Below are 288,358 nucleotides of genomic sequence, written 5' to 3'. Positions count from 1 at the left end.
ACAATCTAATAGGAACTGACTACTTAGCAGAATGACTTAATGAGTTTTCTTTATATCAAAATAGTTTTGACCACTATCAGATGAGATAGCCTAGTAGCAGTTTTTGCAAAGACAATAGAAGCTTTGCTGTAAGGAGTTATAGGTTTTCCTTGAGATTCAGTGTCCTTGTATTAGGGAGAAAAAGCCTGACATTATCAATATTAGCTGCATAGAAATTTGGTTGTACGCATGTATACATTTTTATAGTTAATTGGGGTTAAGTGACTTGCCCAGGGTCACACAGCTAGTAAGTATCAAGTGTTTGGTCTGAGGCTGGATTTGAACTCAGGACCTCCTGACTTCAGGGCCGGTGCTCTATCCACTGTGCCACCTAGTTGCCCTGGCATGTACACATTTTCAAAATTAATTTGTTTGCATTTACAGAAGGGTGATACTTGCAGCTACAAAAAATTCTAATATATTTTAATTAAAAGGGTATAAGACTTACAAATAGAGTTATGGAAGCAATGCAGCAGACACAATTCGGATAGCAATAATACAGCCAATTGTAGTAAGAGTGAGGGATAATACATAAGACAGCTTGAAGGCTATGCTGGTATCCAAAACAGTTTGTTTTGTTTTTTGCTAGGCAGTGTGGTTAAGTGACTTGCCCGGGGTCACACAGCTAGTAAGTTTCAAATGTCTGAGGCCACATTTGAACTCAGGTCCTTCTGACTCCAGGGCCAGTGGGCTCTCCAAGATGCCACCTAGCTAACCCCCCCAAAAAGTTTAAAAGACCCCAGTGACAGCCACTGGCACATTGGGTAGGTAGATCTGCTGTGGAGGAAATGTGGAAGAACAAGGTTAAAAGTCATTTTGGATGAGGGATGGTTGGATTACAATCTGTATCACTGAAGGAGGTACTGACATTGATAAGATCATGGTTCCATTGAAGTTTTTAAATTTATTTTATTTTTAATTTTTGGGATGAAAGAAAAATTTCCGTAACAGCATAATAAAAAAATTATTACACATGAAACTGAAAATCTATTATGTACAACCTGGTATTTCTTTTACATCTATATATATAAATTTCTTTTTTTCTCTTTTTTTCTTTCTTCCCCCCATCCATTGAAGTTTTGCATTAAGCTACTGCCATTAGAGCCACATATATTATTTCCCCCCCCATCTCAAATGGTTCCTGTTCTCCTTCCATTTCTCTCCAAGCCTTATTAATTTTCAACATGCAAATTAATAAACATTATAAGTATAGCTGCAAGGTTTAACAGCAAGAATTCTTGACTACAAGACGGGAACTTGAGGCTTACAAAGCATTTCCCACCCAAAAATCTCATGATGTGGGGAGTAATAACAGTAGTGCTTTAAGGTTTGCAAAGTATTTTACAAATATTATCTCATTTGATCCTCACAACAACCTGGGAGGTAGGTGCTATTATTAGGCCCATTTTATAGATGAGGAAACTGAGGTTGAGAGAGGTAACATGACTTGCCCAGGGTTAGGAATTATATGCTAGGAATTATAAGAGGCCAGATTTTAACTCCAGTCTTCCTCACCATATATCCCCGGCTGCTTTATTTACAAGTATTATGATCTCCATTTCCCAGATGAGGAAATAGAGTAAGTACCTTACCTAAGGTCGCAAAACCAGCACATACCAGCAGAGCTGGGGTTCTACCCTACATCTACGTACTCCACATCTCATGCTCACGTTGTCTCTCTCTGAACCTGTTTCTTCCCTGATAAAATGAGACATTTGGATTTTGAAGGTCCAACTCTAAAATCTTATATCTGGTGCATCTAAAAAGAGGGAAGATCCATCTTGTTCCCATCATACCTCTCTGTTGAAAGCTGTGACCTATTTATAAATCAGAGGACATATGCAGCCAGGATGAAGAGTTAGGAGATCACATAGAAGAAAATGAGGATCTGATTAAGAGACATGAAAAGGTCTCTGAGCTCTTCCTTGTATGCTCCCAGCAAAATTCTAAACAAAAATCATCAGAACAAGTAACAATCAAGAAAGCCAAAGAGAAGCCTGTTGTTCAGTCATTTCAGTTGTGTCAGACTCTTCATGACCCATTTGGGGTTTTCTTGGCAAAGATGAAGAAGTGGTTTGCCATTTGCTTCTCCAGCTTTATCCAGCCTAGGATTGCACAAAAATATAGCTGGAAGCCTGTGGGCACCAGGAGAGGGGTATTGCGAGGGAAGCTGTCATGAATTTCGATAAACAGGTCTTTGCCTGAGATGCTCCAGAGACATCTGAAGCCTACTCGGTTCCTGGGATGAACTAGGGAGGCTTAAAGGCTGCCAATGACGTTTTGAAAGGATTTTAGAGCAAATTAGAAGAAATTAACTCAAATTTCGTATTTTGAAAATGCTGCACATCATGGTTATTTTGATACATGTTTGTTATATATAAATGTATGTTTCATAAGGGAAAATTTTGCAAGTCTTGAAATTTCCTCATGGAATATCACAAGGAATGCTCAGATTCCACAGAAACACATCTCCCCATCTCTGGGTGTTTTCCCTGGCTGTCCTCCACAATAAGAACTATCTTCTTCCTCATTGCTGCCACTTGGCTTCTCCGGCATCAAGTCCCAGCTAAAATCTTACCTTGTGCAAGAAGCTTCTCCTGACTCCTCTTTATTGCTAGTGTTTTCCCTTTGTTGACTATCTCCAATTTATGCTGTATATATCTTATTTGTACATAGTTATTTGCATGTTATTTAACTGAGACAAATGAAAAAGTCAAAAGACAGAGTTTCTGGGTAATTAATAACCAATTTATTAATTAGGCTATCTGACAAACAATAAATTGATAGTTGGTGATTTCTCTCAGGAACCAAAGACTTCCATCATGGAAATGACTGAATGCCTAAATACCTTTGGAAAAAGGGGGTGGCTCTAACAGGTGGAAATCAACTCTGATTGGTGAACAATTAATGAGGGGGGGGCAGACATATTAATGAGGAAGCTGGCTAAAAGTCTTCAGCTCTTTCCACTGAGAATATGACTTGATCATGAGACTCGGCTATTTCCAGCAATCTAGTAAAAAAGAATCCATCTTCACCCAGACCACTTTGGTTGATTTTCTCCTACATGAGCTGAGTTCCCTTAGACTGCAATGGAGGGGTGCAAAGGCATGGGCTCAATGCTTTAGGCCTGGAATGCACCTAGATTAGATTCTGTTTACACTATAAACAAAAGTAAGGTGCCCTAGTTGGGTGGAACATGGATTAGGCCAATTTAATCTATCAACCTTCCTCTTCAGAGATTGGTTAAATCATCTATAGGGACTGGTCCCTGAATGAGGAAATAGAAAGGAAAAAACCTCAATGCTGGTTTAATAATTGGTTATTAATATAGTAGAAAAATAACCACTCCTCTCATGCCCTATTACACTAGGAGATTTTTTTGGGGGGAGAGGAGCTAATGTAGTGTTTTTTTTTGTTTGTTTGGTTTTTGGTGAGACAATTGGAGTTAAGTAACTTGCTCAGAATCCCACAGCTAGTGAGTGTTATATGTCTGAGGCTGGACTTGAACTCAGCTCCTCCTGACTCCAGGGCCAGTGCTCTATCTACTGTGCCACCTAGCTGCCCCTTGTTTGTTTGTTTGTTTGTTTGTTTTTCCCCTTTCTTTGTATCCTCCGTGCTCAGCACAAGGCCTGGAATGATGACCTAGTTGGAAGAGAATTAGACTAGAAGCCAGGAACCTGGGTTCTAATTCCAGGTCTGCCTCTATGTGACTTTGGCTAATTCCTTCAACCTCTCTGGGTTTTCAGTTTCCTTACCTATAAAATGAAGGGACTAGATCTCAAAGGTTTGGTCTACCTGAATACAATCTTTGTTTGAATATTGGTGTTTGACGTCAGGCATATTCAGGTTGATAGAAAAAAAAGAGAGAGAGAGTGTTTAGATATGATGTCTGCCTTACTGACATGAGGAAAGGGCATCTTTTGTACTTTTGAGCCTGTAAAATAGTAAATCTCTATCCAAATAGGGAATAACACAAAACAGTGGCTAAATGAGCTCTAGTTGCTAAAAGCTTAATGGATAATGAAAGATATTTTCAGAAAAAAAGGCTGGGGGAATATTCATCTTCTACACATGACAAAACTAAAATTATAGTTTGTACTATTATCTTGTCCTAGCAATGTGGGTTGACTGTAATTTGGTATTAGATAATGTTGTATATTTAGCAGCATTAGTCAGCCTTATTAAAATGGATCCATTGGAATTTTGGTTACAACAGTGAAAGGACACAGAGGAACCAGCTCTCTAATACATACTTCAAAGATCTTAAAAGGGCAGCAGATCACTAATGATTAGGAAACCAAAGAGAAACAACAGAAAGCACTTTCATCAAGCCTAGGACAAAAGACAGTCAAAAGGCTGACAGTGTGGGAGAAGGGCTTCCCACAGAAGCCATCAAGATCATTGGTAAATTTCCAGAAGCCTACTTTGATCAGAGACTCTCCAGGGGGAAGCTCAAGCCTGCAGTACTGTGGCAAGGATGTTGCAAGGGGGCCTAAAGACCAAAGCACTCTGACCCAGGATCCAGGAGGAACTGAATGCAAAAGAACTCTGATCCAGGATAATGCACCCAGGGGGAACCTGCCAATGCTCTGAGTGCAGATATACCAGGGAATATGGAAGCCAGAGACAAGGGCCCAGGAAGTTGAGGTCAGGAACAAACAAGGCTCAACCATATCATTCAAGAGTGAAGAAGGAGGAAGACCTAGGCCAGGCACAAAGTCCCAAACCAGGAATTAAAGCTAGAAATATGAGTAAACAGAAAAAGACACAAAACATAATGAAGAAATATTATGAGCTGAGAGGTAAGAAGCAAAAGAGAGTAACTCTATAAAAACTGAAAGCAGTCTCAGAAAAATAAAATTACCTGACCACAAGGACTATAAAAGTATCTAGAAGAAATGAAGTAAGAATTTTTAAAATGAAAAAAAAAAGAGCTCTGGAGGGAAAAAAATTGGAAGGACAATAAATATTTTAGAGCCAAAGGTGAAAAACCTTACAGAGGTATTAGGCAATCTGAAAATTAGAATGGAGCAAATAGAACTCTAGCAGATAATAAGAAATTTTAGAACATAGTCAGTAGGTTAAAAAATAGTAAAAAAGATTTTATGTACTATCAAAAGTGACTGACCTGGAAAAGTCATCAAAATAACAAGCATTCTTGTATTTACTATATGTCAGGCATTGTTCTAAGAGTAATGGATACAAAGATGAGCAGGGGGAGCAATTCCTGCCCTCAAAGAGCTTGCATTCTAATGGGGAGAAAACATGAGATACTTAGAGATTAGATGAAAGGCACTCTGAGAAGAGGAGGCATTAACAGCTAGGGGACCAGGAAAGGTTAGCTAGAGTGGGTGGGACTTGACTTGGGTCTTTTTTTTGGGGGGGAAGGGGTCACACAACTAGTAAGTGTTGTGTGTCTGAGACCAGATTTGAACTCAGGTCCTCCTGAATCCAGGGCTGCAGCCCCTTCCACTGAGCCACCTAGCTGCCCCTTTGACTTGGGTCTTGAAGAAAGTCAGGGAAACCTTGAGACAAAGGTGAGAGAATAGAGGATTACAAGTGTGGAGATACAATTTCATATTTGAAGAACTTTAAATATGTCAGTGTTTTTGGAATGTACAGTGTGCATGGAAAAGAGTAAAATATAAGGGTGAAAATGTAGGAAGTATGTTAATAGAAAGTAGAAAGAGCTTTAATTGCCAAAGAATTTTATATTCAAACATGTAAGTAATGGGGAGCCACTGAAACTCACTGAGTCGGGGGATGACTTGAGCAGATGTACACGTTAGAAAAATCTCTTTGGCAGCTGAGTGGAGGATGGATTGAATGGAGAGAGACGTGAGGCATGAAGACTAAGAAAGGTATTGCATTAGTTCAGGAAAAAGGTGATGAGGACTGAACTGGGTTTGTGGCTGTAAGGAAGGAGAGAAGGTCATATAAGAACCATCTAATTGACATTTCTTAACAATATCTGGGGTAAGAGTGAGGAGTTGAGGATGACATTTGAGGTTTCACTTCTGGGTGAATGAGAGGAGTGTGGTGCCCTTGACAGTAATAGAGAAGTTTAGAAGAGGATAGGTATCATGTGGAAAGACTTTGAGTTCTGTTTTGGACATATTGCAAAACAGCTACAAACAGGAAAATAGGTCAATGAGATATAATTTAAGAATCATCAGGGCAGCTAGGTGGTGCAGTGGATGGAGCATTGGCCCTGGAATCGGGAGGACCCGAGTTCAAATCTGGTCTCAGACACTTACTACCTATGTGACCCTGGGCAAGTCACTTAACCCTAATTGCCTCCAGAAAATAAATAAATAAAAAGAATCACCATACTAAAATAGAATTTGCTGGTCATCTCCTGAAAGATGCCCTAAATCGAAAAGTCCAGGGTATATCATAGCAAAAATCTACAGCTTCCAATTCAAATTAAAAATACTGTAAGCAGCTAGAAAGAAAACACTGAAGTACCAAGGAACCACAGGATCACATAGGCTTAGCAGCTGCTATTTTAAGGGAGAAAAGGTCTTGGAATATAATATTCCAAAAGGAAAAAAAAATTTTTCTTTTTTTTTGGAGGGGGGCAAGGTAATTGGGGTTAAGTAACTTACCCAGGGTCACACAGCTAGTAAGTGTCAAGTGTCAGAAGCTGGATTTGAATTCAGGCCCTCCTGACTCCAGGGCTGCAGCTCTATCCACTGCGCCACCTAGCTGTCTCCCAAAAGGAAGATTAAGGTTTATAACTATAAACAACCTAGGCTGAAAGACCAAGAAAAGACAAGTTTAAAAAAGTGGATCTTTAATAGAATAGAGGACTTCCAAGTATTATGAAAAAAGACCAGAATTCAGTAGACATTTTGAAATGCAAATATAGATTTCTATGTCAATATAAACCTGAAAAAGAAAATACATTTGAGGAATTGAAACAGAACAAATAAGCATGCTTATATTATAATTAGGAGAGAAGAGATAAGTGAATGTCCTTTCAGAATCCTAACGTCTTCAAAAGTCACAGAAGGAGTGAAAGAAGACAGACATAGGGCCTTAGGATGATCTTGTTCTGTTCTGGTGGTCTTAAAAGAGGAAAGCAAAGAATAGGAAAAAAGGAACACACTAGGGAAGAAGTGGGGAAAAGAGAGCAATTTATTTCTTATAATTGGGAAGGCAAGAAGACAAAGTAAACATTAATAAAGGGAAGAGGGATGCATTATATTACATGAACTTATCTCAATTGGACAAAGAAAAGTTAAACTTATGTGTGTGTGTGTATGTGTATGGGTGTGTGTGTGTGTGTGTGCTCGTGCACGCATGTGCACCCATACATACATGCACATACACATATACACACACACACAGAGTCTGGAGAAGAAATCTACTAAACTCAGTAAGAAAACGGGCCTATATGTTATGGAACTACTGGATAAGAGAAAATACCTCCAATCTGGAGCAGACACAGAGGCCAAAGAAAGGATGTGGATCTAGAGATATAGTTGCCAGAAGCATGAAGCAGCTTAAAGGAATGTGATTCCTCTCAGAAAATTAAGAGTGCCAGCAATGGGCTCAAGAAAGCATCAGGCCATGGGAAGCCAATCTACCCAGCAGTGATAATCTACCCCAGGAGAACAGCATGAGGATTTTACAGAGAAAGCACTTGTAGGATTGATGCTACTGGAACTTGTGACTTTGCCACATACCCATACACATTTACCAGCTTCCCCTGAACCTCACGGATCTCATTTTATGCCTGGAGGCTTGGAAAAGCCCTATTATGCCAATGGACTGAAATTTATACTGTTCAGGTCCCCTGATGAATCCCCTTCCAGTTAGTGTATAGTAAGTTTATAAGTAGCCAATATGAAGTGGCAATCGCAGGAAACAACATTACAAAGGGGAACTTCAGCCTGTTCCAAAAATCAAAGGAGCACAAATTACAAATTTTATTATTAGCATTTTTAATACAAAATTATTATTAGCCAAAAATCACATCTTAGTAATACATGTTGAATAAGGGGCACCATTTTGGCTTTGCTGTCAGGGCCTTTTGGGCCTATGATATGTAAATCTCAGACAAGTTCCAGAATCCCAGCAGAATACCAAATGGTGCTAATAACTTTGAGAAGATGTGGAAATACTTAAGTTTTATCAACAATTTTGAGATGATTTGGATATATTAATGAACTAACCCCAAGGTGGCACAGTTAAGAGTTGGTCTGTTCCTCTCCACCCCCAAAACTCTATAAAAATGAGACTTCAAGCTCTTGCTGTCCCACTCCCCACCCCCACCCCCAGCACTCTTCCATCTCCATCAGGTCCATGTTGCTGAATGTTCCCAACTCTAATCCACAGTTACGTGAAGGATACATTGTTCCTCTCACCCTCCCTATCCTCTTCCCCATCACTGCCTACCTTCCTTTACTGCCCCATCCCACATTCTCATACCATCTGCCTCTGTACCTCTTTCATTGTTTGTGTTTATATTTTCTGTGCTGTTTTGCCCCATACTCTCTGTGCCTTATTAAAATGTGATTGCTGTCCTGTTTCCCACTATCATCGTGGCCTTTCCTGGCAAGTACCCAAAGAACTTGGCATGCGTGCCCCATAATTTCACAAATGCTCAATTCAACCAGATTGTGCAAAGCCTTGAATGCCAGACAGAAAAACTTGGATTTTATTTTGCAGGTGATAGCAAACCATAGAAAGTTTTTTGAAAAAGGAAAAATTTCAACCATGTATTCACATATGCCTTGGTACACTTTTTCTATGAATGCTGCATATATTTGTGGGAGAGCACATCCCAGGTTGGAAAGAAGGGATGTCTTAAACCAACTGTTCTTACAATATCATCTTAGTAAACACCTTTGCTAAAAGCTAATTAAGTCAACTGGATGACTGTTAATGAAGAGCACACTGGTAAGGGGGTTATAAGCTATGGTATTCAAAGTATTCATCCATATGCTGTTATTGTGTATAAAGTCCTCTTGGTTCTGCTCACCTCACTCAGCATATGGAAAATGCTGTCCACATCCAAAGAAAGAACTATGGAAGTCGAATCGCTATCACTTATTTTAACCTTCTGTTGAGTTTTGTTTCATCTTTCTGATGGTTCCTCCTATTGGTTTTAATTTGTACTTACAATTTCACTGATGTGAAAATATGTTTAATGGGTATGTAGATGTAAAGCCTATATCAGATTGTGTGCCATCTTGGGGGGGGGGAGGAAAAGGGAGAAAAATTTTCAACTCAAAAGTATATGGAAAAAAATTTTTAAAAAATTAAAAAAAACAATAACAAAGTATTCATCCATAGAATTATCACAAGGATCTAAGAGTAAACATTCCTTTTGAGACCCAATCTTCAAGATGATGGAGTGTGCCTAGAGGGAATGCTGTACAATCATAATTGTGAATATGAAAAAGATGAACTCATCCATAAAGGGGAAAAGGGCAACAAAATATATTAGAAAACAAATCCAACATATGTTGTTTACAAGAAATACCCTTACAACATAAAGATTTATAGAGAGTTAAAAATGAAGGGTTGAAACAAAATTTATTATGCTTTAGACCAACTCAAGAAAGTAGGGATAACAATCTTGACCTCAGAAAAGTCAACAGTACAAATAGGCATGGTTAACAGGAAAACTACATTATATTTAAAGATACCATAGATAATGAAATAACATCAAAACTTAGTTTATATGGGACTTCTGGCTAAGATGGCTGCCTGAACAGAGGAAGGTAGCCTAGCTCCACATACGTACTCCAGAAAAAAAAATTAAAGTAGCACAAGACTAAATAGTGATGGAAAAATCTAATGAGAAAGTACAACAAAGACTCCTAGAAGCTTGGGGGTAATAGGAAGGGGAGCCTGCCAGAAAACCAATGCTATTATAGGCAAACAAGTTAGAAGCATTATAGCCCAATCAGAGACAGCTGCACCCCAAAAGGCTCTGTATCCAGGTGACAGGAGTGGATGGCTACTGCAAGAAAGTGCCAGGGTGGTCAGAATCCAATAATAAAAGCATGGAAATAACCAGGAATGACTGTGACTAGTCCAGCTGAGGCAGTGCTCACATTGTAATACTTCCAGGTGAAGGACTGTAAGGTCCCCAGAATGCTTTCCTGGGATGTCACAGTAGAGCCTGAAGATTCACCATTCTGAACCTCAATGATTGATTCAAGGAGGCCCCAAAACCTAATGGCACTCAGCAAAGCCATAGATAGATATAGATAGATAGATAGATAGATAGATAGATAGATAGCCTTTGAAGTAGAGGTCAGTGTAGGAACCTAGGAGACACAGATCCACACAAAGCAGGGTTTACTACCTATCCAAAACTATAGCAGGAAGTGGAGCACGGCTCTATAACAAAACTGCAATTCGGGAACCAAAGTTAGAGATATGAGTAAACAGAAAATACTGAACACTATAAAGAATTATTATAAATCTAGAGATGTCCAAAAATCCAATCTAGAAGTAGAAAGTAACTGTGTAACTACTGTGAACAGAGACTCAAAGGAGAAAAAAAGAATTTTCCATAAGGACTGCATGCATATCTAAAATAGTCAGAAACTATTTTTAATGATACAAAAACTCTGGAAGAAAGAATTAGATGGAGAATAATTTAAAATAGAAAGTACTGTACTTGAATAATTAACTCCATGAAAATTAGAATAGATCAAACAGAAATCAATGATTCAATGAAACAAATTTTCTACGTCCAATACCACCAGCATCAGATCCAAATCTACTTCCTAATAGGCTTTAAAAAGCTTGAGAAACAAAGCATTTCTCCATGTCTCCACTTCTGTATGTATAGCTATTCCTCTCTTACGAGCATCCTAAGCCTCTGAGAGAACACATAAGGCAGATTTAGGCTCAATGTAAGGAAAACATCCTAACAATTTAAGCTATCTAAAAAAATGGAATGAGTTCTTTCAGGATGCAGCACATTCTCCTTCATTAATGGTCAAGCGCTGACCAAACAAGAGTGGAAATTGCATGTTGTGGTGGAATAAGCTTAAAGAGTTACAGTGGATGACAGAGCATTTGTATTGACTACTTAGAAATGTCCAAGTGGGTGTGGAGGAGTGTATTGGATAGGCTAGAGAGAGTGACTGAGGTAGTGAGTGCTACTTCTGGAGTTGGAAGTCCGTGTCTGAGTGGCCAACCTCCCAAGCAGATATGCTAATGTGGTAGAGGGAGCAATCCCAAACTCTAAGGCATAATACCCCCAAAATGGTTAACCTAGGTTCAAGGTACTCTACATTCACTAAAGTCTTATCTCACAAGCCCCAAAGGACATGTTTACCTTTAACAGGCAGAAGAGACAATTAATTCTAAACAAGTATATTTAGTGAAATGGTTCAGTATCACAAGTAGCAATAAAACAATGGTGTTGGCTTAGATGATCTCTAAGGTCTCTGCTAGCTCTCTGTCTATAATTGTAAACCTGGGGTACACTCTCCCACACACCATCCATGGGAAGAGAAGGCTCTCTGCTTTACTTCAATTCATGAGCAAGTCAAGATATCACCCTTGTGATGTCTTTTGTCTTTTTTGAAAATGAAGAACAAACAACAGACACACATAGAGAGGCATATCCATAGGGAATACACGTGATGATGGCACACATATGAAGGAATTTACATCAGTCAGTCAACAATCATTTCCTAGGTGTTTATAATGCCAGGCAAATCCAAAAGGAAAAGGCATTAGGAGCTGAAGAAAGTGGAGTGGATTTACCAAGAAGGGCCTACCTACTTCAGAAGGTGGGATTTAGAGCTGAGTCTTAAAGGAAGGGAAACTAAGAGAAAGAGATGAAAAGATAGAGCATTCCAGATATGGGAGATATGCCTAGCATGGATATCAGAGATGGAAAATCGTGTTTGAGGAACTGCAAATTGGCTAGTGTAGCTAAATCATAGAATGCATAGGGGAATAAAATGCAAAAAAGGATGGAAAGACAGGAAGGAGCCACATTATAAAGAACTTTAAATCCCAAGCAGAGAGGTTTATTTGATTCTGGTGGTAATAGGGAGCCACCGGAGCTCATCAAATAGGGAGGTGACATGGCCAAACCAATGCTTTAGAAAAAAAAATCCTTTTGTCATCTGAGTGGAAGATGAATTGGAATGGAAGAGATACTCACATAACGTCCAGAAGAGGACAACCGAGGAGAAGACACTCGAGTTCATGTCATACGAAGATCAGAGCTCTAAATTTTTGGATAGTTTATACCATCGAAGTATCATGATATATCAGGTTTGTGATCTGTTCCTCATTACCAATTTCCTCCTTCTGGCTAGGTGACTGGGTATAGTGGTACTGCAATACCACCTGTGTTTCTTCCTTCAAGGCTGCTCAACCAAACAATTTTATATGCTTTCTCATTCAGTTTACAGATTTTCAAACGGAATTATATGTTATCAATTTTCAGTACTACTCCTCTGGCCCTTTGATCTAATTAATTTTTTTTAATTGAGACATTCTTATACTGCCATCTTCTAGTTATAAGTCACAATATATGAGTCAATGACATCTGTGAGATAAAATTTGCTTCCTTATGTCAGCACATATAGTTCACTTTATCACATTTCTGCATAGACGTAAGAGTTATTGTTGTTTGTCTTTCAGGACATTACCTCTTGTGTATTATTGTATTCAGCTACTGTCATACTTGCTATTTCAGTTTTATCTGATTTGGCAGATATACATAGAAGTTTTCTCCCTCTCCATCCATTTTAATTTAAATTCCTTTTATTATATCCTCAAATCTCCACAGATATATATATTCTTTCTGATTCACTCTGTTCTTTGTATATTAAGCTCTAAGGTGGAAATCCAAATCATACTCTCTTGTACCATTTTTCTAATCATCTACTCATCTTTTATACCTGTCCTTCTCTTCTGAAGCCCTTGCTTTCAATCAGCAGCAGTGGTGAAAATGATAACTATACCCTCCAAGATCAATGTTGAGTTTCTTGGTTGGGCTTCCATTTGCTCCATTCTAATTTTTTAAGGAAGTATTTTTTTCAGTGAGCTTTCAGACTTCCTTTTCCATTTGGCCAATTCTGCTTTTTCAGGCATTCTTCCCCTCATTGGCTTTTTGGATCACTTTTGCCATTTGGGTTAGTTTATTTTTTAAGGTGTTATTTTCTTCAGTACTTTTTTGGGTCTTCTTTAGCAAGCTGTTGACTTGTTTTTCATGATTTTCTTGCATCACTCTCATTTCTCTTCCCAGTTTTTCCTCTACTTCTCTCACTTGCTTCTCAAAATCCTTTTTGAGCTTTTCCATGGTCTGGGACTGATTCATATTTTTCGTGGAGGCTTTGGATGTAGGAGCTTTGACTTCGTTGTCTTCTTCTGGTTGTACATTTTGATCTTCTTTGTCACCGAAGTAAGATAATATAGTCTGACTCCTTTTGCCCAGCTTGCTCATGATCCTGGCCAATTACTTGAGTTATAAACTCTTGGTTAAGGTAGGAGTATGTTTCCAGTGTGGAGAATGTACTGTCCCAAGCTTCAGGGGTTTTGTGCAGTTGTTTTCAGAGATACTTCTAGGGACCTGTAAATTTTCAGTTCTTCCAAGGTTCTATGATCAAGGGCAAGGTGTTTACTCCTTTCCTGGCCTGTGCTCTGGTCTATGAGTGACCACAAGCACTATTTTCTGCCTGGAACTGTGAGGAGGATTCTCTCCGTACTGCCACTATAAGCTCCACTATGCCAGCACTTCTCCTCACCCCAGGACAGCCACTCAGAACGGTGACCCAGATCCAAGCATGGGCAAATCCAGAGAATCCTGCCTCAGCATCAGCAAAGAGATCCCTGCTGTCTCCCAGTGATCAGTCACTCGATTCCCCCTTTGTCTGTGGGCCTACTCAGGAAGCAGCCACCACCCCAGGGCTGCCCCAGGAGTGGGGCTGGGACCAAGTTTCTCACTCACTGCAGTCACAGACTTTTCCTACTGACCTTCTAAGTTGTCTTTGGCATTTGTGGGTTGAGAAATCTGAAAACCACCACAGCTGCCCATCATTCAGTCCCCTGAGGTCTGCTCCAGGTTTGCTGAGGCCTGGCCTTTGCCTGCTCACCCATACTGAACTGTACTCCTCTACCAGCCTGGTGTGATATACCTTTCCAATCAACCATCCAAGTTGTCTTGGGCTAGAAATTTGTTTCACTTTGTCCTTTTGTGGGTTCTGTTGCTCTAGAATTTGTTTAGAGCCATTTTTTACAGGTATTTGGAAGGGTTTGGGGGAGAGCTGAAGCAAGTCACTGCTTTTACTCTGCCACTTGGTTGAGTTTTTATATAATTTCTAGAGACATTTTCAAGATTCCTTCTGACATTATCATTTATACCCATATTGTAATGGAAAGAAGTATATTAATTTAGGATGACAAACTCTATTTTGTTTTAAGCCTCCATTTTGTGACTGGGTAGTCATATAATTGTTTTTTCTATAATGATATAAGTACTTGAATACTCTAACAATGATGTGTGTGTGTCCCCCAAATTTGGTAAACAACTACTAATGATGTGTGTATACCCCAAATATGATAAATAACTGCTAATAGCATGTTTGTATTCCTTATCTGGTAAATAACTGATTAATACTTGCCAATTTTATCAGATATCTAATGCTTCGATATTTTCTTTTCATATTCCTTTCCTTTCCTTTCATTGGTAATCAATTACCAATTAAAACTTAGATGCAACTTGTAACAACTTTAGCCAAAACCATAAAAACTCATCAGTCTGGCCACCAGAATTAAATCTTGCCTGCCCTGAATTCAGAGATTCAAGTATTCCATGTTCACTTCAGAGCAATGATGATTAATACTTGTCAGAATATCATCTCAGAGGGAGACCCGCAGCCTTCAGCAAGGCAGAAGGGGAACCTTATTATGAGTACTCACATGAAACACATCAGGATCTATAGGAATCTGGCCAGTGGTTTGTTCCTAGAGATGTCATATTTGCATATGCTGCTCAATAAAGTTTGATCACATGCTTTGAGAAGGACATATTTAATTGATGTCCAGTTAGCATGTATAATGGTAAATCAACTTTAAGTGTGCATTGTGCATGAATCACCAGAAGTCAACATTGATCATCAGGTTTGACAAGTCTTAGGATACATATTCCAGGAAGACAATATCCCTCATAATTTTCATGTTGGATGAACATATGGTCACTTAATTATCTCTCAAGAAGGAGTCACCAACCACAGCAATCCATTTATTCTTTTTATGACCAGCAACAGCCAGTCCCTTCCAACTCAAAATCTATGCTCCCATGATAATAATTCCAGGGGAAGCTGCTTCTGCCATCAGCTGGTACAGAACTACTCTTCCTCTTATGTGTCACAGTCTTTTACTTTCCAACTTCTTGACACAAGTTTGAATTCCTTTTTGCCTCTTCAGATTGAAAGAGTACCTCTTTATTTTTCTCTTGAAACACTTTTTCCATGAAGTCAAGGATAATTTTATTGTTCCTGGTAGTGCTAGGGGTTAGAAAGGTGTTCTTCTAACCCTTCATCTTATCTAGTGGGGAAATCAACATTCATTGTTTTTTTAAATACATACATTTACTTCTTATCTAGTATATGTAGAAACACCAAGTAGTATAAGTAGCAAGGGTAGCAATGAGAGAAGGCTTGGTTGTGTGAAAGAATGTGGGGAAAATATTCTTCCCAAACCATCTCTTTCCCTTTCTACTAGGCAGCCCCAGAGGTGTGACTTTCCCTTTGGTCTATGCCCTATTCCACCTCTTTGAAATCAAAGTCTGGAGCTCCCACAACCACCACCAACACCACCAGGCATTCACCGTCTAAGGCACATCGGGCTCTTATTTTAGCCTAGGGGTTATAGTTTATATAGGCCATTACTCTCTTCTATTTAGGAGCTTATACCATTAATAATAATCAAGACCATTAAATGCACTTTTCGCAAGCAGTTCAGAGACCCCAAATGGAGAGAGGTCTAATACTTTGACCTATTTTTAATTCTTTCTGTTCCAGCTAGTAACTGGCATCTTCCTTTGCCCTCTTGGCAATTAATACATCACAAAGCATTTGTGATTGATCATAGTTTTGTATCAAGGTCGAAATACTCTCAAATTAAATTAGAAGTTATAGACAAACAAATTCTGGAGAAAATCGATTCCATCTGTAGATGGAAGAAGAGGGAAAGGGGAGGCACAATTTGATATTGTTGCTGTGTCTGACTCTTTGTGACCCCCGTATGGAGTTTTCTTGGCAAAGATGCTGGAGGAGTTTGCCATTTCCTTCTCCAGTGAATTAAGGCAAGCAAAAGTTAAGTGATTTGCCCAGGGTCACACAGCCAGTGAGTGTCTGAGGCCAAATTTGAATTCAGGTCTTCCTGACTCCAGGCCAAGCACTGTATCCACTGAGGCACCCAATGGCCTCCACGATTTGATAGACTTCCCCAGTTTTCTCAGTCTCCTAAAGAAAAACATTTCAGCTTCCTCTTAGCCACAGATTTAACTAGGGACAACTGGCTTGGTTCTTTGGAGAGTTACCTCAAGACTCTATTCCTAACCACACTTAAAATGTTCATACAACACCTGTCTGGATCACTTATTTTCTAATCTTCTACCAGATTCACCTGTTCTCTCTTCAAAACCTAAGCAAAAAATTCCAAACTCTGCCATTCATACTGTCCTATACTGCCATTCATACTGCTCTGCCCCACAGATTCCCAGTGTTCATTCTTGCAATCTCAACCAAGAATTGGTTTTGTTTTGTTCTGCAAGTGAAACTTCAACTGCCACCATATATTTTGGTTTGTGTTTCTGAAACACTCAGATTGTAATAACCGAAGTTCTGTAGATCATTGGAATATTCCCTTTGCCCTCCATTCTTTTTTTAAAAATTAATTTATTTTTATTTATCAACAATCACTTCCATGTGCTTTTGAGTTGAAAATTTTTCTCCCCCTTCCTCCCCCTCCCCCTCCCCAAGACAGCACATAATTTGATATAGGCTTTACATTTACATACCCATTAAACATATTTTCACATTAGTGAGGTTGTAAGTAAAAATTAAAACCAATAGGAGGAACCATCAGAAAGATGAAACAAAACTCAACAGAAGGTAAAAATAAGTGATAGTGATTCGACTTCCATAGTTCTTTCTTTGGATGTGGACAGCATTTTCCAACCCGGGGCCTCTGGAGATGTCTTAGATCCTCATAATGCTGAGAAGGGTTCAGTGTAACAATCTTAGTCATTGCATAACATGGCTGTTATTGTGTACAAAGTCCTCTTGGTCCTGCTCACTTCACTCAGCATCAGACCATATAAGTCTTCCCAGGTTTTTCTGAAGTCAGCCTGTTCATCATTTCTTATAGCACAATAGTATTCCATTACATTCATATACCACAACTTGCTCAGCCATTCCCCAATTGATGGGCATCCTCTCAATTTCCAATTCTTTTTTGCCCTCCATTCTTCCCAAAGCAAAGATCCTCAGATCTCTGTGATCTTGTTTCTAACTCAATTTGCTAATTAAGGAGAAAATAATTTCACTCCTTGAAGCAAAATTGCTTTGTTGCTTTTTTTTTTCTTTATGTACTTGGTTCCTAGAATAGCATCTTTTACATAGTAGGTTTATGAGTTAGTTAACCAATCAATAAGCATTTATTAAGTGCCTACTATTTGGTTCTGGGCACTGAGGATACAAAAGAGAAAAGTGAAATAGTAGCTGCCCTCAAGGAACCTACATTCTATCATGGGGGAGAGATAGTATAGTTGTAAAAACACTAAATCAGGTTATGAATCCCAGGTTTAGAAATTACGGGACAAGATTAAAAGTGGGTGTGGTAAGGGCAAACACTGTTAACAACCTAAATAAAAGGACCATCTGTCCTAGACCAAAAGAACAAAAAGGAAAATTTAACTTTCCCTTAGTTATGTTTGGTCTTCATTTTGTTTAACCAGTGAAAACACAACCAAAGCATGTGTAATATCCTTTAATTCCTTTTATAGCAAATGTGAGCAGGAAGCTTGGTCAACTTCATAAGGCTAAAGGACGAGAGTTTTGCAGACCCTCTCATGTGTATTAAGCCTCACTTAAAAGAGGAATTTCTAAATCTTTCCTACAGTCCTGACATATGCCTTTCCCCATCCTTCAGATATCCCATATCATAAGGTCAGACTTAACTAGCCCAGTCTGGCCTGGTGCCACCTCTACACCTGCATAGGCATAGGCCATAAAGAGTGTGGGAGTTAATTGTTAAATTCAGTTCAACAAGATCCTCATTAGGGGCAAATTACATGAGTAATCTGCTAATTTTCCAATCAGAGTGAGTGTTTGCACTTGTGATTTGGAAATAATTACCACATGGTATAAAACCTGTGTCAAGATTATAGGAAAGGTGAGTCTAGTTTGATATGCTGACTGGCTAGATGACATTGCATATGGCTCTTGGTTTGGGTCTTTTAGCAGCTTTTGGATAGCCTGAGTTATGGCTTTGCTGAGCTTCTTTCTGTTATTTGCTGATACCAAGATCACTTTTCCAAACCACTAGAGGGTGACAACACTGTCCTTTAGAGCAGAAATAACTGTGGCTCCAGGTGTTGGGTGTAGACCGGAAGAAGGACAATGCTTGTGTTCAACTGCTTTCTCCTCTGGCCTCTTCGCTGACTAGTCAGGAATAGAATACCACAATAAACTAATAATAGTTAAAATGACTTAAAAAACCAAAAAGGGGGACATAAACAGATTTTTCTAAAACTCTAGCATGAGAATAGATGATCTAAAGCTAGAAGAATCTCTCCAGCAGATTCTAATAAAACCATTACATGTAAGGTGCGCATGCGTGTGGGGGGATGTCTTCCATTCAAGTGTTTAGTTCTCTGATGTAGTGTTTAGATGGAAATGTTTAACTATGACAAACACAGAAAGGAGAATGCTTCCTCATGTCAAAATGGGGGAAATCCCTTTGAGGACAGTATTTGGGATGCTCTTCCTGTGACATAGGTTTGAGTGGTAAGTCCCCATAGTAACACAGATCTTTCACTTCCAAGTGGTGGCTCACTTTTGTCTCAAGGAATTATCTCTACTAAGTCTAGGGATCATTTCATATTTTATATTATTAATCTTTCTCTCTTCTTCTAGACTTGCCTGTTTATGGCATCTTGGTTAGGAGTGTTATTTCAAGATATTCTCACTGTTTTTGACTTCTAAATGAAGTCCTTCTCAGTTCATCCTTCCCTGTGCCTCAGCCATGATGAAGGAATGTTTCTCCCTTCCCAGAAATTATCTCAAATCTCTGTCTATGCCCAGATTAATCACACAAGCAAGGATCAGCATCTGTCAGCTTTTCTTTTATATAAAGGAGGGATTAAAACAATAGCAATGAAATGATAATGAGCAATGGGAGGGGAAGGAACAATTCATTTAGATAGGAAGCAGTCTACAGATTGTGCTGTTGGTGCAGGAGATGAATGACCTTCTCCCCCAAGTAGATAGAGATATAGATAGATATAGGTAGATAGATAGATAGATAGATAGATAGATAGATAGATAGATAGATAGACAGACAGACAGACACAGACAAAACATTTATTAAGTACTTACTATGTACTAGGCATGTGCTAAGTCTGGGAATACAAAAATAAGAAATCAAGGCAATCTCTATTCCCAAAGAAGTAACATTCAATTTTGTTGTTTTTTTCTTTTTCAGTTCTTTATGATTCTTTGTGACCCCATTTGAGGTTGTCTTAGCAGAGATATGGGAGTGGCTTGCCGTTTCCTTCTCTGGTTCATTTTACAGATGCAGAAACTGAGGCAAACTGAGTTAAGTGACTTGCCTAAGGTCACATAGTTACTAAGTGTCTGAGTCCAGATTTGAACTTAGGAAGATGAGTCTCTTCCTGACTACTAACCTAGCTCTCTATCCACTGTACCACCTAGCTGCTGACATTCTAATAAGGGAATACAAAACGTAAAGGGGAGTTTGAAGGTATGAAGGGGCTCCAGTCAGTGGCTCATTGAATTGGTCTGATAGTGTCATCTCAGGAGGCTAGGCAGTTGGTATGGTAGTGAAGAGGCTGAGATTTAAACCAGAGCTCTTCCCTTTCCCAAATGGAGGGGAAATTGTTCACCAGCTTAATGGAGATAAGAGCTTTGAACTAATCTCTTTTTAATAGGGAAGTGAGGTAAAATGTACCATTCCCTCCAGCTGCTCTGTATCTTTACCCAGAGCCTGCCTGAGTGAAACACCATGGGCCAGAATTCACCTTAGATTAAATTCTTTGTAAGGTTCTCCAGTTGGGTGGGGTAACAATGCCCATGGCTCTCTTGCCATCAGAATGTTTTGTTTTGTTTTGCTTTTAATAATTGAAGGAAATGTTGTTTGTTTATAAGTTAGTGAAAATAAAGAAGAAATATTTTTTCCACCCAAGTTCATGGATCCCCTAAAATCTACCCATGGACCCTTTGGGGAATCTATGGACCCATGTTAAAAGACTTTGTTATAAAAGTTAAGGATTTCTAGGGTGGAGAGTTAGTTCCATTCTTACACTCTTCTCCAGAGGGTAGGTTGGTTCTTTGGTTCTTGCCCTTGAAAACCTTCCCCTCCACTGTAAATTTCAGGAGTCTTTCTCATGAACTGGGGTGCTAGGTCTCTACATTGTAGGCATATTAACTGCAGAGCAAGCAGGGATGTTCGGGATCCAGTTCTAGCCAGTTGTTAAGTTTCCAGTGGTTAGTAACTGCTACAAATCAGGGCTTGATTATCATTTTGTTGATTGCCTGGATTCAAGAAAGTGTCAACGTGTGTGTACTCCTTTTTCAGAGGTGGCATTTGAGCCTTAAAGGGAACCAAGAACTTCAGTCTTACAAAGATTATTCACCCACCCACGTAAGATGAGCAATAAATTATACTTGGCAAATAATAAAGATTTGTACTCAGTTCTGATGCTTCATCATGGCATGGAGTTAACCCTTGGTACTCACAGGCTTTGCCAGAGGGGTGAAATGTCGGGCAAGCCCTATAAAGCTGGAAAGCTTTGAGTACTGGCCATCCAATTGCAAACAACCAAAGTTTGAAGAGGCTTATCACCAGACAGGCAATGGAATAGTGGGGCAGGGGCCAGGAGCCACGATTAGGGGCCTCATGAATTCATGAAGCCATCTCCAAGGTAGAAAGTGACTTTGACATGCTTGGGTGGAAAGTGTACTCACACTGGTAAAATTATGGATATTTTGAAGTTTTGAAGAATATGGATAAAGTATATTTTAATTGCCTCTTAAGAAGTCAAGCTGATGTAAGGGGCTGGGAGGGAAGGGAAGATTATGAACTGCTAATTGGGATATACTAATTTATTTACTTACAAGATTGGCTTTACTCAGTTGCAAAACAGCTGTTTTGATTACCCGGGGCAACCTGGACAATAGGCATTGACAGTGACAGTCTGTATCAGATGAAGGTATCAGAATTATTTTAGTCTACATGCCACTCAGGTGGCCTCCCTCCAAGATGAGATGATATATTCCCAAATTTGGGGCTGAACTATTCTTAGTATTCTTAGGGGAGCATGACTCCAAGATTCCAATTCTCTGGGCTCAAATCCAGCAGGAGCTCAGATCTCCACTACCATTTCTTGGTGAGAAAGGGGAGAAAGGCTTAAAAAAAATCTCCTTAGTGGGGAAGAGTAGGACAGGAGCTCTTATGTTCACCTCTGTCTCCAGAGGTACCCACCTATCAACAAGAATTTTTTCGGGGGAGAGAAAACATGAAAGGATCCAAGGTATGAATGTGGCCACATTATTGTTAGGATTTGTTTTGAACCAGCTAGCTAAGGGGATTATTTTTAAACTTTAGTCTGAGAGAGAAAAACATGATCAGACTATTTGTCTTTGCCATGGATTCTTAGAGTGAGAAGAATCAGCCTGTTTAAAAAAAAAAATCTCACCTGCCTATTGGCCTTTAGAATCCTTCAAAAAGTATTTATCTTTGCTTTCTTTTCTAGTCTCAGTGGAGGCTAGAGGGATTTGTCAATTTCAGACAATTTCGCCCAATCTGAGATACTCTTAAAAATAGCTATTTACCATTCAGTATATGGGAACAAATGTGTGATACTTTCACAATATCTACCTATAGATTTTTTTTAAAGTATTGATACATTTTTCTGATTTATTTTCTCTTCTTTTTTTAAAAAAAATTAATTTTTAACATATGTTTCTAAAACTTTGGGTTACAAATTTTCTCCCTTCCTCCCTCCCCACCCACTGTCATTGAAAAAGCAAGCATCTTGATACAGGTTATAAATGTGTAGTCATGCAAAACACTTCCATAGTAGTCCTGTTGTGAAAAACTAGGTATATTTCCCTTCATCCTATCCTACCCCCCATTTATTCTATTCTCTCTTTTGACCCTGTCCCTCCTCAGAAGTGTTTGCTTTTGATTATCCCCTCCCCCAGTCTGCCCTCCCCTCTCTTGTCCCCTTTCCCCCTTATTTTCCTACAGGGTAAGATAGATTTCCATACCCCATTGTGTATGTTATTCCCTCCTTAAGCCAAATCCTATGAGAATGATTCACTTATTCCCTCTCACCATCCCCCATTTCCCCTCCACTGTAAAAGCCTTTTCTTGTCAATTTCATGTGAAATAATTTATCCGATTCTACTTCTCCCTTTCTCCTTCTCCCAGTATAATCCTCTCTCATCCCTTAATTTTATTTTCCAGATATCACTCCTTCATCTTCAACTCACCCTGTGCCCTCTATCTACGTATACATACATATAATTTTTTTCCCTCCTGCCACCCTAATACTGACAAAGGACTCATGAGTTACAAATATCATCTTTCCATGCAGGAATATAAACAGTTCAACCTTAATAAGCCTCTTATGATTCTTTCCTGTTTATCTCTTCCATGTTTCACTTGAGTCTTGTATTTGAGAGTCAAATTTTCTATTCAGCTCTGGTCTTTTCATCAAGAATACTTGAAAGTCCCCTATTTCATTGAATGACCGTTTTTTACCCTGAAGGATTATACTCAGTTTTGCTGGGTAGGTGATTCTTAGTTGCAGTCCTGTCTCCTTTGCCCCTCGGAATATTATATTCCATGCCCTGTGGTCCTTTAATGTAGAAGCTGCTAAATCTTGTGTTATCCTGATTGTGTTTCCACAATACTTGAATTGTTTCTTCCTGACTGCTGTAATATTTTCTCCTTTACCTGGGAACTCTGGAATTTGGCTACAATATTACTAGGAGTTTTCCTTTGGGGATCTCTTTCAGGAGGAGATCGGTAGATTCTTTCAATTTCTATTTTGCCTTCTGGTTCTAAAATATCCGGGCAGATTTCCTTGACAATTTCTTGAAAGATGATGTCTAGGCCGTTTGCCTGCCTAGATTATGGCTTTCAGATGGTCTGATAATTATTAAGTTCTCTCTCCTGGATCTATTTTCCAGGTCAGTTGTTTTTCCAATGAGATATTTCACATTCTCTTCTATTTTTTCATTCTTTTGGATTACAGTTACAGTGCCTTTATTTCTCAAATTGTCACTAGCTTCCAATTTCTCCATTCTAATTTTTAAGGAAGTATTTTCTTCAGTAATCTTTTGGACTTCCTTTTCCATTTGGCCAGTTTTGCTTTTTAGGGCATTCTTCTCCTCATTGGCTTTTTGGACCTCTTTTGCCATTTGGGTTAGACTACTTTTTAAGGTGTTATTTTCTTCAGTATTTTTTTGGGTCTTCCTTAGCATCACTCTCAGTTTTTCCTCTACTTCTCTCACTTGCTTCTCAAAATCCTTTTTGAGCTCTTCCATGGGCTGGGACCAATTCATATTTTTCTTGGAGGCTTTGGATGTAGGAGCTTTGACTTCGTTGTCTTCTTCTGGTTGTACATTTTGATCTTCTTTGTCACCAAAGTAAGATAATATAGTCTGACTCTTTGCACTGTTTGCTCATGATCCTGGCCAATTACTTGAGTTATAAACTCTTGGTTAAGGTAGGAGTCTATTTCCAGTGTGGAGAATGCACTGTCCCAAGCTTCAGGAGTTTTGTGCAGCTGTTTTCAGAGATACCTCTAGGGACCTGTAAATTTTCAGTTCTTCCAAGTTTCTATTTTTGGTCAAGGGCAAGGTGTTTACTCTTTTCCTGGACTGTGCTCTGGTCTATGAGTGACCACAAGCAGTCTTTTCTGTCTTGGAACTGTGAGGGTTTTCTCTCCACAGCCATTACAAGCTCTGCCATGCCAGCACTTCTCCTCGCCCCAGGGCTGCCACCCAGAACTGTGACCCAGATTCAAGCACAGGCAAAGCAAGAGAATCTTGCACCAGTCAAGAGATCCCTGCAATCCCCCTCTGATCAGCCACTGGATTCCCCCCCTCAGTCTGTGGGCCGGAAGCTCAGGAGACAGCTGCCGCTTCGGGGCTGAGCTCTCAGGAACTGGAGCTGAGACCCAAGCTCCTCTCTCAGCACTGCAGAAACAGACTTTTCTCATTGACCTTCTAGGTTGTCTTTGGTGTTCATGGGTTGAGAAGTCTGGAAACCACCACAGCTGCCCGCAATTCAGTCCTCTGAGGCCTGCTCCAGGTTAGCTGTGACCTGCATGCCCACACCAAACTTTGCTCCTCTCCCAGTTTTGTGCGATATACCTTTCTGATCAACCATCCAGGTTGTCTTGGTCTGGAAATTTGTTTCACTCTGTCTTTTTGTGGGTTCCACCACTTTAGAATTTGTTTAGAGCCATTTTCTATCAGTATTTAGAGAGGTTTGGGGGAGAGCTCAAGCAAGTCACTGCTTTTACTCCGCCATCTTGGCTCTGCCTTCCTCTATTTTCTCTTCTTCTTAAGAAAAATCTTTGCTATAAGGGATGAATCAGGAGGTAGGGGGAGGGATACATGAGGATCTTTAGGTGATATAAAAACAAAAGGTAGCAATAAATTTATCATTATCATTAGCTATCATTTATATAGCAATTTAAGGTTTACAAAGTGCTTTACAAATATCTCATGTTATTCTTACAACAACCCTGAGAAGGCAAATATTATCTCTATGCTACAGATAATAAAACTGAAAGAGGCAGAAGTTAAATGACTTGCCCAGGGTCACACAGCCAGTAAGTGTCCAAGGCTAGATTTGGACACAGGTCTTACTGACTCAAGGCCCAGATTTTATTTAAAGCAAAAAAAACCTAATGGGTATTTGCAAAGTGTTCCCTTCTGTTTCATATTATATATTAGGTCTAGGGCCTCCAAGCCCAAAATAGAAGATAATAGTTTCGTCACATTTTAAAATTCCACTGTTGTGGAAACTAATTATTTTCAGTTACTGAGAGCCAGCAATATTGTAATACTTGAAGTGGATATAGTTTATCTATTTATTTTAGGCAATTGGGGTTAAGCGACTTGCCCAGGGTCACACAGCTAGTAAGTGTCAAGTGTTTGGTCTGAGGCTGGATTTGAATTCAGGTCCTACTGACTTTAGGGCCAGTGCTCTGTACATTGCGCCACCTAGCTACCCCAGAAATAGTTTATTTTTAAATGAAAAGGCAACTGCAAAAGGACAATTACAATCATCTTCTGATCATCTGGATGTGAACTATCACTTTGAACTTATTAGCACCTTGTGTAGTTGCCTCTCCTTCCTGCTAGAAAAGTAGGGTCCTACCTAGCCACAGATCACAGAGTACAGTGCCATCAACAAGCATTTATTAAGCACCTAACACATGCTAGGATTGTGCTACTTCCCCTAGCCTCAGCAGAGCCTGAGCTATCTTGTTTTATGTGTAGCCTACCTGTCAGTCAGTTACTTAATGGGCACTGTGTTAAGTGCTAAATGGAGGGCGATTTCCCACCATCTTTCACCTTCCTATCTTGAAAAGGAAAAATGCAGTCACAAAGGAGAGAGTGATAGACCAAACATTTTTTTTTCTATCTTCTGCTTAATAAGGGAAAATGGAAAGCCTGTTAAATTGGAAATCAGAAGTCAGGGGTTCAAATTCTATCTCTGCTATATGTTACCTATGAGAACTTGGGTGAGTTCCTTTATCCCTGAGCCTCTGTTTTCTCATTTGTAAAATGAGGTGGTTGGACTTGATTTCTAAGATTCCTTCCAACTCAAAATCTATGATTTTATGCTCTTTGCGGTGTTCCATATCCCTATTCCCCTGAGACTTGCTTATAAACAAAAGATCAGTTAGGCACCCTCTCCAGCCAAAGCAAAGCAAAAATTCTGCTTTCCTGGCATTCTTTTGAGCACAGGTAGAGAATGTTTTGAGTCATAATATGCAGTACTGGGCTCTTTGCCATTTGTCCTTCATACACCATTGGTGGAGTCCAGTGTAAACAATCCTGTTCTTTTTTGTAAGTACCCAGGGAGCTCCTGGTAGCTGGATCCAGAAAAAAGGGATTGATGTGATTAGTCATTGTGAATACTGATGCACCATAAATAGCTCTTGCAGAGAGGTCCACAGTCTTATAGACCTAATTGTAATTCACACATCCTTAGTATTTTCAGTTGCAGTTCTTTGCTTCTTGCTTCAAACATGCTAGAAAGTAAACTGTCAGCCATACTCAGGCTTCTGCCTGTTTTCCCCATGGTGGGCACCTTGGATCTGAAGGGTGATGAATAGCAGGGGAAATGGGAGTGAGAGAATTGACCCTTTCTCATCTTTTTGGTATTCTCAATATAATCATCATAATTGATACTTATACTATGCTTTAAAGTGTACAAAATAACACACACACACACACACACACTTGTGATCATCAGATGATACTGTGAGGTTGTAGGGTGTTATTCACCCCACTTTACAAATGGGAAAACTGAAGCTCAGTGAGGTAAATTGACTTACCTCTGATAACAAAGCTAGGAAAGTTCTTTTTTTTTTTTAGTTTTTCTTTTTTCTTTTGAACTTAACAAATAGCAAATAAAAGATTTTCCACATACAAAGTAGAACAGAAAAAGAGGATTATATAGGAAATTTTAAATCTTTAATATGTACAGTCAAGCATTTATTAAGCACCTACTATATGCCAGGCACTGCAGATAATACAAAGAAAGGCAAAAGAGAGTCCCTGCCCTCAAGGAGTTCACAATCTAATGAGGAAGACAACATACAAATTCGTACATAAAAACAAGCTAGATGCAAGCTAAAAAGGAAATAGGCAACCCAGGGAAGGTACTAGAATTAAGAGGGACTGGGAATGGCTCCTTATCAAAGATGGGATTTTAGGTGAGACTTTTTTTCTCTTTTAGGTATGTAACACATTCAAAGTTTAACCTTTAAAGCTGCTTGGATAGTCAGTGTTTCTTTCTGGTCTTCCCGCTGCTTTCTTCTGTGTATTTTAAAAATGATTCAGTGACCCTTGTTTCTTTTCCTTTCTGGGGTGTGGGGCAACTCTATGACTAGCCGCTTCATCCCCCTTCACCCCCTCCTTTGAGAAAGAAACAAACAAAAAAACCTTTATAAAAAATATGCTCTCTTGATTTCAGTTCTAGTAAGGAGATAGTAGTTCTGCAAGGCTCTTCCCTGTTCAGACTGCACAAATAGAGAATTGTGTTTGGTTTTTGGTGCCACAGTTGAGCAAGAACATTGAGTAGGTGGAGACTGTCTGGAGACGGACAACTAGAATGCTAAAAGGCCATTGTTGAAGGCACTAGGAAAGGGAAAGAGCAAGTACCAGATATCATTCTTGTTCTGCTCAGTTCCAAGGAGTGATACTAGGAGCGATGGATAGGAGTTGCAAAGACACCAAATAAAACTTGGCACAAGGAAGAACTTTCCAACCATTAAAGCAAACCAAAAGTGAAATGAAGTACCTTGAAAACTAGTGGATTACTATTGATAAGAGGTCTTCAAGAAAAGGCTGGATAACCACTGATCAGGTATGTTGTGGAAAGCATTTTCTTTCAGGTATAGCTTGGACTAGAAGGTCTCTAAGGTAGGATGGTGGAGTAAAAAGGCAGTATTTGCCTGAGCTCTCTCAAATTCTTCTCCAAACAAACACTGTTAAAATAATGCCTCAAAGAAAAATAGGTACACTAATGAACTATTGGTGGAGTTGTGAACTGGTCCAACCATTCTGGAATATAATTGGGAACTATGCCCAAAGGGCCACAAATCTGTGCATACCTTTTGACCTAACAATATTATTATTAGGTCTGTATCCCAAAGAGAGAGAGAGAGAGGGAAAGAGAAAAGACTTACATGTACAAAAATATTTATAGTAGTTTTTTTTTGTGGTGGCAAAGAATTGGAAATTGAGGGGAGGCTCATCAATTAGGGAATGACTGAACAAGTTATGGTATATAAGTGTAATGGAATACTATTGTGCTATTAGAAATGATGAGCAATGTGATCTCAGAAAAACCTAGAAAGACCTACATGAATTGATGCAGAGTGAAGGGAGCAGAACCAGGAGAACATTGTACACAGTAACAGCAATATTGTATGATGATCAACTATGAATGACTTAGCTATCCTCAGCAATATAATGATTTAAGACAATTCCATAGGACTCATAATGAAAAATGCTATCCATCTCTGGAGAAAGAACTGATGGAGTCTGAATGCAAATTGAAGCATACTTCTAAAAAATTTTTTTCTTCTGTTTTTTTTTTTGGAGGGGGGGAGGTCTGTGGGTTTTTTCCCCCATAACATGACTAATAGGGAAATGTTTTTGCATGACTGCACATATATAATCTATATCAAATTATTTGACATCTCAGGGAAGGAAAAGGGCAAGGAGGGAGGGAGGGAGAAAATCTGGAACTCCAAAAATTTTTAAATGAATGTAAAAACTTGTTTTTACATGTAATTGAAAAAATAAAATACTAAAAATATTTTTAAAAAAAAAGGTCTCTGAAGGTACCTACAACCTCTGAGATTCTGGGATCATCTCTGCTGTACCATGCTGCCTCTCCTAATAATAGCTCATATTTATATACCATTGTTTGTGAAACGCTTTCCTCACAATAGCTCTGTAAGATAGGTAGTAACTCTCACTAGCCTCGTCTTAAATATAAAAGAACTGAGGATCAGGATTCCATTTGCCAACAGTCACATAGCTAGAAAGTAAAAGAATCTGTATTTGAACTCAGGTCTTTAGACATAGCAAGGAGCCCCTAAGGAAAGATGGTAAACAACATGAGCCAGGTGGGCCAAACTACCATCACCACAACCACCACCTCCTCTTGGACACCAGTAGAGACTGCCTAGAATCCAGCATTCAAGAACTCCAAAGAGTAGGAACACCACCCAGGACATGAACCTTGATTCCATTACCTGTGGACATTATTGGGGTGGGGGGAAGGAAAGAACAAACCCTATAGAGATAGAGCCTAGCAACTGTCAGGCACTGTAGCCCCAACCTTCTTACCAACCACAGCTACTGAAGACTCAGAAAATTCTCATCAAAATCCTTGAAACCATCAAACAGTTTACATCAGAAACAGATATGGATTTGGAGGGTCATATAACCAATAAGACAGCCACCTGGGCATTTTTTTAAGTCCCCACAAACTCTCGAAAAAAAGACCTCAAAGAGGAATAATATAACAGAGATAAACAATTATAGTTGTTTCCATAGGATAAGAAATCAAGACCAGCACAGTAAACAGCCCTATGAACTAACAGTGGAGAGAATACTAATCCTTGACTTGCTCACTCAGCACTCTTTCCCAGCCAGCAGGCCTTGTGCTTTGGGACTTACTCAAGGATTTCCCTCCTGCTACAGACTCTGAAGCTTCAGATTTGTTCTGGTAAATATTTAACAACCATCTCTCTCTCTCTCTCTCTCTCTCTCTCATATAATATATACAGACATACACATATATACTTATGTATGTATGTATATATGTATATTTGCATGACATACTTTCATGTTTATTCTGGATTATTAACATTTTCTCCATCACTTTCTTAAGTTTAAACAAGCAACAAACCAGTAAATCAAGCCATGATTTGTAGTATTTGCCGATTTCCAAGGATCCCACATAATAATCTCATCTTTTTGGAAGATGGTTTGAGCTGGCTCTAGCACACGCCTAATATTCTGCTCTTTCTCCAGTGCCCAGTTGCAACAAACAGTGAACTACAACTTTTTCCAGTCATATATGGAGGAAGGAAAGGCATGACAGATGAGAACCATGCATCCATTCTGCCTGATGTAGTCCCCAAAACAGTAGAAGCTCTTTTCAGGACACTTATCCCACCCTCTCCCTAACCTCTAAAAAGTAGAAAGTGCTGATTCAACTTAGTTAGAAAACTAAAGATCAGAGGGGCCCAGGTAGAGAATGAACATGCTGTCTATACTGTGACTGAGGGAAAGGACACTGTAATTCAGCTGGGGCCAGTTTTATTCTCTCAGAAACTACTTGGGACAAGGACCAAGTCTAGTGAAAAATAAATTTCCCTGCTTGAGAGGAGGCTAAAACAGAAGAGTTAGAAAGTAAGAGACAAGGCAAAATAAAGGGAAAAGGCCAAAACTGCCAAAGATCGAGAGACAGAAAATTATAAATCAACAGAGAAGATACCAAAATTAGAAAGGAAGATGACTACCTACACGTTCAGAAGTTTACAAATCTCTTAATAAGTGTTTCAAGACAAAAGAAATAAAGCCAACAATTGATGAAATAGAACTCTGTGGATTCCCTAAGGGAGTATGGACTCATAGCAGAATATTTCAAAATGTGTCATGAGAGATATCAGAATTTTAAAAGAAGCAAGGTGGGAGCAAATGAATTAATTTACATAATCCTCAGTAGGAATAATTAATAAAGCAGAAAAACTTTAATCTATCATAGCAAGTCTCTCCACAGATATAAAAGAGAGACAAACAGATTGAGACTACAGACATATAAAAGAGAAAGACGATCCAGAAGAAGAGAAACAAAAGTCGATAATGTTAAAAGAATATATGATCTCTGTGCAAACAGAACATTGATCTTGAAGACAGAACATGTAGAGACAAAGTAAGGAGTGTAGGACCCTCAAGTAAAAAATAGAAAATAGTTGAATACCACAATGTAAGAAATAATACAAGAAGATTGCCTAGAACTTTTGAATAGAGAAAACAAAACACTGATCAAAAGAATACACAGATCACCTCAAAAAAATCTTATGCTTCAGATGCCAAGACACATAATGATTAAATTAAATAATTCTAATGATAAAAAAAAACCCTGTAAAATGCCAGGTCAAGGAGACAATATTGCAAGCAGCCAGAAAGAAATAATTCAAGTACTGTGGAAACAATAAGGATAACACAAGAGCTTCTACATTAAGGGATTGGAGGGTTTAGAATACAATATTCAAGAGGAATAAGAAACTAGGATTACAACCAAGAATTACCTACCCTGCAAAACTGAGTGTAATCCTTCAGAGGAAAAAATGGATATTCAATGAAATAGAGAACTTTCAAGCATTCCTGATGAAAAGACCAGAGGTGAATAGAAAATTTGACTTTCAAATTTGAAACTAAAGAGAAGCATAAAAAGTTAAACAGAAAAGGAAAATCATAAGGGACTTAATAGAATCAAATTGTTGACATTCCTACATGAGAAGATGATACCTGTAACTCAAGAACTTTATTATTGGGGCAGTTAGAAGAAGGATATATAGCTAGAGGGCACAGGTGTGAGTTGAATTTGAAGGGATGATATCTAAAAAAATAAAATTAAGGGGTGAGAGAGGAATGTACTGGGAGAAAGGGAAAGGGAGAGGTAGAATGGGATAAATTATTTCACATAAAAGAGGCAAGAAAAAGTTTTACAGTGAAAGAGAAGAGGTGAGGGGGAATGAATGAATCTTAATCTCATCAGAATTGACTCAAAGAAGGAATAACATACCAATTGGGTAGAACTCTACCTTACCCTACAGGAACATAGGAGGGGAAGGGGATAAGAGAACAGGTGGTAGTAGAAGGGAGAGCAGATTGGGGGAGGTGGTAGTCAGAAGCAAAACACTTTTGAGGAGGGACAGGATGAAAGAAGAGAGAGAATAGAATAAATTGATGGGGGAATAGGATGGAGAGAAATACAGTTAGCAATAGTAACTGTGAAAACAAAGTTGAAGCAATTGTTTCTGATAAAGGCCTCATTTCTCAAACATAAAGAGAACTGAGTCAAATTTATGAAAGTAAGAGCCATTCCCCAATTGATAAATGATCAAAAGATATGAACAGTTTTCAAATGAAGTAATCAAAGCTATCTGTAGCCATATTAAAAAATGCTCTAATTCACTAATGATTGGAGAAACACAAATTAAAACAAATCTGAGATACTACTTCATACCTACTAGGTTGGCTAATAGGACAGAAAATGAAAATGTTGGAGAGAATGTGGGAAAAATGAGAAAGTAATGCATTGTTGTTGGAGTTGTGAATTGATTCAATCATTCTGTAGAGCAATCTGGAACTATGCCCAAAGGGTATAAAGCCATGCATATCCTTTGACCTAGCAATAGTACTGCTAGGTCTATGTACCAAAAGAGATAAAAACAAAAAGGAAAAGGACCTATATGTACAAAAATATTTATAGCAGCTCTTTCCTGGTGGCAAAGAATTGGAAATTTAGGGGATGCCATCAATTGGGGAATGGCTGAACAAATTGTGGAATGTGATTATGATAGAATATTATTGTGCTATAAGAAATGATGAGCAGTATGCTCTCAAAATAACCTGAAAAGACTTACATGAGGTGATGCAAAGGGAAATGTACTGCATACAAAGTAACAGTAATACTGTAAAATGGTTAGCTATGAATGACTTAGCTATTCTCAGCAATACAATGATCCAAGCCAACTCTGAAGGACTTATGATGAAAAATGTTTTCCGTTCCCAAAGAAAGAACTGATGGTGTCTGAATAGATTGAAGCATACCTTTTTTTACTTTCTTTATTTTTCTTAAGGGTTTTTTTTGTCTGTGTTTTCTTTCACAAAATGACTAATACGGAAATGTTTTGTGTAACTACATGTGAATAAACTATATCAAATCACTTGCCTTCTCAATGGCTGGGTGGGGGAGGGAGGAAGGGAAAGAATTTAGAACTCAAATTTTTTAAAAAAGAAACGTTAAAAATTGTTTTTACATGTAGCTGGTAGGAAATACTAAATAAATCCCAGAAAAAAAACCCCAAAGACTGGGAGTTTAGAGAGCGTTTTATATGGTTTTACAACAAAGGGAGGCAGAAGAATAGGAGGAATGCAGAGTACCCAGAACCAGGATATTTGTGCAAGGTCTGTCCATTTGGGGCCAGTATGAGCTACTTTGAGTCAGCCCTGTGGTTGCTGGCACAGCAGAGGTGTTCCAGGTTCACCCAGTGGCCACCACAAAGGATCACTGGTATATCAAACTGGAGCAATACTCATTTCACTTCCTGATTGGCTGATTTTGATTCCTAGCTTATTTCAGCATCTCCTGGATAATAAGGTAGCTCAAGCAAATCAAGGTGACTAGTAAACTCATTATCCATTCCATTTTTATACCTTCATATATAAAGGAAACGAAATGCAAATTACACATTCTATACTGCATTCATCAGAAACCACAGAAAGGAATATAATAATATATTCTGAAAAGCAATCCTAAATGACATACTCTGCAAATTTGAGTACAGTCATCAATAAAAAGATGGACATTAAATAACAGAGGTATTTGAAACATTCCTGCCCAAAAGGGGAAAAAAAACTCCCAACAATCAGATGTGATTTTTTTTTCCTAAATGATATTAAAGAAGATGTACTTATATATCATCCTTATCTCCCCCCTATACTCTGGCCACTCTGAATTACTTGCCATCTACATATCAGGAATTACCATCCGCCCTGCCACTGCCCCCTAAGTATCATCAGTCTATTCCATCTACCCTATAGCTGAAATCTTCAATATTTATCGTCTCCAGCATTAGAACCTGAGATCCATGAGAACAGGGACTGCCTTACTTTATATTTATATCTCCAGTTTAGCACAGTACCTTGTACATGGTGAGTACTTAATAAGTACTTTTTCATTTATTCATTCCAATTTCAATTCTCTTTTCTGCAGCTCCATCATTAGATTTCCTTGTGTTATTAAGATTACTAATTGTTCAGGTTAGCCAACTTCCACAGAACAACCTGCGAAAGTAATACCCTATTGCCAAGTGGAGTTTCTGTGTGAAACAACTTCTTCTATTCCATTACCCATGTTTACAATATGCAAGTATAATAATGGAGATCGGGAGACTCCTTCCCCCACTTCCCAATCTGCTCATTTTTGAACACACCTCATACAGGACATAAGAAGCTGAGAGATGGGTTTCCCTGATTACTTCTGATGATGTACTTTGATGATGAACCCTGAAGGGTTTCTGTTTTTAAATGCCTTTTATTTCTGTATCACATTAATTTCTGAATCTTTTCCACCCTTCTTTCCCTATCCAGTGAGCCACCTCTTGTGATAGATTTTGAAATAAGGAAAAAAAGCCATTTAGCAAAACCAGTCAATCAATAAACCAAGTCAGACAATTTATGCAATGTTTCACACTATATTTCCCTACAGTGAAGAGAAACAAGTCTATCTTCTCAACAATTGTTTTAGGTCAAGCTTGGTCATTACAGTTATGAAACATTCTATTTATTTTCTTGTCCTTTACATTTACATTGTATCATTGATGTGCACACTACTCTTTTCCAGTTCTACTCATCACTTCTATAAGTCTTTCCATGTTTCTCTGAATTCTCCCTGGTCATTATTTCTTATGAGGTGATAAGTCCATTGCATTCATGTACTGCAATTTGTTGATGTCCATCTGCTCGGTTTCCAGGTCATTGCTACCACAAAAAGTGCTACTATGAATATTTTGGTGAATATGGACCTTTTGTTCTATCTTTGAGCTTGTTGGTATGTATACCTAGCAGCGAGATCTCTGAGGCAAAGGAGCTGGACATCTTAGTCACTTATTAAAGCATAAATTCCACATGGCTTTCCAGAATTACTCAACCAACAAGCATGTATTAAGTGCCTGCTATGTGCCAGGCAATACATTAGGCACTAGTTGTACAAAGACAAAACAGAAAGCTTTGATACTCTTTTTTTTTTTAAAGCTTTGGTACTCTTAAAGAGCTTACATTTTATTGGAGAGATAACACGTACATACACACACACACACACACACACACAAAATAAATACAAGGTGGTTAAGGAGAGCACTAGCAGTTGGTAGAATTAGAAAAGGCTACATATAGAAGGTGGCACTTGAGTTGAGTCTAAAAGTTAAGTAATTTTTATGGTAGAGGTGAGGAGGGAGTGCATTCTAAGCATGAAACATGGTCAATGCCAAAGCACTGAGAGGACATGGAGAGCTATGTGTAAGAAAAAAAAGGAAGATAGATTTGTACTGTAAGTTTGGGAAGGGAATAATGTATAATTAACTGATTCTTTGTTCCTGTGACACCCACTGACTATGTGTCCCCCACCCAAGGATCAGACCTGGTTCCCCTTCTATTCTGTCTCACTTGGTGATTTCATTGACTTCCATCAATTTAACTATCATTTTAATGAAGATGATTCCCAGATCTATATATCCAGCCCAAATTTCTCTTCTGAGTTATAGCCATTTATCACCAGTCACCTCTTAGACAGTTTATGTACCATAGGTACCTCAAAATCAATGTGTCTAAAGCAGAACTCATTACCCTCTGCCAACTCTTCCCTTCCCTATTACTATAGGGCAGCTGCCCAATCAATTAGTTCACAACCTTAGTGCGCAACTGCTTTGTTTGAGCCCACTTTCCCTGGAATTGAGGTGGGATAGCCTACATTAGGATTTTTACGAATTGTATACTCAGCTTCTTAACTCCCTCTTTTTTTATTTTGTTTTCAAAGATTTAAGTTTTCCCCCTGAGAACTACTTTAGCTGCATCTCAGAAATGTTGGTATATTGTCTCATCACTATAATAATTTTTATGATTTGTTCTCTAAAACCTACTCATTATTCAGGAGGTAATTATATGTCTGTATCTTTTGTGTTCCCTATATCAAATACTATTTTTATTGTGTTATGATTTGTAAAGGATGTGTTTAGAAATTCTGCTTTTTGCATTAATTTATCATTTCTCTGGCATATGCATGATCCATTTTTATAAAGGTGCCAAGAGTTTCTGAGAAATATGTGTTTCATTCAATGTCACCATTCAGAATTCATTTACCTGTTTCTTCCCTTGTTTTGACCCTTCTCTCTCCTTGCCCAGCTAAATGTTTAGTTCAAAAATTTTCTCACTTGCTCCTAACCTCTCAATTTTTTGAAATCATCTTTACCAAAAAGTTTTCCTTTGCTTTGTCCTCCTTATTTATCTTTCCTCATAGTCTATCATTGCATTCTATTTTCCAATTCATGGCCTATGTTATTATAGCCTATTATTTATTTCTTCTTTATTCTCTCTGTGCCCCTCATGAGGGCAGAGTATCTGGAATGCTAACTTTGAACTCCCTCCCCTATCCCATTTCTATGTTACTGCATTTATTGCTCATACTCCATGCCTCTTTTTTGTTTCTGTGCCTCACCATCAGAAATACCAGTTTATGAAGGAAGCAATGTCAAATGGAAATGTCATTTAGTAGAAATTATTCACCACTTCTAATACCAGTTTATTCTATTTCTGGTTCTTTGTTCTTTTTCCAGAATGGGTACTGGCTGCCCTTAGCTGCCCATAAGTCCCCTCTCCTGGAGCAGGGAATAGTACTGGGATATGCAATTCACCTTAGAGGTGATCTCTTTTGTGTAAATTCCTCCCAGATGAAATCCATTATGAGGTCCCTGTCTTTGTACCGTGTGTGTGTGTGTGTGTGTGTGTGTGTGTGTGTGTGTGTGTATGTATGTATATACATACACACATATATACACATATACAATGTGTATGTATATGTACACACACACACACACACCCCTTTCCCCATGTAAATATCTTTTAGTTGCACTCTTTCATTTCTCAGGGGAGGGAGGGAGAATACATGGGATACTATAGTGACTTAAGAAACAGAAAATAATCAATAAAAAAGAAAGATGACAAAAGAGTCTATTAGCTGCAGAACTAGAAGAACTGACTTAAAATATATGTAATATTATATATTTATATTCTTTATATTTCAATTTTATTATTTCTACTTACTGTTAACATATTTCTAGCCACCAGGTAGCATTGATAGGTGTCCATCAGATTCAGCACAAGAGGTCTGGGTCCTAGGAAATTCTGTGTTCACTCTGTTGGCTTCCTTATGCCCCACTGAGCGTAAGTGCTGAGTAAGTTTCCATACTTTCTATGGTTCTTAGAAGGTAAATGATCTCAGCTCTCCCTCCCTCTGCTGAGCAATGCCAACATATTGTCAAATACTGTGGGGATTTGTCAATTTACCCAATAAGAAATCAGCCCTTGAGTCTCCCTCCAATGGTCAACTTCACCTCCTTCTTGGATTCACACTGTTTCTATGAACTCTAGTCACATGACTCTGGAATAATGGAATTGCCTCTCCCCAGAAGCAAACAAATATGTTTAGATGCAACTTACGGTTTTTAGTACAGCATTGATGAAAAAGTAAAACAGCATGAAATAACAAGGGAATAATATATAATAAACATCTGCCAAGTGACTTCATATCTAGTGTTCTCGTAGGCCCTAAAAGTTCCTCTGAAACATAAGACTGATTTGAACTCAGGATTTCCATATATATATATATAAAATGTTCCTGCAAGGGCAGGAAGAGTATAAAATTACAAGTTACACAGGAATTTAGACATATATATCAGGCTGGTCATTAGATGGAGATGCAGTAACTCTGACCTTGAGATCTTAGCTCAGGCTCTGGCGTGGAACTTAGGAACTGGTATGCCCTGAGATGGATAAGGATTTGAGCTTTCTCTAGTTTCATCTGTCTGGTCACTGGCCCTGACTTCTGACCAGCTCTGTCTTTGGCTATCCCCTCATAGAACAGAGTGAGCAGACTCAGTGACTAGCTCGACTGACTCTGGTATTATTAGCATGGTGTCCCTCTCTCTACCCATGATTCGCTCAGCTACATAGCTGTGCTTTATCATTTCTTCTCTCATGCCTCAGCCCCAAAGCTTCCACCAATTCAAGATGGGGTAAGATTGGGGGTGGAGATGAGAAAGGATACTATGGGGCAAGGAATATTATATCCTGCATTTATTTATCTATGTTGTTTTACCTAATAGAATATAAACTTCTTGAGGGTAGTGACTGTTCGTTATTACTTTTTGTATCCTCGGCACACCAGCACAACACATAGTAGAAGCTTAGTAAATGTTTATTTGCTTTGGATCATTAAGCAGCTTGGGGTCCATGTTTATTTTTGAATGGATTTAAGTTCAATATGGTAGAATTGTTATTTTGGCATTCTAACTCTGTGTTGCTTCAAGTAAGTGGGAATGTTTACTTGGGAAAAGAGAAAACTTAGGCAAGATGGCTTTCAGTAATGTAAGAAATTATTGTGTGAAGGAAGAATTATTTGAAGGTCTCTTATGTGAAAGAATGATTAGAATTGATCTGTTTGGCCCCAAAAGTAAGAAATAGGAATACTGAGTCAAAGTTACAGGTAGCAGATTTTGGTCCAAAAAAGGAAAAGCTTCTAAATAATTCAAGCCTTCTAGGAATGAAATGGACAGCCCCATAAAATAGAGAATTCCCTGTCAGTGGCCTGGAGGATCACTATCAGGGATGTTGATAACCCTACATTAGGAAAGGGATTAAACTAGATAGAGATTCTGCAGCTGTAAGCTTCTGATCCTAAGGAGTTTTACTTTCATAAAACTGAAGTCAGTGGCCTAGTGTCACGAAACTCTTCATCTTACTGCTATATGATAGAATACAACAGTGACAGCTGTAGAAATCCATGTGAATGTTCAGAAACCATCAATTTTCATTATCCTAATGTTTTGTTTCCACCTTGTGGCCACATATATATTTTAACTATCTCAAGATATGCGTGCTCACATCTGGTAAAAATGATTCTTTAAGGAACACCAAAGGAATGCCATCTTACCATATCATTAAAGTATAACTTTCAACTAATGTCTTTACTCTCCATCTAGGGAGAGGTATCAGGTATCTGGGAATGGCACTGTAGTACAAAGAAACACCACAAGGTGGTGGACTTGAGAAAGACTTAGTTGCCACTAATGGCTTCGTAGGAAGTTTCTCTTAAATGGAGTTCTGCAAAATGACTCAGGGAGGAAGAAAAGAAAATCTATTAAGAGGAAAAGGGGGCGGAAGTGGAGCAGGGGATCCACTTTTCAGTTTTTCTGGGTTTAGGGTCAAGTCTTGATTATTTTATTGTATTCTTCTTCTACTCCATTTTCTGCTTGTGCTGGTATCTGCACACAAACATTCTTTCCAGATAAGCCTATCTATTCCCTCTTTGGCTAGTGCTCTTCATAACTCGCTTGACAGCTACTTAAAATGTGAAGGAACAATGTGTTTCTCTTTGGGATTTTGAGTTTTGTTGTATTCCTTAACCTGCCAAAGAAAAATGGATTTGTGCTGAGAGATCACTAAAAAGCTTCTTCAGCTTCCTGTATGCTGCTCTGGGAATAGGAAGATTTTGTCAGATCAGTTTTCTTTGCTTTTTACTTTGAACTTAAGGCTAAGCATTTCTGTTCCCCTGAAACCAGTATTTCTGGTACTTAACACTTCTTTTTTTTTTTTTATTTTCCAAAGCTTTGAACGCAGCTTCTCAAGTTTTCTACTCTATTTGGGCTCATTTTTCCATTTTCATTTTATTACAGTGTGTGGTAATTACCTCGACACTATATACTCACTGGAAATGGGAAATTGACTTTTTTTTAAAACATTCTTTACTGTACACTGGGCTGCACTGAATCCTGCATCTTTACCACATTTGTTCTTCATTGATACTTGGAAACCAAAGTTAAGTAGAAATAATAAGCACATAATAAATGCCAGGTTTCTTTGGGCATAGGGTATGGCCAGTCCTGATTTTTGTATTTGTGCTTATAAGTAGAAAATTACCATTTTAATGAGCCATGAAACCTTGAAGATAAAAATGTTTGAAAATGTCCAGTTGCTCCAAGCACCAAAATTGTGTGTAAAATGGAAGAGACCCTCTTAAGATTCATGTAGATAGCCTGGCCTTTAGATGGAACATAGGAAAAATCAAATTATATTGGTTATGTTTTCTTTATCTCTTTATTCTAATTTCAAACACATCTTTGATGGACTAAGACTTATAAGTAATACAAAGTAGAATCTAAAGAATGAGAATTACATATATTGACTAGAAAGGAAGGAAGGAAAGAAAAAAAGGAAGGAAGAAAGAAAAAGGAAAGGAAGGAATGAAAAAGGGAAAGAAGAAAAAAGGGAGGGAGGGAAGACAAAAGTAATAGAACTTCAAGATAGGCCTGGAAGGGGGTACTGAACAAAAGCATTTTTTTACTTGTTTGTTAATTCATTTGGTGATTTTTAAAAAAATTTCCAAGGACTCTGCATAATATTTTATTCTTTACTTTATGTTATTCAGGTTTTTATGGATTGTTAAGTTTATAATTTTTTTTAAAGTACATTTTGTTAAGATGGAAAAATTCCAGACACAGTATTTAGGCTATGAAAGTTGTGCTAGAGACAGATGTTTCACTTTTCAGGGGGTATGAAATACTGTCAACTATGAGAATGAGAATAATGGCGTTCCTGAAGAAAAATGGTACTTTTACTTTTTATTGTTTTTCTAGTATAGTGGGGACAGATTTGTCATCATTTATGTCTCCATTTTCATTCAAAGGGTAAATAAACCAACAATTATGGGCATATTTTTCAGATATTGTTCAGTGCTAAGGATTCAAAATAGAACAAAGTTAACTGAGTCATACAGAAACCAAACCCACAACCTTATCTTTATAAGCAATTAATCAAACTGGATTAAAGGCCCTAAACAAGCCGGCAGAAGGTACAGAAGTGGTGGCAAGGGGCAAGGTAATTGGCATTGATAAGATGACTGGCAGGTAAAGCAAAGAATGGCTGGAGCCATCCTAGATGTAATGGGTCAAGTGAGGCACTCACCAAACGGGATAGCAGGTTCCCAGGGAGAGTTCCAGAGCTGAAAGGATTAACTTTCCAGAGCATGGTCTCTGATTCTTGTGGCAAGGCTGATGGTGAGAACATGGCCAAGAAGCAATAACCTTCCTTTTAAAAAATATTTTGTATTTAATAAACACTAAATAACAGGGACATTTTAAATACAAAGTAGAAAGGAAAAATCGGTTGTACCAGAAACTTAAAAAAAATCTACGAGTAATAATATTCATACTTTTTGTTGCAGGAAGAGTTTGGTTCCCATATCTGTCTTCGCCAACCCCCCCCATCCTCCCACCTCCTGCCTAATCAGTTGTTATAATAGCAAAGGTAATGAAGTGTCAATATGTTAACAAGGTATTAATTCCAAGTGATCCCTTGATGTTCCCTTTGAGTGACTCTTCATTGGACAAATTTTGGACACACCTTTGAGAGCTTTAAATGTCTAACCCCTCGGGACTGAGCAGGAATGCAAGGTCAGGTGTACTTTGTGGTGGAGACTGCTGAGGAAGGGAGAGAAAGGCGTTTATCTCTTTTCCCCTACACCAGTGACGTCTATGAGCAACTTGCCAAGGGAAAGACACCCATCCATAAGTTTAAGAGTTGGTTCATTCAAGAGACTTCAGGTACAACTGAGGGAACAGAGAAACAGACACTCACTCCAGGTAGACAGGGATAGAAAGGCAGTTCTTAAGGAGAAGCTACTTCAAGGAATGGGATCCCCGTTAGCAGAAAATGGAGTTGGCGATGGAACCCACAAAGGGCAACAAGCTGAAGAGAGGAGCGTGCACTGTAAAACCAACTGAGCAACCCGCCCAACAGAGACAGTGTGCCCAAGGGGAGCTTTGTGAGGATCCTATAAAAAATTACTTCCAGGTACTTCCAGTACCACAGATTGTAAGTTGCCTTTGCCCCGCACATATCCTACACAAATATCACCACCACTGTACTCGACCTGAGCCATTCCTAAGGATGTGGTATTTGTGGATGAATATACCCAGTTTTATTAGGGAGAGGGGAATATTTTGTAGCTATTGCTTTTACTATGCCATCTTAATATTAATAAATGCCTTTTCTAAAAGTTAAATAAGTCATGGCTGATTATTAATGGGAAGGACAGTACTAGTGGTTCATGGATTGTAGTGTTGTAGGAGTGGCCACAAAGGCTACTCCTTGAATCTTGAAGTAGCTGCCACCTTCTGAGGACCCAGCCTGTAAATACAAGTAAATACTGGGGGCGTAGCCCAAAGGAGGTGCTGTACTGTGTTCTAGCCAAACAGACTTACTTATTCTTCAGCCTTCCCAACATTCCATCTCCTGTATCCACACTTCTGCATAGGCTATTCCCAGACCTGACTCTTGCACTTCCTCTTCATAATCATTTTTAGGATCCCCATCTTCCTCCAAAGCTTGACTTGTAGCTCTACCTCCTACACGAAGGAAGCCTTTCCTGATTTTCCCAGCTGGTATTGCCTCCCTCCTCCATCCAAATTGTTTTATATTTACTTCAGACATAGTTTGTGCTTACTTATATGTGTACATGTTGTTTTTACCAATATAATGTTAGCTCTTTGAGGGAAGGGACTATTTTATATTCCTAGTACCTAACATAGTGCCTAGCATATAGTAGGCACATGTACATATGGTATATCTTACATAGAATTATACTTAGTACAATAAGAACTTGATTTAGACTAGAGATGATCAATAAGGTCCCTTCTATCTCTAACAGCCTAGGAAAAAAACACCTGGCTCTGAAATCAGAGGAACTGAGTTTAAATCCCAACTCTGCCACTTGATAACTAATTTTCTCTTTATCTCTTTTTCTCTGTATCTCTTTTCAATTCAGCATCAGTTCCAATTAATCTTTAAGAAGAATTAGGAATCTTAAAAGAATTGAGGCAACTAGGTGCCAAAGTGGGTAGACTACTGAGCCTGGGGTCAAGAAGATCTGACCTCAAATCTGGCCTCAGAAACTAGCTATGTAACCCTGGGCAAGTCACTTGGCCTGTGTTTGCCTCAGTTCCTTCATCTGTAAAATGGGGGCAATAATAGCACCTACCTCTCAGTTTGTCGTGAAGATCAAATGAGATAATGATTGTAAACTCCTTAGCACAATGTCCAGCACAGAATAAGTGCTATGTAAATGTTAGCTATCATTGTCATTGTTGCTTAAGAAGACTGGAATAGTAAAGAAAAATAAAGCTTTGGGATGTTGTCGAACATCTGTCCCCTAAATTACTTGCTATTTGTCGAAGATCACATAGTAAATCTTCCAGTACTGACATGACAAAATGTGTCAAAAACTGAAAGGGAGTAAGTATTCATTCCACAGGAGTAAGATACACAGTGTGTCCCAAAAGTCTTGGTGCAGTTTTAAGCTTTGGGAGGTTGAAACTGCACCAAGACTTGTGGGACGCTTTGTATACTAAATGAATGGTTGCTATCCCTCCCATGCATCTAAAAGAAGAAGACAGCCACTCAGCACTTTACCTTACAGTCCCAGCTCCCCTTCCAAAAAGACAGAGAACAAAAAGATCCCTATGTTTGAACACCAGTTTATTTTTGGTTGATTCAGCCTGACTACAGCTCCAGCTTCAAGTTTCTCTCTCCTTAGGAAACTTCAAGACAAATTCACCTCAGTAAAGTTTAATGAATTTTTAAAAATTAAAATAAAATTTAAAATTAATAAAAAAACCCCACATCATTTGCTAAGGACTTATCCTGTGCCAAACACAGTGCTGAATATTAGAGAGACAAAAGCAAAGTCAGCCCCTGCCCTCAAGGAGCTTATGTTGTAATAGCGGGGAGACAACACACCTAAGAGACTGATGGCTAGGGAAGAGCATCTGTGGTCTGGAAAGTTACAAGGCTGTGGGAATGGTGGAATGGATATGGCCCTTCCCAGAGCAATGGCATAGGTGATATGGTCATGGTTCCACAACCAGAGGCAGGGGTATGTATACAAGGACAAGGCAGCTGGTGAGAAAATGGCCAGAAAGTACAGAGTGGAGTGAAACCTGGTTGAGTTATGCATGAAACAGCAGGCCAGATGAGCCAGCTACCAATGGGTAAAAGCAATCCTTCTACCCACTCTATCCCTGCCCCCTTAGAGTTCTGGAGATGAAAGGGCTAAACTTTCCATGACATTGTCTCTTGTCTGGGTAGTATAGTGACTGGTGAGAATGTGAGGGGAGAGGGAGAGGAGGGGGTGGGGGAAGGGGAGTTGAGGGGAAAGAGAGAGAGACAGAGAGACAGACAGAGACACAGAGACAGACAGACAGAGACAGAGGGACAGAGACAGAGAAAGAGTGTTGTGCATACACATATACACTGTGTGTATACATTTTATATGGCCTCATGTCAGTAGGAGTAGAGGTCTTTTTTTTTCAGAGTTCAGCTGCCTGAAGTTTTAAGTGCTAAAGCACCTCTATGCCGAACTATTCCAAATCGGATGTGTTTAAAAGTACAGATACAGATAAGTAGAAAAAACATTTATACATGATTGGCGTCTATAGCTTACAATCCAAAAGTTCTTACGAAAGTTAGTTGAAGTTCCCCCTACCCCACCCCATACTTGTAATTTCATTGTGTGGGAGACGCTAGGATTGGGAAATCATTTCTCTGATGCAGGTTGACAATTAGTCTATAATTTAAAGAGTTGTTGAGGTCACTAAGAGGTTAAGTAATTTGCCCATGGTTACACAGTTGGTATGTATTAGAAGCAGGACCTGGACCCAAGTCTTCCTGACTCCAAAGCCAGCCCTAGTTCTACTAGGCTACATTACTTTGGAAATCGCTTTTAGGAAAAATTGTGAAACTAAATTTCATTGTACATACTCTCCTCACCCCTACCCCCCACCATAACCACATAATAGTCACCATTGTCCATTAGACAAAGTCATGTGGTGGGCAGACCTTGTAAATTATGAATACTGTAATATTTTATGCATGTGACATTTTTCTTTTCAATGGCATTCCTATTGTCTAGCTCTTCTGGGAGGCCAAATTCAATTTCAATCAGCATGTATTAAGAATCTGTGTGCCAAGCTCAGTGCTAGTCACTTGAAATAAGACAAAAATGAAAAGTCGGGGGCTATCAAGAGAAACTTCACATTTTTTTTTCAGGCTTACTCATATGCCTCTTCAGGTTCTTGTGAAAGAAGGCCCTTCAGTGTTTGACAGGGGAGGCGACCATATTTGGTCAGCACAATTTTATACCAAGGTGAGAAAATATTATTTCACTGATCATGTCCTGAAATACAGGAACCATTTGACATGTTTTCAAGTGAATCCACATGCGCAGGAGGAAAAAGTATTTCCCTTCCACCTAGAATGTTCTAAGACATTAATTCCAGTGTTAACACTGAAGGGCCTTCTTTTACAAGAACTTATGAGGGAGGCAGAGTAGTTGAAATGTGGGGTAAGAAGGCAACAGCTAATGTCAAAAACCCTAATGAGGGTATTAACCTGTATCCCATCTCAGGCAACTGTGGGCAACAAGAAAACCCAGAAACCCTGAAATGGTCATCTTTAAATTAGCCCTTCATAGTTTAACTGTATTGTAGGGGTGTGCTAGTAACTTTTTAACAATTATTTCATGATGTGGGTGGGGAGATATTCATATATATGTATAATTTATGTATTAAATATAACTATATAAGATATTTGTATAAAAATACATATTTATTATTAATAATGAACACATGTATACATGTATGTATATACACATGTATATGACATACTTTTAAGTTTAGTTCACATTATGAACATTTTTTCAGTCAAGCCAGTCTGAGCTGGCTCCAGCACATGCTGTCGGTGACTACTGACTGAAGGAAGAACCAAGTGAGACCTCTTTGTGTCAGAGCAGCAGAAGAACGCAGCTCTGAAGAGTCTGGGTATGAGGCAAGCTTTTCCCGTGTTTCTGTTTGTGTTGCCTTGTGTTTTGTTTGTCCCTGGGAACGTTTTATACAGCAGGCAGCTTAGGAACAGATTATACCAAAGGACTGAATAATAACAACCTTGTGTCAGTAACAGCTACATCCTCGAAAATGTGTTTTGAGCCCTTTCCTATTCTCTTGGCTGTGCAAAACTCTGGCTTCTTATGTTGTAGGATTGGTTTTAATTAGTCTTTGACCTCTCTTCAATGCCTCCTCTCAAAGTGTATTGTGGAACTTTAACAAGCTGGACTGCCTCCTGAGTATGAACAGAATGGAGAAGCTTCTCGAAATGAGGTCACAAGAACAAATAGTTGAAGAAACTAAAAATGTTTAGCCTGAATAGGCTGGCAGAGGGCATTGGCTCACCGTCTTCCTCTACTTACCCACTCCTGTGCTTATATACAAGAGCACTTTGACATCTATATGATATTTCCTTCCCCTTCCTAACCTCTCCATTCTTCCCTCTCCTTAAATTCCATGTTTTATACCTTCACTCCACCTCAACCACACAAAGCCATAGTCACGCCCTGTTTCTCACCATCACCTTCAAGTGTTCTTTTCTTTAAGAAGAAACTGACATTCTCCTCTCTAACCATAGCCTCCTGTCATTCCATCTCTCCCTATGCCTCACCCATCCTAAACCTATAATTTAGCCCCATCTTCATCTCCAATTCTTTCGCCCTTCAGTACTTTCTCATTATCTTTGCTTTTCTTCATTTCCTTCCCTTTCTAATTCTGACCCAATAGTTAACCAATCCAAGTTGGGGCTGTCCTCTACTCTCAAATCTCTCACTCCTTTGTCTTATTGCCACTTATCTCCTGCCAAAACTCAGTCCTGAATTACTTCCACTAGCCTCCCCCTCTGCTCCTACCCACAAACTGCTAAATGCAGCTGAAGAAAATCATATAATCATGCTGACTGGGCAAATTATATGATCCTGTTACCCAACATCATCTGGGCTCTCACTGCACTAAGGCAATCCTTTTATTTGTCCTTAATTGATCCCCTATCTCACTCCCCACAGAAGTTATTCCAAACATTCTGTTCTCTCCTCAAGCCTCCTTACACTTTCCCTCCCATCTCTCTCTTATCTGAGGACCTTGCCTCTCAACTAAGAAAACTTTGACCATTTGACAGGAGCTCACTCTTTTCCATCTCCTAATCCCTTGACATCTCTTCCTTCCCATAGTGTCTGACAAAAAGGTGGCCCTTCTCCATGTCAAAGCTAGCACCTCAGTATATAAATATGATCTCAGTCTCTCCCATCTTTTACAGCAGATTACATCCTTGATCATTCTCTCTCACTTCAATTTTCAACCTTTCCCTTCCATATTGCCTTCAGATACATCCAAGTCTTCCCCATTGTTGCTTATGCTATATCTCTCCTCCTTTTCTCTGGCAATCTCTTAGAAAAAGTTCCTACAGTCTTCCTCATCTTCCTCTTACTCAACCGTTTGCAATGTGGACTATGATATCATCAATTGAAATTCTTCACTCCAAATTTATTGATTGCCTAATCTGATGGTCTTTTCTCAGTCTGTAACTTTTTTTAAACCTATCTTCAGCATATTACACTAAACTGACCAACTTCCTCCTGGATACTCTCTTCTCTCTATTTTTTTGTGACACTGCTTTTTCCTGGTTCTCCTTCTACCTATTGAGCTGTATCTTCTTTGCTGTCTCATTAGGCATCATGCCTCCTAACTGTAAATCCCATACCCTCCCCTCCCTTCCTCTCCTCATGACCTTATCAATTCCCATGACTTCAGTTATAATCTTTATGTAAATAATTCACAAACTCTATATCCATCCTCAGTTTCAAAATCCTTCAGTGCTTAATCATGAACTACCTCTACCGGGCATCTCAAAGTGAATGTCCCATAGGCATCTCAAACTGAATGTGTCCAAAACTGAATTCATTATCTTCCCTCTCCACCCCCCCAAAAAAAATTCTTCTCAAAAACGTTGCTGTTTCTTTCAAAGACACCACCATCCTTCTAGTGTCCCAGGTTCGTAATCTTAGTGTTATCATTTATTCCTTACTTTCACTCACCCCAAATAATCCATCAGTTGCCAACTCTTGCTGTTTCTACCTTTTTGACATCTCTCACAATTGAACCCTTCTTTCTACTCATATGGCTGCCATCTTAGCTCAAGTTTATCACCTCTCCATCACATAGAACAGACTCCTAGTTGGTCTCCCTGCTTCAAGTCTCCCATTACTCTAGTCCATCCTCTACATTGCTGCAAAACTGATTTTTCCTCAAATATGTATCTGACAATGTCACTATGCTACTCAATAAACACTAATGATTTCCAATTGCCTCACAAATCAGACATAAACTCTTCCATTTAGCTTTTAATTACCTTTACAACCCAGGCTCAATCTATCCTCAGAGCTTCAATGTATACTATTCCCCTCCCACACTCTCAAAATCAGGCAAATTGACCTTTCTTTCTCACACAAGACACTCTATTTCCCATGTCCCATATATACCTTTGCACTGGATATCCTGAATGTAGTCCCTCCTCACTTCCACCTCAGGGAATACTTTTCTTCCTTCAAGATGCAGTTCAAACAGTACCTTCTACATAAAGCCTTTCCTGCTACCCCCAAATGCTAGTGTCCTCCTTTCAAACTAGACTGTATTTAAGTACTTTGTATTTATTCTCTGTGTGAGAGTGTATATGTATGTGAGTTTGTGTACACTTGTTTTCTTCCCAGTTAGAATGTAAGCTTCTTGAAAGTCGGAATTGTTTTATTCTTTGTATTTATATATCCACAGTGCCTAGCACAATGCCTAGCATTTAACAGATGCTTGTTTATTGATTAGTTGACTAGAAAACATAATTTGTATTTAAAGAGGTATTGTGTGAGAGAATGACTAGAAACAAAGCATAGTGATTAATGGTTTGGTATCCACTGGAGCCACGCCTCCAGTTATATGCTCCAAGCAACTGACCTTGTCCTTGTCCTCATCAACATTATTATTGACAACTTGAATGATAGTATGCTTATCAAATTTGACAGTGCTAAGGCCCTGGAAAAGAGACAGTTAACACATGTGATAACAGAATCAAGATCATTAAAGATCTTGGCAAGAAAGAATTAGAGACCAAATCTATTAAAATGAAAAATTAATCAAAGAAATAAATATAAACTCCAACACTCAGATTAAAAAAATCAGTTATAAGTATACAGGTACAAAGCATGGGATGGCTAGACTGAGAAAGTTAAAGTGAACACAATTAATGAAATCCTAGTGTGATTTCACAGTATAACATAGATGCCTAAAGCTCTAACCAGATCTTAAACTGCATTTTAAAAAAATATGATTTGCAGAACCAAGGAAATGACAGTGCCATTGTGCTCTGCCATGATCAAAACATATCTTGAATATGTCCAGTTCTGGGTGCCATATTCTTAGAAGGATATATATACAAGCCAGATTACATTCTAAGAGAAAGTCTACCAGAAAAATGAGGACCAGAATAATAATAGATCATGCTATAGGAGGATCATTTGAAGAAATTGGGGACATCTAGATTGGAGAAGAAAAGACTCCAATGAGATTTATGTGTGGCAGAGAGATATGATAATGGTCTTCAAGTATTTGAAAGGCTAGAAATCAATCACAACCAACATTTATTAAATGCCTATTATTATGTGCCAACAACTGTGCTAAGTGCTGGAGAATAATTTTTAAAAAAGGCAAAAATGTTTCCTGCCTTCAAGTAGCCTATATTATAATGGAAGAGACAACATGCAAATAAATAGGTACAAATAAGTTAAAATACAGTAGATTAGAAGGTAAACTTTAACCTTAGAGGAAAGTTTCTAGGAGATAGAACTGAGTGATAAGATGGAGGGAGGGAGGCAAAGAAATTTTCCTATGAGTAGAGAGAAGGGTTCAATTGTGAGAGATGTCAAAAAGGTAGAAACAGCAAGATTTGGCAACTGACAGATTATTTGGCGTGAGTGAAAGTGAGGAAAAAATGATAACACTAAAATTATGAACCTGGGACACTAGAAGGATTGTGGTGTCTTTGAAAGAAACAGCAACGTTTCTGAGAAGAATTTTTGGGAGGGGGGCCGAGAGGGAAAATAATGAATTCAGTTTTGGACACATTAAGTTTGAGATGCCTATGGGACATTCACTTTGAGATGCCCGGTAGAGGTAGTTCATGATTAAGCACTGAAGGATTTTGAAACTGAGGATGGATATAGAGTTTGTGAATTATTTACATAAAGATTATAACTGAAGTCATGGGAATTGATGAGGTCATGAGGAGAGGAAGGGAGGGTATGGCATTGGGGCAGAGGGGTGAGGAAAGAGACATTCCAGGCATGAGAGTTAGCCAATGCATTCTTGGAGCTAGGAATAGAGATGGTTCCACATGCAAAGAGCATCAACTAAGCCAGTAGAGCTGGCTTCATACAGTGCGTGGAGGGGAATAAAGTGTAAGAAATATGGCAACAAGGAAAAGAGCTAAGTTGTGAAGAGCTTGAAATGTTAAACCAGGAATTTTCTACTTGATCTTGGAGGTAATAGGGAGCACAAGTTTTTGAGTAAGGAAGTAATATGTTTAGAACTATGCTTTGAGAAAATCCCTTTGGCAGTTGAGTGAAGAATGGATTGGAGTGGACGGAAGCTTAAAGGTATGGATAACAATTAGAATTCTATTACAATAGGCCAGGCAAGAGGTGATGAGGTGAAACCCTGACCCAGTGTGGTGGCCATGTTAATGGAGAGAAAGGAACATACAAAAGATGTTGTGAGGTAGAAATAGCAAGATTTGGCAACTGACTGGATATGGGGAGCAAGTGAGAGTGAGGAATCATTGATGATTCTAGAAATTGCAAACTTGCATGACTAGGAGAATGGTGTTGCCATAGACAGTAATTGGAAAGTAGAAGATGTTTTAAACCCATTCTACTTTTCATGCAACACATTCATCAATCTTTAGGAGCTTGCCATGTGTAGAACATTTTCTAGCCACTAGAGGAAATACTAAGTTTAGATCAGACTTGTTCTTATGAAGTTGACAATCTATTAAAGAGATAACACACAAACATAGATTACATAATGTTTTATATTATAGTTTGATACACCTGAGTGTTACAGAAATTACAGAGATGGACAGTGTAGCTCAACATGAAGAAAATCTTCCTTACAACTGTAATGATCCAAAAGTGAGATAGGCTGCCTTGGGAGCTAGTGGTCTCTATCAGATGCAACACAAGGGATTCTTGTTTAGATATTGGTTGGACATGGTTAGCTTTGATATACCTTCCAACTCTGAGATTCTGTGGCTTATTCTCTGTAGCTCCTGGGGAAAGATTCAAAGAGGGAGATTTTTGGCTCAATATAATGAAGAATTCTCTGTTGTAACCCCGACGTCACCAAGAACCCAAGTTGACTGTAAGGGATACCTCATTTCTCTGGCTCATAACTCCAAAGCTACATTCATAAAACCTAGAAAAATTACTTCCTGATACTATCTAATATGCTGACCCCAAACCCCTCATATGATTGCAGTTCACAAAATCAGAAGGAAATTTTTTCTTGAAAGATTCTAGCATCACAGATTTAGAGGCCATCTGGCCCAACCTCCTCATTTTATACATAAGGAAAGAGCCAGAGATGAAATGATTTGCCCAGAATTACACAGTAATAGAAGAAGGATTTGAAAGCAGATCTTCTATGAATATGTTCTTTCTCTGACTATAAACAATATTCCTTCTAGTGTAGCATGCTGTTCCTTAAAGGTTAAGGGAAACAAAATAAAACCCAAGGAAAAACTTCAGAAAACACATTCCAATGAGCAACCATCTCCCAAGAATCTCTAAGATTTTAGGTCCAAGTACAGTTCTTCTTGCTGTTACCAGAAGATGTGTGTAGTAGATGAGTAGGTATGACTCCCTCTATAGCTTGAGGGCATTTCCAACAGGTGCTATCAGGGTTTGCTCTCCATCATGTTGAAGGATGGTACTGTAAACTCAGTAACACTTAGGAGATTAGTGAATGCTCCATAAAGGGAGAAGAAAATGGAGGAGCTCAGAGAGCACAATACACAAAATTCACCTCTTTTAGGATTCTGCTACTGTTGTTCTTGGACATTCTTTATATAGATAACTAAGAATTCTCCAGTTGACTAGACTGGGAGAAGATTACAAACATGTGTTCCCTAAATTCTATTTTTGGATAAAATGCCCCATTGAGATCTTGGGGCCACTCCCAAAATATAAATGAACCATAGGAAAATCTGTCATAGCTTAATGACCTCTCTTAGTTTCCTCAAGGAAACTACATTTATTAATTCAATAATGATAATAATAATTGCATGTAACCCACAAATATTGCTTACCCTGTGGTGTGCAAAGTAAAACACTGTGCTAAGGAAAGTACAAAATTTAAGTAAGACATAATCCTTGCCCTCATGGAGCTTACAGTCTCGTAGGGGGGTAGGATATAAATATAATTATAATACAAGGTATAAATCAGAGGCATAGAACAAAGCAGTATATGAGATTTGGGGAAGGAGATTAATATTAATGGGGAAATGGGTGAAAAGAGAGGAAGATCATATATCTAAAGCTAGAAGAGACTTCAAAGACCATTTGGCCCAACATCCTCAGAAAACTGAGGCTGAGGGGGATTAAGTGGGTTGCCCCATGTAACATGGGTGGTAGGAGGCATAGATGGAATTTGAACCTAGGTATTGACTCCACAGCCAGTGTTCTTCATATTGTAACACAATAGGGAAGGTTTTCTGGGCCTTAAAGGATGGGAAGGAAGGTGATAGGTGAAGAGGAAGGAGAACATCGAGGTATAATTGATAAATTGGGACTTGGATTTATAATTGTATCTAAAAGTGCAGTGAATTAGACAGGGGTAGGGTTATGCTGCTGCTTCGGCCTACTTCTTTGTTGGCTGGCTGGTCATTTAAATACTGAACTACAAATGCCAGGGATCTTTCCCTACGGCCTGTTATGCAGACAGAGTTCTAGATCAGTGTGAGCCAAGGCACAGGGCAGGAATGTTGGAGAATTATGGGTGGGTTTTCAGGACATAGCAGAATAGTAACCCATCAGGCCCAGATATAAAAGTGCATGCAGCAGTGTAGTATGATGCAAGACTGGAAAAGGAGGGTGATGTCTGATTTTGTAGGGTCTTGAATGCCAAGTAAAGTCATGAAGTTCGTTTTTTTAACTTCTTAATTTTTTTTCTCAGCTGTGCATGGAACCCTTGCAAAAGTTGACCGTGTACTGGCACATTCAAAACCTCACAAACAAATGCAGAAAAGCAGAAATACTGAATCCATCCTTTATTGATTACAATGCAATATAAGTCATATTCAGTAATAAGCCTTTGAAAAGAGAATTAAATATTAATTGGAGACTCTGTAACTTAATCCTAAAGAATTGGTGGGTCTAAATACAAAATGTAGAAATAATAGAAACTTTTATCACAGAGAATGATATCAATGATACTAACATTTATAAGATACAGCTAAAGCATACCTTAGGGGGAAATTTACATCTTCAAATGTTTTTATTAGCAAAGTAAGAATTCACAACAAATGGAAAGGAAAAAAAGAAAATTATTTTTGTCCAGTTATATGCCCGCCAAACTAATAACTTAGATGAAAGTAGATGAATACTTATAAAAATGTAAATGCTCAGATCAGCAAAAGAAATATATTATTTAAATATCCCTACAGCAGAAAAATAAATTGAACAAGCCATAATTGAATTCCCAAAGAAATATACTCTAGGACCAGATGGATTTACTAGTGAATTCTATCAAACATTCACAGAACAATTGATTGCAATATTCCATAAACTATTTGCGAAAATAAGAAAATTAGGGGACCCTTTCAAACTCTTTTCATAATACAAATATGATCTTGATACCTAAGTCAGGAAAGGATGAAACAGAGAGAACTATAGACCATATCCCTAACTAATATTGATGGGAAAAAATTAAAATATTAATGAATAGGTTATAAGAACATATTAAAAAGATCATATCCCATGACTAGCTTGGATTTATATCAGCAATTTAAGGTTGGCTCAATGTAATGAGGACTATAAACATGATAGACCATATTAATAACACAACCATAAAAACTACATGACTATTATCAATAAATGCTGAAAAGGCTTTTGACAAAATCCAAGACCTATTTCTGTTTAAACACACACACCAATGAGGTATTTTATGTTTTCATTATTTTTTCATTCTTTTGTTTCTATTTGACTAATTCTTGCTCTCTCATAGAGTCATTAGCTTCCATTTGTCCAATTCTAATTTTTAACAAAGTGTTTTCTTCTATTAGTTTTGTACCTCCTTCCCCATTTGGCCAATTTTATTTTTTAGGGACTTGTTTCTTGAGTGTACTTTTTTTTTCCAGTTGGCCAATTGCATTTTTAAAGGACTTTTTTTCTATAGTTAATTTTTATCCTTTTTTCCAGGCTATTACTCTCTCTTGTGTACCTCTCTTTTTTCTTCTACCTCTCTCATTTGACTTTTAAATCTTTCTTGAGCTCTTCTAAGAAGGCTTTTTGGGCTCAGACCAGTTCACATTCCCTTTGAGGTTCCAGATGTGGGTTTGTTGACAATGTTGTCCTCTTCAGAATTTCTGTGTTGATCTTCACTCTTCTCATAATATGAATCTGTATTTCTTTTTGCTCATGGTGTTTGCTTATTTCCTGGCCTTTAAAGAGATTGAGTTCTCCTGCTGGGGAGCAGAGGGCACTGATTCAAGCTTCTTGTGTTGGGAGCCTAGGGCCTGGTCACTGGCTTTGTGTGCTGGGGCCTCTGATGTTGGCAGCTGGAGGCTATAGGGTTCTGGCAGCTTACCTGGTGTTGGGCTGGAATCAGCAGAGCTGGAACTCTAGGGCAACTCAAGGTTATCTGCTTTTCCTTTCTTTTCTCTTTGTTCAGCTCCTTTCAGACAGATGTTGCAGGGTGTTTATCTGCCTGGGGCCCTTTGTAGTGCTGCTTCCCTTATTTTTGCTGAGGCACTGGGAGACCCAGTTGCTGTAGAATGCCAAGGCACCTGGTGATTTTCTGAGCTGATTTCCACTGGTTTCCCCACCCTTGCTGAGGCACTTGGGGGTCCAGGTGTTGGTGTTTGCCTGTTTCGCCGTCTGGGTTTCTGGATCTCCTCCTGGAGTGCTGAGGTGGGGCTTTCTGATAGCTTGCTGGGATGCCTTCCTTTCTGTATTGCTTCTCTTCCCCCAGGGCAAGAGGGGCCTTTCCCAGTTAATCTCTCAAGCTACCTGGGCTATAGGACTGCTGCACCCTGTCTTTCTTCTGGTTCAGCTATTCCAGGGTTTTTGCTTTGGCAATATTTTCTAGGTTTTTAGAAGTTAGTACGGGAGGGTAAGAGCGACTCACCTGTTACTCTGCCATATTGGCTCCCAGAATTAGAACTCCCAACACACATACACACACACAAACATAGGAATAAATTGACTTTTCCTTAGCATGGTAAGTAGTATCTACCTCAGGACAAGAATGAACATCGTATGTAATAGAGAAAGGTTGGAGGCTTTTCTAGTAAGATCAAGGGTAAAACAAGAAAGCCCAGTATTGCTACTAATATTTTAAAAAGTGCTAGAAATGCTAAATATCCCAATAACATTAGAAAAAGAAACTGAGAGAACAACTATAAGCAAAAAAACCCCAACATCACTGCTTTTTTGCAGATGTTGGCCTATATAGAGACCTCTAAAGAGCCCATTAAAAGAATTAAAACAATTAAAATTCAGCAAAGTTGCAGTATATAAAATAAATTTACATAAGTCATCAGCGTTTCTGTATATTGCCAATAGAACCCAGAAGGAATAGAAAGAGAAATTTCATGAAAAATGATCACCAAATGTATAAAATACTTGGTAGGCTACCACCAGGACATAAGGCAACTATATGAATGCAACCACACAATATTCTTTGTAGAAGTAAAGACAGGTCTAAATAAGAGGAGAAATATTAATTGCTCATGGGTAGGTCATGACAATATAATAAAAACTATAATGCTACCTAAATTAATTTACTTATTCAGTGCTATTCTAAACTACTAAATGAATATTTTATAGTCTCTCCAGTGTGTCCCTGCAAATGTATAGGGAGCGCAAATGTATCCTGCACAATGTATCACCCCATCTGGCTTACCCCCCTGCTGTACTCTCACTCTGCATTTGGATCTCCTAAGCATTTGCAGGAATCCACTGGAGAAATTTTCTATCTGGGATTCTTCTTAGAGGAAAAAAAAGTCCTTTTTATCCTTAAGAGGTAGCCTGTGGGACCAATCTTCTGACATTATAGCTCACAAACCCCAAGGAGTGTGCTTCTCCTTAACAATCCGGTGACAGACAATATTAGCTCTTAACAAAGACATTACTAAGATGACATAATAAAACAAGCTACAAAAACATTCTCTAGTGTGCACACTCCTACAAACACATAAAGGAAGAGTGAGCTTTCACCTAAAGTACAATGTTAGTGAGACACAGTAGGATAAACTTGTGGCCAAGGCAACTCACACCTTCTGGTACTGTAGAGCACAAAAGTCCCTTCTCTCCTCATAGTCTTCATGGATCCCTCTTTCTCTTCAATGTTTCCTGGGAAGTTTACTCAGATGAGTTCCTAGAGGCACAAAGATTAAAAAAAAAGAAAAAAAGAAATGGTCCCTGCTCTTAAAGTGGTTAGTTCTAATGAGGAGGATAGTACATGGTGACCTGAGCAGGTAATTTTGTTTTGGGGAGAAGGAGGAGTGGAGGAAGATAGTCATTGTGTACAATACTGAAGTATGGTCTGGTGTCTAGGAATGGCTAGTAGATATAATGAGTTAAATAAGCTAGTTTGCACACACTCAATTTCTAATTGCACTACCCTAGGGTAAGACCCTTAAGGAGGTAGTTCCAAAAATGAATAGAGTAGATTAATTTCCCCAGGTACCTGTGTATGAAAGTCCATGTCTCAGGTCCAGAATTAAGGGGTTGAGAGTGGAAAAATTTTAAGAAGCCCTGGTAGATTATATGCCTCCCTGCTGTTTGGTCTTGTCGCTTACCTTCAAACTCCGTGGACAATGGGGCTGGGGAGAGGGAAGAGGAAGAGAAAGAAGTTATTTCCTTCTCCTGCTTGGTCTGCTCCACAGGTAGCATCCCCCTAGAAATCCACCGCTCCAGGTTTAGCTTAGCCTGCAGAGGCTGGCTATTTGTTCACCCAGATTATGTTGGGTACCCCCCCCCCAACATTGACTCAGAGAGGTGTTCACACCCTATAACAGCGACAGCATCTCTACAATCCATTTAACATCTTATTAACACTTGTGACTACATTTGAGGCCTGTTACTAATCCACCAAGACAAAGAGCAGAGGAGGGAAGTCCTTTATAAATTTATAAGAAAGGTATAAACAAAATGCTACGAGAAGGCAAGAGGTGGAGGTCACATCTGAAATGAAGAATCCAAGGATTTATCCATTGAATAGGTGGCATATGCAGAGAGAAGCAAGGGAGCAAAGATGGGATGGTGAAAGGGAAAGCAGAACCTATTTGCAAGATATGGTGACTAAAGTGTGAAAGTTCATGGAGTAATAAGATAGAATACAGTAAAAGGGTTGTTTTTTCAAATCTCTTTTAAAGGGGGCCCTCAAAACAAATGATTATTATTGTTAGAAATAAGTAATGAATAAGATATCAATACCAGTCAGCTTTTAGCTTTCAGGTTGAAGTTCCTTAAAGAGGTGGTTTTGTTTAATAATTTCTAGCCTTATGGCACAGCACAAGGAACTATCCTAAAGCAGTCACTCAGAAGGCAAACATTTGTTACTAGGAGATAGAAGAACCTTATGCCATTTTAAACAATATCATTTAAACATACCCCCTTCTATCTTACCAACTGGCAGCACAAAATAAGTGGTTTTTAATCACAATATTCTAATAATTGGTGGAGCTAGCCTATAAAAAGCACCAATTGAGTTAATTTTCCAGGGGGAAAAAATGAAACTTAAAGCCACATGGTGTGTTTATTTGATCTGAGTTTTTTTTTCTCTGAAAACGACTGAGTACTAACTCAGTAAACATTGTAGTCAAATAACACACTGTACTGAAAATTATATACTTATGTGAGCTGGAGGAACAAAACAGATGCCTAGTGGGAAAAGAAGTTAACAACAGGTCTCTTGGTTTCTCCTAGAAAGATTTCAGAAGGAATACTTGAGACCTACTAAGAGGTGATGCTATCAGCCTTGGGGGGCTAGAAATCATACTTAGTAACAATTCTGTGGAACTGGTCACTGTTTTATCTGCTTTTATTAGTATTGAGATTTGGTAGAAGAGGAGCAAGTTTAATAAGACATTAAATCATCTTCCCTCCTTCCCCATAAATTAGGAGCTGTTAACTCAGGTCATTGATAAGTCTTTATTAAATGCCTACTGTGTGCCAAGCATAAGGCTAAGTGCTGCAAATACAAAGTAAAAAAAAAAGACCCTGCTCTCAAGGAGCTTACAGTCTAATGGGAGAAATGATATGCAAACCACCTTGTAACTCTTCTGACCTTTGTGGCTAACCATCTCAAAAAGCCTTCTACAATAGGTGCATCCACTTTCTCTCTTCTCACTCTCATCTTAACCTCTTACCACCTGGCTTCTGACCTTATCATTCCACTGAACAAAGTTACCAATAATCTCTTATCTGCCAGATCCAATGTCCTTTTCTCAATCATCATTCTCCCTTGAGCTCTCTGGAGCCTTTGACACTGATGGTCACCTTCTTCTGTCTTCTCTCTAAGTTTTCAGGACACCACTCTCTCCTGATTTTCCTCCTACTTGCCTGACCATTCCTTCTTTTTTTGCTGGATCCTCTTCTAGATCATTCCTTCTAACCATAGATGTCCCTTAGAGTTTTGTCCTAGATCCACTTCTCCTTCTATACTACTTCACTTGGCTATCTCATCAGCACCCATGGATTTAATTACCATCTCTACGCTGAAGATTCTCAAATATATCTAACCTGCCCCAAATTCTCTGCTGACCTCCAATCTCACATCTCCAACTGCCTTTCAGACATCTCAAACTGAATATCCAGTAGACGTTTTAAACTTAATATGTCCAAAACAGAACTCAATATCTTTCCCCCTGGGCTCTCTCTACCTCTTACCTTCCCTATTATGGTAGAGGACAACACCATCCTCCTAGTCCCTCAGGCACTCAACCTAAAAGTCATCCTCAATTCCTCTCTCTCTCTCTCTCTCTCTCTCTCTCTCTCTCTCTCTCACACACACACACACACACACACACACACACACACGTACACACACACACACCCAATCTACTGCCAAGGCTTGTCAATTGCACCTTTGCAACTTCTCTTGAATAAGGCCTCTTCTCTTTTTCTGACATTGCTACCACTTCAGTACAGGTCCTTTTCACGTCATGCCTAGATTATTGCAACAGACTGCTGGTGAGTCTGCCTTCCTCAAGTCTTTCCCCACTCCAGTTCATTCTCCATTCAGCCATTAAAGTGATTTTCCTAAATCAAAGTTCTGATCATGTCAGCCAGTAAATTTCATGTCACTCAGTAAATCCAGTGGCTCCCTATTGCCTCCAGGATCAAATACAAATGCTCTGTTTGGCGTTCAAAGCCCTTCATTACCTGTGAGCCCCGTTTGAGACCCTCATTACCTAAAGAAGGCCAAAAACCTGGACTAGCCAATCAAGAGGACAATTTGAGCCCTTCTAGACTGACATAACAATAATCTTTGGCGATGCTCTCTAAGTGAATCATAAATCCTACTGCTGTATCAACAGCGACAAGACCAGATTAAACTTGCACAGACATCCTGAGTCAGGAGCTCTTCCTTGCTTCATGGCTTTATAATCTGTGCAGCCTAACACCAAAGGGAGCTCAGTTCTGACTGTATCTCCACATGCATGCCCACCCCCTTCGAGAGAAATAAACATGCATACAACTGGATTCTATTTGTCTTTCGAACTCTGAGGTTGATATCCCACCTCCTACCTTTCCTGTTTTCTCATATCTTATTCTCCCAACTCATACTTTTTGATCCAGTGACACTGAGTGTTGGCTGTCCAGGAGCAAGACACTCCATCTCTTGGCTCTGAGAGTTTTCTCTGGTGGTCCTTCAGATCTGGATACTCTGCCTTCTCAGCTCCAACTACTGACTACCCAGGCTTCTTTTAAGACTCAACTAAAATCCCACCTCCTACAAGTAAAAATGTAAACCAGGCAGTTTGTAGAAAACAATTCCTATTTAAACTCATTTTAAGCCACCAATATCCAAAGTAAACAATGAACCCTATGAGGCTTACCCCCTCCCCAACCTGCACCCATTCCAAGGACTTAAAGGTGAATTGAAATAGCTCCACTTGAAACACAAAGGGCTAGAGAAAATTAAATACTGAAGCACCAGACAAAGAAAATTGTCCTAGCTTTTAGAGTAGGGGAGAAAAAACCTAGCCCCCAAACCCACAATGTCTTGCAAAAATAAGCAACCAAAAATTATATTATATTCTTATGCACAGAGCTCCCACATGCAGGGAAAAGCTCTATCTATAGGAGAGGGTCTTTGTGCAAGGAGAGGCCTATCACAGTGTGCCTCAAAGGGAGGCAAAATAAACATCTATAGCTTCTTCTCCCACCCTTCTCCAAGTGGGATTTTAATTCCTGCCAGGAGGGGAAGCAGGAAGTTTGGGCAAAGGCCACACTTAAAACAGAGGGAGTGCTGGGCTGGAAGTACATGTATCTGCCCCCCTAAATATTGTTTGCCTAGGGGATATAATTGGGTTAGAGGTAACTTCTGAATACTTTGTCATTTCTGGGGGCAAGGGGTCCCCAAGCTCATTATCCAAAGCTTGACCATTTTCCCACCAAATACCAATTCTACAATGAACACACATAGCAAATAGCAAAGAAACCCATTTATCCAATCCATAGCAAAACAGACATCAGAGAAGGTATGCATAGGAGATTATACACCAGAAGGAGCTTATAGGGGAAACTCAGTTCAACTGAGAGAGTCTTGGATCTCACCTAAGGGGAAACTCTCCACAGTCTGTAAGTGTATCAAGCTAGGAATGGGAACATGATGGAGGCTTACAGCCCCTCCCATATGTTCCCAGAGTTTTTTTCTTTCAGTACCTGAAGTGAAATTATTCTCTTCCATCTTCTCTCAACAAGCTGGAAGCCAGAAGCATCCGAAGTGACGAGACTGGTGCTTGAAGAGTCAGTAAGGAGGATTGGTGAAGGCTGAAGCTCTCTCCTCCCTCACCAATTCCACCTATCCCTCTTGAGGTGCCAGACATTCATCTCCACCAATAAGGAGAGAGTCCTACACCACGTGGCTTTAAGACAGAGGTTCAGGAAGTTTTCCCCAATAAGATATACAGGCAATGGGGTATAGAAATCTATCCTGTCCTACAGGAAAATGGAAGGGGAAGGAGATAAGACAAGGGGGGAGGAGGTGATAGAAGGGAGGGCAGATTAGGGGAAGGGGTATTCAGAATGCATGCCATCTTGGGGTGGAGGGAGGGGCAAGATGGGGAGAAAATTTGGAACTCAAAATCTTGTGGAAGTGAATGTTGAAAACTAAAAATAAATAAATTATAAGAGGAAGTTTTCCCCCAACCTCTCTTAATTCTAGTGCCTTTTCTCTGTTAATTATTTCCTTTTTATCCTGTACATAAATTGTTTTCTATATATTTGCTTGCATGTTATCTCCCCTACTGGACTGTAAGCTCCTTGAAGGTAAGGACTGTCTTGCCTCTTTTTATACCCAGCACTGAGCATAGTATCTGGCACTTAGTAGGAATTGACAAATGTTTATTTATTGATATACAAACAAGATAGCTGCAGGATAAATTTGAGATAATTTCAGAGGGAAGGCACTGACATTAAGGGACATTGGGAGAGGCTTCCTGTAAAATGTGGGAATTTAGCTGGGACTTGAAGGAAGCCAAGAAAGCCAGATGGTCTGGTACTCCCAAGAAGCAACAGTTAGAACCGAACATGGAACAACTGATTGGTTTAAGACTGCAAAAGGAGTATAACAAGGCCATATATTGTCATCTTATTTATTTAACTTATATGCAGAGTATATCATGCAAAATGCCAGGCTGGATGGATCAAAAACCAGAATTAAGGTTGCCAGGAGAAATATCCATAATACCACTCTGCTGGCAGAAAGTGAAGAGGAATTAAGAAGCCTCTTACAAAGTGTAAAAGCTGGGTTGAAGCCTGACATAAAAAAACTAAGATCTTGGCAACTGGTCCCATCACTTCCTGACAAATAGAGGGAGAAGAAATAGAAACATTGTCAGATTTTATATTCTTGGGCCCAAAAATCCTTGCAGACTGTGACTGCAGCCATGAAATTAAAAGATGCTTGCTCCTTGGAAGGAAAGCTATGGCAAATCTGGACAGCATATTAAAAAGCAGAGACATCATCTTGCCAACAAAGGTCCATGTAGTCAAAGCCATGGTTTTTCCGGTAGCAGTGTATGGCTGTGAGAGTTGACTTTAAAGGAAAGCCGAGAGCCACAGAATTGACTCTTTTGAATTATAGTGCTGGAGAAGACTTTTGAGAGTCCCTTGGACAGCAAGGTGGTCAAATCAGTCAATACTTAAAGAAATTAATTCAGGCTATTCAGTGGAAGGTCAAATACTGAAGCTGAAACTTAAATACTTTGGTCACATAATGAGAAGACAGGACTCATTGGAAAAGACCCTAATGTTGGGGAGAATTGAAAGCAAAAGGAAAAGGGGACAGCAGAGGATGAGATGGATAGATAGTATCATGAAAACAAGGAACGTGAACCTGGACAGACTTTGAGAGTTAGTAGAGGTTGGAAGGGTCTGGCGTGCCATGATCCATGGGGTCATGAAGAGTTGGACACTACTGAAAGATGGAACAACAAAGGAAAACCAGGAGGCAGAGATGAAGAGGGAAAGGATTGTTAGTCTTTTTCCATTGGCTGCATAGCCCAAGCTATCAGCATCTTTAATATAGACTAACTTAACACCTGACAGAGATTTTTCAGCATTTGTGTCTAAGGGGGAAGCTGAATCTTTGACTCACACCATGCATAGTCAACAGAAAAAAGGCTGCTCCCAACCAAGTGAAAGACCAGCTAAATGTCCATGCAGGCTCCAATTCTCTAGTCTCCCGGAAGCAGATATCCAGAGTCTTCCATGTAGATGGCGCCATCTTAGGTGGCACCCCCATTATACTAGCCCTTCAGTATTTGTAGATTCTGAGGTACAGATCAATCTTTAGCAAAATTAGAAAATAGGTAAAATTTGTCTAGTGTCATCTTTTTCTGCTCCTTCACAGCCTTTATTACACACCACTTGACCCTAGGTTGATACCTCCCCCCAACTTATTGACTTCTTGCTATTTCAACAAAGCTTTTTTGATATTCTTTATCAATCACATTTTCTTGTCTGACTAGTTCAAGTCTTCAGGGACTATGGCTTTCACAGGATAAGCTGTGATATTGCAAGTGTTTGGGTTTTGTTTTGTTTTTCATTATTTTAATTAATTATTCTTGCTAATTAGGTAATGAGATTGTTTCTATATACAGGTTGAAGGAACCAGAAATGTTTAGCCAAGAGAAGAGAAGCCTCAGGGTGGACATGATAGCTGTCTTCAAGTTTTTGAAAGGTTGTTATGTGAAACAGAGATTAAAAATTTTCTTTGTGCTTTCAGGTCAGAACTAGAAGCTATGGATAGAAGTTGCAAAGAAGCAAACTGAGGCTCAAAGTCAGGAAATCCTTCTTAACAATTACAGTTATACCAAAGTAGAATAGGGTGGGGAGTGTTTATTCTTTCTTGTTCTTATGTGAAGGAGGACTGGAGATGGAACTGCCTTGTGAGGTGTTGAAAGGTCAGAGAAATAGATGTCCAGCAACATAGTCCACAGAATAGCTGCTGAGCCTGGTGAGACAACATTACAACGTGTCCATCAGTGAAGCCATGTTCAGAAATGAGCTTGATAGGATGAAGGCTTTGCAGCAATTACTTAAAGTCTGAGTTCATTCTTTCCAGGGACCAAGATGATGGAGAAAGGGGAGAGTATGCCTCTGGTGTTCAGGGAGGTGTTTTGTACTTTTGTTTTTGCTGTATCTTCTCAGTAAACACCCCTTTGTGAGAAGCATATTAGTGTTATTTGGTTAAATTAATATTGAAGGACTAATCAGTGAGTCAATGATATAAGAGAAATACCAACTGTACTTTGTAACTGACTGATATTGGGGAGAACTATCAGAATGGGGGCTTAGGTGGACAGCTGCAATGAAGAATCCCACCATTCCCTCAAGGATAGTCTTGGAAGCCTGAAAGAGATATGTAGCTAGCCAGCTCTCTGGGGACCCAACTTGTCAGTGGGAGTGGGAGCAGGAGCTGAGACAGGGAACCTCAATTTTACATGGTTTTACAAAGGCTGCACTGTCTCTGTTTTCAAGGGGCATTTGCATTTTGCCTGAAATCAGTTCTTCTGTCTTTAGTCATGGGGCAATTTGGTGGCAAAGTGGATAGAGTGCCAGGCCCGAAGTCAGGAAGATCCATCTTCCTGAGTTCAAATCTGGCCTCAGACATTTACTAGCCATGTGACCTTGAGCAAGTCACTTAACCTGTTTGTCTCAGTTTCCTCATCTGTAAAATGAGTTGGAGAAGGCAATGACAAGCTACTTCAGTATATCTGCCAAGAAGACCCCAAAGAGGGTCACAAAGAGTCAGACAAACTGAACGATAACTTGAACAACAAATCTTTAGCCATATTTTTTATTTTCTGAGTTCTAGACCAACATGTGGGACATATTCTAATTTGTCAGTGTCCTTTCTAAAATGGGCTTAAAATGGGACAAAATATTACAGATGTGGTCCTACTAAGGGAGAGTATAGTGAAAACTATCTATTTTTGGAACTATGCTGCTATTAATATGGCTTAAGATTTCATTAAGGTGTTTCCATATCTGTCTCACTATTGGCTCATATTTAGTGCATGGTCTAGCAAGACTGCCAGATCTTTTCCACACAAATGGCTAGCCACACCTCTTTCCTCTTATACAATCAATTCTGTTTTCCCTCTTATACAGTCAATACCTTATACAGCCAATTCTTTTTTAACTTAAACGTAGGACTTCACTTAAATGACTATTAAATTTTGTCTTATTAGATTCGGTTAATCACTTCAGCCTTTCATGATCTTCTTGGATTGTGACTCTTTCATCCAATGTGTTAGCTATCCTACCCAGTTTCATGTTATTTGCAATTAGATAGGCGTAGCATCTTAACTTTTATCCAAATAATTGATTAAAAGAAATATTGAACAACACAAGCACAATCATAGATCTCTAGGACCCTCTGAGACCTGACTGCAGGGGAATATCAACCCCATTAATCAACTCTCTTTGGGTCAATTCATTCAATCAGTTTTTAATCCACCTAACTGTAAATAATTGGATCTGTAACACATTTCATCTCTGAAGGAGCTGAAGGATCCCTAAGAGTCCCATAGAAGAAATTGAGTCAGTAGAGCATTGAAAGAGATCAGTAGCTTTGCCTTCATTACATCACCCTGAATGGTTGCCTGTTCACTCTGAAACTTACAGCTCTCAAAACTATTCTTAAAGGATTGTGTCACTCTTTTTGTACCTATGGTCAGCTACCTCCCATAGCTTTCATATCTCATGTGTGTCTTTTTTTTTTTTAAGGATGCTTAAAGTTTATTAGTTTTCTGTTGAGTATAAAGTAAATGAAGATACTGAGGCTGCTGGGAAATTCATAGATGACTTAGATGTTTTGGGAAATAGTGTAGTTTCCTGTCTTATTTTTTGGTGTTTTGCTTTTGTTTTCCTTTAATCTCACACACACACACACACACACACACACACACACACAATACAATACAATGACTTCTACACTTAATCAGTCTGCCTCATCTAAGGGAACAGGTGAGAAGGCTTGGGGAAGGGAATGTTAAGCTACAGGGCCCATTTATGCAGGAGATCACAGGAAGATAATCCACAGGAATGGAAACTGCAAGTGTTCTTTGGGTTTCTTTGTACATTTTAAAAAATATATGTTTGCCAGCGAGTTCCTTGTGCATCCATATTATCTCTTCAGACAACTACCCATTTTTCATTCATTGGAATAATTTTTACCTAGCTTTCTCCTCTAACACAGATTCTAAACTGAGGTGATTACTTCCTTTCAATGTTGCCATCACCTTTATTTCAGAAACCAGTTCCTCTTTATCAATCAGAATCTAATCCAAAATGCAAATTCATCTTGTTGATTTCTCTACATTTTTGGATAATGAAATGTTCATTAAGACAAACACAGCATTAATCACCTGTTCTTATATCAGAGAGCTCTAGCAAATGTCTGAATGATTCAAGTTCCCCATGCTTCAATGCTAGGCAATTTGCTTAAAGGACTCATCACCCAAATTTTTAGATTTTGGTTGTATTCTGTTATTACCTAGGTAATGAGCAAATTCATCCTCAGGTCATTGGAGCTGGGATCTAATAAGCCAAGGAGTAAAAAAGGGGAGCTTAATACCTCTTTTAGAGGCTTTGCTTCCCCCAAGATTGAATTCAGTCCAAGCTACATGCTTTAGTCCAAAAAAAGGGACCCTTTGGGTCAGAAGGCCAAGGTACAGTACTATACTTCCAACATCACTTTGGTTTCTTGCTTCATTGATTCTCACTAAAATAGTCTTTCACTGTATTTTCCTTCACTATATTTACATTCATGGATTTCTGTATGTGAATATATGTTCATAACACATGATTCTACTCCACCTCCTCTTTTAACTAACATATTTTCTTTGATTAAAGTATAACTTTCTATAATTATATTCCAATCTTGAGTCAAATCCTATCAAGTCTATGATACCTATGAGATCTAATTTACCTCCTTATGTTAAAATCTCTAAATCACCTTGTTTATTACCCATACTCTGTACATTTGCATGTAAAATCTCTGACTATACATTTTATTATTTCCTCTCTTATATTGTCTCTGAAAATCACTGGTCCTCTCTGTTGATATTTTGACTATGTTATTTTGCTTGTTTTTTGGAGGCAATCAGGGTTAAGTGACTTGCCCAAGGTCACACAGCTAATAAGTGTCTGAGGCTGGATTTGAACTCAGGTCCTTCTGACTCTAGGGTTGATACTCTATCCACTGCACCACCTAGCTGCCCCTTTTTTGCCTGTTATGCCTGCTATTCTTTGTGGAATTGTGCTTCATGGATACGCATAGTTTTGTCTTTCTTTTCAATTTGAAATCCTTCTTGATCAAATGTCAATATCCAAGCTAATATGTTTATTTATATTGATATATCTTGTTTTGATTATTAGAATAATCTATATACATGTTGATGGCATCCTTGATGAAGGATTAGGTGACAAGCTGGCATTTATAAGCGATATCCTTCAGTGGACCACATCTTCATCATTATGCAGTTGACTGGACTATGTAGAGATGATGAGGTCCATCTGTTTGACTATTGAAATAAAGTGTTTGCTTAATGTAATAGGGCCATCCCATGAAGGGTACTCAGATTTGCCCTTCCTGGTCTAAGTCAACCATGTGGTAGCTTTGGGGGTCTTCCTTCTGTGCCTCAGGGCTACAGGGTTTGCACTTTGAGATGATGAAGAGACCCCTTACTGGTTTTGATACCAAAAGGGCTGATGACTCTGGATGTTTAAAAGGGAACAACCCACCCTCAGCTCTCTCTTCTTTTTTGCTTTGAAATCACGTCAGAACTGTTTCAAGCCAGTGTCCTGTCCTCCAGTCCAGCCTCTATGGAGCTATGAGCACACAGCATCTAAAGAACATGTCCTGTTTAGCTAAGCATCAGCCTAGGTCGGGCTTCCTCTTTTGCGTATGTGTTCTTTCCTGATCTTAGGCAAATGAGTATGTGAACATGAGAGGTGAACATAAGCAGACTTGAAGGGAACTTGTAAGTTTGAGAGGTCCAGAGGTCCCAGGTCCTAATGTGTCAGAGCTAAATGGCAGAAAGAGGAGAAATACTTAGCAATTATTCCGGCACTTTTAGAGAGGGTGACCATCACCAAAAAGAAGATTGACCCAAGCTTGGCTTTTTTACCAACAGACGTGACTGGCAGTTGTTTGCATAGCAAAGCACCAAGGTGAAATATAAAATGCTTAATCATCAATACTGCAAGTTGTTTCAAGTTCTGATAAGGTTTAAGTTATCAGCCTTTTAGCGGAGCATGATAGGCATTATGAGTTGAGTCATGAAATCCTGTTTTAAGCTTATTTTTATCAAATGTATTCTTGAGTGCTGTATTTAGCATTCCTTTTTTTGTATGTAGGAAATAAATGCCTACCCTATATTTGATTCATATTGTACCTTTCTCCTCTCCCCTTTTGGAAAAACTCTAGACATGAGTAATAGCCTAAGCTATAATCAAATTTACTAAGTCTGAAGTTTAACAAAAGATAAGGGAACCTAACCCCTTTCATTAGAGACCAGGCACCCCAAGGACTGAACCCAGGCCAAACCACATTCCAGGACCCAGAGAAGAAGGACTCTTTAACTCCTTCTGAAGCCCATGCCTTCAATTGACAGCTGTGTTAGAAATACTCTTTTCTTCCAACTTCTTTCTAGCTTAGAAGGCATAGTAGAAATAGTTCTGAACTAGGAATTAGGTGAACTAGGTTCATTTCTTGATTGGCACCATGTGACCCTGGGAAGTCCCCTAAACTTTCTCATCAGTTTCCTCATCTATAAAATGCTTGTACTAGTAATGGTTGTGCTAACCCATGCCCCCAGTTTTGGTGTTTGTTTTTAAATTGGATTTTTTTATCCTTCAGCACAAGCAGCATTTGGTGAGTAATTTCCTTTGCCAGTATATGTGGACACCCTTGCCACAATTTATGGTTTCAGAGAGTTGTTTGGGGGCATCGAGAGGTTAAGCTAACCCTGAAATCAGCTTTCTATAGGTGGCTTAGTGGATAGAGTACTGGGTCTGGAGTTGGTAAGACCTGAGTTCAAATCCAGCCTCAGACACTTACTAGCTATGTGACCCTGGGCAAGTCACTTCACCTCTCTCTTCTTTAAATCACTGGAAAAGAAAATGACAAACTACTCTAGTATCTTTGTGAAGAAAACACCATATGGGGGAAGAGTTGGACACAAGTAAACAACAGGCCTTCATAAGCCATAATAATAGGGCTTTGACAATTCTTCCTGGAAGCATCATTTCATAAGGATCACAGAATTTCAACATTAGAAGGAACCACAGAAATGATCTTGTCCAAACTGCACAGGAAACCCCCCTACAGCATCCTTGTCAAGTGGTTCTCCTTCTGTTTACACTCTTAAAATGCAATTGGGAAGTCCCTTTCTTCTGTGAGACCCTGCATTATGCAGGTGTCTTGGACAGTTAAATGGCTGCCTGTGGTAATGCCATATTCACAGGGCCTATACACAGTCTCCACATAAATGGACACACTTCTATACTTGGAGTTTTAGCAAGTTAAAAGTTTAAGAATCAATAACAATAAGCAAGACAGCCAATATCACTTGTTTATGTTTTGGCCATAAATAATCTTGGTTGGGGCAGCTTGGTGGCACAGTGGATACAGCATGGGCCCCGGAGTCAGGGGGACCTGAGTTCAAACACAGCCTCAGACACTTACTAGCTGTGTGACTCTGGGCAAGTCACTTAACCCTGTTTGCCTCAGTTTCCTCATCTATAAAAAGAGCTGGAGAAGGAAATGGCAAACCGCTCTAGCATCTTTGCTAAGAAAACCCCAAAGAGGTCATGAAGTTGGACACAACTGAACCTCAGACAACAACATGATCTGGTTCCATTTTACCTCTCTTACCTTAAGGCCTACTTAAGGAGCCAACAGCAACAAGCAACAAAGCCATTATTACTTATTGTGTAGTTGGACCCCAGGAAGTTCGGATTGAAAAAAGCAGATTAAGCCTAAACTCAATGGCTAGCTGGACTCAACCCTGTTCAGCATTCTGGAGATCTCCTGATAAAAATGTAAAACCTGTTCTAGCCAAAACCTTTGTATCAAAGGCTATCCCTCGCATGTAGCATGGGAGTATCCTTTTGAGACAGAAAAGACATCTCTAGCTTTTTTTCTCCACCCATCCTTCTCCAATGGAGACTTTCATTCCTGTCAATAGTCCCTCCATAGACCCTTAGAACCAGAGCATTGTTAAAGCTTAGTGATTATTTGAAACTTGACTCCTTCTGGAACCTTGGACAAGGACATATCACTTCTCTCCAGTTCTAGATTTAATGATACCTACAGGCAGTTAAGTGGCATAGTATATAGCCTGGAGTCAGGCTCAAATCTAGCCTCAGACACTTATTAGTTGTGTGACCCAGAGCGAATCACTAAGGCTCTGTCTGTTTCAGTTTCATCATCTATAAAATCGGATAATTGCACCTGTCTTCCAGGATTGCTGTGAGGAAAACACAAGTAATTGCTATTCTTAGCTCTTTGTAAACCTTAAGATGCTATACAAATAATAGTTATGATTATGATTACTATTACCCTGTGATCTAGCCTAACCAGTTTACAGATGAGGAAAATAAGGTCAAGAGCAGTGAAATCATTTACACGAGGTCGTGCAGTTAGTTGCTCAGATTTTAGAGCTAAAAGAATACAGATCATCCACTCCAACCACCTTGTGTCAAATATGAGGAAACCGAGAAAAAATGAATTAAAAAGAACTGAATGGTTTAGGTACAGTCTAGTCTGATGGCCAAAGAAGAAGGTAGACTGAATGACCTCCCCATTAAATTAAACAAATGTAATTTTGTTTCAAATGTGTTCAGATTGAGTGAAACCATCATCACCATGATCACCACCACCTTGATCATCTCCCCTCAGACCCTGATGGGAGTCAGTCCAGGACCCCAAACCCAAGGGCTCTGAATAGCATTATCCCCCAGGCCACCAGACCTGTTTCCTGCCCTGCACCCAGAGTCATCACTGAGGGAAGAAATCGTTGTGGAGAATGGATCCTCATCACCACCAGCAACAGCTGCTATCTGACTGCAACTAATGTGTGGATAAGTGCAGGCCTGCTTCTGACCAAGCCCTCACAGCCACTGTCAAAAGGCAACTTCTATGAATAAGACAACAGCCAACCCCACCCACTGCCAACCAATTGCGACTCACAGGGCAGGCAAACCAGCCTAGCTGATGAAGCAAAGCAGCCTGAGGGAAAAACAGGAGGAAGCATACGCCAGTCAGGGCAAACTACCTTGACCGCCACATCCCCTCGACTCTGGTGGGGTCAACCCTGTACCCTGAACTCAAGAGCCTTTGGATTAGTTACACTTCCAGCCAGTTTCAAATGACTCAACACAAAAAATGGATGCCATTTTATCTATGGAAATGACACTAAAGAAGAGCCATTGCCGTGGAAATATGTTTAATGTGATTGTACATGAATAGCCTATGCCATCTTGAGAAGGGAAGAAGGGAGGGAGGGGGAAAAATTTGAAACTCAAAATTTTATAAAACTGAATATTGAAAACTATACATAAATAAATGAATGAGTTTTTTTAAAAGAGAGAGATGTTACCATTTGATTTGCCACTATACCCTAAAGACCATGAAAACTTTCCATCTGATTTGCAGCTGAAACCTTCCATAGGTATTGCCTCCCCCTTTAGAATGGGAGCTCCCTGTGAGCTAAAAATTGTTTTTTTCTGTTTTCAACCCCAGCAGTTAGGCAAATGCTTTGTATATAGTAAGAGCTTAATAAATGCTTTTTCATTCATTCAGGAAGTAGGTGCTAAGGGAAATCTGAAGGTAAATAAAAAAGGGTCCTTTCCTTCCAGGAGCTTACACTTTACCTAGCCTTGTGATTTTTTCATTCATTTGGAATGTGAATGAAGAACCACAAATAAAAGTTTCTGTGCCCCCCCCCATTACCCCAGTAGTACCTCCATATTACCACCTATAGGCCAGGTTTAGGGTCAGGAGAGAATATGTCTCCTTTTCCTTCATGTTTCTGGTCCTCACTCAAAATACTAAATAAATTTAATATCTCCAACTTTCTATTTTGGAGCAGTAGTAATTTTTTTATTTTCATTTAAATTTTGTAATTAACAGCTTTACACATTAGAAATCTGTTTGTTTACTGGTAAAATTTGAAAGTTTGAACAATTTCTTGACTCTCTTGATTAAGTCTTTTTTTTTTTTTACATTTGATATCATGCCTTTCCTTAAGACTAGCTCCATCTTCAGGGCATGGATGTAAGCCTGGGTTCTCAAAGGGTGCACTAGCAAATCATGAATCTTGGCAAGTTTTATCAGGTTGGAAAGGTTTCAATTACAGGCCTAAGGAAAATCTATGTGGCTATTGTTTGACAACCAGCCTGGCTACTTGATGATGAAAGGGTGATGACATTTAGGGCCACAACAGTTCTGGAAGACCAGTTACCAAGCCTAGAGAGGTTGGAATTTCTCTAACTCAACATTCCATCTCCTGGCTTCGTGCCTCTGTCCTTGTGGTCTCCCATGACTGGAATGTAATCTCTCCTCACCTCCACTTCTTAGAACCCTTTGTTTCTTTTAAAATGCCACTCAAATGTAATTTTGTACATGAAACCTTTCCTGATCTCATCGTATGTTGGGGTCTATCTGGGAGTTATTAACTGTCCAAGAAATTCCATAGATTTTCACTCTAAAATCCCTCTTCCTTCTGTGTAGTGGGTGGAGGTGTTGTCCAACTGTAATATCAATTGAGCACAATGTTCCAAGTCTCATCTGCTTAGTAATGTTTCTGTTAGTGAATCTCACACTGATATTTTTTTTTGTCAGCTTCCCTGATGCTGCTTTGACGATGTATATACCAGTTCTCCAGAGGTGACTATGGGGATACCAAAATCCTACTCTACTGCCTGGAAATTAATATACTTGGAAACAATGAGTTACACAAGTAACTACTAAGAATTTGGGCAGCATAACATAAAGGCTAGAAAGCTTCCTTCTCAATTAGGAAGACCTGGATTCAAGTACTATCTCTGATACATATTGGTCATGTGACTCTGGCTAAGTCACTTAACCTCTAAATGCCTTTGCACCTTTTTAAGTCAGAGGTTCTTAACCTTCTTTGTGTCATGGAGCCCTTTGGCAGTCTGGGGAAGGTGAATATTTCCAAATGTGCAAAAGAAAATACCTAGGATTACAAAGGAAACCAATCATATTGAAATAGGTATCAAAATGTTTTAAAATTATGTTTGAACATTTAAACAAATGTAACCCAAGTCTGAAAGCTTATTGGTATGGGAATCTCTCACTGGTGGAAATTAATGTCCCATAAGAGACAGGGTGGATTTGAAGAGATAGAGACAGAGACATAGAGAGAGAGGAGGGGGAAGACAGATAAAGACACATACAGAGGAGGGAGGGAGAGAGAGAGAGAGAGAGAGAGAGAGAGAGAGAGAGAGAGAGAGAGAGAGAAGGAAAGAGAGAGAGAGAGAGAAGAAGAGAGAGAAAGAAGAGAGAGAGAGAGAGAGAAGAGAGAGAAGAGAAAGAGAGAGAGAGAGAGAGAGAGAGAGAGAGAGAGAGAGAGAGAGAGAGAGAGAGAAGGAGAGAGAGAGAGAGAGAGAGAGAGAGAGAGAGAGAGAGAGAGAGAGAGAGAGAGAGAGAGAGAGAGAGAGAGAGAGAGAAAGAGAATGTGTCCTAGATGCCACTGAAGAGGAAGTTTCCCAAAACCTCTAGGGTAGCAAGCTAGGGATAGGGACATGTTAGAGACTTGAGCTTTTCTCATGTTGGCTTCTTCCCAGAATCGTTTCCTTCATTAATCTGAAGTGCTGTTGATATTATCCATCTTCTCTCTGAAATCTGGAAGCCAAAAGCACCCAAAGCCCCAAAGAGACATGAAAAGCCTCAAGACACTGATCCTCTCCTCTCCCCCAGTCTCCTGAGTTCTACCTTCCCCTCACACAGGTGCAGGGCATTGATCTCCACCAATGAGGAGAGCATTCCATATCAATGGGTTTTGGGACCCAGGTTACACACACATAAAAGTTAAGAACCCCTGTTCTAAGACCAGAAGTGGCAGAACAGATGATGCTCTGTATTGATACAGGGAGTTTCTCCATGGGAACTCTTGCCAGGGAAATCGTGGAATCATAGGTCTATACATGGAAGGTTAAAAAAGAAATTATAGGCATTGCTGACATTTTCCTTCCTTTATCACCTTCTTCCAAAAATTGATTTTGATTTATTACCATGCATACCTAGAATGAGAATTAGTTCAGCTATCTAAATTAAATTAGACAAGAGGGCTTTGCAAAGTCATCTGGTGATTCATTTGAAATGTTCTTCACTCCTACAGAGTAAAAGAAAATGAAGAGTGCTCAAAGCTCACTGACTTTCAAGCAAACAAAATTCTACTTTCTGAACAAATATTCAATAAACACTAAGGACCTACTGTGTGAAAAACACTGAGCAACAAGAAGATCCTGGCCAAGCAAGATGTGGCAGAGATTGTGCCCAGGTGATGACATGGGGGGATGGGGTGAGGGAGAGGTTCCTTCTTCTTGGGGAGGGAGGGTCAAGACTTTGAGAATACTGAGTACTGACAATGTCCATACTTTGTTAACTTTGGGTGAGATTGTCAACATTATACAAAGCAACACATGAGAGATGCCCAGGGACATGGTGATGATAACAAAAAGGGAGAAAGTATGAGCCAATCATAAGTGTTTGTCATAGGTATTAAGCCTGAGAAGATAATTAGCAGTAAGAGGAAGAGTTCCCAACTAGCCCAGGAATTTTGAGAGAAGTCTCCAACAAATCAAAGCTCTGTTGTTTGAAATGGTCACATAAGAATCCTGACATCTGACTGATGTTTGGAGAAGCCGAGTTCTCCACAAAAGAGCCATCAGTGTGGGATTAGATAAGGTGATGCAAGATGGTGGCTCCTGAAGCTGACAGTACAACGTTCTGTGAGACTTTCAAGCAGCGGTGGTTCTTTATAATATTTATACAATCATTAGATAGGACCTATTTTAGGGAACACAGGCAAAGAAGGAAGCTGAGGGTAGCAATTTTGTAGCCCGCTCTGTAATTTGGTGCCATACTCTCTGTGAAGAAAGAAAACTGTTCTGATACCAACAGAGAGTAGAGGATGAGGGGAGGATGGAAAGGGAAAACAGCAATTTTTTTTTGCCATCACCCTAGAACTATGGATATGTTAGAGAAGGAGAAAAACTTTGAATTTCTTTTTCTGTGAGGAGATACTTAGCACATCAGTGCTTCTATGGTTCTATGATCTCAGCATTGTGGGTACTGCCTCCCCAGATAGTGTTAATTTATTTATTTGGCAAGCTTTTATTATTAATTTTTTTTATTTTTTCGGTGAGGCAGTTGGGGTTAAGTGACCTGCTCAGAGTCACACAGCTAGTGAGTATCAAGTGATCAAGTGTCTGACGTTGGATTTGAACTCGGGTCCTCCTGACTCCAGAACCAGTGCTCTATCCACTGAGCCACCTAACTGCCCTGGCAAGCTTTTATTAAGCATCAGCTTTGTATAAGGTATGGCTAGGTGTCACAGTGGATAGAGTGCTGGGCCTAGAGTCAGGAAAACATCTTCCTGAGTTCAAATCTGACCTCAGACGTTAACTAGCTGTGTTGCCTGAGCAAGTCATTTAACCCTGTTTGCCTCAGTTTCCACATCTGCAAAATGAGTTGGAAAAGGAAATGACAAACCTCTTCAGTATCTTTTCCAAGAAAATCCTTACTGGAGTCACAAAGAGTTGGATACAACTGAACAATTTTGTATAAGACACTATGCTAGATGATTTGGATGCAAAAATAAAAACAGCCTCCCTTCAAGGAGCTTATATTCTAATAGAGAAATAGTATACACACAGATAAGTAAAAATAAACTATATATAAAATCATTTGGAAAATGAAGGAACTAGCAACTGAAGCAGCTCCAATATGCCCATCATTGTGCTAAGTGTGGAGATGGGTCAAGATAGGCCTCATTAGGAAGGGGAAGCACTTGAGCTTAGCTTTGAAAGAAACTGAAGATTCTAAGTGAAGGAGCCCAAAAGGACCTGAATTTCAGGCATGGGAGCTGCCTTTTCTAAGACTTAGAAACAAGGTAGAATATCATTTGTGGGGAACAGTAAGTAGGTTACTTTAGCTGGAGTGTGGAATGTGCAAAGGGGAATAATGTGAAATTAGTCTGGGAATGTAGGTTAAAATTGGACTGTGAAGGGCTTTAAATGCTTAACAGAGGAATTTTCCATTTTACCTAGAGGTAGAGTGTTGAGGTGGGGTGACATGGAATGTTAAATTTGTAGTTATGCAGAGGATGAATTGAGAGAGAAGAGACTGGAAGTAAGGAGACTGATTAGATCTACAGAGATGGGTGGGTAGAGGGGTTGTATTGGTAAAGAAAGCTAATTACTCCTTCTTACTGGCACCTACCCTCATGGAGGGTTCTCCTTCTTCCTAGCTTTTCCATCTTGACTTTTTCAGTTCTACCTCTCTGTTATTGTTGTTCAGGCATGTCTGATTCTTCATGACCCCATTTGGGGCTTTTTTTTTGGCAGAGATTCTGTGGTGGTTTGCCATTTCTTTCTCCAGCCCATTTTACAGATGTGGAAACTGAGGCAAACAGGGTTAAATAACTTACCCAGAGTCACACAGCTGGTAAGTGTCTGAGGTTAGATTTGAGCTCAAGAAGAAGAGTTTTCCTTACTACAGGAGCAGCACTCTATCCACTATACTACCTAGCAGCTCCTTCTGCCCCTGCAGTAGCATGATTTTCTTTCAAACCTACTTCTGAAGACAGTGGAAAGGATAAATGTTTGAGGATCCAAATCTCTAATATTATTGTGCCATGAGACATCATGAAATAGATGGTTTTCAGAAAAACCATGTGAATTGATGCATCATGAAGGGAACAGAACAATTTATACAATAAAAACAACGTTATAAAGACAACTTTTAAGGACTTAAGAACTCTGACAAATTCAACAAATTCAATTCCTGATTGAGTAATTAATTGTTTGTTTTTTCTCCTTTTCTCCTCTCCTCTCTCAAATCATGAAAGTCTCTTACAAGGACTTTTTCCCCCCAGTGTGGGAGAGTAGAAGGGCAAGGTTGTATAGAGTAGGGAAGGCAGGAAGGAAGGCAGAAAGAAAGGCAGGAAGGAAGGAAGGAAGGAAGGAAGGAAGGAAGGAAGGAAGGAAGGAAGGAAGGAAGGAAGGAAGGAAAGAAGGAAGGAAGGAAGGAAGGAAAAAAATAAGGAAGGAAGGAAGAAAAGGAAGGAAGGAAGGAAGAAAGAGACAGAAGAGAGAAAGGAGAGAAGGGAGGGAGAGAGGGAAGAAAGGAATAGCATATTTTTTATGGAGAGAGAAAAAAAGGCCAAACAAGCAGTGCAACTCTGAAAGCTATAGGTTGAGCTTGTATACTTTGAAAAGCAAGTTTCACATGATAGACACCTGCAGCTTAATGTATAATCTTATTTTTTGTTTGTTTTATTATGGATTATGGATCCCTATTCTATTTGGTATTTGTGAAGTCCAGAATAATAATGTTTTAAAAAAATTGTTATCCCTCTTGCTATATGACCAGCCAATGTCGTTTTCTGGACATACATATTCTCAATAAAATAAAATACTTTATACTACTCCTCACACACAAGTCATTACTGGTAATATGCTGCAACCTATTTATTTATTTGGATGATTTAGCCTCCACATTCAAAACCAAATGTTTAGCTAGATTCATGTCCAAGTAAACTTATAGCAGCTAACCAGAAGGCTCCATTACTGAAGGTCTAGTTTAAGTAATGATGAGAATCTACCCTGTGTCCATTCATTCATTCTTCCTTTATCATGTACAACCTTCACAAACAATCCAGGAAGCTCTAACCAGTGTAGAAGAGGACTTGGACTTTAGAGTAAACAACTCTTCAGGATATTGCCACAGTACTATGACAGAAATCTCAAAGTACATTAAATTATTGCAATTTAGTAGGATAATATGACATCTTATAACCTAGGTCAAACAATGTATTGCTCCAGGGAGTTGCTGTGTTGGAAAGGTCAGAGGACGAAGATGTTGATATAGTGAAATGAAGGCTCTAGGACCAGGTAAATAAATCAAAAGGTGCAGAGGCTGAAAGTCCAAAGCCATTGGCATCAAGACAAGTTGAAGTAACAGCTGCCAAGGGTAGGATGTGCAGTGGCAAATTAGAAACTTCAGTGCCCTGAAGCAATAGCTCTAAGGGGTGACTAAGCCAGAGAATGGGGCAGCTAAGTGACACAGTGGATAGGGGGGTGGGCCCAGAGTCAGAAAGACTCATCTTCCTGACTTCAAATTGCCCTTAGATACTTACTAGCTGTGTGACCCTGGGCAAGTCACTTAACCCTGTTTGCCTCAGTTTCCTCATCTGTAAAATGAGCTGGCAAAGCAAATGGCAAATCACTCCAGTATCTTTGCCAAGAAAAACCCCAAATAGGCTCATGAGGAGTTGAACACAACTGAATAACAAACCAGAGCATGCTCTGAAGCAGTCACCTACCCGTATGCTGCCCTGGAATGTTGTTACCTGGCAGACAAGGCATGCAGGTGTTTCCACCCATCCCTCCGTTTAAACACAACAAGGAGATCATAAGATTTAGCTGTGGAAGGGACCTTAGACATAGAATAGACCATCTGGTCTAACACCCGTATTTACAGAAATGCAAAGTGAATCCTGCCAAAAAGCTACTGATTTGAGGAGGTTAACTTTAAATCTAGCGCTAAGTCAGATGCTGGGTCACCGGGAAGATTACTGAAAACATCCAGATACTTCCTGTCTCTCGAGATCCAGATCATAAGACAGCAGGGGTTTTTGTGGAGTTGTTCACCCAGTCCTCTTTCTCACACGCCCGCACGATGTAGCAGTTTAGGGGGGTTTTGTTACATAACCACATGGAATGAATGAGCAATGGAATACTTGGCCTGGCTAGTCCCTTCCTTTGCCAAGTGCTGTACATGCTATAATTTATATGTTGTAAGCTGTCATTAGTCTTTGGACTTTGAAAATTGCTTAAGATAGATTGCTTCTTTCTTTTTTTTAATTTATTTTTTATGCTGAACTTAAGAAATGAAACAATCATTTCCATAACAAAGTGGAATAGAAAAAACAAAACAAAACAAAACAGGAAGGCACCTGAAACTGCAGGTCCATTATGTGCAATTTGCTATTCCCTCAAATATACAACAAAGTTATCATGTAACTTTCATTCTTTTTTTTTTCCCTTCCCTCCTTCCCTCACTGAGATGGCTACTATTAGACACAAATATGTGTGTGTATATGTATATGTATATGTACATGTATATGTACATGTACATGTATATATGTCAGTTCTTTCTCTGGATGCAAACAGCACCTTCTTTCATTGAATCTTTGCAGATAATTTGGGTTTTTATAATATTCGGAATGACTTGGTCACTCAAAGCTGTTCTTAAAACAATATTGCTGTTACTGTATACATACAGAGGTTCCTAAACTTATTTGGCCTACTGCCCCCTTTAAAAAAATTACTCAGCACCCCCTTTGAAATCTACTTTCTTTAACCCTTTAAGGGTTTTTTTTTGGAAATTTTTGTCATTTCAAATTACTACCACAGTCCCCCCAACCGCCTTCCCGATCGTTCCACCACCACCCTCCAGGGGCACGGTATTGCCCACTTCGGAAACCAATGGATACAACATTCTCTTGGTTCTGCTTATTCCACTCTTCATTATTTCGTGCAAGTCTTTCTATGCTTTTCTAAATTATCTAGCTCATTATTTCTTGTAGTAGAGTAATATTCCAGCATGAATATATACCTCAATTTGTTTAGCCATTCCCCAATTGATGGGCATCTCTGCAATTTCCAGTTCTTTGCTATCACAAAGAGAGCTGCTATAAATATTTTAGTACAAATAGGTTCTTTTCCTTTTTCCCTAATCATCTTGGCAAACAGACATAACAGCAATAATGCTGGGTCAAAGGGTATAGGAAGTTTAATAATTTGGGAGGCATAATTCCAGATCACTCTCTAAAATGGTTGGATCAGCTCAGAGATTCACCAACAATGAGCTAAGGCCCAATTTTTCCACACCCCCTCCAACATTTGTCACTTTTCCCTTCTATCATTTTAGCCAATCTAATAGGTATAAAATAATATCTCAAGGTTGTTTTAATCTGCATTTCTCTAATCAATAATGATTTAGAGCATTTTTCATGTTTATAAATTCTTTTTATTTCTTCATTAGAAAACTGCCTGTCCATATCTGTTGACTATTTATCAGTTAGGGAATGACTTGTATTCTTATAGATTTCTCTGTTCAAAGAGGAGTGGGGCACAGAGTAAAAGACCTCTCAGGACTAAAAATTACTTAGCTCCTGATTAAAAGAGCTAACTTTAATTTGTATTCTGTTCCTCAATCCCTACAATTATAAATATGCCCCCCAAAACACGATTGGATCAGATAGTTTTGTACTGATGGTACAAGATCTATCTTAATTTCAGCTAAAATAATATTTTCTAGACTCTATGCAACATCCACCAAAAACAGGCAACAGGCCGTTTCAGAATTATCTGACTGTTGAAGATTTTCATTATCATTGTTAGCCAGCTGCAAGTGACCAGAAAAAGAAAATGCTGGCAGTAATTTGTCCCCTTGGGTTATCATTTATGTACATACCTGCAAATATATGTATGAACTTGCCTGGAATTGCTAGATGTTAAATGTATAGCTGATTTGTGTAGCCTTTATATTCTCTGGTGACCCTTAGCCTAATTTCTATTCTCGCTGAAGAATTGTGTACTCCAGAGCAAGGCTGGCTACATCTTTATCAGGGCTTGAAAAATACCCTGAGGGCTTATGGGATTCTTCGCTTGAGTTTTGAGCTCAAGACCCATTCTGCTATGTTTTCCCTAATTAGAGAGGTTGGCCATAACCAGTGATTAAGCACTTCGATATCATTTAGTCAGTGAACATCAGTCGAAGGTATATTTATTGAGAAGATACGAGAACAGAAGTATAAACATTTCTCTTTCAAACCAGGGGCGCATTCTCCCCTCCACCCTTAGTTCCTAGAGAGAGTCGGCTCAAACTTGAAGCAATTATTACAAAGCATGCCCCTCCCCCCAACCAAATTCACTTCTGAATGGGCAAATTACTTTTTTTTTGGGGGGGGAGTGATTTTGAGAAATGAAAAAGGAAACAAAATCTGAGGAGTTTTTGAGCAAGATGTCCCAACTGTATGATGAGAAAAAAGACAAATTACTTCTTTGCTTATAGTACCTTGAATCTTGTCTAGAGAGGCAATTTACTGTTGAGTTGAGTTCTAGCAGACTGGTCTTGTCTACTTGCAGGCTCTGGCATTGAATGCAAGTCCAGGATCCAGATAGCTCTTCCAACCCTTTGAAGCTCACAGGGTTTCAGCCTAGCCTGCCCCATCTCCTAATCTACTTCATCTAAAGAAAGAAAAAATAGATATAGTGGGGATGGAAGTGACAGCATGGTTGTGTGCTCAGAACTCCACATAGACCCAGGTGAGGAGTACAGGCTACTACCACTATTGCCACCTGTCTCAGCAAAAGGAGGACTATGCTTTCGTCTTTATGCCAGCTCCAAGTGACAGGGAACCTGAGGACTCTCCCCCACCAAAGGCCCACAATGGCTCATCTTCATAAGTATGGACACCATGTATACAAAAAAGGCCAAGTTGCCCTTGTAGGAGTCTTTGGTTTGCACTCCCACCTCCTGCTCAATAGCCCAATCAAAAGGCATAAAATAAGTAGATCAAAAACAGTCACAGAACTCTGTGCATGTGGAGAAGAGGGCCCTTTCATTCCCTATTTCCAGATGTAGCATCACCAAATTCACATGCTCCCAGGACCCATTGGCCAATACACACGGCATATACAAAAATCCATTTCAGGTATAGGAAGACAAGTACAAATTGTAAACTTGTTAAGGATTTGGGAGGGTAGGCGTAACAATGGGGCAAACCTGTTTTTCCCTTGAAGACTCCATCGTCCATTTAACTTATCAGAGAGGTTTCACTGAAGCCCAAGCAACAAGTCTTTTTTTCAGTCAGCTGGCTGGAGGATGCTTTGCCATAGAATTTGCTCATACCCTCTCTACCCCGCCCCCTCATTGAGGGTGCCTTGCCTCATTAAGTTGAGTTAGGGAGACTGAATTCCATTCACCTTTACCCAATCTCAGGGTTCCAGAAGCAAGTGTCAGCACATCCTGCTGAGTCTCTCAGAGGCTGAGAATAAACATTCCCATAGCCCTTTTCCCTTTGTTCTTTCAATTTCCATAATGTCTCCTGCCAATCAGGTTCTGGCCAAGAAAGTAGCTCTGAACTTTTGATAAGCCTCCAAGAAATTCTGCTGGGGGAGGAGGGGTAAAGTTGGCAACTTCATTTCCTGCTGCCAGAGCAAAGGTCTCCCTCTCCCCCTTAGTCATAGTACTTCAGCCTTCGCGTCTATTGAATATGTAGATTCCAGATCTCTCACCTCCTGGATTCTGCTAGAACCAGAGCTTCAAACACCAAGCCTTTACACATACCCAAGTAGGAAGCTACTACACATTACAGGTTATATTCTGGGTTTGCATCAGTTCCCATCATCTTAAGATGAGGAAAAAAAGTTAGCACTGAGTGTGAGTTCAGTCAGGCCCCTCAGAACCTGGTTGCCAGGCAGTATCTTCCTAATATTTCAATTTATTATTTATTTATTTTAAACATTCTTTTCTTCTTAAGTTTTGAGTTCCAAATTCTCTTCTTCCCTCTTAGCCCCTCCCATGCCCATTGAGAAGGCAACCATGCAAACCATATTTCCATATTAATCATATTTCAAAAAAAAGCAAGAAAGAAGAAAGTGATAAAATTATACTTCAATTTGCAGAGTTCATCAGTTGTCTGTTTTTTCATCATGACTCCTTTGGAATTGTCCTGGATCATTGTATTGATCAGAGCAGCCAAGTCTTCACAGTTGATCATCATTACAACATTGCTTTTACTGAGCACAGTGATCTCCTAGTTCTTCTCACTTCACTTTACATCAGTTTATATAGGTCTTACCATGTTTTTCTGAAACCACCCCCCTCATCATTTCTTATAGCACAATAGTACTCCATCACAACTATAGGCCACAAATTGTTCAGCCATTCCCCAATTGATAAGCATCCCCTCAATTTCATACGTATTTGTGTGTATGTGTGTGTGTGTGTGTGTGTGTGTGTGTGTGTGTATGCATATATCCTTTTCCTTTTTTTATCTCTTTGGGGTACAGACCTAGTAGAGTTATTGCTGGGTGAAAGGGTATGCACAGTTTTATAGCCCTGTGGGTATAGTTCCAAACTGTTCTTCAGAATGGTTGGACCAGTTCACTACTCCACCAGCAATTTATTAATGTACATATTTTTCCCTCATCTCCTTCACCATTAGTCATTTCTGATGGGTATGAAGTGGTACTTCACTTATAAGGTGAAGTTCTTTTAATTTGCACTTCTTTAATTAATAGTGATTTAGAGCATTTTCTTCATATAACAATAGATAGCTTTGATTTCTTCTGAAAACTGCCTATTTATATCCTTTGACCATTTATCAATTGGAGAATGGCTCTTCTTTTTATAAATTCAATTTTTTCTATACTCAATATATATTTAACAAATGAGGCCTTTATTTATAGAAACTTATGGTAAATTTTTTTTATCTTACTTCGTTGTTTACGGTACTTTTAGCATAATTTCGTTTCCCTGATTATCTCTTTTAATTAAGTCTATTTTTGCTTTGTCTGAAATCATGATTGTTAGCCCTGCCTTTTTTTCCTTCAGCTGAAGAATAATAGATTCTGCTCCATCTCCTGATTTTAACTCTGTATGTGATTAATGGATAATTTTTTCTATTTTTATTATACTGAGTGGGTCTAAGATATCAGGGCAGGTTTTCTTGATAATTCCTTGAAATATGATGTCTAGGGCTCTCGGCTCTTTCTTTGGTCATGGTTTTCAGATAGTCCAATAATTCTTAAATTACGTCTCCTCAATCTATTTTCCTGGTCAGTTATTTTTTTCAATGAGATTTTTCACATTTTCTTCCATTTTTTTTCATCCTTTTGACTTTGTTTTATTGTTTGTTTGATATTTCATGGAGTCATTAGTTGCCACTTGACCAATTCTAATTTTTAAGGAATTATTTTCTTCAGTGAGCTTTTGTACCTCCTTTTCTACTTGGCCAATCTTGTTTTTTAAGGTGTTATTTTCTTCAGTACTTTTTGTGCTTCTTTTACTCAGCTGTTAATTCTCTTTTCAATATTTTCTTGCATCACTGTTCTTTCTTTTCCCAGTTTTTCCTCTACCACTCATCTCTTTCTATAAATCTTCCAGGAATACTTGTTGGGTTTGGGTCCAATTAGCATTTTTCTTTGAGCCTTTTTTTGGGGGCCTTTTTCATATTTTTGTCTTCTGAATTTATGTCTTGACTTTCCCTGCCACCTAGTAGCTTTTTATGGTCAAATTCTTTGTTGTTGTTTGGTTATTTTTCAAGCCTATTTCTTGACTTTGAATTTTATGTCAAAGTTTGGCTCTGCTCACCTGGGGGTGGGGAGGCACTGACCCAAACTTCAGGCTTTTTGGTGCTGCTGTTTTCAGAGCTAGTTCTGGGAGTCTGTAAGTTTTGGGGGCTTCCAAGGTGGTTGATCCAGGGTCTATGCTCTGCTCTTTACTCAGGAAGGGCTCCTGGTCCCTTGCAGCTACAAGTGCTCGTGCTCTTCTGTGCTTTGCAACTGTGAGAAGGGCACCTGATCTCTTGTGACCTAGCACCAGCACTTCTCTCTGCACTGGAACTGTGACCCTAAACTATGTATGGACAATAGAGTTGCCAGTCAGTATCAGCTATTCCCTGTGCCAGCAAAGAGTCTTTCCGTGATCTCTTTCTGATCAGCTGTCTGACCCTGTCACTCTCTCTGGGCTGAGAGTTCCCAAAGCTGCTGCTGCTGCTGCTTCTGCTACAGCCGCTGTTGCCATCACTATGTGTAGACTCCAGAGAGGCCTCTATCCCAGCGTCACAGACTTCTGCCAAACTCTTAAGTTTTCTTAGGCCGGAAAAATGTTTCACCCTCATCTTTTGTTGGCTTTGCCACTCCACAATTTGATTTGAGGTGCTATTTTAAAGTTATTTGAAGGGAAATGTTGGGAGAGTTCAGCTAGGCTCTGTCCCTAATCCATTGTCCTGACTCTGTCTCACTCCAGGCAGTTTCTAACCCAGATATCCAACCTAACTTCCAAGGCTTTGTCCTGGGGTCACTTTTCTTCTGTCTCACTTGAAGATTACCACATTACCTCCTATGGGTTCAATTATTAACTCTGTACAAACAATTCTCTTTTTTTTTTTTAGCTAGGCAATGGCAAAGTGACTTGCCCAGGGTCACATAGCTAGTAAGTGTTATGTGTCTGAGGCCAGATTTGAATTCAGGTCCTCCTGAATCCAAGGCTAGCACTCTATCCACTGCGCCACCTAGCTGCCCCGTACTACAATTCTTAAATCTATATATCCAGACTAATTCTTGCTTCTCAACTCTAGCCACACATGGTCAAAGTGCCTACAACATACCTCCATATGAACGTACCATCAGTATATCAAAGTCAACACCATCAAAACAGAATTCATCATTTCCCTCTACACCAAATCTATATCTCCTCCAAATTTCCCTATACTTTTTGAAGGTAGCACCATCCTTCAAATCATCTAGGTTCGCAATTTTGAGGTCATTCTTGACTTTTTATTTTCCCTCATCTCCAGTACTTAGTTTTCAAATCTTGCCAAGTCACCTCCACCATATTTGACATCTGTCTCCTTCCTTCACTCACCCTGATGCCACCCAAATGCAGGATCTCATTACTTCTTCCTTGCATTGTTACAGTAGCCTTTAAATTGGTTCCCTTCTCCTCCCTATTCACCACACAGCTTCATATAAACATTCCTAAAGCATAGGTATGACTATGTCACTTTAACAATATTTGGTGGCTCCCTATTGTCTCTAGCTAAAATACAAACTCCACAGCTTGGCATTTATAGCTCTCCATACTCTGGACCCACCTAACCTTTGCAGAGTGCCTTTGTACTCATTCTACTCGTATACTTTATTGTTCAGACAAACTGGCTCCCTAGCTATTACAGAAACTCAACATGCCATCTTATACCTCCCTGTGTTTGTACAGGTTGTTTCATCCCTGGAGGGCACTCCCTCCTTGCTGCTATCTTTTAAAACCCCTAATTTCCTTCAAGATTAGGCTTAGGCCTAATCTCCTAATTGAAGCCTCTTTTAAAAAAAAACAAAGACAACCTACCCTGTTGCTCCAGCCATTCCCTCCTGAGGTTATTCTGTGTTTACTTCTCCATGGACATTTTATTCCACCACCACTTCCTTTATCTTTGTATTGCCTTGTTGAACTAACTTGAAAGGGAGGGATGGGGAAGAAAATAACTATTTATATAGCAACTACTATGTGCCTGGTACTTTGCTAAGCATTTTTTACAAATGTCTCATTTGATCCTCACAACAACCCAGGGTGTATTATTTCCTTATTTTATAATTGAGGAAACTAAAGTTGATAGAAGTTAAATGACTTACCTAGGGTCATACAGACAGTAAGTATCTGAGGCTGGATTTAAATTTAGGTCTTCCTAACTTCAGGCCCGCACTCTATCCACTGCTACCAGGTGCCTCTAAAGATCAAGATAAGATTTTTTAAGACTAGGACCCAAGTATGTTTGTAAACAGCTGGTGGGAAAGGAAAGGTTGTAAATGCTTGAGAGATTTGCTGGAGGAGGGTCTTGGAGGAAGCAGGAAGGAATAGTTCTAGAGGCCAGGTAGAGAGAATTAACCTTAGTAATGAACAATATAGAGCTCTCCTCTTTTGTGATCAGGAGAAAGAACAGGGATGGTGTGATAAGATCTGAGGAATGGAAACCAGGAGCTAAATTCTCCCTGACTGGTCTTAATCTCCTAAATGAAGCAGGAATTTAAATAGCAAGTTTCTCTAGCATATTGAAAATGTGATTGGATTTACAAATGTTTTGATTTATAGACATCTTTTTTTTCAAAAATTTTTATGAATTTGAATTTGATACATATCAAGAAACATGAACATTTCGTTATAAAGAAACCAGGAAAAAAGATGATTATACAGTTATCCCTTCCACATTGCCAGGGTTAGGGGTGCCCCTGTGATCTGGAAAATCTGTGTAAAATTTTCTGGCCTTCCCTTCATCACAGAGAAGAGGTCTGAATTATTATGGTATTAAAAGAAGAGATATGTGGGTGTTATATAATACTATACATATATTTTACACATTTCTGAGTTTCTAAACTTTTTCTGTTTCATCTGCTGGCCTTTGTGTGTCAGCTTCTGCAAAACTCCAAAAAAAATTCCCATTTAATTTCTTATGCTGACCCACACTATATTGAAAAAGCAATGGGGAAAGTTGACATGTGGAAGGGATAACTGTACATGTAATGGGGGCTTTGATGTGTGCCCAGACCACCTAAAATGGAGGCATTTACATAAGAGACACCAGGGACCTGATTCTGGGAGAAGACATGTGGTTGGCCTACAACTGGATAAGAGAAGCCTTTTTCCATTGGCTGTGTAGACAGAACTGCCTGTATTTTTATATAATAGTGACTACTTTGGTCCCTCACTGCCTAAGGACCTGATGTGTTACATTTTACCCTTGCCCCACAGTTCTCTGCTACCCTTAGGAAGTTAAGGAGGCATCTCTGATCTCTGCCATTGGCTCAGTCCTCCACTGATTGTGTTGCCCCCAATTTTAGGGAGTCCAAACACCCAGTTCTATTTAACCACTTAAAAGCAAGATCCACTTTTACAAAGAAATATTTACTTCAAAGGTATAGCAAGAACAAACATTACCCTCTAATACCTACCACCTCCATCTCTGAGGAAGGGAGGGGGATTACAGTTACAATTCAGCTCAGTTTGTGTATTTCACCAGACCCATCAAAATTCCAAGTACTAAGCCTCCCCTGGGCTTGCCTCTTGGTACCCTGGCTTCTCAGGGCTTCCCTTTTGGACTGGTTACAACATCTGGCTTGGAATACTGGGCTCCAAAGCCCCAGTGGCCTGAGTCCCAGGTCTAGGACTTGTTGGGTCTAGAACTGAAAATGACAAACCAAACAAGACCAAATACCCAATGCCATTTCTCAGAGCCACAGGGAATAAGGAGAAGGGGAAGATGGCCTTTCCCCACCCAGCTTACAGCATAGTGCCCCTGCTTATGAGTGAATGAGACCTTTACCACTGGCTACCACTGGAAAGAGAAAAAGCTTGTGTCAATTCAATCAGGTAGTTTTCAAAATGCAGCTAAATCCAGCTAATGTACCCAATAGAATTACTCCCACCCGCAGAGTAGGGGTATGCAGAATGTCTTCTACCAGAAACAGGTCCTTGGAGTCTCCAGTGTAGCTATCTCCCTTGTAAATGGTCTAGGCATGCACCAAAGCCCCATTACATACATAGCTACAAATCTCTATTACATACAGCTTTTTAATTTAACAAGGTATTTATGAATATTTGTCTCTCTTGAGATCTTTCTTCTCCTTTCTTATATGCCCTTTTATTTTACTATTTCATTAATGCTCCTTTCTTTTTTTTTCTTTTTGGCATCACTATTATTTCCTTCCCTACCACCACTTTTTCCTATAAATCTCCCCCCACCAAATAAAAATAAAGCACATCCTTGTAACAAATAAGTATAATCAAGCAAAACAAATCCATACATTTTTGTTATTCTGAACAAAATGAATATCAACAAACATGCACATTTCATTCAATAAACATTTCAAAAGAACAGAAAAAAAGTATTGCATATGAACCTGAAAATCTCTATTATGTACAGCTTTGGGGTATTTTTTAAAGTACATAATAAAGTCAACAGATTAGTTCCAAATTTTTCCTGCTCGTTTTTTCCCCTCTGAACATCCTTCTGTTTTCTTCTATTCATTAAAAAAACCTTTCATTGACAGTCTCTTCTTTTCCTATTTTTTAAAAATCCCTATCGCTATTAACTTCCTCCAGTGTTTCTAGTGTCTCTTGGGGCTTAATAAAACTTCAGATAATTTACATTATCTGTGTACTAGCTATGCCAAGCATGATGGGAATTGCTAGGGCATGTAGAAAATGTTATATAGAACAAAACTGGTAAAACTAGGACAAGAAGTAAAAGAAGGAAAGAAATAGATTGGGGGGAAATGTATGCATCAAATATCTATGAGAAGGGTCTGATATTCAAGAAACATAAGGAATTAACATAAATATGTAAGACCAAGAGCTATTCCCAAATGTATAATTGATCAAAGGATCTGAATAGTTCTAAAAAGAAGTATAATCTATTAACAGACATATAAAAGAATGTTCCACACCTATTCTAAGAGAAATGCCAAATCAAAATAATTCTGAGGTTTCATCTCATACCCAGCAAACAGACAAAAATGACTTAAGTTAAGAGAGACAGAAAGATAAAAAGACAGCCCCACTAATATACTGCTAGGGGTTCTTTGAATTGGGTTAGCAATTCTGGAAAGCATTTTGGAATCTTGCTTAAAAAACTACAAAAATTTCTATGCCCTTTGATCTAGAGATCCCACTGCTAAGCATAATCAGTACCTACGCTACTGTATTATATTAGGTAGTTAGGTCAGTGAACAGAGTGCTGGGCCTGGACTCAGCATAGACCTGATTTCAAATCCTGCCTCAGACACTCACTCTGTCTGACCTTGGGCAAGTCACTTAGCCTCTGCTTTCTTCAATTATCTCGACTTTAAAATGGGGATAATAATAGCACTTACTTCCAGAGTTGCTGTGAGTATCAAATGTGATAATATTTGTAAAGTACTTGGCAAATAGTAGGCATTATATAAATGCTAGCTATTTTATTATTGTTGTTGTTGTTATATATCCCAAGGAGATCAAAATCAGAAAGTTTCCATACATACCCAACTCTATTTCTAGTAACACTTTTTTGTGATATCAAAGAAATGGAAACAGAAGTAGGTGCCAATTGATTGGCAAATGGCTAAACAAATGGTGGTTCATGAAGGTGTTGGCATATTACTATACTGTAAGAAATGATAAGAATGAAGAATTCAGAGAAATATGAGAAAACTTAATGAACTAACACAGAGAAAGAGGCAGCTAGTGGATAGAGCACTGGACCTGGAGTCAGGAAGACTCATCTTCTTGAGTTCAGATCCAGTCTCAGATAATTCCTAGCTATATGACCTTGGGCAAGTCACTTAACCCTGTTTGTGTCAGTTACCTCATCTGTAAAATGAGTTGTAGAGGGAAATGGTAAACTATTCCAGTAACTTTGAAAAAAAAAACCCAAATGGGGTCATCAAGGGTCAGACACAACTGAAAAAGGACTAAACAACAACAAAGTAAGTAGTTCAGGAAAACAATATAATCAATGACTACAACAATGTAAGTGGAAAGAACAACAAAAGGCTGAATATTCTATAATTATAATGACTCCGAAGAGATGAAAAATGTGCATCCCTCCCTTCTTTGCCCAGGCAGAGGACTACAACTAAGAAACCTTGGATATAGTATCAGATTCAGTTGATGCGTCATTTTAGTTCTGCTGACTTGCTTTTATTTTTTCTTTTACATTTTCATACAAGGAATGGTTTTCTGGACATGTTCAGAAATACAGATGAATATTAATAAAATGTATTTGTTTAAAAATGGAATAATTACTTATTCATCCTCAGCTTCAGAAAGATTTAGTTGGAGGTATAGACCATGATGTGTGGGGAGGTAGGGGAATGTTTGTATCCTGAAGTAGACAGAAGTCAAAGGAACTCATTTCTCCAATCTAGCTGGGATTCAAGGATGGAGGAGCAAGGCCAAAAAAAAAAAAGGAAGAAGAAGAAGAAGAAGAAAAAGTGTGAGCAGTTCTTTTGTGCTCCAGACACACAGAACTAGAGGAAAGTTAAAGGCATAGTTTATAAAGGAAGTAGCCTGGTTGGTTTTACCGTAAGAGGGCAGTGCCACTTCCCCAAAGTATTGGTGCAATGGCAACCACAATGCCAGGAAATATTATCAGGGTAGCACTTTAGCAGGTGACAGCCAAAAAGCCCAACCGCAGTAGCACAGAGGAGAAGCAATGGGTAGTAGTGTGGGGTGGCAAGAGCATCAGAAGATGATGGCACTGTAGCAGAGGTCAGCAATAGAATGAAGCAGCATAAAAAGGGATTCCCAGGTCATGTCAAAGAGTATCAGGAGGCAGAGCTAAGAAGAAACAAAGATCAGATGGGTGATTTTTGGGAGACAGATCTGTGAGAACTTGAAAAGGAGAGATTTTCTCAAATCCAGTCAAGAAAAAATGGAAAGAAGGAAGGAAGGAAGGAAGGAAGGAAGGAAGGAAGGAAGGAAGGAAGGAAGGAAGGAAGGAAGGAAGGAAGGAAGGAAGGAAGAGAGGCATCTAGGTGGTGCAGTGGATAGAGTACCGGCCCTGGAGTCAGAAGAACCTGAGTTCAAATCCAGCCTGACACAAAACACTCACTAGCAGTGTGACTCTGGGCAAGTCACTTAACCCCAATTGTCTCACACACACACACACACACACACACACACACACACAAAAAGTAGAGAAAGAAACCAAGTATGCCATTATCCTTAAACCACTTTCCCTTAATCAGGTTTAATCTTGTTTACATCATTTATTTATCAAAACGTTCCTTGATTAATAGTTCAAAAGGAAAACTCAGCCTAGACAAAGTCTAAATATAAAATATCTGGATTACTGGTGTTGAGTAAATGAGACTTTACTAGTATGGTGTCCGAGACTTTTTTGAATGTCCAAATGCAAAGTTGTCAGTATGACTAATTGACTATGAGTGTTAGGCCTCAGCTTTCTCCTATGTAAAAGGAGGGAGTAGGATGAAATAATCTCTTTGATTCCTTCCAATTCTTGCATTCCAGAAATAAAATTGACTAAAGGCAGCTACTGTTTATTGACTTCTTAGTGGGAGACAGTTTGGAAAAACTAACTCACTTTTTTTTTAAATGGTGGTACTTCTTATGCTATAATTTAATAAAGAAAGGAAAAATAGAAGTATAGAAATGTTTAAATTTCACCTTACCCACTTGGAACACTGTAAAAAAAAAGCTGTCATAAAGGAATAAGAATTTAGAAAAGGATGAGCTATGTTAAAAGTGATAACTGAATAATTTACATCAAATTACTTGCCATCTTGGAGAGGGGGAGGGGAGGGAGGGAGGGAGAAAAATTTGGAACTCAAAATGTATAAAAAATGAATGTTGAAAACTATCTTTATACATAACTGGAAAAAACAAAATACTATTTATCCCCCCAAAAAAGTGATAACTGAAAGAATTGACAAGGACAGAATAAAACAAACAGAGTTTGCATTTGCATAAAACACCAAAAATGAAGCCATCAGTACTAGGGAAGAAAACCATTACCTTTCCTTCCCAGTACATGGTCCTCTTCGAGAATGAAGAACAAAACAACTCCAATCTAGTTTGTACCTGGTTTAAATGGAAAATTGAACTTCTAACACAGTGCTTTACACACAGTTATGCAGGTGAATCATTTATTCATTGATTCAACAAGGGGATGGAGCTAAGAGGTAGAGAGAGAAAAAGAGGGGAGATAAGGGGAAGGAAGAGAAAGCAAGAACAAGAGAGAGAAAAGAGAAATGAGAAGAGAAGAAAAGAGAAAATAAACCAACCTAGGGAATGCTTATAAACTCTTTTTTTTTTTTTGGCTAAGCAATGGGGTTAAGTGACCTGCCCAGGGTCACACAGCTAGTTAGTGCTATCTGTCTGAGGCCAGATTTGAACTCAGGTCCTCCTGACTTCAGGGCTGGTGCTCTATCCACTGCACCACCTAGCTATCCCCGGGAATGCTTACAAATTGCTTCCCTTTCCTACCACCCACAATGAAAATATGAAGCTAATTTTATCTCTTAAAAAAAATTTACATTGCTATCCACTGGAGCCAGTGAGACAAGACCTATCAAAAAGCAAATTTCTACATTCCTCAAAGTGTAAAATTTTAATTACATTTTATATTTTTTACATTTACAAATTTTTTTACAAAATTTTACAAAATCTTTAAATTTTTTTACATTTTACAAACTTACAAAATTTACAAAATTTACATTTATATTCATTACATTTTACATTACATTTACATGCATTACATTCATTACATACAATGAGAAACATTCATTACATTATTTTACGTTACATTAATTTCATTTTCAAAATCATTAAAACATATGCATTTGTTTTGTTTAAAAACTGTCCCATGTTAAGATCTGTGCAGTGCCTCTTAAGCAGCTGTCTAACTTACAGACTTTCAGCATTAGAAGGGACCTCATCAGTCTAATTATTCCTGCAAAGTGGTCATCTCACTTCCTCTAAAGTCCTCAGGAACTCACTACCATATCATTTTTAGACAGTTTTAATTATTAGGAAATTTTTCCTTATGCCAAGCCAAAATCTCCCTGACTGCAACTTCCTGGTTCTGGGTGCCACACTTGGGAATTTGGTCTTTTTCCAGAGGAAGAACCAGAACAATGAGAGAACTGGAGACATGCCATATAAGTATCTTTGGACCAAACAATTAAGAGATTTTTGTTAACTTTGGAGAGAGCAGTTTCAGTTGAGTGGTAGAGTTTGTGAAGCAAATGGGAAGTGAGGAAATGGGGATAATGGGTGTGAGTTTTTTCCTTCTAGGAATTTGATTGTAAAAGAAAGAAAAAATATAACGTAATAGTTTGAAAACAAAGTGATGGATGTTTAAGGATGTGGAAACAAGCACAATAATAGGCAATAGAGAAGGAGTAAGGAGAGAGTGAAGAGGTAGAGGAGGAATGATCAAAAAGGTACAAGTAGAAAGACTGGCTTTAACAAGAAGGGTCATATCTTCCTCAGACTGGAGCAAAGCAACAGAAAATAAGTAATGGTGTGCAGGAGTTCTGAGGTCTAAGGGAAAAGAAAGAGCTTATGCAGAATGCAAGAAGATCCTCTTGACGAGGCATTGTTTCTTTCTTTGAACTTATTATCACTTGTATCCTTGAACCTAGCACAGTGACTGACCCATAGTAAGCACTTAAAAAAAAGTAACTATGCACATTTTGATTTTTTTTTAAATAGCCCTTTAGGCATAGTTCCAAATTGCTCTCCAAAATGATTGGATCATTTCACAATTCCACCAACAATGCATTAGTGTTCCAATTTTCCCACATCTACTCCAACATTTATCATTTTCTTGTTTTGTCATCTTGGCCAATCTAATAGGTGAGATGTGGTACCTCAGACTTGTTTCGATTTGCATTTCTCTAATCAACAGTGATTTAGAGCATTTTTTCATATGGCTATAGATGGCTTTAATTTCTACATCTGAGAACTGCCTGTTCATATCCTTCAACCATTTATCAATTGGGGAATGACTTGCATTCTTATAAATTTGACTTAATTCTCTATATATTTTAGAAATGAAGTGTGTCATGCTTTTTAAAAACAAAATGCCCTTCTTCCTGCTCACTGTCTCTTGAGACTTACTGATTCTCTTCACTGATATTCTTCTTCCTAGTTTTACCTGCTGCTTTCTGTGGTCTACCAGTAGATGTTTTTCTCTCTTCTATTTTTAGCTTAAATTCCCTTTTATGGTATGTGGAAGGCTTCATGCAAATATATTCTTTCAGGTATTTATGAAATGCTTTCCCATTCCTGGTCAAGAGTCCATTCCTTAATCTTAAGTTCTGATCCAAAAACTTGAATTTCTTTGTTTAGTACTGTCTTCTTAACAAGTTGTTTATTTATTTTTGTTTAAAGACACTATTTTTATTGAACCATTTTATTTGTGTTTTGTTTTTACATTATAAGCATTTACAGAGTGTTCCCACTTCATAAGAGATCTCCTATTATAAAGCAAAACAATTAAGTAAAACTAATAAAATAATTAAATGTGCATAACCTTTGACCTAGCAATAGCACTTCTAGGACTATATCCCAAAGAGATCATACAAATGGGAAAAGGACCAACATGTACAAAAATATTTAGAGCAGCTCTTCTTGTGGTGGCAAAGAACTGGAAATTGAGAGGATGCCCATCAATTAGGGAATGGCTGAACAAGTTGTGGTATATGAATGTAGTGGAATACTATTGTGCTATAAGAAATGATGAATGGGCTGACTTCAGAAAAACCTGGAAAGACTTGTATGGTCTGATGCTGAGTGAAGTGAGCAGAACCAGAGGAATGTTGTACACAATGACAGCCACATTGCGCAATGACTAATATTGATAGACTTAACCCTTCTCAGCAATACAACGATCTAAGACATCTCCAAAGGCCTCGTGATGGAAAATGCTATCCACATCCAAAGAAAGAACTGTGGAGTTTGAATGCAGATCAAAGCATACTATTTGCTATTTTTTTTTCTTCTGTTGAGTTTTGTTTTCTCTTTCTAGTGGTTCCTCCTATTGGTTCTAATTCTTACTTACAACATCACTAATGTTAAAATGTGTTTAATAGGAATATATATGTATAGCCTATATCAGGTTGTGCACTGTCTTGGGGAGGAAAGCGGGGAGGAAGGGGGAGAAAAATCTTAAACTCAAAAGCATATGGAAGTGATTGTTGATAAATCAAAATAAATTAATTTTCAAAAATTTTAAAAAGTGAGTAATGGATTCTCTCTGAAGCATAGAGGTTAGGTCCTCTGCTGAAGGAAAGGACATTGGGAGTGACAGTAATGATTTGAGATAGAAGATTTGGAACATCTGCTTTGAAGACACGTCACATAATAAAGAATCAATCAGAAAAGAATATAAGATTATCATATAGCACTGGCACCTCCTATAACATAAATCTACGTGGACCCAAAGATCAAGGTTGTGTGACCTTCAACAAATTTCAGAAACTTCGGAATTAAAGCAGAGAAGATAGATGGTGGGGTCTGGTAAGGAATGAGGGGAAGTAGGACAAGGTAGCAAAGGATTCAAAGTCAGAGGTTAGTAAATGGTTAAATTGGCCAACCACAGATAGGCTCAAGACCATGAAGGGAGCTATGAGTCTGAGTAAAGGTAATGGAATGAGAGAATAGAGAGGTCAAGGGACTAAAGGAAAAAAAAAGTTTAAAAGAAATGAGTCTGAGGGAAGGATAGAAGGACAAAAATTTGAGAGAATTTCAGAATTCAATAACCTGTAGGTAATAAAGTAATGGTTAATGGTGAGATTTAAGATATAACAATCTCGTGGGTGGCTGAGATGGAGTAAAGATGGAGGTCATAGGAGTTAAGGTAGTCCTTATTGGGAGTCCAGGGTATTCAAGGGTATGCTAGTATGTATATTAAAACCCCCAAGTATAAAGTCAGGAGCTGGGACAATGTAGATTGTAAGCAGCCACATCATTAATCATTGGAAAAATGCAAATTAAAACAACTTTAAGGTTCTACCTCCCACATATTGGATTGGCAAAAATGAAAAATGACAATTACTGGAGGGGCTATAGGAAAGCTGCTATGGTATTGGTGGGGTCATAAATTGATCCAGCCATTCTGGAAAACAATTTGAGACCATGTGCCCCAAGAATCAATAAACTGGGATACTATTACTAAGACAATACCCCAAGAGATCAAAGGAAGAGGAAAAGGACTCATGTGTACAAAAATGTTAACATCATTTCCTTTTATAGTACCAAAGAACTGGAAACTAAGTGGTTACTCATCAATTGGGGAAAGGCTGAACAAGTTGTTAAATGAATGCAATAAATATTGAGACATTAAAAAAAATGACAAAAGAGGCAGCTTCAAAGAAACCTGGGACTACTTGTATGAACTAATACAAAGTAAAAGAATAATTTATAAATGACTACAACATTTTAAAGAAAAACAACTTTGAAAGACTTAAGAAATGATGAATGCAATGACCAATCGTAATCCCAGAGGGGCTAAGGACAAAGCATTTTCTGACAGAGAAGCGGCAGACTCAAGGTGCAGAATGAGACATACTTTTTCACATAGTTCCAATATGGGACTTTTTTTTTCCTGATTATTTCTATTTGTTACAGGAGGTTTTTCTTCTTTTTTTTTTTTTCAATTTTAGGAATGGGGGGTGGGAAAGAGGGAGACTACTGATAGGGTTGCCAGAAAAAAAAAAAGAAAGAAAGAAAAGAAGGTTATTGAAACTTTTTTTAATTCAAAGAAGAGAATAGCAAGAAGGCCAGAGAGAAGCATAGATAAGCAGGACAGCTATGAAAGTTACATCTTGAATTTTTATCCAGGTTGGGGTCCACATCTGGGGCAATGGGCTACTTGCATCCAGTCTAAGGGTTCAGACAAAAAAGATTACTATATTAAAGACATGCTTTGTGACACCCAGGTAAAAGCAGCTGACAAGAAAATAAAAGAAACCTTCAAGTCGGTCTCAATAGCCTCCTGTTCTGTCTTTAGAGACTCTTTTCCCAAAGGGCCCACAGCTAAGTTTTATGTCAGTCTACATGGGGGCAAAATTAACTAAAGTGCTTTGAGTTTGTTTCACACAAATTTTGATCCACAAAAAAAAATTTGTTATATACTTAAACTTGGGACTGAAAATATAAACAAAATTTAAAAAGAAAAGAAAATCAAGCTGTACATAATAAAGACTTACAGTTTCATGTATAATCACCCTCTTTTTCTGTTTTAATTTGTATATGGAAATATTTATTTTACTTGACATTTAAGTTCACTAACATCCTTGATAAATGAGAGAAAATGACCTAGAATCTGTTAGATGACTAGAATCAAGGATGTAGCTGAGATGACAGTGTGAGATAAGTAGGTGGACAATGGATCCTTTGTTAAAAAATAGATGATGTGTTCCATAATGAAATAGAAAGGCAGAGGAGGATATGGTCTGTGGGTATGTGGGCTGGGGTTGATAGATGTGGGGAGAAGTACCAAGGGGAAGGGATTTTCACCTTAGTAGATGGCAACTCTGACAAGTGAGAATAACATACCTAGGCTCTTTGACACATATTTACATGATGTGGTTTCCAATCATGTTGTCATCCTTCTTGCCCTCCAGCTTTTTTAATATATGCCAGCTTGTCAGTGTCCTCTAGGACAGTATTGTTGTTTGTTGTTTTTGTTGTTCAGTCATCTCAATTGCATCTGATTCTTCTTGACCCCATTTGGGGATTTCTTGGCAAAGATACTGGAGTAGTTTGCCATTTCCTTCTCATTTTATGAATGAGGAAACTAAGGCAAACAGGGTTAAGTGACTTGCCCAGGGACACATAGCTAGTAAGTGTCTGAGGCTAGATCTGAATTCAAGTCTTCTTGATTGCAGGCCTGATACTCTATCCAGTAGGCTACTCATTTGCTCTTTAGAACAATGTGCTTCTACTAATGCAACCTAAGGTCTTGTTAATGATTTTGCCTACCACATCATGTGTTCTACTACTGACACATGAGTGTTGCAGTTCACTGTCCTCTTAGGAACAGTTATCTAACGATATTTCCCTAATATTATACTTGTATGCTTGATTTGATTTAGCAAAGATATGCCCCCAATTAGCTTGTAGTATAAAAGGTGGATAGAAAACCAAAAAGGATAGCTAGTATATACAACATTGCATGATAATTACATTAGGGATAAGCATTAAAAGAAAATACATGGAAAGTGTGAAAAGGAAAATCATTACTCATACAACCCTTATTTCCAGGGAGATGCCATCCTAGAAGTGCCCATTCTAAAAGGATCAAATTAGATATTTGTAAAGGGCTTTGCAAACCTTAAAGTGACATAAATATATAAAATCATCATCATCATCACCATCATCATTAAAAGGTCACTATCTGGTGAACTCTGGGGTAGTGTTGAATATAACTTATGTTTTTATGCATATTCTACTCCAGAGTCCACCAGCTAGTAGCATTTTGGAATGGATGTTTCTAGGATGGCATTTCCATGGTAATGCAGTTATACTCACAAGGAGATCATAGAACTCTCCTGGAAGCAGTGACTTATGCATTGAGCTTTAAAGGATAGAATGGGTGGGAATTCAGCCAGCAATGAGGATGAGAGGGTATTCTATGCATAGTCAACAGCCTGAACAAAGGCATGGAGTCATCAGGGGTAAGAGGAAAGAAGAAAACATTTGGAACAATTTGGAAGAGGCATAGAGAAATTGTGCTCTATAGAGGGAGGACTCAAACGAAAAATCAGGGTTAAGGATGTCAACATATAAATGTATGATCAAAAAATAATATTGGTTAGTCACAAAGAGAAAGCAAGAGATAACTGATGTACGCTCCATTGCTATCCATGAAATGTGAGGGAAAAGTGAGGAAAACCCCTAGCATGCTGGGTGGACTCCCTTATAGGCAAACTTATAAGAGGGATATGCACAGGATGGGCCAGCAAGCCTGAGTTGCAATCTGCATCATTGGAGGGTACATGCAAGTTGATGAGATCATACCTTTATTTGATCATTTTATTTGATTATTACCTAGGATAGTTTATTTATGAGAAATGAAGAATTGGCGTAAATGGTATCTCGAAGGTCTTATGACCAGAAAAAGAGGTAGTCCAGTCAAGTAGCAAAAGTAAGAGATGACAGAAAGCATAAGTCCCACACTGGTATTCACATAAAATTACAGGAACCAGAAGCAAGCCTCCATAGCATCAGACAGATCTTATTTGAAAAATTTAAAGATGTGGACAAGAACCCGAGAGAATTAGAAGGCAGAGAAGCGTAAGATCTCTACTAGTGATTCAGTGAAGTGAACAAGATAACATCCATTGAAACATCCAAGTTCAAATCAATTCAATTAATATTTATTAAATGCCTACTATGTGCCAGGTACTGTGTTAAGCACGGATGAAAAAAGAGGTAAAAGACAACCCCTGCCCTCAAGGAGCTTGTGGTCCAATGGGGATGTCAAAGGGTAAGACTTAACTTTTAATCCTATTATATTAGATCTTAATGGAGTCATCTAGTCACCCTTTATCAGGTATCCATTCAGCTCATTTCACCTGTTGAGACCTTTTTGAATCTCAATTATGCCATTCAGTGTGTTAGTTGTCTCTCCCAGCTTACTGTTACTACTACTGCTATAACTACTATTAGTCAGTATTTATAGAGCACTTTAAAATGTACAAAGAACTACAGTATATGTTATCTCATTTGATCCATACCAAACCCTGTGAAGTAGGTGATATTATTATCCCCATTTTATAGATGAGGAAATTGAGGTAGAGGTTAAGCAACTTGCCCAAAGTCACATAGCTGGTAGGTATTTGAGGTGGGATTGGAACTCAGGTCTTCCTGACTCAAAGTCCAGTGCTCTCACCCACTACTATCACCTAGCTTCATGGTCAGATCTACACTTTATGAAAATTACCTTGGTAGCTGTGGGAAGGGAATAGGTCAGAGTAGTGCTACGATTGAAAACTAAGGTAAACTGAGAGACAAAATTCCATGCATGTTCAATGTATTAGGCTATTAATTACCAATAAATTGTGTCAGTGACCTTTCTCAATGACCAAAGTAAAGGCCTGAGTGAGGGCTGACAGGGTCTTTTAGACCTAGGTATGTTTTCCTTCTGATTGGCCTGACAGTACATCATTTGGACCTCACCTGGTAAAAGGGTATATGAGGTGTCAAGGGAGGAGTAGCTCCTCTGGTGTGAAGGCTTAACAAGCTGCCCTCCAGTTTTGGTGTCCAACCAGTCAGTCAGCTCTCACCTATGACTCTAAGAAGCGTGTACAATGGCCACACCCCGGTAAAACCAAATTGGCAGATGGGCTAAACTAGGTAGAAGATTGGTGAGTTAGGGGGATGTCTATCGCAAGCATGAAGGCTTCCTTCATGGAACGGGCAAATAAGAATAATTTGTTCCAACAATCATGTAAGCAGCTGAAGTAGGCACTATGAAGTGCTTAGACCTTGGTCAGACATCCAAGACACCAACATCATCCACTGCATCCCAGGAGAGTCATCTTGACTTTTGTATTGTCACTGGACTCCACTGACTTTGTTGTTTTTTTTTTAATTCTTTTTTTTAAATAGTATTTTATTTTTTCCAATTACATGTAAAGACAATTTTTTTTGCTTTTTTTTTTTTGGTGAGGCAATTGGGGTTAAGTGACTTGCACAGGGTCACACAGCTAATAAGGTGTCTGAGGCCAGATTTGAACTCAAGTCCTCTTGACTCCAGGGCTGGTGCTCTATCCACTGAGCCACCTAGCTACCCCTAAAGACAATTTTTAACATTCTTTTTTTTAAGAATTTTGAGTTCCAAATTTTCTCCTTTTCTTTCTTCTCTCCTTCCCCCCCAAAAGATAAGAATTTGAAATAGGTTATATATGTGCAATCATGTAAAACATTTCCATATTAGTCATGTTGTGAGAGAAGAAATAGACCAAAAAAGTGAGGTGGGGGGGAACATGAAGAAGATAAAGAAAGTTAAAATAGTATGCTTTGATCTGCATTCATACTCCATCAGTTCTTTCTCTGGATGTAGACAAAATTTTCTATCATGAGCCCTTTGGAATTGTCTTGGACCATTGTATTGCTGAGAAGAGTTTCTGTTATTCGTGGCTGATCATCACACAACAGTTGCTGTTACTACGGACAATGTTCTCCTGGTTCTGCTCACTTCACTTGGCATCAGTTCATGTAAGTCTTTACAGGTTTTTCTGAAATATTAATGCACTGCTTATCGTTTCTTATCGCACAATAGCATTCCATTCCATTCATATGCCACAAGTTGTTCAGCCATTCCCCAATCCAATGATTTTGGAAGACAGAGTGAGGTCACTTTTGTGCAACTCTGCCTCACTTAAATCCAATTCAAGAGCAAGTCAAAACATTACCCTGTGATGTCATCTGTCCTCTGCGAAAGCAAAAGACAAACAATGGCAAAGGTATGACAATCCCAATTGGTAGACATTTTAATAAGGAAGTAGGTTAAAAGTTACTTCCTTTTTGAAAGGTGGAAGTAATCCTCATGTGATAGGATTGGTCTGGAAGACATGGGTATAGTCTGTAATGGCTTTTATTGAATCAACTTGAATTTGAGTTAAGTGGGTGTTGGGTGAGGTACAGATAAAAATTAAAATAACAATTGACACTCAAAAGATTGGAGGCTACCCAAGTAAAGGGTAGAAGTAATTACAAGACAAAAGGTTGACCTTTAGGCAGGTTTCTCTAGAATGTAGGTGAAGGGTGAAGTTATAAGAAGAGTATTAAAGAGTAAAGGAAGCGTATTAAACCTATGCCAGTTGATAAGGTCTTAGAAATAGGATTAAAATCAATTTTTAATTTTACAGTAGGAAGAGGCTTGGGGTATGGAAACCAGATAGGAGGTTACTGCACTATTCTAGACAAAAGAAGATGACCATGTAAACTCGGGTGGTAGATATACAGTGATGAGGCAACTAGATGGGGCAGTGGATAGCGTCCCATTCCTGGACTCAGGAAGATGAGTCTTCCTGAATTCAAATCTGTCCTCAGGCATTTACTATCTGACCCTGGGTAAGTTACTTAACCCATTTGTCTCAGTTTCCTCATCTGTAAAATGAGCTGGCGAAGGAAATGGCAAACCACTCCATTATCTTTGCCAAAGAAACGCCCCAAAAAAGCAGTCACAAAGAGTCAGACATGACTGAACAACATATGAGTGGTAAGGAGAACGTGAGAGATGTTAAGGAGATAGAAATGATAAGATTTGGCAACTGACTGAATATGCTGGGGTGAGTGAGAAGTAAGGAATGGAGGATTTCACCAAGAGTGCACATTTGTATGAATAGAATAATGGTAGTAAGGCAGTAGTAAGGCAGTTTGAAAGAAGGATGAGTTTGAAGTGAAAGATAATAAGTTATTGATGGGAGGTATCTGAACCCCTAAAAGGAAAAGACCATGTCTTTGAAAGAAACCCAGTCCCTGAATTTTCCCATGCATTTTAGTACCCCAGATCACTGGTGCCTCCACCCAAGGCACCTGGCCCACCCCAGGCTACTTGCCACTTCTTAATCCCATCCAGATCTTCCCACAGTCTTTCTGTATAAAAATATCAAATATGCAGATTCTTAAAATCTGGCCTGCTCGTATTGACATCACAAATATGGCAGACTCACTAGGAATCTTGCCCATCCAACCAGTGTCTTAATAAACTCACTACTTGGACTGAAAGAAGGCTTGAGTGGTCAAATTCTTTTGAGGCCGACTCCTGCCCTGCACCCTTGCATTTTGGGGTTCCTAGCACTCCTAGACCACATCATATTGTTTTGGAAATACTGAGTTTGAGATGCCCATAGGACATCTAGTTTAAAATGTAAAAGAAAGGTTCTTATATGCACTTAATTATTGACAAGTTGTCTTAACCCTTAATCAACAAAAATGCAACATTAAGTAGTTTTTACTGAAGTTAAAATGGAGTTAATGAGAGAGAAAACCTCACGGATGGGCTTCTCAAACACACAGAACATATTTGTACTTTGCTGGGGTCCAAGGTCTAATTCTTAGATTATAGGTTCAGAGGCTTAATTTTATCAGTTCAACAGGGAGTTGGTCAGGGTCTGAGAAACAGAATCATGCTAACCAAGCTCATGAGGGATGGCTTTATCAATCAAAATAATTTACATTTTACTTCTTGTTTCTGTGGGGGAAAAGAGCAGCAGAAAGAGAAAGTACTTGAGCTATATAAAGATGGGAATGAAATTATGAAAATGATTTGGAAGGGTTTGGACTTGTGAAGAACAGAAATTAAGTTTGGGGAAGAGAAATTTGGGAGGAATAGAGTAAAATCTGGAAAAGGATAAAATTTAGGTTCAGGTTTTACTTTTAGCTTCTGTCCTTTGTGAGAGAAGTTTGAAGGAGAAAGAGGAGGAGGATGATGACGATAACAGTAATAGCTAGCAATTATATAGCACCTACTATGTGCCAGACACGTGCTAAATGCTTTACAAATATCACATTTGATCCTCACAAGATTCTAGAAAGTAGGTGCTATTTACATCCCATTTTACAGTTGAGGAGACTGAGATAAACAGAAATTAAGTGAATTGCCCAGGTCATACAATAAAGAAGTGTCTGAAGTTAGATTTAATCTCAGGTCTTCTTGACTCCAGGCCAGCAATCTATATACCAAGTTCACAAGGTAAAGTAAGAAGAGCTAAACAAAACAAATTGGTTAATGAAACAAGAGTTTCACGGAATAAGGTTGAGTGTGGCTGTCAAGTTGTTTTAGAGAAAAAGAAATAGTTGGGTATGGATATCAAGTGATTAAATTTTTTTTTAAAGGTTGTAAAAATTCTAGTGAGGTGCTTGGGAGATACAGTGTAATCACTCACTTGCAGTTCAAAATGGAAAATTTCAATCAGTAGAGAGGACAGAGAGAATTTTGTAGTGACTTATATTGAATGAGTGGATAAAGAGCAGACTTTGGAAGCAGAAAGGTCCCACCTTTGATACATCCTGACTATATGACACTGAGTAAGTACTAGCCACTTAAACTCTCAGTACTCTGGGCAATTCTCTGAGGTTGTAAATGGCAGAGAGGGTACCAGTCTGCATTGGTAGAGGCAATTCCTTATACCAGTGAAATCACAGGGCCAACCTCTGTCCATATCCCTTGTATAGAGTATGCAATGTTTGCATTTCTGACATAGCCAAGTGACTGCTATTTATGTTCTAACTGTACGCTAACCTCCCTCCTAAAAGAAGGGCTTCTACATTCCAGGTAATCAAAGATACTGAAATGTTCCCTTTAAAAAATGGAAACAGGGCTCCAATTGGGGGAAGAGGAGGAGGGAAGGGATCTGAAGTGACCAGGAAGAAAGTTGAGCCTGGACAAGAGGTTGGAAAGTGGAAGAGTATCACATAGAGGAAGAAGAGAGGGAAAAGACAATTATAAACTTGGAGCTAAAATAACAAATTTGAGGCTCTTCTGAAGGGTAAGCAGGATGCTCTAAAGAGGAAGCAACTCTTTGTTTGCCAAGGAATAAAGTAGAACCACAGAAATTATCAAATAAGAGGTGGTCCAGTAAGAGCCAGAGGAAGAAGAGAGAGGTAATGGTATGGTGCTTGGTGACACTCTGCTCAGGGATACTGAGACAACTATTTGTCCACCTAATGAGATGGCTATTGTCTTCCTAGGAAATATATTTAAAGACATAGAATAGAAATTCTTAAGACTAGTCGAAATATATGACTATTACCCTCCTCTGGTGATTCCCAAGGTGTATATGATATCGCCAGAAGAAAACTATAAGGTGTTGCCAAAATCTATGAAGTCTTGAGAAAGGAACTGAAGACTCTAGGGGCCCAGGCTGTGTTTTTCTCATTGCTATCATTGAATGCAAAGGTTTCCAAAGGAAAAATGTGTTAGAAAAAGAGGAAGTGGGGACTAGCCAAGATATACAGAACTAAAATATTGCTTAGGGAAGACCCATCATGTGATGATGATCTAAGGAGTTCAAGCTAAAAATTCTTGAATGGTACCTTAATAATAATAATAATAATTAACATTTATATAGCTTTTACTATGTGTCAGGCACTGTGTTCAGCACTTTATAATTATTATCTCATTTGATCCTCACAACAATCTCGGGAGGTAGGTGCTATTATTATCCTCATTTTATGGATGAAAAAACTGAGGCAGACAGAGGTCAAGTAACTTGCCCTGGGTCACCCAGCTTTGGACTGGATTTGAAATCAGGTCTTCCTGCCTCCAAGTCCAGTGATCTATCCACTGTGCCACCAACTGCCTACTTCCTTAAGCAATAAATAATTGCATGAAATTCTGACTGCTTCTTACTAAGTGTTCTTGCAGTTTCTCAATCATTCATCATCAAATTGTTTCCAAACCACCACAAACAGCACAGATCACCCAAGGAAGGGTAAGATTCATGTGTATCCCTTCATTTGTGCTCTATACACTGCACCAGAGTAGCTGTCTTGCTCCTCTCTGTTATCTTGTAATCACACTCCAATAGCTGTATAATTGCATGATCAAGATGTTACAAGTTTTTCTTTTATAATTTTGTATTTAGAGTTTTCATAATTATAGACAGAATACAATTTCATATTTTCATATAATGTAAATTTTAATCTGAAACTTTTTGGACATGGTAATTATTATAAGCTCTTAACTAATAAATCTAAGAAAATGTGATAAGTACTATATTAAATTACCCTGAGGGTTCACAACACTTTTTTTTGTTTGTTATTGAAAGTGCTTCTTAGAACAACTTGAGAAACTGTTGGGTTAGGGGATCAGTTACTAACCATTGTCAGACCTGATAGTCAGAATCTGATTCTGGCCTGGTGGTTCCAGAGTCATATGCAGGAGCATTTTATCGTGATGCTTTAAAAAAAAAATTAATAATCTGCATTTATAAACTCTCTGAAATAGCAGAAAAAGAGATCCACATAGACTGGGGTCAGGATGGGGTGGTTTCCCCTAGGCTAGGGAGTTAGTCTTTGCTATAGCCAAATTCAGATCTCCAGAAAGTGAGAGCCTGGGGCAAAGCTTGGGCCTAGTACGCAAAAATGAGTTGGTAGAGGTGTGGATCAAAAGGAAGGTCTTTATCTAGCCAAAGAAGTCAAACTCTGCCCAAGGGCAAAAGAGGCCAGAACTCTGGTCAGCACCTGATTACAAATCAATTGAGAAATGTTTAAGAAAATAAACAAATTTCAGTTTGACACCACGGGAGGAGAGAGGTGTCTTCTAAGGGATTCAGCTTCTCAAATTTCCGCAGAGGAACAAGTGAAAAACAAACAAACAAACAAACTGAGTGTCTAGCCAGTTTTGCTTCATAGTGACACTTACTGATTGTGACCACAAGGCCTTAATTTAAAATGTAAACATAGAAGAAGACATACATTATGAGTGGGCGGATTGTGGTATTCAGGCTCAGGAGAAGTATAACACAGCGTAGCAGCCCTTCTCAAGGAGTTTGACAAAAAGTACAACCCCATCAGGCACTGTAATGTGGAGAGGAGCATCAACAATCATCTGAAACCTGAGACTAAACAAACACTTCATCTCTTTCTACCTAGGCCAAGTTTCAATGTTTTTGTTCGGGTCTTGGAAGAGCATGAATTGTACCAATACTGTCAAACTCAAAACAGATCCCTACAGGCTGCAGAAAACCACAAATTAGTATTATCTATGTTGTATTCTATTTTTATTCATTTTGGCAAACATTTCCCAATTACATTTTAATCTGGTTCAGGCTGCACTCTGGAGTTTTTTGCAGGCTCCAATTTGACACCTCTGGGCTAGGTACTTACCCAATCATCCACTGAAAGGACAGCAGCTTAAATTCCAAACACTACAGACAAAAAACCTTAGCCTTGTCACAAGAACATTTACATATTTCAGCCCTTTGTTGTATTATTGTTTTACAGGAACCCTAGTTCTGGTTTATTGTGGTTATAAAACAATTAACAAAACAGATTACTTTTGCATTTGTTTTCTATTCCATACTTCTTGCTTCCTACCCCATCTCCATCTTCCCTTTCCCCACCCAAAAAAAATTCCAGCTTTTTTTTTCTTTTCCCAAAAATAAGCCTGTTAGAGATGGGCATGTAACTGGGGTTTTGTTTTGCATTTGACCAGCCAGACCACCTAAAATGTAGGCAAGCACCTGAGACATGCCAGAGACCTACTTCTAGAGGACATTCTGTGTTCCCCTCCCATATTGTGGGAGTAGCCACTTTCCACTGGTTGTGTGGCTAGAAAAGGCTGCATCTTGTCAAGATGTTAGGAGACACCCTGTTTCCCAGAGCTAAGGCCCAGCAAGCAAGCTGTGCCCTGAGCTTGGCATAGCAACAATCCTTTGCTCTCACCCTGTGAATGATCTCATCTTCTGGTAAAATCATATAACTAGTGTATTGCTTTGACCAGCACCAGGTGTTCTCAGAGCTTGGACAAACACCTGCAGTATGCATGTTCCGGTCTTGAAGCCCTGCTATGAATCAAACTTGTCTCATTGTTGTTGTTACCCCTCATTGTCAGGGCTACAGCTCACTGCATGGCCATTGGTATAAGTACTGAGATTTGGCCATACTGATGTGGTCCACCCACTTGGGGGCAGGGCCTGGGCACATGTGTCCAATCTGTCTCCTTGCTTGCAAGCCTTTTCCCTACTTTGAAACAAAACTTCTGTTTGATTGCTGACTCTCCTACCTCAGCTCAGGCCATCCACAGGTTAGAGGCCAGTTCTGTTCATCTGACCATCTCAAACTATGAGACTAAGACAGTCATGCTCTCTTTCTCACAGCTCAGAGTCCAGAAAGGATAAAGTAAAGTTCACCCACAGGATGGGGACCATGAACAGAATGGGTGGCAGGAGGGGCTACCTTCTCCTCCTCTCACCTTTCACTTTAAATCTTGGGGATGGAGCTTCGTTTAGTTCTGTTTTGTTTGTTCTGGGGCAGGTAACAAATGATAGTTTTTTTAATAGCTCTTGATTCTTCTGAATATCTTCATGAGTTCTAGCTTACCCACAGATTCACAAGCCACAGTGGCTAGCAAATACTTTCAAAAAATCAGAGGAGGATGATAAGCTCAGAAACTAACTCTAGGCCTATGGTTCTGCACGCCATCTTTCTCCAGCATGCAGAAAGCAGGAAGGGTTTTCTTCTTCAGATAGGTGCACCCATGTGGATGCATGTCAGTTGAGACAAGTCGTTCATTTCTTTAAGTATCTATGGTTTCATTGGTTTGGGTATTTCTTCCACAAATGAAGATATTTACAATTAGATGGTGAATTGTTAATTAATGAGATTATGAAATGAGGCAGGCATGCCTAGTTCTTTGGGTACTTACTGGGAAAGACCATGATGGCAGTGGAAAGTGAGACAACAATAGCACTTTAATGAGACACTAAGGGTATAGGGACAAAAAGTTCAGAAAGCAGAGACAAATGGATAAAAGTGGAGAGAGATACAGAGGCTGATGACTTGGGGAGGGGATGGGGTGATGGAGGAAGGCAGATAGCATAAGGAAGAGGGTGGCAGGGAAGAGGAACAGAGAGTAACCCCTATAGCCGTGTATTGGGGTTGGAAGTACTTGGCATCATGGACCCAGAGGGCAACAGCAAAGAGTGCTAGGGGGCAGGAATCTGAGGTCTCATTTTTATAGGGTTTTTTGAGAGGCATAGACTAACTTTTATCTGTGCCATCTTTGGGTTAGTTCATTAATATCTCCAAATCATCTCAAAGTTGCCAGTAAAACTTTAAAGTGAACATGGCTGGGTCATCTCAAAGTTATCAGTAACATTTGGTATTCTGCTGGTCTTACTGTCAATGTCTAGAACTCGTCTGAGATCATGTATCATAGGAACAAAAGGCTTTGACAGCAAAGATTAGTTGCTTTCCTTGATTTAACACATATTACCAGGATTGATTGTTGGTTACTCTATGATACAGTTAGTACATTATGTCTCTTTGGTCTCAAAGGTTTCCTTTGCAGCCTTACTTATGGTTGTTGTTGAGTTGCTTCAGTTGTGTCTGACTCTTCGTGACCCACTTGGGCTTTTCTTGGCAAAGATACTGGACTGGTTTGCCATTTCCTTCTCCAGGGCATTTTACAGATGAGGAAACTGAGGCAAACAGGTTTAAGTGACTTGCCCAGGGTCACACAGCTAGTACATGTCTGAGGTCAAATTTGAACTCAGAGGACTCTTCCTGACTCCAGGCCTGGTACTCTATCCACTGTGCCACTTAGCTGCCCTACTTTATAACAGCTGCTAATAAACCTACCACACTGACTTGAAGTGGAGAAAAGGTAGTCAGAGGGACCAGAACAAGGAAATTTTAACACAGATGGTCTTTAATAATTATTTCTGTAACCAAAAAACCTTTCATCCTTAACCTCATCTGGCAATAATCTTTCTAAAGTTAACTATGGCAGCAGCCAGGTGGCACAGTGGATAGAGCTCCAACCTTGGAGTCAGGAGGACCTGAGTTCAAATCCAACCTCAGACATTTGACACTTACTAGCTATATGATCCTGGGCAAGCTACTTAATCCCAATTGCCTCACCAAAAAGCAAAAAAATTTAAAAAAAATAAAGTTAACTATGCTGATCTTCAAACAATAAGCACAGTTTGTCATCAGGCCTATAGTGAAGCCTTTCTAGTTTGGGAAGACCTATCAAAACTTGTGCTCTGGGGCAGCTAGGTGGCACAGTGGATAGAGCACCGGCCCTGAAATCAGGAGTACCTGAGTTCAAATCCGGCCTCAGACCAAACACTTAACACTTACTAGCTGTGTGACCCTGGGCAAGTCACTTAACCCCAATTGCAAGAAAAAAAAAACCACCAAACTTGTGCTCTGCTAGCATAGACTCAGGATTATTTTCCATGACACATATACTCATATTATTTCCATGCCACATATACTTGGGTTTATTTCCGTGCCACAATGAGGTTGCAGGTACACAGACAAGCCAAACAAATTTGTCTATAGGGGCAGGAAATAATTCTACTACTTTATATTCTCTTATTGTTTGCCTAGATTTTATGTCTTAATTCAGTGGGTTTTTTTAGACAAGATTCATCATGGCTAATATGGAAATTTGTTTTGCATGACTGTACATATTTGTAATAGAGTTTGTTTTTCTGGCTTTTTCTTTGGGTGAGGGAGAGGAAAGAGGAAGGAAGAGAATTTAGAACCAAAATAAAAAAGAATAAAAAGGCTTCTGCACTTTAAAAAAATTTAATTATTAAAAAAATAAAAATAAGATTTATGGCTTATAAGATTTGTAAATAGTGTCATTTAGGGCTAGGGCTTTGATTTATAGAATTTAGTGCCCAAAATAGCCTACGCTAAAACTGAGAAAATAGTGAGGATCCCCAGAGCTAGAACTTTCAGGGGCCCACTTGTTATTTGGCTGTCTGTATTGGTGCTTTATCACCCCTAATATCCACCAGCTCCAAAGTAGCAGTAGTATATAAATTTTACCTCTTTCTCAGTACCATCTGTGTAAATACTTGAGGAATACTTGTTGATCTGATTTGAAATCTATGCAAAAACATGCATAACTTATATCAGATTGTTTATAGTCTTGGGGAGGCAGGAAAGAAGGGAGAGAGGAAGAAAAACTTGGAACTCAAAATCTTATAAAAAATGAATGTTGAAAACTCTTTACGTGTAATTGGAAAAAATAAAATACTATTTACAAAGATTAAAAAAAAAGAAATCAGTGCAAAAAGAAAAAAATGCACAAAAATAAAAGGTGCTCATGGAAGAAGAGGGATATACTGGTAAAAGGGCTGAATTTAGAGTCCAGGGACCTGGATTCTAGTTGTAGCTGTGCCACTTACTATCTAAGTAACCTTAAACAAATCACTGAGCTCCTGCGAACCTAAGTTTCCCCATCTGTAAAATGAGGGGTAGTGTTGGACTACATGATTTTTTGAAGTCCCTCATAGCTTTGTATCTATAATCCTATGGGGGATGTGGGGTAAGGTATGGTTAACAATGGACCAAGGTTAAGGGAAAGGGGGAAAAGAAGACAGGAGAAACAGAATCTGGCTCTGATTCATATATGGTAATTTTTTATGGAAAAAGGTGAAAGAATCATTGAGATAATCTATGAGAAAAAAAAAGGAGTGATGTTTTAAACACAAAACCTCAATATATAAGACTGCTTTTTAGTAATTTTTTCTTCCATTCCTTATTTGGAAATGATTCCTCCAAGTGAACATAATTTTTTCTTTCTCGTACTTTTTGGGAAATGCTCTTGTCTCCTCCCTTAGAACTAACTACAGAAGCCAATAAGCTTAGTGGTAGCCAAGGATAACTGCGCTGGCAGTTGAAAACTGTGCTGTACCTTGTGGCAAATTTATGGACGATAGTTGAACAGGATACACAGGCATGGATGGGTTGCAATATGCATCAATGAATGGAATACCTAAATCACTGTTATCACAGATCCATTTAAATAAGGTTGGCAATAGCACTACTAGGTGATTCTAGTACATTTATTTTTCTTCTTCAAGAAAAACAGTTTAATTCAAGATAGAGTTAATTGGTTTATTGTAATAGCTTCTTAACTGGTCTCCCTGTTTCCAGGCTTTCCCCCTCTCTAATGTTGCTGTCACACAGTGGCCACAACAATGTTCCTAAGCCAGAGAGATTTGAGTTAGGTACTCCATTGCTCAAAAGTTTTTAGGGACTCCCTATTGCCCCCACCATAAAGTATAAATTCCTCAGCCTGATATTTAAACCCTTCCATAGTCTGGCTTCAATCCACTTTTCTAACCTTATTTTATATTACTTCCTTTATGCAGTCCATAGTATAGTCAAAATGGACAAGTATATAGTTACTGAACTTGGCATTCCATCTCCCATCTCTCTACTTTTGAACAAGTTGTCCAACATGCCCAGAATACACTTCCTCAAATCTCCCTCTTAGAATTTCTAGTTTTCTTCAAGGATCAGCTTGGATGCCACAGTCCTTCTCTGACTGCTTCAGTTGTTAGCACAGTTTCCTTGCATTTATTTATCTGTGTATGTATTAAATAGCCATATCCATTTCCCACCCTATCACTACCACCACCACAACACAAATCCAAAGAAGCTCCTTTAGGGAAGTCACTATTTCATATCCACAGCACCTAGGACAGTTCTTTCATATACAATAGACAACAAGTGAGTCAACAAAAACTTATTAAGTGCCTACTATGTGCCAGGCACTATGCTAAGTGCTGGGGATACAAAGACAGGCAAAAGATATTCCCTGCTCTCAAGGAGCTTATAGTCTAATATGGTAGATAACATGAAAACAACTATGTATAAACATGATATACAAGATAAACTGGAGAGGATTGACAGAAGGAAGAGATTAGCATTAGAGAGGAATCAGAAATCACTTCACATAGAAGGTGGGGTTTCAGCTGAGACTTGAAAGAAGCTAGAAGGCAAAGATGAAGAAGCATAGATTTTCAGGCATGGGGGACAGTCAGAGAAAATGTTGAGAATCAGGAGAGGGAGTGTTTTGTTCAAGAAACAACAAGGAGCTTAGTGTCCCTGGATCCAGAGTACATTAGTAAGATATAAGTTTTCCAGTAAGACTGGAAAGGTAGGATGGGGCCAAGTTGTAAAGGGTTTTAAATGCCAGACACAGGATTTTATATTTGAGTTGGGGAGTGATAGGAAGCCATTGGAGTTTAGTGAATGGGATGATGTGGTCAGGCCTGTGCTTTAAAGATAACTTTGACAGCTGAGTGAAGGGTAGGCTGGAATGGGGAGAGGCTTGAGACAGGCTGTCTTAATAGTCCAGCATGAGATGTGGAGACCAGTATGGTGGTAGTGTCAGAGGAGAGAAGACATAGATAAGAGGTATAACAGAGATAGAATCAAAAGGACTTGGTAACAGATTGGCTATAGAGGGATGAGAGACAGATGATTAAAAAAGGATAAAGAACAAAATTAGGTAGCATTTGCTTAATTATCAGCCAGATGAGTTTAAATACATTGTTGACTTACTTCAGTCACAAGAAAAGATGAAATAATCGATGAAAGGAAAATGGACTTGTGGTGTAGCCATTATCATCATCAGAGTCTCAGTAGAGACTATGTTATAGAAGCTAAGAGCTGATTTCTAATTTTTTTTTCAGGAGAACACACATTTTAATAATAATAACAATAACTATCATTTGTATAATGCTTTAAGGTTTGCAAAACACTTAATCTTTAAAATAATACTTTATTTTCCCCCAATTACATGTACAAATAATTTTTAACATTCTTTCAAAAAAAAATTTTGAGTTCCAAATTCTATCCCACCTTCTCTGAGATAGCAAGCAATCTGATATAGTTTATATATGTGCAATCATGTAAACGTTTCCATATTAGTCATTTTTCAGAAGAGAATTCAAGAGAAAGGAGAGAAGGAAGGAAGAAAGAGAGTATGCTTTGGTCTGTATTCAGATGCCATTAGTTCTTTTTCTGAATGTGAATAGCATTTTTCATCATGAATTCTTTGGAATTGTCTTGGATCATTGTATTGCTGAGAATAGCTAAGTCATTCACAGTTGTTCACATCACAATGTAGCGGTTACTATATTTAATGTTCCCCTGGTTCAAGCTCACTTCACTCTGCATCAGTTCATGTCTTTCTAGGTTTTTCTGACTGATTTCTAATTTTGATCAAAAACTGACAAATATAAAAGAATGGATAGAGTGAATGAATGTAGTATGAATGAAGTAGTGGAAAGAGGGCTGAACTTGGAATCCAGAGAAGCATAGGACTAAATCTCAGTTCTAATGCTTACAAGTAGCATGATCTTGGGCAAGCTACTTAACCTCAATTAGTCTCAGTGTTCTCATTTGTAAAATGGGATATTTGCAAAACCTACCCATGAGGCTGTTGTGAGGAAGGTTATTTGCAAACCTATGGGATAGGGAGTTGTATTTCACTTGGCTGATGGCCAGAGCCTGTATTTTAACAAGTAGCATTCTATAAGTGGAAGCTTTAAACTTCTATTGCTAACACATGCGTCTTGATTTTTGCCGGAATAGGACATAGATCTAGAGCTGGAAGAGAATTTTGAAGCTATCTGGTCCAACCCCCGACATTTTATAGATGAGGAAACTAAGGACCACATCATGGAGAAAAGAATTTTCTGACAGTAAAAATATGGGCATTGATAGAGAGTGATTCTTTTTAAGTTCTGAATTTGGCCACCTGGTGTAGTAGCAGTCTACAATGCTGCATACCCCTCCTTAATCAATCAATAAACATTTATTAAGCGCCTACTATGGGGCAGACATTGTGCTAAGTGCTTGGGAAAAGAGGCAAAAGACAGCCCCTGCCCTCAAGGAGGTTACAGTTTAATGGAGGAACATACCAGCTCTGTCATGGAAGCCTTGCTGACATTTCTTTTGTGTGTGGAGGGAGGGGCTCCCCAAGACCACTTTTAACTAGGATTGACTACAAGCAGTCTTGCTCCGTGTTGTCAAACCCTGTAAAATATAAACATGATGTTGAAGCATTCTTTCTGCCATGATGACCTGGGTAAAATTTTAGCACTGCCTCTCTAAAAATCTCTCTCTCTTATTCTCCCACCCAGGAAAACTCTGGGAACATCAGTATCTGGTTCAATTTGCTGTCTCCTTAAAGCAATCAGCTCCCCTGCAAGCAATCAGGCTAACAAGACATCAAATATAAAATATGTTTTATTTAACCTAACAAAAAATGCAGACAGGACTTTATGAAAGTCTGGAAAACTCTCCTTTTCTGGAAAGTGTCAAGCAAATGTCCTTATAGTACCTACCTTCCTCAGAGACTTAGGTCACGTGACTCATAGTGCCATTAAAGGGCAAAGTCCTTGGGTTTGCTCCTTTATTTCACGGCTCAATGCTCCATTGCTCTTTGGTGAATGTGGTCTGCTTCTTGTTTTGAGAGTTCTCATGAGGCACTACTGATGGCTACCCAGGACTGTGGCTATTTCACATGATCTGTTGCTTATTATATTTATGGATGATCATAATCTTTGATTATTTATGGATAACCACCTTTTTGCCTGATTATCACCTCCTTAGAATAGAAATCTATCACACCCAGATACAGAGGATCCTAGGGAAATGGTGTTCTTTCCAGGTAAGTATTATCCCTTAGTTTCCTTGGTCCTACTGCTGACTTGGTGGGAAAGGAATCACAGATTCTGACCCTTTACCTCAGGTGACATGACTAATCACTTCCCTACTAGCCTTTCAACTCAGCACTTTCTCACAAAAGAGCATACACAAACTTCCCAGAAAAATGGTTCTCAAATGGTTTGCCCTAGCAGTCAGTCAGTCAGTCAACAAGCATTTACAAAACATTTATTATCAGACACTGTGCTGAGTAATAGGGATACAAAGAAAGGCAAAAACATTGTCCTTTCCATCAAGGAGCTCACATCCTAATGGGGGAGGCAACATGTAAATAACTAGGTATATACAAGATATATGCAGAATAGATGGAAGGTAATCTGAGAAGGGATGATATTAACAGCTAGGGGCCTGGAAATGGCCTCTTACTGAAGGTAGGATTTAAGCTAAATCTTGAAGGAAGACAAGGAAACAGAGGGGTGGAGGGGGGGTGAGGAGGGAGAACATTCTGGGCATAATGGACAACCAGTTAGAGGCAGGGAAGTGGGAGATAAAATGTGTTTGAAGAACTTGAAGTAGCCAGCATAGCCAAATGGTAGAATACGTCAAGGGGATCAAGGATAAGAAGCCCTGAAAGGCAGGAAGGAGCCAGATTATAAAAAAAACTTTAAGTATCAAACAAAGGACTTTCTACTTGATCCTGGAGATAATAGGGAACAACCGGAATTTATTAAGGAAGAGGCAAGATGGGGAGAGGAGATGGTTAGGGCAGTCCTACACTTTAGAAAAAAGCACTTTGGCATTTGAGTGTAGAATGAATTGGAGGGAGGAGAAACTTGAAGCAGGGAGGTCAATAAGAAGCCTATTGCAATAATTGAGGCAAGGGGTGATGAGGGCCTGATCCAAGGTGGTGACTGTGTAACTGGAGAGAAGGGAATGTATACGGGACATGCTGTGAAAGTAGAAATGACATAATTTGTCAACTGATTGGATATTTAGGGTGAGGAAGTGAGGAATTATACTTGTGAGTGCTTGACTGGAAGGATGGTAGTGCTTTTGACAGTGATAGAAAAGTGCAGAAGAGGGGAAGGTTTTTTTGCAGAAAGATGAGTCTGTTTTGGATATGTTGAATTTGAGATGCCTACAGGACTTCCAGCTTCTGATGTCCAAAAGGTAGGTGGTGATATAGGACTACAGTTCAGAAGAGAGACTAGGGCCTTTATGTATAGTCAGGATTCCCATGCCAAGACCACCTTTCTCTTTTTACCATTAGGCAATACTCTGTTTTCCAGAGCTAAGGCCCAACACGCAAGCCATGCCCTGAGCTTGGCATAACAACAATCCTTTGCACTCACCCTCCGGATGAACTCAGCCACAGCAAAATCCCAGAACTGTTTCAAACTAGCACCTGGTAGTCCCTGAGCTCAGACAAGCACCTGCAAAACCCATATTCCAGTTATGAAGTCTTGCTATGAATCAAACTTGCCTCATTGTTGCTGTTACCTATCATTGTCTGGGCTACAGCTCACTGAAATGTGGGGCTTCACTAAAGCAGGTCTCCTCCTAGAGGAAGCCCCAGCAGGTGTCTAGCTTTCCCCTTTCAATGGAATAGAAAAGCTTTCTGTTTATGGCCACTGTGAGCTGTTTGGTTATTTTATTTCTTAGAGTTAACTGTGGTTGTGGTAACTTACATGAGCTCTTTGGTATTTTCAGAGTTAACAGCAGTTGTATAACCTCTGTGACTCTGGTCATTTGTTGTCAGATTTAACAGTGTCATACACTAGTGTTCCATGAGTCTTAGCTAAGTGTACTGTGAATTATATGGAACTTACACTTACAATCTCATGTGTGATTCTCTTGACTCTACCATAACCTTCCAGGATTTTTGATGACAAAGAATTCTCCTGATGGGAATCAGGAAAGGCTTCTCACAGGATGTGGCACCCGAGCTAAGCCTGGTATGAAACCAAGCATTTGGAAAAGTTAACTATGAGGGCTTTCCTGTTGTGAGGGACAGCCTATTCAAAGGGACAGAGATGGGAAACAGAATGTCAAGTATGACAATGTTGTAGGTCAGGGCCATACCAGGTGAGTGTGATAGTTCAAGGGATTGGGATTGGAATGAACTGAGAAACTTGGGGACTATATAGCATTAACAAAAAGACATTACTGAATAAGACAATCTGAGTGTTTCAAGGGCCCTCAGTGGCTTTCTAGTCCAACTCATGCTCCAAAGCAATGCCCACCAGAACATACCTGACAAATTGTCATAGCCTTTGCTTGAAGACTTCTAAGGAGGGAAAACCCACAAGCTCTTGAGGCAACGCATTCCACTTGTGGAGAGTCATAATTTTTAGGGAAGTTTTTCTTGACTTGAGGCTTAAATTAGCCTCTTTGTCCTTTAATCCATTGTTTCTGATTCTGTCTTCTGTGGCCAAACAGACCAGGTCTAATACCTCCTCCACATGACAGTCTTTCAAACACTTGAAAACAACTATCTTAACTCTTCCTGAGTCTGCTAAAGGCTTAATATGCCTGGTTCTTTCAATCGATCCTCACGTGACATAGTCTGAAGGCCCTTCACTATGCTGGTTGCCCTTCTCTAGACATTGTCCAATTTGCCAGTGTTATTCTTGAAACACGATGCCCATAACAAAATATAATATTCCATTTGAAATCTGATGAAGGCAGAGTACAATGGGACTATCATTTTTCTATTCCTAGAAGCTACACCCTTTTGAAATACAGCCCAAGATTGCTTTAGCTTTTTTTGGCTACCACACTGCAATGCTGACTCACTGAGCTTGCAATCCACTAAAATCTCCAAATTATTTTCAGACATGGTACTATCTATCCATGCCTCCCTCCATCTTATGTTTGTGAAGTTAGTTTTTTATATCCAAATGCAAGAACTTATAGTTATCTCTATTGAATATCATCTAATAGATTAAGTCCTATGCTCTGAGCCAGGTGTAGGGAACTTGGCCCCTAGAGGCCACTTGTGGCCCTCTAGGTCCTCAAGTGTGGCCCTTTGACTGAATCCAAACTTCATGGAACAAATCCCCTTAATAAAAGGGATTAGTCCACTGGAGACCTGTCACATTAACAATTCTTCTTTGTAGAACTCTTCCCAGATCTTCCACTATTTAAGGAGAGAATCCACCTCATCATTTCCTACCTGGCTGATCTAGACTTCATAATCCCCAGCACTTAGCATTGTGCAAGACTGAATCTTTGTAACTCATACTTCTCAGAGCATCTTGGCTGCAGGAATTCATCATGGTCCACCGAACTCTCCCAACTCCTCCTTACTTTCTGGTGTCTTTTTAATGTATTATGTTCAGTCATTTTTCAGTCATGTCCAACTCTTCACGGCCCCATTTGGGGTTTTCTTGGCAAAGATACGGGAGCAGTTTGTCATTTTCTTCTCCAGCTTATTTTACAATGAATTTACTGAGGCAGACAAAGGTTAAGTGTCTTTCTTAGGATCACACAGCTGAACAGTGTCTGAAGCCAGATTTGAACTTGGGAAAATGAGTCTTCCTTACTTTAGGCCCTGCATTCTATCCACTGTGCCACATGACTACCCTTTGATTTATTATCTTCCATGATTAGACTGGCAACTCCTTGAGGGCAGGAACTTATGCCTTTCTCTGCATCCCCGGTGTTTAGCAGTCCCTTAACATTTATTCACTCTGACCCTTTTGAGTCTGATTATTCAATCAGTTCTGAATTGATATGATTATTATTGGATATTTCACATCCCTCTATCTTGTATGTGAGAACAGTGTTCCCTAGTCATAACATGGAAAAGATATTCATCAAGGTTACAGCATTTTTCAACTGAACAAAGCTGCCACTGATCCTTCGTTGGCCATACCTGGAGCTCTGCTCAGAAGCATGTATAAGATGATTTGAAGATGATTTCGATACCTTTTAAGGAAATACTAGTTGGTTCTTTATGAGAGTAGACATTAATACTGTGACAGTGGAATAATGAGGAACTGAGTTTGGACGAAATGTTTAGCTGCTTAAGTGTAGGTACTATTTGGAATCAGATTGTGGAGGGTCTCGTTAAAAGTGAGATTGAAGAGTTTATAATTCTTTTTTTTTTTGGTGAGGCAATCGGAGTTCAGTGACTTGCCCAGGGTCACACAGCTAGAAATACGTGTCTGAGGCTGGATTTGAAGTCGGGTCTTCCTGACTGCGCCATCTAGCTGCCCCTATAATTCTTTATAAGGATATTAGGGAGCCCCCAAAAGTTTTTTGAGAAAAAGTAATCTGATGAGACCTATGGCTTAGGGAAATTATTTTGAGAGAGGAGAGACTGAAGACAAGCTATCAGTTAGGAGTCTCTAGGCAGAAGTAACATGACCTATTATTTTATTAGCAGTGTGAGGTGGAAAATGAGGGCATAGTAGATTTTTAAAGAGAACAGAGAGGACTTGGCAACTGATTGGCTATGGGATTATTGATTTAGAGATGGAAGAAACCTTAGAAGCCATGTGGCCCAACGATCTCATTTTATACACAAAGAAACTGAAACCAAGAAAGGTTAAGTTACTTACCCATGATCCCATAAGTAGTAAATAGCAAAAGTAGGATTAGAACCTGCATCTTCTGACTTTAAATCCATTGCTTTTCCCTTTTATCACAGGAAAAGGAAGAATCAAGCATGACTATCATGCTACATATTTGGAAGACTAGGAGGATAGCGGTGCCCTCAACAGAAATAGGAAAGTCTGAAGGAGGGGTAAATTTAGGAGGCAAGCTGTTCAGGTTCCATTTAGGACTTGTGAGATATTGACATTTAAATGTTAAAAGTCACCCAAATGGAGAGGTCCAGTAGCAACTGCTGATGAAGAACCAGAATTCAGGAGAAGCACTAGGACTGGATGGACAGATCAAAATCATAGGTGTGGCAACTGAACACATGGGAGCTAATGAGAACAAGTGAACACGTTGTTGTTTGTCCTTCATTCTCAAAGAGGACTGATGACCTCAGGAAGGTGATGTCTTGACACGAAAATGAATTGGATTTAAGTGAGGGAGGGCTGTGAAAAGTCACCAGATTCACTCTCTTCTCCAGAGCCATCTAGGTCCAGTAGCAAGGCATAGATCAGGATGAATGGAGATGGCCCCAGACGCAGAGGGGGACGTTGGCCTTTTCAAACGAAGGTCTTATATGTTTATGTATGTATGTATGCGTATGTATAGACTGCCTTCCTTTCTTGGATATTCCCTCTTTCCTTTGCTTCAGTGACACTGATTACTGTTGGTTCTCCTCTTTTTTGTCTGACCAGTCTTCCTTCCTAGACCATTTAATGTGTGTATGTGTATACATATGTACATATATATGCACACATACATACACACATATATGTATATATATGTGTAGGTGTATATATAACATAGTACTCAGGACTGGGCCTTAAGGGGGTGGTAAATGATCTAGCAAGGAAGACTGGTCAGACAAGAAAGAGGAGAACCCAGAGTAATCAGTGTCACTGAAGCAAAGAGAATATCCAAGAAAGGAAGGTAGTTACCATTGTCTTTTTTTTTTTGCCTTTAAAAAAAATTATTATTATTTTTTTCTCACCATTGTCAAAAGCTGCAGGGAGGCCAACTAGGATGAGGACTGGGAAAAGGTCTTTTGGATTCAACAGTCAAGAGATCACTGGTAACTTTAGAAAAAGTAATACCAGTGAATTGATAGGGTTTGAATACGGAGGTGAGGGGGAAAATGGATTTGGGAAGTTGTTTCAGTTGTGTGCCACTCTTTGTGACCCCATTGGGGTTTTCTTGGCAAAGATACTGGAGTGGTTTGCCATTCCCTTCTCCAGTTCATTTTACAAGTGAGTAAACTGAGGCAAACAGGATTAAGTGACTTGCTCAGGGTCACACAGCTAGTAAGTATCTGAGGCCAGATTTGAACTCAGAAAGATGAGTATTCCTGACTTCAGGTCTGGCACTCTCTCTACTGTGCCACCCAGATGCCCAGATGTATCACAGAGATACCAAAAAATACTATGTAAATTCAGATAAGAGAGAAAGATCAATAGGGGGAATCAGAAAGTTTTTCTGGAGATGGTATCTGAGGTAAGCCTAGAAGTACGGGAAGGATTTTCCCAGTTCCTCATGATTGCTTAGACCATGCATCTCAGATTTCCCAGGACAGTTAGAATTTCAAAGAGGGGAAAAAGCATACTTCTAACAAGGCTTTGCAAAAGAAACATTCTTTGTTAGGCAACACATCCTAATTTTTGGTTTAGAAAATATACCTATGATGCACTGGAACATAATATTCAGTTCCGCAAGCCTTTATTAAGTGCTTGTTGGTCAAAGTGCTGTGCTTAGCACTCAAGAGATTGTACTAGGTGTTTAATTTATGTGAACAAAGATTTCCACTCCTCATAACTGCTTTGGTCACATACAAATAACCAAAATCACAGAATATCAGGGCTGAAAAAGACCCAAAGTCACATACACGATTAGCCTAAGATAGAGTTGGGACCAGAACCCAGTTCTCCAGGCTCCTGGATTTCCATTATAACCTTTATTTCTAGATTTTAACCTAGAGAAATTTTAGATCCTGAACAAACTGAAAATCTCATGTTCTGGTGAGAAAAAGAGGAATGCAATAAATGAATAAAAAAGGATTTATTAAATAACTTATGTGCCAAGCACAGTGCTAAGCTCTGGGAAACATACAAAAGCAAAGGTAATTCCTGCACTTGAGGAGTTTATATTCTAATTGGGAGGGACTACACAAATAAAGGAAGTGGCAGCTCTGGCTGGGGTATTATGGTTTGGAAAGCTAGGGGAATGGTGAATAGAGTCTTAGGGGAGGAGATTAACACACCCTTTTGAGCAGCAATGGCCATATTGATTTGGAAGCTCTTCTTTCTGTCTCCAGAGAGTAAAGGAGAGCTTTAATAGAGGATTCCAGTTAAGTGCTGGGCTATTTATCCAGAGGTCTCCACTTGTCTTCTCCATGCTGTGGTTCACTCAATAGTAGCAAACACTCAATCAGAATCAATAAAAATCAGCTTACCATTATCTGTAGACAAAATCCATTAGAAAGTATAGAAGGCAGATAAACAAGATTTAAGGGTAAGCCATGCCAGTTTCAACGGGCATCAGTAAAGCAGAGGAAGAGGAAGGGAAGAGGGGATAAACTCACCAAGTCCCAGTGAGGAAGCAAATTCTGTCTAAGGCGGTCACTCCTTAAGTGGGTCAGTGAGCCAGACAAGGCTTCAGCTCATGAGTATATTCACTTCTGGGTAACTGTCCTTTCTTTACAATTAGCAGGCAGCTAGTGCTAATAGGTATGCACAAGCTCCCCAGTCCCTTGTCCTCTCTTGGTCTCAAAAGTTCCTGGGCTTCTCTCATTCCATTTGGCTTCCACTTCCTATGATTTTTCAGTCCCTCCTCCCAACTGAGAAAAATTACACTTCCCATTATTAGCCCCCTGGTCAAGAAAGGGCTACAATTAGATTATAGTTCCACAACTGTAAAGCACTTGGTGGTGGGGGTGAGCAGAGTACAGCAGGACAATGGAAGGAAGATGGCTTGGGATTAAAGGAAACCATGCTGGAGCCTGCTTTGATGTTGTGGGGAATTTGCCACACTTAACTGATCAAGACAGTGGAAACCTAGGGCAGAAGTTCACTATTCATTTTTTCTGGAAAAGGTGTATAATAAAACAGAGTTTAACTTTATTTTTTTCAAAATAATACTTGTCTGTGCAGGGCAATTTAGATAGACCACACCCAGTGATTAGAAAATAAGCCTATTCTTGTCCTTTTGGCACATATTATCCACTCTTGTCTACATCTTCAAAACCTGGAAAAGCGATGAAAAGAACAAATTATTTTAAAAATGAACAATACTTTGAACAATTGTTCCGTGCAGTTTCCTGAAACACCAGAAAACAGGATGACCTCTGTGAGTTGGCCAATTGACATCTTTTTATATTTAGATTTTTAAATTTGTCTCAAAAATTAATAATATAACATATTTTCAAAGTGGGAGGTGCTTGGTCCCAAGTACTTTGTCTGGAAGTGACATACAGTCCCATCTCTGGGTATCTCCAATTAATTGAGCCCTCAAAAAAAAAAGTGATGATGCAAGAGGAAATAGGTCAAAGTAGAATAGGAATTCTTGACCTTGTTCCTAGAACGTCCTGATTTTTCATTTCCTTGAAGCCTTCAGATAACTGAAAGAAGAAAGGAGGTGCTGACAGTAAAGTAACAAAAAGAAGACTGTCAGTTATGCTACCATAAGCCAAAGAGAAGAGCAGAAAAGTCAGAGAGAGGTTTTTGGGTTTGGGGGTGACAGATGGAAGATGGCAACCAGTTTAAAGGTCTATCTTAGTAGAGTAATTAATTGCTCCCCCTTTCCCTACATTTTGGTGCAGGCAGAATACAAGTCCAGTTCCTATGAGCATCAGAGGTTGATGCTGTCTTTTGAAACAGCTGCTGGCTCTAAAATACCCCTAAAATGACAAGACAATCTGATGGATTTTCTTTTAGCCACCTAAAAGATGCTTTTCCAGACTTGTTGACTTGAGGAATGCTAAGTTCTCGGAATCATACTGCATTTCTTTTTTAAAATTCAATTCTGAAATTCCATCATTTCTTACAGCACAATAGTATTCTATCACATTCACATATCATAACTTGTTTAGCCATTTCCCAATTGATGGCCATCCTTTTAATTTCTAATTCTTCACCACCACACAAAAAGCTGCTAAAAATATTTTTGTACATATGGGTGCTTTCCTTCTTCTTTGATCTCCCTGGGGTATAGACCCAGTAACAGCACTGTTGGGTCAAAAGGTATGTACAGTTTTATAGCCCTTTCGTCATAGTTCCAAACTGCTGTCTAGAATGGCTGGACTTGTTCACAGCTCCATCAACAATGTATTAGTGTTTCAGTCTTCCCATAGTCATCCAACTTTTGTCATTTTCCCTTTTTGTCATTTTCCCTTTTTGTCATCTTAGCCAACCTGATGGGTATGAAGCAGCACCTCTATTTGTGATTTAGGACATTTTTTCATACTGCTATTGAGAGTTTGGATTTCTTCCTCTGAAAACTGCCTATTCATATTTCTTGACCATTTATTAATTGGGGAATAGCAAATGAACTTGCTTCCCAATATATTTTAGAAATTAGAAGAGAAACTTGTAAAGATTTCCCCCCCAGTTTATTGTTTTTCTTCTAATTTCCTCTACCTTGATTTTGTTTATGCAAAAAATTATAATTTTATGTAATCAAAATTATTCATTTTACCTCCCATGAATCTCTGTATCTCTCATTTGGTCATGAACTCTTTCCCTATCCATAGTTCTAATAAGTAATTTCTTCCATGTTTCAGTAATTTGCTTAGATCATTCTGAATTTCTTCTTAGGACCAACTTAGTAGATGCTAGATTCCACTGAAAATGTTCTGCTATCCAGTAACCAGCTTGCTATGGGAATGAGAGTTATATGAATTAAAGTTAATAAGTTTCTAATTAAAAAAAAAAAAACCTCTGGAACAACCAAGACTCAAAGCTGATCCCATTATTATACTAAATGCCTATAGTAAAATCTACTATTAGAGAGTAATGTTGAAGTAAACTAATGCCTTAGTTTTTCAAGCCAGTGTGGTAGTGGTGAAAGAAATGAACTGGGAGTTAGGACATCTGGGTACTATCTTGATTCTAACCTTACTAGTTAGAGGACCATGAGTAAGTCATTTAACTTTTCTGAGTCTAAACAGACTCATCTCTAAAGCAAGGATAACATTTGCATAAACCAACCTCCTGGGGGTAGTTGTGAGGAAAGAGATTTGTGAAACTGTTAAGTCCTGTACAAATGTGAAATATTCTAATATGCCAAATGGAGATATATAACCTACCTTGAGAAGCTTATTTGTGAAGGCAAATGAGATATATTTAAATGCATGAAAACCCAAATCTTAGTTTTATACAGCACTTTCTTCCCACCCTAATGGTCATCATTTTACAGATGAGGAATCTGAGGCTCAGCTCTCTCTCTTTTCCAAAAAAAAAAAAATACATTTTATTTTTATATAACAGACACTTCCTAACACCCAGAGAAATCTCTACAAAGTACATTCCATGAAAACAACTAAGCAAAATGCCCTAATAAGTAGGACTACTAATATCTTGTGCCAATTCTACTCTTCTAGTTTATTTTTTCCTTCTTATTTTTAACATTCATTTAAAAAAAATTTTGAGTTTCAAATTCTCTCCCTCCCTCCTACCCCTCCTTCACCCAATGAGGAAGGCAATTGACATATCAATTATATATATATGAAATCATGCAAAACATATTTCTATATTAGCCACATTGGGGAAAAAAAGCAAGAAAATTAAAGAAAGTGTAAAAAGTATGCTTCAGTCTGCACTCAGAGTTCATCAGTTCTCTCTTTGGAGGTGGACAGCTTTTTTCATCGTGGGTCCTTCAGAATTGTGAGGTTCAGCTCTCTTAATCTTTGTTAAATAAATTAGCCATTGGTTACACAGTTAATCAGTTGAAGTCAGGATTCAAACTCTGGTCTCCTGACTTCCAGTATGGTGCGCTCTTTCTACTTCATCATCCTGAGAGACTAAAAGGATTGGGGCTAAAATCAATCAATACCTTGATAACATTCAGGTATACAACTCAGCACTCCCGATTCCTTGCCCAGGAGAGCACGTGGTCTCATGTGGTTCCTAACTACTAGTTTATTGCTTGTAATAATTTAATTAGTTAAACCCCCAAATATCGAGTAATAGGATAACCTTCAAAAGTATAATGAAAGGGTGAAAATTAGCAATGTGTTCAGAAGAGGTAGTGTTAATCCTAATAAAGTTAGGAAAAAAAGTTTTCTCTCCAAAGATTATAGGAAAAAAACCCAACAGCAATAGAACTACTGTTCCTTGAATGAGAACACCTGAGTTCAAATCCTGTCTCTCCCCATTAACTAGCTATGCCACCCAGAACAAGGCATTTCAGCAGGAGCTTAGTTTCCTCATTTGTAATATGAGGATAATGCTACTTACCCCCAGGGTTGTAGTTAGGGCAGCTTTTTGTAAATCTAAAGCACTATGTATAAGTGATGTCTCAAAATCTTTCTTTTCCCACTCCCAACACAGCTGCTTCCTTTCATGCTTTGTATCTGCAGCAGGACAGCCCAGGTGACACTGTACCAACCTTCTGCTCTGATCTCTTAGAGGAGACCTAGGTAGAAAGCCTTTGGAAGTGTCTGCTCAGGAATCTAAAGTAGCCTCTTCCAGATCTGTCTGGAAGTAAAGAAATTAATTTTCATCAGTGGTCTTCCTTGTCTACACCACAGCAACAAAAAGGGGCATGTAAATCCACATCTAGATTTTTATAGACATCTCCCACCCAACCAGTATTGCTCTTTCTTTCCTAAAATTAGTTTGTAATTACACAACATCTCTTGCCTATGTCATATCTCTCTGGTGGGAGCTCCTTAAAGATAAAGAGCCGTTTGATTTTTGTCCATGTATCCTTAGTGCTTAGCATAATGATTTGCACCCAGGAGTTGTTGAACTTGTCAATGGAACAGTTTTCCAACATCATTCAACATGTTTTTAAGCATTGTTAACAGGATTTTACTGAGGATTCCCTTCTCAGTACCTATCCTGGTATGTGCCAAGCACTGTGTACATGGGATACAAGAACATATGACCCAAATGCCAGCTTTTTTTTTTTTGCAGAACCATTTCTTTTATTTGCCTTGGTAGTAGGCATTTCTTTATTGACAGTTCTCCATACCAATGATATCACAAATCCAATCCCCCACTCAAATCATAGATTTATTACCATAAAGGACTTTACAAGCCATCTATTCCAATTTTCTCATTTTAAAGATGAGAAAACTACATCTGAAGGAGGTAAAGTAATTTGCACTGTATCTTATAGATAGCAAGCACCAGAGCCAGGGCTTTTCTCCTGTACCATGCTGCTATTTGAAAGGGGATAGAGCAGTGGTCACCTTCTATGTTTTTGGAGGTTCGGGTAAGGGAGGGGAGGTAAGTCTCTTGACAGCAATTTTAAAATATATTTTTATTTCCAGAGAAGCATAGCTCATACCTGTATTGTACAATACCTTGCCATAGTCATCCACTGGCCTATTTTTTTTAATATAAATTTATTTTTAGTTTTCAACATTTACTTCCACAAGATTTTGAGTTCCAAATTTTCACCCCATCTCACCCCTCCCCCATCCCAAAATGGCATGCATTCTGAATATCCCTTCCCCTAGTCTGCCCTCTCTTCTATCTCTTTCCCCCTTCTCTTATCCCCTTCCCCTTCTATTTTCCCGTAGGGCAGGATAGACTTCTGTACCCCATTTCCTGTTTTTCTTATTTCCCAGTTGATGTGAAAACATTTTTTTTAAACATGTTTTAAAAACTTCGGTTCCAAATTTTCTCCCTTCTTTCCTCCCCACCCACCTTCACTGAAAAGGCAAGCGACTCAATATAAGTTGTACATGTGCAGTTATGCAAAACACTTCCATAGTAGACGTGTTATGAAAAACTAACTCTATTTCCCTTAATCCTATCCTGCTCTCCCATTTATTCTATTCTTTCTTTTGACTCTGTCCCTCCTCAGAAGTATTTGCTTCTGATTACCCCCTTTCCCAGTCTGCCCTTCTCTCTATCATTCCCCCCGCTCTCTTGTCCCCTTCTCCCCCTATTTTCCTGTAGGGTAAGAGAGATTTCCATATCCAATTGAACCCCAGCTTTTAAAGAAGCTTAAAAATAAAAGTAAATTTGAAAGCAAGTTGGAGTATCATAAAAGCAATGGCAGAGATTTAGGTGCAGTCAAAATACTATGGCATTTGGGAAGATGGTGGAATCAGGAGAACAATTTATATAATTATCACAATAATGAAAAAGAAAACAACTTTTAAAGGTTAATGAACATTGATCATCTATTCAACGACAAATTATGACCCCAGAAAGCTGATGATAAAGCAGGCCGAATGAAAGTAGGAGTAGGAGTGTAAAATGAACCACACATTTTCAGACATGGCTAAGGCTTTATTAATTTGTTTTGTTTGACTATACTTATGTGTTACCAGTAAGTGTTTCTATTTTGTGGTGGAAAGGTGGAGTTGATGGGCTGTGTTAAAGATGTTAAAAGGTAAAAAGGTCAAAGAAACATTAAATAAACAGAAACCAGAAAGAAACTTGGAAGGGGATACAGAAAAGGAAGGCATTTTTATTATGTTAAAATTTATAATATTGATATTTAATATTTTAAAGATCCGAATAGTAGGCAATAGAAGTTCAGTTTCATATAAAATCTTTTTTTTAAAACCCATATATGTAGACTTAAAGGGGCAGGAGTATCTCAGGGAAGGCTGCAGGGAGGACTAGAATATGAACAGGAAGGGATTTCCACAGACAGAAGTGGAGGTCAGGGAGGGCAGTGGTGCCACTCCCAGCACAAAGTAGTGTGAAAAATGGGAGGGGATGGTGGTGAAAGCCTTACATAGTAAGGGAACCATAGGAAGAATAGTCCAATTTGGCTTAAAGGTAGACCCCGACAAGGGAGGAGTAATGTAAGAAAAATAATTCATTTTTCTTGGGTTTTTATAGGTTCCCAAAGTGGGCGATGCCGCCCCCTGCTGGAGGTCGTTGGAACGATCCAGGGGGCGGTAGTAGCCTCGGGTGCAATTGAGGGGCGTCGAATAAAAATTAGGGTTAACCTAACCCCACGGGGATGCTGAGTAATTTTTTTTAAAGGGGTGCTTGGCCAAATAAATACGGAAACGACTCTAGTCCAACGCCATCTTTTTACAGTTAAAACTGCCCTTGTGTGTCGGGTCACACAGGTAGTCAACGTGCCGGGCCAAGAATGACAATTAGAATGAAGTCTCAGGTTTTTTAATAGTGGCGCACTGGGAAATTTACCCAGGTAAGGGTGGAAACACCGGTGAATAGACTTGAGTGTCCACCCATGCCAGGGTGTCCCTGATCTCGTAGTCCATGAATTACAACCCTGTCGGGGAGGCAGGCACGAAACGGGAGCATCGCTGCCTGCGGGCACAGCTAGGGGTCCCCAAGTGCGGAAAGGAGAGGATCTCCCTTGCCCCCCATCCCCAGGGGGTGGAAGGTCACAGCTCCCGGAGTGGGTTGGGGGTGCTGCAGCAGGGGAGGGCGCCACTCTCCCCACCGCCCCGGGGGAACACGCGCCTCGGGATCCGTCAAATCGCGGGGGAAAAGAAAACGAGGCCCAAGGCCGGGGCCAATGAGGAACCAGATTTGGTGGCGGTTCTAAAGCTCTCTCTCCCGGGTGTGGACGGGTGTATACGTGCGGGAGAAGGGGCTGCCAGTGGCCGAACTCCGCCTCGCAGGGCGGGGAGTGGGAAGCAGACGGACAGCCCTCCCGCCCGGCCGGTTGGCAGCCGCCGGGAGTGGGGGGGGCAGAGCTGGCAAGCGCGATGCTCCGGGGGGAGCCGTTGCTGCTGCTGCAGTTGCAGCCGCGGCGGGGCTAAGGCGGGAGCGGCGCGCGCTCGGTGAACGTTCCTCGGATCCCGGGGAGGCGGGGAAGGGAGCCAGGGCGCGCGCGCATAGGGCGCGAGGAGGCGCGGCGGGAGCGGAGGCTGCTCCGGGGCTGCCGTCCTCTGGCCCGCGGGGGGCTCGGCGCGGCCCAGGGGTGCTGCACCGGCCGCTCGCGCAGCCGCCGTCCTGCTCCCCTTCTCATCCCGCTTCTGCCCTGCTCCGCCCCGGCTCCGGCGCCGCAGCCGGGTCTTCCGTCGCGGAGCTTCCTCTTTCTTCCGCCGCCCTCCACCCCCAGCTGCGCCTCGCTGCGGGCTCGGGCCGGGGTCCGAGGAAGATGCGGCTCTACCGGTGGCTGCTGAAGCAGCCGGTCCCCAAGCAGATCGAGCGCTACTCCCGCTTCTCTCCGTCGCCGCTCTCCATTAAGCAGTTTCTGGACTTTGGTGAGTGCCCGGGGGACGCGGGCCGGGGGCGGGGGAGCACCTTCCCGGGTCCGAGCCCCGGTGGCCCCGGGCACGTCGCTCGGCCCGGCTGCGTGGCCTAGGGGAGCATGCGGGATGGCGTATTTTGTTTTCTATGCTGATGTTGCGCGTGTGTGCGCGCGCGTGGGGGACTTCGTGCGGGTCCCCACCTCCCCCCCCCCCCCGGTAGATCAGAGGAAGTCTAGGCCTCGGGGCCGGTAGCATCCTTTGCGGCCCGGCCTGCTGTCCTCCCTCCCACCCTCTCCGAGCTTGGAGCCCGGCTCACCTGAGGCCTTCCCTCAGCGGGAGACCGGATCTCCCCCACCCCGCCCCGCCCCCGTGGTGGAAGCCTCCCCTGCGAGTCCGGGGCCTCTGCGCCCACGGGCGCCTGGACCACAGGACAGCCAGGTGTTTTTTTTTCTTTGCTCCCCACCTGAGTTACTCACCTGTCTTCTGGTCATACCTGGAAGTGGGTGTGGGGAATTGGAACTGGACTGGGATGGGGGGGGAAGGTGTGATCTGGGGATGTGAAGGAGAAGACTGGGAGAATCTGAAGCCGGGGAACCCGAGCTTAGTGGAAGGTGCAGCCTCAGTCTCTGGGCTTTAAAAAAGGACAGACTCCTTTAAAAGTTGGTCTGCTGGAGGCCACCTGGGCCTATCTTTTTCTTTTCTAAGTGTTTATTTTCTTTCCCACCAGCCTACTTAACAAAAAGAAAAAAGAGGGAAAACAAAACAAGACTCTTACAACAAATACGGAAGTCAAACAAAACCATTTCCCACCCTTTTTGTTGTTGTTCAGTCCTTTGAACAGTGTCTTGTTCTTGGTGACCCCATTTGGGGTTTTCTTGGCAAAGAAAGTGGTTTGCCATTTCCTTCTCCACTTCATTTTACAGAAGAGGAAACAGCAAACAGGGCTAAGTGACTTGTCCAGGGTGACAAAGCTAGAGTGTGATGCTACATTTGCATTCAGGTCTTCCTGACTCCAGACCTAGCTGCCCTATCCGCTGCGCCACCTAGCTGCCCCGCAAAATTGGTCTTGTCCAAAAATATATTGCTTTGAATAAGTTGTTATGCTAGAAAGACATTGCTTCCTTTTAACTTTTTGAGAGAGACATGGGTGGTTTTACTTTTTTGTAGAAGTTGCTTCAGATTTCCAGGGACAGGTTTATAGAATCATGCAACAATAGCTGTTTAGTTAGTTGTCAGAAATGGTGAAGTATCTGCTTTCAAAGTTGGACTCTAGTTTAAAAATGGATCCTCCAAATTAGAAGTATTTAAAACCCAGAATAAGTATTTACAGAAGAAGTAATACATTTAACAGGAAGATTTAGACGACGATGAAAGACCAAGTTCTCATAAAAACCTAATATTGGTAACAAAATGACACATTTTCTCTTTTATATTTCCAACTACTTTATTTACATCCATTTTTGAATTAATTAAATTAATCTTTAAAGGATTTTCCTGAGACTGGTGGGTCTTGTTACTTCCACTCCACCTACTTTTTACTAACAAACCCATTCCTCTCTTCCTTTCCCTCCCCTCCCCAACCTTGAAAGGACTTTAACTAAGGGCTTAAAGTGCTTGCCAACAAAATTATGAATAGATTGCAGGACTTGCATCTGGTGGGAAAGCACTGTATTTTTCCTAGTCAGTGCTGTTTTCGGTCTAGTGGGAAAGCTCTGGATCCAGCTTCAAAATTGTAGTATATTTTATTCTGCAAGCCTTTGACTTAATCCAATGCTGTTTACACTCCTAAGAAAGTGAAACTAAGCATTGACTGAGGTAACTAAGTGAAACTAAGCTTCAACGGAAAAAGGCAAAATCCGGAGAGTTTTACCAGCCTTTCAAGTATTATTGTCCGTATGATTTAAATAAACCTTACAGGAGCAATATTAGTTTGGCATCACTAAGATAAAAACTTTTGGGGTTGAAACATGATCATCTGTTTATAAAGCAAGGTTGTAGTAAGGAGAGAAAAGAGGGTTAAACTAAAGATCAGGATCAAATATATATGTAAAGAAATTAAATTGTCAGAGGAAGTAATAAGTTTGATCAGCTTTGACTATTTGACATAGTTCTTCACAACTTCACTCCCCAGTGATTTACGGTATTTTTGCAGTGCCTTCTTTAGCCACCTGTGGGAATTTTAGAGGTTTGAGGAAGCTCTTTCTTTGTTTCAGGCTCTGTAGATAAAATGTCATTGTTACTATAAATAAAAATTTCCCATCTTTAATTTGTGGTTTGGGGGAAAATTTTGAAAGTACCAACCTTTCATTAGGGCCCTCAGAGACAAGTTAATTAACAACACAAGGGAACAAAAGGAACTCAGAAGGTCCTAATTTAATTTTTCTCAAAGTGGAGGAGCGTTAAAAATTTTGAGAAATCATCATTTGATTATTATATTTATAGAGCAATGTAGTTTTTAGGTGTCATGGTAGTTCTTTTATTTGAGGTTGAAAACAAAAATATATTTGTAAACATACACATATGCATATGTGTATATGCATGTATGTGTGTGTGTATATACATACACATAATGTGTCTATACACACACACACACACACACACACACACACATATGTTTCAAATTGCCAAATGATAGGTCAGGTGTGGGAAAGTTGGTAAGACAGAATCAAAGAATTTCATATCCAGAAGGGACCTCAGAGATTCTCCTGACCCAAGAAATTCCTTCATCTCTCAGTCATCTGGCTAACCCTAACCCTCTTAAATTAATGAGATGGAGCGTTTTACATCTGGAGGCATCCCTTTCTACCTTTGCTATAACTCTCATTGTCAGGCTGTTCTCACGGCCCTCAGAAGGCAACCTCTACTAGCATTGCTCTTAGTTCTTCCCTCTGAGTTCAAGCAGAATAAGTCTAATTCCTCTCACTACACATGGCAGCGCTTCAGATACTTTTAAGGTGGCTGTCATGGTTCCTCTTCAGCTTCCTTCAATTGATTCCTGTATGTCATGACCTCTACTGGACTGTCCTCTGGGTGTGCTTCATCTTTTAGTGTCCTCTTTAAAATGTGACACCCACAACTTATACATGTTATTTCAAATGTTGCTGACTAGTGCAGAGAATAGCCAGGCTATCACTTCCCTTATTCTAGACACTGTAACTCACTCTCACTCAGCCCAGTATTGCATTTTAATTTTTGGCTGTCAGGTCACACTGTTGCCCCATTTTTAGCTTGAAGTCCATTGCAAACCTAAGATCTTTTTTATAAGAACTGTTGCCCATTTACATTACCCCGCCTTCTATTTTTGGAATTGATTTTTTTAATTGCATTTTTTTCTTAATCTCAGATGTAGAACTTCACCTTTATTTATATTAAATTTATTCTTATTGGACTTAGCTCATCATTCTAACCTGTCAATATCTATTTAGGACCTGACTTGTCATCTAATTAAGCTATATCTCAGACCCAGTGGTCTCTAAGTTCATTAACCATTATATTACCTAAAATTGTGAGCACAACTTTGTACCACACTGTCACCACAATCTTTACCTCCATGGCTTTGAACCTTGAAATTTTATCTGATAATAATCTCTTATTCTTTCAATTTCCACTCTTATTCCTTCTACATTTATTCTTCATTCTGATTATGACCTCCCATCCCTCCTCGTTCACTCAATCTGTCATTTCTGCCCTGGCTAAACTTTCCTCAGGGTACTTGACTTGGAGTCAGACAGAAAGAACAGAGGTCAAATCTTGCTTTAGATACTTAGCAGATATCATCTCTGCTTCACTTACTTCATCTATAAAATCTTATCTCATCTTACTGTAAAATAAGAGGTTTTGACTCCCTGGTCTCTAAGGTCCATTTCAGATCTAAATTTAGGATTGTAATCTTGACTCTGTAGTTAAGCCAGTTTAACCATTTGATGGATGCCTTTACCTTCATGTTCAGCCTCAATTCAAGGTCTCCTTCACCATCTGCCTTCTCTTCCTACTTCCAAGCTGCTGAGCATTGTTGAAGGAAATGATGAAATTGGGGGAATGGATTCTACTCAGATTCAGTCCTACAACTCCTCATTTGGTCTACTAATGTAACAATAATGGTAAATAACATTTCTGCAGGGCTTTAAGGTTTGCAAAGTACATTGTATATGTTGTCATGTAGGATCTCACAGCATCTTTTCTGAGTTTTTAGTCCTATAGGAATTACCATTCTGGTTATGCAGAAGAAGAAACTGAGGCTCCAAGAAGTTCAGTGACTTGTTCTTGCTCAGGCAGTTAGGAAGTGCAAGTCACTCCTGATTTCAAGTTGAGAATATTTCCAGTGGGTCTAGAAGCAGTCTCTGCTTCTAGTCCCTCTCCTCTAAGTTGCTTCTAGGATAAAGTATATACTACTTAACTTTGCAGGCATGGCATGTAAAATTTCTTCAATATGGCTTTCCACCTTTTCAGACTTATTCATGTTATCGACCTTGACTTTCAGCTTAACTCTTCATTTTCATTAAATTCTCCTTGCCAGCTGTTCCCTAAATTCAGTATTCTAGCTTCCTTCCCTTTCATACAGACCATCCTTCTTTCTTGGAGTTTACTCCTTCACATTTACCTCATAGAATCTTTCCATTCAACCCACACAAAGACATTTCGGATTCCCTGCCTAATGCAGTACATTACACATAGTAGGTACCTAATAAATGTTTGTTGCACTTAATTGGCTAAAACTGCTGCTTTTAAATGGAAAAGTTTGATTAACCTTCAAGATGTTGATTAACTAATCACACCTTTTCAACTGTTCAGGCCTTCATTTTTAATGAACTTTGTTCAGAACTGGATAACCAGAAGAGCTTACTGGGTGAAAAAATATTCTCTGTATTATATTAGTAGTTTAGCAGAGTGGTATTATCCTGAAAGCCTAATAAAATTTTTGTCAGAAATAATTTGGAGTAGAGAAACCAGTTAGAGACTTCTATTAAATAGGTCAGAAATAGCTCTTTTTGTAAGGTAAATTCTCAGACAAGTGCTGTGGTACAACCCAAATCAGTTTTTATTGGGAACAGTGATTGAAGTTCACCCAATTAATACTAAGAGGAGCAAGAAACTGCTTTGCCCAATGTGCATCCAAACTACAACAGTTATAAGCGTGAGATTGTTACTCACTCCTGTCCTATTCATTGAAGTTGGGGTAGGAGTGACATTTTGTTTTATGGAGGCTGTGAGCTGGTTTCTGTTTTGAATGGCAAGCATACAGTCCTCAGGATTTGATTGGTGGGGGTGGAGGGGAGATACTACAACTTGACCGGCTGGTATGGCTTCTTGTCAGCCGATGAGGAGTCAAGGCCCAAGGCTTGACAATTCCTACTGCTCCCTTCACCCCTCTTTGATCTTTGCTGTTTGCTGAGGGGGAGCTCCTGAGTTTTCCTGAATCAGTATTATATTCTTATTGAATCACCATTTTATTGTTGAATGAACATCTCTTCTTATTAAATGTTATATGACTAATAAGTGTCTCATTTCATAATAATTGCCTACCTGTTACTGGGGCCTGGCCTGCAGTAGAAATAGAGGCAGATGTTTACGTAAACAGTTTGCTGATACCTTTTTGACTGGTGAAGAAGAATGTATACATATGTTTGTAAAATTCCTTCAGTAGGTTTAAATGAAAACTTGAGATATTTTTATTCTCTGCTTTTAGGGGCTGTCATCTTTTCCTCCTCAGCCAGGGTAAGTTCCATTATCTCCATGGAACAGTGTTTCCAGTATAAAATAACTTTCCTCCAGAAGGGAAGAAGCAGCTCCAGGAGTTCTTTATTTTAAATGTTAGTTATCATAACAAAGTTACCTGTCAGATGTAGTCATGACATTAGAAGTCCTGTAGGTCAGTCTTTTCTTTGTGGATGCAGAAACTAAAGCCAAAAGAAGTTGTGACTTGCTCAAGGCCTCACAGGTAGTAAGTAGCAGAGGTAGGCTTTAAATCCAGTGATTTTTCCACTGTCAGTTTCACCTTTTAGGTGAATGTCTTCGTAGTCAGCATCTGTAATTCTTGCTCTCATTGCAGTTAGTTTAAGGTAATCCCACTCTCTAATTCTTGTGACTTGTGAATCAGCCTCACATAAGAGTGAAAAAAATGGGTTTTAAGGACTAGGTTTTTTTGTGGGGACACTTTTGATAACTTTGGAGCTAGATCTTGTTCTCTACTTCCCATTTCAGCTTTTTCTGTGCAGCATGTGATCCTTTGTGGGTGGGTCCTGTCTCCTGTGAGTTTTAATATCCTCAGTGACAGATTATGAGAATGAGGCTGTTTATTCGTAAAGCTTACTTTGGAAGGCAGGAATAGCATTTTCTTTAGGAGTTCTTGAGAACTGTGTTGTTTTCCAGCATTCTCTATATAGAGTTAAGAACAATGGAGATAGTATTTGTCCTTTGTCCTTTTTAGTTTAACATCAAATTCTTAAGGTTTAGTAGGTATACAATCATGTCTAAAAATGATAATCAACACCTTTTGTTAGGTATTGGACATTGATTTCCTTAGTTTCATTAGAAGATGTAAGGGATCTAGTCTGTTGAAGAAAAAAAGCAGAAGATATATAGAACAAACATCAACATGGAGCTTCATTTTGGAAGAAAGTTTAACATAATGTAAATCATCTGGGGTGAAAGGGCCCTGAAACTGCCTCATTTAACTAATACTTGATCTTGCCAAGCAGAGAGAAATGCTAGCAAAGTACCAGTTTAGAATAGGAACATGTAAAAAGTCATAGAGGAAGATGGTGGCCAAATTATGAAAAAAAAATGGGATATTCAGAAACAATACAGTTTTGATTGAGTTGAGGGATTGAATCTTAGAAGATTTGAGAGGGTCAGCATGGTGTGGTAGATAGAGCTGAATAAGACCCAAGTTCAAGTCTCATTTCTGATGCAAACTAATAGTGTGATCCTGGTCAGTCAAGTCATTTAACTTCTTAACCATCCAAGCAGCTTTAAATATTGTAAGTTACAAAGAAAATGTCAATCTGCATTGATAGAGGAAGTTCCTAACAGGGAGTTCTCTATGCTGAGGAGTTCACAGGTCTTTTCTCAAAGATGTCTGAAAGAAGAGAATAGATCAAATACTTAGGTGAGATTTATACTCTGAAACTTTGCAGTGAATAGTGTGACTATAAATGAGATCTTCTGTAGAATATAATTTTTAAAAAAGCCTGCCCCTCTCTGTCCTTAACGTATAATATAAAAATATAATGCAATATATAATTACCATAAAATTTCATAGAGAAGAGAAAGAAATATGGATCAGTAGTTAGTGATATTTTTCTCTATCATCTTTTTGGGTGGTAATTATGTCTGTGATTTTTGCTTATATCTGCCTCCTAAAATCCCTGATTTACCTTAAAGACTTTCTTCTTGAAGCCTTTCCTGATCTCCTAGTTCCCAGTGCTCTCCTCCCAAAAATTGCCTCGTATTTTTTTATATGCTGTATATATTTAAAAATATATATTGATCTCCCTCTATAAGCTTCTTGAGGACAAATACTGTTTAATTTTTGTCTTTGTATCTTTGTATGATGGTATCTAGTGTGGAATAGATGTTTAATAAATACTTATTGCTTGATTTGTGAGAACTGAATAAACTAATGTATGTGAAGCACTTTGCAACCCTTCAAATGCTATGTAAATGTCAGTGTCTTCATAACTGTTGATGGACAGTGAATGGTACCTGGATTTGAATTAGCATAGAAAGAGGGACTGTACTACCCATATCATCCTTTTAATGATCCCAAGCTCTTCTACCTGAAACAAGGGAGGACTGGCTATCTTTTTAACAACATTTTTCAGATGGTACTATATATAGCTTTAGTTTCTAAAGAATTGAGGTTTACCGAAGGCCACTGGGGAAATGTATGATGGTAATGTAAATAGACTGTGGTATGTTGTATGAGCAGAAAAGGCAGTAGGCTAGTCATGTAGCAAGTATGAGGGATAACAAATTAATAGCTCATATGCTGGTACCATGTTAAGAGAGTAGAAGAAAGGCCTCCAGCACATAGGGATCTGTAAATTTAAAAAAACTGTTTTCCTAACTAAAATATACTAATGTTATTAAAATAAAACAGATGATGAAAGCATATTTCTCTACTGTCTTTTGAGAAGTGAAGAAATACAGATGTGAAAATATTGTGTGAGCTGTCAAGGCAAAGTTCCTGTGATGGTTAGTTTTGGTCAACTGTACTTCTTTGTTACAAGGGAATATTCAATGGACAAGGAATACATAAAGAAATTATTATGGCATAAGAAAACCTCCAAAAGATATTAGTCTAACTTTTTATAGTAGAAAGCTTGTTGGTATTTTAAAAATCTAATTCAAATTTATATCCAGTTTTACAACTTGATAGAAAATACATCCATAGCAATCCCAAGAAAATTTTGTGCAGTATGATTTATGTTTTAGATTTTTCCCAAATTATTGTTTTAATTTAACTCCATAACTTAAGTTGTAATTTAAAGGTACCCAAAGATTATCTGAGTATTCTTTGGTTCATATCAGGGTATAACTGTATGATCTTAAAAATGTAAATATTATAAACTTCAATGATACAGCATTTTGGAAGCTAGAAACTCAAAATACAAAGTTTTAAAATACATATCTTAAATTGCCTTTTTTCTGATATTTGGCAAAAAATTCCCATATTTGGAACCAATTCTTATTCTATTTCTAAAAAGTGTCACCTCCTTTAAGGTAGTATGATATAGTGAAAAGAGTGCTGTATTTTGAGTCAAGACGTGGGTTTGAATTTCTCTCTGTACTACTTACATACTTTTTTGAGACATTGGTATGGTCACTTGACCTATATCTGGGGTTCAGTTTCTTTTTTTTCTTTTTTAAATTTTTTAAAAAAATTTTTTAAATTTTACTCATTTATTTATTTATTAAATTATTTTTTATATACGAATTTATTTATTTTTAGTTTTCAATATTCACTTCCACAAGTTTTTGAGTTCCAAATTTCTCACCCCTCCCCCCACCCCAAGATGGCATGCATTCTGAATACCCCTTCCCCTGGTCTGCCTTCTCTTCTGTCTCTTCCCCCTCCCTTCTCTTATCCCCTTCCCCTTCTATTTTCCTGTAGGGGGTTCAATTTCTTAACTGTAAAAATGAGGAAATTATACTAGATGATTTTCATTCCCTTTTAACACCTAAATTTTGTGATGCTGTGATGAGTGAGGTAAGCAAAAATGGACTCTAAACAGCCAAAAGAGATATCACAGTGTCTCTGTACAAAAACTTACGTGCTTTGCTCATTAGAGAATGGTTTGAGCACTAACTCGGTCTATTTACTTTTATTTTATGCACAGTTTTAACAAGCCAGATTATCTGGTTTCTAAGCACATAATAGAAATAGCAAACTAGAGAAAGAAATGTTACTACTGGATGACAGTAAATGTCAAGGATGATAAAATTATTTAAAAAAGAAAACTTTAAAAGCACAGCTTTCTGGGGCCATTTATTATTAGGGTGTAGCTGTAGGATTCAGCTTATTGAGTACTTAAGGAGCTTGTCAGGGAAAGTAGGAAAAAATGGAAAAATCAAATATTTCCTGCCTGTTATTGGCAACTTTAGAAAAGCTGACTCACCAAAGCAAAATAAATTGTCCTTGCACTGGTAAACAATTAGAGGAAGAAGTGAGTGATCTTTAAGGACAGAACCGTGTAGGCAGAAGAGTGAGACTGGGATTGATAGGCTGCAGCTGTAGAATGCTTTAAATCGTGCAGTGAAAAGGACTTTAATAGGAGAGCCAGTAGGAACAAGAGTGATAAGGACTAGGCCATCTGAGAAATTGTGAGCAAGCCTAGGTTTATCCTATTACTATCTTTGGGATGCTATTTCCTGGGGAGTGATTTCCACCAGAAGAGTCGGGGTAGCCTGGCTTTCACTCCCAAGGACTTTGGGAAGTTATAGGAGAAATTTAAATAGCAAGCTAAGGAATCAATAGCACAATGGTTAATGAGAATGTGGCCTAATGGGCACCTCAGAATTTTTGATAGTTGCCAAAGTCCATCTACTTAAAGTGCTTACAGAGGAATTTTTTTTTTCTCCAAAATCAGCTAAACCAGGTAGGCCCCAGATGAAGTCTGCCTTTTTTTTCTTTTTAGGTGGCTAAAATGGGTAGTTTTGCATATTTGACTTTACAAAGATTAATTCCCTTTGCAGCTGATAATGTAGACAGGGAACCATAAAGGGGAGAATATAAAAAGGGATAGGTTTTGTGGTGGACTGGATTTATGCCACCACTTCCTGCCTGGATATCCCCCCACCCCCAAGCAGTGCTTACTGTTAGATCCTGCCTTTTGGAATCCTACCTTAATGGTGTTCTGCATTAGCCATGGGCCTTCCTTGTTACACCATGTACTTATATGTGCAGATCAACTGGTAAAATTTGAGTGGAAGCCCCATAGTTTTCTGGGTGAATAGATCTGTCCAGACAATGTGCCCTGAGGATGATGGGAGTAGGCATTAGGAGGAGGTTTGGTGGATGCGGCAAACTTTAGGTGTGGCTTTTGAAACATGAATGAGGTAGACAAGAAGCTGATTGTTGATCTGCTTCTTGGGGTGTTAGAAAAATTGTCCTCTATGTTTCAGTGCTGAACCATCAAGAGTCCAACTGCCCTACCTAAATTTAGGACTTCCTCAAAAGTTCCTACTACAGTTAGTTTTGCCCCCATTCCATGTGGTCCTTCTGAACTAGTAATATTTCTGTCAGCATTTGAAGGGTTATTAGGATGAATTCCTCTAGGCAAGGGCCAACGTTCCTGTGAAGCTTGGGGTGTTCTCACTGCAGGACTGTAGAGAGCCTAGAAGCGGGATGCTTTAGTCAAAGAAGGAGGTGCCAAACACATAGACAACTATTTATTATTGGCAGTCAGGTTATTATTATGCTAGGGGGCCTGCAACAAGTCCATAAGAATAATCTAGTTTCCTTTAGGGGAAAGACCACTGAAGGAAGAAGCTCTTAGGTAGAGGTGGGTAGAAGAGTGTATCATGGGCATGGCTACTATGAGTTTATGGGAAGGGAATACCTGTATGGGTGCTTATGGTGGCTTTTATGCTGGTTGTTGGGAGAACTAAAAGAAGCCCTTGGAATTTCCTTAATCACCCCTTTAATTGCTTTGTTGATGTTAAATAATAATTGGTTAGAGATGGAATGAAAAATACTTCTTCCCTTGTAATAGAGATGAATATTGCTAAAACTATATACACTTCTATTAAAATAGCCTTGTATAGCTGGTAAACAATTAGATGGCAGCTGAGGATTTGAAATATATTTTTGGGTGACCTTTTGTATTTAATCTTTGTAAGACAAGTTTCCACTAATTGTTCTTCTGAATGACATACTGAAACTGTGTGCATAAATTGTGGTAGTAATTGAAATTTAAAAGGTACATTCCAGTGGGGCAATACTTATATTGATATAGAGTATGCCTGCACAGCCTGCGTCCCATGGGTATGCCGAAAGATTTCAGGCAGAAAATATCAGAGGATATTTTCATCTACATTTTTTGTGGGCTGCCTGAAATCCTTTGGCAGGCTGCAGGTTGTGCAGGCCAGATAAAGAGAATGGGGCACTGTGAATTGTTAGTAATATCAGAAAATATGGCTATATTTAACATTTTAATTTTTGTTCTTTAAAGTTTATAAACATGAATTTTGCATAATTGAAATAATAAGAGTAAAAAGGTTTTCTGCTTTGACTAGCTCCTAGAAAACTGGTTTGTTGATCTTTTGATAAGCAGCACTGAAGTTTTAAGCATGGCTTATTCATGATAAATTCTAATTTATTCTCCCCCTAATATAAGAATTAGGCAAGAAACCTCTAATTGGTTTTCCATACAAAAACCATCAAATGACAGAAATTAAGAAAGTGACTTTAGTTCTGATGTTGCAGCCTTGAAATCTTGTCAGCTTGTCATTGTGACTTCTTATCACCTGATGAACAGTTAGTACCACCATATATGTATTATTTATTAACCCCCTGTCAATGAAATATAGTATAGTTTTGCTTTATGGAAGATTAGAAAAGTTTTGGTGTATGACCATGTTACAATCTGTGACTTGAAAGAATGATCATTTAGAAAAACAGTTCTAAGGAATTTTTTTTGAAATGAATTTAATGATCTGTACTTTAGTAGCAATGTTGCTGTGAATTAGGGCTATTTTACTTGGAAGCTTTTGGAAGATGTTCTTTGTTCCCCAAATTTTTTTTAAAAAGGTTACTAGAGAATTCTTAAGCAGCTCTACCTTTGCATTAACCATTCAGCAGTGCCAGAGAGATTACTCTGCTTTGAATGATCTGTAAGAAAATTTGTATTTAGGATGTTAAGAGTGCTCGTTAAGCACAATCTTAATCTTTCACTGGAAAACTTGTCAAAAGAATGCTATACTGAGAGCCAAAGTAAACAGGATTTTTTGATGGAAAACCTCTAATTAAGACTTTGTAGGAGTGGTATGTTAGATGACTTCAAGAGGTATTAATTTTGAAATTGTGAAAAGCTGATGTAACATTTTCTTTTATTTTATTTGGGTGATGAAGGAAGGTAAGGGTAAAGCCTAATGAAAATCAAGAAGATAAAAAATTTCCAACAGGAAACATCAGATGAAGTTTAAGCTCATTACAAGCAGGGATTATACCATTCTTTTGTACTTGTATCTCCTGCAGCTAGCACATAGGTGCTTAATAAATGTGTGTTGACTTGTTGATTGAGTGATTTATCATTGACTCAGTATATATCCAAATGATAAAAATTTCAATATTTCATTTCAGCATTTATATTGCTCTTAAATAATGGAGTCTGAATTGTGTACCCCTGAGGTGATTACTTACATCTGTACCAGATGTGGTAGGGTATTTGTGCAGAACTTAACTACATAAATTAGAAAGTAGTTACAAATCTAACACAGTGGAGTTGGTACACTTAAAACCCGAGTGATGTATAAATATGCTTGTTTAAGGAATTTTATTAAAAGGGAAGAAAAAAGGGCCAAAATTGATAATCAGTAATAAAGACATCTTTCCAGTGGTTTGTAGTATACAATGATAGAGGTAGAATACTCTTAAATGCAAAAGATCTTTTTGCCTATTAATTCAAAGCTATTATTTGTAGGGTTTTTTCTCTGTTAAATTAAATTGACTGTTTTGATGTTGCTAAGAGTGATAACTAGTTATCTGATCTAAATGTGAACATTGTGACTTGGTCTGAACCACATCCATGTCTTGAAAATTCCTACCTTATACTTTTTAAAAATATTTTATTTCTTTACAATTACATGTAAAATTTTTTTTAACATTTGTTTTTTAAGATTTTGAGTTTAAAATTCTTTCCCCTCCCTCCTCATTGAGAAGGCAAGCAATTTGATATAGGTTATTATACATGTGCAGTTGTGCAAAATATTTCCATATTAGTCATGTTGTAAAAGAAAACACACACCAAAAAAATTCCTCCCAAGAAAAATAAGATTTTTATTTATTATTATTTTTTTATTTTTAGGCAGTTGGGGTTGAGTGACTTGCCCAGGGTCACACAACTAGTAAGTGTCAAGTGTTTGGTTTGAAGCCAGATTTGAACTCAAGATGCACTGTGCCACCTAGCTGCCCCCCAAAAAATTTTAAAAAAAGGATGCTTTGGTATGTATTCAGACTCCATCAGTTCCTTCTCTGGAGGTGGATAGCATTTTTTATCCTAGTTCTTCAGATTTGTCTTAGCTATTAAATCATTCACAGTTCATCATCAGTTCTGGTTCTGTTCACTTCACCTTGCATCATCAGTTCATATAAATCTTTCTAGGTTTTTCTGAAAGCATCCTGCTCATCATTTCTTATAGCATTGTAGTATTCCATTACAATCATATACCACAACTTGTTCAGCCATTCCCCAGTTCATAGGCATCCTCTCAATTTCCAATTCTTTGCTACCACAAAAAGAGTTGATAAGTATTTTTTCCTGTATAAGTCCTTTCCCTTTCATAAAGATTAACTCTTTGACAAAAACTAGTTATCCCTTCCACATTGTGGGGGTTAGGATTGCTGTACTCCCGTGATTTGGAAAATCTACCTAAAAATTTTGGCCTTCCTTTTATAGTATAGAAGTCTGAATTGTTATGGTACTAAAAGATAAAATCTGTTGATATTATATAATATTATACAATATTTTATGCATTTCTGAGTTTCTAAACTTTTTCTGTGTTGTGGGGGGGGGCTTTGCATGTTGCCTGTGGCTTCCACAAAACTCCCCCAAAATTACCACTTAATTTCTTATGTTAACCCGTGTTATATCAAAACTTCAGTGGGGAAAGTCTCAATGTGGAAGGAATAATTGTACTGAGAAAACTGGGCAACAGTATGGAAGAAATTAGATTTAGAGCAACACTTCACACATTATGCAAAGATAAGCACCAAATGGCTACATAACCTAGATATAAAAGGATGCATGATAAACACATTAGAGAAATGTGGGGAGAACAAAACAAAAGAGAGGGTCACGGAAGAGAAAATGAATAATTTTTATTACATAAAATTCTAAAAATTTACATAAATATCTAATAAAACTAAGATTAAAAGGAAAACAATTAATTTTGAAAAAAAATATTTGTAGCAAGCATCTCTGATAAAAGTCTCATGACCAGGATATATAAGGATCTGATTCAAGTTTATAAGAAATGAGCCGTTCCCCGGTTGATGAAGGATATAAGGCTATGAACAGGCAGTTCTCAAAGGAAGAAGCTCAGGCTATTAGTAGCCATGTGTAAAAAATGTTCCATATCATTACTTATTAGAGAAATGCAAAAATAAAAGAATTCTTAGATCCCGTCTCATACCTTTTAGAATGACAGATGACAAAAAGGGAAATGATAAATATTGGAAGGACTCTGGTAAAACAAGGACATTAATGCCCTCCCTATTGGTGGGCCTGTGAATGGGTTTAGCCATTGTGGAAATCGGTTTGGAATTATATGCACACAAAAACGTTGCAGGTGCCCTTTATTATACCACTTCTGGGCCTATACCCAAAATACATAAAACATAAGAAAAGGACCTCTGGTGTACAGAAATAGTTATAGCAACTCTTTGGTGTCAAAAACCTGGAAACTAAGAGAATGGGTGGCTGTCAATTTGGGAATGACTGACTGAGTTGTGTTATGATCGTGATGGAGTGCTCTTCTATAAGAAATGAGGAATCAATGATTTCCAAGATTTGGAAAGATTTACATGAAAAGATATAGAGTGAAATAAGTAGAATTGGAAAATAATTTATGCTATAACATCAATATTATAAAAGTTAATTTTGAAGACTTATAAACTGATGAAGATTGAAATGAACTGAAATAGAACAAGTAGGCAATAATAACACTGAAAACAAACAGCTTGGAAAACTTAAGAAAAGTTTTTTTTTAGAAAGTTAAAAACTTGGAAAACTTAAGATCTATTAACAACACAATGACTATTTCAGAGATCTTAAGATGAAAAATGTTATCCATTATAGAGAGGGGGTAGATCTTGTGTACAGAGACACACATAATACATGCACACACTTACATATATGTATATAGCCATTGGGGGAGTTTGTTTTGCTTGACTATGAATATTTATTATAAATAAAATTCATTTTTTCCCCAGTGGGGTTGGAGTTGGGAGGGAGAGAAAATGGATTTCTTAACATTTTTTAAAGAGAGAGTAGAGGGATGCTACAGATGTGAAATGTTGCATGCACTCTCAGTGAGGTTCCTGAATCATTAGTTTTACCTGTTTCACTTTGTTGCAAGAGAGCTTTCTTGAAGTGGGAGTGATTTGTAAATATTTGTAATTTAAAATATCTATAAGACTTTCAAAAAATAAGATATGAATAATTAAAAAACAAACTTCCAGATTGGCCACGTACAAAAATATGTTTTATTTTTGTGCCTTGAGTCTGTCATTTCTCTTGTCAGGAGATGCCTGCTTTATTATGGGTTCCACTGGAATCGTGATTGGTTGTTGCACCAATCAGATGATCCAGTCCACCCCTTCCTCCTTGTTAGAATAGACTTTTACTCTCACACTCCTGCTCTTGATTTTGTGAAATCATTTCCCCAATTCTTCCTCTCTCCATCTTATGTTTCTTTTCTCTTCCCTTTTCATTTTCTTTAAAGATCATCAAAAAGTAGCACAACCACTCCCTATCTAATTAGACTCTCTATTGAAACCTGATAATAATAAGGTTTTGAGGAGACACATGTATCATCTCCCTATATGAGAATATAAACAGTTTATCCTTTTTCAGTCTTTTATGACTATTTGTTCTTATTTACTTTTCTGTTTTTCTTGAACCCTGTGTTTATACTTCATTTGTAGGCAGCTGTGGTCTTTTTGTCAGGAATTCTTGGAAGTCCTCTATTTCATAAAAGGTCAATTTCTCTCCTGAAGGATTATGCTCTGTTTTGTACTCTTGATTGTGAGCTTATATCCTTTGCTTTTTGGAATATCCTGTTCCAACGCTCAGCTGCTTTATAAACTACTTTAAAGTGGTGGTTGCTAAATCTTATGTGAGCCTGACTGTGGTTCTTCAATACTTGAATTCTTTCTTTATGGCTGCTTATGATATTTTTTATTTTACCTAGGTAGTCTGGATTTGCTTAAAAATTTCTAGAGAGTTTTATTTTGATCTTTCTTTCAGGTGACTAGTAGATTCTTTCTATTTCCATTTTACCGTATGATTCTAAGACATCTGAGCAGTTTTTTATTTTGAAATAAGATATCCAGCTCTTTTTTGTATCAATGTTTTTAAGTAGCCCACTGATTCTGAAATTCTCTCTCTTTGATCTGTTTTCTAGGTCAGTTGTTTTTGCTCTGAGATACCTTACATTTTCTCCTATTTTTCAATCTTTTGACTTGAAATTAGTAACTCTTATTCTCTATCACTTACTCTGCTTGGTTTGACTTCATGTAACATCATGCCTCCTTCAGGATAAACTGAAGTCTCACCACTATGATGATTGACTCAGTGTTGATACTCAATACCTTCTCAGTGCCTTTAATCTCTGATTGGAGCGCTGGAGGCAGAAGCAGTCCACTCCTCCCAGAGGCTTCTTTTATGGAAGGCTGGCTCAGAACTTTCCAGGCAATTTTCCACTTTTCTCAGAGAGTTCTGTGTGTGGTTTTGACTGCATGTAACATTATACCCCATGGTGTGAATCTCTCTTGATTTTCAGTTTTCTTTTGTGAGTTGTCTTCCCCTATTAGATTGTATGCTCCTTGAGGGCAGGGACTGCCTTTCTTTTTCTTATTCGTATTCCCAGCACTTAGCAGGTAGCTTGGCACATAGTAGGCACTTAATAAATGTTCAATTTGATCAACTTGTTTGTTGCATCTTACAGTTATTGGCTTCTGTTTGATGAATTCTAATATTCAGGGAGTTTGTTGCTTGCATGAGGCTTTGTACCTCTTGTGCCAAGCTGTTATTTTTCTTTTAAGATCTTTCTTCCATAGCTCTCATTTCTTTTCAGTGTTTTCCCTCTCATTTTCATTTATAAAAACATTTTCAAACTCTAAAAATAACAACAAAACCCAAAAAACAAAAAATAACCCTCATGCCCAAGTTGTGTTTTCCATTGAGACTTTGCTGGTAGATGTTTTGGCGATGTCATTTTCTTCTGTGTTTGTGTCTTGAGCAACTCTCACCATAATAGTTTTTTTATTGTGGAATTTTTGTTGTTGTTGTTTGTTCATTCTTCTAGCCTACTTTTTATGACTTTGGATTTTATATTAGGGCTGGGCTATGTGCACTTTTGAAGGGGGAATAGCTTTATTGGTCCTGCTTGGAGATATTAAGGGATGCCTAAGTCTGGGGACCGGCAAGCTTTCATTGCTGCTTCCTTCATGTTAATTCTCAAAGTTGTCAACCAAAATTATTTCTGTTGTTACATTTGCAGTATGAGAGAAACCTTTTGGGAGAGCCCTGGAGAGACCTATTTTGCTGTACTGAATTAACTGCTTTTTTACAGTCAGAAAACAATAAGAATTAGAACTTGTATTCTCTGAACCTTTCAGTCAGTTGTGTTGTAAAGATTTGAGTTGTGGTGGTGCCAACAACTATCATTTATATGGAGGTTTAAGGTTTCCTAAGTGCTTTAACTTCTCTTCTTTGATTATCACAGCAGGTACTATTATTGTTACCATTTTCCATATTAGGGAACTGATTGGCAACTAGATGGTGAAGTGGATAGAGCACTGGGTCTGGACTCAGTAAACCTGAATTCAAATGTGACCTCAGACACTTACTAGCCTGTGACCCTAGGTAAATCACTTAACCTTTGTTTACCTCTGTTCTCTCAGCTGTGTAATGGGGAGCATTATAACATTTATCTCTTAGGGTTGGTGTGAGGGTCAAATGAGGTAATATTTTAAAAATACTTAATGCAGTGCTTGGCAAATAGTAGGTACTTAGTTAATGCTTGTCATTTCCCTCCCCCTCCTCCCCTTTTCAAAAGACAGTAAGTGACTTGCCAGGGATACACCATTAGGAAATTTCTGAATCAGGATTTGAAGTCCAGTGTTTTAGACCTGTAAGTTTAGTGCTTAATCCACCATCCACTCTATGGATATTTCCCAAGGCCTTGTTGTCAGCCTTCTTTTTATATACACTCCCACTTCTTGATCTCATCAGTTTCTATGGGTTTAATTATAATTTCTACTGATATAATTTCTACTGCTAATATGATAAATATAATTTCTGCTGCTGCTGAATACCAGTTCTTGATATTCAGTCCTAATCTTTTTCTTAAGGTATAGTTCCCTGTCATCAGTTGCCGATTAGACATTTTAAACTAGATGTCATGTAGATATCTCAAACTCAGCATATGCAAAATAGAATTATCCTCTCCCTACAAAACCACCCTTCTTTCAAAATTCCCTGCCAATAACACCACTAATTTCCCCCTTCTCCCATTTTCAAAATCGAAGTATTTTCTCAACTCTGCTCTGCCCCTTACGTCATAAATCTTTTAAATTGTGGAGTCTCATCATTTTAATCCTATATAACATCTCTTTCATCTGTTCCCTTTTCTATACTCCAATAGCCACTGCTGTGACCCTCATCATTTCTCCGCTGGACCTGTTGCTATACTTTCCTAATCAGTCTTCCTGTCTTGAGTGTCTCCACACTCTAGTTCATCCTTTGCACAGCTGACTAAGTGATTCAGCTAAAGTGTGACAATGTCACATCAACTTCATTTTCACATTTAGTGAAATCCAGTGGTTCCCCAGTAACCCTAGGATTAAATATAAACTCATTTGGCCTTTAAAATCTTTTACAACTTGATCCAAGTCTACCTTTCCTGCCTTTCTTAAATGACTTGCCTCCCTGTACTCTGCAATTCAGCCAGATTGACCTTCTTACTGTTCCTCTTATAGGCAGGGATTCCATCTCTCAACTACATACCTTTGCACTAGTCTTCCTGGAATGGACTACCTCCTCACGTCCTCTGACTCTTGGAATCCATAGAATCCTTCAGGTCTTTGCTCAGATGTTATCTTCTTTGTGAAGACTTTCCAGGTCCACACAGCTGTCTTCCTTACCCACCCACTCCCTACCCACTGCACCTAGCACATAGTAGGTGCTTAATAATTGCCTTATGATTGATTTCAGAAAGGTTGTCATTTCCTTCTCATACCTTCACCAAGGATATACTTAGTGAATGTAAAGATTATTCTTTCAAACATTTTTAGGTACGGGAAGGTAGGTTTATGGGTAAATATTTATTCATGTTCTCTCATTCACATATTTTTAGTTAATAATTTAGTTTTTCTGAAGCCTTTGATATCCTACCCTTTTCATATATCTTTTTTTATTAATTTATTTTGATTTATCAACAATCACTTCCCTAAGCTTTTGAGTTTTAAATTTTTCTCCCCTTCCATCTCCACCTCCCTCCCCAAGACAGCTCACAGTCTGATATAGGCTATACATATACATTCTTATTAAACATATTTTCACATTAGTCATGTTGTAAGGAAGAATTAGAACAAATAGAAGGAACCATGAGAAAGAGGAAACAAAACAAGAAAAAAAAAAGAGCAAATAGTGTGCTTCGATCTGCATTCAAACTCCATAGTTCTTTCTTTGGATGTGGATAGCATTTTCCATCATAAGACTTTTGGAGATGGCTTAGATCCTTGCATTGCTGAGAAGGGCTGAGTCTGTAAAAGTTAGTCATCATACTACATGACTGTTGACTGTGTACAATATTGTCCTGGTTCTGCTCACTTCACTCAGCATCAGTCCATACAAGTCTTTCCAGGTTTTGCTGAAGTCCACTTGCTCATCATTTCTTATAGCACAGTAGTATTCCATTACATTCACGTATCAAAACTTGTTCAGCCATTCCCTAATTGATGGGCATCCTCTCAATTTACAATCCTTTGCCACCACAAGAAAAGCTGCTATAAATATTTATGTACATGTAGGTCCTTTTCCCATTTTTATGATCTTTTGGGATACAGCTCTAGAAGTGCTTTTGCTGTGTCAGAGGGTATGCGTATTTTTATAGCCCTTTGGGCATAGTTCCAAATTGCTCTCCAAAATGGTTAGATCAGTTCACAACTCCACCAACAATGCATTGGTGTTCCAATTTTCCCACATCTTCTCCAGCATTTATCATTTTCATATTTTATCATGTTGGGCAATCTGATAGATGTGATGTGGTACCTCAGAGTTGTTTTGATTTGCATTTCTCTAGTCAATGATGATTTGGTGCATTTTTTCATATGGCTATCGATGGCTTTAATTTCTTCATCTGAGAAATGCCTGTTCATATCCTTTGACCATTTATCAGTTGGGAATGACTTGTCTTCTTATAAATTTGACTTAGTTCTCTATATATTTTAGAAATGAGACCCTTATTAGAGACACTGGTTGTAAAAATTTTCCCCCAGTTTTCTGCTTCTCTCCTAATCTTGGTTTCATTGGCTTTCTTTGTGCAAAAACTTTTCAATTTAATATAATCAGAATTGTCCATTTTGCATTTCATAATGTTCTCTATCTTCTGTTTGGTCATGAATTTTTCTGTTCTCCATAAATCTGACAGGTAAACTATTCATTGCTCTCCTGGTTTGCTTATTGTATCAGCCTTTATATCTAAATCATGAACCTATTTTGACTTTATTTTGGTATATGGTGTGAGATTTGGGTCTATGCCTAGAGTTTCTGCTATACTCTTTGCCAGTTTTCCCAGCAATTTTTGTCAAATAGTGAGTTCTTTTCCCAGAAGCTGGGGTCTTTAGGTTTATCAAATAGTAGATTACTGTAGTCATTGACTACTGTGTTTTGCATACCTAACCTATTCCACTGATCCACCACTTTTTCTTAGCCAATACCAAGTAGTTTTGATGATTGCTGCTTTGTAATACAATTTAAGATCTGGAACAAGTAGGCCACCTTCCCCTGCATTTCTTTTCATTAGTTCCCTTGATATTCTGGACCCTGTCATATATATTTAGAATTGGTCCCTCCACACCCTCAGAATTACATTGCCTTTGAAACATCCACCCCCCAAACCCCCCCCCCACCCGCCCCGGCCATTGTACCTCCAGAGTTGCTCATCAAATCATTTCCATTCTGCTTTGCATCCTCTTGTAACTCATCTGAGACTATGAGATTAGATTGTTTCTCTTGTGGTTTCATTATAATTAAAATGGAGAAAGGAGTACATTATAAGAAAATTTTGTAGATCTTTTCCATTTTGGTGGGGGAAGAAGGAGGTCTGTTCCTCTTTCTAGTTTCATCTTAAAGTGACCTTCAGATGAATTTTCTTGGTTGAGTCTCATGAAAAGCTTTATATGAAAGTTTTTTTCTTTAGTTGCATCTCGTTTTTGTATGAGGCATTATGTTTTATATTTTTCAACCATTATCCTCTTTAAGGTTTTATGAACAAGTTTAAATAGAATATAAACAGGTGTTGGTTGCTCTTTGCTGCCAAAGTCTTGCAGTTAAAGAGATAGAGTGTTTGTAGACTTAGTAACATACTGGTTTCTTTTGATCTTCTCATTATATCGATTGATTTACCTAACTTAGTCTTCCTTAGGAAAGAGTCTGTTCTTTTATGCTTTTGCTTTATTTTGTTTTGGACTCAATATCTTGTTCAAATAGGCTAAGTGGGACTTATTTAAATTGTGTACAACATCTTTTCATTATTTTTAGCCTTGAAGTTCAGTATTAATTTTGATTTTTGCACTAATCAATTAGTGGTCTGATATACACAGACAACTGATTTGGAAATGGCTTTCATATTAATTAAAGAAGCAATAATTTCTTATTTGTTAAAATGTAGTCCGTTTCATGTTTTATTGTATTGTTTGGTGCCTGCCATGTTCTGTGCTTCTTGACTTTTTTTTCCTAGAAAAAAGTAATCAAGATACAGAGATATAAGGCTTTGATCTCCTTTGATCTGCTCACTTTTTAATCCTTTTTTTTGTGCTCCTCTATCATGTTTTCCAACCTGTTTTATGATGACTTTATAGAATTTCCCTACCTTATCATCTACAACACATTACTACATAAGCTGAGTTATTTTTATGGTAGTGTTTTTGCAAATGCTTATTATGGGCACTGCAATAAAGAGCTGTCTAAGTGTCACACATTTATTGCTACCCTTGACCAACTCCTATAGTTGCCTCTCCCAAGAAAATCCATAAAACATCTTTCTGTTTAGCAGAGGATCTCACCTTTCTTTTACTGAGAAAATAGAGCCATGAGGTTCTCTCTTTATCACTTTATGTTGAGGGCCAGAGCTGGAGAGTCTAATATGGGAGAAGGAATTTAGGTTAGAGCTTGACTCTTTCCTTTTCCCACCAGTAAGGGCTTGCTTATTCAGAATATTTGGCTTGCCAGTTTCCCCTGCCTGGAAGGTGTTACAATACTCTGCCCCTTGAACCTTGATGGCAAGCAGGTGTGAGCAATTAAGGATGCCCATAAAGGCTGGGGTTAGTCTTCTAAGACCCTCAGAATAATCTGACCCTCAGAATAATAAATTGGCTCGGTCTTTCACTGACCCGCCTGGCCCATGTCTTTTCATTGCGCACTCCTCTGATGCAGCACTTAGTCGCAGGTGACAACTTTATATCTCAAAACCCTTTTTTTTTTTTAATCTCCCATCTTCTTTTCTGCTCCATTCTCTGATGAAATTTGCCAAGGCTGAACCTTCCACTTGTGCTCTTTTAAAAAAAATCTTTTTAATTTTCATTTTATTTTTTTGCACTTACTAATATTTTATGTTTTCCAATTGCATGCCAAGGTAATTTTCAACATCATTTTTGAAAGATTTTGAGTTCCAAATTTTTCTCCCTCCCTCCTTCCCTGTGGATAGCATTCTGTATCATAAATCTTTTGGATCATTGTGTTGCTGAGAAGAGCTAAGTCTGTCACAGTTGATCATCACATGATATTGCTGTTAACAGTATACAGTGTTCCCTTGGTTCTGCTCACTTCACTTAGCATCAGTTCATGTAAGTTCAGGTTTTTCTTAAGTCCTGCTCATCCTTTCTTATAGTACAGTAATTTCATTACATTCACATACCACAGCTTGTTCGGCTATTCCCCAATTGATGGGCATCCCTCAATGTCCATTTCTTTGCCATCACAAGAAGAGCAGCTATAAATATTTTTGTATATGTAGGTCCCTTTTCCCTTTTTTGTGATCTCTTTGGGATACAGTCGTGCTGAATCAAAGGGAACGCACAGTTTGATTGACCTTTGGGCATAGTTCCAAATTGCTGTCCACAACTTTACCAACAGTGCGTTAGTGTTCCCATATCTTCTCCAACAGCCAACATTTTCCTGTTTTGTCATATTAGCCAATCTGATAGATGTGAGGTGGTACCTCAGAGTTATTTTAATTTGCATTTCTCTAATCAACAGTAATTTAGAGCATTTTTTCATTTGACTATAGATTAATTTCTTCATCTGAAAACTGCCTGTTCATATCCTTTGACCATTTATCAGTCGGGGAATGATTTGTATTCTAATAAATTTGACTCCATTCTCTATATATTTGAAAAATGAGGCTTTGATCAGAAATACTGTGTATAGAGGCAGCTAGGTGGCAAAAAAATAGAGCATAGGCCCTGGAGTCAGGAGGACCCTAGTTCAAATGTGGCCTCAGACACTTGACATTTACTAGCTGTGTGACCCTGGGCAAGTCACTTAACCCCATTGTCTGGCCCCCCCCCAAAAAAAATTCAGAAATACTGTGTGTAAAAATTGTTTCCCAGCTTTCTGCTTTCCTTCTAATCTTGATTGCATTGTTTTTGTTTGTGCAAAAACCTTTTAATTTAATATAATGAAAATTATCTGTTTTACATCTAATAATGCTCTCTATCTCTTATTTAGTCATGAATTCTTCCCTTCCTCATAGATCTGACAGGTAAACTATTCCTTGCTCTCCTAATTTGCTTTTGGTATCACCCTTTATGTCTAAACCATCTACCCATTTTGACCTTATTTTGGTCTATCATGTAACATGTTGGTCTATGCCTAGTTTCTTTCATACTCTTTTCTAATTTTCTCAGCAGTTTTTGTCAAATAGTGAGTTCTTATCCCAGAACCTGTTGTCTTTGGATTTATCAAATACTAGATTACTGTAGTCATTGATTACTGTGTCTTGTGTACCTAACCTATTCCACTGATCCACCACTCTATTTCTTAGCCAGTACCAAATAGTTTAGATGATTGCTGCTTTATAATATAGTTTTAGATCTGATATGGCTAGGCTACCTTCCCCCCCCTTTTTTTTTATTAATTCCCTTGATATTCTTGGACTTTTGTTCTTATTGGTTTTTTTTTAGCTCTATAGAATAATTTTTTGACAGTTTGATTGGCATGGCACGAAATAAGTAAATTAATTTAGGTAGAATTGTCATTTTTATCATGTTAGCTCTGCCTACCCATGGGCAATTGATAATTTTCCAGTTATTTAGATCTGACTTTATATGAAAAATATTTTATAATTATGTTCATATGTAGTTTCTGGGTTTGTCTTGGCAGGTAGACTCCCAAATATTTCATATTGTCTACCTTTATTTTAAATGAAATTTATCTTTCTATCTCTTGCTGCTGGGCTTTGTTGATAACATATAGAAATACTGATGATTTATGTGGGTTTATTTTATATCCTGCAACTTTGCTAAAGTTTTTTGATTTTTAGTTTTCTAGGATTTTCTAAGTATATCATAATATGTACAAAAAGTGGTAGTTTTGTTCTTCATTACCTATTCTAATTCCTTCAATTTCTTTTTCTTCTCTTAATGCTAAAGCTAACATTTCTAGTACAATGTTGAATAATAGTGGTGACAATGGGCATCCTTTTCTCCCCCCCCCATCTTATTGGAAAAGCTTCTAGCTTCCCTCTGTGTGTGTGTGTGTGTGTGTGTGTGTGTATGTTTATATAGCTTACTAATGGTTTTGGATAGATGCAACTTATCATTTTAAGGAAGACTCCATTTATTCCTATGCTTTGTATTGTTTTTAATAGGAATGGGTGCTATATTTTGTCAAAAGCTTTTTCTACGTCTGCTGAGGTAATCATGTGATTTCTGTTAGTTCTGTTGTTGATATGGTCAGTTATGCTGATAGATTTCCTAATATTGCACCAGCCCTGCATTCCTGATATTAATCCCCCCTGGGGATAGTATATTATCCTCCTAATAAATAATCTCTTTGCTAGTATTTTATTTAAAATTTTTGCATCAATATTCATTAAGAAAATTGTTATATAATTTTCTTTCTCTGTTTTGGCTCTTCCTGGTTTAGATATCTGTACCATATTTGTGTCATTGTGTCCCAACTGTTCATACGATATTGGGATTAATTGTTTTTTTAAATGTTTGGTAGAATTCTCTTGTAAATCCATCTGGCCCTTGAGATTTTTTCTTAAGAAGTTCATTGATGGCTTGTTCAATTTCTCTTTCTAAAATAGATTTATTTGAGCATTTTATTTCCTCTTCTGTTAAAATGGGCAATTTATATTTTTGTAACTATTCATCCATTTCACTTAGATTATCAGATTTATTGGCATATAGTTGGGCAAAGTAGCTCCTAATTACTGCTTTAATTTTCTTTTCATTGGTGGTGAATTTACCCTTTTCATTTTTGATACTGGTAATTTGGTTTTCTTCTTTCCTTTAATCAAATTAACAAAAAGTTTATCTATTTTATTGGATTTTTTTTTCATAAAACCAGCTCTTAGTTTTTTTTATTAGCTCAATAGTTTTCTTGCTTTCAATTTTAGTAATCTCTCCTTTGGTTTTAAGAATTTCTAATTTGGTATTTAATTGGGGATTTTAATTTGTTCTTTTTCTAGCATTTTTCGTTGCATGCCCAATTCATTGATCTCCTCTTTCTCTATTTTATTCATGTAAGCATTTAGAGATCTAAAATTTCCCCTAAGAACTGTTTGGCTGCATCCCATGAGTTTTGATATGTCACCTCATTATTGTCGTTTTCTTTGATGAAATTATTGATTGTTTCTATGATTTGTTGTTTGCCCCACTCATTCTTTAGGATTAGATTATTTAGTTTCCAATTAATTTTTAGTCTGTCTTTCCATGGCCCTTTATTACACATAATTTTTGTTGCATCATGATTTGAAAGAATGCATTTAATATTTCTGCCTTTCTGCATTTGGTTGTGAGGTTTTTATTCCCTAATATATGGTTAATTTTTATGTAGTTACCACGTACCTCTGAGAAAAAGGTATATTTCTTTTTATCCCCATTCAGTTTTCTTCAGAGGTCTGTCATATCTAACTTTTCTAAAATTCTGTTCTCTTCCTTCTTTCTTGTTAATTTTATGGTTAGATTTATCTAGTTTTGAGAGGAGGAGGTTGAGGTTCCCCACTAGTAAAGTTTTGCTATCTTTTTCTTCTTATAACTCACTTAACTTCCTCTCTAAGAATTTGGATGCTATACCATTGATGCACATATATGTTTAGTGTTGATATTACTTCATTGTCTGTGGTACCTTTTAGCAAGATGTAGTCTCCTTCCTCCTGTCTTTTAATTCGATCTATTTTTGTTTTTGCTTTATCTGAGATCAGGATTGCTACTGCTGCTTTTTTTACTTCAGCTGAAGCATATGTTCTGCTCCAGCCTTTTACCTTTACATTTTATGTATGTCTCTGCTTCAGGTGTGTTTCTTGTAAACGACATGATTTTTAATCTACTCTGCTATCCACTTCCATTTTATGAGAGAGTTCATCCCATTCACATTCACAGTTATGATTACTGATTGTGTATTTCCCTACATCTTGTTTTTCTCTGTGTTTATACCTTTCTCTCTCCTTTTACCCTGTCTCTCCTCGCCATTGTTTTGCCTCTGACCATGGCCTCCCTCAATCTGCCCTCCCTTCTGTCAGCCCCCTTCCTTTTCTTTCTCCTTTCAACTTCTGCCTTCTCTTCTGTCAGCTCCTTCCCCCCCTTCCCTTTTCTTTCATCTTTCCCCTCCTTCTTCTCTATAGGATAAGATAAACTTCTATACCCAACTGAGTGTGTATCTTATTACCTCTTTGAGCTAAATCCAATGAGAGTAAAATTCAAATAGTACACACTCCCTTCTTTCTTTCTACTGTAATAGGTCTTTTGTCCCTCTTCATGTGATGTTATTTACCCTATTCTGCCTCCCGCTTTCCTCTTCTCCCTTTTTTTACCCCCTAATTTTTTAATGTAATCTCATCAAAGTCAATTTATATCTATACTTTCTGTCTATGTACATTCCTTCTAACTTCCCTGAGGAGATACAGTTCTCAAGAGCTACAAGTATCATCTTCCCGTGTATGGGTGTAAACAGTTTAATCTTATTGAATAATGTTTTTTTTTCTTTTCCTGTTTTCCTGTTTCTCTTGAATCTTGTATTTGAAGATCGAATTTTCTGTTCAGCTCTGGTCTTCTCATCAGGAAAGTTTGAAAATCCCCAATTTCATCGAATATCCATCTTTTCCCCTGAGAGATTATGCTCAGTTTTTCTGGGTAGTTAATTCTTGGTTGTAATCCAAGCTCCTTTGCCTTCTGGAGTATCCTGTTGTAGTCTTGGCTGTGGCTCCTTGATATTTGAATTGTTTTCTTTTTGGCTCCTTGTAATATTTTCTCCTTGACCTGATAATTTTGGAATTTGGCTACAATATTCCTTAGAGTTTTCATTTTGGGTTCTCTTTCCGGAGGTAGTCTATGGATTCTCTCAGTGACTATTTTACTCTCCAGTTCTAGAATATCAGGGCAGTTTTCCTTGATAATTTCTTGAAAGATGCTGTCCAGACTCTTTGTTTTGATCATGGCTTTCAGGTAGTCCAATTCTTAAATTATCTCTACTGAATCTATTTTCTTTTTTTTTTTTAATTTATTTATTTTGATTTATCAACAATCACTTCCATAAGCTTCTTAAGCCTCAAATTTTTCTCCTCCTCCCTCCCCACCTCCCTTCCCAAGATGGCTTGCAATCCAACATAGGCTATACATATACATTCCTATTAAATATATTTTCACATTAGTCATGTTGTAAGGAAGAATTAGAACCAATAGGAGGAACCACCAGAAAGAGGAAACAAAACACAACAGAAGGGAAAAAAATAGCAAATAGTATGCTTAAATCTACATTCAAACTCCATAGTTTTCTTTGTATGTGGACTGCATTTTCCATCATGAGACCTTTGGGAGATGGCTTAGATCCTTGCATTGCTGAGAAGGTCTAAGTCTGTCAGAGTTAGTCATCACACTACATAGCTGTTACTGTGTACAACATTCTTCTGGTTCTGCTCACTTCACTCAGCATCAGTCCATACAAATCTTTCCAGGTTTTGCTGAAGTCTACTTGCTCATCATTTCTTATAGCACAATAGTATTCCATTACATTCATATACCAAAACTTGTTCAGCCATTCCCCAATCGATGGGCATCCTCTCAATTTCCAATTCTTTGCCACCACAAGAAGAGCTGCTGTAAACGTTTTTGCACGTGGGTCCTTTTCCCATTTGTATGATCTCTTTGGGATACAGCTCTAGAAATGCTTTTGCTGTGTCAAAGGGTTTGCACATTTTTATAGCCCTTTGGGCATAGTTCCAAATTGCTCTCCAAAATGGTTAGATCATTTTACAACTCCACCCATAATGCATTAGTTTTCCAGTTTTCCCACATCTTCAACATTTATCATTTTCCAGTTTTGTCATGTTGGCCAATCTGATAGATGCGATGTGGTACCTCAGAGTTATTTTGATTTGCATTTCTCTAATCAATAGTGATTTAGAGCATTTTTTCATATGACTATAGATGGCTTTAATTTCTTCATCTGAGAAATACCTGTTCATATCTTTTGACCATTTATCAATTGAGAAATGACTTGTCTTCTTATAAATTTGACTTAATTCTGTATATGTTTTAGAAATGAGGCCCTTATCAGAGACATTGGTTGTAAAAATTCTTTCCCAATTTTCTGCTTCTGGATCTATTTTCCAATTAGATATTTTATGCTTTCTTCTATTTTTCTTTTTTTTTCTTTTTCATTTTTTAAATTGTGTTTGACTGATTCTTGATGTCTCATGGAGTCATTAGCTTCTACTTGTCCAATTCTGATTTTTAAGGGATTATTTTCTTCAGTTAGCTTTTGTATCTCCTTTTCCATTTGGCCAGTTGTATTTTTTAAGGAATTGTTTTCTTCAGTCAATTTTTGTCGTTTTCCAAGCTGTTGACCCTCTCTTGCATGACTCTCATTTCTTACCCCAGTTTTTCTTCTGTCTTTCTTATTTGACTTTAAAAATCCTTTTTGTGATCTTCCAAGAAGGATTTTTGGGCTTGAGACCAATTCATATTCCTCTTTGAAGCTTCTCATGTGGCATTTTGACATTGTTGTCCTCTTCTGAGTTTGTGTTTGGCTCTTGCTGTTGGAGCTTTCTATGGTCAGGCCTCTTTTCTGTGTTTTGCTCATTTTTTAGCCTATTTTGTGACTTTTAAAAGTTGAACTCTGCTCCTGGGGCACAGGGATCACTGTCCAAAGATTCTGGCACTGAGGGTTAGGGGCCTGGTCACTGGATTTCAGCCTGGGGACCTCCATGGCTTGTAGCTTGCCCACTGCATTGGGGTGGCCTGGCCTAGTCATTCCTGTTGTGCTGGGAGTTTGCCTTCTGTGCTGGGGCTGGAGGCCTCACAGCTGGCCTGATGAACCAGGATCTAGAGGCCTTGCTTGCTGATCCTTGCTGTGACTAAGAGCCACCCACTGGCTTGCCTGGACACCATCTGTGCTAGGCTGCACTCCCCTTTTACCCAAGTGAGACAGACCTTTCCTGAAGTCCTTCTAATTGTTTCACTCCATCTTTTTGTGTGTTTTGTTGCTCCAGAATCTGGTTAGAGGCTTGATTTAACATTATTTCTGAGGGAAACTGGGGAGAGCTCAGGCAGTTTCTTGGCTTTTCTCCACCGTATTGGCTCCCCCCCATCTCCCTGCCACCAAGTTTTAATTCTTTCAAAAAAAAATTGATGGAAATTGAGAGGATGCCCATCAGTTGGGGAATGGCTGAACAAGTTGTGGTATGTGAATGTAACGGAATACTGTTGTGCTATAAGAAATGAACAGGTTGACTTCAGAAAAACCTGGAAAGACTTGTATGGTCAGATGCTGCGTGAAGTGAGCAGAACCAGGAGAACGTTGTACACAATAACAGCCACATTGTACAATGACTAATACTGATAAACTTAACCCTTCCCAGTAATGCAAGGATCTAAGACATCTCCAAAGGCCTTGTGATGGAAGATGTTATCCACATCCAAAGAAAGAACTATGGAGTTTGAATACAGTTCGAAGCATAAAAAAAAAATTGAATTCCATATCTCTCCCTCTCTCTTACCCTTTCCCCATCCCTTTAGAAGGCAAGCAACGTGATATCAGTTATACATGTGAAATTATGCAAAATGTATTTCCATATTAGCCGTATCATACAAAAAGGAAAAAAAAAGTCAAGAAAAATAAATTGAGAAAACTTTATTTCAGTTTGCACTCAGAATTCATCAGTTCTTTTTCTGGAGGTGGGTAGCATTTTTTCATCATGAGTCTTTTTGAATTACCTGTGTTCTTGATCCTCTCTTTTCCCCATCTTCAATCTTTCCTTAACTAGCATCCTCCCTCCCCTCCTTCATTTGACCCTTCTGTCTCCTCAAACTTATCTCTTAGAAGAGGCTTTCTATATTCATTGCCTTCATTTCCTTGCTTCCTACTCCTCAGTCTTTTGCAGACTGCTTGTCAACACAAATTGCTCTTTGCAAAGTTAATCAATACTCTTTAAAAATATTTAAAAAATTTTAAATTGATATCTTGTTTTTATATCACCTGCATTGCCAAATATGTCCCTTCTGCCATCCCTTGTCACACAGAATAACATGGGGTGGGGGAAGCAGTGCAGCAGCACCAGTATCAACTAAGTCTTACTTAATCTTCCACCCTCATATTCCCCTACTTCTGCAAAGAAGTCCAGGCGCATTTCCTTCTCTCTTCTTTGGGGCTAAGCTTGACTTTTCATTTTGGAGTTCTTGTTCTTTCCATTTATGTTTTTGTAGTTATTGTTCCCATTGTTTTCCTGGTCTTGCTTTTTTTTTCTTTTGTTTTGTATTAGGTCATATTTCTTCCTAAGTTTCTCTGTATTCTTCATATCCTTTGTATTTTTAGTATAGTTACATTACATTCATGTACTACAGTTTGTTTAGCCCTTCCTCAACTGATGGACATCTACTTTGTTGCCAGTTCCTTAGCTGTCATTTTAATGTCTGTGGGAACTTTCTGACAATATATATCCACTGGTGGATTCTATAGATCAAAGGGCATGGGTTTTTTCCCTTCACTTTCTTAGCATAATTCCAAATTGCTTTCCAAAATGGTTGAATTCGTAAATCTATCAACAGTGTATTTGTTAGTGATCTTATATTTCCACTACCAACACCACAAACAATAACTATTTGTTATCTTTGCTGTTTTCCTGGGCATGAATTTAAAATCTTAGATTTGTTTTAATTTGTATTTTTCATATTAATATGCTCTCCTATTAAAGTTTTTTCAGTACCTATCTTATTTGACTTTTATAGCTCTTGTCACTGGTAAAGCCACTTTGTCCTCTCACTCCTTACTCTACTTTTGTTACAGCTCCCTCTCAGTCTCCTATGTTGGGTCGTCATTTTATTCCTTGCCACTAAGTTTGGGCAACCCCACAAGATTCTGCCAGACATTAATTTTTCTCTTTTCATTATATACTTTGTTGATCTAATGAGCTTTCATGGCTTCAGTTAGCTCTGTGCAAATGATTCTCAAAAATTCTCCAAATTGTTGTTTTCCAGCTGTCATCTCCCTCCTGAACTCTATTGCCAACTATCTGTTAGACATCTCCACTTGTATTCTTCATAGGCATCTAAAATTTAAAATGTCCAAATCAGAGTTCATTTTATTCTTCCATAAGCCCATAACTCTTCCCAAACATCCCTGATTCTGTTAATGGTACTAACATCTTCATAGTCATCCAGGGTCACAATCTTGGAATTATCCTTGACTTTTTAATTTCCTTCTCCACCAATAATCTAGTCAAATCTTATCAATTCTAATTCTCCACAATACCACTAGCATCTGCCACCTTTTCTCCATTTGTACAATAACTACCCCAGTTTTCTATCTTATCTCTCTCCTGGACTAGTACAATAATGTTTCAATTGGTCTCCCTACTTCCAGTTTCTCCTTCTCCAATCTGTCCTGCCCATAGATGCCAAATTGATATTCCTAAAACCTAGTTGTGACTGATCACATTTGGAGCACTAACAGCTAAATTTGAAAACTGTGTAATCCTTAATAGCCAGTGTCTCTTTTCTACTACTTGATCATTACAATCATTCTAGAATTGAAGAAGTGTCACACAAAACAAGACTTAAAGCTTTTTTGTGTTTTTCTTTTTTCAAGAATTGCTATGGTAAGGGAATTCCATCATTAGGTGGCCAGAGAAGAGAGTCTATGGCTGATCCACAGAACACAGACAGAAGGTTGCAGGGATCATACTTTTGGAGCCTTTCTAACATGGTAGAATCTGTCAAAGCTTATACTCAGTTGCCCTAGCCTTGTCAACTGGGTCATGTTGGGGAATTTGGAGTAGGATTTTGCAGAGGCACAAAACTCTTTGGGAATTTTCAGCTAATACTAATATTTCTGTTGGGGGAATAATAATACGTCATTATATCTTTCAAAGTTTTGTGGACAAATTACTTTGTAAATGTTAAAATGCTATAAAAATGTGAGTTGTTAGTATTGCTATTATTTTAAACATTGTTATATACAAGTCCTAGAAATAGCTTCCCCCACCCCGGAGTTCTGTTCCTGCTTTGACTTTGGTTTCTTTAGTCATATCTAGAGAATCAACCCTTGTGGATATGGCCTCATCAACCTTGCCACCAGCACCAATGGGCAAACAAACCAGTAAAGCTAAAGCATCAGGGTACTCTAGTGAGAGGCAGGAAGTGCCATGTGCCAGGTGGGCCAAACTACCACCAGCATCTTGATTGCCACCTCCCCTCATACCTGTGTAGATTCTTGCACACAAGAGCCCAGGAATAGAAGTTGCCCATAGGATACTGGTCATGCCTCTATCTTTGCCTTTAGTCATCATCCAAGGGAATGGAATTACCTCTCCCTTATGGACCCAGGCAACTATCTCTTCAGATGCTGTAGTCCCCATCTTCTCAGCAACCATCACTACTGAAAAATCGGGGGGGGGGGAAGGGGAAGTTCTCACAGCCAATGTCTTGGTCTCTGGCACTGCTAAATGGTTCAATTTCAGAAATGGTTTTATTAAGGGAAATGATACTAAATAAAATGTATTACCATATGCTGCTGTACTCTAGGGCCACTGGACCTTTATCAGTGCAGTGGAACCCCTTTCCTATATGTGTTGTTGTCTCCTATCAGAATATGAGTTCCTTGAGATCAGGGACAATGTTGTTTTTCCTATATGTATCCTCAGTGCTTAACATAGTGCTTTTGCATAGAGTAAATGCTCACTATAGATATTTTTTCATTCATTCATATAAATATTTAGTTTATAAACTTCGGAATTTGTCAACATTAGTTATATTACTTTAATCAACTTGTGATTTCATGGATATGGATATTTCATATAACCACATGATTCTTAGTTCATCTATACCATCATTCTTTGTGACTCTTTTTCCCATACAAGGGAGCAATCCATAATTACTGTACTATATCCATAATAAAGACTTCTAAAGGAAAAAAGGTTAAGCTTCTTTAAGGGATTAAAATGAAACAAAAGTCATTACTCAAAATGATAGAGAATTAGACTTACTGGGATTTAAGACATCATTGTAAAAAATTGGCTATTAAGCCATAAGTGATTTATATGCAGACAACACTAGACAGTTTTGAGAAACATCTAGATCTGGAAGAAATGAGACTGACAAATTGAACAGCCCTTGTTGAACAGTAATTGTCAAGATGAATACAAGAGTGCCTACTATTATTGAGTATTCTTTCAAGTGCCTATGTAACTGCATATAGCTTTATTTTTATACATATACTTAAGCTGTGGTTTTAGTTTCAGATTAATGAGTATTATTTTTCTGCTTAGTATTAACCTATAATGATTTTCTTCCATATGGGAAGACTCATTTAGTACTTGAGTCTAAAGGGGAAAAGAAGATAAGATTTTCCTATAGATATTTTTAAATAGTTTTCTAGAATAAAATGACAATAGTTATAGAAATTAGGTTTTTTATAGACTTTTTTTTGGATCTTACATATTTCTGGATTTTATGGCGAAACCTGGAAAGTATACCAGCGCTATGAATCACTTCCATTTGAATTGTCTTAGGAAGATTCTGAAGATTACCCAGCAAGTTAAGATGCTAGACATTGAGGTCCTTTCTTGAACTAAACTGCCAAGCATTCAAACTCTGTTGCAGAGAGTGCAACTCTGATGGGCTGGCCACGTTTTTCGAATGCAAAATGTATGCTTGCCAAAAAGACTGTTTTATGGAGAATTCACACAGAGCAAGAGTTCACATGGTGGTTAGAAAAAGCGATACAAGGACACTTTCAAGGTCTCTCTTAAGAGCTCTGGAATTGATTGTGTGACATGGGAGACACTGGCACAGAGCCGCTTAGCTGTGCCATGCCCACATCAGAGAAGGTGCTCTATGAGCAAAGCAAGATTGAAGTAGCTCAAAAGAAATGCAATACGCCCAAGTTTAGAGAATCCACCCCAAATGTTCCCATGGACTATTTATACATGACCTGCGGTAGAATATTCCGAGCTCGTATTGGTCTGATCAACCCCAGCTAGACACAGTTTAACTTGATTCTAGCATAGTGATGTCATTTCGGTCCTCTTCCAGAATGAAGGACAACAACCACCCAACCACATTTATGGCATTTATGAACATTGTTTTTCCAGTAAACAAGTTAATAGGTATACCTTGCTTAAAGTAAAGCCTAGATTTGAAAGATTCAGATTTGCATTCTTTTAAATAAGAGGCGTGATTCTTCTTTAAAAGATTCACTTAGTGTTCTTTTGGAACAGCAAAATTAGCTAAACTCCTTCCTGTACAGAGTAAAGCTCATTGTCTTTCTCTCCAAAATCCACCTCTTACAAACTTCCCTATTACTATTGAGAGTACTATTATCCTTCCAGTCACTCTGGTTCAAAAACTCAATTCCAGTTGCAGCATCTCTCAAGTACATCCCTTCCTTTCCACTTACACAGCCACAGGGTGTTATCACCTCTCCCCTTGATTATTGCTCCATAGAGGTAAGAGTAAAGCTGATCATGTTCAGCAAATTCCACTGGCTCGTTTTTACTTCTGGGATCAAATAATTCTCCCCTGCCCCCCCCAAAAAAAATTTCTGCCAATAAACAAAGAAAAAACGTAAGATCCAGGCCAGAAAAATGTAAGAGGCAAATGTTGTCAGGAAGTACGCTAGGAGTTCAGAAGCGTGAGAGATCACTATGGGCAGAAGTGATCTGAGAAGGCTTCACAAAGGAGGTGTTATGGGAGTAGGACCTTGAAATACAGATAGGATTCAGAGAGGTGGAGAGAAAGCAAAATATTCCAAGGCATAGTGTGAGGTAAAAGCATGGGGTTGGGAAAATGTATAGGGTATGTTGGGGATAATGAGGGCATCAGTCTGGCAGGAGCAGAGGCCTTATGTAGAAGGGTGGTGAGAAATAAGTTGATAAAAATTACTTTAAAGGCCATCAGATTTATCCAAGAGCTGTTCAAAGTTTTTAAGCAGGAATGGGAGTTGATGAAAGCTTCAGAGTGCAGTTAGGATTTTCTGTCTCTTTGTGAGATAAAAGATGTATAAGATAGAGGCCTGCCCAGAAGTCAGTCTTTTTCTTTTCATCCTGGAAACTAGTTATCACTGATGTTTCCTATGAAAATGATAAATAACAACACATTCATATAGTGCTTTAAGGTTTACAAAATAAGGAAAAGGAGGGTTAGAGACATTAATTGACTTACCCTGGGCCTCCAGATGCATGAAGCCCCTTCAGTGAATATAATGAAGTTAATTGGCCCAAGGTTTCCTCAGCTAGGTTGTGGTGGAGCTGACATTCAGACCCACTTCTTCAGAAAACATGAGGGGTTCCCCCCCTCCTCCCTACTATCCCACCTGTTTTATTGACTAGCAATATTGGATAGAAGAGTAGGAGAAGACTTCAGACTTCATTTCTAGGTCCAGTTAAATAGGAAGCCAGTGTAACATAATGGAAAGAGCAGAAGAGGCAAGAGGCAGCTCTGCCATATACTCACTGTGTGACCCTTGTGGTGTATGGGATGTACAGGGAGAGCTAGCATCTCTGATGTGAGGACTGTGGAGCCCTTTTCAGGGATGCTTGTCCACCTTGGGTGTTCACCTGTCACCCAGCTCTCACCTGTGGCTCCAAAAAGCTGTGGCTTGCGTGGCGGCCACTCTCCAGTAAAACTGCCTCAGTAGACAGGCTAAATCAGGTTGAGAATAACTGACAGGTCTCAAACCCATTAGTGAGTTAGAGGGATGTCTACCCAAGCATGTGAAGATCTGCCCACCACCATAAAGGTGGCGGAAGCAGGTGCTATACAGTGCTTAGAGTTTAGTCAGGCATTGAAGATGCCAAGATGCATCCTGGTTCATCACCAGTTGTTTTGACTTTTGTTCTGCCACTAGACTTCAACTACCCAGGAGGAGAGAAGTGATGCTGATGACTTTGTGCAGCTCTACCTCACTTAAATCCAGTTCCCACCAATCAAGATATTACCCATGATGTCAGCAATCCCCTTCGAAAATGAAGGACAAACAATGGCGAGGCTTCTCACAGCTTCTTCTAGTCCTTCTTATACATTACCCTCTTTCTTGTAGTCTGCAGTACAGCCATGCTGCCCTGCTTACTCTTCCACATACCTGATGTTCCATAATCCATTTCCATGTCTTTTCATATACTGTGCCCCATTCCTGGAATGTACTCTTTCATCTCAACCTTTTGGAATCACAGATTCCCTTCAAGACTCAGCTCAGGCAGCTGCTTCTCCATGAAGCCTTTCCTCATTCCTGCCTCTTATAACTATGTTGTATTCATTTTATATATGTTATGTACCCACACACAATCTCCCTCACTAGAATATAAACTCCTTGAGGGTAAAGACTCACATTTAGCACATTGCCTGGCATATTTGTTGTTGTTCAGTTGTGTCCTATTCTTTGTGACTGCATTTGGGGTTTTCTTTGCAAAAATACTGGAGGTGGTTTGCCATTTCCTTCTTCAACTAGTTTTACTGTTGAGGAAACCAAGGCAAACAAGGTTAAGTGACTTGCCCAGAGTCACACAGCTTTTAAGTGTTTGAGGCCAGATTTGAATTTAGGAAGATTCAAGTCTTCCTGACTCTTGGCCTGGCACTCTTTTCATTATGCCACCCAGCTACCCTTGCCTGGCACATGCTTAATAAATGCTTGTTGATTTATATGATTTAATATACAAAAGTTAGAGATATATACAACATTTCTACTGTGTAAAACCAAGATAATGCTATAGCATATATGTAGCATAAATTTGACTGTTAAATGAAATTTGTAAATACAGAGCACATATAATAATAGTTGACATTTATATAGCACTTTAGAGTTTGCAAAGCATTTCACATGTTACCTAATTCACATGGTACTTTATAGTTTACAAAATGCTTTTCATACATTCTCTCATTTGATATTGAGAATCTTCCTTCATTATAGTCCGTGTTTTGTGGGTTAGATATTTAATTCTGTACCTTTAATAAAAGTACCAAGAAAAATTTGTGATAATCAGAATAAAGTACTCATTAAATATTTAGTTAACATTTAGAAAGAACTTATTGAGTACCACATCTTAATGTTTGTAACCTACTTATTTTACAGTATCTTCCATATATATACTTACCAGCTCTTTGTATAGGTGGTGATGATGCTGAGGTGGTTAGGTGTTAATAGTGGACTTGACGAGCTTTTAAAATCTCATTCTTCACAACTACATTTTTCTTGAACAACTGTTTATTAATAATGGCATCAACAGAACATGAAAACTGAATTGAGGTTCTCATTCAACATTAGTTTGGGGGCATAGTGCCTCAACCCTTGATAGTTCCTTCTAACTTGGGTAACTTAAAGTGAGAGGGGCTGAGAAGAATTTGGTTTGGCAGTGTGGGTTTTGTGGATATATATCTTTAGTAATTGGATTCTAGGGCCTTATGAACTCCAAGGAGTAGGTTTAATCTTTATGGCCCGGCTACTTTACTACCAGCCTAACTCCTTTGTGGGGAGGAAAATGAATTAATTGTTGTTCAACATTTCTTTCTTTCTTTCTTTCTTTCTTTCTTTCTTTCTTTCTTTCTTTCTTTCTTTCTTTCTTTCTTTCTTTCTTTCTTTCTTTCTTTCTTTCTTTCTTTCTTCCTTCCTTCCTTCCTTCCTTCCTTCCTTCCTTCCTTCCTTCCTTCCTTCCTTCCTTCCTTCCTTTTTTTTTTCTTTTTTGTTCAACATTTCTATTGTTCTATGTAGGGTTGTGGTGGGAATTTTTTTTTTAATTTCCTCAGCTGTTCACTTTGGATAGTATAAGGACAGTTAGGAAGAAAAATTCCAGCTAGGAAATTACTTATTTCCCTGTCTCAGGCCTATTCTTGATTTTTTTTTTCATTAATTCAGCTTCATTAAATAAAAGCCCCAATGATATGGAACATCAGATATACTTGGAAAATTCAGTGAGTGTGAATGAGGTAGGAGGAGACCATGGGGATGACAAGCTCGTAGTACCTGTGTGCCTTGTGCACTGTGATTCAGCATGAGTGCATTAGGGAGAAGGTGCAGAGAAGGCAGGTTAAGACTTGGCCTCGTATAGTGCTGAGGTTGCTAAGTGGATAATGGGAGAAATCCATCTCCTGCTTCTATACAGACAATATTCCTTCTTCCTCTGATTTCCCTCTGTCTACTTGTCCATGTTTATGTATAAATACTCCAAGTTTATTCTACAAGTGTCCACACCGTACTAGAAATATTCCTTAAGGCTCCAGAACCTCATCAGTAATCTCAAACCTATATTTTGAAGTATGTTAGAGGACCTGGCTTAACCACCAAAGGCCAAGCCTGAGCTAGATTCTCTGGTATACCTGATGTTTTTTTGTTGGTGACTTCTCATTGGACCACTAAAGTATACAGATACTTCCTGCAACAGCAGAACTATAGTAGAAACTATTGTAGAAACATTTGGAAAACATATTTAGGTGTCTATTGACATTTTTTTCCCAAGAACCCTGCTAGACAGGAGTGGATTAACATCATAGCATCATAGATTTAGACCTGGAAGTAACCTGAGGTTAACTAGTCCCACCTCTCATTTCACGGATGAGGAAACAAGTTAGAGAAAGAGTAAATGATGTACCCAAGATATACAAGTAGTGACCGTGAACTGGGATTTAAATCTAGGTTGTCTCACTTTGAATCCAACCATCTTTCTATTATATGGTGTTGAAATGGTACTCTGGTATTTGAGTATTGTGCAAATGATTCTTTTCCTATTGTTATTACCAATTATTTGAAAATCATTTTAGTCAATTTCCATTTTTTATGCTGATGACACTGGGTACATGCATCTGTTTAGGATGTTAACCTGTTAACAGGTTAACCTGTTAACCTGCTCTGCCAGTCCCACCTCCTAGCACAAAGGAAGGGCTCTCCTAAGCCAATTATACTCTTCTTATTTTTACTTGTTTGCTAGTTTTAAAATCTACATTGAATGCTGTTTTGATTTTTCTTACCACAGCCCTATAATTGCTGTGTTAGAAAACCCTATTGTTGCCCATGTTAGTTTGTGATGTTCATAAAACAGATAATTTTTCCTTCTCTTAACAGGACGTGACAATGCATGTGAGAAGACATCATACATGTTTTTACGAAAAGAGCTTCCAGTACGACTGGCTAACACAATGAGGGAAGTCAATCTGTTGCCTGATAACTTGCTGAGCCGACCTTCAGTAGGGCTGGTGCAGAGTTGGTAAGTAAATATTTTTTCAAGGGCATAATTATCCTGGAATTGTCCTGGACATTTTAAAGGCATAGTTCTGGTTCCTTGAATATTTAGGTATTGGAACTGTTTTTCTTAAAAATGAATGTAGAAAGAAACCTTAACTTTCTTGAGAAATGAGTCATTCTGGATAGATGAATTTTCCTCATGCTTGACTTCCATTAAAGTCCTGTTTGAGTGTCTTATCAGGATTTGGAGATGAAGCTAGATTCTGAAAGGCTAGTTCAGTAGAGCACAAGCTCTAGAAGACTCTACCTGGAAAGCTTTCCAGGACAGTGAATTATATTATAATTCTTCCCTTGGAGTGGATTATTTATTATGCATTCAGGATCCAGGCTTGCAAATTCAGAGAACATCCTCACCAGAAGAGTGGCCTCAAATGATTTTTTTTCAGCTATATGTACCCCAAAGATTGCCTGCTAAGGCATTAGAACTATGATCTGCATCCATGAAAGAAGCACCTACAGTGATGAAATTGTGGACCCTTGAGCTGTGTAGTACAGATGAAGAAAAGTGAGCCTGAGAGGAGTTATGTGACTTAATGAATGCTATATAATCAGTGTGTGGGAAAGCTCTGGGATATTTTTTAAAAGCTGTGTTGGAGAAAATGAGTGAATAAAAAAGAAAACAAAAGCATCATTAAGTACTTAGGACATGCCTGCTGCTGTGCAAGTACTGGCATAAGTCACTGAAGTCACAGGAATGCTGAGTGAAGTTAGGGAGAAATTGACTGACACATCTTTTTCAGGAATAATCCCATCCTCCTTCCTCTTTAGCAAGTTCCTTCCACATTATTTCAGATATTCTACCTCATCCCTAAAAAATCGTTCACTCAGTCCTATCATCCCGTCAGGTTATCATCCCATATCTCGCTTCCATTTCACAGCCAAACTCTCACTTTGACTCTTTTTCTCTTTTCTCAGTCCTCAGCACTTTGCAGTTGGCCTTTCAGCTTCATAACCCAACAGAAACTTCTTTTTTCAAAGTTACCATGATCTCTTAATTGCCATATCTGATGGTCTTTTCTTAGTTCTTATTCTTCTTGACTTCTGTGTAACATTGACACTGTTGACCAACCTTTCTTCCTATATACTCTTTCTTCTCAGTTTTCTGACTCTTCCTTCCTTGGTTTTTATCTTATCTATCTGAGTGTTCCTTGTCAGTCTCCTTTGCTGGCTTATCCATAGCACACTCCCTAACTGTGTGTGTTCTCCAAGATATGCCTTTTGTTGAGAAAGTTCAGAATATATCTCTAAGGATGACTTCTAATAGAACACTTAGCTTTGTTGTGCTGCTTTTACAGTCAGTAAGACTAGTAGCTTCTTGAGGGCAGGAACTGTGTCCCATCAAAACTCTTAATCAATTTCTTAATTGGTCTAGCACAACGTAAGTGTAACTTGTCTTTATAGTTCTTTGCAGTCTTGACTTAAGAAGACAAATATTCATTCCCACACTGTTGAACTTGGTTGGTATGTCTTCAGTAACGGTATGCTGGTGCATTCAAGGGCTATTGGTACTATTTCCTTCACTGTCTCCAACAGTAAAGATATTTTATGTCAAGAGCAATAGTATTGAGATGAAATTGACCATGTACTTTTCTGCTCTTGAAGAATTGAACTTTTTTTCTTTTCTGATGTGAGAATGTTTGCTGCCCAGTGTCCCAGCAGTATCTCTAATTGCTTCAATAGCTATTGATCTCTATAATTTTTTTCTAATTTTCTTCGTATCTTTTTTGTGGGCTCTTAGCTTTTGCTTGAAATGCTCAGACTTTTATAAATCATCTATGAATTGATACTTATTTTTGCATACTGAACCTGACCAGTGATAGAGGAGGGTAACATTTTTAGATCTTCATTTCTTCTTCCTTGTGTTCTTTTCTGGGTGCTTAGTGACTGTCTCTGGGGTATCGTAATAAAGGTGGGTTTTTTTTGTATCTGACTACTTCTGCTAGAAAGCTAATCTTTCAATAGGTAGGCTTATTTTCTGTAAGTTTGATGAATTTAAATAATTTTCCTTTTTCCTTAGATGCCAATTAAAATATTGGGTTTTTGAGTAAATTTCTTATTTACTGTCTACTGGTAACTGGACATATTCTGACTCATTGAGTAATTTTCTGGGTAGGAGGTGGGAAAATGGTCATATTGGCATTGAATCCTTGTGTATTGATGAATTATGACTAATGTCTCCACTAAGAAGCTACAATATTTTTTGGTTAACTCATTTAAAGTTATTTGTAGTGGATGTCAAGTCTAGTAGTCAGAATATCTTGTATTGTTTTCTTTTTCATTATCTGAAAGCAGTTATAAAACACCCACATAAGCCAATTGCTTCTATTACAAGTAAGTTAAGCAGACACATTGCCTGCTAAGTAAGACAACCTATTTTGTTATTTTCTTCTTGGTTTTTATTGTTACATTTTGTTTTGACATAATCACTCCCCCCCAAAAAACAGTTCCCCATAGCACTTTCCTATAGAAAGGTAAACACAACTGCTTGAATGTAGTGGTTGTAACTACAGTGTGTATTAATTTCCATTTTTTGTAATTTACTACTTATTAACAGAAAAAGAATGTGTACTTTAATGATATGGAACCAACTATGCTCATTATCTTTGATCTGAATTTTGCTACCTCTTAGTGTTATCTTTTTTTACATTGTTGTAGTCTCATATATATTCTTTTTGGCTCTGCTTTTTTACTCTGTATCAATTCAGTTCTTACTATGTCTTTGTGAATTCTTCATGTTTGTTGTTAGGACCATATATTTTAAAATATACCCTATCTATATAGATGTGCATATAGCTAGCTGTGCCAGCATAAAACATATGGGGGTATGTGTGTGTGTGTGTGTGTGTGTGTGTGTGTATCTTTCTGTCTGTTTGTGTCAGTGTGTATGTGTAAATCTTTACACCATAACCAAATGGAGGGATATGTATTGGGGAGTGAAGTGTGAATTGTATCAGCTAAAAGCCTGAGAGAATAAATAACTTTGTTTCTAGATAGTTGGAAAAAGGGTTTGATGGGAGGTAATATTTTCTTTCCTAACTGAAAGGTGTGATTAGGCCATTTGTTGGGATAGAATTATTTGATTATTATTTTCAGGCTATTTAGTCAGAACAGGCTTCATGGAGGAGATAAGTCTTTAATAGTGTTAGAGGGTGTGATGAATCTTTACTAATTGTTAAAGGTAGACTATTAAGCATAAAAGAATTTGGAAAATTAAAATAGAGTTGTAATGTTTAGTGAGGGACAGAGGAAGGGAGACCCTGATTACCAATGGAAATGGTAGGCTTACGGTACTCTTATGTCTTGACTCAGTGTTGGGAGGTTGGGGTAACAACTGGTGAAAGGTTGGTGAAATTGTCTTGATATTTTTACTCCAACTTTGTCGAGGTTGGGAGAAGAGTCATCCCTGGATGATATATTGATAGCCCATTTGTCCACTTTTCCTTTATCTATCTCCATGTCCGTGTATGTAGTTAAATTATGTAAATACTATATATACCCAACTTCCTGGTTGTCAATATCACATTAGAGGCATCCTCACTCTCTATGGAGCCCTGGGGTCAGCATGTCCAAAGGCAGGAATGAAATAGAACAAAAGGAAAAATAAAGATGTGTGCAGAACAGAATCCCCTTAGCCTGAGACTAAAGAGAAGTGACATATTTGATTAAACTCTGACCATCTTGGTGGATTGTCATGTATTCAGGGGGAAAAATTTGGTCTTAGTCCTCAGTGTGAAAAAGAAACATTGTTTTTCTGAAGACATGAATGACCTTAAGAAAAAGCTGATTTTTGTTTATGGAAGCTTTCGGTGGATAGTAGAGCAGTCAACATCGTGTCTAATAAGGGGGAGACTAGAAAGACCTAGAAACCAGACTGTGGATTTTACTGTGAGAATGGAGAAGAAGAAACAGAAATTAAACATAAGGGCAGCTGTAGGATTTTGCTGTATATTGGTATAGGAAATGAAAGACAGGGAAGACTGAAAGGTGGTTGAGTCCTAATTTGGAATATATATGGAGAATAGACAGACATTTCCATAGTCAGGGAGAGGGCTTCACAGGGAAAATGAATTTGTGCTTGAGGGAACAGAAATTCTTGTGATTTGAGATGTTTTCTAGACAAAAAGAAATATTGCATAGAATCAGGGAATCTGGTTCCTTAGGCTTTAGAAAGTTGTTCGGGCTTACATTTTCTGTTTTTCTTCTAGCTAAATATTTGGATGTCCATTGAATAATAATGTCCCAAACATTATGGAGAATAGATATTTGTATCTTCTTGTTGCATACAGGCTAATAGAGGCAATCAGAACAACAATCTATTGACTACCAACAGCTACAGACTTGACTTGTATGCATTTTATGGTTGGAAGGTATCTTGGAAGTTATCTAGTTTAATACTCTTATTTTTTATTTTTGTAGGTGAAGAAACTTCACAATAACTGAGGTCCATTGAGGTGGTTACTTGTCCACATAAGCTCAGATGAATAGCAAGTTAACAATAGCCAACCCCAAAGGTCTCTTGACAGACAGTCCATTGATTTTTTTTTTCCCATCATACTCCAGTAATCTTACATTTAGACCTGGAAGGGACCTCGGAGGCCATCCAGTCCAACTCCCTAATTTTGCTGATGAAAAAAAAAATAAGGCAAAGAGAGAATAACTAGTATTTTATTTTTCCCCACAATTACATATCAGAAGAATTCTTAGCATTCATTTTTACAAGATTTTGAGTTCCAAATTTTTCTCCCTTCTTCGCCTCCCCTTTTCTGAAAATGGTAGATAGTTTGATATAGTTTATATGTATGATATCATGTAAAATATATTTCCATATTCATCACAGTTGTGGAAGGAGAAACAAATCAGAAAGAAAAAAACATGAGAAAGAATGAAGTAAGTGAAAAAATGTGCTTCAGTATGCATTCAGAGTGCATCAGTTCTTTATCTGGATATGGATAGCATTTTCCTTTGTGAATCTTTTTTTACTTGGATCATTGTGTTGCTGAGAAGAGCTGAGTCATTCATAGTTAATCATCACATGATGTTACTGATATGGTGTACAATATGTTCCTGGTTCTGGTCATTTCTCTTTGCATCAGTTTGTATAAGCCTTTCCAGGTTTTTCTGAAATCTGCCTGTTCATCATTTCTTATTGCACAATAGTATTCCATTTTCCATTATATTTATATTCCACAGCTTGTTCAGCCATTGCCCAATTGATGGCTATCCCTTCAGTTTCCAATATTTTGCCACCATGAATAGGGCTGCTCTGAATATGTTTGCACATGTAGGTCCTTTTCCCTTTATTATGATTTCTTTGGGCTAAAGACCTAGTAGTGGTACTGCAGGATCAAAGGGTATGCACAGTTTGGTTGTGCTTTGGGCATAGTTCTAAAATGCTCTCCGAAATGGTTGGATCAGTTTTCAGCTCCACCAGCAGTGCATTAGTGCCCCCATTTTCCCACGTCATTTCTGACATTTATCATTTTCCTTTTTTGTTATATTAGCCAATCTGATTGGTGTGAGGTAGTACCTCAGAGTTGTTTTATTTCTTTAATCAAGTGATTTAGAGCACTTCTTCATATGCTTGTATAGATATTTTTGATTTCTTTCTCTGAAAACTACCTGTTTGTATCCTTGGACTATTTATCAGTTGAAGAATGACTTGTAGTCTTATAAATTTGACTCATTTCTCTATATATTGAGAAGTGAGGCCTTTATCAGAGATACTTCCTGTAAAGATTGTTTCCCAACTTTTTGCTTTCCATCTAATTTTGTTTGCATTGATTTTGTCTGTATAAAAGCTTTTCAGTTTAATATGATCAAAATTATCTATTCTACATTTCGTAATGAACTCTATCTCTTGCTTGGTCAAGAATTCTTTCCCTCTCCATAGATCTGACAGATTGACTATTCCTTGCTCCTCTAATTTGATTGCTTCATTATCTATGGTACCTTTTAGCAAGATGTAGTTTCCTTCCTTATCTATTTTATTTAGGTATATTTTTGCTTTTATTTTGTCTAAGATCAGGATTGCTACTCCTGCTTTTTTTTTTTTTACTTCAGCTGAAGCATAGTAGATTCTGCTCCAGCCCCTTACCTCTGTATGTGTGTCTCTGCTTTAAGTGAGTTTCTTGTAAGCAACATATTGTAGGATTTTGGTTTTTGATACACTCTGCTATCCACTTCCATTTTATGGGAGACGTTCATCCCATTAACCTTCACAGTTATGATGTGTATTTCCCTCCATTGTATTCTTCCTCCTGTTTGTCCTCTCTCCTTTCACCCTTTCCCACCTTTTGTCTACTACCTCACCTGATCTGTTTTCCTTTTTGTCAGTCCCTACCTCCACCAACCCCTCCCACCTTTACTTAATCTCCTCTCCTCCTACTTCCCTATAGATAGACTTCTATATTCAAATGATTGTATATATGATTCCCTCTGAGCCAGTGCTAATGAGAGTAAGGTTCAAGCAATGCCAGTTGCCCACCCTCCAATCTTCCCTTCCACTGTAATAGGTCTTTCTTGCTTCTTCACCTTAATTTACCCCATTCTACCTCCCTTCTTTCTACACTCTTTGTACTCTTTCTCATCCCTTAATTTTTTTTGTCATTCCCTCACATTCATCTTATACCCATACCTTCTGTCTATGTATATTCCTTCTATCTGTACTGTTAGTGATAGCCTTTTTAAGAGATACAAGTATCATCTTCCCATATAGGGATGTAAACATTTTAGCTCTGTTGAATCCCTTGTATTTTCTTTTCCCTTTTTACCTGTTTATATTTCTCTTGGGATTTGATATTGGAGGTCAGATTTTTGGTTTAGTTCTGTTTGTCTCCTTGTAAAGGCTTGAAATCCTTTTATTTTGTTGAAAGATCATTTTTTTCCCCTCCTTGATGTATTATGCTTAATTTTGCCAAGTAAGTGATTCTTGGTTGTAGTCCTAACTCCTTTGCCCTATGGAATATCATGTTCCATGACCTCCGATCCTTTAATGTTGCAGCTGTCGGGTCCTGTGTGATCTTGATTGTGACTGCCTGATATTTGAATGGTTTCTTTCTTGGATACTTGTAGTATTTTTTTTCTTTGACAAGATAGTTCTGAAATTTGGCTATAATGTTCCTTGGGGTTTTTGGTGTGTATGTGGGGTCTCTTTCAGGAGGTGATCAGTAGATTCTTTTAATACCTATTTTGCCCTCTGGTTCCAGGACATCAGGGCAGTTTTCCTTGATAATTTCTTGAAAGATGCTGTCCAGGTCCTCCTTTTGATTATGGTTTTCAGGTAGTCCAGTGATTCTGATATTGTCTCTACTAGATTTATTTTCCAGTTGTTTTGCCCATGAGGTAGTTTATATTTTCTTCCCTTTTTTTCATTCTTTTGAATTTGTTTGATTGATTCATGATGTCTCATAGAGTCATTAGCTTCTGCTTGCCCATTTCTAAGTTTTAAGTTGTTCTTTTCCATTTGGTCATTTGTACTTTTTAAGGAGTTTTCTTCAGTGAATTTTTGTATCTCCTTTTCCATTTGGCCAGTTCTACTTTTTAAGCAGTTTTCTAGGCTGTTGAGTCTTTTTTCATAATTCTCTTACATCATTCTAATTTCTTTTCCCAATTTTTCTTCTATCTTTCTTATATGATTTTTAAGCTCCTTTTTGAGGTCTTCCATGAATTCTTTCTGGGCTTGAGAAAAACTTCCTGTTTTGCTTTGGGGTTTTGCCCATAGATGTTTTGACATTGTCGTCCTCTTCTAAGTTTGTGTCTTGTTCTTCCCTGTCACTATAATAACTTTTTATGGTCAGATTGTTTTTTGTTGTTGTTTTCTGTTCATCCCTTTTTTTTTTCCCCTTTGTCCTTTCTTTTAAATTTGAGCTCTGTTCCTAGAGTGACAGGGGCACTGTCTCTGACTTCTTGTGCTACAGGCCCTAGTTATTACCTGGTGTTGCACTGATGTTGCTCAGAGGCCTACAGGGGACCCTCGTGTCTGGTGCTGCACTGTGGGGAGTGAAGTGAAGGTTGGCTGGCACTTCTGGAGGCTGTAGGGATCTGGCAACTGAACTGGGGCCCTAGTGGTGGTATCTGGCGTGTTCTGAGGTCTCGTGGGGTGTTTCCATGTGTCTCCGTGGCTACACTGAAGCATGTGGTGGTTCTAGGAGCTGGAGTCTGCTGGTTCCCCTGGCTATGCTAAGGCACATCGAGGCTCCTGGTGTTGGTGTTTGCCTCCTCTACCACACTGGGGCTCAGGATCTCCTACTGGTATGTGAAGGTGGAGCTTGCTGCTGGCTCACTTGAATGCTTCCCATCTTGGGTTGCTCTCCCTTTTCACCCAAGTGAAATGGACCTTTCTTGCCAGTCCTTCGAGTTTGTTGGGCTAAAAGATTGTTTTGGGGCACTTCTGTTTTATGGTTGTTTGGAGATGAGTATGGGAGAGTTACAGTGGTATTCTTACAGTGGAGAATTCTTAAGCAAATAAGGGCTAGAAGTGATCACAAAAGATAAAATAGCTAATTTTGAGTACATAAAATTGAAAAGCTTTTGCATAGACAGAATCAGTGCAGCTATGATGAAAAGAGAAGCTACTGCTTGGGAAAAAATCTTTATGCCAAATATCTCATATGGGAGCTTGATATCCAGGATGTCTAGGGGACATATAAATGTATATCATAAAACAAACATACAACACTAAGAACAATTCCCCAATAGATAAGTAGTCAATAGACATGAACAGTTATAAAGAGAATTGCAAACATATAAAAGATTGTTCTAAATCACATTATTAAGAGAAATGCAAATCAAAATAACTCTGAGGTTTTACTTCATATCTAGCACATTGGCTGAGATTACAAAAGATACTTGAATAATTAGTATTGTGTGAGTTGTTTGGAAACACTCATGCAAATTGATGGAGCTGTGAATTGGCAAATTTTCTTGGAAACCAGTTTCAAATTATGATGGAAAAAGAGTCTAAAATGGCCGTGGTTTTTGACCCAGATATCCCATTGCTGGACATATATTGTCAATTATATCAGAGATGGAAAGATAAATCTCATATCATGAAAAATTTTCAGAGCAGTGCTTTTCATAGTAGTAGCAAAGTACTGAAAAACAAAGATACCTGTTTTGGGAGGAATAGCTAAATAAAATGGTGTACGTAAATGTAATGGAATATTACTATGCCATAAAATACAATGAATGTGAAGATTACAGAGAAGCATTGGATGGACATATAGAAACGGGCACACATAAAATAAGCAGAAACAGGAAAATAATACATAAAATGTCTGCAACAGTATAATGGAAATAATGCTGCACATATGCGCGTGCGCGCACGCACACACACACACACACACACACACACACACACAAGACAAACCTGAAAGCTATGTAATTATAATAATCAAGCTTGGCCTTAAAGATGAGAGAAAAAAGGGCACCTCCTTCCTTTCTTTGCAGAAGTTGAGGAGTATAGATTTGGGATGCTGAGTATTCTGCCATACTCTTGTGGGTATGTTGTGGTTTTTTGCCATATTTTTTCTCTCTCTTTTATTCTTTGTTCCCTACCTAGGGAGACTAATATTTGGGTATGGGAGAGGGGAGGGATATTTTTGGAAAGGGAGGCTCACATGAAAACAAAAGCTATCAATAAAACTTTTCTTTAAAGAATTAAGTTTTTTTCAGTGACTTGATTTTTTTTTTTTGTAAAGGAATAGTTTTCATGGAGTTAGTTCCTTCTTTATAGTCTTACGGCCTAAATGAAATGATATTCTTATGTAACCTTGACTGAAGTCTGTGAGGTAGATTTATAAAATAGGGCCTGAATTCATAGTATGTCAGCATGTTTAGAAGAGTGATTTTGAATGGCTCATGCTTATTCCCCAAGTTAGAGAGCAAAACTCTAACAGTGGCTTGAGCTCCCCGCCCTACAGCGGAGAAGATCCCTCTCTCCTTCTGTGACACCCATTGTGGCCTCATGCCACAAACAAAGGAGCGCTAGCAATGGAAGGACAGTAATATTCAGAAATATTATTAAATCTGGCAAATGTATTCTTTAACAAAATAAATTTAAGAAAACAAAAACAGAAGTAAGGCTTGGCAGGGTAGAGCCCACCCTGACTAGCTTGTTTCTCTCAGGTGAGGGCCTGCAATACAACATACACAGGCATGCACATCTTTTTGTCGATTTAGATGGAAGTCATCTCTCATGATCTTAAGGGAACTGCAGATGTGTCATATACTGGCTGTTGTTGCCCCTGTTAACCCGCTGCCATGGAACAACTAACTGCCAGCTCTCCTTCCCTCTCTTTCTCCACGAGACTCCCTAAAACTCCACTGCCACAGCACCAACTCCTTCTCCACTTAATTTGCTCTCTTCCTAAACTGGCAAGAAATCCCAGGGATTTTTGTGGCCAGACAATCCCTTGCCAGCATTTGTTGTGCTAATAGTATGTGGTATCTTAGTTGAAAGGTAAGTAAATCTGAGTTCTGTGACATGGTAATAGTTGCTACTTTAATGAGAGTAATGAGATAAGAAGTTTTTTTGTTGGTTTGTCTGAATTTGTATAACAGGTGATCAGTGTTCTCTTGGTGTAGAGGTTCAAAGTCTTTATTATTTGATAGGGTAAAATTCATGGCTGTTTATAGCTCCTGAATTATTTACCTAATGACTGTGCTGTCCTAGAATGAATTGTGATTCTGGGAACCATATGAGTAGATCTATTTTTCCTTTTTTTTCTATTATTTTATTCCTTCATTGCTCTTTTAAAGATTTCTTCCAGAGAAAAATACTCGAATACTTTAAAACCAGGGCTCGTAGCCTAAGGTCTATGAATTTTTTTTTCTATTTTGATAAGTTTATTTCAACATAATGGGCTGTAGTTCTATATTGTAATTCTTGTAATTCTATATACTTAATTTTATGAGTTTGAAAACATTATTCTGAGAAGAGGTTCACAGGCTTCACCAGATTGCTAAAAAGGTCCATAGAGCAAAAATGGTTAGGAACTTTCCTGGTTTAGGGTGATGTTCAGTTAGAAAAATGTCATCCATGATGTTTTTTAATGAAAATTCCCTGTGGAGAGACTTAACCAGATTTGACACAAATGAAATTATTTTAGCTGTAGTTTTAGACTGAATGCATCTGATAGTTGACAGGAAAGTTGAGCTTATAACTTCCACAAGAATTAAAATGGATTTTTCATGGAAAAGAGCAGTTACATGTGAATTTTGAAGCTTATCATAAATTATTTTGGAGTTCTACATCAGTTTCATCACTTTATTCCTCTACTGATGGCAGTTATTTACAATTAAAAGATTCACTAAATAATCATTCTTATGTTAAATTCATTTTAACTTATTTAAATTTGCTTACAGCACTGGAATGATTTTTTAAAAGTACAGCTGTAATGAAAGAGCATATTAGAAGATTGTTTATTACCTGTGATAAACAGTAAAGCCTTTAAGTCTTTATTAACCAGAACTCACAAGTGAGTAGAAAATGTGTGCATATATGGACTTGGCTTTTAAGAAAAAGAATGTCAAGAAATTAACCTCTGTCAGGGATTTAATGCATTTTTAGAACATGTCTTGTTATGAATTCTGTTTTAGATATATTGAGTTTAAGATGCCAATGGGGCATGAAGTTTGAAATATCAAATAATTTAGTTGCTGATTTGGGACAAGAGAGAAACTAGAGATGGACAGCTAGATTTGCAGTTGTGTGAAGTTACCAAGAGAAAAGCACTAGAAGGGGACCCAGAACAGAGCCTTAGGGGCTGTATACTCAGATTTAGAGTGTGTGACCTGGATGATGATCCATCCTGTCTGATGAAGGAGCCATCAGAGAGGTTGGGGAAGAAGCAAGAGAGAGAGCAAAGTCACAAAAAAAAGGAGAGGGCATCTAGGAGATGAAGGTGGTCAGTGTTAAATGCTGAAGAGAGGTCAAGAAGGATGAGGATTAAGTTAAAGCCGTTGGATTTGGCAGTTTAGAGATTGATAGCCCTGGAGAGATCAGTTTTGGTTAAGTGATTTGGTTGGAAGTCTGATTATAAGAGGTTGGGGAGAGCAAATGGAGGCAGTGAATGTGGGCAGCTTTTTCTGAGATTCATATTATGGAAGGAAGGATAAGTCAGTACTTGTAGAGTATGGAAAGGTCAAGTAAGGTAGGCATGAGCTAATAGATAGGGAGAGATTGAAGATTATGAAGATGATAATTGTAGGAACGGTGCACAGGGCTAGGTGGTAGAAGATGGAATCTAGGGTACATGTAGCAGAGGCTGATTTTGGTAAGAAGGATCACCTCAGTGCCACCATCCTGGCGTAGGCCTTCATCACCTCCCCCCTAGACTATTACAGTACCTTCTGGTTGGTACCCCTGCCTCAAATTTCTCCCCACTGCAGTCCATCCTCCACTCAGCTGGCAAAGTAATCTTCCTAAAGTGAAGGTCTGATTATGTCAGAAGGTCAGTCAACTCCAGTTGCTTCCTGTCACTTCCAGGATCAAATATAAAATCATGTTTGGTGTTGAGAGCCCTTTATAATCTGCCCCAATACCTTTGTAGTCTTCTTATGCCTTATAGCCTCCTTTCCTCCACCATTTACTTTGTAATCAAACACTGGTCTCCTTGCTGTTTTTTTTTTGCCTTATTTTTATTTAAATCTTAATTTATTTTTAGTTTTCAACATTCACTTTCACAGGATTTTGAGTTCCAAATTTTCTCCCTATCTCAAGACAGTATGCATTCTAAAGACCTCTTCCCTCAGTCTTCCCTCCCTTCTCTTATCTCCTTCCCCTTCTCTTTTCCTGTAGGGTAGGATAGATTTCTATACCCCTTTGCCTGTGTAGTTTATTTCCCAGTTGCATGTAAAAATGGTTTTAAAGATTTGTTTTTAAAAGTTTGAGTTCCAAATTCTCTCCCTTCCTCCCTCTCCACCCACCTTCATTGAGAAGGCAGGCAATTCAATATAGGTTATACATGTGTAGTCATGTAAAACACTTCCATAATAGTCATGTTGTGAAAGACTAACTATATTTCCCTCCATCCAATCCTGACCTCCATTTATTCTATTCTCTCCTTTGACCCTGTCCCTCCTCAAAAGTATTTGCTTCTAATTACCCCCTCACCCATTCTCCCTCCCTTCTACCATCCTCCCTTCTTCCCTTCCTCCCTATTTTCCTGTGGGGTAAGATAGATTTCCATACCCAATTGAGTGTGTATGTTATTCCCTCCTTAAGCCATTTCCAATGAGAGTAAAGTTCATTCTTTCCCTCTCAGCGCCTCCCTACTTCTTCCCCTCCACTATAAAAGCTTTTTCTTGCCTCTTTTATGTGAGATAATTTACTCCATTCTTCCTCTCCCTTTCTCTTCTCCTGGTACAATCTTCTGTCACCCCTTAATTTTATGTTTTAGATATCATCTCTTCATATTTAACTCACTCTGTGCCCTCTGTCCCTCTGTCCCTCTGTCTCTCTGTCTCTGTCTTTCTCTCTCTCTCTCTCTCTCTCTCTCTCTCTCTCTCTCTCTCTCTCTCTCTTCATACACACATATATGTATATTCTCTCCAGCTACCCTAGTACTGAGAAAGGCCTCATGAGTTACAAATATCATCTTTCCATGTAGGAATGTAAACAGTTCAACTTTAATATGTCCCTTATGATTTCATTTTCCTGTCTACCTTTTCATGCTTCTCTTGAGTTTGTATCTGAAAGTCAGATTTTCTATTCAGCTCTAGTTTTTTCATCAAGAATGCTTGAAAGTCCTCTACTTCATTAAATGTCCATTTTTTTTCCTCTCTGAAGGATTATGCTGTTTTGCTGAGTAGGTGATTCTTGGTTTTAGTACTAACTCCTTTGACCTTCAGAATATTATATTCCAAGCCCTCCAATCCCCTAATGTAGAAGCTGCTAAATCATGTGTTATCCTGAATGTGTTTCCACAATACTTGAAACTCTTTCAGAAGGTGATGGGTGGATTCTTTCAATTTCTGTTTTACCTTCTGGTTCTAGAATATCAGGGCAGTTTTCCTTGATAATTTCTTGAAAGATGATGTCTAGGCTCTTTTTCATCATGGCTTTCAGGTAGTCCAATAGCATTTAAATTATCTCACCTGCATCTGTTTTCCAGGTCAGTTGTTTTTCCAGTGAGATGCTTCACATTGTCTTCTATTTTTTCATTCTTTTGGTTTTGTTTTATAATTTCTTGATTTCTCATAGAGTCATTAGCTTCCATTTACTCCACTCTAATTTTTAAGGAATTATTTTCTTCAGTGAGCTTTTGGACCTCCTTTTCCATTTGGCCAATTCTGCTTTTTAAGGCATTCTTCTCTATATTGGCTTTTTGGACCTTTTTTGCCATTTTGGTTAGTCTATTTTTTAAGGTGTTATTTTCTTCCGTGTTTTTTTGGGTCTCCTTTAGCAAGCTTGTTGACTTGTTTTTCATGATTTTCTTGCATCATTCTCATTTCTGTTCCCAATTTTTCCTCTACTTCTCTTAGTTGATTTTCAGAATCCTTTTTGAGCTCTTCCATGGCCTTGAGATCAAAGTCATATTTTTCTTGGAGGCTTTGGATGTAGGAGTTTTGGCTTTGTTTTCTTCTGGTTGTGGATTTTGATCTTTGTTGTCACCAAAGTAAGATTTAATAGTCTGAGTTTTTTGCCTCTGTTTGCTCATGTTCCCAGCCAATTACTTGACTTTTTAACTCTTTGTTAAGATATAGATCTGCTTCCAGTGTAGAGGGTGTACTGTCCCAAATTTCAGGGGTTTTGTGGAGCTGTTTTCAGAGACACTTCTAGGGACCTGTAAATTTTCAGTTCTTCCAAGGTGGTATGATCAAAGGAGAGGTGTTTACTCCTTTCCTGGCCTGTGCTGTGGTTTGTGACTGATCACAAGCACTCTTTTCTGCCTTGGAACTGTGACAAGGATTCCTTGTCCACCACTGCCACAAGCTCTGCCATGCCAGTGCTCCTCCTTACCCCAGGACTGCAACCCAGGTCCAAGCATGGGCAAAGCAAGAGAATCCTGCCTCGGCACCAGCAAAGAGATCCCTGCAGTCCCCGTCTGATCAGCCACTGGATCCCTTCACCATCTATAGGCTGAGAGCTCTAGAAGTAGCCACTGCCCCTGGGGCTGCTCTAGGGCCAGGGCTCAATCACACTTCGCTGTCACCCAGGTCCGACAGACCTTTCCCACTGACCCTGTAAGTTGTGTTTGGCGTTTGTGGGTTGAGAAGCTGTTTAGAAACCACCACAGGTGCCCATGATTCAGTCTCTTGAGGCCTGTTCCGAGTTTACTCTGGCCCTGTCTTTGTAAACTATGCTCCTCTCCCAGCCCAGTGCAACAGACCTTTCCAGTCAACCTTTAGGTTGTCTTGGGCTGGAAGTTTGTTTCACTCTGTCTTTTTGTGGGTTCTGCTGCTTTAAAATTTGTTTAGAGTAATTTTTAACTGGTATTTGGAGGGGCTTGGGGGAGAGCTCAAGCAAGTCACTGCTTTTACTCCGCCATCTTGGCTCCACCCCGTGCCTTCCCCCCCCCCTTCCCTTGCTGTTCTTTGACAAGGTGCTACTATCTCAAGACTTCAGGCATTTTTCACTAGTTGTCACCAATGCCTGGAGTGCTCTTCCTTATCTCTGTTTCCTGGTTTCCTTTAAGTCCTAGCTAAAGTCTTACCTTCTACAGGAAACCTTTTCTGATTCCCCCTTAATGCTAATGACTTTGCTCTGTCATTTATTTCTAATTTGTCCTGTATATAGCTTTGTTTGTACATAGTTGCTTGCATTTCTCTCCCCCAGTAGACTATGAGCTCCTTGTCTTTTGCTTTTCTCTGTATCCCCAGTGCTTAGCATAGTACCTGGCACATGGTAGGTGCTTAATAAATATTTATTGACTGACCTAGAAAAGGAGAAGAGAATGGGGGAATAAAGTCAGGGCATTTTTAAATGGAGAATAGGGGAGAAGCAAGGAACCGTGAGTACATACATAATGTGCCATACATCATCAGATGTAATTATTGTGTTGAATGTTTTTGTTTAGTTGTATTGCTTTGTCCCAAGGAAAGAAAGGTTCAGTCTCATAGAGGTGAGGTTGAAATAATTGTTATTTGAAGACTTGAATAAAATATATTTTTAAAAAATAAAATCCATTATGCTTTTATTTTTAAAGTGTTTAATAGCCAGGCATGGTGGCCCATGCCTATAATTCTTGCTACTGGGTTGATGGATTGCTTGAACTTGGAAGTTCTGAACTTCAGGAAGGCTATGCCGATAAGGTGTCTACAGCAAATCTGGCACCAACAATGATGACTCTGCAGGAGCAGGGGTCCCTGAGGCTGCCAAGGAAGTGGGGTACCAGAAATGGAGCAGGTCAAAGCTCCTGTGTTGTTCAGTAGTGGAATTGGCCTGTAAGTAGTCTCTGTACTTCCAGCCCAGCAAAGATAGGGAGACTTGATCTTAAAATAACAATAATAATAATAATTAAGACAACCAAATGAAAAATCTTCTGCATCACTAATAAGAAAAAATAATCTGTTCCCTACATATCTTTGAGTGGGCAGCATGGATAAAGTGCCAGGCCTAGAGTCAGGAAGACTCATCTTCCTGAGTTCAAATCTGACCTCAGACACTAACTAGCTGAGTGACCCTGGACAAGTCACTTAACCCAGTTTGCCTCAGTTTACTCATCTGTAAAATAAGCTGGAGAAGGAGATGGCAAACCACTCTAGTATCTTTGCCAAGAAAACCCAAATGGGGTCATGACGCAACTGAAATGACTGAGCAACAACAACAAAATATATCTTGTTTATTAGGCTTTTGTTAGAGAAAGTTGCTGCAGATTTTTTCTGTTATTGTTTACCTTCTATCCTTAGCTTTTCACGTATATTTATGTGGTATACAGGGGTGTTCTGGAGCCTGAGAGCTGATGGTTAAATAAATTTTTAGTATGAATATCTACAACTCAGAAAGCTACAAATCGTGGCTTGACTTACTATTTGGGTAATTGTTTAGACTTGAGAAAGTGGTGGAGAAAATGTAAATAATTCAGATTAAGCTTAAAAGTGTGTTGTGGGTACATCCTCCCTAACCCAGCCAGTTGTTAAACACTTACCAACACACCCCTGTTCAGTGAAGACACCCAGTCTTCCCTTCTTCCCCCACCAAAAAAAAAAGAAAGAAAAGAGAGCATAATAGGGGTTTAAGAACTGACAAGCTTGTCCCTCACAAATCCCACAATGCCAACCATGTCTGAATCTCTATTAGGAGTAAACACTATTTTGAAATTGCAAGACCAGCCGCCTGACCTGTGTGTTCTGCCCTAACCTTAGGTGGTGTTAATAGCAAGGTGAGAGAAAGTACTCGTGTGAGACAGTGAGAATGCATATGGACAAAATCATTAAGAATAGAAGATTTTTCAGATACAGAGAGAAGTAAAAATAGGCAGTTTTGAACTCATGCCAGGAGACAGTAGTGGAGAATAGACCAACATTAGTGAAAACCATGGGGCATCCATCCATTAGTCATACTTCAGTAATAAATTTTTAGGACTCAAGAGTGAATCATTCATGAATGAATATGCTTGATTTTTAGTTTGTAAAGAAAGCCATGCCAGTGAACTGGTAGAAATCTCTCTTGTGTGTGTGTGTGTATGTGTATGTATATATATGTATATATCTAGATGATCAAAGACTAGTGAAGTAATAATGCTTTTGATAACATTAGCTTCATTTTTAGGTGTAGGCTGTTTTCTTCCTTTGGACCAGTTCATTCCAAAATTGGAAATTACTTTAGGAATTGAAAGAAAAGGCTAATTTTTGTTAGCCTCTTCAAAATAAGTATAACTTTGAATAATGCTTTATACAACCTGAACTCAAATCCATACTCAGATACTTACTAGCTGTGTGACCCTGGACAAGTACTTTAGCCTCTGCCTCAGTTTCCTCAATTTAAAAATGGGGATAATAATAGCTCCTATCTCCCAGGATGGTATTAAGGATCAAATGAAATTATAATTGTAAAGTGCTTAGCACAGTGCCTGGCACATAGGAATTGCTATATAAATGTTTGTTATTACTGTTGTTGATAATTTGAAATGAAGACAGAACAGAGAATGTTATCTCTGAAAAGAGCTTACAAATCATCTTATTCTCTATTCTCCTTTTACAAATGAGATATTTAAGAGCTGGTTAAGATCTGCTTCTCTTCCTTCCCTGAGTCCTACAACTTTCATACGTTGAACACTACAGAAAAGTGAAGTCACTTACCCAGTTTCCACACTACACACAGCTCTGTGTAGTCTTTGTATTGTCATTCCAATCTAAGGTTGTTTTTATGCATGTTATGATTTCACCAAACGTTTAAGACTAGAACAATATAAATGGCTGTCATTTTGTGAATCTAAGCATTATTTCTTATTGCTGGATAAACAAAAACCAAAAACTATGTATAAAGCCAGTAAGATTTATTGGCCTGTTTTTGTATTCCCTTCATCTTGCCCTACCCCACTTGGTAGGTTTTTCAGATCATGGAATTTAAATACAAATCCAGTGGTTATCAGAATTACAGAAGCACTAGACCCAAGAGCCCCATCCACAGCTCTGAGAAGAATAGCATCCTTAGCTATAAAATGCAAATGTTGCTGTACTGATTGTGGAAGTTTGCCACCTTTAGACCATACTTGTATAATAAGCTTTGCAGGATCCTGGGTACAGATGCCAGATGACATATATCATTATCTGGATTTTCTCCTAAGAAGCAGCACTTGGCAGTTGTCTTGTTACTCAACACATTCCTATGAGTTAATTCCTATGAGTTAACAGTATTATCCTTACACCCAAATTGGGAAACAAGGACAAAGGAGATTTTTTTTTAAAGCTTTGTAGAAAGTTAGTGAATTCAGGACCATTTAATACTACAGTGGGGTTAGGATTCTAAGTCCAGCATGTTCTACTTTTGCAATCACACTGTTCTCTTACTGGGAGTAGCTTGGTGGTAATTGAGTAAACAAACCACATGTATTTCTTCTTTATGTGAATTCTTTGCTTCAATTAGGTACAGTTACTTAACATAGAGTGCTTAGTTCCCCAGCATCTCCAGCCCTACAGAGACAGATGCCTTTTTATGTTAAGTCATTTTGTTTTGACTTTGAGTGCCCTCTCTTCATTCTACTTGCCCAGATCCTACCTATTCTTTTAGCAGAGGAAAACCATGAGAAGCACATGCCAAGTGGGTGAGATGAGACTCATCATTTCTTTTTAGCTCCTAGTGGAGGTAGCACAGGACCCTGAACCCAAGACTCTTGGGAACAGTCCCCAGATCTCCAGTACTACTGACCATCATTAAGGGAAACAACCTTCATTAAACAAAAAGGAGCTTCCTATTCCCAACAACACCAACTACTAACCAATGACCGCTAAAGGGCAAGTAAGCCCTGGCAATAGCAGTATGGCCCAGTTCACTAACCTTGCTACCAGTCTGCTTCCCCTCAATCATCCTCCAAGGGAGCAATCCTTTTGGAGATTCGACCTGTCAGCTACCTCTGGAGATGCTGCAGCTCCCATCCTACTAAAGACATAAAAAGAAAAAATCTTGCCAGCAAAGTCCTTGGCACGATCAAAAACCAAAGTTCAACAGCAGAAATAAATAGATTAATAAAGCATTTTATTAAACCCTTATTATGTGCTGGGCCCTGTGCTAAGCACAGGCAATATAAATACCAACAAAAAGAAAGGTGTACCTGCCCTCTAAAGAGCTTATCTTCTAATGGAAGAAGACAACACTAAAAGAGAGCTGAAAATCGATACGGCCTTATGAATGGAAATGACACCAACATTGATTCATTCTCATCTACTTTGCTGCTGTAGCTAAGGACCAATGGACTTTTTCATCTGAATATGGCATTGGCAGGTGTGTTAGAGCCAGCTCAAATCAGCTCACCAGAGCTGATTATTAAATTTTCTTTGTGAGCATTTACAGCTTAGAAATGGGCAAATGCTGTAGATTGGGGCTTGATATATTGTGTTGTTGATTGTTTAAACTTAGGAAAGTGATGGAGAAGATGTTAATAACGCAGATTAACCTTAAAAGTGTGTTGTACATATACTTTTTTTCTCTCATATAATTGGTTGTTAAATATTTTTCAGCACACCACTGGGTATTGTTTTATAGTTTTCTTTTTCTCAGACTCACCTTTCCCCAGGTTAGGTATCAGGACCATATTTGTTCCCTGGAAGGAGTTTGTTACAATGCCACCACAATTTCTGGAAATATTTTATGTGAAATTGGAGTTATTTAACTGTTTAACATTTACTTGTAAATTTATCTAAGCTTGTTCAGTTTCTTTTTCAGAGATTGGGTTATTTAAATTCTCCATTTCTTTTTTTGTTAGTATGAATATTTTGTATTCATCTGTTTCATTTTTCAGTTTTGTTGGAATTAATTATAATTAATAAGGGCAAATAGATTATAATAATTTCTTTTATTTCTTCATTTGCTGTAAATTCTCTCTTTTTTTTTCCCTTTTCCTTCTTAATGAATTCTCCTTTTTCATTGACAATTTTCTCTCTCTTTTAGGATCAGATTAGCCAGTGGTTTGTTTCTTAGTTTTGAGAATAAAAAGTCAGTTCCTAGTTTCATTTATTCAGTAGTTTTTGTTTTGTTTTCAGTTATATTTGTCTTGTTTGATTCTCAGAATTTCTCTTTTAATTTTTGGGGTTTTTTGGTGAATTCTCATTTTTTTCTTAGTTGCATGTAAAATTCTTTGATCTCTCCTTTCATTTGTTGATGAAAATGTTTAGAGATAATACATTTTCTCTTGAGTAGTGATTTGACTTAATCTGTCATGTTACCATGTTCTTTAATGAAATAATCTGTGGTTTTTATTACTTGTTCTTTGACTAATTCTTTTTTTAAAACAATTTTAAAGCTTTGAGTCCCAAATTCTATTCCTCCCAATGTCATCTCCCTCTTCCGTGAGATGGTAAGCAGTCAGATAAGATATAGGTTATACATGTGCAAACATTTTCATATTAGTCATTTTGTACAAGAAAACTTGAGTAAAAGAAAAAAATGAAAGAAAGAAAGAAAAGAAAATTAGCATGCTTCAGTCTGTATTCAAATAATATCAGTTCTTTATATGGAGGTGGATAGTATGCTTCATCATTAGTCCTTTGGGATTGTCTTAGTATTGCTGAGAATAGTTAAGTCATTCACAGTTATTCATCAAACAGTATTGAAGTTACCATGTACAACATTCTCCTGGTTTGTTTACTTCACTGTTCATCAGTTTATGTAAGTCTTCCCAGATTTTTCTGAAATCATCCTGCTTGTCATTTCTTGTAGCTCAATAATATTTCATTACAATCATATAACAGCTTGTTTAGCTGTTTCTCAGTTGAAGGGCATCCTCTCGATTTCCAATTCTTAGCTACCACCAAAAGAGCTGCTACAAATATTTTTGTATATGTAGATCCTTTAGGAAAAGTCTTTCTTTTAGATGTCTTTGGGATATAGATTTAGCAGTGGTATTGCTGGATCAAAGGGTATGCACAGTTTTGTATCCCTTTTGGCATAGTTCCAAATTGCTCTCCAGAATGATTGGATCAGTTCATAACTCCACCAACAATGCATTAGTGTTCCAGTTTTGCCACATCTTCTCCAACATTTATCCTTTTTTAAAAAATCATATTAGCCAGTTTGATAGGTGAGGTGGTACCTCTGAATTGTTTTAATTTGCATTTCTCTAATTATTAGAAATTTAGAGTATTTTTTGTGACTATAGATAGTTTTAATTTCTTTGTCTGAAAATGGCTTGTTCATATCCTTTGACCATTTATCAAATCGGGAATGCTTTTACTCGGTTCTCTATATACTTCAGAAATGAGACCTTTATCAGAGATATTTGTTCTAAAATTTTTCCTCAGTTTTCTGTTTTCCTTATAATTTTGGTTGCATTGGTTTTGTTTATGTAAAAACTTTAATTTTGTATAATCAAAATGATCTATTTTACATTTTGTAATACTCTCTGTATCTTCCTGGATCCTAAATTCTTCCCTTATCCATAAATCTGACAGATAAATTATTCCATGCTTTCTTAACTTGCTTATGGTATCACCTTTTATGTCTAAATCATGTACCCATTTTGTCTTTATCTTGGTATATGGTATGAAATGTTAGTTTATACCTAGTTTCTGACATACTGTTTTCTAGTTTTCCTAGCAGTTTCTGTCAAATAATGAGTTTTTGTTCCAAAAGCTTGGGTCTTTGGGTTTATCATATTCTAGATTACTGTGATCATTTACTATAATGTAATTTGTACCGAACCTATTCCAATGATTTACTACTTTATTTCTTAGCCAGTACCAGATTGTTTTGGTAATAACTGCTTTATAATACAGTTCAAGATCTTCACATTTTTTTCCATTGATTCCCTTGATATCCTTGAACTTTTTTTCTTCTAGATGTTATTATTTTTTCTAGCTCTATGAAATAATTTTTGATAGTTTGATTGGTATGGCACTGAACAAGTAGATTAATTCAGGTGGAATTGTCATTTTTATTATATTGGCTCTCCTTATTCATGAGCAATTAATATTTTTCCAGTTATTTAGATCTGATTTTATTTGTGTAAAAAGTGTTTGATAGGGGAGTTAAGATGGCGGAGTAAAAAGGTAGTTGCTCTCACCCTCCCCTATCAACCTCTGAAAACCCAGAAAAATATCACCCCAGAAAAAAAAAAGCCCTGGAACAGCTGAACTAGAAGAAAGATGGGGAACAGCAGTACAGCAGCCCAGCAAACTGGTCTCCCAGTGCCTCAGCAAAAATAAGGGAAGCAGCCCCAGGTGGATAAGCACCCTGAAGCATTCATCTGAAAGGAGCTGAAGAAAGCAACCTAGAGTCTTCCTAAAGTCCCAGCCTTGCTGATTCCAACCCAACACCAGGTAAGCTGTCAGAACCTTACAGCCTCCAACTGTCAACCAAGAAGAGATCCTGAAGCCCAGGTGGCAGGCAAACACTAACACCTGGACCACAGAGTGCCTCAGTGAGGGCAGGGGAACTGGTGGAAACCAGCTCAGAAAACCACCAGGTGCCTTGGCACTGTACCACAAAGGAATCTCCCAGTGCGTTAGCAGAAACGAGGGAGGCAGCACTGCAAGGGGCCCCAGGCAGATAAACACCGTGCAGCATCCTGGAGCTGAAGAAAGCTAAAGGAAAGGAAAAGCAGGCCACCTAGAATTGCCTGAAAGTTACAGCCTTGCTGATTCCAGCCCAATACTAGGTAAGTTGCCAGAACCCCTACAGCCTCCAATTGCCAACATAAGAGGCCCCAGCACACAAAGCCAGTGACCAAGACCTAGGCTCCCAACACAAGAAGCTTGGGTCAGTGCCCCTCTGTTCCCCAGCAGGAGAGCTCAGTCTCTTTAAACGCCAGGGGATAAAGAAACACCATGAGTAAAAAGAAATGTACCATAGATTCATATTATGAGAGGAGTGAAGATCAAAACAGAAATTCTGAAGAGGACAACATTGTCAACAAACCCATCAGCATCAAAAGGGAATATGAACTGGTCTGAAGCCCAAAAAGCCTTCTTAGAAGAGCTCAAGAAGGATTTTAAAAGTCAAATGAGAGAGGTAGAAAAGTCCTTAAAAAACACAGTTAACAATGTGGAAAAAAAGTACACTGAAGAAAACAAATCCCTTAAAAATACAGTTGGCTGATTGAAGAAGGAAATACAAAAACTAACAGAAGAAAACAATCTGTTAAAAACTAGAATTGGACAAATGGAAACTAATGACTCTATGAGAGAGCAAGAATCAAACAGAAACAAAAAAATGAAAAAATATATGAAAACATAAAATACCACATGGGTAAAACAACCGACCTGGAAAATCAGTCCAGGAGAGACAATTTAAAAATCATTGGACTACCTGAAAATCATGATGGAAAAAAGAGCCTGGACAGTATCTTTCAGGAAATCATTAAGGAAAACTGCCCGGAAGTCCTAGAACCAGAAGTTAAAATAACCATAGAAGGAATACACCGGTCACCACCTGAAACAGATCCCAAATTGACAACGCCAAGGAATATAATAGCAAAATTCCAAAATTACCAGATGACAGAGAAGATGCTGGAAGCAACGAGAAAGAAACAATTTAAATATCATGGAACCACAGTCAGGATTACACAGGACCTTGCAGCTTCTACATTAAAAGATCACAGGGCGTGGAACATGATATTCCATAAGGCAAAGGAGCTTGGATTGCAGCCAAGGATCAACTACCCTGCAAAAATGAGCATGATTTTTCAAGGGAGGAGATGGATATTCAACGAAATAGGGGACTTCCAAACCTTCCTGATAAAAAGACAAGATCAACAAAAAATTTGATATTCAAGAAAGACATAAAAAGGTAAATGGGACAGAAAGATACAAAATGTTGTTAATAAGGGCGGACTGTTTACATCCCTACAAGGGAAGATGACACTTGCAACTCTTGAGAACTGTATTGTTATTACACCATGTTAAAGGAGTATACATAAAGGGGGTGGATATTAGTTGACTTTGATGTAATGATAAAAAAAAATCTAATCAAGTGGGTTAAATGGATCCAAGTAAGTGGATTAGTCTGATCTTAGAAAATGTACTGAGAAAGGAGGAGGCAGACAAGGGTAAATTACATTACAGGAAAAGACAGAAAATCCTATTACAGCAGAGGGAAAGAAGGGAGGGGGTGAGCATTGTTTGAACCTTACTCTCATCAGATTTGGCTCAAGAAGGGAATAACATAATCAGTTAGGTATAGAAATCTAACTTGCCCTATAGGCAGTAGGAGGGAAAAGGGGAAAGAAAAGGGAGGGATAGAAGGGAGGGAAGAAGCAGTAAGGGCAAAGGGGAAGAAAAGGGAAAGGGATAATAGAAGGGAGGAGAGACTGAAGGAGGCAGTGGTCAAAAGCAAAACACTAGTGGGGGGAAGGAGAAAGGAGAAAGAAAAGCATAAATGGGGGAAAGGATGGAGAAAAAGACACAGATAGTAATCATAACTGTGAAAGTTGAATCACTATCTTTTTTTTTCTCTTCTGTTGAGTTTTGTTTCCTCTTTCTGATGGTTCCTCCTATTGGTTTTAATTTTTACTTACAACTTCACTAATGTGAAAATATGTTTAATAGGAATGTAAATGTATAGTCTATATGAGATTGTGCACCATCTTGGGGAGGGTGGTGGGGAGGAAGGGGGAGAAAAATTTTAAACTCAAAAGCATATGGAAGTGATTGTTGATAAAACAAAATAAATTAATAAAATAAATAAATAAAAAGAGTATGGCCCATAAGGCTCACAGTGAGTGGATTCTTAAAATCTCACCCAAGCCAACTGGTGTTTTAATAAAGCTTATCTCTGACTGAAAAAAAAAAGTGTTTGATAGTTGAGTTAACATAGTTCCTGGGTTTGTCTTGGCAGGTAGACTCCCAAGTATTTTCTGTTGGCTACAGTTATTTTTAATGAAACTTCTCTTTCTATCTCTTGCTGCTGGATTTTAGTATAGAAATGTTTTATTTTGTGTCCTGTAACTTTGCTAAAGTTGTTAATATTTTCAGGTAAGTTTTTTTAGTTGATTCTCTTTAATTCTCTATAATATCATATCATCTCCAAGACTGATAGTTTTGTTTCCTCATTGCCTATTCTAATTCTCTTAAGTTCTTTTTCTTACTGCTATAGCTAACATTTGTAGTACAATATTAAATAATAGGAGTGATAATGGGTTTCCTTTTGGATGTCTTTGTACTGGATTTGTACTGGGAAGACTTCTAGCTTATCCCCATTGCAGATAATGCTTGCTGATCATTTTAGATAAATGTTACTTAACATTTTAAGGTAAGCTCTATTTATTCCTGTCCTCTCTAGTGTTTTTAATAGGAATGGATGCTGTATTTTCTCAAAGATTTTTTTATATTTATTAAAATAATCATGTGATTTCTGTTGGTTTTGTTATTGATATGGTCAGTTATGCTGTTAGTTTTCCTAATATTGAACCAGCCCTGCACTCTTGGTATGAATCCCACCTAGTCATAGTGTATAATCCTTGTGATATATTGCTGTAATCTCTGCTAGTATTTTATTTAAAATTTTGCATCAATATTCATTAGGAAAATTGGTCTATAATTTTCTCTCTCTGTTTTGGCCTTTCCTGGTTTAGGTGTCATCACCATATATGTGTAGTAAAAGGAATTTGGTATTTCACCTATTTTCCCAGATAGTTTATATAGTATTGGAATTAATTGCCCTTTAAATGTTTGGTAAAAGGGGCAGCTAGGTGGCGCAGTGGATAGAGCACCGGCCCTGAAGTCAGAAGGACCTGAGTTTAAATCCAGCCTCAGACTAAACACTTGACACTTACTAGTTGTGCCACCCTGGGCAAGTCACTTAACCCCAATTGCCTTAAAAAAAAAAGGTTTGGTAAAATTCGCTTGTGAATCCATCTGGTCATAGGGATTTTTTCTTAGGAAGTTCATTCAATTTCTTTTCTTAAGGTTGGATTATTTAAGTATTTTATTTCTTCTGTTAATCTGAATAACTTATATTTTTATAGATATTAATCCATTTCATTTAGATTGTCAAATTTATTGCATATAATTGTACAAAATAACTCCTCACAGTTGTCTTAATTTCCTCTTTTTTGGTGGTGAATTCATACTTTTCATTTTTGATACTAGTAATTTGGTTTTCTTCTTTCCTTTTTAAAATCAAATTAATCAATGGTTTATCTATTTTAATATTTTTTCCCTTCAAAAACCAGCTTCTAATTTTATTTATTAGTTAAATGGTTTTCTTACTTTCAGCTTTATTAATCTTTCCTTTGATTTTTAGGATTTCCAATTTTCTTTTTGGTTGTTTTTGGTTGTTTTTTGGTGAGGCAATAGGGTTACGTGACTTGCCCAGGGTCACATAGCTAGTAAGTGTTAAGTGTCTGTGGCTGGATTTCAACTCAGGTCCTCCTGACTCCAAGGCCAGAGCTCTATTCACTTTCGCCACCTAGATGCCCCTCCAATTTGTCTTTTAATTGGCAACTTAAAATTTTTTTTCTAGTTTGTTTTAGTTGCATACCCAATTCATTGATCTGTTTTTTCTTTATTTTATTGATGTAAGAATTAGAGAAATTAATTTTCCCCTAAATACCACTTTGGCTACATCCCACAGTTTTAATATGTTGTCTCATTGTTGACATTTTCTTTAATGAAATTATCAATTATTTCTGTGATTTGTTCTTTGACCCACTTATTTTTTAGGATTAGATTATCTAACTTCTAATTAGTTTTTAATCTCACCTTCCATTGTCCATTATCGAATGTAATTTTTATTGCATTATGATCTAAAAAGGATGCAGTTACCATTTCTGTTTTTCTACGTTTGGTTATGAGGTTTTTATGTCCTAATATATGATCAGTTTTTGTGTAGGCACCATATATTACTGAGAAAGAAGGTATATTCCTTTCTATTCCATTCAGTTTTCTCTGGAGATCTGTCATATCTAGCTTTTCCAGAATTTCATTCATCTCCTTAACTTCTTTCTTGTTTATTTTTGGTTAGATTTATCTAGTTCTGAGAGGAGAAAGTTGAGATCCCCCACTAGTATAGTTTTAGTATTTATATCCTCCTGTAACTCATTCAACTTCTTCAAAAATTTAGATGCTATGCCATTTGGTATATGTGTGTATACACACACAGACACAATATATTTAGTACTGATATGACTTCGTCGTGTATGGTACCTTTCAGCAAGATATAGTTTCCTTCCTTATCTCTTTTAATTACATTTGCTTTTAGTTTGTCTGAGATCAGGATTGCTACCTCTGCTTTTTTTTTCTTCAGCTAGAGCATATATTCTGCTCCAGCCTCTTATTTTTACCCAGTATCTCTTTGCTTCAAATGTTTTTTTTGTAAACACCATATAGTAGCATTCTGTTTTTTAATCCATTCTGCTATCCACTTCCGTTTTATGGGACTCACTAATTCTTTAAGTATATTATATTATTTAGTCTCCATTTAATGTTGAATCTTTTCTTCAATGGCCCTTTGTCAATTATAATTTTCATTTTGTCAGTCAGTAAAGGATTTTTTTTTAGTACATATGGTTTTCTGCCCTCACAAATGATCAGTTTTTATAAAATTGCCATGCACAGCTGATAACTGCCAGAGAGCTATCATAGCAAACTTCTGAAATATGGTTCAGGTCCTTAAGTTCCTTCTAATTTATCTTTTTGCTGGATTTGTCTAGTTCTGAATTGTGGGCATATTGAGGTTCCAACTATTAGTTTTGCTATTTCTCCCTGTAATACAATTAACTTTTCTTTAAAAACCTAAATATTTTGACATATGGGATATAAGTATTGATATTATCATTTTGTTAATCTATTAAGCCTTTAGGCACAATGTAGTTTTCTTGTTTTTTTCTCTCTTTTAACTCTGTGTTGTTGTTACCCTGTCTGGCACTGTGATTGCTTATCCTTGTTTTTTTTTAATTTTGCTTGAAGCATAACAAATATTTATATAGCCCTTCATTTTAGACTTTTATGGGAATCTTTATATTTCAGATATGCTTTATATAAACATCATATTGTTGGATTCTGCTTTCTAATTCTTTCTGCTACCTTCCTATGTTTTGTGGGTGAGTTCATTTCATTCACATTTATTGTTGTTCTTAATAATATATTTCCTTCCATCATATCCTCTTGCATTTTTTATCTACTTTACCTCTTCCTCATTTGCATAGAAGAAGGTAGTTAAAGAAAAGGAAAATGATCAGCCCTAGAAATCTGTAATCGAAGTCATCTAATTGTGTTTCTCTACCCCTTCTTTCATCACCTGGTCCAGATCCTTATCTTATCCTCTGTATTTTTTCTTCTTTTGTTCCCTTATTTGTGATATACCTTCTAAAGTTATCCCCTTATTATTCTACCTTTCCTTCCCTCTCCCTGTCGCTACATGTTCTTCTATATATTTTCAGTTGTTGACTTTCTCTTAATATTTCTTCTCATTTTATGAAATTGTCTTTTTTTTTGCTTTTTTTTGTGAGGCAGTCAGGGTTAAGTGACTTGCCCAGGGTCACACAGCTAGTGTCATGTGTCTGAGGTTGGTTTTGAACTCATGTCCTCCTGACGCTAAGGCTGAAGCTCCATCCACTGCGCCACCTAACTGCCCCTAGTTCCATTCTGCTTTCAAAGGACTCTACTAGTGGGTAAAGCTTCTAAGCTATCAATTCCACACCCACGTGCCCCCCCTCCCCCAGCTATTAATTCTACATAAAATTTTATATTTTCTCTCGTTTTGTTTCCTCTGGCCACTATTGATGTCCTTGTTGCTGGACCGTTCTTTTTTCTGGGCCTTTATACTTGTGGAATTACTTTTCTTTTTGTAGGATTCTTCATGAATTTCTCTTTACCCATAGTATTTCTGGATTAGGATTTGGTGCTAGGGCCAGACTTTTCTTCATCACACACTCTTGGAAGGAATAGTCTAGTCCTGCTGGGTCTTGTTCTTCTGTAGTCTGGATTCTTCTGTCACTGCGGTTGTGACTTGGGTGGCTAGGACTATGCTCTATGGAAATATGGGCTTCTGGATCTTTTTGCCCAACATTGGTTTTAGCCTTAGCCCCTCTTGCCTTCTAGTCCTTTCATAAACCCCAACTGTCAGTTGATTATGTCTCCTCTAACAAGCCCCAATTATTTGTAGAAGATTGTGTTAATTACAGGTCTTCTGCAAGGCCCCCCTGCTTTGTCGCTAGAGTGAAATGCATAGATTCTGTGCTAGACCAATCTCGCTTTATCCCTGGAGTGGGCTGCCTGGTCAGTGTGCTGGCCCTGCATCCTTCTGTGACTGGTAGTCTTGAGTATGTCAGTGACCATATCTCCTGTTGTTTCTTCAGGGTGTGCTATCAGGGGACTAGCTTTCAAGCCTCTTGAAAAACCTTAGGTAAGCACAAGTTACCTGCCTCTGTGTGTAAGGCAGATATGGGTCTGGCTCTGTCCTTTTTTGGTTTAATTGGCCAGGGCCAAAGTCCTGCTGGCACAGTCTTCTTAGTTTGTGCCTTGTCTACATTCAGATCACCTGCAGGCTTCTGGCAGGTTTCTTGTGTTGTCCTCAATGGAATGCAGGAGCTTACTACTTTTTCTTTAGTTTTCCTTGTTATACTTTCTTCTAGTGCATTTTTAGAACTTTGCTGGAGTGTTTGCATTGTACTGGCCTTTGACATCAGTATCTTAATCAGAAGGCTTCTTTCCTGTTTTCTTTTTTTTTAATTGCCTACATTGGTCCTTTTTAAAAATAGATATGTTGTGATTGATGTAATAATCACTTCCCAAAAGTAATTTTCCTTTAAAAACGTTAAGCAGAATTATTTGCTGTAAGCAGTTATGACTGGTATAATGTATAACATTCTACTCATTTAGAAAGGAATTATACTTTTAACATCTTCCTTCATCTGAAACAACCAACATTGGACATCATATTTGACTTAAATTCTGTTGTCTTTTACTGTTTTATTAATTTACATCATTGTAATCATTGTGTGGGGCAGCTAGGTGGTGCAGTTGAGAGAGTGCTGGGCCTGAAGTCAGGAAGACTTATCCTCATGAGTTCAAATGCCTCCTCAGACACGTACTAGCTGTGTGACCCTATGTACATCACTTAATCTTATTTGCCTCAGTTTCCTCATCTGTAAAACGGATGGAGAAGATACCACTTCAGTACCTTTGCCAAGAAAACCCCAAATGAGGTAACAAAGAATCAGATATGGCTGAAATGACTGAACAACAAAAATCGTTGTGTATGTTGTTATTTTGTTTCTGCTTTTAATTCTTTGTGCCTCTGCATAGTACTGTTCCATTACCTACATAAACTACAACTTGTTCAGCCATTCCTTAATTGATGAGCACGTACTTTGTGTCTGGCTTTGTGTTAATACAAATAATGCTTCTATAAATATTTAAGTACACATGGGATCTTTATTTTTGTCTCTGACCTCCTGTTAAACCCAGTAGTGGGATTGTGGTTTATAGAGTAACACAGCAGTTTCTTTTTTTTTTCTCTTTGGTTTGATTTTGCTTTTTGGTGAGGCAATGGAGTTAAGTGACTTGCACAGGGTCACCCAGCTAGTAAGTGTCAAGTGTCTGAGGCTGGATTTGGACTCAGGTCCTCTTGACTCCAAGGCTGGTGCTCTATCCACTGTGCCACCTAGCTGCCCCACATAACAGTTTCAACAAAGAATTCTGGGAAGATGGTAGAATGAGGAAGGAATTTTACCTGGCTCTTGAAAATTCCTCCTCAAGCAATTTAAAATAATGCCTCAAATGCCACTTTAAGTGGCAGAAATAGTTTAAAAATTGGGGTAAAGCAGTTATCCAGGCTGACAACTTGGGAAAACATTAGGAAAGACCTGACCTCCTGGAGTGGTCGTCTGGACTGATTGAAGTAGAGATGCTTACAGGCACATCCACAAAATCAGTAAACAAGTCCTTCAGGCAGCTATGTAGGGTGGTACCCTCAGCTTCAGAAACTTTTGCCCCACAGACACTGTAGGTCAGAGCTATGATCAAGGGAAGATTTGAAGGGCCTTCAGCTGGCACTAGACATGGGGCCCAGGTACACTGACCAGGCATGTTCCTAGACTGTGGCTGTGGGTGAGAAGGAAGGACCACACTCTGGTGAGTGTGTTGCAGAGGGGCAGGGGCTCTGCTGCTTGTGGGCACTTGCAGGAGAACAGAGTTCCTGGTTTTGGTTCCAGGGCAGAGTAAGCTGAAGCTTGTAGCCATAGGAGGGACTGCAGGAAGTAAGAGCATTTGCTGTGACAGCATTTACTGGGGGCCCTGATCCTGGCTCAGGGGTTTGAGAAGAATGCTTGAGGTCAGGTCCCCAGATAGATCACAGAAAACAATAGTATGAAATACCTGAAGAAAATTTGGAACTCAAAATCTTGTGGAAGTGAATGTTGAAAACTAAAAATAAATTAATTTAAAAAGGAAGTAAATTAGACTTCTAAGGAAGGATAGGGTGAAAAGAGAGGGAAAGAAGGATAAACAGGAAAAAATAGAATGGAAGGAAATGCACAACTAGTAATTATAACTTTGAATGTGAGTGGAGTGATCTCACTCCTAAAGTGGAAACAGATAGCAGAATGGATTAAAAAACAAAATCTGACAATAGGTTGTTTACAGGAAACACATGTAAAAATGAGAGATGCACTTACAGTAAAAATAAAGGTCTGGAGTAGAATTTATTTTAATTCAGCTTATGCGGGGAAAAAAAAGCAGAGGTAGGAATCATTATCTCAGACAAAGTTAAAGCTGAAATACATTTAATTTAAAAAGATAAGTTATATTGTGACAAAAAGTACCATACATAATAAACTAATATCAACACTAAAACTATATGCACCAAATGCTATAGCGTTCAGATTTTTAAAGGAAAAGCTAAATGAATTACAGGTGGAAATAGGTAGCAAAACTATAATAGTGGGGGACCTCAGCCTTCCTCTCTCAGAACTAGATAAAGCTAACCAAAAAGTAAATAAGAAAGAAGTCAAGGGGATGAATAGAATCTTAGATAAGCTACGTATGATAGGTATCTGGAGAGAAATGAATAGGAATAGAAAGAAATATATTTTTTTCTCAGTGGTACATAGCACCTTAAAAAATTGAACATGTATTAAGGCATTAAAAATGTTACAATTAAATGCAGAAAAGTGGAAATATTAAATGCACCTTTTTAAATTACAAGGCAATAAAAATTATGTTTAGTAAGGGACCATGGACACAGATTAAAAATTAATTGGAGACTAAACAACCTAATCTTAAAGAATGAGCAGATTTAAAGAACAAGTCATAGAAACAATAAATAATTGTGTTAAAGAGAAAGACAATAATGAGACAACATACCCAAACCTATGGGATGCAGCACAAGCCACAATCAGAGCAGATTTTTTCTCTCTAAGTGCTTATGTCAATAAAATAGAGAAGGAGCAGACCAATGAATGGTCTGCTAGGAAAAGAACAAACTAAAAATCCTCAATTAAACACCAAATTGGAAATCCTAAAAATTAAAGGTGAGATTAATAAAATTGAATGTAAGAAAATTATTGAATTAACAAATAAAACTAAGAGTTGATTTTTATGGAAAAACAAAACCATTGGTTAATATGGTTTTTAAAAAGAAAGAAGAAAACCAAATTACTAGTATCAAAAATGAAAAGGGTGAATACGCCACTAATGAAGATGAAATCAAAACAATTATTAGGATTTATTTTGCTCAATTATATGCTGATAAATTAACAATTTGAATGAAATGGCAGATATAGAAAAATATAAACTGCCTAGATTAACAGAAGAGGAAATAGAATTTCTAAATAAACCTAATTTAGAAAAAATTGAACAGGCCATAAATAATCCTCCTAAGAAAAAATCATCAGGACCAAATGGATTTATAAGTGAATCCTTACCAGACTTTTAAAGATCAACTAATTCCAATATTAAATTATTTGTAGTAATAGACAAAGAAGCAATCCTACCAAGCTCCTTTTATGAAATAAATATGGTATTGATACCTAAATCAGGAAGAGCAAAACCAGAGAAAATTACAGACCAATTTCATTAATGAGTATGGATACAGAAATCCTAAAGAAAAACTAGGAGACTACAACAATATATCACAAAGATTATTCATTGTTGACCAAGTTAGATTTATACCAGGAATGCAGGGTTGGTTTAACATAAAGAAAACTCAACATAATTAATATAACTTAATATCAGTAGCAAAAATAATATGGTCATATCAATAGATTCAGAAAAGGCTTTTGACAAAATACAATACTCATTCCTATTAAAACACTTGAAAGCATAGGCATGAATGGATTTTTCCTTAAAATAATAAGAAACATCCACCTAAAGCCTTCAGCAAACATTATTTGTAGTGGGGATAATCTAGAAGCCTTCCCACTAATATCAGGAGTGAAACAAGGATGCCCATTGTCACTAATATTATTCAGTGTTGTATTACAAATGCTAGCAATGGCAATAAGAGAAGAAAAAGGAGTTGAAGGAATTAGAATGGGCAATGAGGTAATAAAACTATGTCTCTTAACAGATGATATAATGATATACTTGGGAAATCCTAGAGATTCAACTAAAACATTAGTTGAAACAATGAATAATTTTAGCAAAGTAGCAGGGTATAAAATAAACCCACATGAATCATTAGCATTTCTTTATGTCACCAAGAAAACCTTGTAAGAAGAGATAGTAAGAGATACCCCACTTAAAATAACTGTAGTCAGTATAAAATAGCTGGAGAATACCTGCCCAGACAAACCCAGGAACTACATGAATATAATGATAAAACTTTTTTTTAATATACAAATAAAGTCAGATTTAAATAATCAGAGAAATATCAATTGTGGGCTGACAGAGCCAATAGAATAAAAATGATAATTTTATTTGTGATTAAATTAGCAACAATTATTTTATTGAACTAGAAAAAATAATGACATTCATTTGGAAGAAAAAAGGTCAAGAATGTCAAAGGAACTAGTGAAAAAAATATAAAGGAAGAAGGTTTAGCAGTACCGGATCTTAAACTATATTTTAAGGCAGTAATTATCAAAACTATCTGGTACTGGCTAAGAAATAGAAAGGTGGATCAGAGGAACAGAATAGACATACAATACACAGTAATTATAGTAACTTTGTGTTTGACAAATGTAAAAATTTAAGCTTTTAGTATGAGAATTCACAATTTGGTGAATGTTTTTTTGGGATAACCAGAAAGCAGTTTTGCAGAAATTGGTTATAGACCAATATCTTGCACCATTTACCAAGATAAAGTCAAAGTACATACATGGCCTAGGTATAAAGGGAGATATAAGAAAATTAGAAGAACATGTAACGTATTACCTATCAGACTTGTGAATAGGAGAAGAATTTATTAACAAAAAAGAAATAGATAGGTACGCATTGTGAAGTATGAAATGGATAATTTAGCTTAAAATTTTTTGTACAAATAAAACCAATGTAGCCAAGATTAGAAGGAAAGCAGAAAATTGGGGGGGGGGATTTTATAGACTGTTTGTCAGATAAAGGTCTCATATCTTAAATATGCAGTGAACCTTGTCAGATTGTAAGACCATGAATTATTCCCCAGTTGATGAGTGGTCGAAGGATACAAAGACAGTTTTTGGATGAAGAAATCAAAATTATATATAGTTATATGAAAAAATGCTCTAAATCATTATTGATTAGAGAAATAGTGATTAAAACAACTTTGAGATATCTTACATCTCTCAGACTGGCTAAAATGTTAGAAGGGGAAAATGAGAAATGTTGGGGAGGATGTGGAAAAATTGGGACACTAATTATACTGTTGGTGGAACTGTGAACTGATCCAACCATTTTGAAGAACAATCTGAAATTATGCTCCCAGAAATATAAAACTGTATGTATGTGTGTATGTATATATATGTGTATATATACCTTCACCCCTGCAATGCCAAGTGATCAGGGAAAAAGGAAAAGAACCTATATGTTCTAAAATATATATAGTAGCTCTGTGGTTGCAAAGAACTAGAAAGTGAGAAAGCCCATCATTTGGGAAATGGCTAAACAAATTGTGATGGAATGCTACCATGCTGCAAGAATGAACAACAGATTGATTTTAGAAAAACATGGAAAGATTTGCACAAAATAATGGAATGAAATGAGCAGAATCGAGAGAATGTTGTATATAGTAAGAGCAATATTGTTCGAAGAACGACTGTGAACACCTAAGTTATTTTGAAATTATAAGTACTCAAATCAGTTCCAAAGAACCTATGAAGGAAGATCTTATACACCTCCAGAGAAAGAACTGATAAATAGAAAGAGTATTCGTAGTATAGGTTTATATGTACATATACACACACTTCTGATGGTGGCCACTAGTGCAGGGTGGGGAGGGAGAGAATTTGGAGAGCTTAAAATGCAATCAAAAAATATAACTAAAAAAAAAATAAATTTTACTTTTTTTTGCATAATTCCAAAGTTTTCCAGAATGGTTGGATTAATTCACAGCTCAACCAACAACAATAGAATAGTATAACAGCTTTGTACAACTCCCACTTTATTATTAGCTACTCCCACTTTATTCCCTTCTAATTTGATGAGTTTTAGGTAAAGACTTAGTGTTGTTGTAGTTTACATTACTCTCTTACTGTAGTGCTTAAAGCTGGAATGACTTTTGATTGATGAAGTCAAAAATACCCTGTGTTTTAGAGTCAATCCCTAGGTTGACTGTCTCACTCTTTCTTTTTTATGTTCAGACCTTCCAGCTGCTTGTTTTACATGAGTTCAGATGGCTTTGACCCTGTTCCTTTCAATGTATTTGCCCTGCCTTTGTCCTTTTTCCCTCCCCTACTAATGAATGCTTCCTTAAGATTGGAAGTACATTTATTCCTTTCTTTTCATTCACACTCGGTGACAAGAGACTGGTTTTAATCTTCAGGAAGTTTTTGCTATACCTTACGGTGATTTCAGGAATATCAGCTATTACATTTGCCTCCAAAAATTTGATCTTACACTGAGGGTGGGGATTAGCCCTGTTACCTCAGTACTCCCCTCTCCCCCAGCCTTCTTTGTTTTACACCCTTTTTCACTACTTATGGAAGAAACTGGACTTCATTGAAGGAAAGTATCAATAAGGTAAGAGCAGTGAAGACGACTAAATTACAGATTTATCTCCTGGGGTTCTGTTTGGGTAGACTCTTTGTCTCTTTTTATGCAAAAATCTTTGCATTTGTTATCGTTGTAGCCTCCTGGTTTGAGATTAAGAATGCTACAGATACTGAAGACAGCAAAGTAAATTGAGCCCTTAACCTAATTTGACTCCCACAGAATTTCAGCATTGAAAAGAACCTGCAGAGACCATCTTAGACAATGCATACCTGAACAAAAATTCCCATTTACAACATACCCAACAAATGGTCATTGTCCTGTATAGCCTGTTCTTCATTTAGAAGAAAAGAAAGGACTAACCTGGTGAAAGATGAAATGGCTTATGGAAGATTTGCCTTACATAATAAGTGTGCTTTTTATATAGCTTGATAGTTATAATTTTAGTTATTACTATCATCTCCATTTAATTTTCTAGGTACATGCAAAGCTTTCTTGAACTTTTAGAATATGAAAATAAGAGCCCTGAGGACCCACAAGTTTTGGATGAGTAAGTATAATACTGTATTTATCTGAAAGTAATGAATATGGAAGCAAAAGAATGGGCAAATGGAATTTGTGTCCTTAGTAATAACTAAGTCATATGTAACTGAAAGGAAAACTAATTTTTTTCATAGATACTCAGCATTGAGATTTCTTCATTTGAGTTTAAAATTTAGCCAGTACAAAAAAATAATTATAGCAACTCATGTTTCAGAGTAGAATTAGTATTTGGTATATAATAAAAGAAAATAGTCAACAGAAGTTATTTGTCAACTTTAAATTATGGTGCCACCTAGTGGTGACTATAAAATGAAGTGTCCTGAGTGTACTGAAAGGAGTCTACTTCATAGAACTTAATTTAAATATTTGGTTTTAAAGTTTGTTCTGTTAGAGCACATTTGCATGTGGGTGGTAGAAGCTCATCAGTACTCATCTGTGTATGGTGGACTTTTTAAAGGAAAAATAGCCTGTTTCCCCTGTTGTGGTTCAGGGCAGGGGAAAGAGCACTAAATTTGAAATTAGTCTGATTTAGATTTAGTTCTTTTTTGCTTAGTAACTTGCTTTGCCACCCTGGGCTAGTGGCTTACATTCTTTGGGCTTCAGTTTCCTTAGCTGTAATATAAAATGAGAGAACTAGACTTTCTTATCTCTAAGGTCCTTTCTAACTCAGATGTTCTATCATATGCTTCTGTATGTAGTTATGTATGTTCTTCATCTGTTATCAAGGTTATTCTTTCACGTTTGAAGCATAAGCTTGTTTTACATAGTTGTGTAATGTGAAATCAGTGGCCATGTGCTTTAATAAAGATTGCTGGAATCTTAGGATCATAGGATCCTAAAAATTGAAAAGACTCCTAGAGCTCACCTAGTCAAATCCTCTCATTTTGCAGATAAGGAACTGAAACCCAAAGCTATTGAGTGACTTACGTGACATTACATAGTAAGTGGCAGAATCAGGACTAAAATTAGGATCTCCAAACTCCTAGCTCTTTTCATTATAGTAAGTTAGTTAATGAAAGATGCTGAGTCTAAATTCCAGTCAGGTGTTTTCTTCTTTCCAGTATACAACACTAATTTAATTGTCAGATTTTGTCAGAGAGCTGTTAGTTATTTTCTAATTTATTTATTAATTTTTGCTAGGCCCTTTGACCTTGCTTCTCATTCAGATATGAAAAAAATTAAGGAAATTTTCACATAATGCTCTCATAAAATATTGGACAGCATATCTGTCCTCACAGTCCTTAAGTGTCTGTGAACCTGATGTTTAGCTTATTCTCAGATTGTGGCCTCCTCCTCCTAACCTTTGATTTGTTTGGTTTTATGACTTCTTGTGAGTTAAATACAGTTGGCTTCAGAGGTGACTGATTTGCTTAGACACCGCTTTAGACTGAAGTATAACATCATGTTGAGGTTCTTTGCAACCCTCCTAATAGCTGTTTGTTTGTTTTGTTTTCTTTTTTTTTTTTTTGATGGGTCTGTAATCCAGTCTTGTTTGGTGGAAGACAAGAATCAGACCAGAGTATCATTGATACTTTTCAAACTGTTCTTTGAATTTTTGGTGAGAATTGAACTGAAACACGGGACTTTGTTTCACAAAGACTAGGAACATTTAGTTTATCTAAGGCCAAAAATGAATTCAACAATTCCATATTTTTAGGATGTGGATCTGTATTACTGGAACATAGGATTAGGAAGTTCTAATGCTTTCTAATATTTATCTTTCAGTTATCCTATTCCAAGGAACAGATTTCAGAATTCACTTAGCAGCTATAGGCAGTGTTGTTGTGGGAAATACAGAAGATTAGCTTGATGATTTTGGCAAGGGGCAACAAGGTTGATAAGTAGTGATATGGAAAACTGTTGCCATGGCTCTCCTAAAGAGAATTTCAGGGAGAATTTTTCTAGAAGTCAAATTAGTACTGAAGTAATGTTGCTAAAATTCAAGCAGCCTAAAGAATTGCAAAGCATATGCATATGAAAATAGCTTTATAACCTGTAAACTTCATCATCCAGTTATTATTATTGTACCACATATTTATGTTTCAACATAAAATTAATTTTAAGGAATGCACGTACGTGATTGTGGTAGACTGAACAAACCATCCTGTGTACAAGCGGAAGTAAATGCATATAAAAGTTACAAGGGTACTGATGTTTGTTGATTTATTGCTTATGTAAGTATAATTCTTTGTCCTGTATTGATTCTAATGTTTTGGTAGGTAACAGATGTATGTTCCAAATTATTTAATATGCTTCATTTAAAAACAAAGATTATCAGAAGTTTTTCATAGTTAGGTATAGCTTTGGCATTTTTTCTCCCTTTGTACTCTAGGGGTAAATTTGGAAAGTTAGGAGTTATTTGAGATATTTAGCGTCCCAAAACAGATTTATATTTTTCAGAAGGTTATCATATGGATTGCTTTCCATAGCTTCTTTGTGGAAACACATTGTAAATTTGAAAGATCCTGAAAAATGCTTTCTGGTTTGGTAGTATTGGACTATTTGGAATGAATTTCCTTTCTTCAGGAATGATCTGATTTATGATGAGAAACCTCTCTGTTATAATCAGTTGCCAATTTAGTAGGGAAATACTGAAAAGGTAATATATTAGGCCACTAACAAAAACCCCATTGATTTATAATAATAATAATTGACCTCAATTTCTTAATGTAGTCACAGGTGTGAATTAATTCTAGTTCTGTTTGTTATTTTTTGTTCTGTAGCACTATACTCACCATAATGAGAAAATCAGAGCAGTTGAGGTGTGGAGTTGGGAATGCATTGGCTTTGAGGAAGCTTCCAACCTTTTTCCTACTCCGGAACTGCTTATAGACAGCACATAGAAACAGAGAGCTCTTTGCTGGTATTTGTTTATAGGCTATTCCATTAACTGCTGTTGCAGAACTGTTTGCCCTTGAAAGAAAGGTAGGGAAACAGACAAAAGCACAAGGGAGGACTGAGTAAAATCACTTTGCTATGCAGCTTTAGGAGTGTAGTGTTCCTGGGTGATTTTTCTATGTTTGTGTTCCATTGTGTGTGTGTGTGTGTGTGTGTGTGTCTGTGTGTCTGTGTGTCCATATCCGTCCGTGTGTACCTGGGGCAGTATTGTGTGCTGAGCCATGCTACTGAACTGTCAAAAAACTTATGCCTAGACAACACAGAAGCTAGCTAGCTAGCATTTATATACTGTTTTAAGGTTCACAAAACACTATGCAAATATTATCTTATTTCATCCTCTTAACTCTGTGAGGCAGGTGCATTTGTTATCCACATTTTTACCATGTTAAGTGACATATTAAAGGTCACACAGCTAGTAAGGAGATGAGGCATGAGGATTCTGAGCAGAATCCACCTCTAGCAGTGCTGTATCTGTGTTTTTGACAGCATTTTCAGAGCCCTTCTTTCTTTTGGGGGGCATGTTGTGTTAACTCTAGCAATACCATTCACCAATGTTCAGTTTTCCTTATGTTTTTTCTCCTCCTGGTTGTTGTAGATTTTTTAAATTATATTTATCAGGGGTGGTAGGATGAGTCGGTAAATCTATAGCCATCTGGAGAAGGAAAAAAAAATACAGAATTATTAAGTCTTTTGGTTCAACCCCCCAGCCCACCCCCTTTATATTGTTTCTGGGGGGCTTAAAAGATGATAATAAGATACTTTTAGTTTTATTAATATTAGAAGAAATACCTAAAGAAAGGTTTTTGACTTTTAAGACTCTATTAACAATTCTTTGTTTTAAGATAAAACAAAGAGGTTATTTCTTTGAGGATGATCATCATATACTTTCATAATACATCATATTCATGTTATATGATAATCTCATCAGTAGTAATAACGTTAAAAACCAGGAAATGGGTTGCTGAAATTTATTTTCAGTTAATGAACAAGCATATGTATTAAGTGCTTACAATGTACCAGCAGCTGTGCTAAACGTGGGGGATACAGAGAAAAAGCAAAAACCCTGCCTTTAAGGTGTTTACATTCTAATGAGGGGGGGAGGGAACCACTTATCTAAATCAGAACATGCAAGATAAATACTGAGTAGGTGGTGATAAACTTAAGTTTTTATTTTTCTCTGTGCATTTTTGGAAAAAGTGTTTCTGAAGGGAGAAATACTTAACTAAAAAAATCTCCAAGCTCCAACTGAGTACTATAGTTTATGTGAGCAAGCAAGACTGTTCTTGTATATTTCAAAAGATACTTGTCTCTCTAAGCTTGGAAGAGGTAAGCAAATGTGTAGCACTTAGGATAATGAGAAGTCTCCAGACTTTAGTCCTATAAGACTTGAAGACTTTAAACATTTGCATACACTAATCAGTTTCTGTCTTTTTTTTCCCACTTCCCCCACAGCTTTTTACAAGTTATGGTTAAAGTCAGAAACAGACACAATGATGTGGTTCCTACCATGGCACAAGGGGTGATTGAATACAAGGAGAAGTATGGTTTTGATCCTTTCATTAGCAGTAACATTCAATATTTTCTGGATCGGTTTTATACCAACCGCATTTCTTTCCGCATGCTTATTAACCAGCACAGTAAGTTGGAGTTTTGTTTTTCTACTCTTAAAAAGAAAAGTAGAGTTGTTGCTTCTAAATGCCAAGATGCTGCATTGATTTGAAGTGTCTTTTCCTCACTGATGACTAACTCTTAACATTCCAGGATAAAAAGAAGGCAAATGGCATATTGTGACAGGTTGTAGCTAGACTAACATTTGATATGACTAGTAATTATTAATCTGAGCCACTTGACAGAAAATAGAAGCTGTCCATTTTAAAATGGTTGAGTTTAAACCAGAGCTCTTATTGGTGCCTCAAACTAAGACTAAGGCTAAATAATTTTTTTCCCACATTTTAATACATGGAAGGAGAAATCTCAAACTATTTTAAAGGCATTAATAAGCACTCAATTACATTATCTCTGCCTGTCGATCTTTGTTTTTTGTTGTAAGGTTTGATATTTTTTATCTGTTATCAGAAGAGATTTTTTCTTTTTCTGGTTTTGCTTTTTTTGTGTGTGTTTAAACATGAATTTCCCTTTATTAACTTGAATTTTTGTTCATACAAATGGTATTTCTAATAGAAGATTTTCCAACTGAATAACTCAGTCATGAATAATTCTTTTGTAGTTGTATGTGTTAGAAAACTGGGTGTAGCTGCTACTGTTTATTATATCTCAGGACAATATGCTAAATACACTTCATTATGCAGATATTAGGAGATAGGATTAACACTGCTATGTAGGCTAACCAGGTCACCTAAGGCTTTTTACTGTGTAATTGTTTTGTCGCTTGCAGAAATGATTTTAAGAGCTATGTATCTAAATCCATGTAGTAAGCTCTGATGTTATAGGGTTCTAATTTGAATCTGACGGGGAAGGGGGCCTACTCTCCATATAAATATGCTGGAGACTCTTCTTGATGCCAAAGCAACTTCTTTTGATTACATTTTTTTTCCCATTCTTTTAATGGGACATGGAAATTTGTCCTTCATATGCTACTTTCTGGGTTCATTATACTTATCTAACTTTCATTGCAAAACAAGACTGAGGTCCTTAACTTCTTAAGCATATTATTTCTCAAACAAGTGTTTAGTCCTTTAATCCCTTAAGAGTTAAAATAATAAATGAAAAGGAAAAATTATGAAATTATAGCTGAAAAAGCTTACAGTAGTAGAGATCCCTGATCTTCACTGAAATATAACTAGCTCTGTTAGTTCTTAACTGCCTTTCACTGATGTACTCTCATTTAGGGAGTTAACTGCACCCTTTTCTATCTTTTCCCTGGAAAAATAAACATTCCCTACTTCTTCAGTAAAGAATGCTGCCGCTTAATTTAATTCACTTTTCCTCTCCTCCACAGTACCTTTCAAATACCACAAATTCTGTGCAAGTAGAAGTACAAAATGAGGGGCCTTGAAATTTTGAGGATGTCAGATTCATATTTTTTGTTTTGGGGTTCACCTACCTCTTGCAAGGTCAAAGGTCAATTCTTCTGACAAGTCAGCTTTGTAGTGCTAGCCTACAACCAAGCATTCAGTCCTAACAGGGGCCAATAGGCTTTACCTGAAAAAGAAGCTGTTATTTCATGGATGACACCCACTCTCCCAGGCAGTTTTGAAGTAACTGTTTTGAAGTTTTGAAGTAAAATATAGATTCCTGACACTAGTCACAGGTTTTATAAAATACTGAATAACTCAGTTCAAATTACTAGTCATCACTACTGGAAAAAAAAATTGAGAAGTGCTGGGTCTGGAATCAGAAGACTCATCTTCCTGAGTTCAAATCTAGCCTCAGACACTACTTGTTGTGTGACCCTGGGCAAGTCAAGGTTAACCCTGTTGGTCTCAGTTTCCTCATCTGTAAAGATGAGCTGGAGAAGGAAATGGCAAACCACATCAGTATCTTTGTGAAGAAAACCCCAAGTGGGGTCACAAAGAGTTGGATATGGAACAACAACAATGATATTAAATATTCTTATTCTCACAGTAACTAATTTTAACCATGTATTTATTCATTTTTTCTTACTATATTTTTCTTGAAGTGGTCAGTTACAGGATTGTTTTTTTTTAACTTTTTCATTTTAAGAAGCATAGGCATTTTGAGTTTTTTAAAATATTGATGTATAAGATTTAGAGTTGAAAGGGATTTTAGAGACCATTCAGTCCAACCCCCGCATTTTGTGAATGAGAAAAACCAAGGCTTATAGAGGTTAACCTGATTTGCCCAGGATCACATAGTTAGTAATTGTCTGAGACAGGATTGAAATACAAGTCTTCATTTCTTATTTTATCCCTCTCCCACCTAGAGAGCTATCCTGTATAACCAAGAATAAAAAAGAAAGGGAGGAAAAAAGCAATTCAGCAAAACTAACCAACATTCCATTTGTCTGACCGTGTGATACTGTGTATCACATCCATCCATAGTGCCCCCATCTCCAAAAAGAAGGGAGAAAGGTATATCCATATCTCTTCTTCAGTACTAGGCTTGGTCATTATAATTACACAGTGTTCATGTTTTTTGGCAATGGGGATAGCTAATGATTTATTTTATGTTATGATTAATGGGTATTGTATGATTGAGAGGAGTGAATATTTTTCAAACTGTGTGATTGGCCAAATAAACAATTGAGGAAGAAAAAAAATGTTAGCGCTAGAAAAGAAATACCTTTTTTAGAGGGAGGAGTTGAAGGAATATTTACAACTTTTAGTTCATTCTGTTTATTTAGAAGAATGTGGTTCTCAAAAAAATGTAGACTTTGACTAAGACATCATCCTCTAAATAACTGTCATCAAAGATACAAAAAAATTCTTAAATTATGTCATATATTTGATAAAATTATTCTATTTAAATAGAATAAATATAAATGTTCTAAATTCATGATGCCTTTTAAAAATAATTAAAAATTTAAGTTAATTTATAGGATATTTAAAAAAAGAACATTAATGAAGTACTATACCACTCCAGATTCTTCTCTGGTCTTTCTTATTTGATGTTGATTATGACTATGTAAAAACTATATGTAATACTTTTTAATATTTTATTTCATTTAATGTTATTTCCTGTAGACATTTTCATCTATTGCTTGTCATTTTTTAGTAGCTACATAGAATTCTATGCTGATAATATGCTAGTTAATTTTTCACTCCCTCATTGTTCCACTTTTCATCTATTATAAGTAAGACCAGCTGTTTTTATAGAAATTACTTTTCTTTCATGTGAGGTATTTCCTGGGAAAGTACTGGTTGAAGGGAAATTAATAGGTTAAATGAGATGACTGGCTTTGTTATGCATTGCCAGATGACTCTCATATCTTTTTATAAAATGCTTTAGCCAATGTTGCGCATGCACTAATGCTGAAAAGTCTGTTTAGCCCTGTGTCGTGACTTTTTTAAAATTAATTTTTTTTTCATTCAACAAAAATCTTCTTTCTCTCTCTTTACCATCCTTCAGTGGAAGGAGTCCATTGAGAAAGAAAGCAAAACAAAACACCTTTTACAAACATGTCTAATCAAGCAAAACAAATTCCCACATTGGCCATGTGAAAAAAGAAAAAAAGTCTGTCAATATACTCTGCATCTGCCATCCTGGGCAATAAGTTTTCAAAATTCTATCTAGTACATTATAAATATTTAACTGAAACTCTGGTGTAGGATGCTGTTTGTGAATAAGAAAAAATAACTTTTAAGTTTTATCATTTTAATTCATATTGAGGGAAAAGAGATTCTGGATATATTCGTTAGATTAGACATTTGCATCAAACAGATTTCACTGATTTCAAGTGCCTTCCCATTAGTGACACTGTCTCTTATTTAGTCTATTCTCTTGTAAACTTCTGCTCTGAGTTTGTTGGTAACTATTATTAGTTTTGCTAATGTGTGGACCTTTAACTGTGTGTTACAAAAAGGAGAATACTTTAAGAAATTTACTATCATAATACATTTCTCTGTTTAGCTATTCAATACAGATGTATATTTACTAATCTTTGACTATTTTTCCTTTAAGCACTTCTGTTTGGTGATGACCCTAATCCTGCACATCCTAAACACATTGGGAGTATTGACCCCACCTGTAATGTAGCTGAGGTAGTGAAAGGTAAGGAGACTAAATCAATATTCTTGTCTAAAAGGTATAGTGGAGTTTGTTCTTTTACTTGAGATATTATAGACTTCTGAACTTCAGACTTCATCCCAGATATATAGATAAATGCAAATTCTGCCTAATTGTCAGGACACCTTGGGAACAAACCATTTAATCCCTTCTGCCTTCTGTAAAATGAGGTTATCCTAGGTATGTAAAGGGGACTGGGGGTGATCCCACAAAAACAGGTGCTCAACACATATCTGTTTACTCAATTTAATAAACTATCAACTTTGCTTTTGTTGGATAGCATCACATTTTTCATATAGGTTAGGTTTGCATTCAAAGAAATAAAGCCTGGGTAAGTTAGGGTTCAGAAGATGAAATTCCTTAATTTCTCTTTTCTAGGCTCTGGTTTTCTTCATCTCTGAAAAGAAAGGATTGGATTAGATGGCCTTTCTAGCTCTACAGTATGCAAACAAAAATATATAAGGCAAAGTATATGCAGGATAAATAGGAAATAATAAAGGGAAACCACTGGAATTAAGAGGGATTGGGAAAGGCTTTTTGTTGAAGGTGGGATTTTATTTGGGACTTTAAGGAAGCTGCCAGAGAGGTCAGTAGTTGGACTGGAGAAGGGAGAGCCTTCCAGGCATAGGAGAAAATGCTCAGAGTCAAACCATGAGTGCTCTGTAACAACTGGGAGGCCAGCGACACTGGATTGAAGAATATATGTTGGAGGCTGAGGATGCTGGCTGTGAGTAAGATGTAAGAAGACTAGAAAGGTAAGAGGAACCAGGTTATGAAAGGCTTTGGATTCCAAACAGCATTTTGAATTTGTTTCTGGAGGCAAGAGGAAGCCAATGGAGTTTGTGAGTAGGTGGGGGTGACATAGTCACACTAGCACTTTAGGAAAATCACTTTGGTAGCTGAATGGAGGATGGGTTGGAATGAGAAATATAGCATTTAAAAAGTTTGAGAGACATAATTTCTGAGTAATTTAATCATTTTATTAATGATCTAGCATTTTTAATAAAAGGCCAGTAGCACTCTCAAATGCCAAAGGCAATCATGGTAGTGGGCTCATGGCTTATAAACCCTTGGAAGAGGGGTGTTCCTGAGGGTAGCAATCAACTCTGACTGGTTAACAATTAATAAGAGGTAGACTTTACAAAGAGAAGTGAGCTTACTCCAGTGAGGGACTGAGAGAAACAACATGTCACTCTTGATAGAGACTATCCCTATACCCAGACCACCCGCAGCCTTGGGCAATCTAGACAAAGAATCCGTATTCCCCTACCCAAGCCTGAGCTAGTTGGGTGAAGTAGCAATGCCCAGAATTAGGAGAATGTTAATCCTGTCTTCATCAGCCCTGTCCTTGAAGAGACTGGACAAAGAAATAGGACTGGGGAAAAAAGCTTGGGTCTCCCCAATTTTAATACTTGGCTGTTAATATGAGAGAGAAATAATTATTTCTCTTAGAAGACAGTTGAGGCAGGCAGGCCCGTTACTGGCTATTGCAATAATCCAGGTGTGGGGGCCTGCACCAGAGTGATGGCCATATTAGAGGAGAGAAGGGGGCATGTCCTACATTGCTAGAGTGGAATAGTGAGTTGATAAGGGAGATTGCCTTGCAGCAGTGAGGGCCTAATTGAGTTTATGTGACACAGATTTGTAGCAGACCCAGTCAGAACGGTGATTTGATTTTCTGCACCTTTGTTCAGCAGCATGTGTATAGGTGTGAAGGTGACAAATGATGGGAGTAATCCAAGGCTGAGGCTTTGTTGGGAAAATCACTGATATGATTCAGGAAAGAAGAACAGTGTATATTTGAATTGGTTTACCAAGGAATCAAGATTAGAGAAGAGAGAGTGGCTAGTGCAGTGGGAGATAGCCTAGGAGAGAATTGAGGGATTGATTAGAGGTCATGGTATGGATGAAGAGTAGGATTTGTAAGGGAAGGTAGAGGAAGAGGTGAAAAGCCAATAGATTATGATTAGATATGAAGATTTCAGAGTTCTTAGACATGGAGGTGGTTCATTTGTGGATGATGGCAAGATCAAGGGTATGTCCATCTTTGTATGTGGCTGAGGTAGGGTAGAGGTATAGTTCATCAAGTGAGTAGGTTGAGGAACTGAGTGGTTACTTGAAGAATAACCAATATTTATGTCAAAGTTCCATAGTGTAAGGGCAGGAATTGGGGAGGACAGAAAAATTGTGAGTATCAAATTCATTGAGAAAGTGCGGGGAGACACCTGGAGGTCTGTAGCAATAGTGATCAGGATTTTAGTAGTGTGGTAGAAAGGAATAGCATGAATCTAAAAGGAATGTAAATTATTGAGTGATAGAGGAAGGTGGAGAACATAGAAGTGGCAGTGGGGAGCAAAGAGTATTCCAACTCTCCTGCTTTAACCAGTGAGTCAAGGAGAATGAGTGAAGGGGTAGGTAATACTGGAAAGGGTAGCCAGAGCTAAGAGGTGGATGGAAGGATCGGGGAGGAATAAATTTACAATTTACAATAAATTTACAAAGTATGTGGCCTGTTCGGCATTCCATAGGGCACAGTGGAGAGGCTGGGTAGAGTTAGATTGAAGCTTTGGGGTAGAGAGGTGAGAGGGGTGGGAATGAGGAATTGGGTGGTGGGAGTAAGGAATGGGGTTTGAATGATCTACCAGGATTTGAGATGTGAAGGGTATGACTAGGTGTGAAAGTGTTGGTCTTATAGAGTAGAGGATGCCAGTCCTCTACTCTCAAAGGACAGGCACAGCAGGAAATGGGAGGCCTGACGTCAAAGGGAAGGTTGCTTTAATTTGGACTGGAGGTTCTCTACTTCCCAGTTGGGACATGGGGCTAGTAGCAGGAAGTGTAAGTTGCCTTGTTCTGGTACGTATAAAAATGGTTGCTTTGATGTAGCTGGAAGTTGCCTGGCCTAGCCCCAAGAAGCTTTGCTTCAGGAGACATAATGTGCCTCACAAGAGATAGAAGGCCCAGGGTGCTAACGTGTACATGGTATGAGGTCTCGTCACCTGAGAAGGCTGGCTATGAGATGGCAGTAGGAAGTGGTAGATTCTCTGTATAGATGGAAGGCAGATACCTGGCCTGGCCTCTCATTCCATCATCTGTTAACTGCTTATCCAAGGGTTTATTGGTGACTTTTGAAGGGTACACATAGTTTCTTTCTGTGTTTAGTTCCACATTGCTTTCCACAGTGGCTAGACCAAATCACAATTCGTTTATCATGTACTAATGTACCTATTTTCCCACACCCTCTCCACTATTTGTCATTTTTCTTTTTTCTTGTCTTTTCCAATTTTATAGATGTAAGGAGGAACCTCAAAGTTGCTTTTTAATTTTCACTTCCCTAATTATTAATGCTATAGAGCATTTTTTTCCTCATTAATGATTTTATTTTTATAGAGCATTTTTTGATGTGATTGTTGTTAGCCTGGATTTCTTCCTTTGAAAACTACCTATTCATATCTTTCCTACCTATTGAGCAATAGTTGTTAGTCTTACAAATTTTAATCTGTTCTTTATGTATCTTGGAAGTGAGACCTATATTAGAGAAACTTGTTGCAAAGATTTTTCTTCCCATTTATCCCATTATCCCTTCTAATTTTGACATTAAATTTATTTGTGCAAAAACTTTTTAATTTTATGTAATCAAAAATGTGTATTTTTTCTTGTGTGGTCCTCTCCATCACTTGTTAATCATGAACTCTTTTACTGTCCCTGTATCTGAAAGGTCATTTCTTCCTTGTTCCTTTAACTTGTTTATGATTGTGTCTTTTATATCCATTTGAAGCTCATATTGGTCTATGGTGTAAGGTTTTTGTCTAAACATAATTTCTGCCGGAGGGCTACCTAGTTTTTCCAGTCTTTTTTGGTCAAATAGTGAGACCTTCCTCCAATAATTCAACAAGTTAAGTATTTATTTAAGCATTTACTATATGCTAGACGCTGTATTAAGCAGTAGAAATACAAATACACACAGAAAGATAGTTCGCTGCCTTTAAAGAGCTTATATTTTAGTGGGGGAACATAACACATAAAAGAAAGCTGAAAGACGGTAGGGCAAAGGTAAAATTTGAGTAGACATCTCTACTATCTAGCACAGTGGAGAAAGTACAGTCCTTCCTCTTGGTTACTTGTAGTATTTTTTTTTTAACCTTGAAGCTCTGTATTCTGACAGGGTGGTTCCTGGGAATTTTTATTTTGTGGTTTTACCATTCAGGAGGTGACTGGTGAATTCTTTTTGTTTTTGCTTTGTCATCTGGTTCTAAGAGTTCTGGGAGTTTTCATTTATGATTTCCTGAAATATGTGCATAGACTTTTAAATCATAATTTTAATATTGTCTGATAATTCTTAGATTGTCTCTACCTGTTTTCCAGATCATGTGTTTTTGTTTTTTTGGGTTTTTTCTTCTAATTCTTTGCTTTTGTTTTGACCTTTTTTGTCTTGTCGTTTTTTGTCTAGCCCATTCTAGTTTTCAAGGCATTAAGTTCTCGAATGAAGTTTTCCACTGTTCCACTGTCTATTAACACTGGTGTTAATTTTCCTTAACAGTCTTTTCTCCCTAGCTTTTCCATTCTGTTTCTCTTTTTTCATTTCCTCCACGTACTCCTTCAGTCCCTGTGGCCAGGAAATTTCTTTTCTTTAAGTCTTTACCTGGTGTGAGGTTACTTTCCTTTTTAGAGTTTACCCCCTAGGTATCTCTCAAACCAAGGTATTTCTTCATGGTGTTCAGAGTTTTCCTTGGTTTGCTCCTTGGGACCTGTACTTGGCTCAAGCTCCACAACTGAGTGGTGTAGGTGGGGCCTGCCTGGTTCTGAGTGCAGTAATCAGATGAGGCCCCTCTTTTAAGGGACTTAAAGGCTTTTCTAGGCCTTTTCTACTTGGAGACTTCTCATCTTTGAGAGGCTGAGGTAGGTGGAAGGAGCAATGGAACAGAGTAAATGGCAGAAATCAGCTTTATGAAGTCTCTTCTGCTGTAATGCTGTATACCTCATATGGCACTTCGCATATGCTGCCTTATGTTATAGTTATTTGTGAATGCCTTATTTTTTATTTGTATTATTAGCAATAGCCAGTCGATCAACAAGCATTTGTTAAGCACTTCATGTTAGATACTATATTATATGCTGGGGATAGGAAACAAAATAAAAACAGGCCTTGCCCCCAAAAGGCTTACATTCTAATGGGGGAGACAACATATATAAATCAGTCTGTTGAAGGTAAAGATGGAAGGTAGCCTTAGCGCGAAAGGCATTAGTAGCTGTGGGAACTGAGAAGGGCCTCCAGAAAGAGTCTGAAAAGATGCCAGGAAATCTTCAAGAGTTGGAGGGAAAGCATTGCAGGTATGAGGGGCAAGAGATCAGGGAAAGGCAGCCAGTGCAAAGGCACTGAGGCAAGAGATGGAATGTCTTGTGTAAGGAACGTTAAATAGGCCGATGAGTTATGCCATAGAATACATGGAGAAGAGTAATGTACTTTAAAACTGTTCAGAAGGGGCCAGGTTTCACTGAGGGCTACAGATGTCAGGGAAATCCTACATGGTACTACTTTATTGTAAGCATCTACCTCTGGTATCATAAAGTATTTTATAAACATTGAGTTTCAAAGTATTTCTTGATGGTAGGGAATGGCATATCTGTATAGTAAGTACATGGGTTGAGAAATGCCCAAGTTCACATCTCAAGGCCAAGATTCAAGATAGCTTCACACTGGAAACTGAAGCCATAATCCTAGCTCCTACCCTCATGCTCTAATTACCAAACCAGGCTCCTGACATTAGAAAAACTCATTTCTCTCTTTGTTTTTAACATCACCCAGACAGACTAGTTAATTATGTGGGTTAGTAGGTCACTAATGCTACTAGCATAATTGGGCAAAATGGATGCAAACCAAGACCAGGAGATTTGGAAATTAAATAATGCTTGCAAAATCACATCCTTTGAGATGACAACATCAAGCACTTGTCTCTGGTCACCTTCCATTTGGAAACTAATTTGAGATTTCTCTAATCCTTTATTTGCAAGGATATGAAGAGACAGAAACTCTCCTAGATGATGGAAACAGAGGAGAATGAAAGGAGAGAGAGCTAGGCAAATACAATTCAAATGGAGCCCCATCTTGAATGTTGGCATTGTTCCTAAAACATTTTTTTTCTCTTTGGGGGGCCTTTTGCCCACTGATGGCCATATTAACTTTGGTCAGCTGGCAGACAGTCTTCCTCTTGGGAGTCCCAGACCTCCAGTAGCAACAATACTGGCACATTGGTAGACTGCCATCTTTGTAGAGAAGAGAGGTGCATTCATTTCGAATCTCCTTTGGTGGCTGAGTTGAGGCTGTGAAAAATGTACCAGCTATTGGTTAAAGACAGACTTTCCCTTTCCCCTTTTTCTTCCTCATATTTGATGTGTGCTTCTAATTAGACTTCAGCGTGGAATAATAGAGCAATGACCCTGGAATCAAAGGGCACTGGTTCAAATCCCATCTTTGATGCCTACTACCTGTGTGATTTTGGGCAATTAAAAAAAGTTTCTATGGGTTTTCCTCATCTGGGAAAATGAATGAATTAGATGCAATGGACTCTGAGGGCTCTTCCAGCTTTAAATCTGTGAAATGCTTCCAGGGTGGTATAGTGGCAAAAGCATTAGCTTTATTGCCATGAACATTCATGTTTGAATCCTGCCTCAGACAATTTTTAGCTCTGTGACTCTGGTCAAGCCATTGTTTTCATGTGCAAAATGGAGATAATGTTATTTCCATAATATAGATCCAAAGCAAGAAGAGGAAACCGAACACCATGTACTTATAATGATCAAGCTTGACTCCAAAGAAGATGCTAGAAAATGGAACTTTCCTTTTTTTTTTTTTTTATTTGCAAACTAGGGGTGGACGATGGGGGTGAGATAGAAGGATCTACAGTGTAGAACTTTGTATATATTATCAGACTCAGTTTTGCTGAACTTTCCATGTGTCAATCAGCTTCTAACATTACTGTTGATATTTCTTTCAAGAGGGCTTAATCTCCATTTCTCTTAATTTCTAAATTTATATATTTGGAAATGATGGTTATATTAAAAATTGTAGTATAAATACAATTTACAATAAATAAAATGAAAGAAGGGGCCAGGTTGTAATTAGCTTTAAAACCTAAACAGAAGAGTTTATATCAACAGAAAAAAAATCATAGTCTAAAAAACCAGTGGACAAAATTTTACCCAAATCTCCTGTGTATTAAAGGATAGAACAAAATTCTACCACCTTTGTCCTTGGTTTTATATTTCTTTTTATAAATTTTTGTGTGTATAGATGTGTGGGTGAATGTTTATATAATTGTAGTTTTGTTTTTTGTGAAACATCTCATATAGATCTTTCCATGTTTCCTTCTATATTTCAAAGCGAGTATCTTATTTCATCAACTAGATGGTAAACTCCTAGAGATCAGGGGCAGCTCATGTTTTTTTCATATTCTTCACAGTACCTAAACATACTGAACCCCTGAATGAATGAATTCTTGCATGCATAAATAAAAGAAAAAAAAACTAGATGGCACCTAGGAATTAGAAAAAGTCCTACAATTAGGTTTGAGTCCACTACAAATTTATCTTATCTCAACTGGTTCCTTACAGTAACAAGATCATCCCTTTACTGCTTATCAATTGAGTCTTTATCCCATTCCCTACAACAGCTATTTCAGACCTCTTCTCTCCTAAAGTGCCCCACACCATTCCCTCCCTCAGTCTTGAAGTTAGTCAACTAGCATTTATTAAGCCTCTGCTATATGCCAGGATCTATGCTAAGGTTTAAGGATACAAAGAAAGGAAAAAACAGCCTTGAGAATGAGTTCAGTTTCAGACTTGGTGAATTTAAGATGTTTATGAAACATCCAGCTCAAGATTGCCCAGTAGACAGTTGGAGATGCAAGACTAGAGATCAGGAGAGAGGTTAGGGCTGGACAAATAAATCTGAGAATCATTTACATGGAGATGATTGTTGAATCCATGGGAGCTTATAAGATTTTCAAGCAAAATAGTATAGTGGGAGTACAGAAGAGGTCCCAGGACAGAGCCTTGAGGGCCACCCATGGTAAACAGATGTGACTTGGATGAAGATTTACCAAAGGAATCTGAGAGAGAATAGTCAGATGGGTAAAAGGAGAATTAGGAGAGGGCAGTGTCATAAACCTTGAGGGAAAAGCATATCAAGGAGAAGAAGTCAAACAGTACTGTTAGAGGCTACAGAGAGATAAAGAAGGATGAGGATTTTTGTTTGTTTTTAATTGAAAAAAATATTATTTTCAGTTCCAAATTCTCTCCCTCTCACGCTCAGTGAGAAGGCAAGAAGTACAATATGAGTCACACAAAACATTTCCACATTAGCCATATTTCAAGGGAGAAGAATGAAGAAAGAGAAAAAATGTGCTTCAATATGCATCCAGGAGTCCATCAGTTCTCTGTCTGGAGATGGATAACATTTTTCATCATGAGTCCTTTGAAATTATCATGTATCGCTGTATTGATCAGTTGCTGAGTCTTCCACAATTGTTAATCATTACGGTATTACTGTTGCTGTGCACATTGTTCTCCTGGTTCTGCTCGCTTCACTTTGCATCAATTCATATAAATCTTCCCAGGTTTTTCTGAAACCTTCAAGAAGGATGAGGATTGAGAAAAGACCATTAGATTTTGCAGTTAAGAAATCATTGGTAATTTATAGAGAGAAGTTACTCTTGAATGATAAGGTCAGAAGCTAGACTACAGAGGTAAAAGAGTGAGAGGAAAGAAAGTGAAGGTATTAATTGTAGATGACCTTCTAAAGCAGTTTAGCTACAAAAAGGAGAAGAGATATAGGAATGTAGCTAGCAAGGATGGATCAAGTGAGGGTTTTTTGAGTCTAGGGGAGACATACACTTGTTTGTAGAGAACAGTAGACAGGAAGAAATTGAAGATAAATGAGACAGTAGGAATGATAGAGTGGACCAGGTTGGGACACCTGTGTTCTCGAGACCACTTGTGGCCCTCTAGGTCCTCAAATGCAGCCCTTTGATTGAATCCAAACTTCACAGAACAAATCCCCCTTAATAAAAGGATTTGTTCTGTAAAACTTGGACTCAAAAGGTCACAGCCAGGGACCTAGAAGGCCACATGTGGCCTCAGGGCTACAAGTTCCCCACCCTGGAGTAGACAGTCAGCTGGAAAACATGAAATAGAATGGAGTCACTTGTGCTTGTAGAGAGGCTTGCTTTGGCAAGGAAAAGAACCATTTCTGCATGTGTGGAGGGGTAAAAGAGGAGAAAGCAGTACAAGATAATTCATTGACACATTCTGTCTTCAAGCCTTATTATGCAACTGAAATGGCCTTTTCCGAAGTCATCAGGGATATCTTGGAAATGGAAATAGGTTACCCTGTGACAATCACAGGGAGGTCTCTCTTTTAGTCATTGCTGGCAAGATTCTTGCCAGAGTCCTCCTTAATATTCTGATCCTTCATCTGGAAGATGGCCATCTACCCAAGAGCCAGTGTGGCTTCAGAAAGGTCCATTGAACAGTTAATATGGTGTTTGCATTGTCAAGAACAGAACAGACACAACATTTGTTGATCTGACCAAGGCCTTTGATACTATCAGTCATGAGGGCTTGTGGAAAATCAGAGCAAAATTTAGTTGCCCAGAGAAATTCATCCATATAGTACATCAGCTTCATGATGACATGCTTACATAGATTTTGGACAATGGACAGTGCTCTCAATCTTTCCCAGTCACCACTGGAGTGAAGCAGGGCTATGTTCCTAGAGAACAAGGCTTGTTCCTGTGTTTTTTAGTATGATATTTTCAGCGATGTTGTCAGACTCCTATAATGAAGACAAAAATGGCATCAAGGTCAGTTCCATATTGACAGCGAATTATTTTACTAGAAAAGGCTAAAAGCCAAGACTAAAGTGGAGGGAGAGTTGGTGCTCAACTTTTTGTTCACAGATGGTTGTGTACTCAGTGCAGCCTCAGTGGCTGAGATGCAACAGAGTATGGGTTGATTCTCCACCAGACAGCACCACACCATCCATACATGGAACCATCAGTTACAGCAAATGGAGAAATATGGAATGCTGTGGATAAATTAACTTACCTTGGCAATATACTTTCCACTGATGTACATATATATGATGAAGTTGAGGCACACATTAGAATTAGATCAGTGTTTGGGAGGCTCCAAAGGAAAGTATGGGAGAGAAGTGATATTAGGTTGCCTATCAAACTGAAGGTCTATAGAACTGTGGTGCTGACCTCTTTGTTGTATGCCTGTGAAACCTGAACTGCATACCAGCACCATGCCAGGAAGCAGAATCACTTCCATTTGAATTGTTTTAGGAAGATTCTGAAGATCAACTTGCCATACCAGACACTGAAGTCCTTTCTTGAGCTGACCTGCCAAGCATTCAAACTCTGCTGTAGAGAGAGCAACTCTGATGGGTTGGCCATGTTGTTCAAAGACCAAACTGACAACAACCAATCAGTGATCTCTTAATTGCCGAGCCTGATGGGCTTTTTTTGATTCTTAACTTCAGTCAATCAACAAGCAATTATTAAGTGACTGCGTTGTGCCAGACACCCATCTGAGCACCAGGGATTCAAAGACAAAAGGCAAACAGTCTCTTCCCTAAGGACATAAAATTCTAGTAGAGGAGGTAACATCTATGTGTGTAAGTATTCTTCAAAATGAGCGCAGGAAAAGATTTTATGTAGAAGGTGATATTTGAGACGGAGTCTTGAAGGAAACTGAGGATTCCAAGATACAGAGCGAGGTACAAGAGTGCATTCTAAGCCTGAATGGTAACCAGTGGAAAAGACATAGAGATAGGAGAGGGGATGATGTGTGCATAATAGCAAGTAAGCCAGTTGATGGAGGGGAGTGATTTTTTTTAACTTGAAAGGTAGGAAGAGGGGCCAAGTTGTGAGGATCTTTAAATGGGTCAGACAGTTTAGGAATATCACTTGGGTAGCTGGGAAACTTGAGGTTAAGGAGATTAAGTAGGTAATTACAATTAGTGAGTGGAGAGGAGGAAAAGACTTAGGAATTGGTAAGATAAGTGGTTTTCTTAGAAGTGAGGATATTATTGCTGTGTTGAACCTAGGTGACTACGAGAAGGCTGGTAGTGCCTTCTACAGTATTAGGCAAGTTTGGAAAATGAGAGTGTTTGGCAGATAAAGATAAGAATACTAGAAATATTGAGTCTGAGGCGCCTATGGGATATCCATTTTGAAATGCCCACTAATCAGCAAGTAATGTGATACTGGAGCTCAAAAGACACCAGGACGAGATAATATGGACATGGAAATCATCTGCATAGAGATAATAATTGAACTAATGGGAACTAACCCAATCAGAGAGCATTAGGAGAAAAGAAAACCAGGTCCAAGATAGACCTTTAGGTACGCCCACAGTTAGTGTAGCATGGATGTAGTCTAGCAAAAGATACTTACAAGAAATGAACAGATGTTTAGGAAGAGAACTACGAGAGAGTGGAGTCACCAAAAAAAGTTGAAAATACTTCAGAGGAGACCATGAGAAGTTGTATCAAGTGCTTCAGAAAGGGTGAGGACTGAAAAGAACACATTAGATTTGGTAGTGAGGATATCATGGGGTCATAACTGGGACTTCATAGGTCATCTAGGTCAGACCACCTGAGCTAGGGGGTCACCTCACTTTAGAGGGCACCTTGAATAAGCTAAGAGATACCCAGAAGAGGTTGCCCAGAATGGAAAGGGAACTTGAAACATTGCCATAGAAGGAGAATCAGCTGAAGAAATTGGAGATGTGTGGCCTGCAAAAGAAAAGACTTACAGGGAATCTAATGGTGTGGCAAGACAGATTTTCATCTCGGCATAAAGAATAACATTTAATTATTAGAGCAGTCCAAAAATCAAATGAGTTATCTCAGGGTGTAGTGGGCTCCCTCTCCCTGGAGGTCTTCAAGCAGAGTATGGGCAGTAGATGATTTGTCAAAGACATTATAGTGGGGATTCATGCTTTAGGCAGAGGTGTCAGAGGGGATCTGTGCTTTAGACCTTTCCAACTTTATAAGTCTAAGAAAAGTAAAGTTTTAAGTTCTCGCAGAGATATCTTTAAGGGCCTCAGAAGTCCACAGCTTACAGGTTGGGAACTACTGATTTAACTTAATTCAATTCAATTCAGTTCTGTTTAGTTAGTACCTGCTATGTACAAGGCACGGTTTTTGGCACAAGCAATAAAAAAGACAGTCCTTTTCTTCCAAGAACTTACATTCTTCTAGGGAATACATACATATACACACATATATATGTATAACTATAACAAAATAATTTGAGAAAGCAGAAAGCTCAACTGGATTCAAGTGGAAGGGGATCAGGAAAGATTTCCTGGAGGAAATGGCACCTAAGTTCAGTCATAACTATGATAATAATAATCAGCATTTATACAGCACTTACTTTGTTCCAGGCATTGTGTTAAACACTTTGCTGTTACTAACTCATTTGATTCTCACAGCAACCCTGGGAGGGAGGTGCTCTTATTATCCCATTTTATAGCTGAGGGAACTAAGGCAAACAGAGATTAAGTGACTTGCCCAGAGTCACGCAGCTAGTAAGTCTGAGGTCAGATTTGAATTCAGGTCTTCCTATCTCCAGGCCCAGTGCCATATCTCTTTTGCCACCTAGTCTCAAAGGAAGACAAGGGTTATAAGAGGTGGAGATAAGGAGGAAGTGGCGTGGAGGTGGGAGATAAAATGTCTAGACTAGTTTGATTGAAACAGAGTTGCTGGAGTCACATAGTGTGAGATAAGGCTACTAAGAGAGGTAAGAAGGAGCCAGATGGTAGAGGACCTTAAAATCCAGGCTAAGGTGTTGGCATTTTGTCCTGTAGGCATCCTGATGCCCCTGTTTTGTTTCTTCTTTTGGCAGCAGTGGCTAATACTTGTTTTGTCTTTGTGTCTCTGCTTCCTTATTAAGTCAGCCACAATGCTCTATAAACAAACACTTGTGTATTAGTTGGATTGCTGTAATAAAGAAGACTTTATTATATAAACCCTTATGCTATAAAGCTTTTTGAAAAGGGGAACCAAACAGGACTCAAATTTTGCCAGTATTATTAACAATATGCTGTAATAATTATTTTCCAAACTTTTTAAAACTTCATTTGTTACTCTTTAGTCCATAAATATAGACCACACAGTCATTGAAAAAAACTTCAAGTGTTGTGATTTTCTCTTTCACATGATATAGTTTTCCAAATTAGTTGATTAATTTTATGTGAGAATATTTTACTATATGCTGGGGGTGGGGGTGCAAAGATGAGCTCCCAAATTCTATGATTTTATGAGTATACTGGTGAAGATTTCACTGTCATTGCTATGAAAAAAGTTTTTAGTTGTTTCTTAGAGTGCTATCTTGAGTATATCATAATATAATAGGTCTTCTGAAGGATAGGATTCTCTGATTTTTAATGATAATATCTATATCATTAATCATGGCAATTGTTACTGACTTTGTAAAATGTACATTGGTAGTAAAAAAGTTTCTGATGTTAGCCCTAAAAATTGTAGATTTGGAGGAATGTGTTTTTGAAGACTCTGAGTCTCCTACTCTGTGCTAACATCTGTCACTAGGTGGAGATGCAGCATAGCTTGGTGATCTTTGCTAACACAAAAGGCAAGTGAATCTTAAATTTGGGTTTGTCCTTTGAGGTTTTGCATTTCAAAATTTTACATACTCCTGTTACACTATTATAGATTTAAAAAACTTGATATTTAGCATAATTCAAAGGTTTTGTTAGAACCCTTTTAGAGTTTTAAATTAAACTAATATATATTGTAATATGCCAGATTTAGGCTGTACCTCTTCCCACCCCCAGCCAAATCTGACTTGTATAAAGCCTAAGAGAAGCCTATAACTATATTTCTAGTGCCCTAGACATAGCTTAAATTTCACTGGTGTTGAAGCCTGTGCCAAGTGCCCCTGCTGCTCATACTGCAAGATAAAGAAAGCACATACCTTCTCCTTATACCTTGTTAGAATTGGATGCAAGTCCATAGTAACAAAGCTGGATCAAGTACTGCAGATGAATTTCAGAGGCTCCGCGCACCCCTGGGTAAGGGAAGAGGAGCAATTTAGACTATAGGAACAAGTATGCTTATGCTGCAGTCAGAGATGGTTTACAGTTGTCAAAATGTCTCATCTATTTTTAATGTGATAGGGCAGAGTGTGAAAACTCTAGCAGTTAACAGCTAGAAAAAGCTTTAGGAGGTTTTCAAAGGGTTGCCTGTACTGGATTGTGATTCCCTCTTATTTCCATCTTAATTTGTTTCATGTGTCCCTATCTCCTGACCTTTGGCAAAATAATGTCAGGATTCTCCATGTGGTCCATGGTCAGGTCCAATGTGGTTACCAGCAGAACACAGAACACTTAACAGAGTAGGTCTAAGTTATGAGAAGTCATTGGCCCAAAAGTCATGTTTCTAAATCTTTGCAGCTAAACTCAGTTTTCTGTCACCAAAAGACCATCTCATATTGGGGGAATCATTTATGATACGTGTGAGTAACTACCTATATCATTACCCTGATTCCCCTGTAGATAGAGATCTAACTACAAAACCATTTGACTCTTTGTCCTTTCCTGTATCCCTACCTGAAGTGAGATAGGATGGCTAGGGCTGTGTGATGGGGAACGGATTCCTTAGAGTTTTCTGTTCTCTTTCCCAAAGATTTTGTAATTTGGTCAGTCTTGGATTTCACTTGCCACTTTGGACTAGTCCTATGATTTTGCTAATTTAAGGAACTACCTATATGGAAATTATTTCCACTGATACAGACCGGTAGGTCACCTATAAATGATAGATAAAGGCACTAAGAGGTTAAGTCACCTGCCAGTAGGTGTCAGAGATATAGCTTGATCTTGAGTCTTCCTGACTCCAGTGGCAGTTCTTTGTATTATGTATTATATATTACGATAGTTCTTCACAGTTCAAAGCAAAACATAAGTTTACCTTGAATGAATATTCAACATAGGCTCCAAATATTCTCTGTAGTGCCACAATAAATACTGTCTCATTCTTTTCCTTATGCCTTCTGTGTTTTCTTCATGCATAGTTACCATATTAATTACTCTCAAGGATGAGAAAAAAAATATAACAAAGATCCTTGAAGACATCTCAACCTAGCTTAGTAGCTATAAGGTACACACACATGCACTTTACTTGGATACTATGAATGTTCCATAATTTCCCTTCATTGAATCATATTGAAAGTAGTCCACACATCCATATATTATGTGACTCTCATGTTTTACCATAAATCCTCCACAGAAAATCTCTCCAGCATTTTGGTAGCTTTCCTTATTTTGTTTTTATATTTCATATAAAATATTTTGGGTTTATATTTTATATATCATTTTGTTTTATATAATTTTAAAATTATTGCTATATTTTGTTTTTACATCACCTACATTTCCCATTGTATTCCTCCTCAGCTCCTCCAGAGAACCATCTCTTATGATAAAGAATAAAAGAGGAGAAAATGCAGCAAAATTAACCCACATATCAACATTCCATACTCCTCCTTCTGCAAAGAAATGAGGCTAGGGGCCTTTTCTTGTTATTGTTATTTTTCTTGTTCTTTTTATGCCTCAAGTGTCTTGAATGTATTATTCAGGCTATCTGCTTGTTCTCTTTATCTCACTGTCTAGGCCATCTTGTCCTACATCTACTCAGTGATACCTTTTTGATTCTTAGTGGAAATCGCCAGTGATCTTATACAACAGCATACTTCCATCTACAGGGGAGCTTTCTATTGCCCTTTCAGTTGTTTGTAATTTGAATTTTTCTGATGTTATGTTCTGTGAGTCATAGCCAGATAGCATCACTTGGAGAATATTGGTATTGAAGAGATAAATTTTTATAGCAATACTCATTTTTAGATCACTGAAAGCACTCTGATTTTTCATATGCATTCCATGGTACTGCTTAGCTTGGAACCAGCCTATCATCCATCTGCAGTGTCCAAGATGCTTATACTGATGGTCTTATTCATTGAACCACACCTCCAGTTCCATGTTATAATCTGGGCGGTCTAGATTTTTCATGTGACTGGTTAAACTGATATCTTTTGGATTGTTGTAAATTTCAGTGAAAAGGCTTTGTAGCATTTTAGAACTCAAAACAATTAATTTTGGAGTCCATCACCACTTATAAGAAATTCATCTTTTGTTTTGACTTTGTGATGGCTTTCTTCCATGTCGCTAGCAAATGTACATCTCCGTGTTTTAGGTGTTAACTTGCAACAGATTGTCAAAATAGTCTATGTAGTCAAGTCTGCCTTAGAATCCTATATGATTTTGACATACATGAGGCAAATTATTTGAAAATGGCTTTTTAGTTTACGTTTTGTTCTATATAAAGAGCAGTTAGGTGGCACAGTGGATAGAGAACTACCTGTAGTCACAAAGAACTGAGTTCAGTTGTAGCTGTGTGTCATTTAACTATTGTTTGCCTCAGTTTCCTCAATTGTAAAATGAGGATAATAATACTATTTACCTCCCAGGGTTGTGTAAGGATCAAATGACATGTTATTTGTAGAGCGCTTGGCACAGTGGCTGGCATCTAGTAAGCACTAAATGTTTGTCTCTTTTCTCTCTTCCTCTACTCCCCAGTTAGTTATAACCTCTGAATATCACATGTTGTTCTCAAAATTGAAAAGGTAAACTTTTGGCTAGGGCTTGTAAAGAGAAAATTTTTAAGAATCCTAAGTCTAATAAAAAAAATTATAATCCTTGAATTTTAACCTGAGCTTGTAGAGATTAGTAGGCTTTCTTGAAGACTACACAGATAGTGTCATTGTTAGAGCTAGAACTCTATCTCCAAACATAGTCTATTCCAGAGGTTCTTAACAAGATATATTTGAACTTTAAAAACACATATATATTGAGCTATTTCAGTATAATTGGTTTCCTTTGTAATCCTGTGTATTTTAAAACATGATTTTAAGATGGAGGTTCATAGGCTTCACCAGACTGAAAAGTTCCATTTCAGTAAAGAGGAGCCCACCTCTCTATGAAAACTTTGATTCCTGTAGCCACCAGTTAACTTTTTACTTCTGAAATCTTATAGGACTTACAAACTATTCATATATCACATGCTAACTCTGGTTTAATTTACTTGTGTAAATGTTTTGACTTTCTGACCAAACTTTAAATTCCATGAGACAAGAGATCATCTCTTATACTTTTAATTATCTGCACCCAGCAGAGTGCAGCATTGTAGGGATTCATGTATTTATTGAATGAGTGAATAGGATAATTCTTAAATCTATCTATGTAAAAAGTCTCTTTTTTGCCCTTTTTGCTTCAAGGTATGAGGAAGAATTCATAAAAATTGGATCCTTAAAATATTTATACTTTTTTGTCTGTTATTACAGAAAAATAATACAGCTTCTTAAAAAAATTTTTCTCTTGCAGATGCATATGAAACAGCCAAGATGCTTTGTGAACAGTATTATATGGTAGCCCCAGAATTGGAAATTGAAGAATTCAATGGTAAAAATAAAAATTAATTTTGTTGTTTTTTTTTTTTTATATAGGAGATGATTTAGTTGCTGCTAACATGAGCCAACATTTACTATGTAAATGGATACTTATGTGACCTTGGCTAAGACCCTTGAACCTTTCTAGGCCTGTTTCCTTTTCTTTGTAACAGAGACACCAGTACTGAAGTATTAGTTGATATATACCAGCAACTTTGTGAGGGTCAAATAAGAATCTGTATGTAAAATCAACAGTAAAATCATTTTAGACCATTATTATTATGTCAGTCAGTTTTGTCAGGGGATACAAAGAAAGGCAAAAGACAATTCATACTCTCAAGGAATTAAAAGTCTAATGTAGGAGACACCATTCAAACAATTATGTACAAACAAACTACATAGAGGACAAATTGGAAATACTCAGGAGAGTGAAGGCACTAGGATTGAGGGGGATCAGGAAAGGCTTCCTGTAAAGGTGAGGTTTTAGTGGGGACTTGAAAGAAGCCAGGGAGACCAGGAGGCATGGAGGACAGCCAGCAGAGATGCCCAGAGTCAGTAGATGGCATATCTTGTTTGAGGAAAAGCAATAGGGTGTTGTTGTTGTCATTTATCATCATCATCATCACCCCCCTATGCTTGTATTACTTTAAAAGCCTTCTCTCTGCTTTTCCTACTTCTGTCTGGTATCTCCCTTCCAGCCCATCCTGCATCTTGTTGCCATACCAGTTTTTTTAAAAAAATAACTTATTTTTAAAATTTTGAAGCTAAACGCCTAATAAAATAAGCCTTTCCATATAAAAGTAGAACCCCCCCAAAAAAAGGATGTTTGTGCATGAAACTGTAAACTTCCAATACATACTATTTGATTTTTCTTTTAAGTGTATAATAAATTCAACATGTAACTTTCCAAGCTGCCCTGCTTTTTGCGTTCCATCTGGTTTTCCTTCTTTTCTGTTCTTTAAAAAATACTTCAATAATCCTTTTTTTCCTGTCTCTTGTTTTTATAGCAACCCTTTCACTAGCCCTACTCTCCCACCCACCTGCCTTCACACAGGGGAAAAAAAAAAGAATGACAGAGGAGAATAAGACCTTTGTAACAGATCAGATAGGTGTAGCCAAATTCTTATGTTTGTCGTGTCTGGGGGAAAAAAAAACAAGTCATCTTTCTTAACAGATTTTTTATCATGTCACTCTCCAGTCCAAAAATATTAACTCCCCTTTCCCTACCATATCAAGTATGAATTCTTTTGCCTGGCTTTCAGGGCTCTCAAAAATCTGGTGTATTTCATTCATTTATTCAACAAGACTTTTTTAAGGTCTACAGTGGTAAAAGTGTTCTGTCAGGCACTAAGGAAACAAACAACTCATTGGGCTGCCTGCTCTGGCTGTTTGTGAACCTAACCTGCTTATTTTTTGCCTCATTTTTACTCATATCATTTCCTTCATGGATGTGATTTTCTTTTAATCTTCCTTCTGTTCACGTCTTTCAAGTCCTAGCACAGGGCCTACCGTGCCTCCCCCCCCATAAAATCATCTTGACCTGATTAATTGGGCCCATTTATATTTGCCTTTTCTCAGTTCTTATAACTCTTACTCTTTCTACATTTTGACAATCACATTCTTTCACTTTATGTTAGTTCCATCTCTGTAACATAGTTATACACTGTCTAAAAACTTTTTAACCTCATAAATTTGGGGGTTTATATTCCTCATGGCATCAAGCACACAAGATTAAGACAGTTTCTTTGACCTTTGAGAACATCTAGTCCAACCTCCTACTTACTTATAAATGAGACAGTTGAGTCCCACAGAGGTGATGTGGCTTGCTCATTATTTGAGCTGAACTTGTGGGTGAGCTCTGTGAACTTAAGGGCTGTCTTACCTAATCTTTTTTTTTTAAGCCCTCGGGTCTAATTCAATGTTCTGCAAACAGTAGTCTCTTAATATGTGGGGTGTTTTTTGGGGGGAATGAATAGACACTTATTAAAAATTCATTTAATTGAACAATCCTTCAGCATTAGAAACAGCAAGTCTTGATTGGCTTTGAGCATAATGTTTTAGGGTCCTCCTGACTGAAGCACCTTTAAACCTATAGTAGTTTTTCATCCTATTGAACTAAAATGTTGAGCTAGGTTGAGAGGTAGCTATAGACTTTTAGAGGTTACTTCCACTCTGTAAAAACAATTAATTGTTTGCAGTTTAGAAGAGCAGCATCTTCTCTAATGCAGATTAAGTTTTGTTTTGTTTTCAACTAGAACTGTGACTTCATTTGTGTAGAGAGCTCCTGGTAAAGGAAATCCTCTCCACAAATACAGAGCACAACTGCTTTGCCACTTTTCATCTTAAAAGAGTTGCTTGGGAGCACTAAAAGGTTAAGTTATTTGCTCAGGGTAACACAGCTTAGTGTGTCAGAAATGGGAAAGGAAGCCAAGTCTTCCTGACTCTGGGTCTGACTTTTTACCTGCTGTGCCATACTACCTCTGGAATATAGTACATTTCCTCTCCTAGGAAGACTGGGTTCTCCCCAGACCTCTCTGCCTTAATGTAAAAGGAACAGCTAATTCCCAGCTGAAGAACATTAGAGCAGCCTAATATGAGAATATGTAGAATAGGGATGGCAACTCTTCCTATAGTATTTACTCCATTCTCAACAACATAAACTTGCTACACCAGTTAAGTGGCCTTGGTTTATATGTCCCTGATAAGAAACATCTCAGTAGTCCCTCTATGTCTGTTCCTGCTGGTTGAGCATGATTTGACATAACTGTCCAGATTTATATTTGTCGAACTAATGGAACTTAAATTCCTAGGTAGTAACAAATTGCTCTTTTGAGTTAATGGAAGAGTTAACTTCCTCTGAAATCCACAGCAGCAAGTCTATTCTTATTGATTCCCAGATGCCTGCCAGCTGTGTCAGCACATTTGTTGCTAGCCAAGACTGTCACACTGAGCAAATGGAGCACCCGTGTGATAAGATTAAAAAAACAACAACAACAAACCTATTTCCAGTAATTTTTGGAGCCCTCTTTCCTAACAATTAAATAAATTTAGCATAAGGTAGTATTAGTTTGCTACTGTCTCTTGCAATATAGACATGTGTTGCTTTGGGAATCTTTTTAAAGAATATCCCTCAGGGCAGCTAGGTGGTACAGTGGATAGAGCACCAGCCCTGCAGTCAGGAGGACCTGAGTTCAAATGTGACCTCAGACCAAACACTTGACACTTACTAGCTGTGTGACCTTGGGCAAGTAACTTAACCCCAATTGCCTTTAAAAAAAAAAAGAATATCCCTCACTTGTGACAAGTAAAAGTTTTCCCTGTATAAATGGAAATAGGAAATTAGTGCTGGGTATCTCCTAAAAATAGTCACATTTCGAGTGCTACCTAAATGCCTCCATTTTAAATGGATTTATACTATAATGCAGTAAAATTAGTGTCAAAAAGGAATTCTGCAGGTTTTCTTTATCTGGGTTTTAGCAAAGTATGTGAGTCTCTTGTGCTATTCTTGTGGGCAAGGAGAGACATGGGCTACACTGTAGTATGATTAGGTAAACTATAACAGGACCTATAGAATAGCCATTAATATGTCTGTTTATATTTACACTGAGATCTTTAGTAGAGGCGCGTAGTTATCTGTGCTTGGTCCTCTTAATATTTAACATTTTTATCAGTGACTTAAAGGCATAAATAGCATGCTTAGCCAATTTTTAGAAGACACTAAATGGGGAGGAGTAGCTAACATGCTAGATGAATTTACTCAAATGAAATTTAGTAGGGATAATTTAAAATACTATGCTTTAGTTTAGAAAAGCATAAAATAAGGAAATCATGACCAGACAGTGGTTTTTCTAATCTTAGAATGCAGAAATAGGCACCACAAGTAGAAGTTGCAGAGAGGCAGATCTTTATGTTGGATGTAAGGAAAAACTTTCTAAAAATTAAAGTGATCCAAAAGTACAATTGGCTGCCTTGAGAAGTAATGGATTCATACTTGCTAGATTAGGGTTTTCAGAAAGTTTGGACAACCATTTGTCAGGTGTGTTATGGAGGGAATTTTGGTTCAGGTATGAATTAAATTAGCAGTCTCTTCCAATTCTGAGATTCTGTGTTAGTAAAGCATATGCCATATCTCCCTCATGACCTAGCCCTCTAATATCCTGAATTTCTCCATTTCCTTTTTTGACTACAAATGTGCACACTTCTCTGTTAGATAAGTATTTCAAGGATTCATGATTTAATTGGTGTGGGTATACTCTCTACTAATGCACAGTGAAATCTTCTGTACCTTAGTAAACAGTATTCATGAGTTTTTGTGGCTGAAAAAAATTAATTACCTGGTGGCCACCAGGTATTAAATCTGTCTCAGCCCCACATGCTTGGCCCTTGGACAAGATCACTTTGGCTGAATATAGATTGACTGAGTAGAAATAATATGGAATAAATATAAAAAAGATACACAGGAACAAGATTTTGAATAAGCATTTTAAGTTAATGTATTATAGAAGCCATAGGCAGTCTCTGAAACTCCTCAAACAGAAGAGTGTTCATATTCAGACCCTTTAGGAATATCAATTTGGCTGCTGTGTGGAGGATGGATTGGAGACTGAAAACAGGCCAAGCAATTAGAAGGCTATTGCAGTAGTCCAAATAAGAGGTAATAAAGGATTTAAGGCATTTCAGGGTCTCCCTTGCCGTATTTGGTTACTGAGAGAAATTACTGACCGTCAATAGCCTAATTAATAAGTTAATTATTCATTACCCACAGACTCTGTTTCTTGGGATTTTCAGTTGTCTTAGTCTGGACCAATTGTTAAATTTTCAGTGTGAGCATTTACACCTCATAAATCTACAAAGGCTGTATCAGAGCTTGAGTTATGTTGTTCTGTTGATTGGACTAAAGAAAGTGATGGAGAAAATGTTCATAATACATATTAAACTTAAAAATATGTCTCCTTGTTCAACATTTGCCGGCACACCACTGGGTAGAGCAGAGTGGGTCTGAGGAGGGATAGGGGTTGGGGCTGAGGAAAGGGCAGAAGGTGTTTTTTTTCCTAGGCAGCGTTGGATTCTCAACCATAGAAATTTAGAGAAAAGAGAGTTGGTTAGCCATAGTTTGAATAATTAAAATAGCATTTCTTTGAGCTTCTTATTCCTAGGTAGGCCCTTCTTAGTGCTAATTAAGGAATCATTTTTCATTTTTTTTCTCCCAACAAAGTAGAAGCAATCATTTAATATTATTACCTAGTTATATAGCTTAAACCTTTATAAGAAAGAAAACAGGGTCAGATAAAATAAGAAATTAGAAGGCAAAACAGGAAAAGGATTGTACAGGGTCTGGGTGTAGCTTTAGAAAAGATTTACATTTTTTTAATGGACTGACTAGAGAGTAAAATATCTTGAATTATAGTGGTATCTTAGATCATTGTATTCTAGTCAATCAAAAGGAAGATTTTATGTGTAGTTTTCAGGGTCTTCATTTGTTCCCACCTGAGAACGCATAAGTGTTCACAGCCCCCTTTTCAGCATGTTAATCTGCCTGGGCATGTTTCAGCAATTCCAAGAGCTTAGTCCTAAGGTAAGTTGTACATAATCATATACCAGTGGCATAGCAGAATTTGAATGCTCCCTGTTTTTGAATTTCTAAAATGCCACACCCAGCTAACCATCGTTATGTTTGAGATTGCATGTTAGTAGTTGTTGTTAGGTTGAGTTTACTGTAGTCCAGGTGGGTGTGGTTTATATTGCTATAATCTATAGTTAGTTTTTTCATAAAATCCCTATTAGGTAGCTTTAGAGCACAATGAGAGTGTAGAGCTCTGAAGTTCTAATAACAATCCTTAGTTATAGAGCTTAAACCCTTTTTTTCCCCCCAAATGGGGATAAAAGTAAGAATCCATATTTGTAATTTCATTCATGTTTGGAACTCACATTATAGAAACTCCCTCTAGGCAGATTTAAATAAATTAGTAAACATTTATTAAGCATACACTATTGCCAGGTATGGTGCAAGAGATAAAAATAAAAGAATGAAACAATCCTTCCTCTTAAGGAGCTTACATTCTAACGGGGGAGACAAGAAGTACATGTAAGGCTATCCGGAGTAAAAAGAATAAATAGAAGGTAATTAAATACAACAGAAGAAAGGCAGTAACAGTTGTTGTGATCAGGAAAGGCTTAATGTAGAAGATGGTATTTGAACTGTCTTGAAGGGAAAGGAAGATTCTCTAATACGTGATGAGGAAGGAGCACATTCCAGCCTTGGGACAGCCAGGGCAAAGGCACTCAGATGGGTGAAGCATTGTTGCATGTGAGGCCAATGTTAGGCAGAATTGTGGAGTATAGGAGCTGAAGTAATATCCCAGGAGGTTGGAAAGATAGGTTGGGGCCAGGCTGGGAGGATTTTAAAAGCTAAACAGAGGACTTGGTAATTTATCCTCGAGGCAATAGGGGGCCTCTGGAGTTTATTGAGTAGAGGAATGACAGGGTTGGATCTGCACTTAAGGAAAATCACTTTAATAAGAGTGTATACTAGTGGGGAGAGGCCAGAGAAACCAATTTGATGGTTATCAGAACTGGTCTATTCTTAGAGAAATAATTAAGGAACTGTTAGATTAAGTCATTTAGCTAGGATTACATACTTATTTAATAGGGAATTTTCTTGACTCCAAGATCAATCCTTATCCACTGTTTATGCTTTCTCGCTACCTCTTAGACATGCGTTATATGTACAACACAAAGATTCTTGCATCTTTTCATACTTTTGTCCTTCAACGAGGACTTTGTTTTTTGTTTGTTTTCAGCAAAAACTCCAGACAAGCCTATTCAGGTAGTTTATGTGCCCTCACATCTGTTTCATATGCTGTTTGAATTGTTCAAGGTAAGTGAAACCTAAGAATATTGAAACATCTTCATTTTAAATTACTTTGATTGATCTGTAACATATTCATTAGATTAGCATAAGAATAAGACTTTGCATAACCATTTAAAAAGTCCTATTTTGATGTCCTGTGTGTTTATCATGCATTTTGTACTATACAAGTCAAAGTTGCTGTGTACAGTATATTCTTTGTGAGTATTGGTACACATTAATGTGGAAATAATTTTACTGTAGTGAATTTTAAGTCCTTTTCATATTGGATGTTGTTAATTATGTGAAATGATGGGTACTTTGGACATACAAGTTCCTGGAAAAGGCTTTAATGAATGATACACATATCACAAATGTATTTATTAATATCTTGTATGTTAGGGATCTGTAAGGATGTAGAGGGCCACAGACAATTCACAAGATCTCACTGAAGGACTGAGGCCCCTCTCAGGTGCTGGTCCGTGTGCAAATTGCCTGGTTTGGTGCTCCGTCCTATGCATCTCTAACTTCCCTAGTTACTCATTAGTCATTAACAGTGTATTTGTGATTGGTAGTAGGTAAGTGCATGGACTGTGCACGTACTGTCCTTGAGCACAGCATGGGCTATACGTCATTGTAACTCGTGAAAAAGTTCCTTTTATTTTACTATGTAAGTAAGTGCTTTCTAAAAATAAATGGAGTTGCTGCCATCCTTTCTCCCGCCTCATCAATGCATGCTTGGAGTGAAAGATCAAGCTGGTCTTGATTCTTCAGGTGATTGGGAAATCCTAGGTCCTGGGTAGGCTCTATAGCCAAGTGAAAAGGTCGCGACACTTATATTTCCAAATATTGCTATTATTCCTATAATGTACTGTAAGCCTTTTGCATACCTAAGTCAATCAAATTGATTTTCACACAGCTGAGGCATGGAGAAAGTATATAGGAGATGAAGGGGAAAAGAGAAGAATCTTTATTACTTCCATTAAGTTGCTGACTAAGTTGTGACTGATCTGTTTTGGTTTCACTTCTAGTAAAAAGTAATAAATAATAAATTTACTATACAAAATGTAGTCATTGGGTTTACAGAGGCGATATCACAAGCAGAAGACATTTTGATCTAAATTTTCATAGTCTTATCTGTTTGCATTTATGAAACATTAATTGTACACCTGAGAGATCACAGTTGTACTGATTTGCTTCCAAAAAATTGTGGTGTTAACTGATTTAGCTTTTTAAGGTAGAGATGTGGGCATTGAATTATGAACTTCCTCTTTAACAGCTTTGACTTTCTTAAGTTTGCTTTTTTACCTAATGTTTCTTTTACTTTTTCACAGCAATATAATTATTTTTTATGGAAAACATGAATCTTTTCTTCCTTGTCAGGCTCTCTGGAGGAAAGTGTTCCGTAAATATAGAATAATAAATATGATTTTATGTGAAAGTATCAGCTTCAGTAGGCTCAGTTCACAAGAACATTTCAACTTGGATAAAAAAAAATCCTTCTAGAATGATGTTCCCCAAACATTTTTGATCTCATACTCCTCTGTCAGTAAAAAGATATTTTTTGAATTTGTACCCCCAATATCTAAATATTTAGTTATTTGTAAATTATATACAGTATACAACTTGCACAGAAGTTAGAAGATAAGAAGGATGAGATAAATGTGAAATAGTATTTGATACAAGAGTCAACAAGGAGCTGATAGGGAATGTGGAATATAAAAGTAGAGGAGTGACATCATCATACCCTTGTTTTAGGGAAATCACTTAAGCAGCTGTGTGAAGGACAGATTGGAGAGGGGAGAGATGAGGGAGACCAATTAAAAGGCTATTAACCATAGTCCAGGTAAAAGGTGAGGAGGTTCTGAACTTGGGTGATGACTCTGTGAGTAGAAAGGGGTTGGATTTGAGAGATGTGGAGGTAGGAAAAAAAGATTTGGGAACTGATTGAATATGTGGGCTGAGGGAAAGTAAGGAGTCAGAGTTGACATAAGATTGTGATGACCTGGATGACTTCATGATAGGTAAAAGAGAAGTTTGGAAGAGGGGTGTTTTAGGGAAGAAAGATAATATAATGATTTCTGTAATGTGGACCACAATCTTTCCATGTCTCTTTATCTTTTATGACTCTGTTCCACCTAGAATGAAAAGAGAAAAGGCACTTCTCATTAGTCACCTCCACTAGGTACAGAGCCTACCTTCCAGGGACACCCGCCATAGCCAGGAAATGGGTCATGCAGCCAGAATTTCCAAATGGCATCTGAGATCCCTACCCTAGGCCCAGAAGGAGAGAGACTGGGAGCTTGAACAGAAGGAGTTAGAAAGAGTGCAGGGGAGTATTGGAAGTTCAAGATGGGTGTGGTAATGTGTTGATAAGTCTTAGTCTGTGTCACAGAGTGGTAAGTGACCTCTCTTCCTGTTCTTCCATTGGTTGACCACACAATTTTACTCCCTGGAGTAAAACCACAGTCCCCCAGAAATTCTGGAAAGACCTGTTTTAAAGAGTAAAGATTTTAATAAGATAAGTATCACAAAGAAAATAAATACTTCGATCACAGAATCATATGAAGAGATGCGGAAGGAATCTTACATATCCTGTAGTCAGAGATGTCAGACACACAGCCCACAACCCTCCCAAGTGTGGCTGAAACCAGATTAAAATCTAATTGGGAAATATTTATCAAAATAAATAAAAATACAATAAAACATAGATACTATTAGTATGTGGTTTTCTAAGTCAGTGTGTGGCCCACAGGGATCATTATGGACAATTTAGTTTGCCCCAATATCTTTTTAGTTTGATACAGCTGCTTCATTTTATGTATGGAGAAATTGTTTCAGAAAAGCTAAGTGATTTATTCAAAGTCACAAAGATAGTAAGTGCAGAGTCAGGTCTTCTGACACCAAACCCAATGCTTCTTCCATGGGTCATGGGAGTATATTTCAATACATAAGGAAAACTTGATTTCATAATTTGGATACTACTTTCAACAGTAGAAACTACAACCTCTTTTATCTTTTAGTAGATGACTGTCCTAAGTGACAGTCCTAAGCTGTCCTAAGGGGCAACTAACTAGGTAGCACAGTTGATAGAGTGCTGAGCCTGGAAGTCAGGAGGACTCATCTTTACCTAAGGAGATTAGCAGATCAGCAGTTATTCCATAAATTAAGTTCTTAGCAAGTTGCCTTGGTAGGAGGCAATATCCACTTGGAAAGGGGAAAAGAGGGGAATAAATATGTAGCCAGGCACTGTGCTGAGCACTTTACGAATATTATACCATTTATTCCTCACAACAGTCCTGGAAAGTAGGATGTTGTTGTTATCCTCATTTTCTAGTTGTGGAAATTGAGGCATAATGCAGAGCTGCATACTCAATATATGTCAGAGGTAGAACATAAACCCAGGTTTTCCTGACTCCCAAACTGACCGGTTCTTTATCTGTTACATCTTTCTGTCTTTGTGGAGAACAAATACTCCTCTCATCAAATATTCATCTAAGAAATAATATGTGCAAATTATATTATGTTAGCCAAGGGAATGAAATAAATTATTCTCTTTATAGTTCTTTTTTTAAAAATCTGTTTAGCTACTTGTTTCTCAAGAAAGACAGGTAGTTATATAGGTAGACTTATGGGGGGAAAGCACCAAAAGCTTTTTTTTTCTCTTAAACTTTAGAACTCAATGAGAGCAACAGTAGAACTTTATGAAGACAGAAAAGAAGGTTACCCATCTATTAAAACTCTAGTAACATTGGGCAAAGAAGATTTATCCATTAAGGTAACTGTTTTATTAATGTTTTTACTTTCATAATATTCAGAATTTTTTAAATTAAATTTTAATTCTTTTCTAATTAATAAGCATTCATTTTTATCTCCCTTCCATCTCTCCCTACCCTCCCCCCCAAAAAAAAGAGAAAAAAGAAAATCCTTGCAGTTGATATGAATAGTCATACAAAAAAAAATTCTCCTTTTGTCCATGTCCAAAAATGTGTGTCTTAGTCTACATGACCTTTTGTCACATGGAATGAATCAAATTTCTGACAAGAGCTGTATAGTGTTATTCACTATTGATAGGTAGCATTCTTCACTATTGGTCCTCTCTAGTCACGAACCTGATTATTGTGTTGATCAGAGTTAAGTCTTTCAAGATTGTTTGTTTTTGTAGTGTTGTTATTATTATATACATCATATTCATGGTTCTGCTTCATTGTGCATCAGTTCATGCCAGGCTTTCCAGGCTTTTCTGAAACTATCCCCTTCATCATTTCTTATAGCATCATATTATTCCATTACATTCATATACCACAATGTGTTCAGCCATTGCTCAATTGAAAGGCACACCCCCTTGGTTTCTAGAGGTTATTTTTTGCCATAACATAAAGAGAAAATTTATATGTCTTTGTACATGTAGAACTTCTTCCTTGTTCTTTGTGCCCTTTGAAGTACAAATAGTGCTATCATTGGGTTACAGGGTACTTATAATTTAGTAACTTCTGTTTCCAAATTCCAAATTACTTTCCAGAATGGCTGGACCAGTTTGTATTTCGACCAGCATTTTATCATTGTACCTGTTTTCCCACAGCTACTCTAGCAGTTGTCATTTTCCTTTTTTGGTAAACTCTGCCAACTAATGGGTATGAGGTAGAACCTCAGAGTTGTTTCAATTTGCATTTTAAGTTCTTTTAAGCTTCATAACAAGAAATCACATGTGGTGACTTTCAGGTAGAAATTTCATGATGTTCATAAAGTTAGCATTTTACTAGTGTATTTATATTACTCAAAGTGCATGTATACTTTTAGAATATTTCAGGTAATTATTTTCTATAGTTAATGTAATATTTGTCATATGCCACTTTTGAGAAGATTCTAATTTTTATATGTTATAGATAAGTGACCAAGGTGGTGGTGTTCCACTGCGAAAAATAGATCGTCTGTTTAATTATATGTATTCAACTGCTCCCAGACCTAGCCTCGAACCAACAAGAGCAGCACCTTTGGTAAGATTCCACAAACTTAACTAAACAAGATTCTTAATGTAAATCATTGACTTGATTCTTTCTTAAAAAAACAACAACAACAACAACAAAAACCAACAACCCAGCAACAACACAAAGCAACCTTTCCTTTTTTGTTTTTACTTAAAAAACTTTTAAATCTGTCTTAAATATCGCAGTAGTCCAGGCATAAAATGCTGAGGGCTTGAAACAATATGGTCATTGGAAAGAAGTGGACAGGAGAGATGTTTTGAAGGTAGAAATGAGAAGACTTGACAACAAATTGAGTGTGTGAGTGAGCGCAAGTAAAGAATGAAAGGTGACACTAAGGTTGGGAGCTGAAACAGCTGAGAAGATGCTGATGTCCTAGGCGGCAATAGCAAAGTTCGAAGGATGGGGGAGAGTTTGGGAAAAAGCATAATGAACTCTGTGTTAGACTTCCTGAGTTTGAGATATTTGCAAGACAAGCTCAATATGTCTAAGGGGCAACTGTTGATGTGACAGCAGAGCTCAGGAGAGATGTTAGAACTGGATATAGATCTGGAAATCCTCTGCTTAGAGATGATAATTAAGTCATGGGAACTAATAAGACCCTCCAAACAAGATGTTGTATAAGGATAAGAAAACAGGCCACACCTTCTGGGGGTGGGGGGAGGTGTAGGTCAGTGAGCATGCCTATATGAAGATTCCAGCAAAGGAGACTGAGAAGGAGCAGTTAGGTAGGAAAAAAACCAAAAGAGAGCTGAGTCATGAAAACCTAGGGAGCAGAAGTATAGTGCTCAGGAATGTCAGAGGCTGCAGAGGGGTCAAGAAGGATGAGTACTGAGAAAAGTCCATTAAATTTGGCAATTAAAAGATTGTTGATAACTTTAGAGACCACAGTTTCAGTTGAGTAATGAAGTCAGAAACTATATTGCAGAAAGTTTAGAATTGAATGAGTGGAGAGGAAATAGACACACTAGGCATATAGATGACTTTTTTAAAGGAATTGAAGAGGAGGAACAATTTATAGTGTGATAACTAGCAGCTGGGGTGGGGGTTGTTGGATCAAGTGAGAGTATGTTAAGAATTGGGGAGACCAGGGACATGTTTGTAGGTTTGTGGGAGGCAGCCAAGAGATAGGGAAAGATTAAGGATTAGAGTGGAGAAAACAGAAGGGGCAATCTGCGGGAGAAAATGGGATGGAAGGGAATGACCTGTGCACATAGAGGTTTGCCTTGGCAAGATGTGGGTAAAGGAGGAGATAATAAAGGAAGGCATCTAAGTTGTGTGACATGAAGAAAGAACTTTCAGCAAATGGCCTTAATTTTTCCTGTGAAGATTTTTCTGAGACAAGAAAGTGGGATAAAATAAACTCTGTTGTTTTGCTTTTCAGATCCTTTACTGCCTGGCCTTATTTTACCTTTTCGGCCTCATATGTTACTCTCCTTCATATCTGCAGTCTAGCTAAACTGGCCTTCTTGGTATTCTTCACCGGCATGCCATCTCCCACATCTATGTTTTCAACATGCTCTACTTTCCTAAACTGATCCATATGTATTTTGAATTTATTCTGTATATACTTGTATATTTATGTATTGTTTTCTCTAATAAAATGTGTTCCCCTTGAGAACAGAATTAGTTTTCTTCACTTTTTCTTTGTATCTCTAGTGCCTAACACAGTATTTGGTATGTAGTAGGCACTTAATAAATACTTTTGATTGATTGAAAGAAAGGGTTTTTTTTTTATGATTGGTGATTCCCAAGAAATTTTTCTAGTGTTGGGAGACCTAGAGAGGTAGGCATTAAAATATGTCCTTAGTTCAGGAGTAAACTCCTACTCTCACAGGATTCCCAGTAAATTGGTTCTCATCTTTCCAGGTTGATTTAGGTGTGATGGGCTAAACTACATGAAATTTCAAGGTTTACCATGCTTAGGGTTTTAAAGTTTTTCATTCAACATAGAAATTTACATATCCACTTTGTGTTCGTGATATATATGTTCCTTATAAGCTTGTAAGTGTCTTCATCATGACTGTGGTAAGGATTTCTTTCCTTCATTGTTATATCAAAACAAAGTGGACGTATATTCTTTTGTATTTATGTTGTCAGAGATGCCGGTGACTCTAAGTAGATAACATTTTCGGGGAAAATACATGAAATAAAGGACTGTTTGTTGCTTTTTTAATTTGGCAGCAGGTAGCCCATTCTTTTGGCAACTATCTGGGTCCCATAGTTAAAGACATGTAAATTATGATATTAAGGACGTTTCAGAGAGTCTCAGAAAGCTGGAAAAAAGACATAAATGAAAATTGGAAGGAATTATTTTTAATCCTGAGTCATCTGGAGCATTATGACTCTAGCCAGAAATAATAGTGCAAGTATGGGTACTACCTGTAGATTTTATAGATGCAGCTGGAGTAATACTTGGTATTCTCAAACTTGGGTCATCTCCCATATCTGTGTTGGGTGTCTTAGAGCCCCTGTCCCTCCCTGTTCCTAGCATTGCTTTATTGCCAGCATGAGAACCTCTTGATGGCTACCAGTAACTGTGTAAAGAGAGAGGCAGGTGAGAAAGCATTAATTTTATACTACCCATTAAAAAAAGCGTGATGCACCTTTTAAATTGAAAACCATATTGATGTCACTGCATTACATTAAAAGTTCTTGAGTTAAGGAAATTGTATATAAATTATATGTGCAGCAAAATTGGCATCTGAATAGTGGCACTTCATGAGCATGTTCATTTTTTAAAAAATATATTAAGAATTTGAAATCAATAGATACAAACATTTTCATATTCAAAGAAAGCCAGAAAAATAGGGTTGTTTTTAACACTAAATGTATACAACTTGGTTTTATATATATATATATATATATATATATATATATATATATATATATATATGTTAAATTTACTATTGCTATGCTTGTCTTTGTGCCCTTCTGAACATTCTTCTTTTCTCCTGTGTATATTTTTAAATGTTTCATTGATATTTTTTCCTTTTTTTGTTTTGCCATACCTATCTCTCTACTGTTGCTGTAATTTACACACACACACACACACACACACACACACACACACACACACACCCCTCTCTACCTTGTATTAAGTATATTCAACCGAAACAACTGAGTGTTTTGTATTGGCTGTGTCTAAAAATATGTCTCGTTCTGCACCTTCAACCAAGAGATGGGAGGCATGCTTCACTGTCATATATTCATCTTAATATTCAGTTTTCTTAAGTCTTTCAGAGGTTTTTTCCCCCTGTTAGAATGTTTTGGCTTTTGGGGATGTAGTTCCAAAGTACTTTTGAGAATAGTTGGCCCATTTCACAGCTCCACCGTTAATATATATTAATGTACCCATCATCCCACTAATAACTCCTCCCTCCCCTTACGGACAATTGTCTTTTTTTGGGGGGGATCCCATTTGCCAACCTGATAGTGTGAAGTATAACCCAGATAGGTGGCATATTGGGGAAAGTGCTGAATTCAGAGTTAAGAACACATACGTTCAGATTATGCTTCTACCATTTTATAGCTGTGTGATCCTAGGCAAATCATTTGATTATTCTGTACCTCAATTTTCTTATCTGTAAAATGAGGGTAATAACAGTTCTTACTTCACAGGATGTGTTGAGAGGATTCATAGAAAAGAATATGTGAAGTACTTTACAAACCATAAAGTGATATATAAATCTTAGCTGTTTTTAAAAATGTACATTTCTGTTATTAGTGATTTGGAATATGGTTCTTGATGGCTTGAATTTCTTCTTTAGAGAACTGTTTGTTCATAGCCTTTAACCAATTGCCTTATATGTCTTAGAGATCACATATTTGTAGCTAGGATTTTTTTCCCAGTCAACTTTTTCATTAATTCTAGCTGCATTGCTTTTGTTTGGGCAAAAACTTTTCAGTTTGATGTAATCAAAATTCTCCATTTCATTTTCTGTCTGTTCCTTGTTTGATCAAGAACTTTTGCCCTAGCACCTTTCATTGTCCTCTCATTTGTTTACATGACCTTTTGTGTATAGGTCTTATATTCTTGGGAGTTTATTGTGGTATATGTTGTAAGCAGTTTATTTAAGCATCATTTCTCTTAATCTGCATTCCAGTTTTCCCAGAAGATTTTGTCAAATTAAGGGGCTCTTACTCCAGTAGTTCATGTCCTTTGGTTTATTAAACCCTGCAGTGTAGTGTTCAGTTGCTTCTACATCTTGTTTGCCTAATCTGTTCCACTGATCAACTCTTCTGTTTTTTTAACCAGTACCAAATTTTTAAATATAATTATGGCTTTGCAGTATAGTTTGAGATTTATACTGCTAGACCACCTTATTTTCCACCTTATTTCGTTATTTCTCTTGAGAGGAATCTTGAGATAATTTTGTCCAGTTCTATAAAACAATCCTTTGGAATGGGTTTGTATGGTATTGAATCTGGAAATTAATTTAGGGTTTTTTTTCATTTCCATATTACCATGTCCTAAACAAGAACTATTAATTCCTTTCTGATTAAGTTTGTTTATGTAAAGATCATTTTTAGTTACATTCGTATAATTCCTGTATGTGTCTTAGTAAACATGCAGATATATATTTTATTATATATATTTATTTTTCTCTCACATTCTGCTGGTTTTTGTTAGTAATATAAAAAATGCCAATGATTTATGTGTTTATTTCCTGTATTTATTGTTCTCTAAGTAAACCACAACACCTGCCAAAAACAGTCATTTTGTTTGGGTTTTGCCTGTGCTTATTCCCTGACTTTTTTGTATGTTTGTGCAATAGCTAGCATTTCTAGAATTATGTCATGGTGATAGTGGACAGCTTTGATTTACCCCTTATCTTATTAGAAAGACTTCTAGTGTTTCCCCATTAAAGATTGTTCTAAGCTCTTTGTTTTTGATAGGTACTGTTTTCATATTAAGAAAAGTTCTGTTTATTCGAATACTTGCTTTATGTTGTTCTTGTTGGTTGGGGTTTTTTTGCCATAAAAGGATGTTGTAGTTTGTCAACAGATTGTTAATACATCTCTTGATATGATAGAGGCAGAAATAGCCCCAAAGCCAGGAAAACCTGAATTCAAACCCTGCTTCTAGCGCATATGCTAGCATGTATGAGCCTTAGCAAGCTACCCAACTTCTCAGTGCTCAGGGCAACTCTCTAAGGCTTTAAGTTGCAGAGAAGTTATATTCAACATGCAACTTTCAAAGATGTTCTATTTTTCTGTTTCTTTCTGGCCTTCCGTCTCTTGTCTGCGCATTTTAAAAAATGACTCTCTTTTTGTTTTCTTTCTTTCCTTTTTTTGGGAAGTGGTGGACAGTCCTATCATTCTCTTTGCCTCTTGTCCAATTTTTCCAATTGAAAATGAAGTATTTTAACCTAATAGCACAATGCCTGGCATATAGTAGCTACTTAATAAATGTATATCAACTGATAGTTGTTGGCATTCGGCTTGTAATCTAGTCACAGGAGTGGAGAACCAGTGGTCTCAAGGCCACATGTGGCTTTCTAGGTCCTTGGGTGTGGCCTTTTGACTGAATCCAAGTTTTACAGAACAAATCCTTTTATTAAGGGGATATGTTCTGTGGAGTTTGGATTTAGTCAGAGGGCTGCACTTGAGCACTTAGAGGGCCTCAAGGCCACAGGTTCCCCACCCAAGAGAACTTTTTGAGGTCAGTGGAATTTCCTTGTTTCTGTTAAGTGAAGAGACAGCTATGAATAAAAATTCTAAGTAACAAACTTTTGTTTTGTGAGGACCTCAGAACAAAGAAATCAGGATATTGGAGCACTCTCACTACCCCAGGAAGTAACCATTCTGAGAATTGTTCTCTATTCATCACTGAGGCCTTGTTACTAGTAGATGGGAAATCTTTTACTGTTAATTTAATTGTAGCTTCCAAAGCTTAAAAAGACAAGGATATCTGCTGATAAAGCCTTGAAAAGTATGATTTTGTCTTGTTAGCACTTTCAAAACCTTGTTGGATAGTCAAAAAGAACTAGCCAATCCTGGGTACCATTTGTGACTTCCATATTATAGATGTTTCTGAAATACATTATGAAAGTTGAACATATGGAAAGGTTTGTGGCAAATAAATATTTCTAGTATTTAATGTGTTTTATATGTCGTATTTATTAAATCTGAAATGCGTTTTTTAATGTACATCTTTTCTTTGTGGTGATTCCTGTTCCTTTCTCTCATTGTGCTGGGCTTTCTTTTTATAGGCTGGATTTGGCTATGGATTGCCCATTTCCCGTCTTTATGCCAGATACTTTCAAGGAGACCTAAAACTCTATTCGATGGAAGGAGTGGGTACTGATGCTGTAATTTATTTGAAGGTATTTCAGTTAAATAGTTTTTAAAAATGTTTTAATGTTTAAATGTTTTAACATTATGTTTTTACATTGTCATTTATTTTAAGCTGTGAAAGTTATAAAGACGTAGGTGGATAGGTAGTGCAGTAGATAGAGCACTGGGCAAGTCACTTAACTGCCATCTGCCTCACTTTCTCCAGCTGTAAAATAAGGATAATAATAACACCTACCTCACAGGGTTGTTGTGAGGATCAAATGAGATATTTGTAAAAGTAATTAGTCTGGTACATAGAATGTGCTTTAATAAATGCTTATTCCTTCCCTCCTTCCTTCCTTAGTTATCAGGAGTAACATGGCAATATTCCTTATTTTCACTCAAGTATATTTCCATTTTATATGAAAACTCTTTTTTTTTGCTGACTTAATGATATTTTATAATCTTCCTGCCTCAAGTTACACCCCTTCCCCCAATCCATCCACCATACAGCCCAGCTGTACATGTCAGACCATGTCATTCTACTCTCACCTACCCTAACTCCAACTGAGTCAATCCCAGTGGCTCCCTAATACATCAGGATCAAGTAAAAATGTTTTGAATTTAAAGCTCTTTGCAATTTGGCCCTTCATATATTTCCAGCCTTTTTATACGTTATTTCTTCCCATCCTCTGTGGTCCAGCCATATTGGCCTACTTGCAGTTCCTCAGTATTCCATCTCCTTTCTCTGTGCATTTACATGAATGGTCTCCTTCCTCATCTCTACTCCTTAAAATTCCTGGCTTTCTTCAAGACTCATCTCAAAGATAGCCTTCTGCTGGAAACCTTTCCAGGATCCCCTAACTGCTCTTGCCTTTCCACTAAGGTTACCTGGTATCTACTCTGTAATGCATCTTGTATATACCTACATGTACATATTGTCTTTCATGCCTTGAGAGAAAGGACTGTTTTTGCTTTTTCTATTCCCAGCATATAGCATATGCTAAGTGCTTAATAAATGTTATTGATTGATCTACACTTGGGTTTGAAGCTCTTAGAGATAAAATAATATTTATGGGATTATTGCATTTGCTTTTCAAGATACTTTCCAAAAATTAATGTTTAAAAAGCACTTCTCTGGAGAGTGGCTATTTTTTTTTTGTAAGCTGTTTGGTATATGGGTTGGCGTGGGTTGTTTTGGTTTTTTTTTAATATAGGTACGTGCCCAAAGATTGAGGGCCTAATCCTTGTAATCACAATATAGTTAATGCTTTATCGATCTTTGTTTGCTTGATTAGTATACATAAGTTTGTTTCCTCCTGAACAGTATGATTGCATTTTAGCTAAGCATCCATCATTTGAACGAACAATTCATCTCTTGACTTTTGTCATGTTGCTCAGTAGATTTCTCCTTAAGCATGATTAAGTGAAAACAATTATCGAAAAGTTCCTTTGCACGTAAACTTCTCCAATTTTTTTGAAACCCTAACTGTGGGGCTGAGTATGATTTTTTTTGATGAATAGGAGAAAAAAGAGTACTTCCTAATATTTCACTAACAGGTATTTTTATGTAGCTGCTCAGACTATAAGGAGTTACTGAAATATAATTTCAACATATACTACCTGTATTTCATATTCAGTATTTTATAATACACATTATGGATGTTTCACAGACCTCCTTTTATCCTTATAGGCTCTTTCAAGTGAATCATTTGAGAGGCTTCCAGTGTTTAATAAGTCAGCGTGGAGGCATTACAAGACTACACCTGAAGCTGATGACTGGAGCAATCCTAGCAGTGAACCCAGGGATGCTTCAAAATACAAGGCCAAATAGTAGGTCTCTCTATCTCTAGCTCTCCGTAAATTATGTGTATTACATATAAAATTTGCTCTTCTTAATCTAAGCAGGTTCCTTTATCAGCCAAATCTTTGCAGCTTGATTATTGAAATGAGACTAAAGTATCCTTGGGGGGAAAAAGAAGCTTAGAACATATTTTTTTCCCCCACAAATAGGAAAAAAGTAATAATTGTGTGACCAAAAAGGAAATGTTTCTTTTTAAGGTATATAAATGAAAATCCCTCTGAACTATTAATTTTTTGTACATAGATTTATGAAGTTGAGACACAGCATAGCACAATGTATATAGATCAGGGGTGAGGAACCTGTGGCCTCAAGGCCACATGTGGCCCTCTAGGTCCTCGAGTGTAGCCCTAAATGATTTGTTCCGTGAAGTTTGAATTCAATCAAAGAGCCATACTTGAGGACCTAGAGGGCCACACGTGGCCTCAAGGCCACGGGTCCCCCACCCCCAGCCCCCGGCTTTGTATAGATAGTTTCAGAGTCAGGAAGACCTTGATTCAGGCCCCATTTCTGACATATACTGACAGTCTGATTCTGAGCAAGTCACTCACTTTTCCTTGCCCAAAGTAAGACTGAGACTCTGTGTTGCAAAAAAAAAAAAAGTACTGGCGTGCATTTGGAAAGGGAGTTTTCTATCTGGAAGTTTGTTATATAAATGAGATCACAGATCTGTTTTTTATCTCTATAGACTGAAGTTATTTATAATTACAAGTAAGCCACTGTCATGTAACAATCTTCATTACAGTCCATTTTTTACTAGCATGGTAGATTTTAAATTTGAATGTTTCATGAGTGGAGAACAACAGCAAAAAAATCTGCATAGGATAGTTAAAATTCATGCTTCCTACCTCTTTGACAGAGAAGTCATAGATAACAGGGTATGAATAAAACCTATTTTAGGGCCTAGCCAGTGAGAAAATTTTTTATGCTTGACTCTGTGTATTTGCTACAAGGGCTTTCTTTTCTTTTTTTCTTTTTCTTTTCTCAGTGAGGGGGAAACATGGGAAGGAGAGAAAACAGATTTTTGTGTGGGGAAAAATAATAAATTTTAAGATGAAAAGAAAATTTATGCTATTTGATTTTGACTTGGTCCTAACTACTATATACGAGTTAGCTCCACAAAATAATGAAGGTGAACAACTTGATAATAAAGGAATATAATAAAGAAGAATAAAGAGGGAATATAATGTATTTACAAATCTTGAGTTCTCAAAATTGTTTTTCTTTTCTGGATACTCCTAGGCTTTATATATTTGCCAGAAGTAGTAAAGAATTTGGACCCAAATCTGTTTAGTATATTTCTGTACAGTATTGAAATTATTGAGTTTCCAAAAAGGAAATTCTACTCTTCAAATAGATTCATATGTTAAAGTGTACTATGCCATCATTGAACTCAAAATGATCAGATTTTGATTTTTCCCCTTGAGATCCAGCTTAGTCAGTTTTCATTAATTTACTTTCAGTTGATAATTAACAAAACATCTAAACACAAAAATGTGACCAAATAGTGAAAGCACTTATTGGGATAGCTAGATAATATTATTCATGCAAAAGTAATCTAACTAAATCAAATTTAAATTTCATTTTGTATTAATAAAATACTTTGCTATAATTGAAAATGTTTTAAATGACGAGGTTCAGAAAAGCTTTAATACCTCTAAAGCTATAATCCAGTTACTATCTCTAAAATTAACCATTTCTGATACAGATATAATTGTAATTTTTCAGTTTAGCAGATGACTTTTAAAATAGTATATAAAATTAAGCCTCAAATTTTATTTTAAATTATAATTGCAAAATAATTGTACAAGTATTGAAATGGTAGATTTCACTAGTCACCTAAGTTCTGTATATTCATATTTTCATATATAATGTAAGTTTTAGAAATAAGTATGGGAGGAAGTTTGACCTCTGTTTTATTTTTAAGCAGTAAGGAGTAAAAAAAATTGATAACTTGTAATTCTCCTTTTCTGATAGCAGCAGGACATAACTATGAAAGAAAGAAGCAGTTGTTGAGTAAACTATTTTAAAGGCCCAGTTACAGTAAAGATTATTGTCAACACAACAACCTTCAATCATTTTTCCTTTCTTTGCAGTGACAAGATCAAGACAAATCGAACTTTCTAGAGAAATGGCTGCATTTGTCCAGTTCTGTGAAGATTGTATCTTCTGCAAGTTGACCAGAGAGCACTCCTTACCACCACATCTTGGGGGGGGGGTGGCACCCTAGCTGTTCCAGGGCTTGAACATATATTTTCACTGAACCAGCTGGAGCTTTTCCATGGACCCTGTCCTGTAGCTACTCCAGCTCTTCCACTAAAACAATAACCTGAGTGCTTTTCACAACACCTTGGTGTGGTTAGCTGTTTTGGGGGTGAGAACGTTGATGAGAGCCTGGCACAGGGGAGTATGATGCCTTATATCCCTCCCCTGTCTTTCTACTCTCATTACTTATAGAGTCCACTGCCTATACTCCCTATCCACAGGAGCTTCCACTTCTGTCCTAAGCCCAGAGTGCTGTGGTGTTTTGTGTTTGCAGCTGGATTCCAGGCTCTTCTCAAACCACTGACTAGGACTCAGAGATACTGAGGAGTGAAGTCATCTGCTGGGGCCTTATCAGTGGGGGATTCCTTTCCCAAAGCCTTCACCTTTCCTTTCTCATTCCACAACCACCTACTCCCCGAGTGACTCAGATACTTCCTTCCTTCCCTCCCTGTCAGTTTTCTCTATCACCTCGTCAGGTGCTAGGACTTTCATGTTAGAAAGGAATCTCACCCATACATGCAATTGATTTTCTATTTAATTTGTACACTGCCATTCTGTTGATTAAAAGTGTTCCAAAAGTTGTCACTGAGCCTCTTGGTGGTTTCAGAGACCATTAATGAAATAATGTCCGTGGTCAGCTTTATAAAAGGAAATTTAGTCTGCTGGGGAATGGGGTTTTTAATCCTATGTAAAAACCTTAACTAAACTAATGCTGTATGCATTTAGATTCCTCTAAGGTAGGTGGAATGCTTCTCTGAAGCACTTAACAGTTGAAAAATAGTGTAATTCTTTCTGGAAATTTTTGAGAAGTTGGTACTCTGAGAGAGTAACTATTTGAAATCTCAGCCATCACTATATATCGCAATTTAGAATATAATGTCATTCCTATAATCTTGTTTTGATACCCTTTATTTCCTCCCCCCCCATTTTTGTTTTTGTTTGCTTTTTTTTTTAGTTGAGGACAAATGAAAGAGTTGGAGATAAGGAACTATATTATTTGAATTTGTTACTTTGACAGTTTTTGAAATGGAGATTACTTGGGATCCACAGCTGGACTTAAAATCCTATACCAGGGGTGGGGAACCTGCCAGCAGGTTCCTATACATTCATTAGCATAGTTTGGGAAACCATGTGCCTGGCCTACCTCGGAGAGGCTAAGGTGGTATTTTGGGCTTTTTCCTTATTTTATATTTGGGTTTTGGTGAAGATTAAGAGCAAGAATGATTCAGTGTTTATTGTTGCATAATCCACTACTTATTCGTTAGGAACTAATTTGAGGTGGTGGAACTAATTTCCTTCTTAACTAATGTACTACCTCTCCTAGACCTTCCTAACTCTCTCTAGTCATTTGATTCCTTTTTTTTTTTAGGAGTATGTCTTGTTAATATAGGTATGTAAGAACTCTTAAATGTAACATCCTAGTTTAATTTTAATTTCCTCTGTCCTTTTTACACAGCACAAGGTCAATGGAATTGTTTTTACTACTGTACAAAGGTTTAGTGTTTTTATCCAAGAGCCTACATTTCATGAGGATATATTCCTGTTACTTAATTATTTCTTTGTGTTTTATTTCTTCCCATGGAACCTCATTTTCTTGTATGTCATTGTGCTGCCTGAGCTTATACTTCCTCTGTAGAATTCTGCATATTGCTCTTTGTTCCTTCATCTTCTTACAGTGAATAGTTATTGATAACATAAAAGTTTGTAAGACTGGGGATGGTTTAATCATGCCATTTCTTATAAAGGAGAGAATAATACTTAACTCCAGGAAAATGATAACTAGCTCATGCTGACAGTGTTAGGTTTCAACTGGCATCATGATTTTAGGGATAAGATTTTGTGGAAAAGTAGGCTGAGGTGTAAACCAGAGATGATACTTGAACTTTTAAAGACCCTGAATGTGTCATGAGCATTACAAGACCTTCATTTTTCTTCAGTAATACACACATTAATTTCCGTTGCTAAATTACAAGTCAATAGGTCCACCAGGTAGTCCTGCCTCATTCTGTCAGTTGTGATGTTAAAGGTACTTTTAATCTTTAAAAGTATATTGTGGAGGTTGTGTTTAGCAGAGACAAATGTCTTGTTTATCAAAGACTTTAAACAGAGGTCTTTTATGTAATTCTTTTTCAAAAGTTAAATTTTTTTTATTTTTAAACTTTTTTAGTTACCTTTTGGTCATTTTCTGTGTACATGTATTCATATTTATGTGACACTGAATAGTAGAATTTCCTTCTATTATTCTTTGTTTTTTGGGGGGGAGGGTAAGACTTTATCTCTGCTATTAAGGTATACACAAAAATTGATTCAGAACATCCCATGTACCATCAAAAGTTTGCCAGCCTGGTAAGACTAAGTGAGATTTTCACTAGCTTTTTGCATTCTTACTTATATTACACTATTGATATCAGTAAGTAACCAAAAGTAACCAAAGACAGTATCGTATTCATCAGCCAACTTTTGATTACTCATGCAGATTGATGATCCCAAAGTAATTTATGTTCATCTTTGAAACTCAGAAAGACACATGTAAACATTCATGCCAGGATTTTATCTGGTCATTTACTTGCCAGGCATGCCTGTTCTCTAATGGTCAGATTTTCTTATTACATTCTTCCAACTGTCAGACAATCTTTGGGAAGAATACCCCTTTAAGATACTTCAGTTGTCAGTTCCGTTTTTTTTTTTTCCATACTGGCAATAAGTTAGAAGGATCAAGGCAAATGTTAGACTTGGAAGACATAGGGTTGCATTTCAGGGATAGGAATGAAAGAGTATCCCATGTATTCTTACTAGTTTCCTTCTGTCCCCTTCATGGTTCTCCACCAACATTTGGATAAATTATCTCTTGGTGATGAGGGCCCTGGGTGCTGGCACAGTCAGCTGAAGAATTCCCATCTTTGTAGGAACTGATGATATAAAACTGTTATTTCAGAGGTATTACTCTATTAGGTCCCTTTCAGCTAGAGAAATAACAGTATTATTACCACCTTATTTTTGATTAGCACTTTAAATTATTTAAAGTGCTTTTACATACATTATTTCATTAAGTTTTCACATCAAAGGCATGAAATAACAGTAACTTATCCCCATTGTGCAGCTGAAAGCACAGAGGTTCCAAAGGGAGTGATTGATTTGTCCAGAACTACATTTGTTTTGAAATTCTCCACCCAGGGTCATAAGACCTCTATCTGGGTATTCTGATCAGCATCTTATGGAACACTTTCTAAGGATATGAGACTCTCAAGTGTTGCAATATGATCAAAAGCTTTCAGATTTTATAAGATACTGTCACCCAGTGGCAATTTTTGTTTAGTTCACATAGTAAAGAATCATAATTACATTTACTTTGATAGCTTTTATATAGGCAGATCATTATATACTTGAGCATTTATTAAGCTCCTACTATGTGCCAGGCAGTGTTAGGCACCAGGGACTCAAAGCATATAATTTTTGGATTTGAAGAACATACAGCACTTTATAGTCTATATGTTAGTGAAGAGAACAGACTAATATTTGTAAGAGGGAAATACATTAATAAATTAATAAACTTAGTTTCTTTTTGAAGTTATGTTATAAATCTTAAGTTACTATATTTTCCTAAATTCTAAAATTAATGAATTTATTATTAACAAAGGGGTAGTATATCAGTCTAACTTTTATTACCCACAAGTGAATATTGGAATAGATTGCAAGACTTTGTTGTTTCTCTAGGATTGCATGAACTATTGCTACAGTTAAGGGTTTTCTGTTGGATACCTCTCTGCAGGATCAGACTTTCTATTATAGGTGCCACAGTACAATAAATAGTAAATTCCTGTGCCATTATTAATGGGACCCACCCCAGCCTGGCAGTCTTCTCCATTTGTACCTAACATTGGTAACAAGATGTTGGTCATGTATTTGGTTTATAAGTTTGAATTCTTGGGTTATGGGAATCCTAAAAGTAGGAAAGGCCCAGTCCAACTTTCTACCTAAAGGAGAAATCAGACTCCTCTCTACTCTAATTGTTCGTCATCCATCTAGTTCTTCCTCTAATCAAACAGTGTCATAAATTATAGTGAGCCAATTAATGCATTTAATAAAATTAAGCAAATAGAAAGTTAATGCATAACCTGAAGATTGTCCTTCTGTGAAAAGTATCTTTCTTCCCACAGTGAAACTAGTTTCTCTGAGAGGAAATAGTGGTCATTGCAGGTTTTTATCAGTCCCATATACCCCCTATCTGGCCTTATCTTTGTCCCTAGTCTTTGTTTAGAAGTGAGCCCAATGGGCTATTAGGAGAGTTTGTTAATTATTTCTACCACTCCTGTTGTATAACCATTTTTGAACCACATTTTTAAATGGAATTTTTTGCATTAAAATGCTAGTAGTTTAGCAATGGAATTTTTGTTGAAAATCTCTAAATGGAACATTTTTATTCTTTTCTATGTATTTGTCTTGCAAGAACCCTTCCCTGTAGTATTTAGTTTGGTGTGGGTAGCTAGGTGGCACGCTAGATAGAGCACTGGGTTTTGAATCAGGAAGATCCATTTTCTCGAGTTCAGATTTGGCCTTGGACACTAGCAGTGTGACCCTGGGCAAGTCACTTAAACTCTGTTTGCCTCAGTTCCTCATCTGTAAAATGAGCTGGAGAAGAAAATGGCAAACCATTCCAATGTCTTTGCCACAAAAACCCCAAATGGGGTCAGGAAGAGTCAGACTGGACTGAAACGACTCAACAGCAGCAAAGCATTGATATTCTCGTTTCTTTCAGTATTGGTTCCCTGCTTTCCCACACTTCTTTGTGGATAGGAAAGCAAATTGGAAAAGTTGTTAGCTTTAACCATCTCTCTCCCCTCCTTTTTTCCTCTCCTGCCCTGCATGCCACAGGGTATCAGACACGATGTAGAATCTTAAGAGCTGGAAAGGATTCTAGTAGAGGTCACCTGGTCTGACCTTACACAGCAAGTCCAGTCTCTCTACCCAGTCACTGTATGCAAACTACTAAAACTGCCTTGACAGTTATGATTGCGAGATAATCCAGTTTGAAGCTATTAGCAGTATCTGCGTTTTTCATAAAACTGTTGAGTAACAGAAGGGCTTTTGAGATGAAAGTGTTAAAATGACCTAGCTTTGATTTTTTTTGGTTAGTTTACTTGATTTGTTTCTATTACAGTAGAAGATTTGGGATGCTAGATCAAAGAACAGTAGAGTGAATGTGAACTTAAAAAATATTTTCTCTGTTCTATAAATCCTTCAGTGACATTTGGATTAATCAAGCATGATTAAGTGTAGTTAAATTTTTGCCAGATACTGTGGTTCAAGATAATATTCATCTGTGGAGAGGGTAATATATTCTGTAGAAATTTTATTAAGCACTTCAGTTAAGCAATACTGCAGAGAACAAATCAACCTCAGGAAGGTTAATTACTAAAAAATCCCATAAAGTATAGTAGATTATCTTCTATGCCTAAATTATTTTAATTTTGAATACTGGCTTAAGTTTTAAATTTACATAGCAAAGCATTTTGGATTGATTTTTCTTGTTACATTTTCAAAATGTAGAATAACAATTTCATTCTTTAATGTTCTGATGTATAATTTTAAATCACATTTTGGCATTCTTCCAAATTACTTAATTTTTGATGAACTGTAGTTTCTTTTCCTATAGTTTTTTTAAAGTTATTAAGAGAAGAGAATAAAGCTTTGATCCAAGGGATTGGACTTTTTCCTCCACTGTCTTAGTGTTTCTCTCTTGCTCTCCCTCTTTTACTCTTTCTCTCTTTCTCTCAGGACAAAGAAGATGAGGAGAACAAAAGGATTGTGTATTTGTTTTGTACATTGAGAAAAACAGAGTAGTGTGCATTTTCGCTACTTTTTGTGGCTCAGGGCATAGCACCTAATAGGTGACTTCCTGTGGAAATCACAGAATGCTTTAGAATGTGTTCAGATCTAGTGGATATTAGGATTTATACCAAGAATGGAAATGCTGTAAATCTCAGGAACGCTAGCTCATACAGGAAACCCAATTTGTGCTCTTCCTCATTCTCTGTTTTCTAGGCTTTTTAAAAAATCATGTCAGGACATGTTACCTTTGTCTAAATAGCTAAAATTCTTAAGCAATGCTTGGTTTTTGACTTGTGTCAGTTGGCTGAAGTTCCTAATAGAAAAAGGCATGAAATTTAATGATATTTGAGTCACATTGTAATTTTGTTTCTTTTCACTACAATGAGGCATCAGTTTTCCATTGAGTTCTGAATGTATCTGTCTGTGTGTGTGTGTGTGTGTGTGTGTGTGTGTGTGTGTGTGTGTATACACACACACGTATGTATGAGAACTCTCGGGCTAATATACTACTATTTATAATAATACTTTGTTTACTAATTTCTAATTCTTGGGGCCAAAAGGTGGTCCTAGTCTGACATTCTGTTCAAGCAAATTAGTTATTAATAAGAGGAACATACAAATCCCAAAGATAGGAACTTATGCCAGCAACATTTCCTTAAAACAACTTGTCTTCAAAGTGAATACTCCCTAAAGGTACAAACTGCTGCTACAAAAGATTCATCTGTTCCATTCCTAGTGAATTGGTAAGCAAGTCTGTCATATGTTTCTATTCACAGCTGCTCACAAATATACTTTTTTTGTTTTAAATCAGTTGAGATTTGAAGACCTGGAACTGAGTTCATTTCAACAGCAGAATTTTTTAATATTTAAAATATTTTATCTTGCTCTCCTTTTTAAAAAATTTTAAAGCAAAATCTAGTTCTGGTCATCTTGTCTCAGCTGTTTATCTGTATTAGGCACATTAAAGGGCAGCTTCAGCAGAAATCTATATAACAGTGAAAAGTATAGAGTTTGCCCATGCAAACCAAACAAGATTGTGAATGTGAAGGGAAATAATGTATCTAGAATCTGTCATTGGTTTTGCTTATTACAAAGATATCCTTTTTTATGTAAATGTCAGATGGTATTATAAAACTATTTTCATTTTGAAATATATATATCTCTGTAGATTCACAAAGTTGAATGTTTTTTGATTCTTGAAAACTAGTACACTAAAAGCACCAGCATTCAGACTAATGACCATTTAGAGCTATTTAAAGTCAAAATAAGATAGCATTAATCTTCTATACTTTTGAACTATCTAGTTTAAAAACTTTAGGGTCAGGATGAGAAAAGGACTAGCTAGTCCCAGTCACTAAGCAATGACTGTTCTGTAGATGTCAACATTGTGTGTGCATAGCTAAATATTGGACTTGATTTTTCAGAAAATGTGACTTTGAACAAAGGGTTGAAATGGAATGAACTTAAATCTCATTTGGTGCCTTTTCCTTTAGAGAGATAGGAGGAGGTCCTAAAGATAGAGTTCTGATACCTTACTTTTTCTTTTTAAAGCCCATGTTAAATCTATCACATAGACCATTTGAACAGTGGATTATCAGGGGTTCTTGCTTTTTTGTTATTACCAGATTAAACCAGCTGATATTTATCTAGTTTGATTTGGGGAATAGTTATGTGCCTGAGAAGGGTGATAAAAACAGATGATGCAAATTTTATTCAAAAGGCATGCCATACTGAATTTTGTAACAGCATAAGAGCCCTCATTTTTTAAAGGTTGAAAATCTAGGTATTACCTTACACAATAGCATACCGATTTTAGTTAGGCCATGGGACTAAGTTGGACCAATATTACTGTTACTCTGTTATGGGTCATACACTATGCTGGTACTACATGCTGCACTTTAATTTAAAACCAGATTTATGTTAGTGCCAGTCAGATCTGCAGACAACTGGGCACATGTTTTGTGATTAAACATTGTTAATGAAACAATGCAAAACAGCTGCCTAGGCATTCTAACTGACCCTAACCTTTTTCATAGTTAGCATTAAAATCGTAGAGGTTATAATTGCTGCTTGAGGCTTATATACATGCTCTGTATTGCTTTTAGTTCATTTGTGCACGTGAGTTTGTTAATTGCAAATTTCTTTAGCATAGGTCATGATACCTAAGAAATGCTTGAACCAAGTAAGAAAAGCCAAATCAGTGCAAAATATACAGTAGTGAAAGTTGGGTTCTGACACAGGTTACTAAATGTAAATTTAACATTTTGCATATTTTCATCAATACAATTGATTCCCCATAATCTAGAAGAAAATTAATGGTCAAGCTGGGGAATGCAGATGGGTCGATAGGAAAGAGAAAAATTGTACATGAAATAAAACTTCAGCAGTACGAACTGGTATTCATTTTCAGAGTTTGTTGGTTTAAAATAATAAATGTTTCATGTGTTTAGTATGTTCGCAAGCACATTGTGGCCTAATTAGATAATCCCTGCCTTCATAGTGTTTGTAGAAGTTATTGTTACCAGCTAGAAATTGCTTTATGATTGGACAGTGAATTTATATTTTGAGTTAATTTGCTGCTTTTATTTTCCATGGGAAAACGGGTTTTTTTTAAAATTGAAATTCATAATTAGAAAAAATATGGCATAGTTAAAAATGTTGTTCATAATTTGCTAAACAGCCTCTGATGTCTATTGTAGCCAAACTATTCCTGGATCACATGGAAAAATTTGTCTGATCAAATTAAGATAATAAAATGGTAGTTCTGATTCACTCTGCAGAGTGGTATGAGTGCCTTGGCACATTGTTCAACCCTGTGACTTATTCTGCTTTCTTCCCTGCCCTAAACAATCTCTCTATCTGTTCATCTGTGGTATTTTTTTTCTGGCTCAAGCTGTTTCTCACACCCTTGTGCACTGACAACCTCTGCTGATATCTCAAAGACCTCTGCTGGTCGAGCATCTCACATTTTTTTTAGCTCTTCAGAGAGGCTTAAATCCATAGGTTTAGTTCTTTCTGTGGACTAAACGTGGAAGAGTGAGTTAAAAGGGAAGGCCTGTTATATGTGTAAAATGTACAAAAATGGTAAGCAGCCAGGGAAATTCAGAGTTGTTAATTAACTACATGACCCCTTGCTGGGGAAGTTGGTGTTGGAATTGTCATTCAACACAATGTGAATTTATTGAATATCTTCTATATGCAAGGCTCTGTGCTAGACACTGAGCTTTTGATTGTTTTGCTCCTGAATAAGCTTCTTGAAAGAATTTTGTAAATATCATTAATTGCTTTCCCTTTCATGCCTGACACAATTGGTGTCTTGTCAGTCTTCACATAATGATCTGGTAACAATCTTCTTTATTCAGCATTCTTTCCTCATTTTACCTGGGAAAAACCATATATGGGAAAGAAACATGAGTTTTTATGTCAGAGGGTGAGGTAAAGCACTCATGTCTATCATAAGAAAAGTTTGTTCTAGAAGCTTTGGTGCTGGCAAACAAAAACGAAAAGTCATCATGGCATGTAGTTGAAAGAGAACTGACTCTGGCCTCCAGGAGTACTGGGGTCAAGTCCTGCTTCTGACACATATTAGATGTGTGACCATGAGTGAGTAATTCATCTGCCCTCTCTGTATGGGCAACTCAAAAACTACATTTTAGGCAAGTTGCTATTCTGCATTAATGGAGGGAGTTTCCACAGCAGTCATTTCTTAGACACCAGTGAAGTCATAAACCAGGTCCAAAAAAAAAAAAAACCACCACCAAAAAACCCCAAACAAAAATTAACTGATTTTCATATAATTATTAATTTCAGATGATATGTTTTATTTCTAAACATCAGACAAGTGTGATAGGCTGGAAAAAAACTTATACATCAAGGCAGACAGCTCTTCAGATGTTTTTTCCTCATTTATATGATTAGTTTAGCAGTTTTCTTTCTGTTTCAAGGATAACTAGAATCAAGTGCTTTCCTCTTATTGGATGATCCCATTTAAGCAAACCATTGAACAATAAAATGAAGTACTGTTGTTGGTGTGTCTAGATGCAATTCCAAACCTCAAAATTATGGCAAAACTGGCATTTCTTAAGTAATAATGCAATTGGGATTTTAGCCCAAAACTCAAAATTTCATTACTGCAGCAAATTGAGATGCATGTTTTTACCATAAATTAGCCACTGAATTAATGAAGTATCAGTATTGGGAGACCTAGTCATGCTATTTCTCCAACAGCCTCCTATATAGGAAAGGGATTTTGAGATGTAATTCTTTCTTGGAATGTAAGTGTTTGATTAACCAGTAGGAACTCTATGCTTTTCATTAGGATGCATTTTCAAACATCATAGGAGTTAATGTTGAATTCCCTGGGTCCTTGTAACCTAGAGTTGAATAAAGTTTGTTCTTCATCTTTGTGGCATGGGATGTTCAAGTTCCATTTTCTTTAGGTCCAAAGGTGGGGGAGGGGGTACTTAGTAAGGGGAAAGGTAGTCTTAGAAGTACGTATTTATAAGATGAACAGCCTTGTTTTCCATGGTTTGCATTACACACACACACACACACACACATATCTTTGAGTGTACCACCCTGGGTAGAAATAGCTAGGAAGAGTAGTGCTCCATTAGCTGGAAATTTCAGTAGCTACTGTAGCACTGCTGTTAATACAATAATATTCTTAATAATGTCCCTGAGGGCAGCTAGGTGATGCAGTGGATAGAGTGCCATGCTTGGAGTCAGGAAGACCCCGTGTTCTAATTATAATAATTGTGTCACCGTGGGCAAGTCACTTCAGTTTCCTCATATGTAAAATGAACTGGAGAAGGAAATGGTAAACCATACCAGCGTCTTTACCAACAAATCCCAAGTGGAGTCTCCAGGAGTGAAGACACTCGGCTGAAATGACTGAACAACATCAAGTTATTTTAAGATTCTGAAGTGTTTTCTGGAACATTGAGGAAAAATGAAATTTCAGTATAATTTGGGCTGTAGTCACCTCCACTCCCCAAATAAAACTAATCTTTTCCTTACTAGTGGGCTTCTTCCCATTTATTTAGAAACTTCACTGAGTCTATTCTTGTAAACATCTTGCTTTGACTCTTACCCCATCTAGCTACTGTCCTCTATCTCTTTACTTTCATGGTCAAACTTAAAAAAAAAAAGTATATTCCGTGTTTCAATTTCCTAAACACAATTGTTATTTGCATAATAATTACAAACAAGAATAGTTTGCTACATCAGCTGTTTCCACAGTCATTAGCCAATGTCATATAACCAGCCTGTCCCAGGAGTCCTTGACAAAATGACCCTTTAGATTAATCCTAGGTCAGTGTGAAACATTCCTATATTAGTTCCACTACCCAACAGCAGCCGGCCCAAACCATGTTTCACCTGAGGTTAGGCTACACTCTAGCTCTTGCACTAGACCTATAAGGTTTTGAGCCAAACCTGAGCAGTTTCATAAGGGGCTCTTTTTGAAGGGTACCCTTAACCAGAGCAGATGCTTCATGGCATTCTTTAATTGTAGAGTCACTAAAGGACCTAGATGAGGGTGGGGGAAGGGCTATACACAGTAAGCTTGAGTCTCAACTAGCTTCTTTCCCTTGTAACACCCCTCATGAACACCAAAGAAGCCCATGATTCCAAGACCAACGTCTAAAATGTTGCAAGGTTTAAAAAAGCATCCATGTGAGAAGCAGATTGTCTACTGCAGTGTAGTATGTGAACTTAGAATCACAGTGTAGTATGTTTAAATCTTAAATAACTAAAGGCACAGCGACTTTAGGCAAATTGCTTAACATTTCTGGGCATTAGTACATTGGAATTAGGAGCCAGGAGATGTGTTTTGAGAATAATCGCTGGCTAGCTTTATGACCCTAGACATTTAATCTCTCTGCGACTCAGTCACCAGACCTAAGGAATGAGTTGGGTAGACCAGATATGTATGTGGCTAGTTTGCAAGCTTCTTGGGGGCATAGACTGTATCTTATTTACCTTTATGATTTCTACCAGCATCTAGTGCCCTGCATTACATATAACAGAGATCCAGTAAATGTTTTTTCAGTGAATAAATAAGCTCGTTTTTATAAGTATATGCTAACCAGTTTTTGAATATCCAGTTTATAAATAGCCCTTAGGTCACTTGGTTTCGTTTATTCTTTCCATCTCCCTACTCTGTGGCTTCTCCAAAGTTCTCTCCTCACTATGATCGTGTCACACTTTGCCTCGTATACATGTATTATACTCCATAAGAGCAACCAAGTTACTGGCTGGTGCAAAGAATTATCTGACCCAAAGTCTTTCTACCTCTTTTCTTTCTCTTTTGGAGAATCTGGCACATGCTCTGTGTTGCTGCCTTTCACCACTGATTAACTAATTCACAGGACACCTGTTTTAAGATGATAAAATCAATGCCCAGAAAGGTTAAATAAACTTGCTAAAGTCACACTGGTAAGTAATGGAGCTGAGATTCAAACACAGGTTATGTGCCTTCAAATCTACTGTGCCCTTTTCACTATGTCACATTGCTGTGTCTAGCCAATTTGCTTTCAACGTGCATATACACGTCTTTAACTCCCTGCCTTCTAGTCTAGCTCTTCCTTCTTTCTTTTTTGTTGTCCATTTGTGGGCTCTAAAATTATCTTAATTGTGGCTAATAAAGATAAATAGTGAGAATGATACACCTTTTTTTTTAAAGGAAAAAAGGAACAATTAGCTTTGGTGTGAGATCCAAAGTAATAATCAGTACCATTAACTTCTAAAGCCTCATAAAAGGGCCAGAATTCCCTTCAAAATTAGAATCTTGGGACAGCTAGGTGGTGCAGTGGATAGAGCTCTGGCCTTGGAGTCAGGAGAACCCGAGTTCAAATGTGGCCTCAGACATTTGATACTAGCTGTGTGACCCTGGGCAAGTCACTTAACCTCGACTGCCTCACCCAAAAAAAAGCAAAAACAAAAAAACAATTAGAATCTCTATTGAAAGCCTAGTCTTCCTGTTTCTCCTCAGCTAGTTAAATGTGATTTTCTTCATTCCTCCATGCTAGGGATTGGCAGGATAGGACTTTATAATTCCATTGTCTTTCTATTTTGTTTAATAACTAGCATTGCAAGTAGTATTTTCTACTATTTTTAATTTTACCTACATGGTCTTTAAAAAGTGACTGGAATTGGCCAAATGCATGCAGAAGAAACTCATTCTGGGCTGCACAGCTCTCAAGGAAAGATAAATCAAGATGCCTCAAATAGGGGGAGATTTCAAAAGAATGCAAGAGATCATAGATTATTCTTTTACAGATAAAAAAAAAGTTTTAAAAACAACTCAGGAGACATCAGCAACTACTGGTTCATATGACTACTTTTTCTTCTTTATAAAAAGAGGCATTTGTGTGACACTGCAGAGGTTACCAAACTTTTTTCAGTCTCTGTAACCGTTGGCTTTCAATAAATCTACCTGTATCCCCTATTCAGTATGAGAGGAAATAAATTTTAGTTTGCCGCAATATACACATAAGAAAAAATGATTTTTAATAAAATCAGTATATAACATTTTTAGTATCATAAAATTGCTAAATATCAAATTAGTGAGACCCTGGAGTCTGTTTCTTGTCAACAGTTTTATTATTGGTGTAGTATTTTTTTAAAGCCGTACTTGGCATACTATGTTCAGTCTTCCACTTGTCTCTTTGTAAGAATCCTGATTCACAGAGATAAGTTGTTTAAAATGGAATTAAAGCTTTGTGATCATGTTTAGTAAGAATAGGATGTGCTACTCCAAGGGAAAACCTAAAATTTTGTAACTTTAAATTTGAAGGACCTTTGAAATCATTAAGGCTAATGTTCTCACTTTACAGATGAGGAAACTGAGGCCTAGAGAAGTTAAGTCATTTGTCCAGGGTCATTCAACTAGCAAGTATTGGTGACAGGATTCAACTTCAGGTCTGACTCCAAGTCCAAATCTATTCACTCCAACATGCTGCCTCTCTTTTAAGTAAAGTAACTCCAAATCACAGTGTAAAATGGGTTTTTCTGAGAAGACTTTTCTTAAGTGAAATCCTACCTATAATCTATGTACAAGCTTTAATCTTGTTGGTACTTCCCTTGTCTCTATATTCGCAAGTCCATTTTACTTATAATGTCCATAGCTTTTGCCTATTGACTTTACTTTGGTTAATGTAACATAGTCTTTTATGATAAATATGGTATAAAATCATTTTTTAAAAGTTCTTTGTTCCACTGATGACACTGCCAGTATGATTGCTACCTAGAATGATCTGACATATCATCTTTAATATATGTGTCTTACATTGCCAATCCTATGTTGCTTCAAGCTTACTATCCTCTCTTCATGGAATCTTGATACAGTCCAAGTTTAAGGTTGATCATATAGAATTAATAGAAGAGCAAACACGATTCCTATGATAGAATTTGACTGGAGTCATAGTGACTAACATAATTTGAATATTCTAATGGGGTAAATTAATTTGTAGATCTCAGAAAACTAAATGATCTTGCCCTCCTGTGCTCTTCTTTGTGAGAAAATTCTAGTTAAGGTAATACTAGACTGATTATTCCCTGGCATCCTTGTCCAAACAGAATTTTTAATTCTCAGACATAGTTAGAAGTATTAGTATTTTCCACAACAGTGATGGATCTGGAAGCTTTTGGTAGATTCTTAAGATTATTTTTTGTAAGTCTATGAGAGTAAATGGTTTAATGTAAAAGTGTAATTATTCCTAATATTAGAGATAATTATTGTCACCTTAGCAAAATAATTTGAACAGCACTTACTGTATAAGAACTACTCTTGTCTTCTTAGAACTGAAAGCTAATAGTTTGTAAAGGTGAATTGGTGGCTTATAAGGGCAAAGAAATGCTTTAATATTCAGTGGATGATGGAGGCCAATTAGCCATGCTATAATCATTGAATCAGAGATGGATAAGACCTTGAGATGTCATTTGATCTGTCCCCTTGCCTACAAATAGTACTACTCCTAAATGATCTGCTAAATGAGAAGGTTGGACTCTCTCTGGTGCCTTTCAGCTCTAACATTGTATGATTATGTTAAATTCTGTATGTAGATGTCTAGTCTATTTGTAAAGGTCCTCAAGGAAGGAGTTTTGCAAACTAGCCCTGGAAGTGTCACACTGTCTTTAGGTTTTATGTCCTTTACCTGGTTAAGGCAATGGCATTATTTATAGGCTCCCTATATTTCCTTGTGGGTGCAATGAAGAGATGTGGGATGGATTAAAATATAGTTATGTAGATTCCAAACTAGTTGTCTGATTGACCAGCCCCAGAGAGTGCTGATTAATGGATTAAAATCTGATCAACAGGACTTTAACATAATAATGGTGGAATAAGGGAGAAAATGGGTACGATAGGCTGTCTAGCCAGATAACCACAGAGAGTTTCAACACATCAACATAGTCCTTATCATTCACAGGAGACAATATTCCAAAAGATTGTTCCAGGCTTTTGCAGGTGCATTTTTGTGACTTACAGATTTCCACAGAAGAAATGAGCCAGCCAATAATGTATTTTTTAATAGGCATCATTTAACTTGATAGAAAGGAAGACATTTAATTTGAGTAAGAGAAAGTGTAAGAAGGTGAATTAAGAAAAAATAGGACGAGAATACCTTTGCATTCCTGTCACCTGGAGGAAAAAGTAAGTGCAAATCTCTAGAGGGAACAAGAGGCACACAGTCCACACCTTGGGTGCACAATCTTAAGGCCTTGCAGGATATATGTATGATCCAAGAGAGAGGCAATCCTCTGTCCTGGCACTCAAGGTATGGGATGCTTTCATTCACTCCTCTGGTTCTGCAATATGGGACCCTTGGGCTGACTCATGCAACAGGGAAGCACAGAGATATGGAGCAAGACCAAGGTTTTTATAGGAAAAAGTTAGAATTTCATTCAGATATATCAGACTGGTTCCTGTCCTCTGAGATCGTAGGCAGAAGGACACCAAGTAGATTTCATAGGAGCTAACTGTTCAGTTGTTATCAGTCTTGTCCAACTCTTCATGACTCATTTGAGATTTTCTTGGCAAAGATACTGGAGTGGTTTGCCATTTCCTTCTCCAACACATTTTACAGATGAGGATACTAAGGAAAATAGGGTTAATTGACTTGTCAAGAGTCACAGAACTAGTGTCTGAGGCCACATTTGAACTCGAGTCTTCCTGCTCTATCCATTGCATCACATAGCTGCCCCTAATATGGGTTTGTCCAACAAGGAAGAGAATAGATGACAGGTAAGGAGAGAGAGAAAATTTATTAAATACTTGCTTTGTGTCAAGAACTATGCTAAGCACTGGGGATACAGATACAAGCAACAAACCAGTTCCTGCCCTCAAAAGCTTATATTCTAATGCAGGAAGAAAGCATATAAAGGGCATGTTGAGAGGGAAGGAAAACGAGAAGTGAGGCTGAAATGGAGGCACAAATGAGCAGGGTGAAGTGCGCGTAAACAAGGGCATATCTTGCCTTGTCCTTTGGCCCTCGCCTTCATTTTCTGTTGTGCCTCATTGTTAGAAATACCTGTTCCTGTATAGGCGATAAGAAGGATAGAAATATTGCCCCATGTTAGAAATTTTCCAATGTCATTAATTGTGCAGTTCTTTACTACCCTTTGCTGTGATCATTTTCCCCCATTTACCTTGTAATCTCTTTAAGTCCATGTCCTTCCATTTCTCGGGATGCTAGTTGCCTCCAGGAGCTCTGATTCCCCCTTTACTGAGGTATGATGAGTAGAGTCTCTCTAAGCACCAAATCCCATTGTAAAGTCTCCATTTTCCATTATAGAATCTCTCTTTTCGCCCATGGGAATTCATCAGCATTCTGGGCTGGGAGTTCTTCCTACTGAAATGAGATTTTTCCTTTTCTTTCATCCTTTTTCAATTCTTTCCATCCATTGCCTCCTCACCCATTTTCTTTATGCCCCCTTCTTCCTGAAAAACTAATTATTTTCCCTTCATTATTAATCATTGACTTGAGTAGAACAGATCATTTATTCCTCTCCTTCTTCCTTTACTTTTCTCTTTTATATGCTCTCCCCTTCTGCAATTTAGTCCCACAAAAGACACTGATTCACCTGTAGGCAGTTTATTGCAAGGTCTAGTCCCTGATGTTTCAGGTCTTTACCTCAGCCATCACACCTATTTGACTCCTAATGTGTCTTTATGTACATTTAGAAAGAATTTGGGAAACAGATCATGAACTTCAAATGGAGACATGGTTTGATAGTGATAAGGGACTTTAGCTATTTGGACTTTGGAATTCTCCGTGGTAAAAAGCAGCTGATAAATTATTTTTAAAATTAAAAAAACAGCATTTTATTTTTCCTCCAATTATATGTAAAATAAATTATTTATTCACCTTAATGGTAACATCTTCCTTTAAAAGAGGGACACAATGATGGGAACTGTTATTCTGGACCTGCTTGGAACAATCAGGAAGATGGCCTTCAGCCTGGGAAGGGTGGAATAGTTTAAAAGAGAAATGAAACCCAAGATAAGTGAAAAGATTATAAGAAAATACTTGATTGCCTTCAATGAAGTCATCATCAGGCTGGGTAAAACTATATTTCAAGACACTGAAAGGATATACATGTGATTGCTTAGACATCATCAGATATTTTTTAAATTGTGGAGAATGGAAGGGTAATATAAAACTAGAGAAGGAAAAGATCTTGATTTTCAAAACACAGGAAATTAATAGACTCAGTAAACTATTCAGTGAAATGCTACAGTTTATGTCAATGTTAGCAAAGAATTTGATAAAGTATCTCAAATTCTTGGAGGACGGATGGAAAAAGGTGGGCTCAACAATACTATAATTGAATCTAGAATTGGTTAAATTGCTGGACTCAGTGAATTATTCTTAATGGATCAACATCAATATGGAAAGAGGTCTTCAGGGCAGCACCAGGGACCTTTGCCATTTACCATTTTGATTAATGATTTAGATAAAGGTACAGATGGCACACTCACCAAATTTCTAAGTCATACAAAGCTGAGAGATAGCTACCACACTGGGTGACAGAGCCAGGATCAAAAAATGTCATGACAGGTAAGAGCATTAAACCAAATCTAATAAGACACAATTTAGTATGGATAATTATAAGGTCTTAAACATAGGTTCAAAATATCATCTTGACAGGTTTAGGATAGAGGAGGCACAGTTAGACAAATTTGTCAAAATCGTCTGGCGGGAGGGCTATCTGAGTGCAAGCTCATAGCTGTGCAATGTGGTGGCCAAAAAAAGCCAATTCTGTTGTTCGTTGCATTGAGAGCAATAACTTGCAGGAACAACATAAAAGTTCAAAAGGTGTCTCTGACCTGATTGGACTTCACTGTGTTCAGCTCTGAGCCATACCATTAAGGTTGTACCTTGACAAGCTTGAGTGTGTACAGAGGAAGGCAACCAGCATCATCAGGAACCTTGAGTCTGTGTCATCTGACGATTTGTTGAAGGAACTAGGGATGAAGAAAAGAAGATGAAGAGAAGGGGGGCATTATAGCAGTGTCCAAGTATTTAAAGGACTGTCATGTGGAAAAGGAATTTGTATTTTTTCTGTTTGGACCCACAGGGCAGAACTCGGAGCAATGTGTAGGAGTTGCAAAGAGGTAAATTTAGGCTTAATGTCAGGAAAAACTTCTGATGATTAGAATTATTGAAAAAGTGGAAAGGGCTGCCATAGGAGGTAAATGGGTTCTATATCACTGGAAGTCTCTTTTTTAAATTGTAATATTTTTTCAACCAAAAAGGGAGATGATTTAATGATATAAATGTTATGCTCAGAAACAAATAAAACACTGGGTCTAGATTGTCAAGAGGGTTCATAGCACATAATTAAGTGACTTGATTTTAGGCAGAGAGATCTTGTATTAAAAGATGGAATGTCTTGAATCAGGGAGGATTCAAATGATAGTTAGCATCCTATATCAGATCACCAGGATATGAGTTACAGATCGGATGGAAAACTAAAACTTCAGCCATCTGTGATAAGGGGGCTGGCATTTCATTTCTCTTGTGGCCTCTGTAGTCAGCACAGTCAGCCTACTTGGAACTCTCCCTAATCTTTTTCCTCTTGTGCTCCAATCTATACGATTGCTCCTTTTCCCACTTGACTCTTGTGGTGGAGTGGAAATCACTAGGATGACACTAAGACCAAGCAGTAATGAATTTATTATAATTTATCAGTAATAATTAAATAAATATGTGAATATGTAATAAATTATAATGTAACATAACCAATCTTCCATTTCATTTTAGCATTTTTCTATTTTCAAAAATAGTTTATGTTATATTAGAAGTAATTGTTCTATGTTTTATAGAATTTATTTGTAAATTCATCTGGCCCTGGATTTTTTTTTCCCTTTAGGAGTTTATTGATAGCTTGGTAAATTTCATTTTCTGAGATTGGATTATTTAAATTTTTATATATTGTTTTGTTAATCTATTTATATCATATTTATTCCTTTTGTTTAAGCTATAAATTTGTTGATTTATATTTGGGCAAAATAGTTTCTAATAATTTCCCTTATTACATGTTTGTGATTTCTCCCTTTTTATACTGGTAATTTGATTGTTCTCTAAAAAATTAAATTAACTAACAGTTTATTTCATTAGTCTTTTTTTTAAAGCTCCTAGTTTTATTTACAAGTTCAGTAGTTTTAATTTTGCTTTCAATTTTGATATTCTCTTCTTTAATTTTCAAAATTTCTATTTTGTGTCTTTTTGCATGTTCTGTTTGCTTTGATCTGGTTTTTTCCTTTCTTTTGTTGATGAAAGTGTTTGGTGATTCAAAAGAAAAAAAAATTTCCCCAAGACCCATTTTGGCTGCATTCCAAAAGTTTTGGTATATTGCCTCATTGTTTCTATGATTTGTTCTTTGAACCACAAATTCCGTAGGAGTAAATTATTTAATCTCTATTTAAGTTTGAATCATTTCTTTAAAGACTTTATTGGTTATAATTTTTGTTGCATTGTGGTCAGTAGAGTATTGGTTAAATATTTATGCTTTCCTGCATTTGTTTATTAGTTTTTTTATGACCTATCACGTGGCCAATTTTTATAAAGACATCATACACAGCTGGGATGTATGTATATTCCTTTCTATAATTGCCACATATTTATCATATCTAAATTTTCTAAAATTCTCTTCAAGTCCTTAATTTCTTTCTTATTTATCTTTTTGTTGAATGTGTCTAGCTCTGAGAGGAAGTCCACTGTAGCCCCAACTATTATGAATCTGCCACCTATTTCTCCCTGTAAAATATAATTACCTTTTCTTTTAAGAACTTAAAAGTTTTGGGTATATAAATGTTAAATATTGATATTATTTTGTTGCTTATGTTGACTTTAATCATAATGTGGTTTCCCTATCTCTTTTACTGTGTCTATTTTTACTATTGTGTTTCTAAGATCATGATCACTACCCCTGCTTTTTTTCTTTACTTCACCTGAACTGTAAAATATTTTGCTCTAGCCCCTCATTTTAACTCTGTGTGAATCTTCATGTGTCAAGTGTGTTTCTAATAAACAGCAAATTTTTGGATTCTGCTTTCTAAGCTCTTCTGCTGTCCTCTTTTGTTTTGAGGAGTTCATCCTATTTACCTTCATTGTTATGCTTGTTAATTGTGTTTCCCTGTATCATATCCTCTTATACTTTTTGCCCTCTTTACATAGAAATTGGTGAAAGAGAAGGAATGTGATTAACACTATTCATCTATAATTAAAGTGATCTGTTTCCAGCAGACTTCACCTTCTCTTTTCCTCTCACCCAGATCCTATCATTGGTTCTTATGAAAGATATGGATTGTATTTCTTTTTTAATCTCCACTTTGCAATCTACTTTCTGAAGGTAAAATCTGCTTTATTTGTGACTTATTTCCTCCATGGCTATACATTCTCCCTTAAATCCTTCTTTCCCTGTACCTTATATTTGTGTTGAGTTTAAAGTATTACTATACTAAACTCTGTGTGTGTGTGTGTGTGTGTGTGTGTGTGTGTGTGTGTGTGTATGTGTGTGTGTGTACGGGTACTCAACTGTCCTTTGTATGGTTCTGATAAGAGTAAGGTTCATGTGATGACCACATCCCTATTTTTTTTTTGATAAGGCAGTGGGGTTAAGTGACTTGCGCAGGGTCACACAGCTAGTGAGTGTTACGTGTCTGAGACCAGATTTGAACTCAGGTCCTCCTGACTCCAAGGCCAGAGCTCTATCCACCACGCCACCTAGCTGCTCCCCCTACTCTTTTATCTACATTTAATAACGCTTCTTTTCACATAGCCCAATTATGAGATATAGTAAATCCCACCCCTTTCTTCCATACGTCTTCCTTAATATATTCCTTTCCCCCCTCCTTTTTCTTTCCTCTCTTGAGACTATCACCAGAGGAGAAAAAAGACCACTCCCAAACCTCTTTATTGGTCTTACCTAACTTTCTCTGTGACCCTTGCAAGCATTAGGATCCTGAAGAGAAATTTGTTTCTTCTTGACTTATTAAAATGGAAGCACTTCATAATCATTTAGCCCCTTGATTGGCAGCTGGGTATAACAGTAGATATAGCACTAGGCTCAAGAATAAAAAAGACTTGAGTTCAAATCCAGCCTCAGACACTTACTGTGTGACCCTGAGAAAGTCACTTAACCTCTGTCTGTCATAGTTTCCTCAACTAGAAATGGGGATAATAATAACACCTACCTCTCAGGGTTGTTGTGATGATCAAATGAGATAGTTGTTGTAAAGTGCTTGGCACAATGCATAGCATATTGTAGGTGCTTGAAAAAGTTCTTGTTTCCTTCTAATTTTGAAAATGTATTTACCCATCTAGATTTGTCTTGACTTCTTTGTTTGCACTTCAAAGTTTTTATTCAGCTCTGTTCTTTCCATCAGAAATGCCTGAAAGTCCCACATTCCATTAAAAGTTGATCCCCTGTCCCCCATCTGATTAAACTTAGTATGGCAGAATAAGGGTTTTTTTTCAGCTGTAAGCCTTTATGTTTTGCTCTTGAGAATATCAGATTCCATGATTTTCCCTCCCATTGGGTTGTTGCTGTTAAGTCTTATGTGATCCTAATTATGGATCTTTAGACACTGAATCATTACTTTCTTGCTACATGCAATACTTTTGCTTTAAGAAGCTGGATTTTAACTATGACAATCTTGGTAGTTTTCATTTTGAGATTTATTTCCTAGTTTTTCTTAATAATTTTTTTTGATCTAGTGCCCTTTTTATATCATTGCTGGAACATCTAGTCTGAGTCTTTTCATGCTGTCTTCTGTCTTCTCAGCCAGAGTTCCATCTAATTATTTCAATAATCTTGCAGTTCTACTCTACATATATGCGAACACACACCTTTCCACACCAAAAGTAAACATGGTCCCCAAGTTTCTATTAGCACTAATATAAGATTTTCAAGTTTCAAATTCCTTGACCTTTGTGATCTAGGCTTGAAATCGGGAAGGCTCAACTTCCTGAGTTCAAATCTGGCCTCAAACACTTATTAGCTGTGTGACCCTGGGCAAGTCACTTAACTCTGTTTGCCTCAGTTCCTCATCTGTAAAATGAACTGGAGAAGGAAATGGCAAAACCACTCCAGTATCTTTTCCAAGAAAACCAAACAGGGTCACAAAGAGTCAAACACAACTGAATGATTCAACAACAGTAACAGCAGCAGCAGCATTATCATATTGTTTCTGTCATTCCACATCCTGCATGAAAAATCCTGGGTGTTTTGCTTCTTGTGTTCTATGTGTGTTAGGTGTTCCTTCTCAGATGCTTGCGTTATTACTTCTGATAACAGTAAATCTTTATGAGTTGGATCTGGAATTTGTCTCTGTTGATGTTTTATAGATTCTGTTAATCTGTACTCTTACTCTTAATTTAGTAATTCCACATATTTTTCTTCTCTAATTTTCATATATAATAGAATCTCAGAATATCAAATCATTATCTCTACACAATTTTGGAGGAGAGAAATAATTCTGAGGACATATTTCCAAGCTCTAGCCTATTATTTCATTACCCTTTCTTATGCTATCCTCAAGGGTTTCTCAGGAAATTCATAGTTTTATTAAGATATGGCTCCAGTTGTTACAGATTGTTTTTTTCTGCTACTTTTTCTTATTTCTCTTTTGTATATTTCTAACCCATAATTAATGGTGCCTGATTTTCTTCAATTTCTCTTAGAAATTCTTCTATTTCTCTTCTTCTATCATATACATTGAAGAATCTTGTGATAGATTTATTTTCATTTCTGATGGCCCCATTAATATAATTTGATTATTTTTCCCTTCTAATGTCTCCTCTTATACCCCATATTTATTCACCATTTTGAAGCTTTTTTCTTACTGATGTCTTTACTCATTCTCTTTCCTTTTAAGTAAATCAGTCTTTCCCATGAGGGTTATTTTTGGTTGTTTTCTTATTCTGGCATATGTGGTACTACACTGAAGGAGATCAGTGTGACCTAGGCAATCTTGCTACTTCTTACTCTCCCATTTTTCCAGAAGTCTTGGTTTAGAGAAGCTTGTGAAGGTCTTCATAGAATTTCTTTGTCTCTTCAGGTATTGCAGAGCAGTCCGCTTATGCTCAGTATGAGCACTGCCATGTGAGATAACTGATCATCCCACAAAATGATGTTTCCTGTTGAGAATGCTTTAAATAAACTCCAAAAAAGGTCTTTTTTTTGCCATTTGTGAGGAAAACCTGTAAGTCATAATAGATTGTGACCTTTTTTAGGCCTAGGTTTGTTCTGCAGTGATTGGCACATGGTAAACATTTAATAAGTGTTTTTGACTGGTTTATGGAATAACCAAGAGATCAAATCAGCATTTCAATCCTTGGTTATGAAGCCATACACCTCCAATTTAGGGATGACCAGGAAGGCCCATTCATTGGAATCATTAGGCAGGTAGATATGGTGCAGTATAGCCAGTGGTTAGAAGATCAGTTACCTTAGGGAGGATCATGTGATTATGGTGCAGCTGGGATGGAACACACAGGAAGAAGCTTCCAAGTAAAAAAGATAAGCATAAAAAATAACCAGCACACCAGGGCAGGGCTAGCAGAAAGTGGGGAATAGACTAGAAGACACTGTTCCAGGGCTCATTAAAAAAAAAGTTAATCTTCATCATTGGTACAACATGGCTTTTTGGACAGAGGCTGACTACCCACTGCCTTGATCTCATCCTGATGGGTACAGGTAGACAAGGAAACTAGGAGCCATTGAGAGACCAGACCTAGCTTATCCCACAATTTTACAAGTGGTCCTGGTAATTCACAGTATATTGTTCTCTTTAAGTCACTTTTCATAAGGTGCAAATTAATGATGAAAAGGGCCAAAAAATATGTTTGGGAGTAAAGGGAGAGATTCCTAGTATCAGTTGATGTGGAATATTGATGCTATTATGGATGAGCATTTTGAAGCCTAATGCAAGTATAAAAATAACTTTGTTTTGTAATAGACTTCCAAAACATGTATATGAAGAAACACAGATTTCAGATGTGATTTAGACAGTTTTAGAGAAAAAATTTATAGGATGGGTTTAAGTACTCAATCTATTTCTCAACAATGTGGAATGATGCCTCACTTACCTGGGAACAATTTAATCTCTTAAAGAAGCAGAGAAAGAAAATGTATTTATTAAAAATTAGAGAAATGTAATTACAAAGAAACCATTTGAAAGACACAAAATAGAGGACTAGAAGACCATATTGTAAGCTTCGAGGAGCTACAAAGCATGATGGTATATCAGCTAATTTGCATTTAAATGTAAAACTAATAAAAATAAAAATATTTGGATACCGAGATATGTTTTTAGAAGGACTATTGATTTGATAGGCAAAATTGAGGGAACTGTGATTCTTTAAGTAAAAAGTGAGTCATGAGGCTCTTATATAAGTAGCTGAAGCCACAGACTCAGGAGAGGAAAGACACAGTAGAGGAGATGAAACATGACTTCACTGGTGCTGCAGCAGTGGAAACAATCAGCTTCCGAAGGCTTCATCCCAGAGTTTCCTCAGTGGTTAGAACTGACTTCATTGGCCAAGAGCTCCAGTGACAGCTTTTGAACCTGATTGTACATCTAGAGTTGGAGAAAGGTGAAGCTTCTTGTAAGGGCTTGTTACTTTCTGAGGGGCTTTGCTGTCCTCCTATATCATGGTGAGCTGGAACTGTATTGCTATGAGCTCGATTCTGATTGGACACTGCAGGATCCAGGTGATAAATCTGAAGCTGAGCTGGATTGTATAGTAAGACCCAGCCAGTTTGATGAGATTTTCAGCTGTCTGGTTCAAAACAAAACAAAACAAAAACCTGCTATTTATGTTGAGTTATGTTGAGTTAGGGATCAACAGTCAAGCAGTGATCAGAGTTCTATGATGAAATGCTATTTCAAGATCCAGCAGCAATGATACAACAATTATTAAGGACAGTTTGACATCTTGCCAGCTACTGTTAGGAACCTATAAGCGTTAAATGGACTTTGCTGAACTTTGAATTGAAAACAAAGGAAAAATTAGAAGCTGCTGAGGAAAAAAAAAAGCTTTCAAATTCCTCAACTAGAGATTAGAAGCAAGTTGTGAAAAAATCCCATTGTTTGTTTTTGTTTTTTAATAAAATCAAGAAACTTGCAGATAATCAGACTAAAAAATCTCCGGAGGACCCATAGGGAAACTGAGCTGAAATTAGTCAATTTTGTGAAATGAACTAAATGTTATTATGTTTTCTAAAGGGACTCCAGACATAATTGTCTATCTTGGTCTTCTTAGCAAACGCTCAAAGCATTTCTACCTCTTAACAAAATATTAATGTAAAATTCTGTGTATGTAATTATAGGATGTTTTGTACAAGCACTTCACTCATCTATTTAGGACATTTCTGTGACTTCAAGCAAAATCTCTGTGGTTTTTTAAATTGCATCACACATAAGACATGGTAACATGAGAAAATTTCATTGTCAAGGCAAGATTTGGCACACATTTTGTATTTTTTCAGAATGTGGTGATGGTGTTTCTAAAAAGAATGACTTGCCTGTTTAACTGCTTCCCATTTTCTTCTGGTCCAGAGCTCAAGCTTATTTTGTAGGTGCCCACAGAATGGCCATGCAGAGAAAAGAGCCTTACCTGCAATGATCATTCTAAATTAGGCCCATATATTTAGAATAAAGAAAAGTACCTAGCAACATTGTCCAGCAGTAAATTAATCATGGGCATGAAAGAGCTTTCTGAATTATGAAGTACATTAGCAAATTCATGGGGGTCAGGACATCTAGGGGAAAATTTCTATTCCCAGTGCTCAATATTGAAAGTGTACTATTTCCCATTTCCCAATTGGTAATGGTTAAAGCATATGAATAGGCAGTTTTCAATAGGCAGATGAAATCAAGCCATGGGAAAATGTTCTTAATCACTAATAATTAGAGAAACACAATTTAAAACAACTCTGAGGTACCACTTTACACCCATCAGATTATAAAATTGACAAAAATGGTAGAGGGGCCGTGGGAAAACAGGTACATTAATGCACTGTCGGTGGAACTGTGAACTTGTCCAATCATTCTGGAAGCAGTTTAGAACTATACCCCAAAAGCTATTAAACTGTACCTATCCTTTGACCCAGTTATACAATTTCTAAGAGATCAAAGAAAGAGGAAAAGGACCCATATTTACAAAAATGTTTATCATAGCCTTTTTTGTGGCAGCAAAAAGTTGGAAATTAAAGGGCTGTCCACCAATTGGGGAATAGCCAAATGATGTGTTATATGAATGTGATAGAATGCTGTCATGCTGTAAGAAATGTTGAAGGGGATGATTTCAGAAAAACCTGGGAAGACTTGTATGAATTGATGCAAAGTGAAATGAGCATAACCAAAAGAAAAATTTATATAACGACAACAATATCATAAAGACAAACAACTTTGAAAGACTTTAAAACTCTGATCAATGCAATAAACATCTACAATTCTAGGGAACTCATGATGAAACATTCTATGTATCTCTAGATAGAGAGGTGATGGACTCAAAGTGAAGACATATATATATGCATATATATGTATATATATATATACACACACACATATAAAAGATGATTTTATATATATATAAATATATACATATACACATAAAAGGTGTATACACATACCAAAGTATGTGTATATGCGTGTATGTGCAAACATGTATAGTCAATTACAATTAATTCCTTCATTGACTATATGTGTGTAATGGGTTTTGTTTTTCATGCTTTCTTAATGGAAGTGAGAGGGGGAGAGAGAGAGAGATTGCAGGCTTGAAAATAGAATAAAATTGAATTTTTAAAAAGTATAGTATTTCTCACCTTCTAGGTTTTGAACGGAGCCTCTGTGTTCTGTCTAATGGATTAAGATCAGCCAGTCCCACACTATAGGAACTTCTTCAGGGAAGGATCCATGTGTTGGTTCGCTTTAGGGTTTGGGACTGGATCTGTGATTTCATTGGTATAGGAAACTCCAAGGTTAGAAAGCTCTCTCTTCCCAATACAAGTAGGTGCTTCTCCAAAATTTGTGATCATAGAGTTTCCTAGAATACTGACTTGCTTAGCCTCACACAACCAGTATGTTTCAGAGGAGGCACTTAAACCCAGATGTCCGTGTCTCTGAGTCCAGTTCTAGCCACTATTCCACACTGTCTCTCATTTATTTAGGCATAATTTTTAGGAGATTGAAACAATATGTTTCCATGTTTGAATATAGTTTGCAGATAAATATTTGACGATCAAAAACATTTTGATGGACTAAAAAAAAAAAGAGAGTGTATTTGTCTCATGTTTTGCCAATTGATGAAAATGACCTTAAAATAAAAAGGACAGGGAGGGGAAGAAAGCTGTCTTTGTATACCCACCAAGCTAGGTGCCATAGAGAATAGCTGAAATGAAGCAAGAATAGCAGTTGAGCCATAGAGAAATTCACCAGAGGCAAATTCCAAAATAAGAGCTAGAAGGTAATCTTTGGCTTCAAATGTCTAGGTGGAAATATCTAGAGTTTAGGTATTAAGCAAGAGGAACTAGAAGTCCTATCATAAGGAGGCCAATCTGACCTCATGGTTCTTACCCACTGAGAGCTGATGGGAAGAAATCCATAACTGGAATATGAAAATAGATGAGGATATCTTTTATTTTAAAAAGTTTTTAAGTTTCAGCCATATCTATTTATACATCACCACTTCTGAATATATCTCTTTCCCCTCCCCTTTTGGGAGAACTACCTCTCATAACAAACAATAAAAAGAAAGAGAAAAAGAATCAATTCAATAAAACTAATCAATACATCGCCTGAATGTAACAGTAAATGCAGTGTTCCACATGCCACCTCTCCAAAGAAGGAAAAGAGGTACATTTTCTCATCTCTTTTTTTTCCAGCTAAGCTCAACCATTATAATTACACAATGTTCCGTTTAGGTTGTTTTTGTTGTTATTGTTCTCCTCCTCCTCCTTTTTCTCTTCTTTCTACTCCATCCTCTTTCAAATGACATTGTTCTAGTCATTAAGTATATTGTTTTCCTGGTTCTGCTTACTTTATTCTGCATTGATTCATGGAAGTCTTCTCACACTTTCCCCCAACATACTCATAGTTTCTTACAAACACATAATATTTCATTAGTCATATACCATAGCTTATGTAGTGATTTACTTTGTTCTCAGTTCTTTGCTGCTACAAAAAGTGTTGTTATGAATGTTGTTATATTGTATTTGAGGCCTTTGTTTCTGTCACTGGGATATATTCCTAATAATGGGATCTCTGGAACAAAAGCTATGTATGTTTTAATCCCTTAAACAATTTTTAGCAGATTTTCAAGTTGCTTTTCAGAATGTTTGAACCAATTCCCAACTCCAGCAAAAATATGTGTTCCTGTCTTTCCAACGGATATATAGGTCTTAATAATAAAAAAAAAAGATGGTTAAAAGGTGGGGTGAAGTAGCATTGTACTGAAAAAGGTATATTCATGTGAGAAGTCCAGCAACCAGAGAGGAGATGTATGTAATGATGGTGAACATTTGGGTGAATGAAGATCAATGGAGAGAGAAACAAAAGTGACTTAGTCATGGGCACAAATTACAGACCACTTGATCAGAAAGAGGTAGAAAACAGATCATAAGCTTAGAACAGGATTACTAAACCAGGGCAATACCATAGATATAGTTTACCTAGATTTTAACAAAGCATTTGATAAAAATATCTCATGTTATCCTTGTGAAGAAGATAGAGATATATGGAATATATGATAATATAATTAAATGGATTAGAAATCAGTTGAATTTCTGGACTCAAAGAATCGTCATTAATGGATTGATGCCCAATGTGCAAGGATTCCCCAGTAGAATGTCTCAGGGATCTGTGCTTGGTCCTGTGATGCTTACTATTCCTATCAATGACTTATTTGTGGATGACACAAAGCTGGAAGGAATAGCCAATACATTGGATGACAGTCTGGATTCAAAAATACCTTTATGGGCTAGAGCATTAGATAGACTCTAATAAAATCAAATTTAGTAGAGATAAATGTAAAGCTCTATACTTGGGTTCAAAATATCAGCTTCACAATTGGAGGATGAAGGGAGACATGGTGAGATGGCAGTTTGACTGAAAAAAGATCTGTGATTTTAGTGGAGTCTAAGTTCAATAGGAGTCAGTAGCATGATATGGCAGCCAAAAAAAAAACAAACCCACCACCAACAAAACTGATGCTTTGAGGGGCTGCATTGAGAGAAGAATACCTTCTGGGAATAAGGAGATAAAACATGGTGGTGATGCTGTCCTGCAGGTAGTCTGTATCTAAAGTACAATATTTAGTTGTGTGAACCACAGTTTAGCTATTACATTGTTAAGCTTGAGAGCATCCATAGTAGAAGAACTAGGACGGTTAAGATCCTTGAATCCATGTCATATGAGGATTAGTTGAAGGAACTGGAGATTTTTTTTCTTTTCTGGTCAAGTTTGTCTAACTGCTCTGTGTCACTTATAACCTGGAGGCCTCTAGAATCCCAAGTTATAGAGGATGAACTATGTAAGCTCTGATATAGCAGGCAGAATACTTCAGCACTTTGAGAGGGTTTGTAAAGTACAAGTCTCCACTGAATCATCATTCTGGCTTTAAGTTTGGAAATTTCCAAGCATTTTCTCTCAGGAGGCTTGCTAAGGTGGTTATTCAAGCCTCAGAGAAATCATAGCAGGACCTATATATACAGATATATTTGTAGCAATTCTTTTTCTGGTGGCAAAAAAAAAAAATGTAAACTGAGGTGTCCATCAATTTGGAATGGCTGAACAAGTTACAGAATATGAATGTAATGGAATACTCTTGCACTGTAAGAAATAATGAAAGGGTGGGTTTCAGAAAAGTCTGGGAAGACTTAAATGAACTGATGTAAAATGGAGTGGGAAGAATCAGTAGAACAATATACAAAGTAATAATAGCGTAAAGATAATCAACTATAAAAGACTTAGTAACTCTGATCAACACAACAACCCACTACAATTCCAAAAGACTTATGAGGAAACATGTTATCCACCACCAGAGAAATTATGGACTTGAAGTGCAGATTTAAGCATAGTTTTTCTTTCTTATTTTTTTTTTTTTTTTTTTCAGAACATGGCTAATGCAGAAATATATTTTGAATGACTTGATATGGATAATTGCTATTGCATTTCTTGCCTTCTCAATAGGCGGGAGAGGAAGAGAATTTAGAATTCAAGAATAAAATTGAATTTTTAAAAATAATAGCTAGGAGGAGATTAGGTAATCTACACCACATCCCCTCCAGATGAAATGGTACCTGACCAGCCTGGATATCAACACCTCTTCCTCCTGCAAGAGCCTTTCAGAGGTTCTGCATCTGGTGAGAGTATAACCAGTTCTCTTTGAAGAAAAGAGTGTAATTCCTTGGTGCCATCAAAGAATAAAGACAGTAAGCTGTACCAGCAATTTTAAATCATTTATTTTATCATTTTGAGCTAGGGCCTCTAAGCCTGAACACACAGAAGCACACTTTTAAAAAAAATGACAGTCCCAAATGTGCAATTCTGCATTCGTTTGTTTATAAACTATCTGGAGATTTTGTGTTCCATTAGGGAGTAGGAGTACGGAGGGAATTCAATTCCAGTGGTGTAGAGTGTACAGCACCAGGACAGATGCTCGGGCTTTAGTATACCATTAACCCAGACACGATCTCAAGTATGGCATATTTTTATTTAAATACGTGTGTATATGTATATAGATGTGTGTGCGTACGGGGGCATATATGTGTGTGTGTGTGTATGTACTCCCTATGGCTTTGTCCCTGGATAGATCACAGTGACTTGATGAAAATCTCAAGTCTAGAGAATGGCATGAGTAGCAAATGACCCGAGTTTTTTTTTTTCTTTAAAGGACCCAACGTCATTGTTTCTCAAACCAAAACCGATATTAAACTGATGCTGAAGAAACATGGCCATCCCCAGCTGATTATATCTGGGCTCATGAAATTCAGCTGAAAATAGTCTTAGAAATTAGAGGAAGTTGTCCAGGTGTTTGTCCCATTCGTCCCCCAAAGGATAGAATTACAGTAAGTATTCACCTAAGGCATAAAGATTGAATAATAACT

At 37.7% G+C, this 288,358-nt stretch overlaps 1 protein-coding gene across 1 annotated transcript; it reads left to right on the top strand.

Annotated features, from left to right (window-relative positions):
• Window positions 1-130,264: 130,264 nt before the first annotated feature.
• PDK3 (pyruvate dehydrogenase kinase 3) lies at window positions 130,265-265,510 on the top strand. Its single transcript, XM_020989871.2, has 12 exons — window positions 130,265-130,733; window positions 171,164-171,305; window positions 208,482-208,553; window positions 212,897-213,081; window positions 217,046-217,135; window positions 234,608-234,685; window positions 241,473-241,549; window positions 245,196-245,297; window positions 246,406-246,516; window positions 252,720-252,833; window positions 254,477-254,616; window positions 256,741-265,510. Exons 1-12 carry the CDS (start codon window positions 130,628-130,630, stop codon window positions 256,769-256,771), a joined length of 1,248 nt encoding a protein of 415 aa, XP_020845530.1. The 5' UTR covers window positions 130,265-130,627; the 3' UTR covers window positions 256,772-265,510.
• Window positions 265,511-288,358: the final 22,848 nt, after the last annotated feature.

This window comes from Phascolarctos cinereus, unplaced genomic scaffold (genome assembly GCF_003287225.1).
Source record: "Phascolarctos cinereus isolate Bilbo 61053 unplaced genomic scaffold, phaCin_HiC Scaffold_726;HRSCAF=1367, whole genome shotgun sequence".
Classification (NCBI taxonomy): Eukaryota; Metazoa; Chordata; class Mammalia; order Diprotodontia; family Phascolarctidae; genus Phascolarctos; species Phascolarctos cinereus.
Note: the sequence above shows the minus strand (reverse complement) of the source record. Positions and strands in the feature narration are given on the sequence as shown.

Excerpts from the sequence above, each read along its gene's own strand:
- PDK3 (XM_020989871.2), top strand. The coding sequence starts at position 130,628 with ATGCGGCTCTACCGGTGGCTGCTGAAGCAGCCGGTCCCCAAGCAGATC. Across the intron at positions 234,686-241,472 it reads GGAAATTGAAGAATTCAATG|CAAAAACTCCAGACAAGCCT; the intron begins GTAAAAATAAAA and ends GTTTGTTTTCAG. Across the intron at positions 254,617-256,740 it reads TCAAAATACAAGGCCAAATA|TGACAAGATCAAGACAAATC; the intron begins GTAGGTCTCTCT and ends CTTTCTTTGCAG.